Consider the following 222908-nt stretch of genomic DNA (forward strand, 5'->3'; position numbering starts at 1 on the left):
CAAATGGGAACACAAAGAGAAGCCTGAGAGTTCCTTATGCATTTATGCTGTCAGTTAATTCATCTGTCTCTGCTTTTATCTAAGTACTTCCGGCTCTCAAATTACCCCTACACTAGAAGCATGTCCATCTCCAACACTGGCAGCCGCACAACTTATGAACCTTCACCGCATTTGGACACAAAATGGTATTTTGAGGTCACAATTTAAGAGATGTGGAGAAACTAAAACAGTTTTGGCTCAGTGGATAGAGCGTCGGCCTATGGATTGAAAGGTCCCAGGTTCAATTCCAGTCAAGGGCATGTACCTTGGTTATGGGCACATCCCCATAGGGGGTGTGCAGGAGGCAGCTGGTCGATGTTTTTCTCTCATTGATGTTTCTAGCTCTCTATCCCTCTCCCTTTCTCTCTGTAAAAAAATCAATAAAATATACATTTTTAAGAGAGAGAGAGAGAGAGAGAGAGAGAGAGAGAGAGAGAGAGGGAGGGAGAGAGATGTGGAGAAGCTGGTCACTGGGAACATAGAAGTGAGTTTGCATGTATTCCCTGACCTCCAAGAACTCCAGTCTGGAGCAGAAAGCATTTCATGGCATTTCACAGCCTCCCTACAACTACGCCCAACATAACCCACATGTGGTTCGGACCCCAGGACTGTCCAGAGACTGGTCTGAGCATACTGTTCTACCCCAAACCACAAATATAACCTCCAAGGCCTTGATGCACAGCAGATCTTGCTGAAGTTTCCAAGTGGAGACCCAGGATGGTATTATATTACATGTTATAAGCGAAATATTCTCAAACTTCTTCCTATATTAAACTTCCCTCTCCTCAGTCTCTATAATTCAGGGATTCTCTCTCGCTCCTCCCATGCTAAATATCTTTATTATTCTGGAAGTCCTTTTTTGCTTTTATATCCCACTTGGCAAAACAAAAGCCTCATGAGAAACCAAACCACCGTGAATGTAGGTGGATGGGGGTTTGCCTCCTTGGTTCTGAGGCAGCTCCACCTGAGCCCTTATGACCTTGAATGAAGTACTTATTGTTCCAGTTTCCTGGCTTCCTTCTGGCAAAGACCCTAAAGGGAGAATGGCAGCTCCCTATGGACTCCAGCCAAGGAAGGAATCAGGATTCAGAAGGTCAAAAGCCATGTGGACCCTAGCCGGTTTAGATCAGTGGATAGAGTGTCAGTCCTCAGACTGAAGAGTCCTGATTTGGATTCCAGTCAAGGGAACATACCTCAGTTGCAGGTTTGGTCCCTGGCCCTGGTTGGGGCACATGCAGGAGGCAATCAATCGATGTGTCTTGCTCACATTGATGTTTCTCTCTTTCTATCTTTCCCCTCCCTTCCACTCTATCTAAAAATCAATGGGGAAAATATCCTTGAGTGAGGATTAACAAAAATAAATAAAGTAAAACCTACATTAAAATATATACATATATACATATATATATATATATATATATATATATATATATATATATATATATATATATTGCCCTGCCCTGGCTGGTTTGGCTCAGTGGATAGAGCGTCCACCTGTGGACTGAGGGGTCCTGGGTTCACTTTCAGTCAAGGGCATGTACCTTGGTTGCGGGCACATCCCCAGTGGGGGCGGTGCAGGAAGCAGCTGGTTGATATTTCTCTCTCATCGATGTTTTTAACTATCCCTCTCCCTTGCTCTCTATAAAAAATCTACTTAAAAAACAAAGAAATATATATATATATATATATATATATATATATATATATATATATATATTTTATTTTTTTTTTTTTTTTTTAAATAGCCCTGTGGACAGCGTCTAAGAGTCAGCTTCCAGAACTCTGAAGTAACCTCAGTCAGGGTCCATTGGGACAACTCTGGGTTTGAGGCTGAGCTGCTGGATATCTTGGTCACCATTCTGGAAGCCAGTCCTCCACCCCAGGTGACCTGCACCCTCACTCTCCTGTCTGTTGAGGATGGGTTGAGGATGGGTCTGTCTTCACTTGCTTCCCACATAATTCCCTGCAGTGGCTTTAAATACCATCCATACGATGACTCATCAGTCTCCTGCCTGACTTCTCCCCTGGGTCCCAGACTCATTATCTAGCTGCTAGCTGATATGTCCACTGGGATGCCTAATGGGCATAGCACTTCCTGTGTCCAAAATGAACTTCATTTCATCCTCCTCGCTCCCTAACTGCCCTCACCAAGACCTACTCCTCCCCCATCTTCTCCTTTTCCATCACCGTCCACCAAGATGCTTCAGTCAGAAACCAAGGAGTTATCCGTATTCTTCTCTTTCTCCCATCACCCAACTATATTCATTTCATCTGCAAATATTTTGGCTTTCCTTTCAAAATGTACCCCCGATCTGTTTTCTCCCCTTTGTCTCCATGGCTCCCACCTTCTGTCCAGGACGCCACTATCTCAGGCCAGGTGACTGCAGTAGTCTCCTCACTATACTCCCGGCTTCTTCTCTTGCCTACTCAGAAGTCTGAGAAAAGATCACCCCCCTACTTAAATCTTTCAAGTCCTTATACGATTGACAAGCCCCTGCATGATGTGGCCCCTGCCTGCCACTCATACCACTCTCCCTCCTTTTCTGTTCTAGACACACTGAAATCCTTTCTGTTTCCTAAACCCACCAAGCTTGATCCAACTTCAGGGCCTTTGCATGTGCTATTTCTCTGCCAGGAATCCTCTCTTCCCTACCCCCTACTGTGTCAGTGTAGCTGGCTCCTTCTTGCCATTCCAATCTCAGTCCAAAGGTCACCTTCTTGCAGACCCTATCCCTATCTAAAGTTGGCCCACCCACCCTCTCTCTCCCCACCACTGTCTAGGACCTCACCCTATATAATGAAAGGGTAATATGCAAATAGACCAAATGGCAGAACAACTGACAACCAATCAAAGCATAATACACTAATGTTATGCTAAGGCTGCTCAACCACACGCTATGATGTGCACTGACCACCAGGAGGCAGATGGTCTGACTGGTAGGTTAGCTTACTGCTGGAGTCTGACTGATTGGGACTGAGCAAGATGGGCAGGACACACCCTGGAGCCCTCCCACAGTCCCTCTCTGGCCCATCAGTGAGGTCCCTCAGCCTGGCCTGCACCCTCTTGCAATGTGGGACCCCTCAGGGGATGTTGGAGAGCTGGTTTCAGCCCAATCTCACAGGCCACTCCCTTTGGGAGGGCACGAGACGCAGGGCTCATGGCTGGTGAGCCTCTCCCAGTCGATTGCAGCAGGCACAGTGGGGCCGAGATGAGCAGAAGCGTTGGACTGCGGGTTTTGGCCAGATCCCTGAAGGCCACCCAGAGGGACCCCACCTGTGCACGAATTCGTGCACCAGGCCTCTAGTCTTATTATATTTCTTCTATAGTTCCTATCACTCTCTAATTACCTTATTTTTTTTTTTTTATTATTTTTTTTAGTAAGTTTTTATTTATCATATTATTACAAATGTTCCTTTTTTCCCCCCCACCATTGCTCTCCTCCACCAGGTTCCCACCCCACCCTCTGCCCTTTCCCCTCTCCCCATTGTCCTCATCCATAGGTGCACAGTTTATGTTCAGTCTCTTCCCACGCCCCCCTCTCCCCTTTTCCCCAAGAATCGTCAGTTCACTCCCCTTCCATACCTCTGATTCTATTATATTCAACAGTTAATATTGTTCATCAGATTTTTTTAATTTCCTTGGTTTTTAGATTCACTTGTTGATAATTACGTATTTGTTGTTCATAATTTTTATCTTTGTTTACTTTCTCTTCTGAAAGAACCCCCTTCAGCAATTCATATAATTCTGGTTTAGTGGTGATGAACTCCTTTAGCTTTTTTTTATTAGTGAAGCTCTTTATCTGGCCTTCGATTCTGAGTGATAGCTTTGCTGGGTAGATTATTTTTGGCTGTAGGTTCTTGCTATTCATCACCTTGAATATTTCTTGCCATTCCCTTCTGGCCTGCATGGTTTCTGTTGAGAAGTCAGCTGACAGTCGTATAGGTGCTCCTTTATAAGTTACTACCTTCTTTGCTCTTGCTTCTTTTAATATTCTCTCTTTGTTTTTTGCTCTTGGAATTTTAATAATGATGTGTCTCGGTGTGGTCCTCTTTGGATTCCTTTTGTTTGGAGTTCTGTGAGCTTCCTGGACTTGTAAGTCCAATTCTTTCACCAGGTGGGGGGAGTTTTCTGTCACTATTTCTTTCAGTATGTTTTCGATATCTTGCTCTCTCTCATCTTCTGGGACCCCCATAATTCTGATGTTGGTTCGCTTGAAGTTGTCCCAGAGGTTTCTTACATTATCTTCAATTTTCTGGATTCTCTTGCCTTCTAGCTTCTGTGGAGGAGTGTCTTCTGGCTCTTTATGTTCCAAATCTTTGACTTGATTCTTGCGATCTTCCCTTCTGTTTTTAGGACTCTGTAAAATATTTTTTATTTCAGACAATGTATTCTTTATTTCTTGTTGATCCCTTATCATTTCTTGTTGACTCCTTATTAATTCTAGTTGATCTCTTTTCATATCCTCATGGGCCTTATCCATCTTTTCTAGGAAATTCTTGAAAAACCTTATAAGCGTAGATTTGAACTCTATATCCAGACGCTTTTTGTCCTCCATTTCTTTCGTTTGTGATCTATTTTGTTGTCGCATTTCGCAGTTACAGATGGGACGGGGTTTCAGGGTGGAGCCTGCAGCTTTGGCTTTCGTCAGCCCCGCCCTAAGCGGGTCCTTCAGTGCTCGCTGCCGGCACCTCTGAGAGAAAGGTGCCCTCGATTTTCGCCTGCTGCCAAACAGTCTATGCTCTCCCCCAATGAGCCCGGTATTGGGGTTCAGTTCAGTTGGAAGTGGAGTTGGAGGTGGCGTTCACAGCAGTCTGGAGCCCCAGTCTCCTTCCCGTCAGGGCAATCCCGTGGCACAGCCGACCGTCCCTTCTCTGGGGGCAGTGTGCGTGCCTCCAGGACCTCCTTTCTCCGCTACCCCGGGTTCCACCTTACAGCCCAGCTCCCTCTGGATGAGCCTGGGTCCCGGGGTCTGGCCTAGAACGGGGGTTCAGAGCAGTCGGGGGCCCAGCACAGTCGGAGTTTTATCTCCTTTCCGCTAGGGAACGCCCGCCAGGCACTCGGCCCCCCTCCTCTCCGGCTCCGTCCTCTCCGTGCGCACTGCGTCTCTGTACCTTGGGCTTTTCCAGCTCCTCCTCGCCTCCTTCTGGTTTTCTCCTTGCTTCTCGCTGTAGAATTTCCAGTCAGTCAACCTTCCTGTAGTTCTGGGCAATGTCCGTTTTATATTTTAGTTGTATTTTCTGAAATTGTTGTGTGTGGCTGCGGCTAGGTGTTCACCTGGGAGCAGCCATCTTGGATCTCCTTTAATTACCTTATTTTTGTGTGTTTGTTTGCTTATTTGTTTAGCTTGTCTTCCCACTAGAATTTCAGCTCCAAGAAGGCTGCTTGGTTCACTGCTCAATTCCTAGCCCCTAGACCAGTCTCTGAGAGGATCTGCTCAGGAAATATCTCTCAAATTCACTCATTCATTCAGTCCACACATATTTATTGAGTGCTTACAGCTGAATGACTCGGGGAGTCCAGTGGTACAAGGGAAACTAAGCTGTCTTATGTAAGTGGGTTCAAATTCAGGAATCACCATTATCCAGCTCTGATTCTCCTATCCAAACCTGTTTCCTCATTCTTAAAATAGGCACAACATTACCTACTCTGCAATTGTCATACGAATTAACTTGTAAAAGGCTACCAGACAGCCTGGCACATAGTAGGTACTCATTAAATGAGTACTTTCATTCCACGACCAAGGTTGAGCCTGTCTGCCAGAAACTATGGGCATAGGCCTGGGAGCTCTGAGACAGCCTTGAAATGGCTGGATGCGCAGTTGGGAGAGCTCAAGAACAGATGTGGGCAAGAAGACCCCCAGGCCAATTGGTGACCTACTTGGCGACAGGAACAAGAAGGAAAGAACCATAAACAAGCCAGGGCAGCTTCTTGAAAGCAAAGAGTGGGAACAGCCTGGGGCCACGGGATGTCTCCCAGCTCCAGCCTCCAAGACTGGCAGTCAGGCCAGGGAGCATTTCAAGATCTCTGAGCTCTGCCTCCCACCCAGCCCGTCTGGATGTCCACCAGCCAGGGATGAGAGAAGTCCGGCAGGTAATAAGACACCAGCAAGGTCTGCAAACACAAGTTGTCCTTCCATTCAATAGAAAACTGCAGCCACTAAAAAGGGAGGCGGATGCTTTTTATGCAGCGATATGAGTGGTCTCTATGAGGTGTTGTTGAGTAAGAATATATGAATTTTTAAAGGATTAAATAAAAAAACATGTACATGGGTCTGCTCATATATACCACCACTATCTCTGCAAGGATGTGTAATGAGTTAGTGACAGCATGTGTCTCTCTGGAGTGGAAATGAGTGGTTGAGGAAACAAACACATAATTTGAAAAGGAAAAATGCAGCTGCCACCTACCTTTGGGAACTGCTTTATCCCTCCTCTCCCACCAAAGGAAGTGAGGGACAGCATATACTTGTTTCAGAGTGATCTATCTACAAAAGTAAAGCTTAGTTCTATCAGTTCTCTCTTTGTCACTCCTCTCTAAATCCCTCCAGTGAAGCACAGCTGAGCAGACTGTATAAGTTCAAAAACAGTATTTGTTGAATGAGTGAGTAAATGAATAAATGCATGACTGAACTAGATCACATATTATCTCTTGATCTTTATGTATTGAGATAGAAAAATATGTTAAGTGAAAAAAAGACTATCATAGAATATTAAGTCAAGAATGATCCTATTTTTGAAAAACAAAATAATTATATATACATAAAATTACCCTTCATATTAGTATATCCATATTATAATGACAAAACCTAGAAATAAGTCACATATTCATGCACAGAATTCATTTTTCCGGCTGTATAATATTCCACTGTGAGCACACCACAGTGGAATATTATACAGCCGGAAAAATGAATGAACTGCAGTCATTTGCCAACAAGCTTAAATCTCACATACCTAAAATTCAGTGGAAGAAGAGTGTCACACACAAAAATATGAATCCATTTATATAAAGTACAAAAACAGGTCAAACTAAAAAATACATTCTTTTGGTGTTTAAACTGTAAAGAAAATGGGTGGGGGATGATTAAAGCAAACTTTCGGATAGTGGTTACTTGAGGAAAAGTAACCACTACTGTATGCACCCATCCCCCACTACAGTGGGGGATGGGTGCATACAGGGGGCTTCTGGGTAAGGTGTCCATACATTTTATTGCCTCACAAGTGGTGCAAAGGAGGTTCTGGTAATAATTAAGGCAGAAACAACTACAAACCAAAACTGTCCCAGACAAACCAGAACATAGGATAACCCTACTTCTGAGACATATGTTTCTATTTCATGGACTGCTTGGTGTAAATGCATTTTTATGCAGTAATATGATATATTTCCTAAGATTTTTTAAAATATATTTTATTGATTTTTTTTTTTTTTTTTTTTTTTTTTTTTTTACAGAGAGGAAGGGAGAGGGATAGAGAATTAGAAACATCAATGAGAGAAAAACATTGATCAGCTGCCTCCTGCACATCCCCCAATGGGAATGTGCCCGCAACCAAGGTACCTGCCCTTGACCAGAATCAAACCTGGGACTCTTCAGTCCGCAGGCTGACGCCCTATCCACTGAGCCAAACCGGTTTCAGCCCTAAGATTTTTTTCCCCCCCCACCAATAAATAAATGAGTAAGGTGAGTTCCAGAATCTATTCCGTTTTCAGTAGCCACTCCAGGCACAGACGCAGATTCTGGCTGAATTCGGCAGAATAGGAATTTATTACAGGGAGAGCTTTGAGTCCACACAATGGCCAAGAAGACTGGAAAAAGAGGTTGGAAAACAGGTACAAACAGCGGAATGGCACACACAGGGCACCTCCGCCACAAACCTGCCTGGGCCAGGACCGGGCTGCTGAGGACACCGGCTCCTCCCGCAGACCCCTGCCCGGGTCAGTCCCCTGAACAGCCCGCTGACCTCAGGGAGGCTACCGCCCCTGGAACCCAGCCAGGGCCGCCCCTTCCACACTCTCCCCCGCCCCCAAATTTCTCCTTGACCCCCTGCTTCACCGACCACCGCAAGGTTAAAAGTCCTCGGTAGGTGCGTGTAATTGGTCGACGTGGCTGCAAGAAATTCTGAGAAAGCGAGTTTCTGGCAACTTCTGCTGCTTGGAGGTGGGCGCTGCCTGACCGCATGAAAGCCACAACCCGGGGAGTCGCAGATTCGGGATGGGGACACGAATGCTGAGCAGCTGGAAAAAACGGAGCGCCCACAAAGTGTGCCGGGACCGTCAGAGAGGAAGGACAAACACCAAAATGGACCTGAAAGGACCTAAAGGGTCTCCAATGTGGCCAAGTTCCAGAATTCTGGAATTCCCCTCGTCAGCGAGACTCAGGGAAATCTCACTTACAGTGCGATTTGTGCAATTACATTCGAGTTGGTGTGAGGGGTATGGGTAAGGGAAGCGGCCATATTTAATGGAAAAACAAAAACAAACAAAAAACGAACCAAAAAAACACCACAAAACAAAAAAAAGACCCCCACACCGTTGATATGCTCACCTGCTGGGCCACACTCCGTCCTTGCCGCTGCCCAGACCAGCGGGGTCCCTGATTGGGCCAGCCAAGGTCACCTGATTCAAAGCTAAGCGCCCATTGGCTGGCCAGGAACCAATTAGAGTCTCTCTCTCCCTCCCGCGCTCTCCTGCACAAGTTCCCAAACTTCCTCAGTTCGTGGGGAACCTGGTCGCTCAGTCTTCCCCATCCGCCACGCGGGCTCTAAGCAGAAAGAAATATCTAAGTTCCGTTAATTAAGTTGTTAGGTCCAAACGACCTAAAAGACTTAGGACTTAAATCTTTATAGCCTAACAACTTAGCAGACTTTGAAATAGTGAACTGAAAGGTAAATATTTTAATAACTACAATTGATATCTAATGGTATGGGTGTGCCTGTCGGGAAGGCCCAAGCTCTCAAACGTTGGAAGCAGGTTGGACAACACCTTATGTCCTGGGGCATGTTGATTTTCAAGTCGTTGCTTTCAAGTAATTGGTGTGTGTTTTTTATTACAGCAACCACGGAAAACCCAGCTTGCAAAGATATGACATTATGGAAAGGAGCATCGTGGGATCTAATGCTGAAACTGCCTTGAGCTCGCAGTTCTTGAGGCACCTGAGAGATGTTAGCTATCACGGTATGTGCCTTGAAGTTTTTCATAGTGCCCCTGTGAGTTTGCTGCAGAGCCCCAGCAAACTAACCCCCACAGGGCCTCATTGTCATGTTAAAAGAAAAAATATATATATATGTACACCACAAATATTATTAGATACCATCTCCTGAGATAGTTGGTATTATGGGAAGTACACTATTTGAAATTCTCTAAAGCATAAACTGAGAGGCAGAGGCGGTCAAACTGGTGGAATCTGGAAGGGTTGGGTGTTTTCTTGCTGAGGCATGTGGAAAAAATAATCAAAGTCAACCTATTTGCAGAGAGAAGAGGGAGAATCAAAATATAGCAAAGCTGAGAGGCCCCAGAGGAGCAGAAAAGAAAGGGCAACCCGATGCAGTATCGCCTGCAATTGGTTTCCATGATTTGGCCCAGATCCATGCTTGATCTTGAACTCCTGATCTGTTGCTCTAAACCAGACCCTCCTGTAAGTCTTTCCTGGACTCAGGGAATGGCAGCAAGCAGCTCCATCCTTCCAGTTGCTCAGGCCAAAACTTAGGATTATCCTTGACTCTCAAATCCCAAGCCAATTTGTTAGTAAAACAATTCTGTTTTCTCTTGCCTCCAACACCCAACATAAGTCCAGAATCTGACTCTGCTATTGGTCCAGCCACCAGCACCTACCTTTACCTGGACAAGGTAGTGGCTCTCTCTCTCTCTCTCTCTCTCTCTCTCTCTCTCTCTCTCTCTCTCTCTCCTGGACAAGGCAGTGGCTCTCTCTCTCTCCCTCTCTCTTTCTTTCTCTCTTTAAATATATATTTTATTTATTTATTTATTTATTTTATTTTACAGAGAGGAAAGGAGAACAATAGAGAGTTAGAAACATCAATTCAGCTGCCTCTTGCACACTCCCTACTGGAGGTGTGCCCTCAAACAAGTTACATGCCCTTGATCGGGATCAAACCTGGGGCCCCCGATGCTCCAACCACTGAGCCAAACCAGTTAGGGCGGCAGTGGCCTTCTCATTGGTGCCCTACTTCTGCCTGGTCTACTCTCAGCCCAGCAGTCTGAGGGATCCTCTTAAAATGTAAATTAGTTCGGGGCTCTGAACCCTCTGATGGCTCCCATCTCACTCAGTATCAAAGCCAAAGCCATTAACATGACCATGAGGCCCTATGGGGGTTAGTCTCAGGACATTAGTTAGTTTCTAATCACATTACCCACTGCTTTTCCTGGCTCTCACTCCATTCCAGCCACACCAGTCTCCTCGCTGTTCCTGAAACATGTCAGGCATAGTCCTGTCTCGGGCACCAGCTTTCCCCACTGCCTGGAACATTGTTCCCCAGATAGCCCCATGGGTCACTCCCTCACTTCCCTCATTGTGGGACCTGGTGCTGATTCAATGAACTCATGTACAAAGAAGTATAGTTAAAATAATTTATTTTTTAAAATAAATATTTACTGAGCACGGCTATGTGCCAGATATTGAGCTAGGTACTGAGGGTAAAGTGGCTGCTTCAATTTAAAGCTGGCCTCTTTAAATCACCCACCATCAGTGTCTTAGACTATGTTATATAACTATGCCCCTCCCTCTCCTCTAAGTGGGAAGTATAATTTGAGAGACGCTTAGAACTGACTGGAAATCCTGAGTTAGATTGCCTAAGTCCCCATCCTAGGTTCCTACAGATCCATCGCCATCTGGAAATTACCCTGTCCTGGCCTGAATATCCAGTTCCCACTCTGGATTGCAGGTGGCAAGCTGGCCGGCAGAGCACTCTGCTCCTTCAGCCATAGGCTGCCAGGGCCATGAGCAAGAGCCCAGGGCACGCCATAGGTGCTAATTGATTTCTAACTTTTATATTTTAGACATGTGGTATGTGGGCCTCCATTTGTGCTCTTTTTTTAAAAAAAATATGTACAATATATTTTTTTTAACCGAAAGGAAGGGAGAGATAGAGAGAATCATCGATGAGAGAGAAACATGGATCAGCTGCCTCCTGCACACCTCCTACTGGAGATGTGCCGGAAATCAAGGTACATGTCTTTGACCGGAATCGAACCTGGGACCCTTCAGTCTGTAGGCCGACACTCCATCCATTGAGTCAAACCAGCCAGGGCTCCATTTGTGCTCTTATCTCAGACTATGCCAATGTTTCAGGCAGGATCTAGATTCTGGTATAGGAATGGCAAACTGCCCCCATGACTGCCCTCCCCCAAACCACGGCAGACATCAGTAATGGATCACAGCATTGCTTCTCCCTGAGATGTGGCTTCACACAGAGCTCCGGGAAGCCACTGCTAACCGCCCATCAGCATGGCAGGTGCAAGGGGATTTCCTTTCCCTGTTCTAACACTTTCTACGTGGCAGTCTGCTCTGCACCCAACTGCTTTCATCAAGAGGCCTCATTCTTATATGGAAATTGTTTTTCTTCCGTTAAAGAGAAACCACTGATGCTAGATGTTTGTGGAATGTAGATAAACACTTGACTGCTGTCTTCGGTGCTCCTTAGACCTTCTAATATTATAAGGGGAAAAAGGGGGAAAATGAATAAAATAAATTACTTCTATCAAACAACATTTTTTAAAGCCCACTCTTTCCTCTACTGGGAATAATGCTTTGCACGAAGGCCTGACAGAACACACTCTGACTCCCAGGGTGTTTTGGCAGAACAGAAACTCCTGATGGCTCTTTTTGTTCAGGGTTTGTTTTCTTTCTCCCTGTGGATCTCTGTCTTTGGCTGATTCTTTCTGTTTCTCTCATTCTGTCTCTTTATATTCTCCGCGCCATATTTGTTTGTCTCTCTCAGTCTCAATCTCCCTGTCCTACTCATCCTTGGTGGAATGGCAGCCCATCTCTTTATGTGCATCTAGTTCTTGGGAGTGTGTGTGTGTGTGTGTGTGTGTGTGTGTGTGAAGTTGATTCCACCTCTGTATGTGGCCCTGTGGCTCTCAATCTTTGTCAACTTCTCTCTCTTACTCTGTATGTTTGTGTCTGACTTTCTCTACGTAAGTCTGTCTCATCTATCTTTCTCTTTTCTGTGTCTCTGTTTCTCTGCATTGCTCTGTCTCACTGTGTTTTTCTCTCTCTCTCTCTCCATCTTCCTGCTTGGGTCTCCGTTCCTCTCCCTTCCTCTCTCCCTTCCCTCCCCACCCCTCTCTGTCTTTGCCTTTTAGGCTCTCCCCACCCTAACTCTTACCCTTACCCCTCTAATCCAACACACACACACACACACACACACACACACACACACACCATTTCCCCTTTTTCCTCTCCCTTTTCTTCTTCTAGCATTCTGAGGTTGGGTCCAGGCAGCATAATACTCAATATAAAGTGAAAAGTCACTCAGAGGTTTCCAGGCCGCCAGATGTGCAACATATTTAGACAGAACAGCTGGGTAATTTAACAACTTCCTTGTTTTCCCCGGAACGTCAGCCGCCCGGGCATCTCAGACAGAGTGTCTGTGTGAGGACACACACGTGTGTGTTACTCATGTGTTCCCTCATGAGACCCTGTACGCAGTTACCGTTCTCCCAAAGCCTCCACGTGTATCCGTTAATGTAATCGTATTCAGACTTCTTTCCCTGCGGCTTCCCTTTTTCTCCTCTTCCTTTGTAGACTGGCTTTGAATTGGTACTGTTTATGGATCTCAAAAGATCTCCCACCTGCATCCTGTGAGCATCATCATCTCATGAGTGAGCTGTTTAGAAAAATAAAATAAAATGAGGAGGGGGGGTGGTCTAAAGGAAGTCCTAGAGAAAACTAGAAAGAAAACCCTCAAAGACAGAGCACTGTGTTCTTCTTCGATCCATTTTACAGATAAAAAACAAAACAAAACAAAACAAAAAACACTAATAGACAAACTGCGGTACCCAAAAGCTCAACAGAACTAGCACTCTAACCCAGAACTCCTAGCTCCCAGCCTGCAATTCAACTCCCAGCATCACAGAGACCATCACATGGACGTAGACTCCAAGCATCCTGCCATGATTGAGTGTGACTTTTTGAGGTGTCTTCCTGCAGGGGGAATATATATAGTTTTATATATAGTTTTTTAATTGATTTCAGAGAGCAAGGGAGAAAGATAGAAAAATCAATGATGAGAGAGAATCATTGATTGGTTGCCTCCTGCACACTCCTTACTGGGGATCGAGCCAGCAACCCAAGCATGTGCCTTTGGCCAGAATCGAACCTGGGACACTTCAAGGCTGCAGGCCAACGCTCCATTCCCTGAGCCAAACCAGCTAAAGCAGGAGGAGTATATTTTAAGTGTAAATGGGAGAGAAGTAAATATTTGTTACCAAGAGAACAGACATGGTAGACTATATTACTGTTTTCCCTTTTTCTTTTTCTTTTTTTTTCAGCCCAAGGCCTCTGAAGAAACCCTCCTGCATGAAAACACACACACACACACACACACACACACACACACACAGGAAAAAAAAAAAATACACAGCTTCCGGTGCTCTAAAAATTCACAACAAATTCAGAGACAAAGATTCTTTTGCAGATTATTTATTTGAGAGATGACTCCAGGAAATATCAAGAAGTGAGTAGGGAAGGGAGACAGGGAAGGGAAGGAAGTTAATGAAGCGGTCCATTTTATCGAGCAAAATACCACTGTCAGCAGCTCAAGCTCCATCTGCAGAGTAGCACTAGGGTCCATGTAGAACATGCCTCGGAGCTATCCTGTATAAGGGGCGAGGGAGCTGGAGTATTTACCTTCCAACTCCCATGTCATTGCTTGAGGGATGCTCCCAGGGTATGTTAATCCCCTGATACTTCTGATTTGCCCCACACTTGCCCAGCAAGCCTGGGTGGCCAGAGCCAAGTCCAATTGGTACAAATTAGCAGGTACAAGACTAGAGGGAGGTGAGTGAGGTGCTGAGTACAGGCTGGGAGGTTTGAACTATCAGAATGGCTTTTACAGAAAGGAGAGGGGGGAGGCACTGACAGTGTCTGCTGCGTTTGAACCCTAGCTCAGCCACTCAGAGGCTGCTAACCTAACCTCCCTATGACTCAGCTTCCACATCTGTAAACTGGGATAATTATAGTGCTTACTTCATAGGACCTTTGTGACAATTGCACAGGATGATTCACATAAAATGCGTAGAACAGAATTGGACAGAAATAAGCCTCCTGTGAACGTTAGCTCTGATAACACTGCAATGAATAACACAGTGCACATATCCTGACGTCAAGTTTCTAGAATCAAAGAAGCAAGATCACCTAACAGTTAAGAAAAGTCAGGCAGATGAGGGTTTAAGTCATGCGATCTACCACTTCCTGTGTGATCTTGGGCCAGGCACTTAACCTCTCAGGGCCTCAGATTCCTAATGTTTAAAAATATCTATATCTATAAAAGCCTAATATGCATAGTGTCCCTTGGGAGTTCAACCAACCGGGAGTTCGCTCACTCGCTATGATGTGCACTGACCGCCAGGGGGCAGTTCGGAGCAAAGGAAGGCCCCAGCTGGCAGCAAGCATCTGCTAGGGACTCTACCTATGCATGAATTTTGTGCACTGGGCCTCTAGTTATTAAATAACAAGATGTTTTATCACGACTGGTGAAAAGCATTTCTTTCAGAAACCATCCATGTGGCTGAGATCCTCGGCAAAGGAAGGGGAAAACTAAGCATTCCAGGCGACACAAATCCAGGATCCACAGGCCATGTAAGCTGAGCCACCAGCCCCTTATTACCATCAATATTCCCAGGCGAAAAAGCCAGGTCAGTGCAGAACCAAGATGGTCTCTGGGGAGAGGGAGGGCAAATGAGTAGAATGGAGAAGAGGTTCAAACAAAGTACTAAAAAGTTTCGTTCCTTCGGTGGTGGCCAGGAGTTGGGAGGAAGGCAGGATGGCTGCTAATAGGTGTGGAGTTTCATTTGGGGGTGATGAACATGTTTTTGGAACTAGATAGAAGTGATGTTTACACAACACTGTGAAGGTATTAAAAGCCACTGCATTACACACGTTAAAATGGTCAGTTTTATGTTAGGTGAACTTTATCTCCATAATTATGGAGGGTGAAATTCAACAAGAGCACAAATGCAAAGCTCTTAGCACTGTGTTTTGCTGGGAGGTACCATTCCCATCTCATCGTGTCGGGGGATGTGGGGCTTACTGAGCGTGCTTCATCCACTGTGTCAAGCCAGTGCCTTGCCTGAAGTGACCCTGAGTCACAGGTGGACTCTGCACTACAACCTGGCTTTTCCAGCGTGTGAGTCTAGACCTGGTTCTCTTCATGCTGCTTCTTCTACTTGATAACTGGATGGCACTTTCTTGTTTATAAAATATTCCCCCCCCTCCCCCCATGATTTTCTAACACCTCTGCCTCAGAGGCTCAGCCAGGCTGAGTAGTTAGAGGGCGTGGCCTCTGGAGTCAGGCAAATCTAGGTTCAAGTCCAGGCTCTGTAAGTTCTTAGCTGTGTATCTTCAGGCAAGTCGCCCAACCTGTCTCAATCTTGGTTTCTCCATCTAAACAATGAGAATAACAACTTGCCCTATGGATTAAATGGGAATAAAGTCGGAAGATATACCTACAGCCAGAGTTAGGTCAATGCCTGGCACATAATAAATTCTGAACAAATGATGGCTATTAGTGTTTGCAGTCAAAGAAGCTATTCTGGCAAAGCAGTTAACACATAGGGTTAAGAGTGACAGGAAAATGACATTTCAAAGCCACTTTGCCACAGGCCCCAAATGCTTCAAAGGAGCGGTTCTCAACAGGGGTGGGGAGGGTGATTGTGACGCACACACGCCCAGGGTGCATTTGGTGGTGCCTGGCGATATTTTGGGAATGTCATGGTTGGGAAGAGAGCAGGTGTGCTTCTGGCACCTAGTGGCGGGCAGGGATGCTGCTAAACACCCTCCAATGCACAGGACAGTCCCCGCAACGGGATAAACTGGCCCCAAATGCCGCCAGTGCCCAGGTTGAGAGACCCTGCTCTAAAGTGAGCCTCCCTTAGTCATTTGTCATTTTCCAAACGACAGTGCAATCCACCCTCCAGACGCCAGGACAGCTTGCTGCTTTCCCCACCACGAAGTGAGTCATTTTGTGAAGCTGAGGAACATTTAGCAAGGCGGTAATCATCCTAATTCCTCTTGGGTAAGTCCAGATGGAGGTATATTTGGAGCCTTTTCAGAAAGAAACACACCCAATATCAACATGGACTCCATGAGGGCCAAGGATGGTTCAAGAGATTTGGAAAGACTGTCTAAACCCCCCTCCACGTCCAGCTGGTGTGGGTCATTGGGTGAGTGTTGACCTATGACCAGGAGGTCATGTGTGTGTTTTTTGTTTGTTTGTTTGTTTTGTTTTTTTAAAATATATTTTATTAATTTTTTACAGATAGGAAGAGAGAGTGATAGAGAGTTAGAAACATCGATGAGAGAGAATCATCGACCAGCTGCCTCCTGCACACACCCCCACCGGGGACATGCCCCCAACCAAGGTACATGCCCTTGACCAAAATTGAACCTGGGACCCCTTAGTCCCCAGGCCGACGCTCTATTCACTGAGCCAAACCGGTTTTGGCAGAAGGTCATGTTTTGATTCCCAGTCAGGACATATGCCCGGGTTGTGGGCATATGTCCTGACTGGGAATATGTCCAGTGTGGGGTGTGCAGGAGGCAGCCAATCAATGATTCTCTCGCATCATTGATGTTTCTATCTCTCTCTCCTTTCCTCTCTGAAATAAAAATAAATAAATAAATAAACAAACAAACCCCCTCCACAAAGAAGGCTTCTGGGAACATCCCAAAGATTGTGCCCTGGCTGATTTGACTCAGTGGATAGGGCATTGGCCTGCAGACTCAAGGGTCCCGTGTTTGATTCTGGTCAAGGGCACATGCCCTGGTTGCAGGCTCCATCCCCAGTAGGGGGTGTGCAGGAGGCAGCTGATCAATGATTCTCTCTCATCATTGATGTTTCTATCTCTCTCTTCCTTTCCCTTCCTCTCTGAAATCAATAAAAATATATATTTTTTAAAAAGAATTTGCTCTTCCTGATCATGCATGAAAGGCCATGAGTATAGAGACTGGCATCTAGAAGCACCCAATAAATGCTAGCTATTATTATCATCACTTTCATTATTAGTATTTATCTCCCCAAGTGCATTGGAAAGAATATTCTCACAATAACCTTCTGAGATGGGTGAGATCGTCCCCATTTTGCAGATGAGGAAACTGAGGCTCAGCGCATAGATGTTATATTCATCATCTCACAGTTTCCACCCCTGCCCACCTACAGTCCAAAGGGATCTTTTAAAATTGAAATAATACAATATCTTATATACAAGAAGGAGGCTCTCTAGGTAATGATGTTATATATTTTATGATCTAACTTATTTATGATTTAGGTCTTTTGAGAATGTAAGAGCAATGCCATGGATGTGTAAGATGTTGACATTAAGGGAAAACTGAGTGAAAGGCATATGGAAACTTCTTCTTTGCAACTTCTCGGTAAATCTAAAATTATTTCAAAATAAAAAGCTTATTTAAAAATTAATCAAATCATGTTCCTCCTCTGCCTGAAACCCTCTAGTGGTTTCCCAATGGGCTTAGAATAAAATCCTGTGGCTGTACGCGATCTAGCCTTTGCCCACTTCAACTTCCTCTCCTAACACTCTTCCCTCCCAGTGCACTCCAGCAACTCTAGCCTTTCCCTCCCCCTCCCTCTAAAAATCAATAAAAACATAATTTAATAGCAACAACAAAAACCTCTGTGGATCCAAGGAAGACAGTTGGGAAGTATACTTTAATCCACTCTCGTCATTTTACAGATAGGCAAACTAGAGAGGGGAGGGGACACTCCATCGATTAGACAGCAGCCTTTCTGGTAAATGCTTGTTTGCTGGTCCTTAGGGAGGTCATTCACGTTGATAATGGCAGGAAAGGGCCAATAGGGAGTCACTTCTTTCCTCCCAGAGCTATTGGCTGTGCTCTGGGAGCGTTCGGGCCTCTGCTATAAGCTCCTGCCATGCTCAGGCTCAGCGCCAGCTTCTTTTCTCAGGCATGTGCCAGCAAAACTGGACTCTGGCCGAAACCAGTTTGGCTCAGTGGATAGAGCGTCGGCCTGCGGACTGAAAGGTCCCAGGTTCGATTCCTGTCAAGGGCATGGACCTTGGTTGCGGGCACATCCCCAGTAGGGGGTGTGCAAGAGGCAGCTGATCAATGATTCTCTCTCATCGATGTTTCTAACTCTCTATTTCTCTCTCTTCCTCTCTGTGAAAAAATCAATAAAATATATTTTAAAAAAACAAACTGGACTCTGGAGGGGAGTGGCCCCGCTGAGAATGGTATGTGGACAGAAGCCCTCTCCATGCCCCAGCCCAGTCTGAAGTCCTTCTCCAGCCCTGATGACATCAGCAGATGTGAACGCACTTGCTATTTGTATGTGTAAAGTTATAGCCCTCTTATTGTGGGTACAGACATGTTTAGATCATTTCACTGGGTCCCATGTTTGTTTTTTGTCTTATTTTGTGTTTAATATATTTTTTTACTCATCTCAGAGGAAGGGAGAGGAGAAAGATAGAAACATCAATGATGAGTGAGAACTATTGATGGGCTGCCTCCTGCATGCCCACAACCCGAGCATGTGCCCTGACCGGGAATCGAACCATGACCCCCTGGTTTATAGGTTGACGGTCAACCACTGAGCCACACCAGCCAGGCTCTGCATGTGTTAGGTGCCTAGTGTGTGGCAGAGTTGTGCTAGGTGCTGGGGATTCACAGCGATTTGCTGAATATAAAAGAGCTTTGGTTCCTGGTTGTCCTGAGTTCCAGCCCTGGCTTTGTAACTTACTACCTGTGTGACGTTCCCTTAACAACCTCGCCTCTCTGACTCACTTTCTTCACCTGTAAAATGGATGTGATGGAAATAGTACATAATTCCTAGCGTTGTTTTGGGGATTCAGTGAGATCATTGTTGGCATATAATAAGAAAATTGGGGCAGTGTTTGATTGTTTGTTTTTCTCCATAGCACTTATCAGACACTGATATCTTTATTTGCATCTTTGTTTATTATCTGTCTGGCTTACTAGATGATTCTCCCTGAGAGAAGGGCCTTGTCTGTCTTGCGCACCCCTGCTTCCTTGCCTAGAACAATGTCTGGCACAGAATAGGCGCTCCATAAACTTTTGTCTGCTGAGTGAATTGCTGTCTTCTGCTCTAATTGCCATTGCCATGAAGCACCCTGCCCTGAAGTAGGCCACAGTCTGGACTCCGAGAGCAGCCACCCTGACTCACCATCCAGCTGTTCACAACAGCGCTGGGCATCTGCTCAGAATGTCACCAACTGGGCTCTATTCCCTGGACTGACAAATAACATTTGTGTCTCTTCTGGGGAACAGAGCGACAGCTCTAGAGAGTGAGCTGGTGACTGGGGAAAGGAGAATGAGCAGCCCTGAGCAAGGAGGGGGAGCCCTGAGCCTCAATGCCCTGGCAACAGGCGCACAGAGGCCACAGGTCCACGTGCAAGGAGGAGTCCTTGCCCCGCGCCGCTTGGGCCCCCAGAGGACACCGTTTCTGAGGATAGATGCCCGGGTCGTTGCAATCACAATAGATGGCATGTGGGGAATCCGTGCACCCTGCGTGCCTTGAAAAAACAAAATGAATTTCTCAGGGGAGGGAAAGGGCTTTGCAAACTGTACAGTGCTGCAGAAAAAAAACCCAGAAAAATGAAAAGATCAGGATCCAAGAGAGCAGACGTGTTTGCTGTGTGGGTTGCACTTTCTTGCTTTTTTTTTTTTTTTTTTCTGGGTTGCACTTTCAAACTCAGCTAAAAGCAACGCGCAGCCCCCAGAGGTTGCAGATTTGAGGGGCCTCCGGGAGAGAGATGGACTTGGGGGGCCGAAGGCAATGGGACAAAGTGTTTGCAGAATTCACGATCCGCCCGTGATGCCGGTCCTGGCAAACTCGCCCTTCGCTTCCGGCCTCCAGTTCTACGCGCGAAATCTGCAAATTCTCCCTTGGCTCAGCTTCGTGCTTACTAGTGTCAGGGTAACCGTCCCCATGATTATATAACTCCCGTGTTCGAGAAAGATAATCTACACATAAGGGTGATGAAAAACAATTTTTGAAGGTGGATTAAAAAAAAATGTTTCCCCCAATGGAAAAGTTACAGAGCGCGCTCGCGCACGCACTCACACACAACATACGGGCACAAATAGCTAGATTCCCACCCATCAGGATGAATCACTGTTCACATTTTGCTTTATCTGAAAGAGGGCTTTCCCTTCTCCCCAGGTCCCAGCAAAATGTGAATCCAAAGTAAATCCATCTACTTTTCTTTTTCTCCCTCTTCACCTCTACCCTAGGTTTATCTGAAGGAGTAAAGTCCAGGAATCCCTAATTCCAGGTCTGCAAACATCTGGCCGCAGTGGACAGTATCCCGCGCCGAAGCCGCAAGGCTCCCATCCACAGCAGCATCTTTTGCCCTCTCCACTCCCCGGCCCCAGCTCCCGCTTGCAATTTTGCAACTCCCGCTCCCGCCAGGGGGCCTATTTGCTCAGCTCGTTTGGCGGAAGGATCCGAACGCTGCGTTCTACTTTCTCAACCGTCTCCGCCCCCCTCCCCCGCCGCGCGCTCTGGCCCCGCCCCCTCCCCGCTCAGGCCCCGCCCCCTTCCGCGCGCCCAATGGCTCACAAACAAGTCCCGGCAGGGCCGCCGCACTCCCCCGCGCGCATCCGTGCGCCGCCCGAGGCTAGCTAAGGAGTCGGCGGCCATTTTGTTCTTCTCGTGGTTCCCGTGGAGAGAGAGGAGGAATCAGGGAGCGGGGCGGTTGGGGGGGAGACCCGCCGCGGCTGTTGCCACCGCCGCCGCCGCCGCCGCCACCGCTGCCGCGTCTGTGCTCGTGGCGCGGGGAAGGAGGCGTGAGTCCCGGGCGCGAGCCGCCGGCGGCGCCGCTGCGGGAGGGTCGGCGGTGGGGAGGCGATGGCGGATATAGATAAACTCAACGTCGACAGCATCATCCAACGGCTGCTGGAAGGTGAAGGAGGCGGCGGGCGGGCTGAGGGGAGGCAGGCGGTTGGGGGTGGGAGGTGGAGTTGGGAGGCCAGTTGGACTTGAGCACCGAGAGGGGAGTGAGCCCGCGAACTGGCCCTCGGGCCGGGGGCTGCCGGGCCGGGCCGGGCCGGGGTGAGGGGAGGCCGGCCGGCCGGCGGGGTCCCGCACCCGGTCCCGCCGCTCGCCCTCCCAGCGCCGCTCATTCATTGCACGGACTCGGGCGCAGCCTTCCTCCTCGGCCGTGAAATTTGAAAACTCTGCTCCCTACCCCCACGTTTCCGGTCCGGTCTCTGGCTCTCCACACGCCGGACCGGCGCTGGGAGGAGAGAAGGGTTTGGGGGTCTCGGGGAGAGGGGGGTTCCAGGTCCAGCCTGGAGGCGGGGTCCGTACTTTCTGGGACCGGTCCTCTCGGAAGGCGACTTCGAGGATAGGCTGTGGGTCCCCCCGGCTTGGAGGGCGGGCTTCTTTCCTGTCGCTCGTTTGTGTGTGTGTGTTTTGTGGGGCTGGGATGGGCTTCTCCGAACACCTCTCCGGGGGACGCTGGGACCCACCTCCTCCTGCGCTCCCCGAGAACTCCTTTTAGGCTGCCCTGTGCTGGCGAGGTCTCCGCGCTCTTTTCTGAACTTGCAGCCAGCGATGGTGACAGTTAGGATCTTTGCAGAGTGACAGGCTCTGGGCGTACATCTAATACATGAACAACCACGGTGATCACCGGAGCTTCCTGCGTGTCCGGCTGTTTTGTTTTGTTTTGTTTTGTTTTGTTTTGTTTTGAGCACTTTGCATAGATTTTAGCTAGTTCTCCCAGCAGCCTTGCGAAGTTGTTGCTATTGTTTTCTCGTGGTTTTTTTTTTTCAGAGCAAACACAGAGAGGTGAAGTCACTCGAGCAAGGTCACAGAGTTATGACAGATTTCCAAGCCAGGCAGTGAGTGAGGAGCTAAAACTGCTTCAGCTCACCCTGTGCGTGAAAGAAGGAGGTGTCCGGTGGTTACCCCAAGGTTAAAATGAAGCTTTACTTTGGCCGGCCTCAGACCGCCTGGCACTGGATTCATATTGATTTGGGAGACGGAGGAAGTCGGGATTTTTTTAAAGAGGGACGGGAAAGTGAGCTGCTCCACGTTTTGGGTTCCTGAACGGGTCTAATGCTAACGTCTTATTCAAAGCTTTAGGGGAATTTGAATCCCTTTCTTGATTTGGGCCACTGGGTAATATAGAGTTGATTGGGCCTTAACTTTTTTTGCCTTTATATTGTCCTTAATATTGTTGGACTGGAAATGCTGTGAGAGGGAGTCAAGAGCGTGGTGAACAATGGACAGCTCTGGCTTTTGCAGATCTTTTGAATTGTCATTAAAATAAGCTCCTGAAATAGCCTACTCTGTGTGGGGGACTTTTCCTCTTATACTTTTTTTTGTCTTTCCTCCTATTCGTTCTTGAAAGAAAACGAAAACCCATTAAATGAGTTCCAGAAATTATAACAAGTAAATAATACTTCCCATACTATTTAGTACAGCTCCTTATATGAGGGAGCAGTGGTTCAGAAGTGGATTAAAACAGTGCAATAAGAAAAGGACTTTCTATTACATGTTTTTATGTCAAAAACTTTACATTCTGCATAGCTGCAGGAATGTGTGGCTAGATTAAGATGGGCTTTATTTTACTGGGAAAACAGGAAAAATGAAATCTGTGAATTAGAAACAGAATTTTAAGATTAAGTCTTGTTATTTTTAGTTCTCGATTAAAGTAGTGTTTTAATGGCTTATGAATAGGCTAGCTGCACCATATACTTTTTTCTCATTGAAGTTAAATTGGCAAAGAAACTGATGATCTATTGAGAATATATATATATATATATATATATATATATATACACACACACACACACACACTTTATATATAAAGTATTGGTATTAAATTTGTGGATTTTGTAATGCTTTAAAAACCTTAAGACTTAAGTATATTTGAAAATGGAGGCGGTGTTAATTTTGTGGCCCTGTTGGAATTTTTTACATGTTCACGGTTGTCTTTTAAGGTGGTGGACTGTACCAGCTAGTAGAGAAGTAGCTTGGTGATGGTACTAAAAGGGCAACTCAAAAGTGAAGTCTTATTTAAGAAAAAAACAGCATGTTGGTTTAGATCTTTAGTCAGTACAGCTTTGCAGTTCTTTCTTTACCCTGTTAGTAGTTTTTCTGTAAGCAAAGTATCACCTTTGCAAACCCATCTTGGAAGTTTTTGTCCAGGCTCTGCCTTGATGATAAAACCTAAAGGTTGTTACTCCTTTGTAATATTAGGTTATTTAAATAACTGCACAGTAAAACTTAAGCAATTTAGAGAGAAAATAAGCCAGCTGTTGATTTGGTCCGATATTTCTACTGTGTTGGAGAAATATACTTTTGGTTATACTTTGTAAACGACCTTGCTCAGGGAGCTAGCACTTTCTCTGATACCTGGAGATTGTGACTTATTTTCACGTCCAGATTTGCGAGAAGCTTTTTTGCTCTGAAGCTGGCTACTTCGCACTGCAAGATTGTGCCAGGCTCTGCATAATTGCTTGGCTTGCCTTAGTGATTTAAATATGACCTTTGCCCTGGCCCTTGGAAAACCTTTACTGATTTGATTCTCTGGTGTGTAAGAGTTAATCTGAAGATATTCTAAAACTCTAAAATTGTTTAACTTATGTGTTTAGTTTTTTGGTGTAATATGAAACATGTTTACATTCTAATGCTAAAAAGACAGCACCCCTGGTTCTGAAGATAATAAACAAACAATGGGGGGGGGGGGGAAAGTTCTTAAAATGCTGACCAAGGCAAACAAAAGTAATCTTTCCTAATTGACACTTCAGCAGTTATATTTTCCTTTCATGCCAGATAATTTTAATGATTAGAGGCTTTACTTGGGATCAGTTATCATAGGACATTTTTGTTGGTAAAGATTAAAGCTGTTATTACCTAACTTACAAGAAGTCTGTGGTGTGAGCCCCCTCCTCTTCCTTCTCCAGCAGATCAGTTGTACGCTGCATCCTTTCCTTGGAGTTAAGACAGAAAGCTCATTGGAGACATGAGCTAAACTTACTCCAGTCCTTAACCACAGCATAGAAGAGATTATTTGTGCCCCCTTATCTGACAGTAGCAGGAGGCCAGGCGTTCCTTCCACAGCTGGGGAAATAGAGGTGCTGCTGGGCCTTGCATTAGTAGCCCATCTGGCGGTAGAGGTTGGTGAGATTGTTTTATGTCTTTGAAACTGCGGAACTATAATGACCTGCTTGTTCTGCATAAGTGTGTGCCATTCGGTCCATTTGAATATGTGAGAATTACTGATCTTGAAGCAGAGAAATGATTGATACTATATGGATTTGATCATTTCACTTAATTTACATCTGAGGCTAATAGTAGACCTTAAAGATTGAAATGTTAAGGAGATAATATTCTGATGTGAATTGATTTATAGATGAGGAAACTGGAAAGTCTTAGTATTAGTCAGGAAGACTAAGGGATAATTCCATCTATGGAGTTCATAGAATCCTGGGACAGATTTTTAAGGATCAGACCCTGTATCTAAAGCGTGTAAGAACAGATGATTTTCTTAGGAGTCTTGATTTATCCGGTATCTCCAATTTTTCTAGGGTTTAGTGGCATCCTATCGTCTAGAGGGGAGTGGGTATCACTGATATTAACGTCTCTTTTCAAATGTTGAGTGTAATAATCCATGGTTGTTGTTTTTATCAAAATGGGTTTTTAGACTACGGAAAGTTAAACATTTTTTTAATAAATTGGCTTCACTGTAGGTCTAGAATAGGGGTGTCGAACTCAATCAGAGAAGGGGCCAAAATCTAAAATCCAGCCTAAATCGCGGGTCGAATGGTTTACTGAACAGTCATAAACTGACAATGTCATAAACTGACAGCGGAGTGCAGTGATAACAGCCAGGTGCGGGCCACATTGCAAAGCCTGGCGGGCTGGATTTGGCCCGCGGGCCGTGTGTTTGACACATGTGGTCTAGAATATTCAAAGTGCTTTATTGAGGGCAGTGACTGTTTTGCAGCTATATTCTTACAAACTGCCTTGAGAACATTGGTTTAACCTTTAATGGCCCAAAGTATAAATTAGCCACTAAGAAAGGGGGGAGGGGGGGTGAAAACAATTAAGATGGTCAGAAAGTGGAAGTCTTCCTGCTGGTGATAACATTCTTGTGGTGTGTGTGTGTTAGAAAAGAACAGTAGTTTGTGGGAAAGTTTCATTATTCACTATTTTTGTTTGTTTGGGTTTCAGGGCTAATTTTTCCAAATCTGTCCAATATTGCAAGGTTATTTTGTCATTGAGATGAATGTGTGTCATATTCTTTTCTTAATATATTTTTATTGATTTTTTTTTTACAGAGAGGAAGAGAGGGATAGAGTTAAAAACATTGATGAGAGAGAAACATTGATCAGCTGCCTCTTGCACACCCCCTACTGGGGATGTGCCCAAAACCAAGGTACATGCCCTTGACTGGAATCAAACCTGGGACCTTTTAGTCTGCAGGCCAACGCTCTAGCCACTGAGCCAAACCTGTTAGACTCTTGGTTTATTTTTATATTTGTTTGCCATTCTTATATTTTAAATTTTTATTATATTTCAGCTAGTGCCTTTTTTTAATGATATTCCTTTAATGACCTTTCAAAACAGTTAAAGAGCCTTTAATTGAGGGACCAAAGAATACTTTTTCATTCCCCATAAATAATCTCAGTTACCTTCATTTTTCTTCCATAGTTTTTTTTTTTTTTGTCTCTGCTTTGCTTGCTGCTGTCAGAAAAGTTACTGTTGCTTGAGAGAGAAAGCTGTCATTGCAGATAGTCACCAGTGACATTCTTTTATTATTGTAGGGTTTTATCAGTTTGCTTTCAATAAAATTGCTGGGAAGTTTATGATCTGCCAGATAAGTAAATACGTTTGTTCAGAACACCTTTGCTGATAACAATCATAATGCATTTTTTTGAATCACCATTTCTAGCAAGATAAAGAAAAACTTTTACTCAAAAGTCATGTGAAAGGTCTAAGGTGAATATTTTAATGTATTGATCACTAGCCTATATATGTTCAGATGTCTACTAATTTTATTTCCTTGCAATACCTGGCACACCTGGATTTATGAGAAACGCTCCGGAGAATGGAATTTTTATTGGTTGGAATATTTTGGATTCCATTGACAGTAATTGAAATAATTTGAAAAAGCTATTGGGTCGGCAGCTAAGTAATTGCGGATTTTTTAAAGAAAATCAAAGACAATTTTTTCATGGAACTAAATAATTTTATTCTGTAATGTATTGCCCATTTTGATCAATGACCTTTTGCCATCTTTCAGGCAGCATCATAATCCCACGTTCAAAAAACTTCTGGTTTTTATTAGCAAAAAACTGAATCAGGTACGATTTGACATCATCATCATTATTGAAATTTTTACCATTCAAGGAGTTTTGTAAAGATCGAAACAAAAAGTAATCAGATGGTGCAAGGTCAGGACTATATGGTGGATGTGGCAAAACATCCCAACCAAGCTCCGTTAATTTTTGCCGAGTGACCAAAGATGTGTGTGGCTTTGCATTGTCATGATGGAATACAACACCTTTTCGATTTGTCAATTCGGGCCGCTTTTCTTCAACTGCATTGTTTAATTTCGTTAGTTGTTCAATGTAGACATCAGAATTGATCGTTCGGTTGGGTGGTAAGAGTTCAAAGTAGACAATTCCTTTGTAATCCCACCAAACTGATAACAAAACCTTCTTTTGATGAATATCAGCTTTTGATGTTGTTTGAGTTGGTTCACCTGGCCTGCTCCACGATCTTTTCCGCTTGATATTGTTGTAAACAACCCATTTTTCATTGCCAGTTATCAGTCGTTTTAAAAATGGATCATTTTCATTACGTTTCTTTAGCAAATCGCAGCTGCTAATGCGTTGCGTTAACTGTGATTCTTTCAGTTCGTGAGGAACCCATGTATCGAGTTTTTGAACATAGCCAAGTTGTTTTAAGTGATTTTCAATGCATGTATGTGATACATGAAGCTTCTCTGCAATCTCACGTGTTGTACTGTGACAGTCCGAATTGATTATTGCTTTGATTAGGGCGTCATCAACTTCAACTGGACGACCAGAGCGTCTTTCATCTTTGAGTGAAAAATCACCAGGACGAAATTTGGCAAACCAATTTTGACACTGCCGTTCTTTTAAGGCTTCGTCACCATAAACAGCACATAACTTTTTATGAGCTTGCGATGCGTTTTTCCCTTTGCGGAAATAAAAAGGAAAATATGACGAAAATGTTCCTTTTGATTTTCCATTTTTCAACGAATGCCAAACAAAAACTACAAAACAGATCAAAAAACTTTTTTTACTGATTAACAGCTGAATAGCCAACTATCAAATACAAAATGTGTTTTACATTTGTACTACGTCTGCAAACCTAAAAATTCAACTGAAGCCATATATGTGTGAAACCCGCAATTACTTAGTTGCCGACCCAATACTTAGGAAGTTATCCTGAGGTGACAACCCTTGAATTTCCCACCTATGAATCTCTCATTTATATAGGTTTCTCCCATGCACAGAGCATAGTGAGGGCTTTAAACCTCCAAGTAAGGACTGATGTTTATTGAGCACTGCTGTACTCTTTTTCTTTCAGCTCACAGAGATAAAAAAAGTAGCCTTTGTCTTTAATGGTAATAAAATGTTCTTAAGGTGATCTTTTACTTTTCTAATCTTTATGGAGGGGATAGTTCTAGTTATAGCAGTTATAACAACAATCTCCAAGTACCCATTTTGTCTTATTTTCTGTGCCTTCCACTAATGTAAGGTACTAGAGAAAAAGGACAGGTTTCTTGTGTAGCCTATTGTTATGGTAAATAACTACTGATAGTCTTAACAGATTGCATGATTAAATTCTTATTTAATGCCTCTCATGTATAAGGGTGCATTATGATTTTATATCCCATATCAATTTTTTCTTAGGAAGCCATGGCTGTATTGGGGTTTGTCCTATAAAAACTTTGATTTGGGAGTTTAATGAAGACCAAGTTCTTACTTGGGAGGATAGTATGTTGGAAGCATCACTAAAACTAGAGTCGGTCTGGGCCTAGTGTCCTTACAAGCTCTAACTTTGGACCAACTCTCGTTGAACCTCTCCAGACCTGTAATGAGGAGGTGATTGTACTCTAACCTATAGGATTGTTGAGGATTATCCAGCAATGTAAAGCCCCTTAGCTCAGTATCCAGCACACGGAAAGTGCTTGGCAGATGTTAGCCACAGCTAATACATGATTCTATTTTATGGACATTGAAAATGGGGAAGTACGTATTTATGCTGTTGGCTGATTTGGCCATTTTTAAGAAATATGTACAGTGTTCACTTGGGCTACCAAGACTCATTTTGAGATCTTTATCTTCTATTATCTTCAACTTGAAATTTAAGAGTAATCTTGTCTTTTTACAACTAGGGAAATAACTCCAGTAAAGCCTTGTAGGAAATAGGTATGTAGTCTGGAGTGTATGTTTAATTCTAATGCCACAAGTCAATAGTACTTAGGATTTATCCACACTTCATTTATGCAACAAATATCAAGTGCCTGCCATGTACTCTGAGAACAAGTGGTGTGTTTTTGGGATTTGTATTCTATCCTAGGTCCAGATGAGTGGGAGAAGTGAATTTGCAATTGCAATACAAAGTACAAGTGTGTGCTGGGTGTGACTGGCTGTTTGAGAGCATTTCAGAGAAGGGAAAGCAGGCTTATGAGGAGAGGAGAGGCTTGAAGGATGAGCAGGTATTTGCCAGTTGGTAGAAGATTGGTTGGGTGGAATTTCTATCATTTTACTTCTTAAGCTAATTGTAGGGGATTTAAAAAGCTTTGAGACCATGTTGTTTTTAATGATCAGTGTTCTTCAAATATAAAATATACTAAGTTCTGGGGGAATTTCACATTAAGAATAATTTTTAATTGTTAGTAGTATTTCTCTTTACTAAACTCTGCATTTCCACTCAGGACAGAATAAGAGAAAACTACCATAAACTGCATCTAAAGGTGATAATGGGAAGCCTCCGAAACCAGTAAAATTCATGTTCGCAGTATGAATATGATGACATTGATTTACTACTAGAGCATTCATGTAAAAAGTATAGCCTGAATTCTATATAGGTGTGAGTCAATGTTTACAGACTCCTGAAAAATAGAGTAGGCTCTTCATTCACAAATGTGAACTCTGCTGAAAACCATTCAGGTTGCAATCAGAAGTTTCAAGGAGTCCCCTCCAAGCCAAAAATAAAATTTTCTGCTGGGCTGTCTGCCCAAGTTTCTGGCTGACTTGTGGTAAAATCACTAATGATTGGGGTTTTCTGGCCAGTGAATCAAGAACACATCATCTTTCCACTGGTAGTGTTTTTTTGAGTTCTCTACCATGTGTGTGTTTAGCAAGAGAGAGAAATTGCTGTGGAAAAATCACTTTTTATTGCTCAGTTGCTGTTGTGTTATATATGCATTTGTTTTGTGTCTTCCCTCAAAAGTTATTACTGTATTTTTCCTTTAATTGCTTTTTGTTTCATAGTTTGATCAGAGACTGGCTAATCATTTAGTTCAGTCACATATTTTGGGGTTTAAAGTAGTGGTTTGGCCAACGCTATAGAACCAATATAGAACTTGGGGCTCCTGGCTCCAAATCCGCGCTCTTGGTTTCTTTGTGTGTTTCAAGAATTTGGTCCTCTCTTGTTCATTATCTCTCATTGGAATAAATATATATATATATGTGTGTGTGTGTGTACACTCTATACAGTTTAATTCTGCTCAAAACTTGTTTCTTCAGAAAATTGAGGGATTTTGGTGATTTCAGGCCGTAGGATGGCTTCGCCTAGGTAGGACAATGTTTCTCAAATGAGGACACAGCCCTTTGTAATGGGGAAAAATTCTCAACAAATGTCAGTTTTTTTACTTGTAATTTTGATCACTCTGTAATGTTACTTAGGTGTTACAGAGCAAAGCTGGATACAAACCTGTTAAGCCTATTGCTCTTATTCAACTAATTAAGCCAAATGATTTTGTAATTTGAATAGGAATAAAGCCTCCAAAACTAATAAAATTTAAGTTAGCAATGTTGATTTAATCTGATGGGTTTTGTGGTTTTGCTAATACTAAGTCACTTTTTATTGGCTTTAATGGTAGAAAGATGCAGGCTTGCATTTTATATTTAGTCTGGTCCTGTGTTTTCTCACTTTATTTCTAATGCAAAGAATGCCTGCTTTATTTCCTACACTTCCTACCGACTGATAAAATGAACTGTTACAGGCCAGGGGAGAGAGCTTGTGCTTTGTTTTGACAGTGAGTAGACCTCAGAGCGCTCTGATGTGGGTACTTGTGAGTTTAGGATGTCTGGTGCTGTGCTATGACTTTTTCTCCCTTTGCTCGTGTTTACTGTTCAGATTACCGGGAAGCCTTTCTTACAGCACAAGCAGACATCCTTTGCCCTGTGGAGGCATAATTGTATTTAAAAATGCAGGCATAGAAATTGCACTGCCAAACATGTATAACAAGCCTACAATGTGTTTTATTGAAGTCAAAATACTTAATTTTTCATAGATAAATCAGGGGCCTGAAGAAATACCTGAAAAACACTGATTCGGAGGGAGATGGGGGTCTGAGCCATTCCAATCTCACATTTTAAAACGTGGTTCATAGAAATATCTCAGTAATGGGATAATCTCTGAAACCTGCTGAGCAAATATTAATTCATTTATAAGGCTGGAGAAGAGAAGACAGGAGGCAAAAAGAGCTGGCCTGGTGGGCGGGCTGTAGGTGAACAAACAAGGCTGATTGTGTGGCTTGGATGCAGAACTGAGGCCTCAAGCCACAGGGAGTCTGATTTCAGCATGTAGTAAAAGAGAGACCTTTCTAACCATCCTCACACACAGTATCTTTAACTCTGTATAGAAGATGGCAACTGAATAACCTCTGAAATCCTGGCTAAGATTTAAGATTCTAATTAGGCATTAAAATCATGTTCTTTATAAATGTCCCGAAAATAAAGCCAGCCAAAAAGCTAAACTATTATTTTACCTCTTCGTTACCTAAAGTTTGTATCTTTTTAACTTACATTCAGTTGCATTTTGACTTCATTTGAGTAATTGGATTTTTTCTCCCCTACAGTAAGAGGGTCCAAGCCTGGTAAGAATGTCCAGCTACAGGAGAATGAAATCAGAGGACTGTGCTTAAAATCTCGAGAGATCTTTCTCAGTCAGCCTATCCTACTAGAACTTGAAGCACCACTCAAAATATGTGGTAAGTCTTGGAACACTAACATGTGATTGAGATTGATTAACTGAGGCAAGGATATATAGAATACCTTATATTAGCCAGCATAATCATTTGCTATTTGTGAATAACCTGGAACTACTTTAAGTTAAATAATTACAGCTCTAGAATAAATACTTCTGATGGGCTTAGTTTACTTAGATGTACTTCAGATTTACTAAAAATTATTTTGCTGAAGGAATAGAGACATTGAAAAAGGAAATGAATGAAACAGAAGGGAGAGCTAAGAAAAGGTCTGAATTATATGAATATGTAGGAATTATATTTAAGCTTAAAGTAGAATTGGTTATGCCTAAAAATAGACCTCCTTGGTGCCACTTTATAGTTTTACTTTTTCTACAGGATAGAAGCAGATAATCCATATAAGAACTAAACTTTATCTGAGTAATGTTATATTCTTCCAGTATATTTAACTACATTGATAAAGCAAATAAATTCTCTAGCATTATCTGTGAGGGGGGAGTTGAAGGGTAGAGTGAGTATGTATCTTTGTTCACCTGGTGTCAGGGCTCAGTAGAAATGCAGTGGTTCTGCAGACACAGTACAGGAGACTCAGCTGTCAGAGATCTGATATTGATCAGGGACCTGAAAGGAAAACTGTGTTACTTGGCAAGAAGGCCTGCCTAGGCATTAGTAATCTTCCCACAAAATAAATTAATTAGTTGAGTTTTGCGTGGGATTGTGGATCTACACGTACACTTAAATTTTTTATTAAGCTTAATTGAACTAAAAAGGTAGAAGATTGGAAATTAGTGTTAGCTATCAAATTTAACTGTCCTTATTAGAGGCATTGCCGCTATGCAATGAATGTTTAAAGAATGTCTTTCAAAGCTTTGTTAATGCACTACAAGTATGAAGACACTGTTTAACAAAACCCTTGCTTCTAGGTGATATCCATGGGCAATACTATGATTTGCTTCGACTCTTTGAGTACGGTGGTTTCCCACCAGAAAGCAACTACCTGTTTCTTGGGGACTACGTGGACAGGGGGAAGCAGTCGCTGGAGACTATCTGCCTCTTACTGGCATACAAAATCAAATATCCCGAGAATTTTTTTCTTCTCAGAGGAAACCACGAATGTGCCAGCATCAATAGAATTTACGGATTTTATGATGAATGTAAGTACTTCTATATCTAAGGAAGGGTTACCTAAATTGAGATACTTGGTCATAAACTTAACATAGTTCTGTTGATACCATCTCTCTCTTGTTTCATCTACTTTTTCTTAGTATTTTCTTTTGGGCGGTGGGAGGAGTAGATGGATATTCACAGCTAACTTAAGAAAGGATTCGTGCCCTTACAGGTTTGGCTCAGTGGATAGAGCCTTGGCCTGTGGACTGAATGGGTCCCAGGTTCAATTCTGGTCAAGAGCACATCCCAAAGTTGTGGGCTCGGTCCCCTAAGGGAATGTGCAGGAGGCAGCTGTTCAATCATTGATGTTTCTATCTCTTCCTCTCTGAAATCAATTTTTAAAAATTTTTTTTTTTTAAATAAGGATTCCTTTTATACAACTGTTATCTCAACAAGTACTTTGAAGTTTTCATTGAAATTCAAATCCAGATGATCTTTGTTGTGATGTATATCCTAGTGTGGGAATATTAGCTACATCACTTTCAGTTTCTATTTGATGCAAAGGCCTTTAAAAATTAGAAGGGCAGCATTGGTTTGGTCATTAAGAAGACTCAATTATTGATCTTGTATTTACGCGGCCCCCATCCCATCAGGCAGGCATATTTTGCCACCCAGTCTTCTTGTGGGCATAAAAGTGTCCTTGACATAAATGGCTTTCATTTGATGGTTTATAGACTTTTAAAACAATTACTCATGTTTTATTAAATTTTTATTGTCAACTTTATTAAGGTGATGTTTTATTCAAATGTAGATTTTTTTGTGGGGCAATATAAAAACTGCTGGTTTAAGTGATAGCCTTATTTCCCAAGTATAACCAACACTCTGCACTATTTTCTTTCTAACCTTATGACTGCAATAATGGTAAGGCTGAGAGGTATTTGTTGTTGGATACAATGTGAATTGTGTGTTATCCTTTACTGATAATCTTTTATTTATTTTTTTATTGGTTTCAGAGAGAAAGGGAGAGATAGAAACATCAATGTGAGAGAGAATCATTGATTGGCTGCCTCCTGTACATCCCCCACTGGGGATCGAGCCCGCAAACCAGGCATATGTCCTCACTGAGAACCAAACCATAATCTCATAGGTCGATGTTCAACCACTGAGCCACACTGCTCGGGCTGAACTTTCTAATATATAATAATAGGAAACTACATTAGGGATTCTGGCTCAGAATCCCAGGATTTGAAAGCTTGCAGAGATGTTGGCAATTACCCAGGCTAAATCTTTCTGGAGTGATCTGAAGTGGCCTTGGGCAATGGAATGGGGGTTGGGGGAATGTAGAGAAATAGAAGAGAAAGCAGGGGCCCAGGACTTAGTTAAGATGCTCAGAGACAACAGGAGGGAAAATCCTAATATTTGTTAGAGAAGCCAACAACATAGCAAAGGAACTTACAGGAGATGCTGGAATATGTTGCATGACTAAGGAATCAAGGAGCAAAGCAGACTTCAAGAAGGATGGGGATTGTTGGCACTGGCAAATGCAGCACATGGGCAAAGGAGAGATCTCAGGGAGCGCTGGTGGTCATCCAAAGAGAGCTTTTTAATTTTGTCCAGGGTTGTGTGTGTTTTTTGTTTGTTTTGTTTTTTTAATATATTTTTATTGATTTTAGAGAGGACGGGAGAGAGAGAGAGAAACTTCAGTGATGAAAGAGAATCATTGATCAGCTGCCCACCTGCATGTGCTCTGACCATGATTTAAACCATGACCTCCTGGTTTATAGGTTGACGCTCAACTACAGTCATGCTGGCCATGTATCAGTCTCTTTTTAACCATCGTAAAATTTTCACAGGTAAAAGAAGATATAACATTAAACTGTGGAAAACTTTCACAGACTGCTTTAACTGTTTACCGATAGCAGCCATCGTGGATGAGAAAATATTTTGCTGTCATGGAGGTATGTGGGCTGATTTTAATTCCAAATGGAACCGTAGGGTTTTTTTTATCCCCTCTAAATGGTATATTTTGACATTTTTGAGTTATCATTGGGATGACTTCCTCTGTCAGATAACTCTTATTGACCATGGATTCACTTTGGCACAACCAGGATTATTTGAATAGAAGTCTGAAGTAAGCAATTGATTTGTTATAGGGAATTCTAGACTCTGTAACCGTTTGATTTGAAAACAGAACTGAAAATACTTTAAATACAAAATGCACAGCAGTTAACATTCTGGACCATAGATCTAGAATACCGAAAATGTCAGTAGACTTTCCCCGCGTCTGTGTTTTATCCTTTCAAAAGAGAATTTTAATTTCATGCATGTTGAAGTAACTGTTCCCATATACTGTTTAAATATACTGGGCCCACAGATGAGTGCTTAAAATAAATCCCAGTGCTAATTCAGTTTTTGGGTTTTTTTACCCAGAGCTTAGTAAGAAAACATATCCATAGGTTTAATTTTAAAACTTCGCCGTTGAGTCTCTCTGAAGTGGTTTTCTTTACATTCTTCTTATTTAATAGGTTTATCACCAGATCTTCAATCTATGGAGCAGATTCGGCGAATTATGCGACCAACTGATGTACCAGATCAAGGTCTTCTTTGTGATCTTTTGTGGTCTGACCCCGATAAAGATGTCTTAGGCTGGGGTGAAAATGACAGAGGAGTGTCCTTCACATTTGGTGCAGAAGTGGTTGCAAAATTCCTCCATAAGCATGATTTGGATCTTATATGTAGAGCCCATCAGGTATTGGTTTTGAATTTTACATGTACACTTAGAGCATGTGTGTGACAAGATTCTCCTTGTTGATTTTGGTGGGTAGGTATTGCTTGTTTATACAAAATGTCTCTGAAGTTGACCTGCAGGGTATCAGGCTCAACAGGAAACTAAGAGTGGTTTTACTCACCTAAAATTTGCACCTACTTATACTGAGAACATTTTCTCTCCAAGGTGGTTGAAGATGGATACGAATTTTTTGCAAAGAGGCAATTGGTCACTCTGTTTTCTGCACCCAATTACTGTGGAGAGTTTGACAATGCAGGTGCCATGATGAGTGTGGACGAAACACTAATGTGCTCTTTTCAGGTAGAGGATGTTCTCAACATTGTTTCTTTTTATGTCTCAGAGGAAAAAAATGCTTTCTGCTTGCTGTTCGTTTATGTTAGACTAAATTTTTATTTTCCCTTAACCAGTGTTTATCTTAGTTCAGTAATAAGTAAACCCTCTTTCAAGGAAAACAATATCATGGAACCTTTCCCCTAGTGTCCAATTTAATTGCCTTTGCATTATTTAAGTAGGTTTTAAAGAAATTTAAAAAAACAAACAAACAATACATTAGCTCTTTATGCTGATGTCCCCTTTACTATAAATCTAACGATAGTGTCAGTATGATGTTCAGTTTAAATTAAATCACTGATTGCATGTGAGAATAGTGCTAACTCCATGTGCCAGATGTGCTGTGATTAATTACTCAGTTCTCCCACCACTTTTCCCTAGTGTAAATTTCTCTGGTATAATTTCTACTAAACCTCTGTTGATGCACCATGACATCATTTGGCCTTCACTCGGCACAAAAGCCATTTACAAAAAGTAAAGTCTGCTGCTCCCTCTCTTTCTCCTTCACCTATGTCAAACTTGTACCACTTCAAGCCACCCCAGTCATAAATATAAATAGAGCCGCTGAAGTCATGTGCAGTTAAATGGAGTCAAACAAGGAACGTGCAGCTCCCAGAGATGTGGGAGGGTCCCCTCAGAGCCCTTGCTCTCCTTATGTCAGAGGGGGTAGCCTAACTATTCTACAAGGTGTAACTTGAGAAAATTTCCAGAGGCAAAATAATTTGTCCAGAGTATATCTTATCTATTCATCATAACATTTATTACCAAAATGTTTACTTGTCAACTTGGTTCATGTTAATAAGCTATTGGGACTTTCAACGTTGTTGGGCAGTTTTAAAGTCAAAACCTGTTGAATAAAAGATTTGAATGACATTTAAGAGATCTTAAGAAGATTTGGGGTTGAGTCTATTTCCTAAAATGCACTTGTCGTTTGCATCTTTGCAGATTTTAAAGCCTGCAGAGAAAAAGAAGCCGAGTGCCACGAGACCGGTAACACCTCCAAGGGGTATGATCACAAAGCAAGCAAAGAAATAGATATCATTTTGACACTGCCTAGTTGGGACTTGTAACATATAGTATATAGCCTTCATTTTTAAAACTGTAATGTGTATTGGTCAGCTTGCTCAAATAGTGTGTTTGTGGGGCCCTCCCTTCCATTTTTTCAGTTAATGAATGGCATTTGCTGGTTATAACAGCAAATGAAAGACTTCACGACTTCACTCCCAAGAAAAAATGTTTTGTTTTTTAGTTCTTCCTTTTGCAAACAAGTTTAATGATGGTGTTAAATCTGTGCACCCCAGACAGTTTATCCTGTCTAAGGGGTAAGTGTACAATTGACTTTCTTTTTTTAGTTCAGTAAAAACCATGGATAATGTAAATGCTTGTTTTCTTTAGGATATAAAGAGAGCCCTAAGGTGCTCAGTCTGTATATGTTATTGTCATAAAATGCATACTGTTGATACAAATCACTGTGAACATTATTTTTTTTTTTTTTTAGGAATTTGTTTCAAAGGGATTACTTATTTCTCTCATTGTCTTGTCATGTACAAACTGGTTTTTATAGCTGTCAACATTAGGAGTAACTTTCAACCTTGCCAGCATCACTGGTATAATGTATATTTAATTAAAGCACACTTTCCTCTACCTTATACTTAAAATGACAAAGCCATTATTTTCAATGTTTGTGACTCTTTCCTAAAGCCAAAGTTTCTGTTGAAATATGTATTGACACCCCCAAGGATAAGGAGGTATGGTTTGTGTATCCATGCCACCTTCTTGAGGATTCAAAATCAGGTTTTTGAGTTTGAATAGCAATTAGTAACATAGTGCTGTTTAAGCTATTAATGATTAAAATTAATAACATTTTGTACAATTTCCATATAGTCTATTCATTAAGTAATCTTTTTACAGTTGCATCAGGCCTGAACCCGTCCCTTCAGAAAGCTCCAAATTATAGAAACAATACTGTTCTATACGACTGAGCGATTATGCTTTCTTTGGCCTACAGTCTTTATTCTGCGGTGAAGTTGAGGCTTATAAGTCAAAACAAAAGAACTAACTTACCTATCCACCAGTTTATACAGAACTTACATTATCTATGACTTTTTTAAACCCAAGATCTGTTCAAAAGAAATCTGTTTCAACAGATGACCGTGTACAATACCATGTGATAAAAGTGAATTCAGACTTATTAAATGACGAACTTGTTAAATCCTCTCAGTGTCAATTTATCAGCACAATACACACAGGAGAACTATTGATGGCATATTGACTAGATGTTACTGAATAAATTGCTCTGAAAAACCACACAATTTCTATTTGAATTTGTCTTCCTTCAAATAGTCTGTTTTCCCAAGATGGATTCTAACATGCATGCTCATGTTCTTTGAGTTCTAACCTGGATGTAGCTAAGTTTCTAAAGTGGCATGATGAGATTAAACTATCCTCCCATAATATATTTGGGGAGGTGTGGGACTTGGTGAGCTGTGATTTCATCTGTATTCATAGTTTTCTTTTTGTCTGGGTTCAGTTGGACTTGGCGGTAATTCAGGAGCTACTTTATATTTGTCACACGTGTTGCCTGCACATATTAATCTCTCAAAGTACGTTAAAAGTGGGTAACACGTGTCATTTTATTAAAAGCAGCTCTATCCAAAGGGGAGTTTGAAGAGGTCCTGCTCATGAGGGGCAGTTTGAACCGACGGAGGGAAGAGGCAGGTGCGCTGGGGTGGCCTCCCCTCCGCACAGACAGGCTCGGTCCTGAGGCATCGCGAGTCCCTGGCCCCGGTGTTCCTCTGCCAGTCAGAGAAGTGGGACTCCATGACTTGGCACTAGCACCTTCCTGCTCCACATCCGGTGATAAGTCCACAGTTGCATTTCACTTTTCCTGTAATTCTCCCAGACCTCTTTGACTATAGGAAGAAAATGAACAGTGATTGATTGTGTCAAAGGCCACTTTCATATGTCTTGAATCTATGCTCTGGACATTGTCAATTATGTCACTTCTAAGATTTCAAAAATAAAGTTGTAATATTGGGCCACTCTGCTTAGGTTATAGAGTGTGGAGTAGAGTGTCTAGCTTAAAATTATCTTCAAAAAACCAACAGGCATGGCACTGATTAGGTAGAGAACAATGTCAATCTTTGGTTTTTGGATGTGAGGGTTTTTTTGTTTTTTTGTTTTTTTTTTAATATATTTTATTGATTTTTCACATAGAGGAAGAGAGAGGGATAGAGAGCTAGAAACATCGATGAGAGAGAATCATCGATCAGCTGCCTCTTGCACACCCCCTACTGGGGATGTGCCCGCAACCAAGGTACATGCCCTTGACCGGAATCGAACCCGGGACCTTTCAGTCCGCAGGCCGACGCTCTATCCACTGAGCCAAACCGGTCCCGGCTGGATGTGAGGTTTTAGAAGAGCTTTGAATAATTTGAAACTTCTATGTGACAACAGAACTTGAGGCTTTACCTTGTAATTCCCAGTCTACCCTAACATTTCTTATTTTATAAGCTAGTGGTTTTACCTGGTTCAAGCCCTGTCTCCTACTTGTGTAATTTAAGTGAGGAGTTTAAATGCTGAGCCACAACTGTCCCTAGCCCCTCAGTGTGAATCATTGAATGAAATAATGTAGTATGCTCAGAAGAGTGTTTAATTTAGAATAGTATTCAGTAAATAGTTATACTTGGGGCCTTATAATTACTCGGTTGTTTCATGTGTTTGAATATCTCAATTGGTTGACTGTAAGTAGTCATCTACCTTTTGTGGGCTGATTGTGACCTGATTCTGAGCTGTGGACAGCTAAGCCTTTCTGTGCACTGACTGCATACAGAACACTTATGGATAATTTTCAGCAGATGCAATGTAAAAGAAATAACTAGGAAACATGAAGTTGCAATTATTAGTGTAATATTTTAAATGGTAGTTTTGTTTTAAGTGATTGTTTTATAATGTATTCCAGCTCTTAAGATAACAGCACCATTACAAAACTATTCAGAAAGATAGGTGATAGCCATCCTTAAATGTAACTAAACAGCCTGTATAATATAATTTAAACCCATCCATTAAAGTCATGGACTAGGCCTACCCACACCTACTAGCTTGCAGTGAACAGCACCCTTCATTTAAGACCAGAGACTTCTCACGTAACACACAAGTGTGTTTTGAGACATGGGGACTAGGAACAAGTGAGTGCTGAGCCATGAAGGTACAGGAATTAAAAGGAAACTCAGTTTGCTGGTAAACTAAGGCATCATACTATCCAGGAAGGGCATGAATGTGGTAGTTTGGATAGAACTAGGATCTGCATGAGGGCAAAGAAATGTTTTATGCATGTTTGGGTATGTAGAAGACAGTAAAAGAACTACAAAAAGTTAAAAGGTTTTTGGGTTCTGTATACCCATTTCCCACCTCTTGGAAAAGAGACCCAAAGCTCATTCAGCTTTGTAGACTGGCTACCTTGAACCTGTGTGGATGACTTCACTTTTTCAGTTATGCAAATCTGATGCACACCTGAGCCTAGACCAGAAGACTAGACCCCTGCTCCCAGGCTTTTCCTGATGGGATTTGGACGATTAAACCACAAAAGGTACCTACAACTTGGCTTGCACTTTTGGTAAACAGCTCTATGATACAAAAGGTATTTCTAAGGTTTGCATCAATGGCAATGCAAAGCAATGTCAGGAAAACTTGGTGCAGGAAAAGTCAATTATCATTCATCCTTGCTGGATTATATATGTGAGCTGCAGAAAAAGAGTGAAAATGAAGATGCCTTCAACTTTAACCCAAGACTGAAACAGAATGAATACTTAAAATTCCTGGCTTCCCTGGAATTTGTGCTTGACTAAGTGAACAGAGACTGCTACCCATCTGATCAAATAGCTTCAGGAGCTGGAACAAGCATGGCTTGAATTTGTTGCAAATATCTGAATAAATCCCAATACAGGTAGGCATTTCTGTTGTGGGAATTATATCATTTGTCAGTTATTTGAAGTATAAATATGTTACAGAATTAAATAAAGCACTTTGGTTAATTATGAAAATCTGTAATCAAATAGAAAGTTAGCAACAATTCAATAGGAAAATTTGTTACCTAGATAAGTTCAGAAAGAACTTTATACTCTGAGCTAACAAAAGTTCATAAGGCCCTGAACAGTTTGGCTCAGTGGATAGAGCGTCGGCCTGCAGACTGAAAGGTCCCAGGTTCGATTCTGGTCAAGGGCATGTACCTTGGTTGTGGGCACATTACCAGTGGGGGGTGTGCAAGAGGCAGCTGATTGATGATTCTCATCAATGTTTCTAACTCCCTCTCCTTTCCTCTCTGTGAAAAATCAATATATAAGTTCCTAAGAATTTTAAAATATAAGGCACGCAAAATATTGGAAATTAATCAGGTGGCAACAGTCTTACATACTTCCAGAAATATTCAGAAAGCATGTCAAAGCACTGTACAAGCTTGATATGGAGGGATTGTATAAAATTGTCACTACCCAGATTTTTTTTTAAATATTTTTTAAAAGTATTACATATGTCCCGTCTCCCCAACCCCCATTGACCTCTTCCAGCCCCAGGCCCTCAACACCCCACCATCTGTGTCCATGAGATATACAAATATGCATATAAGGTCTTTGGTTAATTACCTCTCCCCTCCCTGCCTTCCCTCGGAGATTCCACACTCGATTCAGTGCTTCCAAGTCTCTGGATCCATTCCATTCATCAGTTTATTTTGATAGATTCCACATATGAGTAAGACCATGTGATACTTGTCTTTTTCTGACTTATTTTACTAAGCCCCAGGTCCCTCCATGCTGTCTCAAAGCCACCCCGATTTTGTTTTTAGGAAGGGAGAGAGATTCTACTGAGGATCAAGTGTTCACACCCTGACCGGGAATGGAGCTTGCAACCTCTTGGTGTATGGATCGATGTTCAAGCACTGAGCCACACTGGCTGAGCCCAACTAATTTTTTTTTTTAATATATTTTATTGATTTTTTTACAGAGAGGAAGAGAGAGGGATAGAGAATTAGAAACATCGATGAGAGAGAATCATCAATCAGCTGCCTCTTGTACACCCCCCACTGGGGACGTGCCCGCAACCAAGGTACATGTCCTTGACCAGAATCAAACCTGGGACCCTTCAGTCCGCAGACCGACACTGTCCACAGAGCCAAACCGGTTTCGGCCCAACTAGATTTTAAGTCTTAAAATTGGGAATGACATAGTCATTATCTTACTATTAGAGGCCCAGTGCACGAAATTTGTGCAAGGGGCTCAGTCATCAGAGACCCTGCTTCCTCTAAAAGGTCGTCCAGAAGGTCATACCGCTGTTCAGCCATCTGGACTAATTAGCATATTATGCTTTTATTACTATAGATTAGGACACACCATTTAATTTGGTGGAAGGGCCAGCCAAAAGACTTCTACTAGCGTAAGGTAAAAGCATCTACTTAGTATTACAAATGTGCAAATACCATAGGAACAGTACTAAGAAGGTATTGTTCCTGCCCAATGTCAAACATTGGAAAATCCAAAACAGTTGTAATAATTAAGTTGTAAGATTTTTTTTCCCCCACATAGATTTCAAGTTCATTCTTGTCTCAATTCTCTAATATTGGCTGAGACTAAATGTTGAATTGTAATCATCGTTCAGCCAACATGCATATTTGGTGTAATTAGGAAAAACCTGAAGAGCCATTTAAAAATGCATATTTCTGCCCTACCAGTGTGGCCCAGTGGTTGAGCATCAATCTATGAACCAGGTCATATGTCTGGGTTGTAGGCTCAATCCCCAGTAGGGGGCATGCAGGAGGCAGCCAATCAATGACTCATCAATACTTCTCCCTCTCTGAAACCAATAAAAATATATTTTAAAAAATACAAGGATGGGAAAATGCATATTCCTTCTTTCTTCTAGCCACCATAGTAGCGCAGTAGGAACTACCATGACTCCCAGAAAGGACCAGCCCACACACCAGTTGTTCAGGGCTGGCGAACAAGAGAACAGTAACTAGTCATGTTCTTAGACAGACTGGCTGCTTGACCTTTCCTGCAAAACCTCTGCAAGCTAGGTAGGTGTGGCAGGCAGGCAGGCAGGCAGGAGTGAGCTGGTGGGATAAAGGAAGTTCATATGCCATCTGCTGGAGATTTGCTCACTCACCAACTGCATGAGCCTTGAATCAGATTCCATACCTTATACCAAAATAAAAGCACCTCTTCCAAATATGATAATCCTCCTACAAACACCAATATCTTCTCATGTTTAATGTTAACCCTTCGATTAAGGGATAGCTGGAGTTGACTGACAGATCATACCCTCAAGTAATTTTCCCCAACCCCCATTAGAAGGCTGTGCAGTATAAATTATAAAATGTACAGATCCAGCCCTAGCCAGTTTGTCTCAGTGGATAGAGCATCTGCCTGCAGAAAGGGTCCCAGGTTGGATTCCGGTCAGGACACATGCCCAGATTGTGGGTTCGATCTCCCGTGAGGAGCATGCAGAAGTCAGCCAATCAATGATTCTCATCATTTATGTTTCTATCTACCCCTCTCCTTCCTCTCTGAAATAAATAAAATTTTAAATAAAATGCAGGGATCCAGTGTGGATCAGGGTTGGCCGGAGTTTGCTCACCAGCTTGGCTTATATTGGTTTCAGGGCTGCACCCGTGTTTCACTGTTTTTACTAATAGGGTCACTGAGTATTACACCCAGTAAGATTAAAGATTTGCTGCATGCAAATTATTGATTGGGTGCACATTTTGGTCACAATGAGTGGTGCATTTTTTGGAGATTATTTTTAAATCTATGATCTTATTCAGGTTAATATTTCATTTAAAACTTTGACCTCTGCTTTTGCATTTATATAATCCCAAGAGCTGAGAAAGGTGCTCTGCCTTCTCTCCCCATCTCTAGAAAGACGGGGTACCTCTAAGAATGCTGTCCAAACTTTTTCTGACAGAACCCTTGAAAGAAAATCATGTGAAAGGCATCCTACGTAAAATAAAATCAGAACAGCTCTGTTAGAAGCAGAGACTGGGGGCTGTTTGTCCCCCACCAGCTTCAGCCCCCACCATCCCGACCCCCTTACAGGATTGAAACCACTTCTCTAGGGGAAATCCTGGCTGCTGCTTTCAGGCCTGTTTGTAGACCAGCATCGGTAAGGTGTCGGTTCAACCTTCTACAATTGCAGCCTTCTCAGACTTGGTGAGGCCTTGTCTAAGATCTAACGAGCTAAGAAATTCAATCTGAGTACTCTGGGTAGAAAGTTAATCAAGTAGCCCCTTTCAGAGTGACTTGGCTGGCTTTCCTTTCTCGGTGTTGCACGAAGGGACACGGCAGATGAGGAAAGCCTGGGGGGGAGTAGCCGCGGTGAGGTCTCTGGTGAGGCGGCTGTCTCGCCTCCATGATCCCCGATTATTGCCACGTCAGTTTTCGTTCTGCCTCATCTCTGAGCACGTGGTTGACCACTCTGCCTCCTGCACGAAGAGCCTGCTCCTGGACAGCAGGGACTTCCTCCTCTCTCTCCCTCAGCTGTTGGCCTGGTTCCTTGGATGCAAATGATAGAAACCAGTTCAGGTGGCTGGAGCAAACAGGACGAGCACCAACAGCCCAGATCCCACCCTGGTGTGAGCGGATGGCAGCCATGGGCGCGCTCTGTCTCCCGGGGGCTCCATGTGTGTCATGTGCCCACCTCCCAGCTGAATGGGGAGGACACTTGGATGCACACAGTTCTACCAGACCCAACGGGGTTAGCGCCTCAAACAGGAGTTGTTGCTATCACCAAGAGAAAGTGACATGGGCCCAGAGCAGCAGCAACACCCAACTAATGTCCCAATATGGGTGAAGAGGGCAGGATGTTCCTGGCAGTGAGTACCCTGACCCAAACCATAGCGAAACGCGTCATCTCAAAAACAGGCATGCGTGCGGCTGCTGGGGTGAGTGAACAGTGACATCAGGGGCCCAGGTGCTTTCCACCCCTCGCTTTGCCCTTCGGCCAGGAGCAGGTGCCCATCCGGGCCCTATGTCCAGCCCTTGACAGGAGGAAGGAGAGAGGCTGCCTTCTGCCATGCTCCTGGGAAGAGCAAACTTCCCAGAGGCCCCTGCAGACTTCCCTCAGGCCTCACTGCCAGGCTTTGGGTCACGGGCCCTTTCCTGAAGCCCAACCACGACAGGGAGGGCTGAAATCACCCAGGTCGCTTTCCACTGGTCACCTCTGTGGAGAAGCTGGGGACTCAGACCTGGTCGGCCACATGCACCCCACCTGGTGGGACGCCCCGCCGGCCGGGAGGGCTGACCACATCGTCCAGAGTAGTTTCCATGAGTAACCAGCAGGTGGAACAAGATGCTGCTGCTGCTGAGTCCTTCAGTGTGAGGTCCTGCTCACCAACATGAGGAGGTATTTCCTGGGTCCTCCTCTTCCCAGTGTTCAGTCTCACGCACTTGGACAGGCAGGGAAGATGCTGGAGGCCTGGAGAACCTGACCTACACTCATTAGCGTCCACGGCTCCAGCCACGGGCAGGGGAGGAGTCCGTGGAGAATCCTGTCTGTGGAGCACAGTTCATGTTCCGGCTCTGCCTCGCACCAGCTGTGGGGCCTTGTAGTGAACCTGCCGAGCCTCAGTCTTCTCTGGGAACCCAGACCAGATGCTGAGCACAGCGCTCGGGAACCAGTGAGAGCTGAACATGTGGGAGTTCTCACGTTCCAGGAGGCCTGCTAGGCCAGGGGGGTTTTCGCATGAGCCCCACCAGCCCTCCCAGCATTGTCTCCTTTCTCTGCTCCCTTCACCAGCGGTCTTTCTCCCTCGAGTGGTTTCTGTGTCTTTTCTCCACTTCCCTCCCTGTCTGCCTCAGTCACTCCATCAGCATTTGCCCCATTCACTCCTCCGCCTTCCTTCGCACACTCCTCTCGGATCCCAGATCCCAGGCCCCCACACGCCCTTGTTCTTTCTCCCACCTCACAGTTACTCTTTGTGTCTCCTTCGCAGCCCCTGCTTCACCTGCTCCACCTCTAGCTCTGCCCTGGGGCCCTTTGTCTGCACCGAGGAGGGAGCTCTCAGCCTAGCCCATGGTCCTCAGCACCAGCTGTGCCCTGAGCAGCCCCTAAAAGAAAGTCGCCTTGTTTTTCTCTTCATTTATTACTTTTATGGTAACCATAAAATGTGTGGGTTTTCCACACCAAGTAACTCTGCCACTAACGGCCCGGAGCTAGCCCGGATGCCACAGGTGGAGGGCTCAGTCCCTCAGGCTGGCCCCCACTTCAGATGCCACATTCCCACCTGTGATCCTGACAGACAGGCTGTAAGGCAGAGGCTCCCGCAACCCTCTCCTTGGAGTCAACGACTTGCTAGAATGGCTCACAGAACTCAAGAAAAGGATTTACTTGCAATTAAGGTTTTCTTATGAAAGGACACAATTCAGGAACAGCCCGATGGAGAGATGCCTGGGGCAGGGAATTGGGAGATGGACACACACTTCTACGCCCTCTGCAGGCCCATCACACACCCTGCCCCCAGCACCCCCTCAGCTCCACGGGCCCAGAACTCTTTCAGTCCGGGTTTTTAATGGAGACCTCACTACAGAGCACAGCTGATTAAATCCCTGGCCATTGGCGATGAGCTCAGCCTCCAGCCCCTCTCCCTCCCCAGAGGAGGCCGGTGGGGACTTAAAGTCCCAGTCCCTCTACTCACTTGGTTGCCCCCCTTTAGGGGCTTTCCAAAAGTCGCCTCATTATTATAAACACAAGTGTGGTTAAAGGGCCTTGTTAGAAATAGCAAGAGATGCTCCGGGGCTGCAGAGACAAAATCATATACAGTGTTGGGCAAAAAGAGGTTTACAGTTATGAGAATGAGAAACACAGATTATTGGTGTATTATTGTTTTATTTATTAATGATTGTATTGTTTTCCATATGAACAATTATAAACCTACTTTTGCCCCACCCTGTATTTTCTTTTTAATGTATTTCCTTATTGATTTCAGAGAAGATGGGAGAAGGAGAGACGGAAACATCAATGATGAGAATCACTGATTGGCTGCCTCATGCATGCCCCCTACTGGGGATCGAGCCTGCAACCCTGGGCATGTGCCCTTGGCGGGAATCGAACCTAGGACCCTTCAGTCTTCATACTCATGTTCTATCCACTGAGCCAAACTGGTTAGGGCCCCACCCTGTGTTTTAAGAAAAGAAGTTCCTATTCTTATCACTTCAGAAAATATAAGGGTTTTAGGAGCTCTGGCCAGGAGCCAGGGATGAAGACCAAAATATGTGTATTTCTTCTATCACAAAATCACACCCCAAACTTCTCTGCCAAGTTAGAGACTCAAATCCTACTGCCCACATGACACCACCACTTCGACAATTCAAACCAAACATTATCAAGAACATCGAGTATGTCCCTCCACCTGTCCCCTCCCAGGCTCCTCTGCACCCAGGTGCTCCAGCCTCTTCCTCACCTTCCACGCCCAGTCCATCCCCACTTCCCATCTGCTTGTTCTCCCTCCCGAACAGATCCCAAACCCATGCCCTTTTCTCCTTCCCTACTCCCAGCATCCTTATCCACGCCATCATTATCTGTCCCCTGCACTTCCATTTTTTTAAAAATAACTTTTTAAAATATATATGTTTTATTTTATTTTATTTTTATTTTTTTTACAGAGAGGAAGGGAGAGGGATAGAAAGCCAGATACATCGATGAGAAAGAAACATCAATCAGCTGCCTCCTGCACACCCCCTACTGGGGATCTGCCCGAAACCAAGGTACGTGCCTTGACCGGAATTGAACCTGGGACCCTTCAGTCCTCAGGCTGACGCTCTATCCACTGAGCCAAACTGGTTAGGGTGATGAAAAGGTTCTTAAACTGAATAGTGGTAAAGGTTGCACAACACTATGAATATACTAAATGCTACCAGCAGTATACTTTATAGTGGACTAAACTGTGAAGTTATATTGTGTATTTTACCACTATTCAAAAAACTAAATTGTGACTCCTTGCTTAGAACATCCATGATTTCTCCTATTTTTACACGAATTCCACCCCCTAATAATGGCCTCTACCCTTTTCTCTGACCTTCTCACCCCTCTCTCCTCCTCCTCCTCCTCCTCCTCTTCCTCCTTCTCCTCCTCATTCTCCTCTTCCTCCTCCTCCTTCTCCTCCTCCCATGGGCCAGTAATTCTGGCCTCCTTTTGATTTCTCACCAGCCCAAATGTTTTCCCACCTCAGGCCCTTTGCATGTACTGTCATTCCCTCTGCTTAGAAGGTTTTCCCCTCTTTTCATGGTCGGCTCTACATCAGCTTTCAGTATTCATTTAAATGTCACAGAGAGGCCTTCCCCGACCATCCTACTTTGGTGGGGCCTCGTCTCTATCCCCGCCGCTGTTCTCTGACATAACGCCATGGTCATTTCTGTCATAACACCTCTAGAGGCCCTGTGCACGAACCTCACGCACGGGTGCGGTCCCTAGGCCTGGCCGGTGATCAAGGCTTGAGCATCTGGCGTGGAAGGGCAGGTCCCAGCTGACCCCTGGGCCCTGGGCAGCACCTGGGCCCCCGGGTCCCCACATGCCCCCCTCCACCTGAGTCACCACGCCCCAGTCCCCATGCAAAGGAGTGGTGAGCACAGCCGGACACCACGGGCCGGGGTGCAGCGTGGGCCTCCGGGCCTCCCGGCGGCACTGCTCCAAAGCCAGTCAGGCAGCACGCTCTCTCCCAGCCGGCCTTGCAGACGGGCTCCTGTGCGAACCCACGGGGAGCCCTACTGCCTGCTGCAGCCTGGCTCACCCGGAAGAGGCCACGGGGGTGCGGGGCACACAGCACCTGTGCATGGGGGCGGGGTGCTTCTGCATGAGCCCCGGCGTTCTGGGGAGGGTAGCCGGGGGAGTGAGAGTGAGCTCGGAGGACACCCCACATTCTCCCTCACCTCTGTCCCATCACCCCCGCCCCTAGGTAGCGGGCAAGAGGTAGTAGCACATTGTTGACGCCCGCATGTTCCACCACCCCCACCCCCATAGTCGGCACACATCGTAGGGAGCTGTCACACTCCCCATCTCCCAGTGGAACTCCCGGTTGAATGACCACGGGAGCGGACCATTTGCATATTAGACTTTTATTGTATAAGCTAGGATAATTTGGTCTTTGGGCGCCTCCCTGTAGTAGGGGTGTCAAACTCAATCAGAGAAGGGGCCAAAATCTAAAATCCAGCCTAAATCGTGGGCCGAATGGTTTACTGAACAGTCATAAACTGACAATGTCATAAACTGACAGCGGAGTGCAGTGATGACAGCGCGGTGCGGGCCACATTGCAAGGCCTGGCGGGCTGGATTTGGCCAACGGGCCTTGTGTTTGACACATGTGCTGTAGAGAATCATCTTGATGAGAAGAGGTGGGACCTGCCTGCCTTGTTCACCTCTATTTTCTCAGAGCCTAGCACATAGCTGGCACTCAGGCACTGTTTGCTAAATTACTGAGAGATCAGCCAGCTAGCCAGGGAAGGGGTGGAGGCAGGATTTGAACCCAGGTCTCTAGTGGTGTCTTTTGTACTAAGATAACGTTCTGTTGTATGCATTTAAAGCAGCTCCTATGTTTGTTTTTTCTTTTCTCTCATGTGATTCTGAACTACGGAGCAGTTTTGAGTTGAGTATCAGAAAAGGAAGTCAGCATGAACCATGACCTTTTTTTTTTTTTTAATCCTCACCTGAGGATATTTTTCCATTGGCTTTTAGAGAGTGGAAGGGAGAGAGAGAGAGAGAGAGAGAAACATTGATGTGAGAGAGACACGTAGATTGGTTGCCTTTGCACACACCCCAATCAGAGCTGGGGATCAAGCCTGCAACCTACGCATGTGTCCTTGACCGAAATTGAACCCGGGACCCTTCAGTGCCCAGGCCGGCATCCTTTCCGCTGAGCCAGGCCAGCGAGGGCGAGCTGTGACCTTTCGATGCAGCTGCGACCCTACAGGCCCGCAGGCCTGGGCAGATGCCCTCGTGAGCTGCCCCCGCTGCCGATGACTCATCGGCGCCGGGGAAGGAGCCTCGGGACCCAGACTGCAGATGCAACTCTGGGAAGTCCACACAGCCCCGGGCCTGGCTGACTCCTTCCACTTCTCTCTCCCCGTTCGCACAGGCCCCCAGAGCGCCCACCTGGCTTTCCCCCAGGAAGGGAAGTGGTCAACTGCAGCAGCCGGAAACGCTGCCCTAGAGAGGAACCCAAATCAGCAGAGGTAGCCTGCTCTCTTCCCCCTGGGCAAGTCTGAACCGGCCACGGCCTGGGCCTGGTGCCAGCTGACCTGGGGCACAAGCAGGCCCAGACCCAAGGGCCATGCTTACATCTTCCTCAGAATGGCCCCCACGGGCGGGACATTCAGAAAGCTCCTGGGACAATGACTGGCGCATACTTAAGCAAGCAGAGCTTATACCAGGGGTCTTCAAACTACGGCCCGCGGGCCACATGCGGCCCGCAGAGGAGTCTGATCCGGCCCGCCAGGTTTTTTGGGCAGTGAGTGCAGCCGAGGTGTTACAGTAGGAATTAGTAGTTCATATAGTCCGGCCCTCCAGCTCTCTGAGGGACCGTGATCTGGCCCCCACTTTAAAAAATTTGAGGACCCCTGGCTTATTCCATGGTGAGAAATGTGAAGGGTGGGCGCTGGGGGAGACACCCAGGTGCAAGAGAACTCGGTGGCATTGCCCAAAACCCAGAAAACAAAACCTTCCTGGTCTTTCTGGAACCACGGATCCTCTTGTATTGTAGTACAAGGCATATGCCCTTGACCAGAATCGAACCTGGGACCTTTCAGTCCGCAGGCCGACGCTCTATCCACTGAGCCAAACCGGTTCCGGTGGGAGCTCCTTCATCTTATAGTAAGTGTCTAGGAAGGGCCTACCACTCAGTAGGAATCCAGTCCTAGTCTGCTGATCTCTTGGATTTTCTGGGTAGACAGTCACGTTGATGCAAATGATAGAGTTTCTCTTTTCCGTCTTTGTGCCTCTTGTTTCTTGTCTTATTGCATTGGCTGGGATCTTCAGTTCAGTGTTGAATACAAGCAGTGATGGTGGGCACCCTCACCTTATTACACTGAATGTTCATTTATTAATTTATGCGATTGGCAAAATTACATCATGGAATGTAAAGTACCTGCTATATGCCACACTGTGCTGGGGATAAAGATGTAACACAACTGAGATCTTTTGAGAGAGGGAGGGAGAAAGGGAAACACACATCTGATTGGTTGCCTCCCTCTGGGGATCAAACCCATATCCTAGGTAAGTGCCCTGATGGGATTCGCACCCAAAACCTTTCAGTGTACAAGACGAAGCTCCAGCCCACTGAACCACACTGGCCCGGGGGAAAATGTGAGTTATTTTAAGCCATTAGGTTTGTGGTAACTTGTTACAGAAGCTGTTACGGCAGTGGTGGGGAGCTAATAATTCAACTCCAGGGAGCTGAGACGCCCGCCTCCTACCAAGCAGGGGGTGGTGTGTGCAGAAGGTTGCCAGCTCCTGCCCTTGGAAGCTTGGGATGAGTGGCTTTTGGGGAAGACCAAGGCTAACGGAGTCCTGGGGAAGCCTGGGCAAAGCGGGGCCCACAGGGAAGGGGCATTGGCCTGAGCAAGGCCCGCAGGCAGGAAGGCCCCTGCTCCTGCCACTACCAGCCCTGGAGCGAGGCACCCCCTTTTACCTCCAGCGTCAGCCCCTCCTCCCGCCCCCCCACCTCCCGTCCAGGGGCATCTGACAGCTCCCAGGCTGGCCACCTCTGCGGACATCCTGCGCCCTCCGCTCCCTCAGCATAGCGGATGCTCAGGGTCGCCCCTCAGGGCTGGGAGGGTGCCAGAGGCCAGGCCCGGTCACCCAGTGTGCGAGGTGGGGAAGGGGATGGACCCGCCCCCCGTCCCGCCGGAGGAAGTTAGCGGTTCCCTCCTCCCACCCCTTCCCGCAGGCTCGTGGGGCCGGGATTCTCGTGATTCGAGGTTGGCTGGTGGGCGAGGCCTGGTGCTTCTGCAGGAGCCCCCGCCGGTCGGGCCTGCGGAGCCGGAGGGGAGGGGGGGTGGAGGCTGGAGAACTGGAGGGGGGCGGCCAGAGCTAGAGGCGGAGATGGGACGGAGGGGGCGGGCCGAGGGGGAGGAGAGAGGGGAGGAGGGCGGGTGGCCGCGCTGGAGCCGCTCGCATTTGCAGCGGCGGCGGCCGGAGCGAGCGGACTGCAAGGTCAGTGCTCCGGGCGGGACGCGCCCCCTCTGGATGCGCAGCCCCTTCTCTCTGAGCCCCAGGCTGAGTCCTCAAGACAGCGGCCCCCCGCCTCCTGCTGGGCCCGGGACCCAGCCCGCGCTCAGGGGCCCGCAGCTGAGCAGCGGTTTCCGCCTGGAGCCCCTGCCTTGCCCAGAGCCCAGAGTCCAGTGGAGGGAGGACAGGAGAGGACACTCACGGGGCCTGGGAGAAGGCCCTCCTGCCCCAGTTACCCCCTCCCCACCCCCCTGGAAGTGAGGGTGCTGGCAGAGGGGCTGCCCTTTGGTGTGGAGTTTGGAGCAGGTGCCTTCGCTTGGTCGCGGGCCGGGCAGCAGCAGCCACAGGTGAGGAGGTGCCATCCATCGCCCTCTTACAGGTGGAGACACGGAGGTTCGGAGGCCACGCCACTTGCACACAAAGGAGACAGAGCCAGGACTTACCCCAGGTGGGTGTGAACCCCCCATCCCTGCCCTGACCCCCACCTGGACTGCAGGGAGAGGCAATGCCGGGACCTCGGGAGGAGGCTGTCCTGCAGGAAGGACCCCCAGAGCAGCACCCGCCTCCCCTGGGTGAGGGGTTCGAGAAGCAGGCACGGAGGTTGGTGCCGGGTTCAACTCCAGGAGTGGTCAGGCCTTTGCCCAGCACCTCCTCGGGGCTCTTGTGGACTTAGCCATGGGACCTCTCCTCTCTGTGCCTCAGTTTCCTTCTTGGTCCCATGGGGTTAGCATGGTCCCTGCCTCACGGGATGGCTGAGAAGATTCAATGAGATGGTTGGTAGGAAGGCTTAGCCTAGTACCTGCCTGGACCAGGCTGTCCCCCCTCCACCCCATGGCCACCCCCTGAGAGCACATACATCTCTCACCTGCAGCCCGAGCTGCCTCTGCAGGGTTTCCGGACCGCCCCGCCAGCGGCTGGAGCGTCTTGAGTAAGACTGAGGCCGGGGGAGTGGCAACTTCTCCCCGCTGTGGCCCTTCGGAGGGAGGGCTGGCAGGTGCAGGCGTTTGAAAGCCTTTAGGCCGCGGCTTACACAATTCCAGAGCGGCCTGCATTCCCCACGCCTCCCCCCGCCTGAGCGGGAGCGGGAAGCCCAGGTGACCTCGATCCCAGGCCTTCCGTGCTCAGCCCTGGGGGGCGGTACCTGGCTCCGTGTGTCCTCGGTTCCTCGTCTGTCCCCCCAGCGACAACGCCAGCCTTCCTGGGCCCTGGCCTTTTTCTGGCCTCTTCGCTTCGGATTCCCCAGAACCCAGCACTGCGCCCGGCACACGGTTCTGGCCATGCTGTGCGATTGCAGGCGGTGTGTGCAACCAGGCAGAGTTCTTCTCATTGCTTAACAGCCCCGCTCTGCATTTCTCCACCGACCTCATCGCTGCCGCCCCTCCTGCCGCTGCTGCCTCCCGGCTCTTCCCTCACGCGGGGCCTCGGCGCTGGGTCCAGGGTCTAGCCGTCATGCCAACTTCACTCTCAACATTTTTGTCCAGATGGCATGTTTCGTTTTGTTTTTGCTTCCAAGGGATTTCTCTGAGATAGAGTTCCCAAAGGATATGATCATTCTGAAGGCACATGCCACTTGCCACCTGATGGCTTTTAAAATAGTTATCCCAAAAAAGGGGATATGTACTACTATATGTATGTACTACTATATATGTACTACTATATGTAATACTTTAAGCAATAAAAAATTTTTCTTCTAAAAAATAATAAATAAAAATCAATTAAAAAAAAAAACATAATAAAAAAAATAGTTATCCCCAGCAATATGTGCAAGGTTTACTACAGTCCTATGAGCATTTGGGTATTCTCATTTTTGTTTGTTTTGTCTATTTTAACGGGGAGGTCATGGTAGGTTTAAATGTTCCGTTGCTTGAATTATTGAAGCTGGATCCTTCTCAACGTATGTGCTCGCTCTGTTTCCTGCCTCGTGGAGGGAGGAAATCTCCAGGGCACCCTCCTCCTTCCCTTCACCTTCACTTGTGGTGAAGGTTCCACTTGAGCCCGTCTCGTGAGAGTCGGGCGAGGGCCCCCAGGGGCGGGAACAGGAACCCATGGAGTCAGACTGTGCCGGCTGCAGAGACTGCTCTGCCAATCAAGCAGCAAAAACGCCTCCAAGTGCCTCTGAGCGTGGTGCTGTGGGGAGAGAAAAAAAGCTCTTATTTTTTTAAGTCTTGGTGAATTTTTTTTTTCAAGATGGTATTTTTTTAAACGATAAAAGTAGCACACGGTGTGCAGGGCTATTCACTGGAACACGGGGCAGCGAAAGACTGGGAAACAGCCTATGTGCTGAACAAAAGATCACAACCGGATGGCTGAAAAAAACATAAATATATTATCGTAGAGTTCTGGGGGTCGGGGGTCCAAAGTCAGTCCCCGTTGGCCAACAGGGCTGTGTTCCTTCTGGGGGCTCTGGGGGCGACCCTGTGCCTTGCCTTTGCCGGCTGCCAGCATTCCTTGGACCATGGCCCCATCCCTCCATCTTCAAAGGCAGCAGCATACAATCCTCAGATTTCTCTCTGACTCCAGCCCAACCTCCCATGGTCACACCTCCTTCTACGTCTGACTCTCGTTACATTGGGCCCAGCTGGGTTTCTCAGGACCCTTTATTTAATCCCATCTGCAAAGTCCCTTTTGCCAAGTAAAGTGATATCCTCAGGGGGCCAATATTCAGTCCACCACACCCTCAAGGGAAATAAGCAAGGTTCAGAGCAGAGTGTGGGGCTCACGTTTGTTTAAGGGAAAAAAGAAAGAGAGAAGGGATCAATACACCTGTGCTTGCAAAGGCTGCGAAGGAAAGTGGTAAGAGTGGCTGCTTCTGAGAAGAGTGGGTAGAAAGGAAACTTGCCATGGAATATCTGTCTGTATTATTTAAACTTTGCACTACATGCATAGGTCACTGTGTTAAAAACATTTTTTTAAGAAGTAACACACAGTCGTTGTAAAAGTTGAGGCTGTCCAAAAGCGGAGAGAAGGAAAATACCCGCAAATCATTCCCTTTCTCTCCAGCAGAGACCGCCATGCGGAATTTGGCTCTATCCTTGCAGACTTGCAAAAAATGCACATGTCATTTTTCCCCATACATAGGTGGGCTCAGGCTCTGCACGCGGTGACACAATGTGATGGGGGCACTATGCTTGTCACATCTTCCCTCATCCATGTAGGAAGCTTTAATGGCACTGGGTCTCCCCCTGCTCAGACTTACCTTAACTGACTTAACCAGACCCCTGGTAAGTGGACATTTAGATTCCTTGCTGCTGTCCAGAGTAATCTCACACTGTAATCTACGGGTCTGGGTTTTTTGGGTTTTTTTTTAATTGAAGTGAATTCACATAACATGAAATTAAGCACTATAAAGCGAACAATTCGGAGGCATCTAGTGCATCGACAGTGCTGTATATTCACCTCTTCTATCTAGTTCCAGAACATTTCATCATCCCAAAGGATGATGGGGATGGGGTTTCCAAAGGGAAACCCCATCCCCATTAAGCTGTCACTTACCATTTCCCTCCCCACCACCCCCTTCCTCCCCCTGCAACCACTAATCTGCTTTCTGTGTCCACAGATTTGCATATTTTGGATATTGCATATCAAGGAATCATATGTGATGTTTTGTGTCTGGCATAACGTTTGTAGACATCATAGCATGTGTCAGTACTTCACTTTTTTTAAAAATATATTTTTTTTATTGATTTCAGAGAGGGAGAGAGAGAAACATCAATGATGAGAATCATTGATGAGCTACCTCCTGCCTGCCCCCTACTGGGGATCGAGCCTGGAACCCAGGCCTGTGGCCTGACCAGGAATCAAACTGTGACCTGGTTCATAGGTCATGCTCAACCACTAAGCCACACTGGCCAGACTGTACTTCACTTTTTAAACTAATTTTTTTATTGCAGTCTAATTGACATACAAAATTCTATTAGTTTCAGATGTATAACAATGATTCGATGTTTATATATATTACAAAAGTATTTTGTTTCTTTTTATGGCTGGATGACATTCCATTGTATGGATGTAACATCTTTTATTATCTATCTATATGTTAATGGACACTTGGGTTGTTTCCATCTCTTTTTTTTAATATATATTTTATTGATTTTTCACAGAGAGGAAGGGAGAGGGATAGAGAGCTAGAAACATCGATGAGAGAGAAACATCGACCAGCTGCCTCCTGCACACCCCCTACTGGGGATGTGTCCGCAACCAATGTACATGCCCTTGACCGGAATCGAACCTGGGACCTTTCAGTCCGCAGGCCGGCGCTCTATCCACTGAGCCAAACCGGTTTCGGCCGTTTCCACCTTTTAACTATGAATATTTGTGTATTTGACTGGGTGCCTGAATCAGTTCTTTCTGGTACGTAGCCAGGATGTATGTCCTTCTAGACACTCTTTGAACATTTACAATTTTCAGATACTTAGTCAAGTTTTTAAAAAAAAATTTTGTAAGAAAGTGTTGCATACTAAGGCAAATGATGGCAGGAGGACAGATCTGGACAAACGTTTTCTTATTTTCCAGGCCCAGCGAGGACAAGAAAATGTCTACCCGGGACGAAAAGGTAAGTTGCTTCTGGAACTTCCCAGCCTGGAGATCATTGTTTGGTGTTTCCAACAGGAATGAGGAAAAACGCCTGTGAGTTCCAGTTATTGTTACTAACCAGAGAAAGGCAAAGGAAACCGTTCGTATTTCCTTCATTTGTAATTCCTTATTAAACTAGGCAAACAAAAAAGCAAGTGGAAATGCTCTATGCTGGTTGTGCCATCGTGAGATCGCCTCATTCCTTCGTCTACAGAGGGGCTGGGTCAACCCACACAGCTATTCTCTTTCTTTCTTTCTTTCTTTCTTTCTTTCTTTCTTTCTTAATATATTTTTATTGATTTCAGAGAGGATGAGAGAGGGAGAGAGAAATAGAAACATCAGTGATGAGAGAGAATCATTAATCAGCTGCCTTCTATATGTCCCACACTGGGGATCAAGCCCGCAATCCTGGCATGTGCCTTTGACCAGAATCGAACCTGGGTCCCTTCAGTCCGTAGGTTGATGCTCTATCCCCTGAGCCAAACCAGCTAGAGCCACACAGCTGTTATGGGAAAGAATGATGTTCTGTATCAGGAATCATGAAAATGTCTATGATCAGACCTGCTCATCTCACTTATGGGAAAGGAAATGACCCATAAAAAGGAAAAAGTACAATTTATGGCACCATGTTTCTTAGCACATAGGACACCGTTGGTTGTAGACCCTCCGTTATATCAGGTACTATGAAGAAGAAACCTTCACTGTGATGTAATGTGACACAGCACTGAAACTGGCCAATTGTAAAACACATTCAGATCTCAGACATGCTACAATAGAATGTGAGAAAATATGGTTTTAGTATTGGTGATAGAAATGCTAAAAATGAACCATCAGAAAATGCACTTGTGAGAGCTGTTTTTCCTTGGTAAGTTTCTGTGTCATTAAAAAGATATAAATAGCCCTAGCCAGTTTGGCTCAGTGGGGATAGAGTGCCGGCCTGTGGACTGAAGGGTCCCAGGTTCAATTCTGGCCAAGGGCACATGTCTAGATTGTGGGCTCAATTCCCAGTAGGAAGTGTGCAGGAGGCAGCCAATCAATGATTCTCTCCCATCACTGATGTTTCTATTTCTCTCTCCCTCTCCTTTCCTCTCTGAAATCAATAAAATATATACATATATATTTATTTGATATATAAATATATAACAAAAAAAGGTATAAATAAGTCTGGTGCATATAGTGTGTGTGGGGGGGGGGATACAACATTATCTGAAGTCTTTTATTATAATTGTAAAGACATAGATTAGGGGCAGAGATGGGTAGATAAGATTGATAGATGATGATAAATTTGGTGGTTGGGACTATTGTGAATTCATTTCCTTTTGCTCGTGTTTTCATGGTATTAACACTGAAAGAAATTGGTCTAGGGGAAAGGTCTGTAAAGCTGGGGGTAGGAGTCTAGGTGAGTTGGGGCCTGGATGAAGCTGGGAAGCTTCCAGGACCTGTCCCCGGGGTGAGGTGGGTGTTAGGCCGCAGACACGGCAGGGGAGGCGGAGGGTTGGAATGCTGCACCAAGCACACACCTGCCGGACCTCCTGGGGGCCAGAAGCCGTTTGAGAGCCTGGCCCTGCGGGGTGGGGGGGAGGGGGGAGCTGGGAAGACTGGGCCAGAGCCACTGGTAGCAAATAAGCCTCTTAACTGACTCAAAGAACAGTTCCTTTGAGTGCTCTTATGGAGTTAATTGTGTTTTTTAGAAACTTTTAATAGGATTGCTGTTGGGAGCTCTGTGATTTTTTTCAGTTCTCCTTGTTTTTGAGAGGAAAACTGCGCTGTGGGAGAAACCGGTGGGGTTTTCAGCCATGACTCAGACCTGGTTTGCTGCAGCCAGCTCTGCTGAGAGGGGCTCAGAGTCCCGCTCTGCCCCTTCCCAGCTCTCCGGGCCTCAGTTTTCCTGTTCTGTAAAGTGGGAACGGTAGCTCCCTGCTAGAGCGGTGGTGAGAACGAGGTAGGATTGTGCAGGGAAAGCATTTGGCAGGGTGCCTGGCTCCAGTGAACACTTAAACTCGCGGAAGGCGGGGTGGGCTCGGCCATGAGCATAGGCTGGGTTTGCAGCGCATCCGCGGACCCCTCCTCATCGCAGACGATTGCGTGTCACCAGCCACCTCTTGGGAACCCGGGAGCCGGGCTGCTCAGAAAGCCTTGCAGCCCTTCGGCTCCTTTCCCACGAGGCTCCCGGAGGCTCTGGTTCATCGTGGTGCTAGTTCTCTGCCTGGGCTGCGCAGGGGAGATCTCAACCCCGAGGCCTCCCCAGACCCACGGAATCACAGTCTTGGGGCGAGAGGCCCAGGCACCGGAGTTCTTTAGAGCTTCTCTGTTTCCCACGTGCAGCCCGGACTGAGGGCCACAGGCTAGGCCGTGAGGCGGGGAAGGCGGGCGCACGGGATTCCGTCCTGGCCAGCGCATTGCTAACCCCGGCGACTCACTCACACTCCCCACACATCTTCGTTTCTATCTGGATAACCACGCATTCTCTCTTCCTGCGCTTTCGTTTTCTTTCTACACGTTTGTAAACAAAAGGAGGGGAGCTCTGGGCCAGAAAACCAGGCCTGTGTCTCACCAGCTGTGTGACCCGGGGCACGCTGCTTGGCCTCTCTGTTCCCAGCCTCCGCGTCTGTGAATGGAGGTTCGGGCCCCCGCCTCATGGCGGGTTTGCGATGTGTTACAAAGGGCCTTGCCCAGAACTCAGAAATGGCAGGGACTCTAGTTGGAATCTCTACGATTCCCGCCACTGCAGGTATTATTTCCCACGTCGTCTCCACCCAGGCTGGTGACCGTCTTGCTGGGTGGACAGACGCTTATCGAGAAAGGAGCGACCCCTGACCCCAACGGAAAAGGAGAGAAATGCTGCAGCGGGGGCCGGGGCAGGGTGTGGCAGGGAGGCACCTGGGCTGCCAGGGGCCCCTCCCCCAAAGCTGGTCAGCCAGCCGTCACAGGTGGTGGTTTCCATGAACCTCAAACTTCCTCCCCACCCTAGAGAAGGAAAAGCTGTTACGCTTATTTAAAGACTTCCCTGATTTTAAAAATAGGCACCCCTCCGCGCACAGATGCCCGGAGGCGGGGGAGTGGGGGGGTCAGGGGGGCGGCGAGCTGGCGGCTGGGGCCCTCCAGGCCTCCGCAGAGGGAGCCTGCAGTCCTCTGGCCACAGAGAGTTACACCGAGCAGGAGCCCACCTGGCCTCTGCCCTGAAGGGGATGACAGACCCCAACGGTCCCAGAAGCTGCAGGACCTGAGTCCACAGGGGAGGAGAGAGGGGCCCTTTGTGAGCGATACGGGGGAGGTGGCTGGTCTGGAGCTGGGATGCTTATTCTTTTGTTGTAGTTGTTAATTCTGAGAATATTTTTCCATTGATTTTTAGAGAATGGAAAGGAGGGGGAGAAAGAGAAAGAGAGAGAGAGAGAGAGAGAGAGAGAGAGAGAGAGAGAGAGAGAGAGAGAGAGAGAGAGAGAGAGAACATCGAGTGGAAAGGAGGGGGAGAAAGAGAAAGAGAGAGAGAGAGAGAAACATCGATGTGAGACATCAATCGGTTGCCTCCCACATGGTCGGGGATGGAACCTGCAATTGAGGTCGATGCCCTTGACTGGAATCGAACCTGTCCCCTTCAGTCCATGGGCCGGTGCTCTATCCACTGAGCCTAACTGGCGAGGGCCTGAAGGGGGTTAAAGAAGACACTGACAAAGTAGAAGAGGGGCGGGAATTTCAGGCGAGGGAAAATTGCAAAGGCCCTGTGGTGGAAGGGACGTGCCGGGTACAGAGGCTGAGGGCCTTGTGGGCCAGCAGAGAGGGTGGTGAACGGTGAGGTCAGACAGGCAGGCGGAGGCCACAGCATGGACAGGCGTGGGCCTCCGGGAGGCACTGGGTCTTTATTTCTAAGAGCAGTGGGAAGCCCGGGAAGTGTTTTAAGTAAGGGAGTGTGTCAGAGGTCCCTGACATCACCCAGGGTCAGTGTTTTGCTAGGAGAGCTCAGAGAACTGGGCATGCAGCTTGCCTGACGGCTATGACGTATTACAGCCAAAGGACACACATTAAAATCAGCAAAGGGGGGGCCGAATCCAGTTTGGCTCAATGGATAGAGCATGGTCCTGTGGACTGAAAAATGTCCCAGGTTCGATTCCGGTCCAGGGCATGTACCTTAGTTGCGGGCACATCCCCAGTCAGGGGTGTGCAGGAGGCAGCTGATTGGTGTTTCTCTCTCATCGATGTTTCTAACTCTATCCTCTCCCTTCCTCTCTGTAAAAAAACCAATAAAACATATATTTTTAAAAAAATCAGCCAAGGGCAAAGGCGCACGGGGTGAGGTCCAGAGGAAACCAGGCCCCAGCCGGGTCCCACAGGACGTGCTGAACACCTCAGCCACCAGTTGTGACACCGCATGCGCAGGGTTGCCCACCGGGAAAGCTCGGCAGAGACCCGAGGTTTTCCCTGGGAGCTGCTCACAGAGGCATCCTGTCCAGCCCTCACAGAACGGCAGACTCTGGGGAGGCAAGCGGAGGTGCAACATAAACTACATGGTGCACACAAACTGGGCACAGGGAGCGGTTCCTGTCAGGGAATGCTATGGACCCTCCCGAATCTCCGCTTCCCAGATGCCAGCCACGCGCCACGCAGGCCTTGGAGGACAATAGCCTCAGGCCTCTTCTGCACCGGGAGTGACACGGTTATGTTTGCTGATGGGAATGCGAGCGTGAAGGGGGCAGCGGCGGGAGCTGGTACAGCCTCCCCGTAAGAGGAGGATGCAGGGCCAGGGCCCTGGCAGGGGGAGGGAGACAGAGTTATCAGATTCCAGGGCCCTAGCCGGTTTGGCTCAGTAGATAGAGCGTCAGCCTGAGGACTGAAGGCTCCCAACTTTGATTCCGGTCAAGGGCACAGGCCCGGGATGCAGGCTCCAGTAGGGGTGTGGAGGAGGCAGCCAATTAATGATTCTCATCATTGATGTTTCAGCTCTCTTCCTCTCTGAAAACAATAAAAATGTATTAAAAATATTTCAGGGTCATTTGGATGCTAAAATGCACGGGGTTTAGTGATGGATGGGATGTGGGGGTGGAGGGAAGGCTGGGATTGGAGACAATTTCTTTGACCCTGGCTGGATGTGTCCTAAGACCCCTGGACCAGAAGACAGGAGACCCGGGTGCCTGTGGATACGCTGACAGTTGCCATGTTATAGAGCCTCAGTCTCCCCATCTGCTCAGGGAGGGAAGATTGCATCTCAGATCCTTGGTTCTGCCTCTTACACGCTCATTCTTTTCTGCTCAAAAAATCCGGCTTCTCTGGCGTATCGTCCACATTGGCAGAGCATCTTGGGAAGAACAGACCTGAGTTCACTGATGCTTTTTCGGTTCATTTTTTAAAATTCTGCATGATCAAGTTCTCAATGTAAGAAACTGAAACAATAAACTAGTAGATATCACAGGTTGAATCGCATGAAATTGTCCATTTTTACCAGTTTTGGCCTACAAGACAGTAATTTTTTTCCCATTTTCAACGCTTGGTTCTGTTCCATTGTTTTGGTTTTCTTATTCAGAGATTCCAATTATGCGTGTGTTGGACGTAGAGGGGGATACAGAGTCGTTGGCTGCCTGGCTTTTTCTTTGGCCGTGTGTTCTAACACGGGGGCTCCGAGTCACCCGAACAGGGGCAGGTCCTGGCTCTGCCATTTTCCAAGTGTGTGACTGCAGACGTGCCTCCTCCCTCACCGAGACCCAAAATTACGGCCTCGACCTCAGAGGGCTGTTAGGACTTTAAATAAAATAGAGCCTTTTAGGAACTTAGTGTTACGCTAATATAGCAAATAACATCACTAATAATTAGTAATAATAGATGTCGCTGCTGTTGTGTCTCGGAGTTTTAGGGTCGGGGTTTTTTTTTTTTATGAAATAAGCACCTCAAGTCCCCAAAAGTGAGCTCTGGGGGGGCGGGGGGGGGACGGGAACCTGGGGACTTAGAGGACCTTGGGCCCTGGGAATCGGGAATCACCTGAATTTCTTAAAAAGTGCCATTTCTGTGATTGTTGGGTGACCGTGACATGGGGACTTCCCCTCCTACAGATGGCAGCCTCAGAGCCGGCAAAAATAGACATTCACAAGAATGAATGGGTCCGGCTTTCTCATTGCTCCCCTCTCTCCCAGGCAGTCACCGTTCTGGTGCAACGCCTGTCGCGTGTGAAAGAGGGTCTGCGATGCGATGATCGTTGAGGGGTAGCTCTTTTAGGTATTTATGCAGCCCCTCCCCGTGCGGAGGGAGGCGGAGCCTGGGCTGCCCGGAGTTGGCAGGAGACAGGCGATACCCAGTGGCACAGTGCTCACAGGTAAGGGCATGGTGGGGAAACAGAGGAAGGCCATTAAGCCGGCAGGCAGCGGTTAAAGAGGGCCTCCTAGACGTTTGTAAGGCCTGAGAGGGAACTAGGGTGAGACAGATTGGGGGGGAGGGGGGCGGGGAGAGACAGGCTGTGCAAAGTCCCAGAAACAAGAGGCAGCGCAGTTTGTTCAGAACTGAGAGAGGTTCGGTGTCGCTGGGGTGCAGCGGAGGCTGGAAGGACACCAGGGCTCTGACTTTACTGAGCGCAGTGGTGGGCAGGGGTGGGGTGGGGGGAGCAGGGGCACAGCCAGGTGGGCAGCAGGGAGAGGGGATCCTGGCTACCGCGGGGTGGAGAAAGAACGTGGGGTCAGGAGGCCGCATGGGGAGCTGGGGCAGGTGTCCTGTCGGTCGGCTAGGGTTAGATGGGAAAGAGAAGGTGGAGGGCGGGCCGTGTTGAAGAGGCTGCATTGATATGGATGAGCTTGAGGCAGAGAGAGGCGCCAGGGATGGCTGTTGGCTCTGGGCCTGGCAGCGGGGTGGCTGTGATGCCAAGCCCTGGGGGAGCATGGGGGAAGTGGACAGAGGAGGAAAGTGTGGGTCCCAGCAAACAGCCTGCGAGTCATCTGGCTGAGACTCTGAACAGGAGCAGCGTTGAGAACACAGGTGTGCTGAGATCCCAAAGGGGAAGGTCAGAGCCTCAAGGACTCCACCTGACGGGACAGGGGCATGGTGCAGGACACTGAGGAGGGTGGCCAGACATAGGAGAAAAGTCACGAGGCAAGACTGTCAAAAAGAACTGAGTCAGCCTGGCTGGTGTGGCTCAGTGGTTGAGCATTGACCTCAAGCACCAAGAGGTCACTGGTTTGATTCCCAGTGAGGGCACATGCCCATGTTGCAGGCTTGATCCCCAGTAGGGGACACGCAGAAGGCAGCCGATCAATGATTCTCTCTCATCATTGATGTTTCTCTCTCTCTCCCCCTCCTTCTCCCTTCCTCTCTCTTTCAAAAATCAATCAGTCAATAAAAAGAACTACTCAACAGTATGACAGGACACAGTACAGTCAAGCGGATGGGAACCACAGCTGTGGGCTTCGATCTAAAGGTGACCCCAGAGAGAGTGGGGTCAGGATACAGTGGGACAGCAAGGTTAACGCAGGAGGCACCGAGATGGGCGGTTTCCAGGGCCAGGGACTCTGCTGGTCCAGATTTTTGCGTTTGCAAGTGACAGAAACAACTCAGTGTAGCTTAAGCCACCAAGGAAATCCAACAGTTTGTGAGACTGAGGGTGAGACTGAAAAGCCTGGGGTTTTGCAGAGGCTGGCAGCCGGCCGATAAGCCAAGACGTGAACTATTCACGGGCGGTGCTGGGACGGAGCAGCCGAGAGAGGGTTTCCCACGCGGGAGGAGGAGAATCGCCGTCACTGTGGAGCGGCCGCTCCAGGCCGGGCACCGAGATCGCCGCTCTGCCTTCCTGCCTGAGTCAGTCCTCCCGCCGGGCCGGGCTCTGGCGGGAGGCACTCGAGCGGGCAGTCCGGGGCGGGCGGTGGGTTTCAGAGGCCCACGGCATTTTCGGGATGAGCTATACTGTGGCCCTTTTCTGGAACTTCTCTGCTTCTGAAATGACAGATTTTTTAAACTTAAAACCAGAGTTCTTTTCTGCTCTGCTGGGTGCCATAAATATTTTCATCCCACATTACTAAACGTTGCATCTTTTTACTGGTCGCAAGGTTTCAGGAGGAAAACTCTTCTCTTCTGTAAAATGTGTGGTTTTTGCAAAGCGCTCGGAGTCCACCCCCACCCCCACCCCCATGCTGCAGGCTAGCACAGGAGGCTTTGGGGGGGAGAGGTATGGCCAGTAGCCCCCCTTGGCCAGCCTGGGAGCCAAGTGGTGGAGGATCCAGCCTGAGATGAGTCGCAGCTCGACATGGGAGACAGGGTACCAGGGCCCTCGCTGACAGGCGCTTGGTGGGCTGCTGCTGCTGCTGCTGCTGCTGCTTCTTCTTCTTTAATATATTTTATTGATTTTTTTTACAGAGAGGAAGGGAGAGAGATAGTTAGAAACATCGATGAGAGAGAGTCATCGATCAGCTGCCTCCTGCACACTTCCCACTGGGGACGTGCCCACAACCAAGGTACATGCCCTTGACCGGAATCGAACCTGGGACTTTTCAGTTCACAGGCCGACGCTCTATCCACTGAGCCAAACCAGTTAGGGCTTGGTGGGCTTGTAAGTCAGGTGTCATGTGAGACTCTGGAGATACAAACACTGCCCTGATGGAGCTTAAATGCTAGTGTGGAGAGAGAGAAGTAATAAACAGCTGACCAAAAATATTTCTAGTTGGAAATTGTTTGAAGGGCTCTCAAAGGAAAGGTACAGAATATACAGAGGGGTTATCCAATTAAGGAGGGGTCTGATTTACATGTGAGGGTCAAGGAGGGCCTCTCTGAGGAAGGGACATTCCAGCTGAGGCTTCCAGCTGAGGAAGAGCGAGCCAAGCCAGCGTGGGGAGAGGAGTGTGCCAGGCTGAGGGAAGACCCCACAGGAGGCCCAGAGGGGGCGAGGGTAGCCCCGGGGTAGGTTGTGGGGCAGGAGATGACAGCAAACCTTGCAAGACCCAGTACATCCTTGGAAGGATCTTGGATGTTTATTCAAAGAGCAAACAGCAGGGGGCAGTGATATGGTCAGGCGTGATGGTCAGGGGTGAAGGTTTATAAAATCCATTCAGGCTGCTGGTGAGAGTGCGCTGAAGAACTGGGTCGGAGGAGAGAGATCGATAAGGAGGCTGTTGCAGTCTTCTGGGTGAGAGGCTGACGGCCTGGTCTAGGGAGACGGTGGAAGAGGAAATGAGCAGTGGGGGTCGGGAGAAGAGAGAGCCAGGATCCTGGATGGGCACAGATTCAGGAGGTTCAACTCCTGGGAGGTTATATGCTCTCCTTGGGCCTCTTCGCGTCGGAGGAAGTCTCAAGTCAGGGGCTCCCTGAAGCTTGAACACTGGGAGACTGGGCAGGGGAGGCAGCCTGGAACCGATGGGATTCCTGGATGTGGCATTTTGGAGCACCACCCCCCCTCCACACACGTCACCCACAACCTCGCCCCACAGTCTCAGCGCACTTACCGTAACAAGAAAACATTGGGATTCAGGAAAGGCTTATGGAAGAGGTGGTATCCTTTTAATGGGTTTGGAGCTTAGAAATGTACAAGGCACCACAGAACCGGAAGGAACAGTGGCCTGGGACCAAAGAGCTTCAGTCCTATTTTGAAGCACATGGCTGCTGGTTACCTGAGACCGTGAGCAAACCCTGGCCGCTCATGGCCCCGTCACTGAACGCATGGGCAGATCTGACCAGACCTGACATGCAGACGTCCTCAGTGATATATAGAGACATTTATTTTAATTGTTGTCTAGTATTTCATCACACAAATAGGAAGGATTCATTTGTCTTCTACCATTTAGGTGAACATTTCTGATGAACACTATTTTTTTTTAAATATATATTTTTTTTATTGATTTCAGAGAGGGAGAGGGAGAGAGAGAAACAACAATGATGAGAGAGAACCATCAATCAGCTGCCCTTTTCATGCCCCCCACTGGGGATCAAGCCCGAAATCCAGGCATGTGCCCTAGACTGGAATCGAACCCGGGACCCTTCAGGCTGACGCTCCATCCACTGAACCACACCAGCCAGGGCTGGTGAACATTCTTGGGCATGTCAATGATTAGAGCACGTGTGGGCAGTGTTTGCGGGGAGCCCATCTGGGGACGGAATCACTAGATCATTAAGAAAGATATGCACAGCTTCATCTTGACAAAGCAATCCACATTGCTGCCAGAAACGGTGGTGCCACGGCCTGTTCTTATCTTCAGTGTTCAACAGACCCCCTTATTTCACGCCTTCACCGTTTGCTGCTGCAGACTTTATAACCTGGCCATCGGAGGAGTGAAAGGTGTGCGGTTGTTACGTCACCTCGCATTTTCCTGAGTGCTGGTGGAGAGGAGCGTCTTGGCCATTTGGGTTTTCTCTTAAGTGACTTGCTTCATATCCATCACCTAGTTGTCCATGGTGTTGTCTTTTTGAAGTAACATTTCTTTCTATATTCTGGGCGCTAAATCTGTGTCTGTTAAGTACATTGTAATATTTACCCCCAATCGGTGTGTGTCTTAACTTTGTAGGGGTGTCTGTGAGATAGAAAAGCTTTTAGTTTTGATGAGGCAGTTCTATCCATTTCTTTGTGTTTAGTCTTCTTTTTTTTTTAAAAAAAATACATTTTTATGAAGAACTTAAACTGACGGACAAAAATAGATACAGAGACAGAGAAGTATCAAACCAGTGTGGTACGCATACCCCCAGGGGTACGGGAAGAGTTTGGTGGGGATATGCACTGCACCGTGCTTAGTTGCGCCTAATTCTACGTTCTCGTGAGTACGAGGGGCACTCAGCATTACGAAAATTATAGAAGAGGTACACATATGTCAAAAGTTTGGGAAACACTGATCAAACTTCAAAGGGAAGGCAGGGGTGAGTGTGTGTCGGGGTAAGAGATCAATGGACACAGACAGTAGGGGGTAAGGGTACATGCTTGGGGGTGGGGGCGGTTGAGGAGAGGTCAGTGGAGGAAAAAGGAGACACATGTAATGCTATATGTAATATTTTAAACAATAAAGATTTTTTAAATGTGTATATATACATATATATGTATATTTATATATATACATATATATGTGTGTGTGTATATATATAATTGATTTTAGAGAGGAAGGAACAGGGAGAAAGAGAGGCATCAATGATGAGAAAGAATCCTTGATTGGCTGCCTCCTGCTTGCCCCACACTGGGGATCGAGCCCACAACCCAGAATCGAACCGTGACCTCCTGGTTCATAGGTTGATGCTAAACCACTGAGCCATCCCAATCGAGCAGTTTTATCTTCTTTAAACAACCTTTCCCTGTTTTGAGGTCATGAAGATACTTGTTTGTATTTTGTTCTAAGACTTTTAAAGTTTGTTTTTTTTTTAAATAGATTTTATTGATTTTTTACAGAGAGGAAGGGAGAGAGAGAACTAGAAACGTCGATGAGAGAGTAACATCGACCAGCTGCCTCTTGCACACCCCCTACCGGGGATGTGCCCGCAACCAAGGTACATGCCCTTGACCGGAATGGAACCCGGGACCTTTCAGTCCGCAGACCAACGCTCTACCACTGAGCCAAACCGGTTTCGGCAGACTTTTAAAGTTTTTTTTTTTTAAATACATTTATATACACTGAGTGGCCAGATTATTATGATCTCTGAACACATAATAATCTGGCCACTCAGTGTATATCCTATATAATAAAAGGCTAATATACAAATTGTCCCCTTGACCAGGAGTTCAACCAACAGGCAGGCTGGCCAACCGCCCATGTCCCCTCCACCTGGACAGGCTGACCAGATGCCACCAATGCACAAATTTATGCACTGGGCCTCTAATCTAAGCTAATAAAAGGGAAAGATGCAAATTGACCATACTTCTGCGATACCAGCCATTCAGGATTGAGTATGCAAATTAACCCAAATTAACCCTGTAATTTGCATACACAGGCACTGAGTGGCCGGGGGCGGGGTTCCACACCACCCCAGCTACTCCGGGCCTCTGGGCAGCATGGGAAGGCGGAAAGGCGGCTCTGGGCTGGAGCAAAGGCAGTGCCAGCAGTCAGGGGAAGGCAGGCCCATTCTTGCACAGATCATTCAGAGATCATCATAATCTGGCCACTCAGTGTAAATATATATGTTAATGCTAATGCCTCCTCAATTTATTCTTTGTGTTGTGTGGGCGTCTTTTGTTTACTTACTTTTCTATTGGGAAAGCCAGTTGTCCTAAGTTCCCCAGCCCTTCCTGCTGATCTGAACTGCCACCACCATCACATCGAGGTTCCCGCAGGGCCCTGAGTCTGCTTAGGGCTCCCATCTGTTCCACTGACCACATTGCCTATTCTTGTATCCATACCTGAAAGTTTTCATTATTGAACTTTATTTAAAAAATGTATTATCTGGGCAAAAAGGGGGAGGATTATTTGCTTTTTGCTTTGAGGCCATCGGTCTTTAAATAACTGTACATTGTGTATTTAAATCAGTGGAACCTAGGGGAAAAAAAATCCATTTGCTTCTCACCTTCCCAGGACTGGTCCGCCACGGCAGGAAGCAGAGAGGGGGGTCGGGCCTTCACTTTTCTGTGAAACTCTGCAGCTTTTACTTTCGGCTTTCCCTTTCCCCTCCCAACTCTCGCCTCTGGTTTTCCGGGTTGTGATACCTCTGAACCAGGCGGCCTTCTTGCGATCTTTCTATGTGGGCCCGTGATGGGTTTTTTGTAACTGGGTTGTAGTACCAGTGCCGTTGGTTGCTGCCAGCCAGACCACAGTGCTAGGCCCGCTGGGGTCTGGCATTTCCTGTCGCCTCACTGACACGGACAGCCTGGATTCCAAAAATAAACGCACAAGAAACCGCCGTGACCTCACGGTCTCTGTGCTCGCACGGTGCTCTGAGCTCGGGGGCTGCCTTCACCCCTGGGGCCCAGCCCCTGGGGCCCTGCTCCTCGCCAGAGAGACGTGGGGTCCCCGTGGTCTGGTCGGGCTCACTCTCTGTCCCCCCCTCCCTTGCAGACCGTCACGCGAAGGGCCAAGGTTGCTCCCGCCGAGAGGATGAGCAAGTTCCTGAAGCACTTCACTGTCGTCGGGGATGACTACCACGCCTGGAACATCAACTACAAGAAGTGGGAGAACGAAGAAGAGGAGGAGGAGGAGGAGGAGCAGCAGCGGGGAGAGGAGGATCAGCCGCAGCCCACGCCAGCCTCGGAGGAGGAGGGCAGAGCTGCTGGCTCCACTTCGGGCCCCGTCTCCACGCCCCGGCGCCCCCGGGACCTGAGGACCCGGGTGAAGAAGCTCTTCGCCTCCCACAGGTTCCAGGTAGGCGGGCAGGGCGCCCCGCTGAGGGTCACGAGGCCAGGTGTGTGTGTGTGTGTGTGTGTGTGTGTGTGTGTGTGTGGCGCTGCCGCCGCCTCATTCACTGGGCAGGTGTCTCCTGAGCACCGGCCACGTGCCCGGCGCCCGCACAGAGCCGGGCACACAGGGCAGGGCCCGTGTTTCCGGGATGAAATCGGACTCCAGAGGTCCGTCGTCTGGTGAGTGGATAAACTGAATGTGGTCCGTCCACCCCATGGAACACTGTTCAGCCACGAAAAGGAAGGCTGGACCTGGAGGACATGCTGCTGAGTGAGGGAAGCCAGGCACTGACGGCCCTGTATTGTGTGATTCCATGTACGTGGCATGTCCAGAAGGAGCAAATCCATAGACACCGACAGCAGAGGGGTGGTTGTCCCAGGCTGGAGGGCGGGGAGGACGGGCAGTGGCTGCCCCATGGAGGCAGGGCTCCCTCGTGGATGCAGTCGGGGTGATGAAGATGTTCGGGTCTATTTCGTGGCGATGGCTCCGCAACCTCGGGAATAGACTTCGTGCTACTGGGTTTTAAAATGGTTAAAATGGTACATTTCATGTTGTACACATCTTGCCGCACACTCACAAAGTAAAATAAAGGGTAAACATTGGAGGCAGGAAAAAAAAAAAAGAAAGAATGTGCCAGCCCCACAGGGCCAAGAGGGTGCCAGGCCACACCCACCCTTCACCCTCGGGGCCTCAGTCTCAGCCAAAAACACCTGCCAGGCTTAACTCGCCGCTGACTTCCAGGTGGGGTGATGGGGAGGACTGAGAGGGAGGTGGGGGCTTCCAAGAATAGCAAAGGAATGGAGCTTTCTGTGGAGTTCAGGATGGTCCTGCCCTGGGATTTTGAAGGATAAAAGCAGGTGGAGTCTGGCTGGCCGTCAGGTGGGCAGGCAGGAGTCCAGGAGCACGGCGGAGGCCCAGGGACACTGGGGAAGCACGCCCGTCACCACATGGAGCCACGTGGGGGCCCTGGGCCACGACAGTCCAGTGCCGCCCAGAGCAGTGTCCCTTCCGGAAGCAGAGAGAAGCGGCCCTCGCCCCTCCCACCGCTGACTTTGTTCCAGGGTGAAATAAGGAAAACCTATTTTGGTATCTTTCCGCTTTTGTGTGGCTTAGAGAGAGAACGCGGGCCAAGCAGCCCGCACAGTGCTTTCCTCTGAGGCTGCGACAGGAAAGAGAGCGTGGTATTAAGTTGTTGGGGTTGAAATCCCAAACCCTCAATTTCAGGAGGAGGAGGAAGGAGCCAGCTTCCTCCCAGCTGCACGGGGAGCCCTGGATGACCCTCTGGGAGGCGCCCTGACTCAGCCCACAGCTGGCCCCCGAGCTGGGGCCCCGGAGATGCTGGCACTGGGGGAAATAATAGAGGGGTCTAGTCCTTCGCTCAACAGCCGTTTCTTAGCACGTGTGTGTGTGTGTGTGTGGGGGGTGTGTGTATGTGTGTGTGTGTGTGTGTGTGTGTGGTGTGTGGGGTGTGTGTAGGGGGGAATGGGGGGGTATGGTGTGTGTGGGAGGTGTGGGGGGTGTATTGTGTGTGTGGGGGGGTGTGGTGTGTGTGGGTGTGTGTGTGTGTGTGGTGTGTGTGTATGTGTGTGTATGTGTGTGGTGTGTGGGTTGTGTGGGGTGTGTGTGTGTAGGGGGTGGGGGGTGTGGTGTGGGGGGGTGTGTGTGGGGGGGTGTATTGTGGGGGAGTGTGGTGTGTGTGTGTGGGGGGGTGTGGTGTGTGTGTGTAGGGGGGAGGGTACAGTGGTGAGCTGGTGGACACGTTTCTGCCCCACTCACGGATGCAGTCACTCCAGAAACCACCCAGACAGATAACTGGTTACAGTGGAGAGAAGCCCTCTGAAGGGAACAGAAGGGGCTCTGAGGGATCCTGGGGAGGGGAGAGACGTGTCTAGGGGGTGACATACCCCCTTTTGCTCCCCAACAGCTGAAGGCTGGGCAGGGAGAAGGAGGAGCTTTCCAGGCAGATGGCCCCGTTGTTAAGGGTCCGAGGTAGGGATGGGTCTGCAGCATTGCAGGACTGGGAAGGGTCCACAAGGCATGTGTGTGGTGAGAAGAGGGACCACTTGGCAAGGGAGGAGGCCCGGAAGGTCGCCATGGCAGCGGGCAGCCATGGGAAGTTTACATGCGGGTGGGAGGGGATGGCATGACCAGATTTGGAGAAGGGGCGCAGAGTACAAGAAAGGTGGCCACCTCCCGGGGGGGGGGGGGGGGGGGTAATGGGCTCAGGCTCAGGGGTGAGATCTGTGCTGGTAGCATCAGCATACACAAGATTCTGGAATCCCTTTCTTGCAAACCACTTGCTCCACATGTTTTGAGGTGGCCAAGATGACATGATGTACAGCTAACTGCTGTCACACATGGGATGGTGGAACCAGGCATCGTAGCTTTGTGACCTTGGGCCTCTCTGTCCTTCATTCACTTTGAGATGATTATAAAATTAATCATCTCAAAGTGAATCGCTCAGTGGCATTTACTTGATACATTCCCAGTGTTGCACAGCCATCACCACTATCTAGTTCCAGAACATTTCATCGCCCCCAGAGGGGATCTGGCACCCATTACACAGTGACCTCCCAGCCCTGACAACCGCTAATCTTACTGCGTCTATAGATCTGCCTCTTCTGGACATTTCATACAAATGGAATCGCACAATACAGATGGTCTTTTCCGTCTGGCTTCTGGACGTCGCTGTAACCCAGCTGCCCATCGCGGGCAGAGCCTGGAGGTTCCTCCCACCACTCAGACCGCTGAGGCTCCATGTTTTCCACTGAGCGTCTCCTCTGGGCTGACCCTGGCGAGAGCAAAGCACAGTACTAGGGAGACAAAAACGTGGCAGAATGTTTTTTTTATGAATTAGCAGTTTGTTTTGAGAGATGCTGGAAACGGGGAACGAGTAAGAAAAAGACAAGCAGTGCCCGGCCGACATGGCTCAGTGGTTGAACGTTGACCTATGAACCAGGAGGTCACGGTTTGATTCCCGGTCAGGGCACATGCCTGGGTTGCGGGCTCCATCCCCAGTGTGGGTGTGCAGGAGGCAGCTGGCCAATGATTCTCATCATTGATGTTTCTATCTCTCTGTCTCCCTTGATCTCCGAAATCAACAAAAATATATATTTTTTAAAAAGACAAGTAGTGAAGAGGGTCAGTGAGCGAGCTGTCCTGAGATGCCCTGGTAACAGGCACTGAGGTGGCGAACAGCCACAGCCAGGAAGGCAGCAGGGGAAGAAGGGGCTTCTATGGCTTCTGTGGAGGAGCTGGCCCCCAGCGGGCTCCCCACAGGGTGCATGGGCCACAGCTGGCAGCCTCCCATCCTTGGCATTTTCCCTAGTGGTTTCATCCAGATGTTTCCAAGCCAACCTTGGGAAGAGGGAAGGCGGTCTCCCTTTCGGGCTCATGGCTTCTCCTCCTTCCCGGGGCCCACAGGTCATCATCATTTGCCTGGTTGTGCTGGATGCCCTCCTGGTGCTGGCCGAGCTCATCCTGGACCTGAAGATCATCCAGCCGGACAAGAACAACTACGCCGGCCGGGTATGTGCCCACAGCCCTTCACGCCCCTTCGCTCCGGTGCCCGCCCTGGAGGGGACCCGGGAGGGTGGACGGCGTCCGCCCTGGGGCGGCACGAGAGCAGATCGGGTGCTCTCGGCCCGAGCGCAGAGGGAATGTCTTCCTTTACGCGTCATGGATAAGCATGGACTACAACAGGAAACCTTCTCCTCTCTCTTCACGGCTTCCTGGGCCGCTGAGCTGGCGTGTGTCCCTGATTCCAGAGGGCGCTCTGACCGGGATGTAATATTACATACTTTCCCGTCCCCCAGAAGAGCCGTTTCTCCTTAGCTGTTCTGACGGGGTCCCTAGGCTGGAGCCATCGGGGATGTGCCACTGTTTGTTCCCTGATTCACACTTCCTGCCAGAGTCCCTCCCAGACACCCGCCCAAGGGGCACTGGACACCCCAAAAATGCACCCCCTGTGGCCCGTCGTCAGTAACATAGGAGACAGCCGGGAGCTGGAAAGCTTCTCCCAACACTTTTTAAAAAACAAAAGTCCAGCCGAAACCGGTTTGGCTCATGGATAGAGCGTCGGTCTGTGGACTGAAAGGTCCCAGGTTCGATTCCGGTCAGGGGCATGTACCTTGGTTGCGGGCACATCCCCAGTGGGGAGGTGCAGGAGGCAGCTGATTGATGATTCTCTCTCATCGAAGTTTCTAACTCTCTATCCCTCTCTCTTCCTCTCTGTACAAAATCAATAAAATATATATATTTTTTAAAAACACAAAAGTCCATTTATAATGCAAAAATGCCCTTTCAGGTGTAAACCACCGCCCTTCCTACTGGCAGCCCCTTTCCCAAGGCAGCCCTTAGGTGTCACTCTGCGGCAGCCCGTCCTTCCGTACTCGGATGAATGTCTCCTCTATTTTTTTTTTTTTAACAGAATCAATAACATACCTGCAAACTCAGTCTTGTGCCCTTCTTTTTCCTCAACTTTTTTATTATGAAAAAAAGGCAAATCTACATTTTGCTATATTTGCTTTAGATCTCTATCCACAAACACACCCATATATTATTGTCTGACCATTTGAAAATAAGTTAGACATCATGACACTTCATCCTAACTAGTTTGATGTACATAATAAGGTCTTCCTCCTACAGAACCATACTAGCATTTTCATACCTTAAAAATTATCAATAATTCCTTATCTAGTAGCCAATTAGCATCCACTCATGAGCATTGGCTGGCCAGTGAATACACTGGGGGATGCAAACTGGTGATTTTAATTTTTCTTTCCTTCTACATCACATAGTTGGTATTCTTTTATAAGAGCTTTCCTTTTCCCTGTGTACACGTGTGTGCATGTACCACTCACTATGGACGCATGGGTTTTTGTAGAAAAATTGAAATATCCATTAAAGGGCAGTCATCAAATGCATTATGGTTCCTCCATATGGAGCACTACGCAATTGTGTATTCAGTGTATTACAATGATAGCCATTCTTTTCAATATTCAAATGGTCCCAGTTCTGGCGACTGTGAGCCCTTTGAGAGGACTGCTGTGCTCCTTTGACACGACCCCATAGTCTTTGAGCATTTCCCCGCTCAAAGATGATGTCCCAGCTGACTTTGAACTTTCCCTGCCTCAGAATGGAAATGGTTCCTTTACTGAAGACCAGTATTTATCAGTCAGGATCTGAGAACTCTTCACTCACCATCTACTTGGTGATCACTGCTAGTCAACCCATATGGATCAGCCTTAAGTCTTTTTAACAATTGCATAGTGCTCCATATGGAGGAACCATAATGCATTTGACGACTGCCCTTTAATGGATATGTCAATTTTTCTACAAACTATGTAGAAAATATTGTTTGGCAAGTGATGCTGCAATAGCATCCTTACAAGTCTTTGTACACGTGAATTAAGCTGTAGGATCAATTCCAAGCAGGGGCATTGTTACCCAACTGAAGGGTCTGTTTGCCTGCATTTATCAAATGAGAGTCTGCAGCCACGAAAGTAGGGATTTATTAAGGAGATGGCACCATGCCTGGAGTCACAGGTAAGCTACTGCTCAAAAAACTCCTTCCCTATGGCTTACAGGGGAAGGACTTTATAGGGGGAGGGGAGGAATCATGAATCATGATGACTTGAGGAGTTAGGTCATGGTCTCTACTGATTGGTTGGGGCTAGGGTGGGGGGTAGTTGATCATTGTATCTGGTCCTGATGTCAGCCCTGGAGTCATTCTGTCTGATTTGGCAAGGGTGTGTTTGGTGGGATTGCTCGGCTTTCCTGGAAACTGAGGCCAACATGCCATCTTTAGTTTGATTGAAAATTCTGTCTCTATAATCAATAGACTTGTCCCTAAGGCTACTGGATGCTGATCAGAACCTCATTGCTCTGAGGGCTTAATGATTAAGCAAGGTGGGTGAGAGGCCAGTTTGAGTCAAAAGGAAAAAAATTAAAAGGCCCCGTGAAAGAAAATAGGGTTTCTGCACGGTTCCAGTACTGCTATGCCAATAGGCATGGCGATGTTTTCCAATCTGCCATCGCCAATTGCCCTTCCAAGAGCAGAGCCCTGTCCGCTGTTCCCGCTGTTTTACCGGCCGGAGAACAGGGCCTGGCGCTGCCAGGGGCTCGGGACTGGTCAGTGAATGAAGTCTCATGGGCACTCGAGGCCCTGACCTGCTCTCACTGTGCCTCCTTGTCTCCTCCAGGTGTTCCACTACATAAGCATCGCCATCTTGACCTTCTTTATGGTAGAGGTTTTCTTTAAAATATTTGTGTTCCGTTGGGAGTTCTTCCACCACAAGTTTGAAATCCTGGACTCTGTCGTCGTCGTGGTTTCGTTTGTCCTCGACATCGTCGTCCTGTTCCAGGAGCACGAGCTCGAGGCTCTGGGCCTGTTGATTCTGCTCCGGCTGTGGCGGGTGGCCCGGATCATCAACGGTGCGTGCCCTGCGCTCCGGGCTGCAGAGCGGGCAGGAATGGGCGGGCCTGGGAGGGGACACTGAGGCTGCAGGTGGTAGTTTCCAGGTCGGTCTCCTCTTTCTTTCCCTGCAGTCCAGAGGAAAGTGTTCTGATCTGGGGTCCCACCACCGCCTCTGTGGCTAAGAACTGACACCGAGACATGTGCCCTCAGAGGAACTGCCTTTCTCCTTTGGGCCCTGTTTCTATTAGACCAATCCCTGAAGAGAATTTCGTCACATCCTACCCTCCTGGGGAGGAGCCTCATCCAGAAGGGGTGCAAGGGAGCTGAGAAAAGATTTGCACTGGATCCTTCCCCTTTGAGAAAAGCACAGCATGTGTTAGTATGATGAAGGCTCTGAAAACTGTGATATTTTCCAAATTGACCAATCTGATACTCTCTGGGGACATAATACCTATTTACGTGCTGTAGATCCTGGCTGTGGAGCACACACCTGGGGAAATACTGTGTATTTTAGGTAAAAAGCCTATGCCTTGCACACCCTGGTTGTACAGGGAGCTTCTGTCTCAGAGAATTCATGTTTCTGCTGTGACTTTATTTTATTTTTATTGATTTCAGAGAGAGGAAAAGAGAGAGAAACATCTATGTGAGTTTGGTTGCCTCTAGCGCACACCCCAACTGAGGCAGGGATGGAACCTGCAACCCAGATACATCCCCTTAACTGGGAATCGAACCGGCAACCCCTCAGTGCTCAGGCCGACACTATTCACTGAGCCGCACCAGCCAGCCAGCACCTTTGTGGCTTTTGCACACAATGCTGCTAGGCAGTGTGGGGTGAAGCAACTCTGTGGTAAGAAGCTTAATGCTCATCTGCTCAGTGATTTTAAAATATATATATTTTATTGATTTTTTACAGAGAGGAAGAGAGAGGGATAGAGAGTTAGGGACATGGATGAGAGAGAGACATTGATCAGCTGCCTCCTGCACACCTCCCCCTGGTACATGCCCTTGATTGGAATTGAACCTGGGACCTTTCAGTCCGCAGGCCAATTAATGCTCTATCCACTGAGCCAAACCGGTTTCGGCATCAGTGATTATTTTTAAGGATTTTTCCGCCCATGGGAACCAAAGAGAAGTATTTCACAACGAGGTCCTCAGAAATGAAAAACCAGGCCCTCCTATTTCGATGCCTTTACTTATCTGTCAGCACTCTTCCTAACTGCACACGTTTATAAGAAACACAAATTTTTTTTTCCAGGTGGTTAAATTAGAAACCAGTATCACTGAGACCCTCAATTGTTTTTCAGGAATAATTATCTCGGTTAAGACACGTTCAGAGCGGCAACTGTTGAGGCTAAAACAGATAAACATGCAGCTGGCTGCCAAGATCCAGCACCTTGAGTTCAGCTGCTCTGAGAAGGTAAGAGAGCGTCCTGGGGAAACACCGCCCGTGTGCAGTGCCCACCTCCAGCCGGTGCTCCCCACGCCCAGCCTTCGCTCCTGTGCGCCGTGAGCCGGGAGCGCCCCTCCTCCTGGCTAAGTCCTCCCTGTCCTTGCCTCCTTCCCAGCCAGGCTGGGTGTCCCTCCTCTTGTCTCTGCCCTGTGAATGTGGCAGCCGCCTCCCTGCACTGATTCCTTGTTCCGGGGCTCACGGAACGAGGGTCACGCCCCTGGGGAGGCTCGGGGGTAAATTCCGTTATTTGTCTGCTTTCGTAATAACAGGAACAAGAAATTGAAAGACTTAACAAGCTCCTGAGACAGCACGGACTTCTGGGGGAGGTGAACTAGAGGCGTCCCTGCTCCACTCCGAAGACACGCCCTCGCGGGCTGTGGCTGTGAGTGAGGACACGGGCCCTCCTGGGGCCTCGGCGGGACAGGGCTGGTTTGGTGTCTTTGCCTCCGGCCCGGCTTGGACTCTGGAGGGACAGTCTTCCGGAAGGCGCTCTCTCTTCCTCGGTGTGACGGAGGGCTTCCCGTCCCATCCCCACCTGCACTGCATCACGGATGTATTATAAGCTGTTTCTCGAGTTGAGCACATGGCTCCTGCTGGAAAATGGACAACAAAGCTGGACAGCCACTAGTTGTAAATAACATTTAATCTCATCAAGTTTGTTTTCACGTTCTACGGGAATACTGAGGCATTCTTTCATATGAGTGCTCTGAAAGACAAAAGAAAAAAAGAAAAAAGAAAAAAAAAAAGAGGGTACCTTAGCTACCAGCCCATTCTGGAAAGGCCTTTTCTATTTCCCAGCGGCTCTAAACAGCCTGCTGGAGGCAGTTCCCCAAGGAGGCTGTCCTCGGTTCCTCCTCTGTATCACCCAGCTGCTCGCTGCTCCACCCCGTTCTGCCACCTGACGACGTTTTTCTCAATTACTGTACAATTAATGTAGAACATAAACTCTCTCCTTCCCCCGGACCCTCCCACTATATTCTTTCCAGCTTCAACTGCTTGGAACTGCTCTGTAGCATCCCACACCAGCCCGCCAGTTGGAGAGCCAGCTAGCCAGCTGGAGAGCTCGCTGGCAACAGTGCCTGGTACAGAAATGCCAATTGGACCCAAGACTCCACTCTAATTAACGTGACATTTGGGGGAAGATCCCCTCCTGAAGCCTTGCATTCTATCTGTGTGAGCTTATACAATAGTTCGCTATTTTTGTACTCATTTCAGTGGGACTTGAAAGAAAACCTGAACTAAAAACAATGATTATTTTAACAACAAATCACATCAAAGCAGGAGGTGAGTGAGCTGGGTAAACCCTCAATGCCTGTGCTACTTCAAAGTCTGTTCTCTCTACGTCTTCCCAAAGGTGCAATTTGGCTTCCGCAGACGATCTGTGTGCTGAGTTTTGGAAATTACCAAGATCAGAGAGTGCCCCCTTTTAAAGTCAAACCAAGTAGAATAAAATTTCCAAAAGGAGGGGAATGAGTGGGGGGAGGAGGTGTGGCCTCCTTTCTTTAATGACTCACGTCAAACAAATGGGAAGAAAAAATTGAAGGGCAGCTTGGCATTGATGGTTGGCCGAGCTCTGAAGCCTGCCTCCGCCGGTGCAGACACGTCCACAAAAGTAACCGCAGTGGAAATCAGAACCGTCCTTTCTTTTCCCGAGTCCGTCTGTAATAAAAAGCCAGGATGCCGTAAGCCTTGCGGCCGGTGCTACCAGGATAACAAAGACAGGACGTCTTTCACTCTCTTCCTCACTGACCACTGTTGGTCTTTCAAAAATCTGATAGGTATGTGGAGGACTAATCAGCCATTAACTTGGATGAGAGAAATAATTTTTACCCAGGTTGTCCCAACAAGTCAATGTCAATCACAACTCAATTTTCGTAAGAATTTTAAAGATAAATCTAAACAAGCGTGCTACTGTGAAGGAAACCCTTGTTAGCGGAGGTTTTTCCTCTAAGTGGAAGAAAATGACGGCTACAGTGTTTTAAGAATCCAGATTGTTGCCCTAGCTGGCTTGGCTCAGTGGACAGAGCGTCGGCCTGCAGACATTAGGGTCTCAGGTTGGATTCCGGTCAAGGGCACATGCCTGAATTGCGGGCTCAATCCCCAGTAGGGGACCTGCAGGAGGCAGCCGATCAATGATTCTCTCTCATCATTGATGTTTCTATCTTTCTCCCTTCCTCTCTGAAATCAATAAAAATATATTTTTTAAAAAAGAAACCAGATTGTTTCCATTTTAATTATAATCTTTTTCAAAAAATAATAAATTTTACTATCACACTTGAGTTTTGTCTGGACTTGTGTCTTAACCTATACCTTGAAACTGAAGTTAGGCCTACCTTAGGATAAGAGGATGAAATTAGATTTGCAGTTACGTTGACTATTTTAGCCTGTGGGTTCAGTAAGGATCCGTACTTTGTCCACTTCACTTCTATAACCAAAGCCAGCGGGAGCTGGCAGACATCCTACAACACAAAATGCTGTTAATCAGCATTTTAACCACAAGTCAAACTTAATCTGCAGTTCGGAGTTTTAATTATAAAATGTTTCACGTATTACAAAATGTTCTGAACAAGAGAATGAATAGACTCTCAAAGTTCAGATAAAAACCTCTTAAAGCACATATCTTAAAGTACTCAATGCTTCAAAAACATTTTAACACCTAAAGCACAATTTTTCCATTCCTTCCAATTCCTCTGGTTTCTAAAGAGGCCAGCAGCAGCGGGGAGTTGTAAGCCCAGTGGGTGTCAGTAGAGCCTTCAGGGCCTTGCCTGCTCTAACTTCCTCTACCTTAGTGGTCGGCAAACTCATTAGTCCACAAAGCCAACTATCAACTGTACAATGATTGAAATTTCTTTTGAGATCCAAATTTTTTAAACTTCTAACGCCACTTCTTCAAAATAGACTCGCCCAGGCTGTGGTATTTTGTGGAAGAGCCACACTCAAGAGGCCAAAGAGCTGCAAGTTTGCCAACCGCGGCTCTACCTGTTTACAGCTACCTCTGAGATACCTGAGGAGAGAAACTGGCTTTGGGTGGGGAGGAGAGAGAATGGTATTACTAACAGACAAATTAAGCCCGATTGCATATTATGTTAAAATACACTTAAAAGAAATGTGCCGCCTTTTCATTTACCTGATTTCATCAATTGGCAATTAGGGTGTTACACTGGGGTTTATAGGCAGAGTCTGAGTTGTCAAAGATACTGCCAGCTCTCCACAGGAACTGAGAGCCTCCATGGAGCTGCCCAGTTCAGACTGGGCGCTGTGGGAGCGGGGCCTGAGGCCTCTGCTCCAGGCCTCTGTTTGGGCAGCCGCCAGGGGACAGTGGTTGGTGGGCCCTCCCCATCTTTTTCCTGCCTCTGGAACTCTTTAGTTGGCAACTGTGATAACTGTTGAAGCTGCATGAAGGGGTTCTGTTGTATTATTCTATTTTTGTGTGGTGTGTTTGAAATTTTCCACAATAACAAGTTTTTAAAAACACCTCTCTTCAAGGCATGAAAAGCTAACAAGCCTGCTACATCTGTGCCTGCCAAAAAGGCACTGGTGGGATCCTTAGCTTGGAATGGCCTTCTAAGCAATTTGTAGGCTGAGAGATCCTTGGATATCCTGTTATTAGGAGAAGATGCAACAAGCAGCTGGTATGACTGAGCTTAGCAGATGCTCTCCTGTCTGCTTCTACCTGGGTTTGCTGAAAGGTTAGCACAAAACCCACCCCCGGCCCTGAGCTACCTGGACCAGCACAGACCCTGGCAGTGCCAATGTCCTCGCTGCTGCATCTCCTCCCAACCTGTTTTCCCTTCTGAGGGGGCAGCAATAGCTGGAGGTCTTAACCATCTCCAAGGAGCCAGAAGCAGTCTGCCTGGTTCACTGAGGCGGTGGAGCCGAGCCAAGACTTAGCAGCTGAAAAGCAGGGACTGAGCAATCACCAGGAGGAAGGGCAGGATCCGAGCTGGGGAGCAATCCTCACCCCCACTGTCCCCGGGCTATAAATACGCTAAGCAGATAATGAAAGGCCTGAAGAAACTGTGACGAGAAAAAGCCGGGCAATTAAAGGGTAAGGTGGAGAGCACACCTCCAGGGATGGGGCAGCCCACACTGACTGCTGAGACAAAAGGAAAAGGTGGGCAGGAGAATCACATGTGATCAGGAACCCATTTATAGGACGTCAAATCCATTAAACTCTCAGGAACTTTAGAATTGAAAGCTCTCACCTGGGCCGCCTTTAGACCAGGGAACAGTGCTGTGGATGAGGGGGTGTCTCAGTCTCTCTGAGACGAGGCCTCATGGACCCCCAACAATGACTATTGTTGACCAATGGTCAGATTCCCATTTATGGAGTAACCACTAGGCACCATGAATATTAATTACCTCATTAACTCAATCCCTATGAGACAGGTACTATAACCATCATTCCCACTTCACAGAGAGGAAAGGGCCCAATCCCAGACTCAATGGCCAATGACAACAGTGTTAACAAGGATAAATCAGTATTCAAGGTTCAGGCCCATCTGATAACAACTCCTGCCAGAGCCATCTACCTCCCACGGGGTGGAGGGCAGTGGAAGAAAGAGAGATCGCCATTATGCGGCCTTCAACGTCTCCCCCTGTACCTTCATGTGGGGTGCCTTGGTGATGAAGTGGATGGGCACCCAGTCCAGCACGTCCTGGGCCTGAGAATTTCCAAAAGAGGCCACATAATCCGGGAAGCCCTGGCCCTTCAGCAGGCTCTTCACCTTCTCCGCGACAAGTGGACATGTGATAGTGCTGGTCAGTCTTTGGAGAAGGAAAGAGAAGTCAATGGAATGAGGCTGTTGCTCACACCAGCATTTTTCACAGGCTCCACAACACACATGCTCTCTCTGGTTTATTTTCTCTCTCTCCAAAAGGGGATTGTTTGAAAGAAGCCAACGTGTTTCTAACTTTGAGAAATCGCTGTTGGCCAAGGAGATGAATCCAAAACAATGTTTCTCAAACTGTTTTCCATCCAGAGGTTCTGTACAAGAAAGGTTCCATGGCCAAAAGTTTGGGAGCCATTGCATACCCATGTCCCTCCTGAAGTCACTGGCATATTAAAGGCTCAAAGGCTCTGAGAAGTCCTACAGTAGGAACAGGTTTTTAACTTTAATTGGTATTTCCCAAACATATTACATCATAGTCCTACCCCTACTGACATCTTGTGGAAATGTATTCTGAACCTCCCTTTCACAAATGCTGGTCTAAAATGATCAGAACTAATAACATAAGCTCTGGCTAGTGATGCTTAGTGATTAGGGCATAATCATGAACGGTCACAGATTCCATTCCCGGTCAAAGGCACCTACCTGGGTTGCATGTTTGTTCCAGAGCCCTAGGGCACATGCAGGGGGCAGCCAATTGGTGTTTCCCTCTCTTTCTCTCCCCCACCCTTCCACTCTCTCTAAAAATGAATGGGGGAAAATATCCTCGGATGAGGATCAGCAACCACAGAACAGAACTAATAATGTAAAAATGTAAATGGCACCTACTGGTCTAACCAAAATGATGACATAATTACCCTGGCAAGTTACAGGGTCAGAAGTGAGTGGATGGTGGGATAGGGGGTGAAAGGGAAAAGAGTCAGATTTTCATCTTCCATAGTGGAAACTTAAGTAATCTGTAAAACTAAAATATCAAGAAATAGCGTTATATGCAGGCTATTTAAAGATTTGAAGGTAAATTTCCAAAACATCAGCTGTAAGAGTTACTACCTCTGGGGTGGGGCAGGTGAGGGCAAGAACTGCTGTTTTAAAATAAGCCATGCAGAGCCATTTGACATTTTACAGTAGGTGCATGTTTGATAGTAATAAAAAGCACCAGTAAATTAAAAGCAGATCATACCCAGGCTTCCTCTCACTGGGCCTGCTATGTTGTGTGCAGTATATGAAAATGCAGACCTACAGCAAGGACTCATAGGGGAAGTATTTCTGCAGTGAACTCAAGTGCTATGCATCCTTAAAAACAAAAACATACAAAGCCTTGAGGTTTTTACTCCACTCCATTTGATTTGAAAAATGGTTGTAATAGATTTCCTTTGAACCATGCATGGCTTATGGTTCTGAGAATTAAAATTAAAAATTAAAAAAAACTATATTATAATGTATTGTCACTATTGCTACTACCTATTCACAATCATAAGGTGCACTGTAGCTTTCACAGGCACTCGCATCAGCTGAGGCATGTGTCTGATGGACACGGGGTCAGGGGGGATGTTTTATTTTCTGATCAACACATGCAAGTTCCACCAGAAACAAGTCCCTCCCTTACCTTAGTTTACAGCCAGATTGCATGTTGTAACCAAACAACACTGGGGTCCGAACCCCCGCTACTGCCAAGCAGTCCTGCTCAGCTGTGCTCCGAAGAATAGTGAGTTGTCCATATCTGTTCATGGTCTGGATGATCCCAGACATTCACGGAGAGTTAAGGGATAATCACCCAGAACGACAGCAGTCTGGTTCCCAGGAAACAGTGGCACATGTGTGACTGAGACATGAGTGAGACCCAAATATCTCTTCTCTGGAGCCACCTGGGAACCCTGTGGCCGAGACCAGCCGCTCCAGCCCACAGGCCCCTCAGCGGCAAAGGGAAGCGTGGCTCCCGCGCGTGGACGGGGAGATCAACCTTCTCCACGGAACCAAAAGGATATCCTTTGTGAGGCTGAAATCCGGCAGCGAGCGGGAGGCCCACAGCATAACCGGGGTTTCCACTGAGAGGAACCGGCTTCGTGTTTTGCTGTAAGACAATGCAGAAAAGCCCCCAGTAATTCTCACTTTGACGAGGCAGTGGCCGGGGGGAAACGAAATGCTTTTCAGAATAAAATCCGGGATCGCCGACCAACAAAGCCGCTTCTCCCCTGCTCAGAACTATAAACGTATCTGCTGAGTGTGGGAGGACAGCATGCTGTCAGGAGCAAGCCTGCCTGCAAGAACTCCGTCCCCGTGGGAGAGGACGCAGCCTCGGCCTGATCCATTACAAACCCAATGCTCCGTGCAGGCCTTCGTGCGGCGCAAGGGGTCAGGCGTGGCAATGCTTCTAAGCCGAGATTATGTCTTTCACTGACAAGTGAGGGTTTCTTCTCACCTGGCAGTGAGCTACGTGTACAAAATTGATCAAACTCGCCTGAATAAAGTGAATTTCAAACTTCTGCTGGAGCGGGAGCTCTGCGTCGCTGACTGTCCCCAAGAGGAGAGAGAGATCGGCTTTTGCTACTTCACCCGCGTCCGTGTATGTGAGGCTGTACGTCACCTGAAAACGAAACGACACTCCAAATACACCTGCTCCCGTGCCATCTCTGTGGCTGGATTGATGACTCGGATAACATGGAGAGCGGGGGCCAGTGCTTTCCCATTCCTCCCCTTGAAGCTCTTCCCTCCCGTGCAGTCAGGTGAGGGGAGATGTCATTTCGGCGTCACCCCTGCTGACAAGCAGGGTCATGTGCGCCTCTCCGTGCCCGGTTACGTAAGTTCCAAATCAGCTGGCCTGGGCCGAATACAACCCGTCTCTCTCTGCAGTGGAAACATTAGAACAAAACAATGGCAACAAAAACAATCTTTTATGTGTTCTGGTAAGTCCTTAGGTTTGTGGAGAAAAAGGACACGTGATTGCTTCAGAGACAAAGAGGTGTCCTCGGAGAGGACAGCAGAAAGGCACGCAGGAGGCCACAGCGAGGGCCAGAGCCCCTCCGAAGGGCACCCAGTTGGACCCCTCCCCTCGGGACCACGCAGTCTACATCCGCCACAGACGAACCGAGCTCTCCAAGCCTCGGGGCCCTACCTCCAGCACGACCCTGGTGCAGACTTTAACAGCCCCCGCCTCGTCCACAAGAACCGGCTCCAGCACGTGCGTGTCTGCCAGCCGGGTGAGCGTCTTATTCAGAGACTGAATGACGACGGACTGGACAGTGATGGGGACCTGCAAACAAAGAAGTCCCGGATCACCGAAGACACCACAACGGAGGTGAACGGGTTAAAATAACAAAACACTTTAAAGGAACCTCCACTGACACACTGCCCCGGAGGGAAAAGTGTGCCATGGAATTCTCACTTTGATATTTATACGTAAGTACATACATGCGTTCACAGAGAAAGTACCTGAGAAGGATATAGCCAAAACTTTACTTGTGGTTACCTCTGAAAACATATGCTCTCACACACACACACGTGTACAAATATTCACAACAGCATTTATAATAGCCGCAAACTGAAAACAACCCACAGGTAAATCAACTGATGAGTGGATAAATAAAATGTGGTATATTCATACAAAAGAATATTATTTATCTATAAAAAGGAATAAGGGCCCAGTGGTAGAGCATCGGTCTGCGGACTGAAAGGTCCCGGGTTCGATTCCGGTCAAAGGCATGTACCTCGGTTGCGGGCACATCCCCAGTAGGGGGTGTGCAAGAGGCAGCTGATCGATGATTCTCTCTCATTGATGTTTCTAACTCTCTATCCCTCTCTCTTCCCCTCTGTAGAAAATCAATAAAATATATTAAAAAAAAAAAAAAAAGGAATAAAGGACTGACACTTGCTACAACATACATGAACCTTAAGCACACAATGCTAACCAACAGAAGCCAGACACAAAAGGTCACATACTGTGTGGTTCCTTGTATGTGAAATGTCCAGAACAGGCAAATCCGCAGAAACAGAGAATATATTAGTGGTGGCTGGGACAGAGAGAGGGGGCGGGGGAAGAATGAAGAGTGGCTGCTAATAAGCACAGGGCTTGTGTAATAAACTTTCCACTGAGAAATACTCTTACCTTTGTTTTTGAATTAGGCACCTAGACAGAAAGAAACAACAAATTTTGTTAAATACAACAAAAATAATCATGTTTATTGCTTTTTTTTTTCCAGACTGGGGGTCAAAGGGCATATTCATCTTATTTAAGACTCCACAGAGAGGAAAACAATATCCTTTATCAAGACCTGCCAGCTACTTCTCCTTGTATCTATATCATCATCAAAGAGGTAACCTTACATGTCCCTTTGATATGCACCTCCTCCAAACCGGAAGCTTCACAGACCAGCCCCGCAGAGCCAGCCTTCCGAAGCCTCTCCGCTTCCGGTCATCACTCGGTGTTTTCTGTGTGGTCACCAGTGACACAGCCCAGGAGGAAGACATGGCTGCCACCTGCCAGTCACTCTCACTGCCCTTCCAGCTGTGCTCGCTGGAAGCTCAGCATCCTTCACAGCCTCCTCAGTGGTCTTCCTGCCTCTAGCCCAAGGCCACGCCCCCACCTCCTCTACACAGCCAGAGCCCTCTTCCTGGAGGTCTCCACCTCCCTTCTGTAATCACAGGACACCCACCCTTTCGGGCCACTGGAGCTTTGGGGAGGGAGAGGAGGAGAGAATTTTGGGGAGGCCTGTGCTGGAAGAGACCTGTGCCTGCGTGCCAGAGGGAATACTTCCAGAAAACTGAGAAGGCAAACTCGCTGGAAGAATTCGCAGGCCTAGATGGCTGGCATGAGAAGGGAGGGAAGAAAAATGGTTGAACTTGACTCTGAAAACTGAAGCCCAGATGGATACTGATGCCAGGGACCACTCTTCCACCACCTCCCAAAAGAGAAAGTCAGGAGATCCGGGATCTCACAATAATCCCATGGTTTTTAAACATTAAAAACCACTTTCTCCCCTGCAGCCCTCCACGTCATCCACCAAATGGGCCGGGGGCGTCTCTCGTTTATTTAGATCAGGCTCGGGACCCTGTTTATCAGGAGGAAAGGGCCTCTCACTCTGTGGCCTCGTTCCCTTCCCCAGCAATCCTATTTCCTGCCCTTCCCTGGTTACTTACTTCATCTGCCAACCAGAAAGCGGATTTTCTACCCTTTTCTGGCCTGTTTCTCAGAGAGATCTCTACTTGGTGCCAATAAGATAATTTCTGTCACAGACATTAAGATGCTTTTGTCATTGGTAAAGTTTTTGGTTATCAATTTTTTTTTAATTCAGGAGACAGACATTATTGGTTACCATCAAAATGAAAGAAAAAAAGAAAAAATTATAATAATAAAAGCAAAAATATGAGCTAGCTAGATAAAAATAGAAATTATTTTAAGTGATTTTTCCCCAGTATGTTCGGTATGAGTATACCAAGGAACTGGAGACATTTTAAAATTTGAGTGTCAATCATGTACCTAAATTATTCTATACTTTGTAATATTTTAAAAGGGTACCAAGAACAGAAAACAAACCCAACGAATCAGCGTCACTTCACAATAACTCTTACCCTCAAAATTTTAGGACTGCTGTAACGAGCCATGCTCAGAGCTTCCATTTCTTCGCACTGTTCCAAGTTTATCCTTCTGGTACACTTCACAGCTTGATTCATCAGAAATGCTGGGGGGGAAAATAAGATGAAAATTTCAACTGTTCATGGTAGCTATAAAATTGTAATAGAAGTAAAATTACAAAATAAATTGATACAGATATATGGCTTTAAAATAGGGCTTAAATTTTTTAAAATATTTATTTTATTGATTTTTTTACAGAGAGGAAGGGAGAGGGAGAGAGAGTCAGAAACATTGATGAAAGAGAAACATCAATCAGCTGTCTACTGAGTATGTGCCCACAACCAACGTACATGCCCTTGACCAGAATCAAACCCAGGGAGCTTTCAGGCCAACGCTCTATCCACTGAGCCAAACCGGTTCTGGCAGGGTTTAAAATTTATTTTTCAAATAGGTAAAACATTCACATGATTCCAAATTAAAAATCACAAAAAAGGAATTGAGAGGTCTCCCTTGGGGCCCTGGCTCCCCAGTCCCCGAGAGACACTCAGCATGAAGTTTCTTGTGTATTTTTCTGGAAATATTCTATGCAAATAAGTGTGAAAATGTATTTTTAGTATTTCTTTCCCCTTTTAGAAACAAATGCACAAAATACATCCTGCCCTTTGTTTTTTTCACTGAACAATCTTAGAGTTCAACCTGTCTCCTCCTCCTCCCTTTTTTTTTTTTTTTTTTTTAGGAATAATTAGTATCCTACTTTAGATATGCCGTTATTCAGCCAGTTCCCCATGATGGATGCTTAAGTTGTCTCAAGCTTTGCTGTCACCAATTATGCTACCGTCTATTATTTTGCATGTGAGCCAGAGTTTCTGTAGGACCAACTCCTAGAAGTAGAACAGCAGGGTCAAAGGGCATATGCATTTGTAATTTTCATACATACTGCTAACCTGCTCTTCACAGAGGTTGTACCAATAAATAGTCCCACCAGCTTTGTAGATGCGTCCTATTTCCCACAAGCCCTACGTTCTTAAGCTTTGCAAATCCACTAGATGGAAATGCTCTCCGTTCGGTTTTAATTCACGCTGGTCCTGTAGTGAACAAGGTTAAGGATCTTTTCAACAGAATACATTTTCCTTCGTGTATCAAATGATGTCTCACTAAGCCACAAGCCATCACCCACTCTTGGCTGGCTCCTTCCTAGTGAGGCTGGCATAGGGATGGGAGAGCCAGGCTTGCTGCCTCCCCTGCCAAGAGGAGGACTCCCCAGCTCTGGGGAGCCCCTGAAAGGAGCAGCAGGACCCGGGGGAGGCAGCTGCGTGGGTTGCATCCCTGCCCCCCCCCCGCCCCCCCCCCCCACACACACACACACCCGCGCTCCACCACCTACGTGAGCCTGAGCAAGAAACTGAATGTTTCTCAGTTTCCTCATCTATTGACAATAACTCTACCTCAGAGGCACTAAACATCACACCCAGCACACAGTGAGTGCTTAATGAATATCAGCTACTGACAAAGGTTAGCTCTAGTGAAGAGAGAACTTCCCTACAATGGAGGTGTTACACAGCTCCGCAGGCTGATTCAGGTTGGGAGTCCCCATCCTACAAGTACTCAAGCAGTGACTGCGTGTGGTGGGGAAGATTCTGGCACCGAACGACATAATCTTTGAAGCCTCTTTCAACTCTAAGACTCTCTGCTTCTAGACATGAAGCCTCTTTAATTATGATTACTACAAATTTAAACTAAGCAAAGTCTGTTTTGAGGACAAAGAAAACTGCCTGCTCTCTTACCTGCAGGGTTATCATCAGTGCACAGAGATGATGTGAGGGGAGAAGGAAATCTCAAAAATGAGTCTGAAGTCTGCAGAAGAACCCCATACTGCAAAGAGAAACACCAACAGTGACTAAGTCATTCATTCAACACTTACTGGACACCTGCTATGTGCCAGGCAGCATTTCAGGCGTTAGGAACACGGCGATGAGCAAAAAACAGATATGGTTCTTGCCCAAATGAAGCTCACATATAGCTGCCCCATCCATTTCTTTTAAGGGTGCATGTTTCTTTGTATCCATGTAAGTATGCATTGCAGGCCTTTTTATTAAGGAATCTCTCCGGAAGGATATGTTAAGGAGTTCCACTGGAAGGGTATATAAGAAGCTGACATAGATGTATGCCTCTACAGGCAGGAACTTGGTGGCCAGGGACAGGGGAGAGAGAGATAATTATTTTTCAACTGGAGGCCCAGTGCACGAAATTTGTGCACTCAGGATGGGGTGGGCTGCCACCACCCCTGTACTCACTAGCCTGAGTCTGGCTTCTAGCTGAGTGGTGCTCCCACTGAGGGAGCGCACTGACCAACAGGGGGCAGCTCCTGCATTGAGCATCTGCCTCCTAATGGTCAGTGTGCCCAATAGCGACCTGCCGTTCTGCCATTCCATTTTCATATTAGCCTTTTATATATAGGACAGCAATACTTATTTAAATCACACTGAAAGTTTTACTAAAGAACATATATAAAATAGCACATATTATCCCCAAGTCTGTACAGCTAAATATAACTTTGAGAACACTAGGCATCCCACCAATCCCCTCTGTTCCAGCAGCATGCCTCCAGTACTGTGCTGCATTTCTTGAGGTGGGAAAAAAAAACAAATTCTGCAGAGATAAATACAAGTTTACCACACAATAAATGACTTTAAACCCTATATTAGAGCCCTGGCCAGTATGGCTCATTTGATTAGAGTTTTCCCCCATGTACCAAAAGGTCTTGGGCTCGATTCCTAGTCAGGGCACATGTCTAGGTTACAGGTCCAATCTCCAGTGCAACTGAATGGTGTTTCTCTATCACATTGGTGTTTCTCTGTCTCCGTCTCTCTCTCTCTCTCAAATCAATGGACATGTCCTCGGGTGAGGATTAAAACTAAATAAATAAAATGAAAAATAATTCCTATGTTAGAATTCAACTACTTAATTTTAATTTTCATGATCTTTGATTTATAGGCACAAACGTTAATTTTTTGAGTGTATTATATGAATTATATGTCTTAGGTAGCCGATTTTACTGGGAATATACTGGGGGGGGAAATAACTTACAAGAACAGGATATTTGCAACAGGATGAATAGATTTAGGTTCATGGCTCACCTCATATTTAGTAGTTTTTGGAACATCTGGTTCATCTGTTAGAGAAACATCTGATTCTGTATTCAATGAAAAACCATCTAATGTTTTCAACAATTTATCAAAATTGTTTTCATCGGGCACTTCTGGATCAATAAAGGATAATGCAGGTTTATCTGTTTTTAGAAAAAGTATTTTAAATCAGTACAAAATACATATATATTATATACAGCGCATATAAAATTTTGAAACAGACCGGTTTGGCTCAGTGGATAGAGCGTCGGCCTGGGGACTGAAAGGTCCCGGGTTCGATTCTGGTCAAGGGCATGTGCCTTGGTTGCGGGCGCATCCCCAGTAGGGGGTGTGCAAGAGGCAGCTGATCGATGATTCTCTCTCATCGATGTTTCTAGCTCTCTATCCCTCTCTCTTCCTCTCTGTGAAGAATCAATAAAATATATTTTAAAAAATAAATAAATAAAATTTTGAAACAGCTTTAGTAGCAATAAGACATGTGAAAAAAATAAAGTATCATTCTCTATATCTACTTCTCCCAGGATTTCTTGAATCTGATTAAATAAATAGGATCTTCAGACTTGGCCTATTTCGCTATCTGTAGAAGCAATGGTTTCTAAAGCCACAGATAAATAGCACAACAGAAGCCAGGAATAATCAATAACTTTCTCCATCCCGATGGCTATGGGAATGGAAGATCCTATTTTTACCCTCACACAGCCACTCTCTGAAGTCCGGGAGAATACCTGTTTATGGAAAAGGCAGAAGGGAATAGGCTGATAGGTTCACTGGGCCACTCTTAAGTCAAAGAATGTGACAGCGGCGGACCAGTCACTACCCCAGGTTACAAAGCACAGAGCATTCCCCTACGTTTTCAGTTATAAGGAAACAAAGCCAAAATATGAAGACATTCTCAAAAGATGACAGAGCTAAACTGGGCACAACCATCAATGTGTGTCTAACCTTTGAGAGCGCTAACATTTTACATTGTGCCTGTGCTTTGAATCTCGTCACCTCGTTGAGCCAAATGCTCAGATAAAAATAAAGATCCTGTTTTCATGCAAATATTCTAAGTAAAAATAAAAGAGAAAAACGGAAATTGAAACCATAAGCTAAACCTGATTCTCAATCATTAAACCAGGAGGAAATAAAGCAAAAAAAAAACAACAAAAAAAAAACCCTCATGTGCCTAAATAAATCTAGATTCCTATGCATGTCTACATATCATAAACACCTTTAAAATGAAGTATGAGATTTCAAAGGTCAACTATGCAAGCAGTTCCTTTACTGGTGAAGGAAATGTGCATGCCCACAGGTCTCTAAGGTTACTGGCAGTTGCCTAGGAAACAGCCTCAGAAGATACACCCCAGCCAAACCATAGAATGACAGCTTTAAATCTAACTACATTGGACCTTTTCCCATAAAAGGTCTTTTAAAAGAAAAAAGAAAATGTCAGAGTTTTACAAAGTATATCAAATACTCACAGTTTGTAATATGAATGCAGAAAATAGATGGGTTGATCTGGTCTACAACTTTAAATATTCTCTGGGGTGGATTTGCTGTTAAATTCAACGAATAGATGGCTGCTTTTTGGCTGCAAAACTGACTATCACCCCTGAAAATTAAAAAAATAATAACATTAAAAGAAGCTTTAAGGCATGTGCACACAATCTGAGCAAGATTCTTTAAAACTGTCAGATGCTTGTACTGTGCACTATGTTAACAGCTACATGGGAGATATTTATGAAAGTGCGATGCTAGAATTGAATCCATTTTTATTTAGTTTATTCAGTGTTAAAATGTTTGGCATTTGAAACATGTTCCTCTAACAGGAAAAATATTAAGACAAGTAGAAGAACCTTCAAGGAAATCTTGTCAAGTATGAAATGTAGATCAGGGTATAATTTTGATGTAAATGAACTCAGCAAACTCTGACAGAATCAATTATATAAAATTTTGCAGAACTTTTATAAGCGTTCAGAAGGGACCTAAAATTCCTTTTCTTCAGAATAAAGCCATCTTCAAAGTACTGTGAAAATTAGAAAATGTGAAGTCATCTGAAAGTTTTGGAGCTTGGAAGTTATATAGTCAGGTCTTCAACCAATCCCAGACTTGACACACTCTAATCAGTTTGACACAGATACAGATATGGCGATAGAGATATAACAGAAATTGGATCATATTCTACATAATGCTTTCAGGCCTTTTCAACTTAATATACAGTATATTACCCAATATTTATACCAGCAAAATATGTTTTTGCAATGTTATACTAAACTAGAGGCCCGGTGAGGGGGTGGGGGGTCTTCAGTGTGGCCTACACCCTCTCACAATCCAAGACCCCTTGAGGGATGTCCGACTCTCACAATCTGGTACCACTGGCTCCTAACCACTCACCTGCCTACCCGCCTGCCTGATCACCCCTAACCACCTCTGCCTCAGCCCCCGCCACCGTGGCTTAGTCTGGAAAGACGTTCAGGATGACCTCTGGAAGGTCATTCAGCTGTCCGGTCTAATTATCATATTACACTTTTATTGTTATAGATGATTTCATTGTACACCAACTAATTAAGATACCCTAATTTCTTTTTAAACAATCCTGTATTGTTGGTTTAGGTTGTTCCTAATTTCCCCCGGTTCTTTATGATGCTATAATGACATCCTTGTACATACATATTTATGAATGTCTCCAATTATTTCCTTAGGCTATATCCCCTGAAGAAGAATTGCTGGGTCAAAAGGTAGGTACATAATTTAAGGCTGCTGAGACATGCTGCCAGAATGTCATCCAGAAAGGCAAGATGCATGCTCACCAACACTGTCGTAAAGAGTGCAGTTTCCCTGGACTCTTGCCAAGATTGGATATTATCCAACTTATAAAGACCCTTTGCCAATTTCATGGGCAAAAACCATTATATGGTTATTTTAATCTGAATTTTATCATTTACCAGCAGGTTAAACGTATTTCCATATGGTTACTGCTCACTGGTATTTCCTCCAGTAAGTTGCTTGCTCATATCTATTGGCCATTTGTGTATCTTTTCATTGATTTGTGAGAGCCCATATTTTAAAGAAACTCCTTTAAGTGTAATGTGTTATACATACTTCATGTGTTATACATACTTTTCCCCAGTTAATTTACCTTTCAATTTTATGGTCTTTTCGTCATTATAGAAGTCTTAATTGGTTTTTACAATCATTCCTTTTTTTTTTTTTTTTTTTTTTTTAAATATATTTTATTGATTTTGTACAGAGAGGAAGGGAGAGAGATAGAGAGTTAGAAACATCGATGAGAGAGAGTCATCGATCAGCTGCCTCCTGCACACCCCCCACTGGGGATATGCCCGCAACCAAGGTACATGCCCTTGACCGGAATCGAACCCGGGACCTTTCAGTCCCCAAGCCGACGCTCCATCCACTGAGCCAAACCGGTCTCGGCTACAATCATTCCTTTTTAAAAATTGAGGTATAATTGACTAATTTTTTAAAATAATAAAATTGTCAATCTTTTATAGTTTGTGGGTTTATGCTTAAAAGACATTCCATAGCCTAAGATTAACAAATGCTCACCTAGCTCAGGTTGGTTTAGTGTGGACCTATAAACCAGGTTCCAGTTCAATTCCCCATCAGGGCACATGCTGGGGTTGCAGGCTTGATCCCATTAAGGTAGGGGTGTCGAACTCAATCAGAGAAGGGGCCAAAATCTAAAATCCAGCCTAAATCACGGGCCGAATGGTTTACTGAACAGTCATAAACTGACAATGTCATAAACTGACAGCGGAGTGCAGTGATGACAGCGCAGTGCGAGCCACATTGCAAGGCCTGGCGGGCTGGATTTGGCCCGTGGGCCTTGTGTTTGACACATGTGCATTAAGGGATGTGCAAGAGGTGGCCAATCAAGGATTCATTATCATTGTTGTTTTTATCTGATTCCCTCTCCCTTCCTCTCTGAAATAAAACACACACACACACCCCAAATATTCACCTATATTTTTTATTCATTTAATTTATTTTTTTGTTGTGGTTAATCGTCATCTGAGGATATTTCTTCATTGATTTTTTTTTTTTAGGTTTTTTTTTTTAGAGAGCGTAGAAAGGAGGGGGGAGATGTGAGTCACATCAATTGGTTGCCACTTGCACCCTGACCACCAAGACCAGGAATAGAGCCTGCAACCATGGTGTGTGCCCTTGTCCAGAATTGAACCTGGGACCGTTCAGTCCTCGGGCTGATGCTCTATTCACTGAACCAGCTAGGGCCATTCTTTAATTGTTTAGTGTATTTCATTCTTCAATCTATTGGTAAGAAGAGTTTGCTATTCTTTTTTTTTTTTTTTTTTTGCTATTCTCATTCAATAACCTCTTGGCTGTTCTCATCTGTTTATTCTTCCAGATGTGCTTTAGAATCATTTTAATACAATATCCCTTTCCCAGCTAACTAGAATTAAATTTACAAATTAAGTTAGTTACATAATTACTCCATCTCTGAATATGTTGGTCCCATCCTGAATAAATTAACTTCTTTAAGTGCTGCTGTTTTTCAAAAAGCTTTGAAATCTGAATTAGGAGAAACAGATCATTCAGAAGAGATTCTTTTTTACCTTGTAATAGGCTAGGAATGTCATTTTCCATTATTTTCCTATACAATGTGAACTGGGAGATTTGCATATCAGAAAGGTAAAAAACAAAGTTTTCCTGACCATCCATTTAATCTATTGTTACAATTGCTATGTCCAAAACAAAAGCTGTAAAATTAAACTGTACCTTTCACCCTAGACTATACATAACAGGAATGCACTAATGCAAAAGTGATTGCATTATCTGTTTACAAATCAAAGTGAAATGTAATTCAATCTCTGAACACAGGGTTCATTATACTCTTAAAAAAGCACTCTGTCTGCTATTTTGACTGCACTATCATCTGGCTGGATGCAATAATGGACAGATACTCTTCTATATATTTGTTGGCTTCTAAAGGACACAAACTTCAGGAAATCAGGCTTGAGTTTTTCACGCAAGGGGAGTTTTCATGGACTTCTCAAAATTTTATAATCTTGGTCTAATTTTATCAAAACTTCATGTGTCACAAACTTACATGACAACTGGAACTGAGCAATCAGAAAAGACACTAAAATCCACGGAGCTGCAATCAGGATCACAACAGCAGTTGACATCACACTGTGCTGGAGACAGGTCACAGACACACAAAGCAGCAACTGCAGAAAGGAGAGAATGGATGCAGAGCATCACAATCAGCAGGTAGTGACTGCCCCCTGCCTTGCAATGCACACACGCGTGAGCACGCGCGCACACGCGCACACACACACACACACACCTATTTCATACAAATATCCATTTGATTTTTGCTACTGCACTTTGGGAGAAATGAAGACTAGTCAGTTTGAGCACTCCTCAATCTGGGGTTCCCCCAAAGTGGCTAATCATCTGGCTCACTTGGAAAGCCATTTGGGCTCTATCTACCTACAAAGACCCCGGTTTGGTAAGCTGACTGTGAACCCCAGACATCTGTGTTGTTCAAAAAATTTCCAGGGATGCTGGTATTTAGACAGGTTTAAGAACCAGCATGCTAAATCACCTGCCTGACCATAAGAACCATCAGATTAATATTGCAGATCCCCAACCCAGTCCTGATTCAGGGGAAGGACCCACTTAAGGCCACCAGGAATCAGGGTTCTGTGCATCCTCTGCATTTAATTTTCACAACTGCCTAGAAACTGTCGATTTAACTTCTTTGGCTGCAAAGTTGCAAGGACTTCATTCATTATTACCTTTGGTATTAATGTAGTCCAAAACAACTACAAGTACTTTCAAAGTTTTGCTATTGTCCCACTTACGCTCTCTGAGCCTCGGTTTCCTCCTCTGTATGACAAGGACACAGTACCTTTAAAAGCTATTGAGAGGATCCCTATGAAACACTCGGGAATGCTTGCACAATAAAGTGTCCAATAAACGTTAACCATCATTATTATATCACATCCTCACCCGGGCTACCCTCTCCAGGATGGATCACTGTGGATCCCCTGGACCGGACACTTGGTACCCACCGTCCGTGACCGGGGTGGGCCTGGGACCGGAGGAGGCTCCGGGGTTCCTGGGGGTGCCCGGGGGCCTAGCAGACAAGGTAGGTCGGGGAGTCGTCGGGGCTGCTTCCGTAGAGTTGAGGTCCTCCGTTGTCACTACCGGGGTGGTCCCGGCTTGGGCGTTCACCGAGGCCCAGCAGTCCAGGAGCACGAGCAGGAGTCGGGGGAGGCCCCGCGGCCCCATTGTCGGGTCGAACCCCGCGCCGGCGGCGGCAGGGACCGTGTTGCCTGGCAACCACGGCGGCAAGGCGCGGGGCGTTGTGGGAAGTATCCCGCGAGGCTATACGAGACTGAGGACGATGAGGGCGGGGCCTAGGCGGGGGGCGGGGCCTAGGCTGGGTTGGGGCGGGGCTTCTGGTGGGGCGGGGCTTCAGGCGGGCGGGGCGGGGCGAGCCGGCGGGGACGAGCGTCAGCGTGAGACCCATGTCGATGAGGGGGGTTGTGTTTTGGATCTGAGGTTCCCAAGCCGATTACGCACTGGTTTAAACAATTCGGATCTGCAGGTTCCATCTCAGCAAATTCTGACCCAGTAAGCTTAGGGCAGAGGCCAGCAATCGATATTTTCAACACAGGTCCTGACGCCACGGGTGGAGGGACGCGTTTCGGAACCGCTCTCCGAACGCTACTAAATAAGGACTTTCGGAGGAGCACGGAGATGACCTCATCGGCCTTGCATTTTCTCTGCCCCACACTGTCAGCATCTGCTCTGCCTTTTTTGTTTTAGATGTGTCGCCTGCGGTCGCCAGAAAACTTCTGTTCACCGTGTTGTGAGAGGGGGAGAAAGGAACACCTAACTTTTTACAGACAAAAAAAAAAAAAAAAAAAAAAATTAAGTAGAGTGATTTATAAGTCTGAAAAAGTAAAAACAAAGTAAATATACTGTATACAAAATGGCATGGAGACCGCAAGAGTTAGGGAAGCCCCTCCATTCTAAACTGGCTTATGTAGCCGAAACCCGTTTGGGGACTGAAAGGTCCCGGGTTCTATTTCGGTCAAGGGCATGTACCTTGGTTGGGGCATATCCCCAGTAGGGGGTGTGCAAGAGGCAGCTGATCGATGACTCTCTCATCAATGTTTCTAGCTCTCTATCTCTCTCTCCCTTCCTCTCTGTATAAAGTCAATAAAAATAATAATAATAAGTAAATAAAATAAACTGGCTTATGTAGAGAGATTCTCCAGCTCAGAGAGGTTGGCTATGCCTTTCATACTTTGTTTGTTTGTTTGTTTGTTTGTTTGTTTTGGAGGGGGTACCCAGCTATGAACCCGGGACCTCTTGCATACTTAATCTTTCAATTCAGAAGTAAATGTCAAAATACTGAAACCTATGGTATTTATTCAAGAAACATGTTAAGACAAAAGAATGCCCATAGTATATACTGAGTTTATTAAATTAATATCACAAAGAGAAATAATCAAAACAACATATTTAGCAACTTCCTGTAACATTCCAAAGTGTATAAAAATATAATTGGGTCAAATGTGTAAACAGGTATTTCTTTTTATTTTTCTGCAAAGGATTGGGTTTCTGGGCCACTTTTATTTTTTATTTCATTTTTAATACATTTTTTATTGATTTCAGAGAGGAAGGGAGAGGGAGAGAAAGAATCATTGATAGGCTGCCTCCTGCAGGCCCCAGGCACATGCCCTTGACTGGAATCGAACCCAGAACCCTTCAGTCCTCAGGCCAATGCTCTATTCACTGAGCCAAACCAGTTAGGGCTGGACCACTTTTTTTTTTTTTTAATATATTTTATTGATTTTTTACAGAGGGGAAGGGAAAGAGATAGAGCTTGAAACGTCGATGAGAGAGAAACATCAACCAGCTGCCTGCTGCACACCCCCCACCGGGGATGTGCCCTCAACCAAGGTACATGTCCTTGACCAGAACTGAACCCGGGACCTTTCAGTCTGCAGGCCGACGCTCTATCCACTGAGCCACACTGTTTTCGGCACCTGTTGGCTTTTTAAGAATCATGGGTGTACAAACATCTGAGGTGTACAGTAATTCTATGTTTAATTTGACAAGAAACTGCCCAACTTTTTTCCAGAGTGACTGTACATTTTGCACTTCCACCAACAATTTATAAGATTTCCAGTTGATCCCCATGCTTATAAAAGCTTGGTATGGTCAGTTTTGTTTTCATTTATAGCTTTTCTAGTAAATGTGTGGCAGTATCTCATTGTGGTTTTATTGGTTGACTTTTCAGAAATTCAGTCATCTCATAATGGCACATTTACATTGCATTTTAATCTTGGGATGCCAAAAGCACTTGCTAAATATTAAATGAAGCAATGAATCCTTGCCCTAACTGGTTTGGCTCAGTGGATAGAGCGTCAGCCTGCGGACTGAAGGGTACCGGGTTTGATTCAGGTCAAGGGCATGTACCTTGGTTGCGGGCACATCCCCAGTGTGGGGGGGGGGGGGAGCTTTGCAGGAGGCAGCTGATTGATGTTTCTCTTTCATCAATGTTTCTAACTCTCTATCCCTCTCTCTTCCTCTCTGTAAAAAATCAATAAAATATATATTTTTTTAAAATATTTGAAATTTCTTAAAAAAGAAAAGAAATGAATCCTTCATTTTTGTGTAGACAAAAAGCCTCAAAATATGGAAGTGAGCTGGCCTCCTTATACCACTAAGGTGCACTGCTCCACGCGCGTGGGCCCCCAACCCCCTCTAGTTCTGTTTCTGTGCTGTAAACATGTTTTCATCATTGTCCTCAGGACCCGCAGGTAGTTCCGCTTTCACTCACCCCTTACTGGCCTCCTGTTAGTGAATTCTTCTTGTGGCCTGAACCTGCTTCGTTCTGCCGTGTCATGGGCGCAGGCATTTCTGCCAGAGCTTGCCTCAAAGCATGTACCTTTTGTGAAACCCAAACTGGTTGGAAAGAATGTGGAGACCAAAAGAAAAGCAATACAAAATGGAGTAAGAGAATGTCAAAAGCCTCAACCTCACATTGTTGAAGCATGTTTTTCATCCCCAAAAAAAGGAACCCATGATCTGACAAGAATGCATGTAGTGATGAAGACATTGCAAAAATTGAAATGTCCTGGAAACATTGTGTGTGCCTGACATGGTGCTGGACATTTACTAACCACACCAAATGCTTAAAAATATTACTCAGGAAAAGATGTAGAGTTCCTTAACTGGAAAGGACAAAATGGTTAATTTTGGTTAAATTGGTTAATTCTGCCTAAAGCTAAAGGAGAACAATTGATTCTCAGGTCATCTTGCCTTGAAGTTGACTGCATTTCCCTCAGGGCTTGAGTTCTGAATCTTGTAGTTTCACTTTTACTCCTGCAGGTGGCAGCCTTCATCACCAAAACTTCACACAGAGTTGACCCTGAGGAGAAAAATTCCTTATCTTTATTCTTTTCCATTGGCTCTATCATTCACTCTACAAATATTTACTCTACAAATATCTCCTACGTGCCAGGAACCAGGGAAACAGCAACGGTCAAGCACACACTGTCATTGCCTTCTAAGAATTCAGTGGTTTGCGACAGATCTGGAACTTAATTCAAAGATGAGAGGACTTCCCTACACACCCCCAAAGACCTTGCATATGTATGTTCTAGTATGAGGCCCAAGCCCTAACTGGAATCCTTATTCAAAAATAGAATGCCTTGCCGAAACCGGTTTGGCTCAATGGAAGAGCGTCGGCTTGGGGACTTAAGGGTCCCGGGTTCGATTCCGGTCAAGGGCACGTACCTTGGTTGCGGGCATATCCCCAGTAGGGGGTGTGCAAGAGGCAGCTGATCGATGACTCTCTCTCATCAGTGTTTCTAATTCTGTATCTCTCTCCCTTCCTCTCTGTACAAAATCAATAAAATATTTTTTTTTTAAAAAAATAGAATGCCTTGAGAAAAAAAAATGACTCTATATAAAGCTTATTACTGAATATCAATAATTTTTCAGGCTTACTTGCACTTTAAAGGAGGTTTCCAGCGCTGCCAACATAGCATGGCTCAGTGGTTGAACTTTGACCTATGACTCAGGAGGTCATGCTCAGGTTGTGGGCTTCATCCCCGGAGTGGGGCATGCAGAAGGCAGCCAATCAATGATTCTCTCTCACCATTGATGTTTCTACCTCTCCCTTCCTCCCTGAAATCAATAAAAATATTTTTTTAAATAAATAAGGAAGTGTTTTTTGTGTTTTTTTAAAGGAGGTTTTCATTAGTTCCACACTCAGAGAAAAGAATTGGGAAAGATAAGGCTATTGAAACCATCACCAATGTAGAAAGGGGTGTTGGAGTGGGTGGACAGGAGGATTGAGGAATTATAGGCCAGAGTTAACGCTCAAAATGTCCCCCAGCCCAAACCTGCGTCAACCTGCGGGCTGCAGAGCCCCAGGTTCAATTCCGGTCAAGGGCATGTACTTGGTTGCAGGCACATCCCCAGTGGGGGTTGTGCAAGAGGCAGCTGGTCAATGTTTCTCTCTCATCGATGTTTCTAACTCTCTATGCCTCTCCCTTCCTCTCTGTAAAAAAATCAATAAAACATCTCCTTTTGAAAAAAAAAAATACCCAAAATTTGAATATAAGACCAAGACAGTCCAATTCTTTCCATGCCATCTAGAACATTGTTGAACAAGCCCACCCAAGGATTAATTTCCTAGCAGGGGTTGGCAAACTTTTTCTGTAAAGGTCCAGATAGGAAATATTTTAGGTTTTAAGGCTGGCTTTCTGCTCTGTGTCAGTTATTCAATTCTGTTGTCTTAGTACTCTGTCACAGCAATGTTGACAACATGTAAACAAAGTTTTAATTAAAAAAAAAAAAACTTTTTTAAAAATGCCAACTGCAGCGCCAGATTTGTCCCGTAGACCAAAAACTACACCTTTGTTTGCCTACTTACTTATTGTTAACTATTGGCTCAGGTTTTTGACTGGTAGTTTCAAATTATTTCTCTCCAATACAAAAAAAAAACAAAACAAACAAACAAAAAAACCAGAAGCTTATAGTTTTTATTAACCTGTGGAGATTAACTATCAATAGTTTTATATATGTTTCCTACTTCTTCAAAATGCTCTCTGAATCAGCTTTCCCATCTTACTGTTTTTCTCTTCAACAAGTTGAACAAATTTTTGACATGTGTGTACCTGGGACCCTTCAATCCACAGGCCGATGCTCTGTCCACTGAGCCAAACTAGCTAGGGCTAGAAGCATGTTTTTAAAACAATCTCATTCCTCCCTGATTTCCTGAGTAAACCTGTTTCCCAGAGACAAAGTTTTCCAGGCATAGCTTCATGAAACTCCTTCTTCACTTTTGGGTTTTCATTAGCTTTCTCTACTTCAACACACACACACACACACACACACACACACACACACACAAATGTATCTCCTTTATAATAAAGGTGCTGTTCTTTTTATTTTCATTATTACATACACCCCCATTGTATGGGTAAAGCCAGAGTCTGGGCTTATGCAACGAATGGATCAGAGCCCCCGGGATCTCGGCAGTGAAGTGAGCTTTACCTGCATGTAGAAGCCAAAAGGAACAGAGATCGTCCCCTCCATGCTCCTGCTCGTGGCTCTGAAGGGAGCCCAGAACATCACACAAAAGAACGGATTAAGGGCTGCTGACTTTGCGGCATCCGCCTACACTGTGTTCACATATTAAGAAGGCTATAATCTCTCCAACAAGAGCGCCGTCACATAGGAATGATTTAGTTGCCTTTGCTGCATAAAGTCCAGCCTAAAGCTTTGCTGGAAGATGTTCTGCAAGAAGCAAAAACTGTCTGCCTAAATGCTTGTAAACTCAAGTTCTGCCCTCTTTCAAGTAGGCCTTCCCTGGAACAGAAACCTGCGCGCCCCTCCCCTCCCCTCCATGACCTCACCCCTGCTCCGGCCACCTGCTGAGGTCAGAGCTGTGCTCACAGGGGTGAGGTCAAGGCCTGCCCCCGGAGGCCCTTGTCCTGAGGCCTGTGCCAGCTAAAATCCTGCTGAATAACGGTAGCTGTTACACACCGCCCAGCAGAACAACCCACTTCACCCACAGTTACCTCCGCCGAGAGCCCTGACTGCACCAGAAACTGGATCTCCACGTGTCATGTTAATCTTCATGCCTGCCCCTCAAAGTTTTCGGAAGAGCAAATTAACATGTGGAGGGGTTATGGAGAGAATAATTAATTACACTCTTCTCAGCCTTTCCAAATTCGAAGTCCACTGAGAAGTAGATGTATGGGTCAGGCAGGTGGAGCTTTAAAGTCTCAGCTTTATTTATTTATTTTTAAAATATATTTTATTGGTTTTTTTGCTGAGAAGAAGAGAGAGGATTAGAGAGCTAGAAACATCGATGAGAGAGAAACATCGATCAGCTGCCTCCTGCACACCCCTACTGGGGATGTGCCCGCAACCAAGGTACATGCCCTTGACCAGAATCGAACCCGGGACCCTTCAGTTCGCAGGCAGACGCTCCATCCACTGAGCCAAACTGGTTTCGACTAAAGTCTCAGTTTTATCGATAAGGCTGATTAGAGAACAGGGCTTCATCACGCACAGTCACCCTCCGGGTCACACTGATTCACTCAGTCACAGGGTGGGGGACTGCAAGCCTCCTCCACAGGGACAGACTCTCCACAGCAGAGGAGGAAGCGAGTATCCAAATGTCAGGCCACAGCAAGAAATCAAAAAAGAGAAGGGGACTGGGCAACAGGCTCAGCATCTTTTCCCACATCCACCAATCAGACAAATTACTCTTCGTCTCATGAAAGGAAGAGGTCCGTTTTCCTTCAGCAGTATTTCTACCGAGGGGTCGAAGTTCCCTCTTCTCCGTGGGAAGAAGTGGAGGGTAACTTCCCTTCTAACAGCTGTCTTTGATGTGAGTACTTATTCTTGACTCAGAAGTTGTAGCCATGGCACCTGGGTCACATGATGCGCTTGTCAGGATTCACTGTATTGTAAGCCAAACTCAAAGCAACTCAAACAAAATAGGGAATTAACAGGAGTTTAGGAACTGATCCTCTTCAGATAAAGCTGGATGCAGGGTTTGGATCAATGTCACCAAGCCTCTGCTTCTCACCATCTCTGGGCTCTGCGTCTCTCTGTTTTGCCTTTATTCTCAGGCTGACTCTTTCCAAGGAGTGGCAAAGAGGCCCATCAGATGCTGTAAGCTTGCATCCTACCAGTTTACAAACCCTAATGAGAATTTCTCCTTAATATTTTCAGCAAAATCCCATAATGGAGTTACATGGGCCCAGCTTGGGTCATGTGCCTTCTCTCTGGCAAATCACTGTAAATAAGAGAATGCCATGCTCTGATTAGTGAGGCCTGGGTCATGTGACCACCTCTGGTCCAGTCCCACCCAACTGCATGAACCAAGGGGGCATTGGATTATTCATTCCTCCAAGGAAAATTAAAATGCTATTACCATAGGATGGAGAAAATGGATTTTAGCTTACGGCTACTTCAAAAGGGCTTTGCAGGACAGTCGTGGAGAGTATCTAACACCTCTCCAGTTCAGCCCAGCTCCACCCATTAACTTCCTATGAAGTGAGCATGCTATTCGCCCCCTTTCCTCAAATGTAAAATAAGATGCTAAGTTGTGGGGGTTTTTTAATATATATATTTTATTGATTTTTTACAGAGAGGAAGAGAGAGAGATAGAGAATCAGAAACATCGATCAGCTAGCTGCCTCTTACACACCCCCTGCTGGGGATGTGCCTGCAACCAAGGTACATGCCCTTGACCGGAATCGAACCTGGGACCTTGCAGTCCTCAGGCCGACGCTCTGTACACTGAGCCAAACCGGTTTCGGCCGCTAAGTTGTTTTTTATTCAACAGCATTCACTTATTAGAAATTTATTTAGCACCTATTATTTAACAGGCACAGTTCTGGACACTTGAGATAGAGCAGTGAATAAAATAGGCAAAATACTTTGCTCTTGTGGAACTTACATTTTAGTCAGGGAAGAGCCAAACAATAAATAAGTCCTATGAAGAAAAGCACAGATGAGACTGTTGGGTGGTCATGTGTTTAAATAGGTGGCCAGACTGGGCGTGGCTCTTTGGGGCTAGCTAGGCTCCGCCCTTCGGGATTGGGCTCAGCTGTTCGGGCTTGGTTAGGCTCTATGGGGTAGGCTCGGCTCTTCAGAACTAGGTTCCGGCCTTCGGGAATGGGCAGGGCCCTTGGGAAAAATAAAATAAATAAAAGTAAAATAAAATATATTTTGCAAAACAAAAATAAATAAATAGGTGGTCAGAGCAGATGATGAGGTGAAGCACATGGTAAGAGCTCAATCTATGGTTTCTATTGTTCTCTCATTATTATTCTCATCATCACTATTGTTATTTTATTTTTAATTATTTTATTATACTTTGTAATATTATTTAATGTTTTATTATTACTACTGGCATATTAAAAGCATTTGGTGACAAACTCCCCCTTCCACTTGGTGTGTCCAGTATTAAATATCCTCAGTTTAGTATGTAAGGCCCTCTACAACAGGTCCTAAACTGGTTTCCTGAGATGTAATTCACGTACCACAGCATTCACCCTTCATGTATATACAGATTGATTTCAGAGAGGAAGGGAGAGGGAGAGAGAGATAGAAACATCAATGATGAGAGAGAATCATTGACTGGTTGCCTCCTGCATGCTCCCTACTGAGGATGGAGCCTGCAATCTGGGCATGTGCCCTTGACGGGAATTGAACCTGGGACCCTTCAGTCCGCAGGCCGACACTCTATCCACTGAGCCAAACTGGCTAGGGCAACATTCACCTTTTTAAAATGTACAGGTCAATGTTTTTTGTTGTTGTTGTTGTTTTTAGTATATTTATAAGTTTGTGCAAACATCACCACTATTTAATTCCAGGACATTTTCATTACCCCAAGGAGAAACCCCATACCCATTAGCAGTCACATCCCATTCTCCTTCCTCCTGGCCCCTGGCAACCACTAATCTGCTTTCTGTCTCTATGGATTTGCCTATTCTGGGCATGTCATATAAATAGCATTATACAATATGTGGTCTTTGGGGACTATTTTCTTTAATTTAGCATAACGTTTTCAAGGTTCATTGCTTTCCAGGCATGTATCATTACTTCATCCCTATTTATGGGCTAGGAGTTCCTAAACTATTTGCCTAATAGTCCCTAAACTAATTTCCTTGCCTCGTTTCTAATTATTCTTTATTCAGGTTGAGCTGCACTCAACTACTTGCTTTCTTGCAAACACTCTGCATTCATTGAGTTTCCATTTCTTCCTCTTGGAATGGTTCTACCCCCTCTGCAGACCTCAGTCTGTTCACTCAGGCCTCTCACACAGGTCACCTCTTCATGGGATGCCTTGTGCTCTCTGGCCCCAATGGGTCCCATTCTCTTTCCCACACTCCTCTTTATCTCAACTCTTACTGCTTATATTCTCTATATATTTACTTAATTTTAACCCTCCTACTATACTGTGATGGCCATGAAGGCACCAACTGCTTCCCCCCCTCCCCCCCTCTAGCCCAGAGTGCTCTGCCAACTATTTGTTTATGTGCATGGCATTAATATAACCCAGTGGTTCTAGACGGGGGTAGTTTTATTCCCTAAGGGACTTTTGGCAATATCTGAGACGTTATTGGTTGTCCCAACTAGGAGGTGATGGCATGCCATTGGCATCTAATGGGTAGAGGCCAGGGATGCTGCTAAGCCCCTTTCAATGCACAGGGCACCCCCCACCATGACCGGTGTTGCCAAGGTGGAGAAACCTTGCCATAATCTCATTAGTGCTCCTTTTGAATAGGTTAGCAAATAGAAGCCAGAAGAGATCGGTGTACCCGTCTGGCAGAAAATCTCACTAGGGAATTCGTGCCTCTTGTTTTACTTTTCTTTTTTTAGGAGCTGGGGGTAACTTCAGTGCAAAACTCTTTCCTAACGCCACAGAGGTGCCTGGGAACACAGATGGTGTTTTCACTACTTCTTCGCCCCTGAGAGTGACAACTGACCTCCCAGGAATCCTTGAAGTGTTAAGAATGTAACTCTGTTAAGGGAGAAAACTCATTAGGGCTTTTGAAGTCGAGCAAAATGTCAAAAAGTGAATTGTGCTCCGGGGAGAGGGCAGGGAAAAGTGTTTTGTTTTTTTGTTTGTTTGTTTGTTTTGTGTGTGTGTGTGTGTGTGTGTGTGTGTGTGTTTTTCCCCAAAGTACCCTCTCCTGGCTTCTCCACCATGGTGAAACTTTTCTTTTTTAATATATATTTTATTGATTTTTTACAGAGAGGAAGAGAGAGAGACAGAGAGTTAGAAACATCGATGAGAGAGAAACATCGATCAGCTGCCTCTTGCACACCCCCTACTGGGGATGTGCCCGCAACCAAGGTACATGCCCTTGACCGGAATCGAACCTGGGACCTTTCAGTCCGCAGGCCGAGGCTCTATCCACTGAGCCAAACCGGTTTCGGCATGGTGAAACTTTTCAACGCTGGCTCTGGAATAAATGATTCAAAGGGAACCTGAGGCCCTGGCTCCTCTCCTTTCCAAAAAGTGCAACGGAGCTTTGAGAAAGGATTCTGTTCACATTGTACTTTGGTGAGCAACTCGTCTGCAGGAAGCTCATTTGCAAGAAACTCAAGGCACCCATATCACTTCCCTGTGAAAACAGCCGCCGCATCAGAGCGGAGGTTACCAGCTTCAGTCACAGCTTATGTTCCTGCTCATCTCATCCAACCGGTCCGTGCGAATGACACAGAAATTAGTAATAATGCCCTGAAAATGAAAGGCAGGAGCGATCTGAAGGAGTTGATGAGGCAAGGGAAGGGGTGGACGTGCTATTTTAAAAAGTTTGTTCTTGGGGTAGAATTACCTGACAGCCCGGCTGGGATTTGACGGTGGTGTGTGTGCTCGAAAGAACAACCTTTAACACAGCTGGCATAGACGTAAATGCCAAGCAGAGGATCCACAAGGCTCCACCCCCTCTTCTGGGTGCTCTCCAATTGTTGTGGGCCATAAAAAAATAGCAAGGTGTGATTGCATGCTCGGGATCACTCTATCTTCTATCCAGTAAATGAACGTTTTTTGGTCTTCATATTTGACAAAATGCCACTCACCATGTGAAACGATTTATTCCATCCAATTTTGATGAAAACCCTTAAGGTCAGAAACATATAGAGTACTTTGGCACATTGTAAACTGTAAAAGTGTTTAATGATGACAATAATTAGGATAACAGAATAAAACAGAATAATGTGCTTTAAGTAGGTGGTTGGCAGGAGTTTAGGTATATTAAATAAAAACACAATAATTTAAAGAATGAAATGGGAATCCCGGGAGTAAGTACACTTCTGTCAAAAGTGAACTGGAAAAGGACCAATGCATTTGGTATGTGTATATATATATATATATATGGTATAGCACCTCTAGGCATGATATATAATCTGAACGTACATTCATACATACATACGAACATGTTATTTGGTGAGCTAACCTCATTAGATTATAAACTCCTCATTAAATTTAGTTATTATTCTGCCCTTATCGGTTTGGCTCAGTGGATAGAGCGTTGGACAGCAGACTGAGGGGTCCCAGATTCAGTTCCAGTCAGGGGCATGTACCTTGGTTGTGGGTACATTCCAGTGAGGGGGGGGGAGGGGATGCTGGAGGCAGCTGATCAATGTTTCTAACTCTCTATCCCTCTCCCTTCCTCTCTGTAAAAAAATCAATAAAATATATTAAAAAATAAATTTAGTTATTACTCAACCTAAATAATTTCAGAAGAAGGTTGCTTAAATAATAGTAAAAATCTGGAAAAGGTACTGTGGTGGGCTGAGAACTAAAAAACGAAGTAGGGGAGCTGCCTTTGTAGCCAAGGGCTATCCTTTGGACAGGAAGAGGTGGCGCTGTGAAAGAGAGAGGAAAAGGGTCCATACCCTCTGCAAGTCTCTGGTACTGCGTGACCTCTCCTGGCGCCCAGCCAGAGGTTGGGAGACCTGCAGGTGGATCCACAAGAAAATTAAGATTTGGGGCAACGATATTTGGGGCCTGAAATTATTTATTCTCAATTTGGCAGGACCATCTACAAAGTCTGAAACACTTCTCTATAACATATCTGCAGTGTCCGTGTCTGTATCTCTGTCACTCCTTGCCACATTCACACCCCCTCTCCCATTCTAATAGGGACATACAACCTTTTCTCTAATCTTCCTAAATACTATGCAAAGTATAGTATTTTCCTTCCAGCTTGCCAGCCCTAGTGCTTCCACTATATAAATTCTGAAGGTGTCACTAGATATGTGTACTTCAATTTCTTTAATATATATATACACTACAGAATAATATTCATGACCTGATCCTAGCTACTTTCAGGTTTTTCTTTAAAATGAATAGTGGCGTTATTTAAAACAATAGCCTTTAAAAGATATGGTTAAAACAGGGTAGAAAAACTGTCCAACGGTCCACCTTAATTCTCAATAATTTAGGTCCCACGTCTAGGGGAATCCTCGAAGTCCTGGATGCCAGGCAGTGAAGTTAAAAAACGACTACAACTCCCAGGAGGCATTGCGTCCACACCCTTCTGCGCACTCTCGAGCCGGGAGCTCGCGAAGGGCACCGAGCCCAAGGGGCGGGGCTTTGGACTAAGCCGCGAATAATGGGCGGGGAAGTGGGCGGGGCCACAGAGGGGGGCGGTGCTCCCGGCGCGGCCCGGAACACGCTAGTGGAGCGGAAGATGGCGGCGGCAGCGGTGGCTGCAGCCGGGACCCCAGCCGGGCTGAGGCGGAGGTGCCGCCGGCTTTGACCTCGCTCTGGCTCCGGTGCGCGCGGCGGGGCGTGTGCGAGGCTCCGCGAGGCGGGCGCGGGCGGCGGCAGTGACCGCGCGCCGCCCTGAGGAGCGCCCGAGCGGCGGCGGCGGCGGCGCGGCTGCGGCTGAAGAGAGAACCGGCTCCGGGCCTCCGCGTCCTCCTGCTCCTCGGGCCCCCCGCCTCCTCGGGGGGGCGGCGGCGGCGATGTTCTCGGTCCTCTCGTACGGGCGGCTGGTAGCCCGCGCCGTGCTCGGCGGCCTCTCGCAGACCGACCCCAGGGCCGGCGGCGGCGGCGGCGGCGGTAGCGGCGGCGGCGACTACGGGCTGGTGACGGCCGGCTGCGGCTTTGGCAAGGACTTCCGTAAGGGCCTCCTCAAGAAGGGTGCGTGCTACGGGGACGACGCGTGCTTCGTGGCCCGGCACCGCTCCGCGGACGTCCTGGGTGAGTCCCCTGGCCCGGCCCTCGCACCCCAGCCCGGAATCCGCCTTTCGGGGACTCCCCCTGCGCGGGACTTCCCTCTTTGCTCTGGGCAGCGAGAGGAGCCCGAGAGCGAGCCGGTCGTAGTTCTCACGCCAGGGAGCGCTTACTAGGTGCCAGGCGCCGTGCCAAGCGCTCCGAGGTGCCTTTTCCGCTTGACCAACCCCCATTGCAGAGGTGGGGAGACTGAGGCGCGGAGCGGTCAGGCCACGCACTCAAGGTCACACGGCCGGAGAGTGGGGCCAGTTTGCTCGAGTTCAGAGCCGCACCGCTTAGTCACTTGGCTGTGGCCAGCCCTGGGCGACCTCGTCCCCCTCCCCCCTCCCGCCGCCCCTCCCTCCGTCCCAGACACCTGCAGGCTCGTAACCTCGCTCTCTCTCGTGCCCTCCCTCCGCCCGCCCTCTGCGTGTCTCCCGGGGATCTCTGCTCCTTCGAGTGATCCTGACGCCACCGCCCGGCCTGGGGCTGCTGGATCCCGAGCAGACAGACTGTCGTGAGCCCGACAGCCCCGCTACAGCTCCTCCGCGTTCTTTCGCCGCCTCGATTGTGACCAGATCTCCATCCTTTTCCCGAGTCTTCCCGAGTCTCGCAGTGGGGGCCCCTGGCCTAGTGGGAAGAAAAAAAAAAAAAAACCCACAAAAAACCACTCCGTGCATTATCCCAAACTGTTCTTGCCCACTTGAGGTCGCCGAGGGTGGAGGAAGAGTCTCCTTGACCCAAAATAGAATAGTCAGACCTTCTTCTAGGCTGCAGCCAAGTAAGCCTGGAGCACTGGTCAAAGCCTTCGAGGCCACAGGTGCTTCCCGAGGCCTATCCCTCTTACACCTCCGGAGGTGGGAGACCTGGGAGAGAGCTTGCAGAAAAGGGCTAACTGCCGATCACAAGCTTTGCCATAATGTACGTCTGTAGAGACCATGGACATGCCATGGAATGCTGTGCCATTACATGCCTTTTAATAAAGCACTTTGAAATTGAAGGGCAAGCTGTCATTGAACTCGGGTTCAAATGTCACTTTGGTTTCACTTCTCAGGTGAGATTGAGTTTTTGATTACTTTAAACGTCATACGCTGAGGCAGAGTTTGGCATTGGAACAAATGGTCCTGTAACTTTTTACGACAATAATTACTTTTTAATTTGATCTCAGAATAACTGCCTATTATCTTTGCTTCTACTACATGTAATGTTTGTGAACATGTAACTGGAAAGGTTGCTCTCAATTTAATTTATGAATTACCCCATTACCTGGGTTAAAAAAAAAAAAGTCAATTAATGTTTAAACAACACTCTAGATGTTAACTTTTAAAAGAGAAAGACAGACTCCTTGGAAGGTTGAGGAGCTTTTGCAGATTGAAATGCTACAAATCTGAAGTCAATTTGACCTTGATTCAGTATGTTTATTAAATGGCTGTCAATGGCTGTCTTTTTTTCTATTACATTTAGAAGTGCTTCACTCAATGAGCCTGTGACCTGTGCTGCTTTTTCAAATTGCAGTCAAAATGCAACAGGATAAGGGATAATGAGCCACTAAGATTCCCCCTTACAGATTTGCTATGTGCTGGCTTTTATGAAAAGATTTGTGAAATTTTGGTCAAACCCATTTTGAAAAAAGTATCAACATATCATCTTGGCAGAAACCTGGCCTAATTTGGTACTCAGCTTTGCAACTTACTAGCCCTGTGATTCTGTGGTTTTGGGCAAGAGTCTCTCAGCTCATTTTCCTCATCTAGACTGAAGGATGAAGGGAGTGGACTATCTGACCCTCAAGGAATTCTGACCATCAGATCATATTTTGTTTTGCTTTCAAACGACAGCACCTCTTGTTATTTTGCACCTCAAATAGCTTCCTGTCTTGTTCATATGGGCACATCCAGTAGATTTCTTCTGTGTTATATCTGGCTTTAATCGGTAGAATTTTTGAGTGCCCAAAGGCTCATTCAGGGAATTTACTGACTCCATGAAGTCCATCCACATACTATCTAGAGGTGCATGCATGGGTTCCAGATTTTCAACCACAGCTTTATTCCCCTCCTGAAAGGAATTTGGCCGGGCTTCTTCAACTATATTTGACAAAGAGCTATTTTAAAAGTGTGCGTGCGTTCTGTGCAGATCAGGGGAAGTCTTCTCTAGGGCTGTTCTGTTGTTTGGGAGCTCTTCTGGAAAGTCATCTTGGAAGCCACCTGAAACAACTTACGTTGGCCTCCTTTGTCTGGTCTTTGACTTACGCAAACCAGTTCTTATGGTGGTGCCTTCTGTCATCACAGGTCTGATTGTCTCTTGCTATGAAAGAGGTGATGAATCTCAGCGAGTCTTCAATGCCGCTTTTTGCTCTGGAAGTTGGAGTTTTAAACTGAATTGTGTCAAAAGGTTATGTTGAATGATCGTGTTATATTGAACCTCAGTGTTCTGAACTTTTTAGTTCTATAGATAATGCATTTTGTTTGGATTGACACTGTTTTTGCTAAGTATCTGTGGAACTCACTGGTCACCTAGGGCTACTTGACTGCCGAATGAAAGCTGTTTACTTTTTTTCTGTATTAGAAAGGGAAGGCTGTTTTATTTTAATTTAGAATTGATCTGTTTTATTAGTCACGCAGTGACTAAAGGTATTTGATGGTTTACGGCATTTTTTTTAGAGTCCCACTGGGTTTCTTTTAGGAAAAACCAACTATAGTGGGTGTGGTGAGACATAGGAACCACTCCTACTCACTGGAAAGTTGGCCAAGGTGCTTTCTCTTTATTAGGTCCAACAGGAGTAAACCAGAACCAGCAGGAGCTGTTTGCACTGTTCTTTTTCCTTCTTCCCTGTAGTTAGTAGTTCTCTTACCCTGTATAGTGTGGATGCCTAAGTCCACAAAAATATCAGAATGCCTGGTGTGTAATTGCGGGAGCTGCCTAGTGTGTAATTACTGGGCCTCCCATAGCCCTAAGCTACTTAACAATAGAATTAAAGCCTGATGAGAGTTTAAGACTTAGTAACCTTGGAGTCCAGTTCTTTATTTTACTGATGAAAAAACGGTGGCCTACCGAGGATCAAATGACTTTGCTAAGGTTACTCCGATACGCTAGTTAATGGCAGAACTAGGGCTAGCACCAAGACTTCCCGTTCCAGCCCTTTCCGTTATAACACTGCTTGTTTTCTTGACAAGATATATGAATTCAAAACCAGTCTAACTTCAGCTATTGTTTATCCTTTTATGCTTTTTCTGCTTCAGGGTATATGTGTGTTCACAACTTCTTTATTCACTCTATGACTCATAATTAAAATGCAACAATAAAAGCTCCTGCATACTAAACCACAGTTGACTGAAATCACTTCTTTAAAGAATGGCAGCATGGTCTGTACCATGTACATTCTGAACTTTGAGTTGTAAAGTAATTCTTTTTTTAAAAAAATATATTTTTATTGCCGAAACCGGTTTGGCTCAGTGGTAGAGCGTCGGTCTGCAGACTGAAAGGTCCCTGGTTCGATTCCGGTCGAGGGCATGTACCTTGGTTGCGGGCACATCCCCGATAGGGGGTGTGCAAGAGGCAACTGGTCGATGTTTCTCTCTCATCTACGTTTCTAGCGCTCTATATCTCTCCCTTCCTCTCTGTAAAAAATCAATAAAATATATTTAAAAAAAATATATATATATATATTTTTATTGATTTCAGAGAGAAGGAAGGGAGAGAGAGTCAAGGAGATAAAAACATCAATGATGAGAGAGAGTCATGGATTGGCTGCCTCCTGCATGCCCCCTACTGGGGATGTGCCCGCAACCAAGGTACATGCCCTTGACCAGAATCGAAACCTGGGACCTTTCAGTCCGCAGGCCAACGCTCTATCCACTGAGCCAAACTGATTTCAGCAATATTCACAATTTTTTGAAAGTAAAATTTTAGCCTGATATACCTGTTGCCTGTAGACATGATCCTGATTGAATTTTTTAAAATGGAGATAATAATTCACCTGCCATATCACTCAACTTTCAAAGTAAAAAATTCAGTGGCATTTCTTATATTCACAGGGTTTTACAACACCACCATTAATTTGTTTCAAAACATATTCATCACCCCAAAAGAAACTCCCTACCCATTAGGAGTCACTCCCTCAACTCCTGACAACAGAAATTAGATTCTGACTCCAGATTTGCCTATTTTGGACATTTCATATATATGGAATTATGTCGTATTTGATCTTTTGTGTCTGGCTTTTTTCACTTAGTGTACTATTTTCAAGGTTCATCCACATTGTATGTATAGTACTTCATTCCTTTTTATGGCCAAATAGTATTCCATTATATGGATATGCCACATTTTGTTCATCTATTAATGGATATTGGGTAGTTTTCACTTTTTGGCTGTTGTGAATAGTGCCGCTATGACACATTCATGTATAGGCTTTTGTGTGAACATATAGTTTCCATTCTCTTGGGTATATACCTACAAATGGATCATTCTGTCATATTGTAACTCTAACTTTATGAGGAATGTAATGTTTAATACATTTTTATATATTTCTGATATAATTATTTTCTACAAAGGAAATATTTTTAATGGCAACAATCAGATATGTAAGTTCCAAGATCAGCAGTATTTTAAATATACCTGATTTCATCATAATCTATGTGATTATTCACATTCAAGAGAAAATTGTAGAATGTTAAGGGAATGAGAGAGTTGAGTTTAGTAAAAGAACCTTTTAGGATTCATAGAGTTAGCGGCATTTAAGAAGCCACTGATAAAAAAAAAAAGTTACTGACTAGCTGTTGCCTGTCTTTTCTGATTTGTCATTCTGTAATAAATAAGGTTACAGGATTGATGGAAGAAGAACTTTACTGTTTTTTATTGTATTTTATTTTATTTTATTTTAGTTAATCCTCATCCTTAGATCTTTTTTCCATTGATTATTTTTAGAAAGAATGGAGGATGAGAGAGAGAAATATCAATGTAAGAGACACATACAGTGGTTACCTCCCACACACGCTCGTCCTGGGGGCCTGGGATCAAGCCTTCAACTGATGTAGGTGGGCCTGAATGGGAATCAGAACCTGAGATTCTTCAATCCAGGGGCTGACACTAACCAGTGAGCAAACCAGCCAAGGCTGCTGTTATATTTTTTTCTCTCATTTTAAATACACATACACATGCCAAAACCGGTTTGGCTCAATGGATAGAGCATCAGCCTGCAGACCGAAAGGTCCCAGGTTCGATTTCGGTCAAGGGCATGTACCTTGGTTGCAGGCACATCCCCAGTAGGGAGTGTGTAAGAGGCAGCTGATTAATGATTCTCTCCCATTGATGTTTCTAACTCTTTATCCCTCTCTCTTCCTCTGTAAAAAATCAATAAAATATATTAAATAAATAAATACACACACACACACACACACATTGATTTCAGAGAGGGAGAGAGAGAGAGAAACATCAATGATGAGAATCACTGGTTGCTGCCTCCTGCACACCCCACAGTGGGGATTGAGCTGGCAAATTGGGTATGTAACCAGACAGGGAATCAAATTGGTTCATAGGTTGATGCTCAACCACTGAGCCATGCTGGCTGGGTTGCTGTTATTTTTTTTAAACTCCTGCTCCCTAATATTTTTTTTCATTTTGCTGTGTAGATATATTGTACTTTTTTCATAGGTTCTTATAAGGCACATTATTTTTAAAGTCATTTCCTCATTTGTTATACTTTCAGAGCTACTTTTCCTTTGTTCACAATCTTTTTTCTTTTTTTTATTTTCATACAAGGATATGATTTAATTGGTTTTTAGAGAGAGAGAGATATCAAGCCGACCAGGGATCAAACTGCAACCTTTTTGGTGCATATGACGATTCTCCAACCAACTCAGCCACCTAACTAGGACCACAATAGTGTTTTTAAAGACAGCATGCTGCCGCCCTAACCTGTTTGGTTCAGTGGATAGAGCTTCAGCCTGCAGACTGAAGGGTCCCAGGTTCAACTTCAGTCAGGGCATGTATCCAGTAGGAGGTGTACAGGAGGCAGCTGATCCATGTTTCTTTCCCATCAGTGTTTCTAACTCTATTCCTCTCTCTTCCTCTCTATAAAAAAAAAAATCAGTAAAATGTTTTTTTAAAAAGATGGCAAATAGATTTGGGGTAGGAAATGAATATTGTAGGGAGTGTGCAGGAGGCAGCTGATTGATGATTCTCATCAATGTTCCCAACTCTCTATCCTTCCCCAACCGTTTTGGCTTAGTGGATAGAGCTTTGGCCTGAGGACTCAAGGGTCCCAGGTTCGATTCTGGTCAAGGCCATGTACCTGGTTGCGGGCACATCTCCAGTATGGAGTGTCCAGTAGGCAGCTGATTGATGTTTCTCTCTCATTGATGTTTCTAGCTCTCTGTCCCTCTCCCTTCCTCTCTGTAAAAAATTAATAAAATATATATATTTTTTAAAAACCTCTCTATCCTTCTCCCTCTCTGTAAAAAGTTAATAAAATATATTTAAAAAAATATATAAAGACAGCATGCTGTGAATGAGATTTATCCCCTTTGCAAGTTTTCTTTAAAATTTTTTTTTCAATTACAGTTTACATTCAATATTATTTTGTTTTTGTTTATAATCTTTAATCTAGAGATTCAAATTTAGTTTTAAATTTTCCTAAATTCCAGCTTCTCAATTTGTTAATATCCTTAAAGGATTCTAGATGAATCTTTCTTTGTAGAGCAAGTTAAATTTTTAGAATATTACTTTTTATACTTTTCAGAAAATACATCTTTGTGAAAGGGTTAAAAGTTGTAGCAGAAGGTAGGAAGCAGATGTTATCTGGTTGTGGTGGGACCACAGTTGGCTTTGGTGGCAGGGAGGGGACATGGATGGGAGGAGGCTGATCTCTGAACTTTAGCACTGCTTTTTTGAAACTGGGCAATACATAACCTGAATGGTTGCAACAGTATCCAAATGGAGTTTGTACTCCTGTGTGACTCAAGAGGCACTATATCAGGTTAGAGTATTTGACCTACAACTCTGTCCTTTGAATAAACACTTATGTCAAATTCAAGCTAAATGTCAAATTCATTTTACTTAGCTTAGGTCTCTGTGCTTTTTAGAGGGGACTCACCTAGTGCTTTAGATTCAGAATTTTCAGGAAAATGATTTGGGTAAGTAAGTTAAGAATGTTTTCTTTTCAAATAAATTTGACATTTCAAACCAGAAATTCTAACCAGTTGAAAAATGTGTGCCTTCTGATTTTCCCTTTCAAAGTCTCATTTTAAGAATTGGGGGTGCTCGCTTCAGCAGCACATATACTAAAATTGAAACGATACAGAGAAGATTGGCATGGACCTTGTGCAAGGATGACACACACACAAAAAAAAATAATTGGGGCCCTGGATTATTTTTCATGCGGTTTGTAATAAACCTTAGTACTTTATCTTGTTTGGGAATTGTTCTATATTTTAAAAATCTGATAGTTTTCTATCTCCCCGAGATCCAATTTTTTCCTATTACCAAACAATTCACACAATTCACAGAATTGCATAGTAAATTAAGACTTTTTGCAAAAGCTAACCCATCACTGCAGAGGATGTGGGGCTGTTAACACAAACTCATTTAAACGTGAGTTGGCAAGTGGCACAGCTCTTGCAATTTCATTTAAAATTAAAAAAGAAAAGATATCAAATGTTTTAGAATAAGATCCCAAGCAGGATTTTGGATGGAGTGAGGTGAGAGTTGGGGAGCAATAATAGCTTTTATTTATTTTAATATATTTTTATTGATTTCAAAGAGGGAGAGGAGAGAGAGAGAGAGGGAGGGAGAGAAACATCAGTGATGAGAATCATTGATTGGCTGCCTTCTGCACGCCCCCTACTGGGAATTGAGCCAGCAACCCGGGCATATGCCCTTGACTGGAATTGATCCTGGGACCTTTCAGTCCACAGGCTGATGCTCTATCCACTGAGCCAAACCAGCTAATGCTTATTTAAACTTTTAAGTATGAAATAACTGCTCTTCTTTCCACTCAGTCTGTTCCCTCATCTATAAAGTTGACTAATCAATAAGGGCAGTACAGCTAGTATCATATCTGGGACTTGAACTTAAATTTCCTGCCAACATGTCTAGTGTTTTTAAATAAGTGGTTTGCTTTGTGTGTATTAAAGTATAAGAAAGTAACACATGTTCAGAAAAGCACAGTAATTCATAATTCAAGCTATAGTCTGTGTGGTTTCCTCAGCCATTGTGTATATACAATTTTATGTATATACATTATTATTTTTTTAAAATATATTTTATTGATTTTATACAGAGAGGAAGGGAGAGAGATAGAAAGTTAGAAACATCGATGAGAGAGAGTCATCAATCAGCTGCCTCTTGCACACCCCCCACTGGGGATATGCCCGCAAACAAGGTACATGCCCTTGACCGGAATCGAACCCGGGACCCTTCAGTACCCAAGCCGACGCTCTATCCATTGAGCCAAACCGGTCCCGGCAATGTATACACATTATTAAATGAAGATTACACATTATGTGTTCTTCTATGATGTTATTTTATGTTGTGTAAATTTTGCATATTTCCATACTGATAAGTATAACTGCGTCATACTTCATTGCAGTATAACCCCATAATTTATCTAACCAGTCTTCTATTTTTAGTTATTTAGATTATTTCCAATTTTCTGTTGCAAGTAACAATAGAATAAATATGTCTGCTTCTGAATACTTACTTAGGCTAAGTTCCTCGAAGAGGCGTTCCTGAGTGTCAAAGGCTTTGAGCATTTGCAAGGCCTCTGTAAAAATATTAGCAAAGGTCCCTCCAGAAAGATTATGCTAATTTATACCTTTCTAATTACTATGAAATTGCTCTCATCAATAAGCTTATTGTTGATCTTGAATCTGTCATGTTTGACAATTTATAAATTTACTAGGTTCTTAAACAGTTGTTTTAGAGGTGAATAAGTTTGTTGCTGGTGAATAGTTCTAGAATTGATTGAATTGTTGGTGTGAATCCCAAGGACTACAAAATGACTGCAAAAACTCTGCCAGAGACTACAAGTGACTTACTACAAAGAATGCTTTCTGTTGCAGGATCCAGTACTATTTTGACTTAGACCAGTTCCAACACATTGTGCACTTATTCTTTTTTTTACTCATTAACAGTCTATTTTGAAAAGAACGGGAATTTTTTTTATACTACTATGATTGTACATTTTGATCTTTCAAGGGTGCCATAATCCAGGAAGTTTTTTACTTAATCAAGGATTAATTTGTGTTGTCATTTGAGATAGATGCAAATGGTTAGCTGTGCTGAATGAAGCACACAAGAAGTGCTGTTTTCACATCAGTGTTTGAATAAGAAAATAGATTTGAGCTATTTGTATAAGAGCTAGAAAACTGTTTGTGTCCTGTAGGTTGACCACTAATTGTTAATATGGTCATTAGTGTTTCTATGAGATAATAAAGACTAAAATTATGTGTGTGTTGTTTGAAAAAATCCACTTCTCCTGTTTCTTTAGTGGCAGCTTTAATCTTATTGATTTTCATGCTCATGTTCTCTGAGTTCACTGAACAATCAATTGGCAGTCTTTGGATAACAAGGTTAGTTTGTTTTGTGAATACATTTTATACATACAAATTTATTTACAGTTCATTTGAATTTACTGAAATCAATTAAAACTAATCTATAACTTTTATCAAAGTTTCAAATTGAAGGAAATGGTTGACCTGACTTTTTGTTACAGGCTTAAAGGAGAAAAGCTTTTCCATCTAAGTCAGGTGGTTAAAAAGGCTCCCTTTTCTTGGAGTGTGACTTAGAATCTCAGAATTTTAGATGTTAAAAAAAAAGGAACTCGAGAGAATTTGTCCTGCCCCTTATTCCACAGATGAGAAAACTAAAGCTCAGCGGAGCGTTTGGACCGGTCTTCTACAGCCAGTAAGTGTCAAAGAAAGCAGGTAGTGCTGGCATCTCCAGACTGTTTTTCAAGGTTCTTTCCATCAGGCCGTCTTCTAACTGTGAGAGGAGCATCCGTTAGCCAGCTTTAACCCAGAGCACAATACTTTGTGGAACCCTAGGATTAGATAAGGAGTTCATTCTCCTTTTGGAGTTCTTCATAACAGTTGGTATACCAGAGTGTTGGTATTCTAACTTTTCAGTACAGCCAACTGAATTCATTGTTTACTGGTTGTTTCCTGTTGGTCCCTAACAGATGTGGTGGGGAAGACCAAGAACAAAGCAGATTTCAGCCCTGAAGTTTCATAGGCTGGCGGGAAAGGCACATTTATACAGGAATAGTATAAAAGAATACACACACATTACATTTTTGTGAAAGCAAAGAGTCAGGCCTCAGGAGAGGGGTAAATTGAGGCAACTGAGGAGGAAAATGGTAAGGCTGTCTGGGTTGAGGGATCAGCAACAGCACAGAAGAAGATTCCCCAAACTACAGATGTTTATAGCAAGAGAATGGTTTGGAGTGGGTTGGGGATGGGAGGGCGGTTGAGAGTTGATGTTAGAAAATATAGGTTGGACCAAATTGTTGAAGGTCATAATTGTCATGTTAAGGAGTTGGGTGTTGTTTTGCTTTTTTGCTAGGAAGCTATAAATGTTTTTGTTTTTATTGATATGAGTTTGGTTTGGCTGTTTTGAAAAGGCAGCAGGCTCAGATGGTACAGAATTCAAAAGGTACCTATTCAAAATTAAAGAGGGTGCACAATAAAGTTTTCCTGTCACCGTGACCTCCTGGCTGCAAAGTTCTTATCCCAAAAGAACCAGTGTTATCAGTTTCTTATGTACCTTCTAAAGGATGTTTTTATATATAAAAGTATGTAAGTTTATATACATGGAAGGTATTTGACTAAAAGAGTAACATGGACATAATAATCTTGTTAAAAAATGGTAGAAGGTGTGATAGGAGAACAAGAGGCAAAAGACCAATCAGGAAGCTACTGAAATAGTCTTTGCTATAAAGGGCTTTACCTAGGGCAGTGAAAAGCAGTTGGGGCCTGCAGACATAGAATCAGAAGGACCAAAAAAGGGTGGAAGAGAAAGAGGAATTGAAGTTGATTTTGAGATTTTGAATCTAATAGCTTCCTTAAGGTTTCTAGCCTTGAGGTGTATGTGGGTTTGACTGCCATTAATTAGATTAGGAAATACAAGAGAAGGATTAAGTATTGGAACAGAAGCGGGGAATTGCTTGGTTCAAGAGGCTTTCAGAGACAATCACCTGGCTTGAAGAATGTTTGTGTCCGGTTGGCCTTTCCTAAGTCCTGGATGTTCTAGCAGTGAGTCATTAGAATCTCCTCTGCAGTTTGGTTTTCATACTTTGCTAAAAGGCCTGGGCCCACTCTGAGCATTCTGACTCAGAAGGTGGGGCTTGGGTTCCAAAGTAATCTCAGTGTGCAGTAAGAATCGAAAACTGTTGTGCCAGTTACCAGGTCAACACACAGGGATGAAAAGATGGTTCGCAGTGTGAAAGAAACTCAGTCCTGAAGGTGGTCACAGTATGGAGAGGAAGAAAGGCATGATAGAGGTGTTGTGATTAAAAGTGATCTAAGAAAATGGTTAGGCCTCTTTATGTATAACTAGTTATTAGATTTCCCATTTAAAATGAGAAGTTTCTAAGTCTGAACCATGGCACATAGTAGGCAGCAGGCATTTAAGACATATATAAAAGCCTGACTGACCATCCAGCTATCCACCTGGTAGCTATGATGCACACTGATGACCAGGGGGCAGATGTTCAGCACAGGAGCTGCTGAGCTGTGGTGACTTAGCAGCTGCAGTTCTTGGGTGACATACCCGGAACCAGAGAGGAGGGAGCCCAATTCCAGGTTCGTCACCGAGAATCGCCTTCTCGCAATCCAGGACCCCTCTGGGGATGTTGGAGAGTTGATTTTGCCTCAATCCCCACAGGCCAGGCTGAGGGACCCCACTGCACCGGTGCACAAATCCCCGGGAATCTTGTTTAAGTGAGATTATTTCAGCATCAATTCTGGAGAAAGAAAACTAATTCATTTCTTTGAAGTACAGGTGATTTTTTTTTCTTGTGCATTTTTTTGGATACAAATATATGTTTCTTAGTGCTTGAAAATGTTATTGTTAGCCCAACCAGAGTGGCTTAGTGATTGTCAACCCATGAACTAGGTCACAGGGGTCCTCAAACTTTTTAAAGTGGGGGCCAGATCACGGTCCCTCAGAGAGCTGGAGGGCCGGACTATATGAACTACTAATTCCTACTGTAACACCTCGGCTGCGCTCACTGCCCAAAAAACCTGGCGGGCCAGATCAGACTCCTCTGCGGGCCGCATGTGGCCCGCGGGCCGTAGTTTGAAGACCCCTGAACTAGGACATCAGGTTAGGCCATATACCTGGGCTTGATAAGAAACAGCCAATCAATGTTTCTCTCACATCATGAATGTTTCTATCTCTCTATCTCCCTAACTTTCTGAAATCAATAAAAATGTATTTAAAAAGCCCAGCTCAGTAGTTGAGCAACAAGCTATGAACCAGGTGATCACAGTTTGATTCCTAGTCAGGGCACATACGTGGATTGCAGGCTCGATCCCTATTGTGGGGCATGGAGGAGGCAGCCAATCAATGATTCCCTCTCATCCCATTGATGTTTCTATTTCCCCCTCTCCCTTTCTCTCTGAAATTAAAAAATATATATATTTATTTTAAAATATAAAAAAAGAAAAGGTTATTGTTAAATGTTTGTTTAATGGAATATTGAATGGTGGTGAATGTGTGACTGGGAAAGATGAATGGATGAAAGATGAATTATAAACTATCTGTGAGAGGGAATTATCTTTTGGTTGTGATCCCAGACCAGTGCTTGTAAAGCTTGTAGCCTACAAATACTGGTCAGACACTTTTTTTTCTGATTGCTACAGGCTACACACTGCTCCAAATCCTGTTATTTGGACTTTTCTTTAAAAAAATATTTTATTGATTTTTCACAGAGAGGAAGGGAGAGGGATAGTTAGAAACATTAATGAGAGAGAAACATCGACCAGCTGCCTTCTGCACACCCCCCTACTGGGGGATGTACCCACAGCCAAGGTACGGTACATGCCCTTGACCTGAATCGAACCTGGGACCTCTCAGTCCTCAGGCCGACGCTCTATCCACTGAGCCAAACCAGTCAGGGCTGGACTTTCTTAAAGACAGGCATAACTCATTCTATCTAATAAAAGACTAATATGCAAATTGACCACATGGCGCAATGACCAGTTGCTCTGACTCGCATGTACCACCAGACACTCAATGCTGGAGCTGCCCTCTGGTGGTCAGTGCGCTCTCACAGGTGGAGCACCTCTCAGCCAGAATCTGGGCTCACGGCTGGCAAGCACAGCGGTGGTGGTGGGAGCCTCTCCTGCCTCCGCGGCAGTGCTAAGGATGTCTAACTGATGGCTTAGGTCTGCTCCCTGTGGGTTCCCCCGAGGGCTCCCAAACTGCAAGAGGGCGCAGGCTGGGCTGAGGGACACCTCCCTCCCCTCCCCCCCATTAGCTGCCAGCTGAGCACTGTGTCAGGCTCTGTTAACACATCATTTAGTTCCTCACACCAACCTTGTGTTGCTCATGATATTATTCCCATTTATAGGTGAAAATACTGAGGGCTGCCCAAGGACACCTAGTCCTGGAGCTAGAATTTGAACCCAGATCTAACTCTTGCCAGCAAAATGACGAGACCTAGGTTTTTATCTTCTTGAAGGAAAGATTTCAATCAAGAGACAAAGTGCAACAAAGCAAGAGAGAATTTATTTGCTACAGCAAAAACACACTTAGAACAGTGAAATAAGGGCTGAGACCGGTTTGGCTCAATGGATAGAGCGTCGACTTGGGGACTGAAGGTTCCCGGGTTCGATTCCGGTCAAGGCATGTACCTTGGTTGCAGGCATATCCCCAGTAGGGGGTGTGCAAGAGGCAGCTGATCGATGACTCTCTCTCATCGATGTTTCTAACTCTCTATCTCTCTCCATTCCTCTCTGTACAAAATCAATAAAATATATTAAAAAAAAAAAAAAAAAGAACAGTGAAATAAGGAAGGGCATAGAAGAAGCAACAGGAAAGCTTTGGCTCACTGGGAAGTCAGGGAAAGGGGAGGCTTGGAGGTTCAGGGGGTTAGCCTGGGATGAACTGCTACTGCCCACTGTTCCCCTGGTTGCAAGTCTGGTGGGGTTCCTTAGAGTGTAGGGGATACGTGCCTGTGGGGGAAGGAGAGAAGGAAGGGAATGGTATGGGTGTGCTCCCCTGGGACAGAGCTCAAGCTGAGTCCCTTACATTGAGGCTATTTATTGCAGGTGGAAATCTTAGGGGAAGTCTCAGGGGAAGGTCTCAGTGGAATATTCACCAGCTTTCCAGGTGAGCTCTTTCAGGGCCAGGTCTCCACTGATTGGTCAGTGCTGGGGCAGGGGGTCCTGAGACAGTGCAGCTGGTCCTAAGGTAGCCATTTGTCTGTTTTTGCTGTTTTTGGGGGCCTGGAGCTAAAATACAACTGAGGCCTAGATGTTAGATTTAGGGAGGAAAATGTGTGTGTTGGGGGAGAGGGGTCTGAATCTCATGAGGTTACCTCTTGTTTTCCCAGTTTTGCCCCTTGCTAGGTACCCAGGGTTTTCTGCCCTCGTGACCTTCTGCGTCTGATTCATTGTCCTTGCCCTGCTCAGGTCTAACTGCCTATAACAACTCCAAAACTATCTGCTGTGCTTTTGCCCAGTCTCTGTACACACTACCTTTCAAGTCAAAAATTACCATTTTAAACTTTGTTTTACTGAGATGATTTTTGCTGAGTTTGAATACTACTTAGTTATTAGCTATTCTTAGGCTAATAATTGAGCAAAACCCCACACTTAAAGCAATGATGGCCTCATTGAGTCTTGTTGAACTAGTCTGTGTGCCACATGGACTTTGGTGGCCTTAGGCCAGTCTTTTCCTTCTGTGGACCTCCTAAAAGCCTTAACTCCTGCAGTGCATTGTTTGAGTTGATTGCTAGTGAGAAATTCCTGGCATATATATATATATATATATATATATATATATATATATATGCCTAAGCGACCATTACAACCAAACAACTGGAATGACAGGTAAACCAGTCGCTATGACACACACTGACCACCAGTAGGCAGGTGCTCAATGCAGGAGCTGCCCCCTAGAGGTCAGTGCACTTTTATAGCCAACCTCCTGTGCCCCTACCCCACTGGCTGGCCAACCTCCCAGGGTACCTCCCTCCAGCTGGTTCGCCTCCAGTAGGCCTTAAACGATCGCCATCCAGGCCGAGGGACCCTACCCATGCACAAATTTGTGCACCGGGCCTCTAGTCCATATATAAGTAGTATTGAAACTCAGCAAAAATCATCTCAGTAAAACAAAGTTTAAAATGGTAATTTTTGACTTGAAAGGTAGTGTGTACAGAGACTGGGCAAAAGCACAGCAGATAGTTTTGGAGTTGTTATAGGCAGTTAGACCTGAGCATTGGGCCCCTAGTGGTGTAAAATTGCTAGTGAGAAATTCCTGGCCATCTACCTGAATTTACCTGAAGGACAGGTTTCTTTGCTCTTAAAGCTCTAACCTCATCTTTATTACTTGATTTTTACTGTATCCATATTAGTCACAATCATAGGTAACTGCCGGAAATGCCTGTCTCTTCAACCTCCTCCCCCATAACTTAAGTTTTTATAACTTTAATATTTTTCTGATTCTTTCAGTTGTAATCTGATCTTCCTTGCTTTTGTTTTTATTGATGTATATGTACTTTGGTTTATTAGCCATTTATCTTGAACCTCTCCAAACCCTCTTTCCTTACCACAATCACCAGCACTTGCTTTTAAGTTCCTGTGGGCAGGAAATATTTTATTATATGTAAATTTCTTAACTGCCTTTTGCCACGTCTTGTACATAGAAAATGTTCAATAATATATGTTGGGTAACTTTTTTTAAAATATATTTTATTGATTTTTTACAGAGAGGAAGAGAGAGGGATAGAGAGAGTCATCATCGATCAGCTGCCTCTTGCACACCCCCTACTGGGGATATGCTCACAACCAAGGTACATGCCCTTGACTGGAATCGAACCCCGGACCTTTCAGTCTGCAGACCGACGCTCTACCACTGAGCCAAACTGGTTTCTGCATGTTGGATAACTTTTAATATGGAATTTAAATGTATAATGTAATTCCAACTGAATTTATAGTTTTTGTCATTCCTTCCATGAAGGTAATATGTGTTCATTACAAAAAAAATGGAAAGTATGGAAAATAAAAAAAAGGGAAGAAATCACTTGTCCTTCCCTGGATGGTGTGGCTCAGTAGTTGTGGCATCATCTGTACACTGAAAGGCCATGGGTTCAGTTCCTGGTCAGGGCACATGCCCAGGTTGTGGGTTTGATGGGGTACATACAGAAGGCAACCAGTTAATATTTCTCTCTCCCTTTCCCTTCCTCTCTCTCCAAAATCAATAAAAAATATCCATGGGTAAGGATTTTTAAAATTTACTTGTTCTATCACTCAAAGACCATTACTTAATTAAACAATATGTAGGAGAACATGAGTAGTGTTTAGAAAGTAAGTGTACACTTGGCTGGCTTATTCAAAGGAATTATGTTTTCATTTTTTTAAAAAGCCCAACCGGCATAACTCATTGATCTATGAATCAGGAGGTCACAGTTTGATTCCCAGTCAGGCACATCCCTGGGTTGCAGGCTCGAAAAAAATAAAGGGGGCCAGTGTAGCTCAGTTGGGTAGGTCTTGTCTTGTACACCAAAAGGTCATAGGTTTGATTCCCGGTCAGGGCATGTGCCCAGGTTGGCAGCTCCAACTTAACTGGGGATGTGCCCGCAACCAAGCTTGGTCGGAATTGAACCTGGCTGTACCCACTGAGCCAAACGGGTTTCGGCTGTGACTCTTTTTTTTTTTTTTTCTTTAATTAAATTAACCTTTAAGACCATTATTCTAGATCTAATCTTATACATCTATAATCTTATAAACAGGAAAATTTTTCTCTTAGCCTAAAGGGCCAATACAAAAAGGCACCCATCAGATAGCTGGACTTAATTGCTGTTACTTTCTTATTTATTTATTTATTTATTTATTAAATATATTTTATTGATTTTGTACAGAGAGGAAGGGAGAGATAGAGAGTTAGAAACATCGATGAAAGAGAGTCATTGATTAGCTGCCTCTTGCACACCCCCTACTGGGGATATGCCCGCAACCAAGGTACATGCCCTTGACCGGAATCGAACCTGGCACCCTTCAGTCCCCAAGCCGACGCTCTATCCATTGAGCCAAACCCGTCCCGGCTGTTGCTTTCTTATTTAAATGGTAAGTTATTGGTGTTATATAACATTTCCTAATATCTAGAAACTAACCAGCCTCAGCATTAATAGAAGCCCTTAATTCTGTATCACACTAAGGGCCCTTCCTCTACTGTTCATAACTTACCATAAGTGGGGCTCCCAGATGATTTGTCTGTTGCTTCCTCCTGACCTAAAAACATTGCTATCAGCATTTAGCATTTCAGGAAGATACTGTTGCAGCTCAAAGGAGTGAAGTGACCTATTCTGTGACTTCACCTTCAACTCTGCAGTTTGTGTGGTAGGAAAGCAGTGATTCTTACCCCAGTCTGTGAGCTACCCAAGGTCCCCAAGCCACAGTTGAGCCAAAACACATTATTTCACATTAAGTATTTGGTATTTAAACAGAAGAGCTAAAGTTGGAGGAAGAACATATTTATTTTTAAAAGATTGACTTTGAGTTTCTTTGCCTTCTCTGTATCATTTCTTAACCCTCTTTATAGCATTTTCATTGCTTTTTAAGACAAAGCAACAGCCCAGAATAGTCTGGAAATTACTCTCTCTAGTTAATGAAGTATTCTGGACAGTAGGTATGACTGTGTGTATTCATATTCATTTTAATTTGATTAATTAAGCAATTTCATGTTTACTAAGCTAGAAAGGACTATTTTGTTTGGAATCCTAAAACATAAAATGAACTGTTTATTTCTGCTTTGAGCCAATACTTGAATTTTGTTAACTCTCCTAGATAGATAGTTCCTTTTTTTTTTTTTTTTTTAGCAAAATTTCAGTTTTGCTTATAAGTTCCATTTATCACAGGTTGAACCTTCCTTTCCATCCTTTCAGCTTCATTGCTTCAGCTGTTGAGTTAACTGTTCTGCTTAGAGGTCTTGAGTTTGAGGTAGGGTTGGTTTCTGGAGAATGAGAAATGCAGATTTCGTTGTTATTAAAGCAGAGTATTATTAATGCTTTGGGGAAACTTCTTGCGAAGGGAATGTATCACTTGCTTATTACAGCAGGAAGAACATCATCTATAATTATAAAAGCGTAATATGCTAATTAGACCAGACGTCCTTCCAGACGCGCTGAGAGAAAAGCTCTGGTCCCTGGTGCCTGCCAGTGGCCAGCGGGAAGCTGGTGCCAGCAGCTGGGAGAAAGAAGGCCTGCTCTTGGATGAATTCTGTGCATCGGGCCACTAGTGATTTATATAATTTCACCTCTAGAGAACTGAAGGGACTGTTAGTTAAAGTAAGTTGTACTTTTGTAAATAACTCAACTGTTATATATATTTTTGTCAGTAATACTGCCTTTTTGTTCCCTTTGGGAATAATTATTTGCAGATACATTTCACAGTTCTGAATCACAGGGGAGTGTTCTTAATGCCCAAATAGTTGAGGCTTCAGAAATGTTGATCTGTTCCATTGGCTAGAAATTGAATTTGTATTCTGACCTCATTTTTCTCTAGAGGCTTCAAGTTTGTGATGCCTCTAGAAATAAGGTTGACTTGGAGAACTCTATAGATTGAGGAAGACCCTCATCATCTGAAAAGAAGCTGGCTGTAGCACTGCAATAAATTCTGTCTAACCAGCTTCCTCATTAGATTAACAGTTGCTGCAGAAAGTGTAAAACCAGATCCTTATTCCTCCTCTTATAATTTAATTCTTGTGATCCAACCAGATTCTTACTCAGTTTCTCCTCTGGAATTTCAATTCACTTATTAAGTACCCCATCCTAGTAGATAGAGGTTTCACTGATGGAAAAACAATCCTGTAGAACCATCTTACTTCATTAGGGGATGAGAATCCTATAAAATGCCTCAAGACAATCAAAGATGCAAGGAATAAAGCTGTTACCTTAGAATACCAATTAATATTTGAAATTATGCCGGAGCCAAATTCTTCTTCACTGATGCTTATATTAAAGGTGAAATTGAGTATTTATTTTTGGGGCATCACTTTTTCGGAAATTGTTGGCTTTGTAACGAATTTCATGCCATCTGAAGATCAGTGTAGTTGGGAAGTTTTAAGAAGAAGGGCAACCTCATGGATAAGTCCTGGGGAGACTCAGACTGATGTTGGCTTCATTCAGTCTTTTAAGGAGATCCTTTTGTAGTTACACAAGTCACCATATGCAATTGGAAAGATAAGATTTCAATTGGAAAGATAGGAAATATTTTATTTATTTTTATTAAATCTTTATTGTTGAAAGTATTACATATATCCTCTTTCTTCCCCCATTGATCCCCTCCAGCCCATCCCTGGTAACTATAATTTTTTAAAATATATTTTTTACTACAGGCCCGGTGCACAAATTCATGCATGGCCGGACCCACCCTGATTGGGGTGAGGGGACAACAGTGCCTGTTGGGGTAAAGGGGAGCCAATCGGGGGCGGGACTGGCTGGGGGGAGGGGTCATGGGCAGTTGGCCAGCCAGCCTGGTCCCCTTGTTGAACTTGCTGTCAAAGGGGAAATTTGCATATTAGCCTTTTATTATATAGGATTGATTTCAGAGAGTAAGGGAGGGGGAGGGAGAAACATCAATGATGAGAGAGAATCATTGATTGGCTGCTTTCTGCACACCACCCACTGGGGATTGAGCCCGCAACCCGGATGCGTGCTTGGACTGGGAATTGAACCGTGACCTCCTGATTCGTAGGTTGATACTCAACCACTGAGCCACAATGGTTGGGCTATAGCTATAATTTTTAAATAATTTTTAAAAATGCTCTTACAAAAAGATACATTGAAGTGATGTATCCATTTAAGTGAGATATAACAGAATTATTTGTTCTCCTCTCTTAATTCTTCACTTTAGAAAAACAGTCCATGGAAAACATAAAATATTATATAAAAATCATAAATATTTTCTAATTGATTATTTTCCACTTCATAAGACTGCCATTTCTACATAAATGGTACAACTAGAGGAATCTTCTGTGCCCTTTAGTCTTCTCTCAGCCTTTTGCTCAGCCATTTCAGATATGGAACCATTATCTTAATCTAATAATTGTTTTAATTGGATTTTGGGTCAAAGGAAACACTTAAGCTAGACTATGTGCTCACAGAATGTTATTAATGGAGACATAAGATGATTACGGGGAATTAAAAGAAATAGCTTCTATGTTCAAAGTCTTTCTAATTAACTCAGCCCACCTTTTCACCTCTCTTCACCTCTAAACAAATTATATCATTCTGACAAACTGGATTACTTGGCCTTCATCGGTTATCATATATGTGATTGTAATTTGATGTCTGGAGTAAGAATGCAGTTCACAAATGAGCTGTTGGGCCAGGAATTCTCATTCCTAAGATAAGATCTCCTTGAATTTATTACTCTCCCGGGACATCTCATCTGCCCCTTTAATGTCAGTTCCGGATCTTTGCCAAAGCACGGGCTCAGATTGCCTTCCCAACAGCAGGCACGTACCGTAGTTCCTGATTTCATATAGAACATTTTCTCAAAAAAATGCTCTGACACCTGAAACTAAGTACACTGGAAACAAAACCTGGCGTCATTCCCACCCCCTTTCCAACTGTCAAATCGTCTATTCAGTACTCACCCCTGAAATTCAGAAACCTACTGATAAAAAAAAACAAACCCTATTAATAATAGAACATAGGTATCTTTTGTATTTATTTCTTTATAATTCCAGTGATAAAATTTTGCAGCTGACTCCTGACTTCTGACCTCTCCCAGCCCATTTTCTCCACTGCTATCAGGATTATTTTCCTAAAGTATAGATTGGATTATATCACTTGTATCCTGAAACCTTGTGGACTTATTATTTATATCAGTGCTGTCCAGTAGAAATATACTGTAACTACATATATGATCTTAAATGTTCTAGTAGCCTCATTTTAAAAAAAGTAAAATTAGATATAGTTCATTTCAATTTAACCCAATATATGTAAAATATTTCATCATGTTCAGTAAAAAATTATTACTAAGACATTTTATATTTGCTTGTTTGTTTTGATATTATGTTTTTGGAATCCAGAGGGTGTTTTTCATTTAATAGCACATCTCAATCCAAACTAACCACATTTCAAACTCAATAGCCACGTGTGGCTAGTGGCTTCCATATTGGACAGCACAGGTCAATAGCATAAAGTTTAAGTTCTTCGTCTGCAATTTTGGACCATCCACAATTTCAGCTACTGCTCTCCATATTTCAACTTCTCCCCACTCACTCAGGCACCAGCTATACCTAATTGTCTGCCATTCTTTTTCTTTTATTATTACCGTCCCCTGTCTGTGGAAATCTCTCTTTTTTTAATCCTCACCCGAGGATATTCTTTCCATGGATTTTTTTTTTTTTTTTTTTTTTTTCCTGAGAGAGTGAAAAGAAGGGAGGAGAGAGAGAGAGGGAGAAGGGGAGGGAGAGAGAGAAGGGGAGAGAGAGAGAAAAAAAACATCAACAGGAGATACATTAATTGGTTGCCTTCTGCACTCACCCTGACAGGGTTGGGAATCGAAGCACAACCAAGGTTACTTGCCCTTGACTAGAGAATCAAACCTGAGACTCTTCTGTCCATGGGCTAACACTCTAACCACTGAGCAAACCGGCCAAGGCAGCAGTCTTCTCTTTTAATATTTGTTTTCTTTACCGCTAAATGAAATTTCCCTTTATATCTGGATTAATTCCACAGTTTAAATGGTGTCCTCTCTTTTTGTTCGTTGAAGTTTTTGCTAATGTAGAAGTAATTACCTAGTATGAATTAAACTAGGTTTCAGATGTACATGTGAAAGGTTATTCTAGTTTTAGCCTGATTCTAATCCCAACTATGGTTCTTCATATTATATAACTTATTCTTTGTAAGTAAATTATATGTACATGCTAAGGCTCCCTCCCGCTCCCCCAGCTGTATTGAAAAGTTTATATGATTTTCTAATCTCTTTTTGCCCTAAGGAGATTTAGCCAATGGAATTTTGCCTGAGTTCTTTTTCCCATATAAAAGCAAACAGGTGCCTGAAAAGGTTGCACTCTATTCTGGGAGAAATCTGATTAATGTTGAAGGACTGTGTCAGGTCAGACTTCATAACCTGCTCACAGATTATTTAGTGAGTGCCAGGATCAGCTCTCAACATTATCTCAGATTTTACTGGTTTTCTTGTGAAGGGCATTTGTAGATGAAGCCAGTTTGTATATATAGTAAATTGTGGCTCTTAGATCAGAAACTGGTTAAGAAGAAATTCTTTCCTGGGGCAGGCAGTAATTTGAAAGAATGAATGATTCATCAGATGGAGTTGCAAGGATTAAAATTGCATTCTGTAATTTAACACAAATTGTTGCATTTAAATCCATGGTGGAATCTTACCCCTAGTGATATAAGAATTCCTCAAAAGAAGTATCTTTTAAACAAACTCTCTTAAATTCTCTTGGGGAAGGACATGGGGAACATGTACAGTAGTGTCAACAATAAAAACTTGAAATAAGAAAGAAAAAAATTACCTTAAGAATTTTTAGGGTATCCTCCCAACTGCTTGAAAAACACAGAAAAGCCCTGGTCAGCGGATAGAGCATAGGCCTGCGGGGACTAACGGGTGCAGGTTCGATTCCAGTTAGGGTCATGTATCCTGGTTGTGGGCGTGTTCCCAGTGGGGGAGGGGGAGGGTGTTGGAGGCAACTGGTTGATGTTTCTCCCTCATGAATGTTTCTGGCTCTTTATTCCTCTCCCTTCCTCTCTATAAAAAAATCAAAATATGTATTTTTTAAGAACACAGAAAAAAAGTGGTACTTCTTTATGGCAGGGTAGACCTGTCATCCTCCATGCTTCTCTTCCCCCTACTGCCCCCACCTCCCACCCCATCCAGTTCACCTGTAAGTCCTTTGTTTCACCAGATCCCAATCCCTGCACTCTAACTGCACTGCCGCCATTTCGCAGTGGAGTTGCTGAGACTCCTGACTCATCCCTTCTTTCCACTGTTGTTCTCCACATCAGGCAGAAGGATTTTTTATTCTTCTTCTTCTTACTATTATTGAGACTTTATTAGTATACATTAATTAAAAATAAAAAGCAGATGCTATTGATTTTAATAATGTATTCTCTTTAACACATTATATCCCAAATATTATTTCAATATGTAATCAATATAAAAGTTAATGAGATAGCTGACTCTCTTTTTTCATATCAAGTTTTCAAAATCCAGTGTGCATTTTATACTTAGAGTACATCTCAGTTTGGATCAGCTCCATTTCAAGGCTCACTACTGGCAACATGTAGTGGCTGTTTTATTGGAAAGCTCAGCCCTGGACAGGATAGTGGTTTTCTCTTAGGGAGGAGGAAAGGAAATGGGATATATTCTTAAATTTGTTCTGTATTTTACAGTTGTTGACTAATATTTAATGTTAAAAGATTGAGGCTTTTGATATTCTTAATGATTGCCAGCTGTGGATCAGTTGCATTGTCACTAGCATCAGTACCTTTTTAAAAAAATCATTTTACATTCTTATAAAATACAACAAAATGAATAGCACAAATTTCTTCTGTCCTACATAATAAAAGGCTAATATGCAAATTGACCAAACAGCGGAATGACTGGTCACTATGACGTGCACTGACCACCAGGGGGCATATGCTCAACACAGGAGCTGCCCTCTGGTGGTCAGTGCACTCCCACTGGGGGAGCACCGCCCAGCCAGAAGTCAGGCTCATGGCTAGGAGGCACAGCCGCAGTGATGGGAGCCTCTCCTGCCTCCGCAGCAGCGCTAAGATGTCCGACTGCCAGCCTAGGCCCACTCCCAAGGAAGAGCATACCTGAGCTGTCAGTCGGACATTCCCCGAGGGCTCCCTGACTACAAGAGGGCACAGGTCAGGCTGAGGGACAAGCCCTTCCCCCACCCCCTGAGATCTAGCCTGTAGTACAATAATAATCCTGCTGAAATTGTACTCTTGGCTGGTAGGTAATGTCACTCTGTGGTGAAAGATCCAATTCTAAGTTAGAGAATATTGCTTAGGAGTATTGGCATATAATATATCAAACTTGAGCACTTTTTATTCTGAATTTCAGGGTAAATATGTTTACTGGTATGTAGTAAAATGAACTGTCAGGAGGAGATGGGTAGGAATTCCTGAAAAGTTGGTAAGAACATCCTTTAAACATAATTTATTTATTTATTTATTTATTTATTTATTTATTTATTTATTTATTTATTTATTTTTAGGAGTTGCAGATGGTGTAGGAGGATGGAGAGACTATGGAGTTGATCCGTCTCAGTTCTCAGGGACTTTAATGCGGACATGTGAACGGTTAGTAAAAGAAGGACGGTTTGTTCCGAGTAATCCCATTGGAATCCTCACCACAAGCTACTGTGAGTTGCTGCAAAATAAAGTACCTTTGCTTGGTAAGTAGATATCCTATGTGCTTTCCTCTTTTTTTTATTTTTTTATTTTTTTTATATAAATATATTTTATTGATTTTTTACAGAGAGGAAGGGAGAGAGATAAAGAGTTAGAAACGTCTATGAGAGAGAAACATCGACCAGCTGCCTCTTGCATACCCCCTACCGGGGATGTGCCCGCAACCAACGTACATGCCCCTGACCGGAATCGAACCTGAGACCTTTCAGTCAGCAGACCGACGCTCTACCACTGAGCCAAACCGGTTTCGGCTGTGCTTTCCTCTTTAAAGATGCCCAGGAAATGGTTAACAATAAAACCAAAAAATTAATCAGCCTACCTTTACGCAGCGTTTGATAAAGAAGCTATTAAATACTATTTACTTACAAAATACTGCTTGGAGAGAATGTAAATAGGTACAACCTCTTTGGAAAACAATTTGGAATTTTAGAATATAGTTAAACATGAACAGATAGTATGCTCCAGCAGTTCCATGTCTAGATCTATACCTTAGACTAGAGAAACTCTATAACATACCTGTGTATCAAAGAGTAGGCACAAGAATGTTTATAGCAGCGCTATTTATAATAGCAGAAAATTGGGAACAATCTAGATGTCCATTTATAGTAGAAAAACACTCTTATAATAGAAAAGGAATGATTTAAAGCTGCATGCAATACTCAGGAGCAGCCCTGGCTGGTGTAGCTCAGTTGGTTGAGTGTTTTCCAATGCACCAAAAGGTCAGGGGCATGCGGAACGCAGCCAATTAATGTCCATATTTCACTCAATGTTTCTCTCCCTTCCCCTTTTCTAAAATCAATACAAACATATTTTTTAAAAGTATTGTTTAGGGATTCTAAAATATGGTAAAAGGAGAAAGGAAAGCAAGTGATTATATAATTCAGGATAGTGGTTCTTTCCAAGGAAGGAAGGAATGAGTGAGGTCTGGCGTGAAAAACTCAGTTGTTTACCTGTGGGGAGTTCAGGTGGCAGATAGATACCCCAGACTAATCAGTTAGCTGAAATAGCATGGCACAAGATAGAGCCCTGTTAATCTTATTATTAGAAAATTTACAGATACCCAGTGCTTATTTGGTATACTAATAAAGCATCCTTTGGCCAAGCTTCTACAGTTATTTGTTAAATGATTTCCTGGAAACGTACCCAGCAGCCTTCTATGTAGAACTTCAGAAAGGGTGTTATTAATTTTCTGCTAATTGCTAGCATCTTTCTGGTTACTAGCAGGCCCCCCCTCCCAGTCACCATCCGCATTTAAAATCGGCCTCTGTTCAGTAGTATTGGAGGGCTCTACTTTGTAGAATTTTGCCTTCAATTTAAATCCTTCTTAAGAACGGTTTCTTTTCATTATGCTGCCATCTTCTGTTTTCTCTGTGCTGTGATTAACCAGCTTATTTCTAACTGAAGAGAAATCTTGCCTTGAGGTTTCAATATACTGCTTTGTCTTAATCTGCTATTTTGGGCATGCAATTTGGAACTTGCCCGGCATAGTGAAAGATCCTAGATTCTCTTTCTAGTACCTCCTTGTCAACTTGCCATATGATTTTAAGCAAACCACTTAACCCCCTGACCCCTTGCTTCATACATTGAATGGAGAAGTGTGTGTGTGTGTGTGTGTGTGTGTGTGTGTGTGAGAGAGAGAGACAGAGAGAGACAGAGAGACAGAGAGACAGAGAGAGAAGGCAAGCGAGTGCCAGGGGCGAAGGGATTGTAGGAGGGTGGGGGGGGGGGGTTTGCAATTAAAGCTTCCTGCAGCACTCAGAAACATGTTGTGGAAGGAAAAGAGGACATTGCAGAATACCATCTAATAGTCTAACATCTAAAGAGAACCTATAAACAAGTTCCAGAGGCCTGAATGTTTCCATGAATCCTCTGCCCCGTAACCTTATGCATTTATTGTGACTTGAAATAACCAATTACAGAGAGCAGCTATCCTATTTTTGCACTTTGAAAGCTTTCTTCTTGCTAAATTTTTTCCTTATCCTTACTTCCCTTTTTGTTTACCCTCATGTAATTGGGAGATCTTAATAAATTTAAGGACATATCAAATTTTTTTTTACATTGAATATTATGGTTTTTTCTCCTAACAGATACGTTGAAATAATCCTTTGTTACCATGTTTGACACACGTGTACTTCTTTCTTACCTAATCTACAATATCTAAGTTATTTGTAACTAAATTTAAGCATGCTAGTATTTTGGCAGAGACAGACTGCTGAGTTTTATTAAACCTCAGATATATAATAATTGCAAATAATGATAATTTACAAGATTGGGTAATTTTTTTTTTAATCAAACAATTGCTATACACTATTGATATGAAGGGCAAATTGATAGCGGTAACCACTTTTTTCTTTAGAATATCTAATTGCTTTTAGATCTGAGTTAACATCACAGGCTAATTGTTAGCATATATCTCCCCAGAAACCCTTAAGTAGATTTAGGTCTTATGAAGCCAACATATCTTAAGAATTTGAGGGGTCATTCCTAATAAGCTTATTCTTTTCTCTGTTTGCTACATTAAAGGCTTAGTCATTTATAAAATAAGGGGCCAAGTGATAAAAACATTTCCATTTTAACATGAGGGATTTACTGGGGTGCCTGTCTGGATTGGCTAGTCATCTGAGCACTCATTGCTGTTGTTCTCAGCATCTCTTCCTCCTTGCCTGCTTGTTCCTCTCCAACCACCTAAGAGTGATAAGGTCTTCTCCCAGAATTAGGTTGTTAGGGCTTGAGCCTTGTGCACACATCAGTAATTTAAAGAGGCAAAGGAGGAGTGTACACTCCATGCCCAGATGATTCTGGAAGGCCAGGCTTGCCTTTGTTGGTACTGCTTCGCATATTAAAGCTCCTTCACTCCTGAAGACCATTTTGATCCTAACTCAGCAGGTTACTGCTACAACTGTAGCAAAATGATAGTCTGAGTTTAATAAATCAGCCTGAGCCCTTACTGCAGCAAAAATTTCAAGGCTGTGCTACTCATCTGTCATTTTTTTTGTTTTGTTCTCAGATTCCATCAGCTTTCAGAAAATATTTATATTTATTTTTCCCTTTGCCTCTCTCATTATAGAGTTTAGTGACCAAGAAACTAGAAGAGGGGGATGGAGAACTGAGCAAGAATATGTGCCCCATGTTATTCATATTTTTGACAAATGGCTATTGGGCAGAACATATTTTGTATGATGATTCTATTAATGATAAATGATTGTATTTTTCAGTGCATTGAGTTAAGAAGGAAGGGTAATTGGCTATTTTGGCTCTAATGTAAGCTATGGAGTAGGTTATCTGACAGCACTTCCAATTGTTGCAGTACCTTTGTTTTTCTTTGACATTTAATGAATAGAGACTAAATAGCATTAGAGTGTCAGGTTAGTACCCATGTATATACTGTATAGAAAACAACAAATTGGAATTTCTGAACATTAAGATGAGCCCAATGCTTATATTTAAATGTTTTTAAATTATTAAGTTATACATTTTCATTTAGAAAAAAAATATTAGCAAAAATTAAATTAGTGATTATGCTTTCTGTTATTTTTCTGTGCATGTTTGTGCATAGTATAATGATAATAGGAATTGAGTCTACTGTGTGCTCACAACAGTGCCATGAATTAGGTTCATAGGTACTTTGTTGTTGTTAAATATTTTTATTGATATTTAGAGAGAAGTGGAGAGGGAGAAAGAGAAACATCAATATTTGGAGCAGAACAATGATAAGCTACCTCCTGCACACCCCCTATTGGGGATCTAACCCCAAGCCCGGGCTTGTACCCTGTCCTGGAATTGAACTAATAATTTTTGTGGTGCATGGGACAGCACCCAACCAAACGAACCATCCTGGCTAGGGCTCAGTGGTACATTTATTCACCATTTTGTTAGGAAGAAACTGAGGCCTAGAGAGAATAAGTGACTTGCCTGCCAGCATTTGCACAGCTAAAAAGTGATGGAGCACTGGGATTTAACACAGCTAGTTCCACCCCCTATTTGTTTCATTTTGCTTAACAGTTTGACCTTTGCCTACTATTGCTTTTTTTAAAAATAAATTTCAGTTTTTGATGTATAATTCTTTAAGTTTGGTATCCTTTTTTTTTTAAGGAAACTTCAATACTAGCTTGTAATTTACTTGTTTGACTTAAGTTATCCTTCCTTTTTAAATATATTTCTTTAACACAGTTTTAGTTGCTATTAAAAAGCTAACACTTGAGGGAACAAAGATGACAGCATAGATAAGCACCTGTACTTGCTGCCTCTCACAACCACATCAATACCACAACTAAACAGCAGAACAACTATCACCAGAACTGCCGGAAGGCTGGCTGAGAGGAAGTTCCATAGCTAGAGAGGTGAGGAAGGCGCATTGAGACTGGTAGGATGTCTGGAGGCCATGGAAAGGCCTGGCACCTGGATGTGCTGCTCTTTTAATCGAAGGGAGATACAAGCTCCCACTTGCTCTGAACTCCAGTTCCAGGCAAGACTCTGGGGGACCCAGGCACATACAGGGAGAAACATGTTTGATACACTGTTGATAACAGCATGCATTGTCTTCTTTTGATTCTTGTTAAACTAGTAGACAAAATAGTAGTGTGATCATCATTTTTTATGTATTTCTTGGTCAACTGCTTATGTTTTGTCTTTTTTTCTTTAGGTATAAGTTTAAATTTTAGTACTTGAAATAATCTTACTAGTTGTAATAACAACCTTTCATTCTGGGGAAGGTCATGTGAGCTATGTGCTGCAAAGGTACATGGAAGCTTTTGCTCTCTACTTAGAATGTGGTCTCTTCCATCTGAACATTATTATTCTCTGTAAAGTGAACAGGTTGATTCCATAAGCCACCTGGGAAATTAGTCTTGTTACTTCAGAGTAAATCAGTTCCAATAAAAGTTCTCTGTGACCTCAACAGATGGGAATCTGGTTAAAAATTGTAGTTGCGTGCCCTGTCTTAAATGCTAGTGAATTTTGTGGAGGCTTCCTACCAGTGACTAATGAGAAATGTCAGGGAAATGTAGCATTCTCATTCTGACATTTAAGTATTAAAGCTTAATATCTCAACAACATGCTTTTGAGCATTTGGCATAGATAATAGCACTATTGAAATGAAATAATACGGTTAAATACCAGCCATTTTTATTGTTTTCTTTCTCTGCAAATGGAATAATTCAGATCAATGGCTCACTTACTATATATCATACAAATTCCTTTTTCTTTCCCAGCATTTGGATCCTGATCGGGTTATTAATGACATTTGTTACGACATGGAACATAACTAAGAAAGATCCTTTTTAATCAAAGGTTCAAATTATGGCATGTTGTTCTTTGAGGTAATATGATAGAAATAAGTGTACAAAGGCAGCCTTGGAAGAGAAAATAAATGGAGACCATTTTTGTTTCTAGGTAGCAGTACTGCCTGCATCGTGGTGCTGGACAGAACTAGCCACCGCTTACACACAGCAAACCTGGGCGACTCAGGCTTTCTGGTTGTCAGGGGTGGCGAAGTTGTGCACCGATCAGATGAGCAGCAGCATTACTTCAACACTCCATTCCAGCTCTCAATTGCACCACCAGAAGCCGAAGGAGTTGTCTTGAGTGACAGGTAATTTCCCCTTTCGCTCATTAAAGTGTGAACAGGGCGTGGCTTACTCACAGGTTCTCTCCTATTCCCCGCAACCACAGTGGCAATAGGCAATTTCCATTCCCAAATGAGAAAAAAAAGGAAGAAAAGAAATTGAGAATGTTCTCATCAGGAGAACCTTTTAGTTTGACTTCGAAAGATATTTTGCATATACTTGATATTGCAGCCAAGTTGAATTCTGATAAACACCCAATAATTTACAAGACTGAAAATGCTATTTCAAGCTTACAAAATATCAATTTTTCATACCAAGATCACATGGTATGTACAGTTGTGTTAAATTTTGATGGAGAAATTTTGCTGGAGTTATTGTTCATGCATGCCATTGTCTGTGCAAGATTTTGCATATGTTACTAGGGAAAAGTACAAACAGGCATCTGCTTTATTTATTAGAATAACCTCCTGATTCTCAGGACCTCCTACTACATGTGTCAAATAGAGCTTGCAGTCCAGGCAGAACCTGTTGGGACCAAGTTAACCTACAGGAAGTGGAATCAAAAGAGGTCTTGGATATTTTCTGTGATGATGCTGTTGAGGTGTTCTCTTTTTCTTCTGACACCTTCCCTCCATTCTTTTTTGTAATCCTCACTGGAGGATATTATTTTCATTGATTTTAGAGAGAGTTGGAAGGGAAAGGAGAAGAGAGAAACATAGATGTATGAGAAAGATTCATCGATTAATTGCCTCCTGCAACACACGCGCCCTAGTCAGGGCAGGGATGGAACTTGCAAACCAGGTATGTGATCTTAATGGGGAATCGAACCTGGGACCCTTCCATGTGTAGTGCTGTTCTAACCATTGAGCACACTGGCAGGGCCCTTATTTTTAAATTGGGAAGAGTACTTATTGATACAATCAGTACTTTTTAAAATCAACTTTTACAGTTTATCTTTTCTAAGATCAGAATACAGACAAGGCTAAGACAATCTCAGATTTCATTGTCTGTAACAACCTTGTAAGACATAGGACAAATGTTGATAATTCATAAATGTTGTTAACTGGGTGATAAACATTTTATAAAAATTGAAGCATTCTAGCAAGTATCTGTTATCTCTACCTAATAGTTCTTATAAAACCATATCTTAAGCCCTAACTAAGATAAAGTGATTATTCCACCATCTTTTATTTTTGTTAATCCTCACCTGATGATATTTTTCCATTGGTTTTTAGAGAGAGTGGAAAGGGGGGGGGGGGGGCTCGCGGAGCCAAGGAGGGAGAAATATCAATGTGAAAGAGACACATGTGCCCTTGACCAGAATCGAACCTGCAGCCCTTCAGTTCAAGGGCTGATGCTCTGTACACTGAGCCAAACTGGCTAGGGCATCACTACCATCTTTTAAACTGTAATGAGTATATTACATAATGAGGTATTCAGTATCGCCCATCTAAAATCTGTTGTTAAGAAAAAAAAAATCTGTTGTTGACTCCTAGAGAGAGGTAAGCATTATTTACTTTCAGATTAAGACAGATTACCATAAGTGGGAGAATACTTTATTATGGGTCCTTCTTCAGTGGAATACACATTAATATTAACCATATTGGAGTGAGCAAACCTTAGAACCCCAAGGACTTGATAGATATTAACTTCAGCTAACAGTTTTTAGAGAACAGTGTTTTAATTTTTCTTTATTTGATGCTTCTTGATTTGGCTCCTGAGTGCTAGAGCAGCCCTGCCTTATCTCACTCACTATCTTTGGGAGAGTCTGATTAGGGCAGCACTTGGCCCGGCCTGCCAATGAGGTGGAGGTTTCTTCCCCTGGAGCCCAGAGACAGCTTATTAGCATGTGATTTCAGCTCGTGTTTCAGTGCAGTCAAAAGTTTCCAGCAGCACAGTATGTTCAATCAAAACGGGCAGAACTGCAGCTGGCAGAACACCAAGCTCATGGGTGGGAGTGTTGGGAGAAGAGGACAAATTGTCCAATGGTGGTGAGTCTCTCACAGGCAGAATAGCAAAGGACACTCCTGTGGAAAGAAAACCTCAGCATAAAATCGAGCTTCGGTGCCAACCTGGTCATTAATCTAAACTTCTAGAATCTGATTAGCTTCCAAAGACTGAGCAAATGTGAAGTGTCTTGCATTCTCTCTTTATTCCACAGAAGAAATCAACCTGATTTCCACCAGTTTTAGTTCCCCCGCCCCCTGCTGTATCTTAGCTATTAATCCATCTTGTCTATAAACTATTATTTTAACCTTGACTTACGGGTTTTCTTTTAGTAGCTGTTTTTACAGAATATGTATTGTATGAATGTTTAAATTAATTTGTTCCTTGACAAAGCCCATCATAGAACTTGTAGATGTGCTGCTTCTTTCCTCTGAGGAGACGATGAACCAGAAATTTTCTCAGTGCACTTTTGAGGCATTTCCCAGCAGGCATGGGTGGGTTTTTAGCTTCTTGTGTTTTCTCTTCACAACTGTTATAACATGTTGCTGATACAGGTTGGGGGGGGGGGGGTTCTGTCACGCTTAGGGAGCCTTAGTTCTGGTCCCACCCTTCTGGGTCAGTGTATGCATTTTTTCCTGGCTCTTGTCACTTACAGGTTAAAGCAGGTTATCAGGTATCTATCTCACCTTTTCCTCACCCTGGAGGCCTGGAAGCAGTGAATCTGGACATTGGAAGTGGCTGAGACTTGGCCTCTCAGGGGGCCATTAACCCTTTGAATATATGGTCTTTTCTGTTTTCACCCCACCTGGGTTTTCCCCCCCATTCTCTGCTTTCATTAGGTTTTGTGAGAGGGAAAAAGTCTCCCATCTATGTTTTTAAAAGTTTTATGCAAAACGATGTGGTGCAAAGTCTACCTCCTATTCCTGCCACCAGCCACACATTCTCTCCTCAGAGGCAGCCACTGTCATCTTTTTCACTCTCTGTACCTTCCTCTTTCATTAACAACATATCACAAAGGTTATTTTTGTGTGTTTTTTATTCCCCAATTTGGAGGGCCAGTCACTTTGTTTCTTCACTCATTTAGTCATTCCGCAGATATTTATTGAAGATCTGTGTGTCAGGCACACTAATAAATGCTTATGCATGTGGAGCACTTTGTAAGTTCTGGGAGACACACAGTCCCCACTCTGCCAGAATAAGTATCCCTTAGTAAGACTAACATAGAATTTTCAATAATACACTAGTAATTATTAGTATTATATTATTGCATGTGTTTCCCATGAATGAATTCTTAGGGGATATACATGCTCTCATAGTTATTCCACTATAACACAACCTCCTGAGAGCCAGGTTCAAGTCTGCAGGGAACTGATAAGTGGACAGTGAGTAAGAGAGGATGGAATGTGGCTCTAAAGGATTAGGAAATAAAGACTCATTTGTACTAGGATTTTAGAGACACGTTAGCATCTGACTCCGAAAAGAACCCTTCCTCCTTTGGAATCACATATGACTAATCACCACACTCTGTTTTACTTGGTAGTTTCAGCTAAGCTTTTGAAATCTATAGTAATAAAAGCATAATATGCTAACAGATCAGACTTCCTTCCGGGTGACCTTCCAGACAAAGCTGGGACTGTGAGGGAAGCCCCGGTGCCGGAGGGAAGCTGGTGCTCGCAGCCAGGGGAGGGAAGGCCTGCTCTTGCACGAGTTTCGTGCATCGGGCCTCTAGTGTTTACATAAGAGTTCAATTAATTGTTTTCAAGGTTAGTGATTTCAGAATGACTGGCTCTTATTATTGACTCCTAATATAAATTAGATTTTTTTATAGCATTATTACATTGTAACATAGTGCCTGTTGAAAACTTTGAGTGGTATCTCTAAAGAGCTTTCTTAACTTTGCCCTTTTCATGTCACAGCCCGGATGCTGCTGATAGCACATCTTTTGATGTCCAGTTAGGAGATATTATCCTGACAGCAACAGATGGACTCTTTGACAACATGCCTGATTATATGATCCTGCAGGAGCTAAAAAAGTTAAAGGTAATTAACTGAAAGGTTGGCCCTTGGAAACAGTGGCCCTCTCTGGGCAGTTAAATTTTCTCCATTCAATTGCCTTATCTCTTTTTATAGTTTTGAAAAGGACTATTTTGTGAATGTAGGAAACTAATAATAGTACCAGTTTTTCAATCAGTTGTAAATGGAAATAGTCACAAATGGAGAACTTAAAGGAAAAAGGCTTTTAGTAGGGTGGTAAAGGTAGGAAAAGTCCAGTTTGCATTTTTCATTGTATTTTAATGGTATTTAATAGTGTTACATCCTGGCCCTTTTCTCATTTTATTCTCATAAGAAACCCAGCAGGTGTTGAGGCTGGGAAAGATAGAAGTCATCATACCGTAGCCAGCCCAGGCAGCAGTCAAGGGCATCAGGCAGTTAGGGGCCTTGATGTGATCTGAGCTGTCACCAGTAATAAAGCAGTTCAGCTTTGATCCATACAGAGAATGGAAGAAAGTGAAAATCAGTGTTTACATATTCTTTGGCTTTGTAAAAATTGTAACTCTGGGAAAAGTTAGCCTTTTCTCATGCTTTTATCGCTAACTATTATAACTTTAAGTTTTTAAACCTTTTAAGCAACATTTTCCTCAGCTGTTAATTGGGGGTACAAAGGGCCCTGTTTTATAGGGTTATGGTGAAAATTAACTGAGACCAGGAGTACAGAATCCTTAGCACCAGGCCTCATCTGTGGGGATCAGTAACGAACAAGTGCTTACTGTAGTGATACGATACTCTGTGGTGACAGGGTGGTGAGCAGAAATGACATTCCCTGTCCTCTGGAGTTTCTATTCTAGTGGAGGAAAGTAGATAATACAGACAAAGAAAAAGATAACATACAGTGTGGGGCAAAAGTAGGTTTATAGTTATGAATACATGAAATAGTTTTTTGGTTTTTGTTTTAAATATATTTTATTGATTTTTTACAGAGAGGAAGAGAGAGGGATAGAGAGCTAGAAACATCGATGAGAGAGAAACATTGATCAGCTGCCTCTTGCACACTCCCTACAGGGGATGTGCCCGCAACCAAGGTACATGCCTTTGACTGGAATTGAACTCAGGACCTTTCAGTCCACAGGCTGACGCTCTACCCACTGAGCCAAACCGGTTTCGGCGAAATCGTTTATTCTTATACTAGAGGCCCCGTGCATGAAAATTCATGCACTGGATGGGGGATCCCTCAGCCTGGCCTGCCCCCTCTCATAGTCCAGGAACCCTCAGGGTGGGAGGCGACCTGGCTGCTGCCGCTGCCGGTAGCACAAGACTCGGCCGGCCCTGGTTACCTGAGCCTCAGGTGGCCCTGGGCAGCTGGGGGGGCTAAAGGGACTGGGGGACTCTGGACGCAGGAATACAGAGTGGTCTGGCCAACCTGCTGCCCCGACAGGACTGAAGGGACTAGGCACTGCCATCATGTGGCTGTGGGCACTGCCATCTTTAAGGGTGTGGCTGTCAGCATATTCCCTCATTATTGGCTGTGGGCACTGCCATCTTTAAGACGTGTAAGGGTCAATTAGCATATTCCCTATTTATTAGATAGGATTATTTAATTGTTGTTAATCCTCACCCAAGGATATTTTTCCCACTGGTTTTTAGGGAGAGTAGAAGAGAGAGAGACAGAGAGAAACATCAATGTGAGAGAAACACATCAATTGGTTGCTTCCTGCATGAGCCCTGACTAGGGCCCAACTGGGAAGGAGCCTGCAGCCAAGGACCCTTTAGTCTGAATTGAACCCAGGACCTTTTAGTCTGTAGGCCAATACTTTATTGACTGAGCCAAACCAGCTAGGGCTTGTTAAATTATTTTGCATACTAACAACTATAAATCTACTTTTGCCCCACCCTCTAGTGTTTATGGTAAATAAGAAAAAGCATGGTGAAGGGAATAGAGAGGGTTGCTGTTTTAGAAAGATTGGCCAGAGAAGGCCCCTCACTGAGATAACATTGAAACAGAGGCCTCTTATCAATTATACTGAAACCATTCTGAATCTTAGGATGTTAGAGTTAAAATGGACCTTGTTTTCCATTCCATTTTTACTGATGAAGTTGAAGTAGCAAGGGTAAGGGATTATACAGCTAGATAAGAATCTTCATCCTATATAATAAAATATATAATATGCAAATTGACCAAACAGCAGTATGATCAGTCCCTATGACACTCACCACCAGGGGGTGGATGCTCAACACAGGAGCTGCCCCTTGAAGGTCAGAACACTCCCACAGGGGGAGCACCGCTCAGCCGGAAGCCAGGCTCGCTGCTGGCAAGCACAGCAGCAGTGGCGGGAGCCGCTAAGGACCCTCGGAGCATGTCCGCCTGCCAGGTCCACTCCCCACAGGGAACGAGCCTAAACAGGCAGGCAGACATCCCCAAGGGATCCCAGACTGGGAAAGGGCGCAAGCCAGGCTGAGGAACCACCCTCCCTCAGTGCACCAGGCCTCTAGTCATGATATAAAATTTTAAAGGTATTTTCAGTAGGGAAACTGGCAGCTCTTGAGAGAAAACTGGTGTTGCCCAGGAGCGCATTTATAAGCAAGAGGAAAAAAATTACTATATTTTTAATCCTCACCTAAGGATATTTTTCCATTGAGTTTTAGAGGGAGGGAAAGACAGAGAAAAATATCAGTGTGAGAGAAACTCATTATTTGGTTGCCTCCTGCACATGCCCTGACCAGGGCCTGGGCTTGGGAGGAGCCTGCAACCAGGAAGTTTTTGAGGTCATCCCTAAAGTGCTATAAAAATTTGCCCTTTCAATCTCATCCTATTTTAGCAAAAATACCTTAAGAATTTCAAATGGGGAAAAAAGCAGAAATAAAAACCCAAACCTTAGGGCCCAAGGCCACCTATCAAAACTTTCTGATTCACATTGTATGCAGGCAGCACTGATGGACTCATTCCTTTTAGTGAAGGTGCATTGTTTATTGTCTTCTCTAACTGGAATAAAACGTCAATGGTGGAAACTGATTAGATAAATGTTACTACTCTCTTAAAAAGTGATATTTGTAAGTTACTTGAATACAAAAGTCATGTGAGACATTACGATAAAAATAACTCTCTCATCCTTCATCTCAGAATTCAAATTATGAAAGTATACAACAGACGGCAAGAAGCATTGCTGAGCAAGCTCATGAGCTGGCCTATGACCCAAATTATATGTCACCTTTTGCACAGTTTGCATGTGACAACGGACTGAATGTGAGAGGTAAGCAATCTTTAGGAAGGTCATAGGGACATAGGAAGGTAGGAACATTCTGGGCTGCGGGGGGAGGTAAACTAGAGCGCTGTGGTGAGGCTGTTGAGATGTCCCCTCTTAGCTGTGAGTGGTGGCTTTGAGCGAGGTCATTAGGCCTTACCACTGGGAGACAAGAGCAAGTGCATGTCATCATGTCTTCCCCACGGAGGACGCCCTTCAGAGCTGAACTTCATAGGCTCCCGAGGCAGGCGGATCTGAAGCCCTCTATTGCCACCACGGCACTGCTTGGACCTCAGCCCAAAAGGCCTCAAGCTCTGCCTGGAAGGACTGCACATTCCCAGCAGTTTAACATCTGCCCTTCACGGGCCTGACATTTCACGTCTCCCTTCCTCTGGCTTTGTGGGGCTCGTTGACGGTATTTGCCTGCCAGATTGCCGCGGCAGGTTTTGAAGAGGGAAGTAACGTTAGCCTGTCCTTGCTTGAAAAGCCCTTCTATCTGCTAAGTGATGTGCAACTCTGGGAGCAGGACAGCAGCTCTGTCTTGGAGCTGGGATGACGTGCTGGTGGTAACATATCAGAACTGGTACAGTTGGTCAATTTCTTGCTAGTATTATATTATGACGTGTAAAGCATTTCTTAGCCTTCCAGGAAGTATTAAAATAGGAAAAAGCACATGCCATAGCTGTTTGGCAGATTAGAATACAAGATTGTTCTAATTTCAAAATAGTGGGTATGTTTGTCCAAATTAGGATTATGCATAGAAACATGTAACTTTCTTGTCAGGCAGAATTTACCTTTATCAGATTTTCTTTACTGTCATTGCTATAAACAAAGGAGGTAGTGGCCATTTTATCAGTGCTACTGTTTTAAAGAGCAGGGAAGGGATTTTTTAAGTGTCAGTTAAGTTACATGTAATTTCTTGGTGTTTTTATTTCTCTATTTTTTTAAAAAAATATATTTTTATTTCAGAGAGGAAGGGAGAGGGAGAGAAAGATAGAAACATCAATAATGAGAGAATTATGAATCGACTGTCTCCTACAAGCCCTGCCCCTGGGGATCGAGCTCTCAATCTGGGCATGTGCCCTGACCGGGAATCGAACCATGACCTCCTGGTTCATAAATTGACAGTCAACCACTGAGCCATGCCAGCTGGGCTTTATTGCTCTTCATTTTTTTCTTTCTTTCCTATACTGACATATTGACATATATATTGACAAATCAAACCTTTGTGAATTGCAAGCATTTGTCTCCTAGAACTTACTTAGGCTTACAGTTTTGATTGACTTTACTTTTTATGATACATGACTACATTTTCATTTTTGTTTTAGGTGGAAAGCCAGATGACATCACCGTCCTTCTTTCCATAGTGGCTGAGTATACAGACTGACACACCTCGGTGTCAACTCCTGCCTTTCCTTCCATCATCCCAAATTTTCCCCAGCCATGTGTGCTGATCCTGCTGGCAGGACCACGATTCTTTGCCACTGATCTCAATGGCCAGTGATGTAAGCCTTTTTGCCTGTCTTTTTGAGACCCCATTGAGATCTTTGTTAAGAACCACTACTGTCATTCACTAGCTCATATCTGCCAGCAACTTCGAAGAGAATCAAGATTTGAAGATTGACCTTCACTTCTCATTGTCCTTTCCATGATGGGATCGGAGGTTTTCAAAGCTAAATGGCTATTACTTTTAAAAAATGCTTGAAGTATTGAAGAAAATGAGTAATGTTGATAAAGTGAATTAAAAATTACAGTGTGTAAAAGGGATTTTAAAAGTCTAACACAAATTCTATGTTATGGTACATCTCCTAGAAACATACATTATTCATCAAAAGAAATGTTACACGTGTACTATACAGTCTTTGTTATAATGATTGAGTGTGGCTTTGTGTTTTCATTCTAAACTCCTATTTTTCAGGGGCTTATAATTCTGCTCTAAAACATTGCTCTGAATTATGGAATCTTGATCCAGGAGCTTTTTTTCTTACAAATTGGAAGAAAATTTCCAGTTTAATTCTATGGATGCAAACGTTTCGTGGTTTTTAAAAGATGCTTAATTGTGATCCTATGATCAAAGTTTTGGCAGTTTATTGATTCATTAAACTCACAAGCTGGTGGGCTGAACTGCAGGAGTAGGGAGACTATCAAAATTTTAATGGGAATGTTACTCAAGATTGTATTGATAGAACTCCTCAAAGCCAAGGAATTTAATGTTATGGCTGAAATCCTCCCAGCTGTCTGACATGATGCCCCGTGTGGGAGCTCTAGGCCCATAGGCCTAATGGGTTGAGAATGGACAGCTGTTATTTTGAATTTGGGGGGTCATGCTACTCCTAGTCTCATTCAGACCCTTTATTAGTAGCCTTGCTTTCTGTATAGCATGCACCAAATTCAGGGGGTCCATGTGGAAGGAGCACTGTGGGCAGTAGCAGCAACACAAGAGTCCATGAGGAAAACTAGTGATGATATGACATTTGCATTTGCCCTAGACAGAAATTTAGGGGTTTCTGAATCAAGCTTAATGTTTACAGTTTCCAAATAGCCATCTTGCAGTGTATAGTTTCCTTTTAAAACTATCCTACATTCAGTTTTCCCATTATCTGCAAGTTCACTTATTTTTAAGGTTTGTGTGTAAGTCGACTGCTGTAAAGATATATATTTTTGGGTCAGTCTTTTTCTTCATTAACTTGGTGGTAGAAAAATATAGTTAGCAATCCTTAAATTAAAGCCATGTTTTATATATAAGTCAGGTAACATTGGTGTATAGATAAGAATGCAATTAAACCTGATGAGAATCTACTTGAGGAGAATATAGAAAGTCTCTTTCTCTAAAGGAGATACATACTCCCTGGTTTATTGCATTAAAACTTATGTTTGAGGTTACCTCAACTTGTTTTAAAAGATTTTGTTTTGTGAAATTGTACTGTATATTTGAGTAACTGTCAAGCTTTTGTTTTATTTAAAATTGTTTAACATGTACCATGTACATGTCATTACTATATTTCAATGCATCATGCTTGTAACAGGCATTTCATTTATAATAAGAATGAGTTATTCATTTGTAAACCGTTCAGTAATTTATCTACTATTCCTAAATTGGCATAATGTTAGATATCTATTTTGAATCACCTTTAATTACATGTCAGAATGCCTTAACTACCCTAACTTGACAAAACAGTTCTTTGGTAGAGGAGATGGGGGTGGAGGGAGGCTGTTTTAGTAATGAGGACCCATTGTGCTGTGATAAAACACAGAAGCCAGAGTGGCACGTGGCGGGGTATTTATTTTGCACAAAATATTTGCAGTCTCTGTGTATTTTAAAAAGTAAAGAAAGTTGCATCCAGAAAGGTTTTGTTGCAAGAAGTACATTAATACTTGGGCTGATGACATTAGTTCTTTTATTGGATTTCTAATTATTTCTGGTCAGAGGTGTGTAGCCTATGATCTGGATATATTTTGCATTAATTTTCCAATGCCTACATTTGATTCCTGGTAGAGCAGTGCTGATTAAGTCACTGGCTTTGCTCTCGTTTAACCCATCAAACGCAATCTTTGTAAAGCTAGATTGGTGGTGTTTTAATACAACTTATTTTATCAACTTGTCTTTTTGGAGAAATTATTGTTAGAAATTGACAACATGTTTGTTCCAGTGATGTGAATTTAGTGGGACAAGAATTGAGTTTCACCGTGGAACTATTATAACTTTTGGACCTGGCCTGTAAATTTAATAATACAAAATATTTTCTCTTTTCCCTGTCCTTTTTGTGTTAAGCACTTAATTTTTTGACTGCCAGTGGTCAGCTGGAGTGCTGCTTATCAAGTAACTCTCCTTCCACTCTCAGTGGTCAGAGGCTGTGTTGGACCCATGCTGGAATTTTCCAGTCACAGGACCCACGCCTCTGTGGGGTAGGACTGAGGTATGCCTCTTGGTGGGTCTGATTCTGAACTTGATGTGTGTGTTAATTGTATTTTAAATCAAGCAGTATAAAAAAGACACACACATTTGCCTCATGTAATGGACTTTTATAACAAAAGAGAATTTGGATTTCTAATTTACAAAAGGCAAATTATTTATCTCTCTCTGGATGCACCAAAGACCAGTAAAGTTTATAGCTTTTCCATCTATATTTATAAAGCAATACTGTATTATAAAAAATCAATATTTTTATCACATGCTTGAAATTTTTATTTTGTTCTGTTTTAAAATGTGCACTCTAAACATATCAGAACCTTATTTCTTCCTGTGAACTTAAGCTGCCTGCGCACAAAAAATATTTACCGAACAGATGTACAGTAGAGCCCTAGGCTCTTAAAAAGTGGAAGAAGAAATGAAGGGGAAAACAAGTTATTTGTCCTGAATTACTGTACTGGCTTGACATGGTCGATGGGTACTAAATCACAAAAGAATCCATTCCAGGTGTGTATGTCTGAGGGTTGGGCTGTGTCTAGATTAGCAACTAGATTTCAAGCTTTGCGTGATGGGAGTGTCTCTCCTATCAGCTACATTTGTTTTGGATAGAACAGTAGCCTTCAGTACCACCTTCAGTACCACCAACCTACCACATCAAGTAACAAGGCAGGAATTGTGGGAATTCACTGAGTTTGTTTTTGAGAGTTTTGGAGATTGTAAACAAGATTGACTAGAACTACAAGTGTCTGTACTTTGGATAAGTTCTTGGTTCCTTGTCACCTTATACCAGCTATCTTTGGTAGAAGCTACAGCATCAAATTTCCCTGGAAACAATCACATTTTTGCATTTAACAAATTTTACAATATCAAACAAACAAAAAACGAAATCTGCTTATAAAACTGAAAATATGAAACAAAACATTTGGATTTTATTCATAAAAAATTAAATTCTTTGTAAAATTGAACTTCTCAACTAAAAATTGGCAGTGTCAATGTCAAAATGTTAACGGTTATCAGGTAGTTTGTGGCAAAGATGGCTAAACAATGAAGCAAGTTTGAATTTATATATACTAATGAGCTGCTTTTTTTCTGTTGAGACTATCATTATTTGTCTTACCCAAGAGGCAATGACCTGAATTGGATGTCTGAAATATAACTTATGCAGGAATAGTTCTGTAAATACATTTAAAAAACTGTAAAGATATTTAATAAATATAGTATTTATACTAATCTGTGTACTCCTTTTAATTGAAATAGTAACTAAATAAGACGCCAGCCCTGTCATTGAGTTTGTTGGTCTCTATCAAGTCCTCATTTCGAACCCTCTTAGCCTAGCAGTGACTCTGTACTTCGTAGCTATTATTTTGTCTTTTACTAGTTCTCTGCCTTACCTCTTTCACCATCTGGTTTACTACATCAATTTTTACTCAAAAATTCATCAAAATGGACAGATAATTCAATGTAAAATACAAATGGTTTCCTAGCTGAGAAGGCTTTTGCATCTTCTACATGGTATGAAGTGAAAGCACAGAAAAATCTGGTGTCATTTAAATGTAGCATTCTGAATCTAAAATCCAAATTAAATACAGTTTAACAGTATAACTATCTTTTACAGATTAGTACAGCATCCAGGCAATTACTGATGGTGATGTCTTCAGGACCTAACCCCCCTGCCCATTTCCAAGAGCGAGCCAAAAACTTTCATCCTCTGCAAGGAGATCTATAGTTGCCCTCGTATCATGTGAAATTCAGTGTTAGTCACCAGTGTAAGCATAAGATACAGAAATCTTTAGCCTACACGTGAAAGAATTGCTTGCAATTATGTGGGTATTGTCAGTTTCCACAAAAAGCCCATTTTCATTCACTGAGGAACATTTTGGGATGAACTTGAGTTTTTATTAGGTTATTGTGGGTAGCTCTGACTCATTACTGAGCTACCAGAGCCAAATTCATTCTGGTTTTAGTTAGAAGTCTGTTCACAGTTCTAAAGTTGACTGATCCACTCAGCCACCTTTGTTTATGAATTCCTCACAAAATCTGAAGTACAGTTGCTTACCAGTTAACATTTCTTTGGGATTTGGTGGTTTCACAAAGACTTAAGATGTTACAGCAGTCTAGTTTGTCAGGTTATAATTGACTTTTAAACAGGTTTGGGGGAGGGAGAGACTTACATCATCAGATATTACATAAGAATTCTTCTGTGCCAGATATTTTAGTCTATTCAGGTAACAAGATTATTCTTAAAGGGGAAAAGAACAGAGACACTCATTTCACTCCAAATCCAGGCTTTTTTGACAGTGGAGGTAAGTGCTCTATGTCAGAAATACAGATATAATTTTTTGGCATCACTTCCATTAAACTTTTTTTTTTTTTTTTCACTGCAGAAAATCACATCTGAAAATCAGGATAATTTAAAGCTATCACAAATAAGATTTAAGATTTTACAATATATAAAAAGACTCCGAAGTGAGGGAGATAGCTATATACCTGGTGTACAGTTAATAATGTAGATTTTGTAATAAAAACAAGGTAATTTTAAGAGAAACATCAAAAGTGCTTTATTCTAAGTAATGTCCATCACTAGCTACACATTTCCCCCATCTTTCAGGTAATTTGTGGATACCTTCCCAATAGAACTTCTCTTGTTTTGAGGCAAACCATTCAGAGACCCCATTTTTCCACTTCTATGTACTGCTCATAGTGCTGCTCAGAGAGTGCGTGTGCCATGGATGGGAACAAGTGGTCACCTGAAGGAGCAAGGTCTGGTGAATACGGCAGGTGGGTTAATACTTCCCAGGCAAGATATTTTAACGTGTCTTTAACTGGTTTTGAAGTGTGTGATGGTGCGTCATCATGAAGCAAAATTACTTTGCTGTGTCTTCTGGCCCATTCTGATTGTTTTACGATCAAAGCACGGTTCAAATTGATTATTTGTTGTCGGTAGCGATCAGTATTAACGGTTTCACCTGGTTTTAGAAGCGCATGATACACCACACCTTTCTGATCCCACCAAACGCAGAGCATTGTCTTCTTTCCGAAGCGATTTGGCCTTGCAGTCGAGGTGGTAAGTTGACATGGATCAACCCATGATTTTCTGTGTTTGGGATTCTCAAAATAAATCCACTTTTCATCACCAGTCATAATTTGATGCAAAAAAGACTCTTGCCGTTGAAGCAACATTTGACTGATGACTTCGGTTTTCCATTTGTTTTTCATTCAGTTGATGGTGGCACCCATTTTCCTTCCTTTAAATCTTTCCCATTGCTTGTAAACAATTGGAAATTGCTGAGCAATGTTTAATCTTTCTGCAAGTTGTTTTTGAGTTTGACATGCATCTTCATCCAATAATGCTTGTAATTGTTGGCCTTCAAACCTTTTGGTTGACCTAGATATTCTTTGTCTTCCACATCAAAATCATCCCTTTTAAAGTATTTAAACCAATATTCACAGTACAGTATCTTGAGATGGAGCATGTTCACCATAAGCTTCCCGAAGTATACGGTAACTTTTAGTAACACTTTTCTTCAAAATACAGTAATGAATTAAAACTTCCCACAAATGCTCTTTTTTTGGCATGAAATTCGACATTTTTAAAATATATATTGATTTTTTTACAGAGAAGAAGGGAGAGGGATAGAGTGTTAGAAACATCAATGAGAGAGAATCATCCATCAGCTGCTTCCTGCACACCCCCTACTGGGGATGTGCCCACAACCAAGGTACATGCCCTTGACCAGAATCGAACCTGGGAGTGACCTTTCAGTCCGCAGGCTGACGCTCTATCCACTGAGCCAAACCAGTTTCGGCCAGACATCATATATTGTTATTGTTATACTAGAGTTCGATTCCGGTCAAGAGCATGTGCCTTGGTTGTGGGCACATCCCCTGTGGGAGGTGTGCAGGAGGCGGCTGATCTATGTTCCTCTCTCATTGATGTTTCTAGCTCTTTCCCTCTCCCTTCCTCTCTGTAAAAAATCAATAATATATATATATATATATATATATATATATATATATATATTTTAAAAAAGTATTGGTGCACTTCAAATGACTGCTGAAGAACATTTAAATACCTTTATAGCCTGTCCATCAGGGCTCAGTGGTTGAGCATTGGCCAATAAACGAGGAGGTCACAGTTCTATTCCTTGTCAGGCACATGCCTGGGCTGCAAGCTCGATCCCCAGTGTGGGGCATGCAGGAGGCAGCCAATCAATGATTCTCATCATTGATGTTTCTATCTCCCTCTCTGACATCAATAAAAATATATATTTTAAAAAAATAAATGCCTTTATAAAACTGGAAAAGAAAATGCTAAAAGCTCTAACGTGAACATGCATTGAAGAATTCTAATGAGCCTTTTTCCTGCACAGAAAATGTCTGCTTTCTAAGTTGTATAATGGATTTAAAGCAAATTACATGTCGTTAACCAGCATCCATTTTTACATATGGTTGTGGTACAAGATGAAGATGTTTAGAAAAACAGAAGTCCATCCTGCATTTCAAGGGACTCCAAAACAATATAGACTTAAGTGTGAAATGTGTTTGAGGTGGGTCAGTAAATGGGGTGGTTAAATGTTAGAATGTGTAAAAAACTGCCATTATTCATTTCCTCTTCACTGTCACTTGCTGTTGCCAGACTGTTGAAAGGGTTGTCGCAGAGTTCTCGCTGGCCAGAAGAAACTGCTCTAAAGAAATTGCAAGTAAACTGAAGGGGGTGGGGGAGGGGGGGAGAGTAACTGTACTGTTTATTCAAAGTAAAAGTTCTCATTAAGTACTCCAGGGAATAACCCTTTTCAGAAACTTGGCCAGTGTGGTCACCCTAACTTTGATGACGATGGTTCATGAAACACCCAGAACCTTCATGACCGGCCCAATGCATTCTCTGAAACAGAATCCTTCCCCCAAAGACACACAGTTTGGGATCAGTGATCTGCTTCTGACTCCCTTGCCTGATGATTTAAACTAACGCCGCGGTTGTAAGAGACAGAGGACAAAGGCAGATTTGCAGGTAATTCTGCTTCACTCCCATCTTCTCTCCTTTCCCTCCTCCTGTGACAGAAGTGAACCCCCTTCCCAGCTAATGCCCATCCTTTCCTCTTTGCCTCACAGCCTCCCCTCTACTGGATAGGAATATAAGCATTTTGAAATAATGTCTCTAATCCTTAAAATATATAAAAAGTCCCATCCTGTTCCTCCCTCCCTGCCTTATCTCTGCTGTAGTTATCTACACTTGCTGTCTCCATTTTCTTATTCTCCTATTCAGTCCTATCTAAAAGCTCCTGACATCACCATTTCACAGAAACTCTTATGGTTACCAAAAATCCTCACATCCAGTGGCCATTTTCAGTCTTCATCCCGCTTCCTACTTAGACACTTCGTTCTCGTACCTTCCTCGTGCCATACTCTCCTGGTCGCTCTTAGACTTTCAACAGCCTTTGCATCAGGGTTTCTCAACCTCAGCATTAGCTTCATCCTGTGCCATTGTTTCCCCCTGGCTATCTACCCTCTAACCTTTCTGGCCAGCCTTCAGTTCCTTAAAGCCACATGTTTCCTCCATCAGAGGGCTTTGCACACACCACACATTCACCCAACATCCCCATGCAATATTACTGCCCTGAAAGGTCTTTTGTACAGCTTAAGATAGTGACTTTTAAAAACAATATTTCTCCTTCTAGATTTCTAATTCTAAGAAACTCATATTCCCAAACCAATAATAACAGCAATAGCAAAACAGTCTTGAGTAAAATATTAATGTAAATGTAAAATTGAAACTCATTGAGATACTTCTGTTTCTAATAAATTGTGTTTATCCTCAGTAGATTTCATAAGGCTTACTGTTAGCATTCTGTGAAGCTTACCATCAATCTAGTAAAATGTTGGTGTTTTTTTATGTTATTAACTGTGACTTTGCTATGAAGGAATTTGTGATGTTTTGGGGGTAAAAGTTATATTGTATCACTGAATAAATGATTTTCTTTTTTTCTTTTTTTTTAAATATATTTTATTGATTTTTGTACAGAGAGGAACGGAGAGAGAGATAGAGAGTTAGAAGCATTGATGAGAGAGAGTCATTGATCAGTTGCCTCTTGCACACCCCCCACTGGGGATATGCCCGCAACCAAGGTACATGCCCTTGACTGGAATCGAACCTGGGTCCTTTCAGTCCCCAAGCCGACGCTCTATCCATTGAGCCAAACCGGTCCCGGCTGAATAAATGATTTTCCAAACGGATTTGAAAAATGAAATGAGAAGAACGTTTATTTTAGAAAACAAACTATATGACTAGCATATTATTTGTATTCAAAGATACACGATCATAATTTATTCTTTAAAACAAGTGATCCAAATCCCTACTTGAATATACTGTTAGAAATTACTCTGATGAAGGGATTAAGCAAAACAACAACCACATAAAAAATAATCATATTAACGGTCTATAAAATAAATCGGTCTTTTCTCCATCGCAGATTGGTTTCAACTCTCTACTGTCAAAAAGTAAGAAAATGTATCTCCAGGATATTGAGTGTGGGCTGGAGCAGGGAGACTACAAAAGGGTGACAGATGATGAGAATTCTTGATTGAGACACAGTTATGTCTCAATGTTTTTCTTTTACCTTCCTGAGAGATGAAGACCCTGGCTCTTCCTCTGTGTCACTGTTCACGCTTTTCATTATAGGACTGCCAGAATTTTCCAACGCAGAGATGTTTGAGAGAATCTCATCGGCATAAAGGTTTCTGGGTGCTACTTTTCTTGAGATAGACTCCATGGCCTTGTTATCTTTTTTACCAACCTTTGAATTTGAAACTGCCAGATCTGACCTGAGGTATTAATATAAATTAAATGAATAAACTATTTACTTTGAAATAAATATATAAAAGCCTAAGCAATTGTTACGACAAATGACTGGAAGGACTTGTCAGTCAGTCACTATGATGTGCACTGATCACCAGGAGGCAAACAGCTAGGTCAGTGATATTTTTGTTACAGTGAAGTCTTCCTGATTCCATCAAAATTTCTGATAGAATGTTTTACTACTCAATTGTTTCAGAGTAAATGTCAATGGCTTTTTCCCAGCCAATAAAAATGTTAAAACATAACCTTACCTTTTTCGTTTTTGTGACAGACACAATGATTGCGGAGAAGATGCTCTACTTGGCTCATCGGCTAATGTAGCCAAAATAAAGTTAGCTTCCAATAGCATATGGTCAATACTTAAAGCCAAAGGTCTAAAAAGGCAAAGTCAGAGCAAACATCACAATCATTTTCTGATGGACATTGGGAAAATATGAAAAAATTATATCTATCGATAATTCAGGAATAAAAATATAAAAGTAGACTTCCTTTTAGTCTTCTCACCGATTAACAGTCTTAAGAGCTGAAATCAGATCTAATTTTATAAAACGGCTATCCAAACTCAATCTCATTTGAAAGTTCAGTCCTGGAGTGTCATATAAAATACAGTTTCACAGAGATTTAAGCCAGTATTATTTTCTAATTAGGCAATTTATTCCTATCAAATTTATAAATGTTTTCACTCTGCAGAAGCATATATCTTTCTCAATCAAGTTTACCAATTAAAAAATATATTATGGCATCTTTCAAAATTTAGTTTGATACGTATTGCTAGTGAGGTTAAGGAATTTCTGAGGTATGAATTAATTTCAAAGTGATTAAAATGGTTTTATTATTAACATATAACAAAAGAAAAAGAAACAAACTCAGAAAAGTTCCCCAAGGACCTACTTCCCAGGAAAATCAAAATGCATGGTTATAGGAGCATGTGTAGCTTCCGAAAATATCAGCATTCCCTAAAAGAAAAAGAAGAAAGAAAAATGAAATATTTCTTTAAAAAACTACCAGTGAAAATTTAATTTCATACAAATTTTTCTTTACCTTCAATTCTTTGCAGCAAAATGTTATTTCAGTGTCAACTCCAATTTGAAAGAACTCAAACTCATGTGGACCCACAAACATCTCACTGTATACAGAACTGTTCAAATCTGTTCAATATAGTAGGAAAATGAAGAATAAAATTAGTTCTAGAGATATTCATTAAGTTTGAATATAAAAACATAACCTTAGTGGTAAGTTAACCATATCCATAAAGTCCATGACATTCCTTCATTGAGAGGCAGGGTCTATGTCTACTTCCCCTCTCCTAGAATCTGGGTGGGTGGGCTCTCTGACTGTTTTGACCAATAGGACATGATGAAGTGATTTGGTGCTGGTTTCTGGGCCCAGGCTTTTAGCAACTAATAGTCTCCCTGTCTATCCTCTATCCACTTCCTCTATCCTGCAACACTTGCTCATGCTGACTTCATGCTTTCATAAATGAAGAGACCACATAATGTGCAGGTACTCAGGACAATAATCCAGCCGAGTTCCCAGCATCAATTACAAGCCATGTCAATGTCTGTTCAAACCATTGCATCTTTTTCACTTGTGTTTTCCACAAAATTAGCTTCAATAAATATCTTTGATGTACACTCTCAGATAGAGTGTATATATACAAATACAAGATTACTTTTAATAGCTTCAAGGTATTTCATTACTTTCCCACAACCCATCTATTAGATCTGAAATATAGAAACAGGTATTAAAAGTGCTCATCTCTGGATAGTGGAATTTCAGGTGACTTTTGTATTAGTGCTTTTTAAAAATTATTTTATGATGCCCTAGCTGGTTTGGCTCAATGGATAGAACGTTGGCCTGATGACTGAAGGTTCAATTGCGGCCAAGGGCACATGCCTGGGTTGTGGGCTTGATACCCAGTAGGGGGCATGCAGGAGGCAGCTGATCAATGATTCCCTCTCATCATTGATGTTTTTCTCTCTCCTCCCTTCCTCTCTGAAATATATATATATATATATATATATATATATATATATATATATATATATATATATATATATATTTTTTAATAAATAAAAATTATTTTAAGAACATAAATTATGTAAGTACTAGAGGCCTGGTGCACAAAATTCATGCATTAGGGTTATCCCTCAAACCAGCCTGCACCCTCTCCAATCCAGGACTGCTGGCTCCCAACTGCTTGCCTGCCTGCCTGCCTGATTGCCCATAACCACTTCTGCCTGCCAGCCTGATCACCTCCTAACCACTCCCTTGCCAATCCAATTGTCCCCAACTGCCCTCCCCTGCAGGCTTGACTCTGTCAACTGTCCTTCCCTGCAGGGTTTGTTCTTCCCAACTTCCCTCCCCTGCAGGCCATATTGCTCCCAACTGCCCTCCCCTGCCAGCCTGGTTGGCCCTAACTGCCCTCCCCTACAGGCCTGATCGCCCCCAACTGCCCTCCCCTGCCAGCCATCTCGTGGCAGCTATTTGTGTGCTGGAGTGATAGTCAATTTGCATACTACCTCTTTATTATATAGGATAAGAACAAAGGATAAATGGTATACATTTTTTAAGGGCCAAACAATACCATACAAATATATTAATCTCAAACAAGAAGGCTCATGTCACTCCAGGGTGCTGGCATAGCATAAGTTCAATAATAGAATTAAACAATTGGGTCCCTAGTCAAACATAACTACAACTACTCATTAGAAAGTTGTTCATGAGGGACAGTGTCTGTTATTAAATGACCATCTTTATTCAGAGATGGCATTATGGAATATAAACCAGACCCCTCACTAATCAAGTATATATTTCCCAGATCATGCACTCCTGAGTGCCAAGAAACAATGTAGAGGAGATGTGAGAGAAACAATAATAGCACAAATGAGTTGTGCCCTGTGCTCAGGTCACCAGGCACCACTTACTAACTGTGTGACACCAGCAAGTCACTTAGTTTCTCTGTGCTTCATATTCTTCAGATGGAAAAGAGGGGTCATAATAGTACCTACATCACAGAGTTGTTACAAAGATCAAATGAATTCAGAAATGAAAACCATTTAGAACAGAAGCTGGCACAAACTAAACACTACGAAAGTCATCTGACACAACTTAATCCCCGGTTCTACTGGCTTTTCACTTTACTATTATTTTTTAAATATATTTTATTGATTTTTTACAGAGAGGAAGGGAGAGAGATAGAGAGCTAGAAACGTCGATTAGAGAGAAATATTGACCAGCTGCCTCTTGCACACCCCCTACTGGGGATGTGCCCGCAACCAATGTACATGCCCCTGACCGGAATCGAACCTGGGACCTTTCAGTCCGCAGACCGACGCTCTACCACTGAGCCAAACCGGTTTCGGCATGGTTTTTCACTTTAAAATAATAGTTCCTCCTTTTTTTTTTTTTTAAATATATTTTATTGATATTTTTTGACCCCCTCCCTCCCTCCCACACATCCCCTCCCATAGTTCCTCCTTTTGTATTCTTTCTTAACTGCTATCACCAAAATAAATTATCCAAGGTCAAAGAGTCTCAAACAACTTGTACCAAAATGACCCCATACATTTTATTGATACCAAACTGATTTGATAGTGCCTTAGTTTCTCCATTCCATCTAGATAACTCTTGAAAGAACTGACTTAAGAAGTATTCATATTTTCTACCCTATACATTTGCTGTCTGAAATACCTTACATTTCCAATTCAAATACACTTTTTCTTATGTAGTCAAAGGTCATCTCAATTGGATTGCTGGCCTCTTAATTTTTCTTTATGCTGAACACAAAGTATAACAAAGGATGAGAAAAACGTTAAAACCTTAACTTTAAAAATTTTCTTAGTAACCATTCTCCCAATTTTAAAACAACTGGAATTTCAAAGCAAAGCATTTTAATTACTGATTGTGTAAATTTCCTGGATCTCTTAAACATTTTAATGATCTTTCTACATCTTACTGCTTCTTAAACAAAAATAAATATTATGCCACTAATATTTACTGCTTGGTTAGTCATCAAGAAAACAAGGAAGTGATATTATTACATTAAAGCACTATGACAGATATAACTCATACCCATTGATTCCTCAGTAGAACTCTTAATGCAAACTTCCAGTGGAGTAACTGCAAGAGTAACTTCCTCTTGACTTGATGTGAAAAGAACAATTGCCTCAGCAAGCACTCTGGGAAATGTAATAAAAATATTACAGTCTTTGGAAAATAAACAGCTTTCAAATGGGACTCAAATATAAATATATATATATATATATATATATATATATATATATACACACACACACACACAATATATGTGTGTGTGTGTGTGTGTGTGTGTTTAATTGATTTCAGAGAGGGAGAGGGAGGTAGAAACATCAGCATTGAGAGAAAATCATTGATCTGCTGCCTCCTGCATGTCTCCCCCCCAGGGATGGAGCCCTCAACCCAGGCATGTGCCTTTGACTGGAATCGAACCCAGGACCCTTTAGTCCCCTGCCTGACACTCTATCCACTGGGCCAAACCAGCTAGGATGGGACTCAAATCTTTAATCTATAAATAGGTTGGCCTATATTTAGAAAAATTTACCCAAAATGTAAATTTTTCCTCTTCTATGTAAGCTGCTGTATTTTGAAACTGTAACTTCATTTAAAGGCCAAGAGTAAAATGAATTCTTAGTAAAGCATGTGAAAGCTGTAAGATAAACCAAATACTAGAATAAAATGCTTTTAGTTGTTTTTTTATGTAACAATTTTTTTTAATTGGCCTGGGATCATACTCCTAAGGGAAATAGTAGAAAACAGAGCCGTTCTAATACAATTGGGGTAAATGCTGCAGACCCAGCTGAAAGGTAGAAGTTTGCAAGCAATCTGCTGCCTATGTTCTCTTTCCCTTTGTTACTTGTCCTGGGTTACTAATTATTGCTTTCAAGGTTATCTTGACATCAAGTGCTTTTTCATTCTGTGCTCCCATTTTAGAAACAGATTTATTAAGATATAATTAACATACTATACGATTCAGATTTCAAGTTGTTTGACTTGGGTTTCCCCAATGATTAATAATGCTGAGCACCGCCTTAACCAGTTTGGTTCAGTGAATAAAGCGTCGGCCTGAGGACTGAAGGGTCCAGGTTCGATTCTGGTGAAGGTCTTGTACTTTGGTTGTGGGCACATCCCCAATTGGGGGTGTGTAGGAGGCAGCTGATGGATGTTTCTCAATGATCGATGTTTCTAATTCTCTATCCCTCTCCCTTCTTCTCTGTAAAAATCAATAAACTATATTAAAAATAATAACGCTGAGCACCTTTTCATGTGCTTATTGGCCATTTTATATCATCTTTGGAAAAATGTCTATTCAAATCCTCTACCTGTTTTGTTTTTTAAAAAATATATTTTATTGATATTTTACAGAGAGGAGGAAGGGAGAGAGATAGAGACCTAGAAACGTCGATGAGAGAGAAACATCGACCAGCTGCCTCTTGCACACCCCCCACCGGGGATGTGCCTGCAACCAATGTACATGCCCTTGACCGGAATTGAACCTGGGACCTTTCAGTCCGCAGGCCGACGCTCTACCACTGAGCCAAACCAGTTTCGGCCCTCTACCTGTTTTTTAGTTAGGTTATTTGCCTTTTTATTATTGCATTATAACTTCTGAGCGACTTTTGAAATTGTGGTGTTATTTGATTAAAAAAAAAACACAGATTCTTAGAATTTTTGTAATGTTGGTATTAGTGTTTCTTGATGCCAAAATGTGAGGAACGCCTACCAAATTCATCTGGAAACATTTCCAGTGTTAAGGGAGAAGTTTTGTACAAGATACCAAACAACCTGATATAAAAAAAAAAAATGACATGAATGTGCAATTAGGGAAGAAAAACACCAATTGCTAGTAAGTATATGAGAAGATGCTCAAACTGCCTAGTAATGAAATAAAAACAACAAAGAAGTCTATTAATACAATTTTCTACCTATTATGTTGGAAAAAATTTAAAAGATGGTTCATATCCTTTTCTTGGAAGGATTTTCCTACACTGTTGGTGGGAATGTAAATTGATACAAACTTTCCAGGTAGCAATTTGATAATCAGTGTGTAGGCACATTTAAAATTAGTAAGCCTTTGAGCCAGAAATTTAATCTCTAGGACTCTATTTGTGTTTGGCAGCCTAGAAGAGGCCCCTCTGATCCCACCTCCTTGTTTTCGGGTCCTATATAAATCCCCTCCCCTTGAGTGTGGGCTGGACAGATAAGATTCACTTCTAGCAAAGAGAAAATGGCAGAAGTCTAAAACAGCAGTTCTGAGATTAGGATATAAAAAGACCATGGCTTCCATCTTGGGAGCCTTCCCCTCCTCCTCTCCGTCTCTCTGTCTCTCATCACCATGTAGTGAGTGCGATCAGGCAGTCAGTCTAAGGAGAGGCTTGCCTGGTGAGGAACTGAGGCCTCCCAGCAACCACGTTGGTGAGCTTGGAAGTAACTCCCTCCACAGCTTTCAGATAAGACTATTGTCCTGGCTTATGGCTTAACTTCAACCTTGGTGATCTTGAGTCAGATGCAGGAAGTAACAAATGTTTGTTTTTTTAAGGCTCCAAGATTTGGGGAAATTTGCTCCATAGCAACAGATAACTAACACATTACCCTGTGTACTACTAGCAGCATTGTTTGTGATGGCAAAAAGTTGGAACCGATACAGCAGTTCCCCCTTATCCGAGGTTTCACTTTTCTGGATTTCAGTTATCTCCAGTCAACTGTGATCTGAAAATATTAAATGGAAAATTCCAGAAATAATTATGTTTTAAAATGCTTGCCATTCCCGTTAGCGTGATGAAATCTCATGCCATCCGGTGCCATCCTGCCCAGGATGTGACTCACCCCTTTGTCCAGTGTCTCCACGTTGTGTATGCTACCTACCCGTTAGTCACTTAGTGGCTATCAGTTATCATCAGCTAGGCTGTCGAGGTATTGCAGTGCTTATTATACTTATTAATATCCCCAAATCGCAAAAGTAGTGATGCTGACAATTCAGATATGCCGAAGAGAAGCAAAAAAAAAAAAAAATGCTTCCTTTAAGTGAAGAGGTGAAAGTTCTCCTTAATAAGGAAAGAAAAAAAGTCATATGCCGAAGTTGCTAAGGTCTATGGTAAGAACAAATCTCCTACCTATGAAGTTATAAAGAAGGAAAAGAAATTTCCTGTTGCACCTCGAACTGCAAAAGTTACAGCCCTCGTGGGTGTGGCAGTGCTTAGTGAAGAGGGAAAAGGCACTGAATTTGTGGGTGGACGACATGGGCAGAAAACATGTTCTGACTGATGGCAACATGATGCACCAGAAAGCATTGAGTCTATAGGGAGACCTGAGCAAGTCACCACCTTCACATACGGTTATTACAGTATATTGTTATAATTGTTCTATTGCATTAGTTATTATTGTTAGCCTCTTACTGTGACTAATTTGTAAGTTAAACTATCATAGGTCTGTATGCATAGGAAAAAAACAATACATATAGGGTTGGGTACTATCTGCAGTTTTAGGCATCAACTGCGGGGAGGGAGGATAATGAATAAGTAAATTACCAATCAGTCATACAATGAAAAATTATATCATCATTAAAAATGATAAGATAGATTTAGGTGAACTGACGTAGGGACTGAAAAAAAACAACAATCTTGCCAAACAAAAATAATAGTGGGACATTTTCTTTGAAAATACTATGTATACTATATTATTAAAAACTATGAATAATAAAGTATGTGATATTAATTTGAGAGGTGGTAAAAAGAGATCACAATAATTATAGGGAGAGTTACAGAGAAAATGGCTATAAATTTAACAAAATAGCTATAAAAAGAAGAACTAGAATGATATACACCAAATGATTAATAGAAATTATCATTGCCAGTGGAATAAAGGGGACAGGTAGAGGAGAAAGATTTTCATTTTTTAATCTTTGCAATCTTCTATAAATTTTAAATGTGTTTCAAGAACATGCATTTATTTGGTAATTTAAAAAAAAAACAAGGATAAAGTATCTTTTGGCTTACAAAGTAACTAATGTTTGGCTTAACTGAAAAATTGAGTACAGTGACTCATTCTCTAGAGGAAAAAATGGAAATACTTAAGGAAAAAATCAGTTCATATAAAAAATGTTGAAATTTCCTTATGCTGTGTGTTTTAAGACTCAGACAGAAGGCACCATGAAAATGCAAAATATTAGAAAATATTTTTTTTTCTTGATATCATTTGATGATGAAAGCTACTGATGGAATATTTTTAGAATTTTCGTGGCCACTAAATTATTATTGCTACCATTAGGCAATTACAGTAATTTTCAACCAGTGTGCCACAAGAATTTTTAATACATGATTAGTCAGGGGCACTGACCTCTTTTCCCTTAGATTGTCAAATTTTTAAAAATGACAACAGCTCTCTCCTCCCTCTCCCTTCCTCTCTGAAATTAATAAAAATGTATTTTTTAAAAAATGACAACAGCTTTTGCCAGTTTGACTCAGTGGATGGAGCTTCAGCCTGCGGGCTCAAGGGTCCTGGGTTTGATTCCCATCAGGGCACATGATTTTCTCTCATCATTGATGTTTCTATCTCCCTCTCTCTTTCTCTCAGAAATCAATAAAAATAAAACTTTAAAAAATGACAACAGCCAATACAACAATGGCTGTCTGGCATGAATGAGTCAAAATCATACCTTTTTTTTTTTTTTTTTTGGTCAAATCAACAAAACATATATTTTTTGGTGTGAGGCAAACCAAAAACGAATACTTTGGTAATTACTTTATGTGTGCTGTGGGATGAAAAAGGTTGAAAATCGCTGATGCACTATTATCTTTATCAAGATTTCCTCTTGATACTAGCTGGTGATTTCTCCCAAGTCCAGGATCAGCTTTAAAACAAAAACGTGACTTATTTAAAAGCTCTAGGACATTAATTCTTTGCTCTGTAACCATACTATTTTAAGAAAAAGAACAGAGAATTCATTACCTTGGTTGAATCATTAGTATATTACTACATGTATTCTTTTCAAAAAGAACTTGCAAAGGCTGACTTTCTTGAAAACACACATTGTGAGTCTTTTTAATACCTGCAAAAGAATAAACGACCTGTTAATTTTAGGTTCAAAATTAAAATATTAAGGAGCTTTTAAGTAAAGTTATATTTAATATCTGGCAGGTGCACACAGCATGGAGAAGCACTATTCCTGAATGAATGTGTTTATCGCTCCCTAGTGGACATCAGGCATTATGTCAGACCATCTCACCAAGCAGGCAATAAAGAGTTCCCACATTCTTTTGAAATACAGTTAATTTCTTAAATTGTGTGTAAAATAGTGATTGCCCACGATAGCTCAGCTATCTATGATTCGGTATCTGTCATCCAGGCCTGATATTCTGAATGGGGCCTTTGGAATATAAAGCTGAACATCTAGTCTGTGAATTATTTTTCTCTGAGAAAAATGTATAGCAATAATGGCTATGGCCCTATATGCCAGGAACTGAGGTACACATTTTACATACATCACCTCTGACCCACACAATATCCCCATGGGGCAGGTACTTAATCTCAGAAGAGGAAACAATAACTCAGTGAGGCTAAATTACTTTTCAAGGCTGTGCTTTTTAAAAATATATATTTTATTGATTTTTTACAGAGAGGAAGAGAGAGGGATACCTTGAGCCAGTTACCATGCTTCTTTCAGCCTAGAGGGAAATATTCTTTTGTTTGTTAATCCTCACCTAAAGATATTTTTCGATTGATTTTTTTTTTTTTTTAGGGATAGTGGAAGAGAGGGTCAGAGCGAAACACAGTGATTGGTTGCCTCCTGCACAAGCCCTGACCAGGACTGGGGCCGGGAGGAGCCTGTAACCAAGGTAAGTGCTCCTGACCAGAATCTAATTGGTCTGCAGGCTGACTCTCTATCCACTGAGCCAAACCAGCTAGAACAGGAATTATTCTTTTTTCCAAGGAACCAATGAACACTATTACCAAGGCATTCTTATATTGTAGAATATCAATCAGCCAGTTAATTTGAGAACAACCAATTGTTTAAATTAAAAATTAGTTTGTATGCAGGCAAAGTTTGTGTCACTGACAAAGAAACACTATCAATCATCTCACAATACTTCTACAAAGACAAATAAGATAATGTTTTTTCAAGTACTTCTAACTGCCCTACCATAAAACTATACAAATTCTGAGCAATAATGTAATGAGAACTCTTGACATGCAGTGTGAATATTCTAAACATAAAAATATTAACAAGAAACACCCAATACATTATTTTTAATAATACCTACCATGTCTGCAGAATAATTGAATGACTACTTTGCATTTATCAGATCTGGTGAATATTTTGCACATCTCTACATTTCTTTCGAGGGAATTCAGACATCTGAATATGGGCAGAATTGACTGTAATAAAAATAAGATTATGGAACAGCATATACTCAATGTTTAATTAGTTTAAAAACAAACAAAAGAAGAGTGTGCATATTCATAAATGAATAGATTTGTCCTACCTGCATTTAATCCAAGTATTAAGTACAGAATAGATGTTCTGTCTGATATACCGAGTATTTCCATAATATAAGAGAGACAACCAGGGCCACTTATATTTACCTTCATTCCCAACTTGCAATTTAAATTTGATTTTGTGCCATTCATTTCTACTGAGGTTGACCAATGATAATGTTGGAAAAACACAGGAGAGAAGAGAACACATCCGTATGCTGAGCGACAAGAATTCACAGACCTTAAAGCAAGCTGGGGGGGTAAAAATAGCTATTAAGGGAAAAAAATTCTTTAAATGACTAATTTAAAAAATTCTATTTTGTTTAATATAGCAAGTAAATATTCAAATAAGGTGATCAGATGTTCACTGCATTCTATGGCTACAAATTCTATGGACTGCATCTATACATTCTATATTAAATTTGCGTGTGCATACACACGTGTACATATCTATATTGAATATATGTAGGTATTAAATCTAAAATTTTGCATTTTGAAATTGTAAAATTGCACATGCCTACAGGGGCCTTACCGTTAACGTACAAAGTGGCAGAAGGCAATATAAAAGGGAGTGAAAAGGGTTCCTAGCAAAATGGCCACCTCTTGCCTTTCCTAAGGGGAGAAACTGTCAGTCAGTCTCAGCCAACGGCTTCCACTTGGGAACACAGGCCCCAAACTGTCAGATCTTCTTGAGTTTTCAAGAGAAACAGGAAATTCATATTTTTATGTGGGCTCTCCCAATTTTTAACTGATAGAAATAATTTCCATTTTCAAAAAACAGAGTGCAATCCCCATAAAACACTTGTACAAGCATATCTAGCATTGTGACTTTTAATTTAAATTAGTTGTATTTATCTGCATAATTTTAAAAATTTACTATGCTCTAAATCAGTGCTTTTCAATGGGTGTGCTGCAAGAATTTTTAAAACAAGGAATACATGACTATTTATTCAGGGGCACTGACCTCTTTTTCCTTAAATTGTCAAATTAAAAATATGATAACAGCCAACACAATAGCTGTCCAGTGTAAATGAATCAAAATTATTCCTTATTTTTTGTTAGATTAGCAAAAAGTATATTTTTTGGTGTGCCAAAATATGTTAGTAGTTTAGGTGTGCCATGAGATGAAAAAGGTTGAAAATCGCTGTTCTAAGTATATTTAGATATGTATAATAAATATGAACAGTGAAAAGGATAATTACAATTTCTGGATTTCCTAGTTAACATACAATCTGTGCTGGAATCTTAAACTTCTTTTGTCTTAATAAATGAATGGTCTATGAGTTACTTACACCTTTTTCAGATGGGTCTAGCCACAGCTCGTCACTAACTCTTGATAGAGCTTGGATTGCTTTCCCAAATACTACAGAGAAAAAGAAAGGTGTTGCTTATATTCTTTCTCTCAAACAAAAACAAATCATAGGTCTACTTCAGCATTCATTGGACTTAAATTCATAAAGAATAGTGTTTATAGACCAATACTACAAATTGCTTTAAGAAATACATTATGGGGGGTAGGAGCAGGTTGGAGAGGGTCAATGGGGAAAAAGGGAATCTCTGTAATACTTTCAACAATATATTTTTAAAAAATAAATACAGTATAATACTATTGCCAAAGTGCCAAGTTAATACCGTGTTTCCCAGAAAATAAGACATCCTCCGAAAATAAGACCTAGTGCATGGAAAGATATGACATCCCCTGAAAATAAGAGCTAGCGCAACTTTGAGAGAAAAAATTAATATAAGACACTGTCTTATTTTCGGGGAAACAGGGTAGTACGAAGCTCAATAAATTAAAAAAATGAGTATATGAAATAATATCCAACAAAATTCTTCCTGTTTGCAGTGTTGCATGGAACTACTGTGGCAAGCCAATTTCCTCCCATACTAATGTATTTTAAAACTTGTATCTTCCCCTACTCCACCCTGGGAAAAAGTGTACAAAGAAAGAATGGAGAGGGTGGTTTGAAGGTTTTTAATAACTTGACTGGTAGCAAGGTGAAAGCAAGTCATGAGATAAATTAGAGGCTCTCAAGATGCATCTCTGGTGTTTGAGGGTTGCATGAAAGATGCCAAATCTTCCCACCAAACACACTCAGATGTCCTTTCAGAAAGAGAGACTGGTCTGACCTGGCATGACATTTGCAATAAGTAAAAAAAAATGTGGCAAACAGATATGGAATGGAATGCTGCAAAATAAACACATATCAATTTATGGAAAAGTATACAAAAGGAAAAACAATTCCAGAACATAGGGTTAGATTATAAGGCTTAAGAATCATAAGTATGTGAGTTGGGAGTATGGACCTCAAACTGAGAAAGACTGGATGACTAGGGTGGGGAGGGGAGTGATAGATGCATTTGTCCCTTTTCCCACTTCACATTCACATTTTCCTGGAGCTGCCTAATGCAGACCTTTCATTCAGCCAATGAATATTTATGAGCACCTACAATGTTCCAAGTACAACCCCAGGGCAGTGGGGGTAAAGGGATGAACAAGACAGGAATAGTTGCTGCCCTCACAGGGTTTACATTCAACATAATTAAACAATCACGTAAATAATTGCTCATTAAGAATTGAGGTATACACTGCCAAAGAGAATTTCCTGTTCCATATCACTGCTCCATAGAAGTCCTCAACACAGGGAAGCCAGGCACATTGCAAGATGCCTTTCCATGATTATTTTCAGGTTACAGTTTGTAGGAAACCGTTGCTTTTCCAAATACAGATTTTTTTGGAGTAATTTACATGTTTATAAAGTACCATCCTATATAATAAAAGGCTAACATGCAAATTATCCCTACGGGAGTTCGACCCATTGGGAGTTTGACCACTTGGGAGTTCAACTGCTGCCTATGATGTGTGCTGACCACCAGGGGGCAGCACAGAAAGAAGGTCCTGGCTGGCAGTCAAGGCAAGGAATGCCCCAATCAGGGCCAGGCCTAGGGACCCTGGGATCCTACCTGTGCATGAGTCTCATGCACCAGGCCTCTAGTTTATAGTAATGGTCCCTGTACATTCCCATTTATTAAGTTCTTTACATGCATTTCCTTTCATGGCTACAACAAAGATGCTATTTGTCATCTTACTGATGACAAGAAACTGAGCCCTAAGGTGATTCTGTAGCTTGTCCCAGGTCATAAATTAAAAAATGATAGGATTGGGGCTGGGTGGAGGGGGATAAAGGATGGAGGGGGTAGGGAGAGAATGGGAAACATTTGTAGTACTATCAACATTAAAAAATAAAAATAAAAAATGGTAGGATCTACAGTAAAAAACTGGTTTGTTTTTCCCATGACACTAAAATACTCTGTCCAAGGGTTATTTTTTATCCTCCACTCTGCCCCACAGTTCATCCCGATTTTGAGGCCCGCACTCCCCCCAATCTCTGTCCCGATGGTTCAGCTTCATTCCGTAGACCCCTATGAACATAAATATTAAGCAGAAATCAAAGCACATGGGCCTTCATCTTCCCCTCAGAAACTAACAGGGCCATTTTCATGGCCAGACTTTGTGTGTCCTCGGCCCTTATGCATAAAAAAGCAAAGGGTTCAGCATAAGATGATGGCGGAACGCCCCTGTAACCCTCCGGCTTTCCCTTTTTCTCCGTAGGAAGGGAAGAAAGGCCGCTCCACCTTTAACCTGGCTGCCGCTCATCCCGCATTTCAGCATGGCTGCGGGCCCTAACAGGCTGAGTCGCAAGGACTGGGACGGTGCTGCCCACGCCTTCAGAAGCTTCGAGAACTCCTCCCTCCCTTTCCACTTCCACTCCCTCCCCGGAAGTAGCTTCGCCTTACGGCGGGAAAGAGCCTATATGGGCCACCGTACAGCGGCCTCCCGCGGACGCCTTTTCTCATTGGTTGTGAACGAAGTGGGCGGGTCATCGTACAGCGGTCTCCCGCGGACGCCTTTTCTCATTGGCTGTGAGAGAAGTGGGCGGGCCTCCGAGGCGTCTGAGGAAGAGGGCGGCGGCGGTTGCGGAGACTGAGCGGAGCCCAGTGACAGGATGGTGAGGATGGCAGCCGCGGCGGCCGAGGCCTGGCCCTCGGCCGGGGCGCTGCGTCGTAGGGAGCGGCCGGGAGCCTCCGGGCGAGGGCTGAGGCGACCCCGGAGGCCTGTGGGGATGAGGGGTGGCGCGGTTCAGGCCGGGCCTGGGAAGGCCCAGGGGGCGGGCACGGGAGGTGAGGGAGCGGCCACTTCTGGGGGAAGCCGGCCCTGGCCTCGTACCCCCGCCCCCGGGGCCCAGGACGTCCGAGGGGGAAAGAGGCCCCTCTCACCGGCTGGTCCTGCCGCGAGACCCATCCTCCCGGGCGGGGAGAGGCCCACGGGGCCCGCGCTTCGGCCGTTCCGGAGAGGAGGCACGGTCCCCCCCACCCCCCGTCTCCTGACGTCTCCCGAGTTCTTCCCCGCTGGTCTGGCGTGTACACGTTATCTCCCCACCCCCTCGCCCCCAGTGGGCGAAAGCTGGCTTCTCAGAAGAAAACCGGGAAGTAGCGAGCAACCCTTGCCCAGTCTAGTTTGCCATCTAGGGGAAGGGAATAAAAACGGTCCCTTTCGCCCTGAGACAAGGTGGCAGCTGCCATGGCACCGTGGTGGTGTGCTCTCCGGGGACTGCAGTTTTGGCCCTTCGAATTGCCCAAACTCCTTGTTTCTTAATTTTAAAAAAAAAAAATTATATATATATATATATATATATATATATATATATATATATATATATTATTGATTTTTTACAGAGAGGAAGGGAAAAAGATAGAGAGCTAGAAATATCGATGAGAAACACATCGACCAGCTGCCTCCTGCCCACCCCCTACAGGGGATGTGCTCGCAACCAAGGTACAAGCCCTTGACCGGAATTGAACCCGGGACCTTTCAGTCTGCAGGCTGATGCTCTATCCACTGAGCCACACCGGTTTTGGCTCCTTGTTTCTTTAGGATCCTGTGACCTTTTTTTTTTTTTTTTTTTTAATATATATTTTATTGATTTTTTACAGAGAGGAAGGGAGAGGGATAGAGTTAGGAACATCGATCAGCTGCCTCTTGCTCACCCCACGCTGGGGATGTGCGCGCAACCAAGATACATGCCCTTGACCGGAATCCAACCCGGGACCTTTCAGTCTGCAAGCTGACACTCTATCCACTGAGCCAAACCGGTTTCGGCGGATACTGTGACCTTTTAGAGTAGGATTCCTCAATGATCTGTGAACTCCTTGAAATTTTTGGGGAAATTTTGAGACTATGTACGTTTTTCTGGGTAAAGGGCCAGAGTTTGGTGCTTAAGGGGGTAGTTTGGGGAGCTTTACTTTGGTCTTTCATCGGATTGCCCCAGCCTGCCACAAGGCAGACCCCTCACCCCCTCACCCTCTCACCCCCAAAGGTTGCTTCCCTAAGGCCTTCCTGCAGGAAAACTCTCCGAGCTGCCACTGGTGAGGGCTCAGAGCTATGCTCCGGTTTCCTAAGGTGCTCTCCCTTGACGCCCTAAAACGTTAAGAACAGTTTCAAAAGGAACTCTGATTATCTTGGTGTTTGTGTTGATGAGATTTATATAAAGGAACTTTTCTTCCTGATTGGTAGCCGTTGTATTTTTAAGATCATCACGGTTCCATGGCAAACATCGCTTTTGAGATGACTTATAGACATGCCAGAGATTTATGGTATATACTTCCTTATAAATGTAAAAAGATTTCATCTTACTTTTGATTTTTTCTTCTAAACCAGACTCCAAATAACAGCACATTTTACAGTAATTTTGAGACAGTGATCCTTGGGAGAAGACGAAATTTCTTTTTTCCCCACGTTTTTTCCTTCACTTTATGAAGACAAAATTTTTTGACATGTAACAGTTTTTGTTGAGAGGTTAACACTTTTTTAGGGTAGTTGCACCAGCACATCATTTTTCATGTCAAATAGAAAGAACTGGGCAAAATTTAGCCTTAGCCCATCTTTTTATTTGGCATAGAAGACTAAAAACATTCAACACTCAGTAGTACCCAAGAGTCCACAGGCAGCATATTCAGGTGTGGGGAAGGTCCATTTTTTTGTGGAGGAATGTGTTTGTTGTTATCATCTTTAGTTGGTGACTTCATCACTTGATAATGTATTTGTAGTGCTACATACATTAGATCATCTATACAAAATAATGACCCAAACTGCAGCATAATTTTACAACTAGAATTTTAACATAATTAAAATCAGTATACTTGAGGAATAATTAGGCCATAAGTATCTAGAAAATGTTAGCTTTCGTTAAAGCTATGACTAATTTTCCAAATTGTCTTAGAAAATACTAAATAGGCAGGAAATGAAAGGGTATGAGAGTCATGTGGAGAACAAGATTAGGGGAAAAAATTGACGAGGCAAAAAAATTTACAAGTATGTATGCATGTGCGTATGTGTCACGTTTCAAATACAGCAAATGGTTCTTTTGGTATTTTGAGCAAAGCTGATTTTTAACATTTTCTTTCATAACACTCAGAAATCATTAACAATTGTTTGCATATTCATTTGATATGAGTTTTTTTGGGTTTGTTTCTTTTTGTTGCTTTCTTTTAACATTGGTCATGTTTCACCCTTTTTTTTATTCCCCCTGTCTGCAATCAACTTCTTCATTCCACTAAGGCTGGGCACAGAGTAAGTTTCTTCTCTTAGCTCCTCCTAATAATGGTGGTTGGGTGTCTGACTACTGGGATTTTCACCCTTGTATAGTCTATCAAATAGGAAATAGCCAAATTCCTTTGCTTTGATTGGGTTGGTTCTTTATTTGAATTTAACAAGACTGCCATTTCCAGGATCTTTTGCTGTCTTAAAAAACTATAATCTATGTCTAACCTGAACTGTCAAAGTGTGGGATTTGGGCAAGGACATTCCTCAGAGTCTGATATTTGTCATGTGACACTATTTCCCTTAGAACTTTGTCACTTGCAGGAAACCACAGCCCTAGTTAGAAATTTTAAACAATTTCTGTGTGGTCTTTCATACAGTTATATCTTTAGAATGCTGATATCTGGGCACACGGGCACAATCCACAGTAAATTATAGAATTTAGGTTATCAATCATTATAAAGTATCAATTCTTACTAATGTTCTTTTTAGTTCATTCAGATGGAACAACTCATTCACTATTAGACCCAAATATTTTTTAAAAAATAGATGTGTATATATATATATTTTTTTAATATTTTTTTTATTGACTTTTTACAGAGAGGAAGGAAGAGGGATAGAGAGTTAGAAACATCGATCAGCTGCCTCCTGCACACCTCCTTCTGGGGATGTGCACTCAATCAAGGTACATGCCCTTGACCGGAATTGAACCTGGGACCTTTCAGTCCGCAGGCCTGTGCTCTATCCACTGAGCCAGACCAGTTAGGGCTATGTATATATTTTTATTAGTTTTCCAATAAAAAGGAAGGGAGAGGGAGAAAGAGATAGAAACATCAATGATGGGAGGGGATAATTGATCGGCTGCCTCCCACACGCCCCCAATGGGATCGAGTCCGCAAACCGAGCAGGTGCCCTTAACCAGAATCAAACCTGGGACCCTTCAGTCACCAGGCCATTGCTCTATCAACTGAGCCAAACCATCTAGGGCAGTCCCAAACATTTTCAATCTGTTATAGACATATACCCTTTATGAGTTTGAGATTCTTAATTTTTTTTTAATAAGGATATCTTTTTACCTTTTTCTTAAATGCCAGCTTTCCATGTTAACTATGCACTTCAAGACATATCTGAAGGGATCTCCCTCTAAAGATGAAGATTGTTAAATCTCTAGGTACTTTTATACTCATTACCAATGAAGGTCAAAACTTCATGGTGCTTTTAGTTTTACATATATTTTAGCCATCTGAATTGAAACAATGTAAGTCCTTGAGCAAATACCAGCTGAATCTAGTCTTTATAAAGAAATTTATTTAACAACTTCTTTTAAAGTGCTCTAATTTTACTGCAGTTACTCTACATTAGGCGTGTCGAACTCAATCAGAGAAGGGGCCAAAATCTAAAACCCAGCCTAAATCGCGGGCCGAATGGTTTACTGAACAGTCATAAACTGACAATGTCATAAACTGACAGCGGAGTGCAGTGATGACAGCGCGGTGCGGGCCACATTGCAAGGCCTGGCGGGCTGGATTTGGCCCGCGGGCCTTGTGTTTGACACATGTGCTCTACATCCTGAATAGTTCCTTTCCTTTGTAATCATTTTGATATTTGCTGCAAGATGAATCAAGCTTAATAATTTTCATTTTGCACATTTTGTTTTTGATTCATTTCAATTTACAACTATTTTGTTTTATTTTAGATATTTAATGTTTTCTTTGATAGTAAGAAATAGTCATACCTTTTTAAAAAGCAGTTAAAGGGCATGTACATTTATGGATGGGATGTCTGTGTGGGAAAACGTGCTGTCATAGAATGAAGGTGCTTATACTAATCAACATGAAATAATTGTCCTTTGGAGGGCAGATATTTTTAAACTAGAGGCACCATAGGGGGCCTGCTGGGATCGGGCGGAAATCAGTTTTCTGACATCCCCCCGAGGAGTCATGAGTTGTAAGAGGGCGCAGGCCAGACCAAGGGACTCCACCAGTGCAAGATCCGGGCCTGGGGAGGGACCACAGGAGGGCTCCAGGATGTGTCTGCCCGGCCTGCCCAGTCCTGATGGGCTGGACCCCAGCAGCACGTGAACCTACGGGTTGGAGCGTCTGCCCCCTGGTGGTCAGTGCACGTCATAGCGACTGGTTGAATGGTAGAATGAAAGTTGGACACAGCATATTATTAGGCTTTGATTATATAGGATAGGATGACCTCTTTGAATATTAAGTGACTTAGTTAAATAATATTTACATGTAAAATCATTAACATTTTATAGGATTGAAATTTTTATTCTTTAAAGTGTAAATTTTTTTTTGTCATCTGAGACAGTTGCAACTCTAAACCACTTCCTACTAAAGTCATCACTTATTTAGCTGACTTTTTTTAATGCTCTAATGCACATGAAAGATTGTGAAATGTTATTTTAAGTTTGGAAATTAAACAGAGGGCACATAGGCAATTTAATCTAGACAATGAATATATGACATGAGGATTTCTAATGAATGAGAAGATAAAGATTATAATTGAAAAGTACACAATTTTCCCATTGAAACTTTGTGAAACATAGGTTGTTTTTATTCCTCTGTAATGTGTAGCTAATAGTTTTAAGTAGCAAGTATTGTAAATTTTGGCTATTATTCCTCCAAATAGTTGTCAGGCTAGTAAACATAAATTATAGAATTAATTTTTTTCACCATCATTACTTTTTTTTTTTTTTTTTAATCTTCACCCTGGGATATGTTTAGAGAAAGTAAAGAAGTAGGGAAGGAGGGAAAAACATCAATGTGAGAGAGAAACATCCATGTGAGAGAGAGAGACATTGATCGGTTGCCTCCAACCTGAGATCAAACTGGCAGCCTAGGTATGTGTCCTGGCTGGGAATCAAACCTACAACTTTCTGGTGTACTGGAATCAGTACACGAGATTTTAAGAACAGGGTACTATGTGTGTTTGTTTAAATGGTTATGATAAGGAACTGTATGAATAACCTCTGTTCCTTTGTGTCCCGGGATCTCTGATTAGTCTAATTCAAAAGGGGGTTATTGGAAGAGAGCATCTTGCTTTGACACCATGTTTAACATTACACCTTGTCTCACCTTGACACTTTGAAGTTGGTGTTGGTATTAGGAGACCTGCACATCCCACACCGGTGCAACAGTTTGCCAGCTAAGTTCAAAAAGCTGCTGGTGCCAGGGAAGATTCAGCACATTCTCTGCACTGGAAACCTTTGCACCAAAGAGAGCTATGACTATCTCAAGACTCTGGCCGGCGATGTTCATATTGTGAGAGGCGATTTCGATGAGGTGATGTATTTCCCTTTCTTTTGCCATATTTTCTTTTCTTGATTTTCATGTATAAAGCTTTATCCTTTAGACTAGTTTCTCACCTATTACGATCTCTTCTCCCCCCACCCAAATATAAAATTACTATATATACACCCTTCCTTCCTGTTTGAAAATCACTGAATTTTAGATTGCTCAATAAATATATTAAATACTTGTTCTAACTAAATTGATACGGAGTAAAAGCAGTTTTGTCACTATTTTTTGTAGAACTATCATTTAGTTTATAAAGTTTTTGTTATGAACTTCTTACCACCATCCTCACCTCATTACCGTGTTCCAAGGACCACATCACTTTCCTGTTTTCCCACTTCCTGATTCTACCCTCCCTCCCTCCCATTTGTTCTCCAAGTAGCAGAGTGATCTTTTTAAGGGAAGATCACATCTCTGATCTGTTGAAGATCCTGCCATGGCTCTTGGTCACCAGGGTTAACTCTAAAGTACTGGCAGGAGGAAGTTTTGAGGAGGTCATAGAATTGTTCTATATCTTGATTGTGGTGGTGCTTATATGACTGTATGCATTTGTCAAAACACCTTGAATTATATACTAAAAAGGGTAATTTTACTCTTATGTAAATTATTCCTCAGTACATTTGACTTTCAAAACGAAAAAAATGTTAGAAATCCTGGGGTTCCAACTTTGCCCGTTAATTATCAATGAGATTTTAGGCACATTACATCCTCTCTCTGGCGTTTGTTTCCTTCTGTGTCATAGATTGGAGTAGATGATTTTTAAAACCCCTGCCAGTACTAACAGTGTATGATTTTAAATTAAAAATCTGAGTCTGAAAAATTTATTTTGTATTTACTATAAATTGTTTCCTAAATTATTTAACTTCATTGTTGCTTTTTAATGGGGCTCTTTATATCAAACTGAATGACCATAGTGGTGTTGTTTTTAGTAGATTTTTAAAAGTTTGGGTAAACTAAAGGTTGCACAGAGGTGAGAGACAGGAATGAGAAGGGAAGGGGCAAACTTCTTGTCAATAATTAGAATATAGGTCTGGTTTGTTAAAAACATTAGGTGTTCTGTTTGTGTTTTACTAAAAATAGTTTTAACCCTAGCCAGTTTGGCTCAGTAGAGCATTGGCCTGCAGACCAAAGGGTCTCGGGTTTGATTCAGGTCAAGGTCATGTACCTTGGTTGCAGGCTCTTCCCTAGCCCCAGTCCTGGTCAGGGGGTGTGCATGAGGCAACCAATTGATGTATTTCTCTCACATCGACATTTCTGTCTTTCTCTAAAAGATCAATGGAAAATTATCCTCGGATGCCGAAACCGGTTTGGCTCAGTGGATAGAGCGTCTGTCTGCGGACTGAAAAGTCCCAGGTTCGATTCCGGTCAAGGGCATGTACATTGGTTGCGAGCACATACCCGGTAGGGGGTGTGTAGGAGGCAGCTGGTCGATGTTTCTCTCTCATCGATGTTTCTGGCTTTCTATCCCTCTCCCTTCCTCTCTGTAGAAAATCAATAAAATATATATATTTTTAAAAAATTATTCTCGGGTGAGGATTAACAAAAAATAATAATAAAAACAGTTTCAGTAGCAAGAATTCAAGTTTTTGCTACAAATTTGCTCAAGTCACAGACCCTAGAGCCATGCTACCAAACCCTGGTAGTTCAACCACTTACTAATGTGTGACTTTGGGCAGGTTATTTTAACCTCTCCATGCCTCCATTTTTTTCATCCATAAAATGGGGTTAGAATAGAATCTACCTCTTAGGGTTTTTTTCCCCCCCTTAGATATATTTTTATTGATTTCAGAGAGGAAGGGAAAAGGAGAGAGAGAGAGAGATAGCTTCTTGCATGCCCCACACTAGGAATCAAGCCCTCAGCCTGAGCTGATGCCCCCACCAGGAATGGAACTGTGATCTCCTGGTTCATATGTCACTCAAACACTGAGCCACACCCACCAGGATTGTTTGTAAGCATTAAGATTATTTGTAAGCATTAGGTAGGTTGTTATTTATAAAGCCCTTAGAGTAGTGCCTGGTTCATATAAGTACTATATATTTTTTAATTTATTATTATTTTTAAATATATTTATTGATTTTTTACAGAGAGGAAGGGAGGGGGAGAGAAAGTTAGAAACATCGACGAGAAAGAAACATTAATCAGCTGCCTCCTGCACACCTCTACTGGGGATGTGCCCAAAATCAAGGTACATGCCTTTGAACAGAATCCTCAGGCCAACGTTCTATCCAATGAGCCAAACCAGTTAGGGCAGCACTATGTATTTTAAATTATTTTAAGCCATCTATATAACTTAAAGCCTGTGTACAGGCCATATGCCTAGGATTCTTACGTAGAAAAAACCCAGAAATTTGGTGGGATAATCATTTTCTACAGCACGCCCAAAAGAATTCATATTCTATGAAAATAAACATAAGAAGGTATTGCATGAGAAATTTCAGTTACGTGCATAGTTGCAGCCTTAGAGACTAAGGAGAAATCGTATTTAATAAATGTGCTGGTTGTGGAGGAAAACACCCCATATGAGACTGAATATTTAAAAGCAGGTTGTTTTTTTAAACAAGAATATGTCTATTTCTTATTTTAGAATCTGAATTATCCAGAACAGAAAGTTGTGACTGTTGGGCAGTTCAAAATTGGTTTGATCCATGGACATCAAGTTATTCCATGGGGAGATATGGCCAGCTTAGCCCTGTTGCAGAGGCAGTTTGATGTGGACATTCTTATCTCAGGACACACACACAAATTTGAAGCATTTGAGCATGAAAATAAATTCTACATTAACCCAGGTTCCGCCACTGGAGCATATAATGCCTTGGAAACGTAAGTAGTATGGAATTTGTGAATTTGGGGGGGGGTTATAAATTTAATAATTGCTTGTATGACATTTCATAAAAGAGAAATGTAATCATTTAAATAATTATAGCCTTTCTGGCCATCTTCTTTTGGTGATTATTCTTTTTAATATTTAACAATCAGATTTCTCCTTGAATCCAAATTGTCATATTAAATAGAAATTTATAGTGCTGTGGCTTTTTAGTACAAAACACTGACATTCTTTATATCTCCTTCCAGAAACATTATTCCTTCATTTGTGTTGATGGATATCCAGGCTTCTACAGTTGTCACTTATGTGTATCAGCTAATTGGAGATGATGTGAAAGTAGAACGAATCGAATACAAAAAATCATGAAGCCAGGCCTGTCTTGATTTTTTCTGTTGTTGTTTCTTATTAATTCCCCTGTTCAAATCAAGTAATTAAACATTTAAGAGCCACAAAATCGTATCACTTTTATAATATTTTTCAGTAAAATATATCATCTTCTGTTAATACAGTGTCTAAGCTTCTTGTAAACTATAAGAATTTATTTAGTTTAAGTATATGATTTCTATGAAAAATGTCCCCCCACAATAAATGGTTACATGTTAAGAAAAACTTATCATTGTAAATATCTTCAAAGATGATATTTAGAACTTTATTATAAAAGTAGTGCATGAGAGAAAAGAATCTGGACTTTCTTGTATACATTTTTCTCTTCTCCAGTAATAAAGTTACCTTTCATTTATACTTTCTTGATAATCTGTTTTAATTTTTAAAAGCCATAAAAATGAGAGACCAAATGAAACTGTGGACAAGCATTAAAGTTGACTTTTTAGAGTTCTCTCATTTCTTAGAATATTCTGGGTCATAATGTTGGACTCTGATTTCATTTTCTAAATAATATGCCATATGGACATATTAAATCAGGAGAGATCCTTCAAACAGTTGCTTTAAATTGCCCCATTTTTCAAGTTTTAACAAAAAAAAAATTTTTTAACACTAATGTTTAGAAGGGAAGCAACCTAGAATGAATATATACTTAAAGAATCCTCTTATTAGTACAATCACCCCCAACTTAATCTAGTTTGAGAGGCCAAGTGTTTGTGTAGCAATTTTCATAAAATAGGGCAAACTGACATTTCCATTTTTCAGTTGTATTCAAGCAGCAAATATTTATTAAGCATCATTTTGCAATCCAGGGTGTTATCTCTATTAAATGCTATGCCATATTCGGATATTTCAAGACTTTCCCTCAGTCCAATCAAGAAAATATTTGTCAGATATTCTAATGCTGCTGTTTTAGGACTTATTGTAAACACAGAGAAAATTATACAATGTAGTTGTCAGATTTAAAGAAAAAATAATTCAATTTTAAGTGACAAAAATTTTAATTGTATCTAGCTAGAAATAAAAGGATATATTTACACAGACACTTTATTACACAAATAACATTGGAACATGGAACTACATCAAACCAATTACATGGTTTAAACATTTCTGAACAAACCAAAATTACTTAATGACTTAATGGTAAATAACAGTATCATCCTAAATGTAGAGAGGACACAATTCACAAACCCTACCCCTACCTTTGGCACATTATCAATATATAAGACAAGATTGTCAAGTTAACATCAGATGTTCTCCCTGTTCTTCAATTGACATTGATTGCATACACTTACTTAGTAAATCTTCCTTTATTTCTTCATTGGTGTATGATTCAAAATCATTTGTAGAAACTAAAGACAAAAGAAAAAGAGTTTAGAATGTCTGTTTTGGAAACAAAATCGTATTTCATCCTAAAAATTGAGATTTGTATATACGAACAACCTTCAAAATGACCTACCTTATTAATAAACCTTTAGCAAAAACAGATTGCTTACATTTTCAAAACTTAACTCCCCTTTCCCCCAAATCTTTTACTTTTAAAAATAATACACTCAATACTGCTCGGCCAGAAGGTCACAGTTGGATTCTGGTCAGGGTATATTCTCATCATTGATAGTTTTATCTTTCTCTCCCCCTCCCTTCCTCTCAATTCAGTAAAAATTTATTTTTTAATGTTAAAAAAGATAGCCAGTGCTGTATTCTACCCAAGTTATTGTACAGTAAATTCTGTTACTAAGTTCTATTTTTCATTTGCTTTGAAACTTTATTTTTATTGTTAACACTATTACAGACGTTCCTATTTTTTCCCTGCCTTAGTCTACCTCCAGCCAGCGCCTTTTATTTTTTAAAATCTATTGATTAGAGAGAAATTACAGTTTCAGCATTCTCCATCTTAAGTTCCTTCTTATCTCTCTTCTCTTAGGGACCACAGGGACCTTTCCTCTGCCTTGGAACCAGACTTGCCTTTATCCCTACAGTTTCCCTCAATTCTTAGATAGGCATAGTATGGTATTTACAGCAGAGCTAAATGGCACTGTCACACTGTGGTAGTAACTAGGAAATGATGTAACTTCCACTTAATCCTTTCCATTTAGGAATACTTCTGAGCATTTGGTCTTTCTTCTCCCTTTGTTTTCTTCATTTGTGCTATTCTGTAATTGTAGAAGGATCCTTTATGCCGATCCTTCCCAAGTCTAGATTTGTCTGAGTTGCTCTGTCACCTGCTTGGCTTGCTTCCACTGGTTTGTTGAGTAGTATTAAAATGGTATTGGTGATAATAGCCCTTTGTAAACTATTTGATGCTATACAAACTATGTTATCCTTCAAAAAAAATGGCACTACCTCATAAAACAAGAGCTAGGCTTGGAAAAAGGCATGTTTTTGTGAATCTGAGTTCTGATATGATAAATTCTGTTAAGTCTCTAACCTTGATATTATACCTTTTAAAAAATATATGTATTTTTTATGATTTCAGAGAAGGAAGAGGGAGAGAGAGAGAGAAACATCAAAGATAAGAGAATCATCGATTAGCTGCCTCCTGTACATCCCTCACTGGGGTTTGAGCCTGAAACCCGGGCATGTGCCCTGACTGGGAATCGAACTGTGACCTTCTAGTTCATAGGTGGACATTCAACCACTGAGCCATGCCAGCTGGGTAACATTATATCAATTTATAATTAGAAATATTTTGAATCTTACTCTTCTGAGCAGTGTGTTCTTTTAAATGCAAGCAGAAATATATTCATGTTTAGTTTTATTTGGAGCAGTACAAGCAAATCACATTCTAAATTTTCAATGGCTTCTGTAATATAAATTAATCTATATTTGGTTTAATTATTTTTTAAGCATAAAGTATTTAAAAATGCCTATTTTTCAAATTCTATATTTACCTGATTGCATGAACAGTCTGCCTGGTTTTCTAAAAATCTTCAGTGACTTACATCTTGTTTTAGACACATATCCAGTTTTTAAGCTATAAGAAAGAAAAGCATCTTAATCACAACCAGCAAAGTGAACGGCTGCCTAATGACTGTGGAAGGCTATACAGAGTCTCTGTTAAACTGCCAGCATCACCAAAGAGCCCTTTCACCTCCTGAAGTCTCCTGTGATTTATTAACCCTGAAATGCAAAGCTAACTATTATGCAGGTTGAATAATTAGGCTTCTTATCTCATTTTCCCTCCTTTTTTGTTCATACTATTTCCCTGTGCAGAAGCCACCATAGGCTTCTCCTTTTGGAAGTGTTTGCATTATTTTGAATTTGAATGGGAATCACTGAAAAGGGCAGTCTTCCATATCTCTAGCTGACCAAGAAATGTTGACAATTCCACGAAATAAGTTCTAAAAGATGTGGCATATCCCAGTCAGCTCAATAAAGGGACTGTAAGAACATCCTTTTGTGTTTTTTGTCCAGCCGCTTTTGAACTTAGCAAAGGTCAACATAATAGGGAACATAAGTTTTAATATCATTTAGCTACCCTTCAAATGAAATTGGGGTACATTTTCCTCCTTTTAAACAATAAGAAGCAGACCTTCCTTTGTTTCTCACGGGTCGCCAAAGGGAATGCTGTATGATCATTTCAGGTGCAGATGCCGCTGCGATGTTGGAAGGCACTGAGTCCCCTCTCTCCAGTTGGTGTCGCCACGTAGTGCAGGGGTAATGCTGCTTCTGGGGGTGATGAGAACTGAGGTGGCTCCTGTGATGAGTGAGGACGCCTGTCACAGAAATCACTTCAGTTAGAGGACCCTCTCTTTTCTTGTGACAACTAGTAAGAAACTAATTGCAGGTGCACCTGCCTGGCTTGTGAGAGTTGTGCTGGATCATATGCATGTACTGCCTCTTCATTAACACCCTCAGATAGTTCACATTACAGATCTTATCAGTGCTGCACAGATAATGCTTCTGGCCTATGGTGAGGTCTGGATGCTAAAAGACAGAACAAGATTTATAGGCGTTTATCTGAAAGGATGAATGTTTAGCAGAGTGTATCACCTGTACGTTTTACTTAAGCAAATTCAACTGTATTAATTTGGCCAAGAAGAGAGAGAAAGAAATGGCCATTTAAATAGTACATGTGACTCTGCTTGCCATTTCCACTCAAGTGATTCAGATGCCCAATGAGGTTTGAGGGCCAATGCCCTAGAAGAGTGAGGAAAATATAAGTCCACTGTTATGTCAGTGAGGCTGTTTTGGGGTGTATGTGTGTGCGTGTATGTGTGTGGTGCTTTTTTTTAATTGGCTTTATTGGGGTGACATTGGTTAATAAAATGATATAGGTTTCAGGTGTACAATTATATAACACATCATCTGTGTATTGTTTTGTATGTTCACCACCCCAATCAGTGAGTCTTAATTCCCATGAGCCTCTCAGTGAATATGAGCATCTCACCTTTATATAAAGTAGTATCTAAAAGCAACCCAATTACTCTACTTAGTTTAACTAAAAAACAAACAAACAAAAAAACTAACAGTCTTTTCTAGAACCATAAGGATAACTGAGTTGGACAGATGGAGGGATAGTCTGATGGGTTCTGATATAAGTAATTTCGACTAATATTTTCACTGTATTTGCTGATTTTAGAAGTTAACACTTACCTACAATAAAATGCAAGACTCCACTACTTATGTGCCCTGCACGTGCGCACTTGTATACACACACACACACACACACACACAGGATTTACTGAACTGGATAGGTAATAATACAGAGGAAATTCAAAAGGTTGGCCTGAAAATTACCAGTTGGCACAGATCTTTAGTAAGCCTAATTTGTGTTGCTCTGGAGAGGCTACCCTGCCAGCTATAATTTTTAATGGGTAATATTGAACAATAGTTGTATTAAAGGCTTATTGCAATTTTCTTTACTTCCTTCTAATTTTGTAGTCTTTGAGAGAAATCTTTATGAGGTTGGATTTCTATCTCTAGAATAGAACTTTCCTCAAGTGTCTTCATGTTTGAGGCATTGAGTTTCCTACATAAAGGTACATAAAATCTGAAGGCCATAAAGCCCTGAAAGAACTCTTATGATAAGAAATCTATAATAAGCCGAAATCGGTGTGGCTCAGCGGTAGAGCGTCGGTCTGCGGACTGAAAGGTTCCAGGTTTGATTCCGGTCAAGGGCATGTACAAAGGCAGCTGGTCGATGTTTCTCTCTCATCGATGTTTCTAGCTCTCTCTCTTCCTTCCTCTCTGTAAAAAATCAATAAAACATTGTTAAAAATCTATAATAAAATTCTTGTATCCATGGTTGACCCAAAGATTATGTGCGTCACAATATGCTGGATGCCTTGTCTTCTGCAGTACCTTACCCTCTAAGTCAGTGATTTCCACAATATGCTGGATGCCTTGTCTTCTGCAGTACCTTACCCTCTAAGTCAGTGATTTCCAACACAATATGCTGGATGCCTTGTCTTCTGCAGTACCTTACCCTCTAAGTCAGTGATTTCCAACCAGTGTGCCACAAGAATTTGATATCTGATTATTTAGTTGAAGGCACTGGCCCCCTTTTTTTTTTTTAAATTTTTATTTATTTATTAGAGAGAGAGAGAGAGATTTGTTATTCCACTTATTTATGTATTCATTGGTTGATTCTTGCATGTGCCGTGACAGGGTCAAACCTGTAACCTTGGCGTATCGGGACAGTGCTCTCACCAACTGTGTTACCCTGCCAGAGCCTGACCTCTTCCCTTAGATTGTCAAATTGTAAAAGTGACAACAGCCAACACAAAAATACCAGCCCGGTGTGAATGAATCAAAACTATACCTTTTTTTTTTTTTTTTTTTTTTTTTTGTCAGATCAGCAAAAAATATATTTTTTGGTCTGCTACAGTGCTACAGAATTTTAAGTAATTAGTTTGTGTGTGCCATGAGATATAAAAGGTTGAAAATCATTTCTCAGTGAAACTGGTTTAGCTCAGTGGATAGAGTGTCGGCCTGTGGACTGAAAGGTCCCAAGTTGGATTCTGGTCAAAGGCATGTACCTTGGTTGTGGGCACCTCCCCAATAAGGGGCATGCAGGAGCCAGCTGGTTGATGTTTCTCTCTCATAGATGTTTCTAGCTCTCCCTCCTCTCTTCCTCTCTGTAAAAAAAATATATATATATATATATATATATATATATATATATAGAGAGAGAGAGAGAGAGAGAGAGAGAGAGAGAGAGATAGATACAGATATAGATATATAGATATATTTTTTAAATCATTTATCTTAAGTAGCTTGTCTATATATATAAAAGCCTAAGCAACTGTTCAACTCCCGATCCAGTAGCTATGATTTGCACTGACTGCCTGGGGCAGATGCTCACTGCAGGAGCTGCCAAGCTGCAGTGACTTGGCAGCTGCAGTTCTCAGGTGATGCACCCAGAACCAGAGAGGAGAGAGCCTGATTCTGGGATGCATCACTCGAGAACCGCCCTCTTGCAATCCGGGAGCCCAAAGGGGATGTGGAGAGCCAGTTTCAGCGCGACCCCCGAAGGCCAGGCCGAGGGACCCACCGGTGCACACCGGGCCTCCAGTCTTCAATAAAAAGTTCAGCTCTGAGTACAAAGAGTATTGGTATTTAAGTAAAGAATTGGTAGGTAGTTAGCATACCTTTACAAAGGACACATCTGTCATTGATTTAGGGATGTGAATTGTTTGAATTTGAGGAGTTTTCCATAACTCTTGGAGCTTGGCTATGTGTGAGTTCATTTTGTGTCCATCTTTGATTCCATCTGTAGGCAAGGACATTATTATGTGAATTTCATGAGAAAGATCAGTTCAACAAATTATTAAGGTCTATGTATTTACATGTGTCAGTGATTATTCTGGAGTAATAGCATGGGCTGTTAAAATTTTTTTAATTGCTTTTAGAGCGAGAGAGAAAGAGAAACATGGATGTGAGAGAGAAACCTGTTGATGGACATTTGGATTTTTCCAGTTTTGGACTATTACAAATGAAACTGGCAGGACAGAATTTATGTTAAAAGTTTTTACTTAATAAAGTGAATTAAATAAGCACAGTTTTTGTTTTAATGTTATTGATAACAAAGGCCACTATAATTTTTATATTAAACTTTAAATTTAGTTATTTAAGATTTGGCATAATGAAAGACTAGTTTGTCAACAAATAGAAAAATCACCTGGAAACTGTTATTATGATCTTTAAATCATCATTTGGAAATTGTAACAATAAAATGAATACTAATTCAACATTCAGGTTTATTATTATTTTTAAAAATATATTTTATTGATTTCATAGAGGAAGAGAAAGGGAAAGAGAGAAACATCAGTGATGAAAATCATTGATTGGCTGCCTCCTGCACGCCTCCTACTGGGGATCGAGCCCTTGTCCCCAGGCATGTGCCCTTGACTGGAATGGAATCTAGGACCCTTTGGTCTGCAGGCCAACACTATCCACTGAGCCAAACCAGCTAGGGCTCAAGTTTATAATTTTAAATCCTTACTGACGTCATAAATGTGGGCTAATTCTCTAAGAGTATATCTTTTGTGTCCCTGCTAATAAATATTTCTAAGATGCATATCCTAGCCTGGTCTAAAATTTTAATTGCTCAAAAGCTTGTTAGCATTTCGTTACAGAAAATCAAACATTTAAAAATAATACACTCAAAACAACAAACAACCTAACTGAACTATGGGAAAAGGACTTGGATAGACTTTGGATGTCTCCAAAGAAGACACATGAATTGTCAATTAGCAGATGAAAAGATGCTCACTATCACTAATCATTAGGGAAGTCAAAGTCAAAACCATAGGGAGATACCCAATAAGGGTGCCTATCAAAAAGGAAAAAAATCCAAACAGAAAATAAGTGTTAGCAGGGATGTGGATAAATTAGAACCCTGTGCATTGCTGGTGGGAATGTGAAATGTGCAGCTGCTATAGAAACAGTGTGGCAGTTCTCCGAAATATTAAACATAGAATGACCATATGAATGAGCAATTCCATTTGAAAACCACACTATTTATATATATGTGTGTATATATATATATATATATATATATATATATACACACACACACATATATATATATATGCATATATATATATTTGTATGTATGTCTGCATTTTTATAGCTATATATTTACAGGTATGTATGTTTTTCTTAGGTAACTGTTAGGACTATACAATTTCCAAGGAAAAGCAAAGTGAATCCAGGTTTATATATCATTGAACTGAAATTGCTCCCTCCCCAAAATTGGTGAGACACCTTTGGGAGGGCATCTTATCCTCTCAACTCCAGCCACTCTATCCTTTACTTCAAGGGAGAGGAAAACAGCAGCATTAAGAATTATTTTGTTCCTTGAGTTTGTTCCGTTTAAAAATTTCCCTTCAATCTGTGCTCTCTTCTTTTCAACCAACATCAGTTATAAACACAGTTTTCAGATTCGTTGCTATTTTGAAAGACTATTTTTTAAATACCTGATGTAAGATATCTTCATGGGAGACAAAGTACCTGCTGATTGTTCTCTGAGAAATCTTCAAGACTAAGGTCACCAAGGAGGCTAATAAAATCTATTTTTAAACCTCCTTTGTGTAAGAGTTGTAGCAGAATTGGCTTCTCTGAATCATGTTATTATAGGTATTATCTGATTTATGTGCTCTACTCACCAATACCTTTGGAATTCTGGTAATAAGAATGTCCAGCTGATCTGTTTAAAAAAAAGAAAGAAAAAGGATGTAAATAGTAGGTGGTAACGACAAGTAACTGACAGCTTTATAAGCATTAAAGAAGGTATTTTAAATGAAAAAAAAAAGGACAATATTGCATTTGCTTTATACTTTTCATGCTTCTATCAGACAGAATGTCTTACAAATTTTCTTCTGTCATTCTGGTTATATATCCGTTATATATCCTAACTAGAGACCCAGTGCATAAAATTTGTGCATGTGGGTGGGAGAGTGTCCCTCAACCCCACCTGCACCCCAATCTGGAACGCCTCAAAGGATGTCCTACTGCTAGTTTACAGGGATCAAGCCCGAACAGTCGGATATCCCTCTCTCAATCCAGGGCTGCTGGCTCCTAATCACTAACCTGCCTGCCTGCCTGCCTGATTGCCCCTAACCATTCTACCTGCCGGCCTGCTCGCTCACCAGCTGCCCCCCTGCCAGCCTGATCACCCCCAACTTCCCCCCGTGCCAGTGTGCTCACCCCCAACTGCCCCTCCTTGCTGGTCTGCTCTCCCCAATTCTTCCTCCCCGCTGGCCTGCTTTCTCCCAACTGCCCCCCTGCTGGCCTGGTCACTCCAATCTGCCCCCTCTCACTGTCCTGATCACCTTCAACTGACCCCCACTGACAGGGTGAGGGGCTGATGGCTGTTTGCAGGCTGGCCAAGCCCCCCAGCAGGGACCCTCACCCCATGGGAGTGTGGCCAGCCTAGGTAAGGAGCTGACGGCTGTTTCCATCCCCTCCTTTTTTTCTTTTATTTTCAGCACTTCCTGAGCAAAGGCCAGGACTGGGTGGAAGGAGGTATCTGGGATTTATTTATCTTCTACAGTTGAAACTTTGTAGCCTTGAGCAGAGGCCAGGCTGGCCAGGGCAGGTGGGAAGCTTGGCTTCCTCCATTGTGGGGGGTAACCCAAGCCTCTTGCTTGATCCAGTTCCATGGCTACCGCTATCTTGGTGGGCTAATTTGCATACTGGCACCTGACTGGCTGTGGGTGGAGTGGAGTGGTGGTTAATTAGCATGTTTCTTTTATTAGTGTAGATGGCTTCAGACTTATTTAAAGTGAGTTATCTGATATTTGATATTTTCTTTGCCATATTATTAGACAGGATTTCTTTTAAGTCACATTTAGCTTTAGTTTTATAGCCTCCTAATCTAATTCCTACATTGAGTTTAATAAAGTAGTTTGGGCTTCTAGTCCTAACCATAATATTTTCTTGTTCTCTTTATTTTTAATAAAGTAATTTGACTATGGAAAAGACCGTTATCTTGTTTTTTATTGTATGTAATTAAGGTGTTTTAGAACCCTGGATTTGGAATGTTTCTAATTTTGTACAGGTTATTTTATTTTTTCTCAAATTGAGACAAAACCCCCTTCCTCCCTCCCTCCCTTCCTTCCTTCCTTCCTTCCTTCCTTCCTTCCTTCCTTCCTTCCACAAGTTCATTCTCCTGATATTCTAGGATCCAGCACTTCACGAAGCACTGAGAGGAACAGAAAAGAAACACAACACCCCATCTCATCTTTAAGAAGTCTTCAATCCACCATATATATATTTTTTAAATTAAAAAAAGGCCTGGGTGCAGCAGGCGCCGTGGCCGGGAGCTGCACTGGCAAACAGCCAGCAGCTCACTGTTTTAGGGAATAACTGATGAAAGGGATGAGGAGGTACTGCCTCCAGCAGTGACTTTAACTGTCTTCAGCATCAGGAAATAATAGGAAAACCCTGCTCCAAATAAAACAGATTTATGAAGAAATGAACTTCTGTGTGAAAATGTCAAGTACTCCTAATATTCATAGTCATCTGTTTCACTGACGATTATGAATCCCCACTTGACATAAAGGCAGCTCATGTCACACACAGGGAACTGATTTGTTGACTTGGGAGCCCTCCACGGAGCCAAGGACGCTTGTCCCCGCAGCCTCCCCATCTCACCCGGGTTTGCGTAGCAGTCCGGCGGCCAGGCCGCTTTCCCAGCAGGTCTCCCAGCGCCCCCTCTGGGGCAGAAAGATGCACGCAGGTGACTGTCGCAGTCACCGCGTTGTCCTTGCCCCAAACCCTCCTCAGAAACCCTTCCTTTGAAACAGTGAGTCGGCGTCCCTTTTTCCCACCCCGGCCACAGTAAAGGTTCTCCCCGCCTCTCTCTCTCTCCGGTGCATTGGAGCAGCCAGCTCCCAACCCCTCCTCCACATGGGGGGTCACGGCCCGGCCGGTCCCCGTCCTCCCTCACCCCGCAGGGCCCCGCAGCCTCACCCGCCTCCGCCACCCTCGGTCCTGGCCACCGCCGGAGGCTCTGCGGAAGAGCTGCAGTCCGTCCAGGCGGCCACCGGGCCCTGGCCGAGCATCTCCTCCCGGGTGCGGGGACCGCGAGCTGTGTGCGGGGGGGAAAGCTTTCCCTCTTCCCCTCCTGGGTCAGCACGCTTGCGTCAGGTCGGGAGATACTGGGGGTGCAGAGGCGGATGCTGGGTTCTAGCCTCCTATGGGGCGTTCCGGACACTGCCCCCGAATAGCTCCGGGACAGCGGGGAGGGCAGGTCCACGATCCTAGAGTCACATTGGGGAGGAGCGGGAATTCTTCAGAGGACTACGCATTGTTATTGCACGTTTGCATCTTTTTGGGGAACGGTTGCGTCACGGAAAGGAAATATTACATGCCCCCTCCACAACAGGAAGTGTCTTCCACCTCAGTATTCCAGACCCTCAGCCAATTTGCAAATCTCGAATGTCACCGTAGGTGTCAACTATCAGTACGCAGACCAGGGACCCAGGCTCCCCGCGCAGGAACGCGGAGCGCTGGCCGTTATCCGTAAACAGTTATTACCAAGGCAACCAGGCTTCCCGGGTCTCACCGCCGCGGGTTTGGACCAGCCACCTCTGCGCGTGCGCATACGTCCCTCCCTTCCCAGGACGCGTTTCTTAGGACGCGTTTCACAAGGGATTTTAGCCCGTGGGGCGCTCCGTACTCGGAGGCGTGGCATGTAAGCGCAACTTGGATTGTGATTGGTTCGCAGCTCACGTTCCCGGAACTCCGGGCGTCGCGCGAAGGCTGAAGGGAGTGTGGCAGCCGGGCTTGGTGGCAGCCAGGCTTGGTGGCAGCTGCGGGCCGGGCAGCTCCGGGGGCTCCTGGAGTCGTCATGCCTCGGTATGCGCAGCTCGTCATGGGCCCCGCAGGCAGCGGGAAGGTGAGGATCTGGCGGAAGAAGGAGGGAAAAGTAGGAGTTGGGGGAGCGGGGGGAAGGGGGGAGCTGGGAGGTTCGGGTCCAGAGGAGGGGACCGGCGGGTTTTTGTACGGGGGGGCCCCTGAGACCCTGGCAGCTCCCTTCTGCAGTCTGGGCTTCAGGACCCTGCTTGTTGTTTTGGAAGGAGAAGAGTGGCAGTTGCTTACATTTATTGTATACTCGTGCCTCAGGTACTGCGCTGAACACCTCATTTGTTTCCACAACAACCCTCTAAAATAAGCCCTATTAATCCGGCTGTACAGATAAGGGAAATGAGGTACAGAAAGGCTCTTTGATCAGGATCACAGCTATTAAGTGGCGGCTGGAATCCAATTAAAAAAATGTTTTATTGTTTGTTTTTTTTACAGAGAGGGAGAGAGATAGAGAGTTAGAGACATCGATGAGAGAGAATCATCGATCAGCTGCCCCCTGCACATCCCCACTGGGGATGTGCTTGAAACCAAGGTACATGCCCTTGACCGGAATCGAACCTGGGACCTCTCCATCCGCAGGCCGATGCTCAATCCACTGAGCCAAACCGGTTTGGGCTGGAATCCAGTTTTTTTTAATTTATTTTCTTATTGACTTCAGAGAGGGAGAGACAGAAACATCAATGATGAGAGAGAATCATTGATAGGCTGCCTTTTGCACGCCCCCAAACGGGATGAGCCTGCAACCTGGTCAGGTACCCCAACCAGGAATCAAACCATGACCTCCTGGTTCATAGGTCAATGTTTAACCACTGAGCCACACCATCCGAGCTGGAATCCAGTTTTGTCTAATCCGTCCCCGGTCTAGATCCCAGGGGTTGATGGAGGCCCAGTTCTGTCCCTACAAGACACTGCCCAGGTGTAGAGCCCTTCTCGGGGTGCAGGGGATAACATTACATTGCTGCTGCTCTGACCCCCTGACCCACGTGGCATTGCAGAGCACTTACTGTGCCACCATGGTCCAGCACTGCGAAGCCCTCAATCGGTCTGTCCAGGTCGTGAACCTTGATCCTGCAGCAGAACACTTCAACTACTCCGTCATGGCTGGTGAGTCCTGAGCAGAGCTGTCCCGCTCCTTCAGGAAAATTAGGGGGTGAGGAGGCCGGGAATGCTGGCTGCTGGGCCCCGTAGCTGAGATATTACTACAGTCTGGTCCCCTGGTTTCTTTTTTTAAATCTTTATTTCTTTATTGATTAAGGTATCACATATTTGTCCTCAACCCCCCATTCTAACCCCCCACCCCTCCCCACTCATGCCCCCACCCTCCTATTGTCCTTGACCACTGGTTAGGCTCCTATGTGTGACATAAGTCCTTTGGTTGATCTCTCCCTTCTATCCCCACCCTCCCTCTGAGGTCCAACAGTCTGACCCGAGGCTCCTTATCTCTGGGTCTGTTCTTGTCCATCCGTCGATGGTCCCCTGGTTTCAGGGTGAACAGCATGAGACTGAATGTCGATTGATGACATCCACTTATGTTCAGCAGTATCCTTTCTCGTGGTCTCTTATGTACTCAATTCAATTAAGGACCTTCCTCCCTACCCTTCCCTTCTGTACTACATGCTTAATGCTGTTACAGTGACTCTGCTTTACTGCTGATCATACTCTGAGTGAGCCCCCTAAATGTTTGTTTTTTTTTAAAACTCTTTTAATGTTTTTTTTTTAAACACAAATGATAGATTCTTACATGGACTTCTATACCTTACACTTTTCACTTCACAGTATAACTAGGAGATTGGGTGATAGTCATAAATACTTAAAGAGCTTTTCCTTTTTATGGCTGCATAGAATTCTATTGTCTGGCTCTACAATAATTACTTCCCACAGACCCTGCTCTCGGGAATAACCACGTACAGAAATAATCTCCTATGTGTGAGTTTTTATATAGTGGTTAATTATCCCTTGTGAGGATAGCGGTTTTCAAACGGACGTGCTTCTATGCCGCGGCCTGCCCGTGCTTTCCAGACATCCGGGAGCTGATCGAGGTGGATGACGTGATGGAGGACGAGGCTCTGCGGTTTGGCCCCAACGGGGGGCTGGTGTTCTGCATGGAGTACTTCGCCAATAACTTCGACTGGCTGGAGAGCTGCCTCGGCCACGTAGAGGATGACTACATCCTTTTTGACTGCCCAGGTAGGTGTGTCTTTTTAATGTAAATGTGTCTTTTTTTTTTTTTTAAAGGAGTTACCTTTTTTTTTTTTTTTAATATATATTTTATTGATTTTGTACAGAGAGGAAGAGAGAGAGATAGAGAGCTAGAAACATCGATGAGAGAGAGTCATCGATCAGCCGCCTCCTGCACACCCCCCACTGGGGATATGCCCGCAACCAAGGTACATGCCCTTGACCGGAATCGAACCCGGGTCCCTTCAGTCCCCAAGCCGACGCTCTATCCTAGGGGTGTCGAACTCAATCAGAGAAGGGGCCAAAATCTAAAATCCAGCCTAAATCGCGGGCCGAATGGTTTACTGAACAGTCATAAACTGACAATGTCATAAACTGACAGCGGAGTGCAGTGATGACAACGCGGTGCGGGCCACATTGCAAGGCCTGGCGGGCTGGATTTGGCCCGCGGGCCTTGTGTTTGACACATGTGCTCTATCCATTGAGCCAAACCGGTCTCGGCTGTAAATGTGTCTTTTTCTTCACAGTCATGCGGGTTCTGTCCTCAGCAGGAGGAAGTGCAGTGAGCATTTGTCGCCCGGAGTTAGACAGATTGCAACGAAAGCTCTTATTCATTGGCCCTACTCATTCACTGAGTTGACTGAGTGCGTACCTTTGTACACGGAGAATACCATAGAGGACCAGGCAGCCATGGTCTCTGCCCTGGCGGAGCTCACAGTCCAGTGGCAGTGCTAGACGGTGTAAACAAAAACCACCCAAGTGTTACTTAATACTCCTCTGTGGCAGGAATAGCACAGAGCAGCGGTCGCCGGCTGGTGGTCCGCGGATCACGAGTGGTCCCTGAGGTCCGAAAGCTTGGCGGCTGCTGGCATAGACCATCACACAGCAGGGAGGTGAGAGAGGCTATGATCAGTGGCCTGGAGGCTGGGCCATCGCCCGAAGGCGAGGGAGACTGTGCTCCACGCAAAAGTCGTAGCGTGTTGTAGGCCTGCGGGCAGGAAGGAAGGAGGGTTTGAGGCAGCAGAAAGGCTGTTGTGGCGGAAGCACACAGTGCACAAAGGGAAACGTTGGAAGTGAGGCTGGTAGGGGAGAGAGAAGCGCATATGACTTGGTAAGCCAAATTGTGAATTGTAGACTTGAGCTGAACTTAGCTTTGATCATAGGTGGCTCTCGCGTTTTCCCTTTGCTTTTAATTGAACATGCACACACCCACAGAAAGGTGCAGATGTCATAAGTGTCCATCTTGATGGATATTCCCAAACTGCATTACTTTTGTAGCACTCACTTTCTTGTTTTCCTTTTTATTGGGTTTATTGGGGCGACACTGGTTAACAAAATTGTAGCGCTTGCTTTTGATGGGCAAAAACTAAAAAGTGTGATGAACCTCATGATTTTGTGATTGCTTCAAGAGGATGTCAGACCCCTTAAAATGGAATATATTATTACCTTTTTTTGTTGGTGGTGGTGTGGTTTTTAAAATATATATGTTTTTATTGATTTCAGAGAGGAAGGGAGAGGGAAAGAGAGATAGAAACATCAAGATGAGAGAGAATCATTGATCGGCTGCCTCCTGCATGTCCCTTACTGGGAATCGAGGCCACAACCTAGGCATGTGCCCTTGACTGGAATCGAACCCAGGACCCTTCAGTCTGCAGGCTGATGCTCTGTCGTCTGAGTCAAACCAGCTGGGGCTGTTGGTTTGTTTTTAATTTTAATTTTTAAAAAATATATTTTTATTGATTTCAGAGGTAAAGGGAGACGGAGAGGAAGAAAAAACATCAGTGATGAGAGAGAATTATTGATCAGCTGCCTCCTACATGCCTCCTACTAGGGATTTAGCCCTCAACCAGGGCATGTGCCCTGACTGGGAATTGAACTGTTACCTCCTGGTTCATAGGTCGATGCTCAACCACAGTGCCACTTCAGCAGGGTAGTTTGTTTGTTTGTTTGTTTAAATATATTTTATTGATTTTTCACAGAGAGGAAGGGAGAGGGATAGAGAGCTAGAAATGTCAATGAGAGAGAAACATCGATCAGCTGCCTCCTGCACACCCACTAATGGGGATGTGCTCGCAACCAATGTACATGCCCTTGACCGGAATCGGACCCGGGACCCTTCAATCTGCAGACTGACGCTCTATCCACTGAGCCAAACCGGTTCGGCTATTTGTTTTTAACCATCTTATGGGGAAAATTTTTTTTTTTGTATTTATTAAAATTTCCTGATTGTAATAGTCTTGCAATTTTCTTCATGTAGGTCAGATCGAGTTGTATACGCATCTGCCTGTGATGAAACAACTGGTCCAGCAGCTGGAACAGTGGGAGTTTCGAGTCTGTGGAGTTTTTCTGGTCGATTCACAGTTTATGGTGGAGTCTTTTAAGGTTTGAGGATAAATCTGTTGTTATTTCAGTCGTGGGTACAAGCAGATAATAGTCTCCCTTAATCATTGTGTGATTCTGAACATTTCGCAAACTATACTCTAGAGTTATTTAGTATCCCTTATAAAATTATTATAATAATGTATTTTCACTTCAGATGGTAAATTATGATTTTACATGGAGAACTTACCAAGAAAAATGAGGCAGATGCATATTATCTATGTGCATTTTTAATTCTCTGAGGGCTATTTGTCTAGTTTATGAACTGTCTAAAACTTAATTTCTCATTAATAGCTCTTAAGGAATTTTTTAAGGGAAAGATATGGTCTGAATTGAGACTTGTGACCACCATAGATTAAGTCTACATCTTCAGAAACCAAGGGTCAGCCTCTGATTCGTGGACTGTCCTTTCTTTAGGATTAGTGTTTCTTTGATTTAGGCCAGTTCTGCTCTCTCTTTCATGCAGAGACTAGGGAATTTTGGTGGCACCTGCTGATTTATCTTCCCTTTCCTGTTTCCTTCTTCAGTTTATTTCTGGCATCTTGGCGGCCCTCAGCGCTATGATCTCTCTAGAAATTCCACAAGTTAACATCATGACGAAGATGGACCTGCTGAGTAAGAAAGCTAAGAAGGAAATTGAGAAGTGAGTTCATGACCCCCATTACAGTCAGATCTCAGTTGCAGAGATGAATCTTCTAAGCTTTATTTACATGTGAGATTCTGTCTGTGTGTAAATCGGGTTTCTTCTTCCTTTTATTCATCGGTCTCTTTCTCACTTTTAAAGGTTTCTAGATCCAGACATGTATTCTTTATTAGATGATTCCACAAGTGACTTTAGAAGCAAAAAATTCAAAAAATTGACTAAAGCTATATGTGGACTGGTAAGCTGGTTGTATTGTTTTTTATTGTTGTTCTTGTCATTTTTTTGTTACTCATCGATGTCCAGTCAGTGGCCAACATTACGGAAAGCACAATCCAATCCTATTTCCTTGCAATGGGGAGGTGGTGGCGACAGGCTGTGGCCTGGCCAGTCAGCAGTTTGATTTTTTTTTCATTCCTCCCCCGCACAGTTTAATTTAGAAGCAGGTATTGGTGATGGCCAGTAAATGAACTGACATGTCCAATATTCCAAGCCATTTTGGGAGTTCAGAACTGTCTGTGCCCTGTTGAAGTCTCCAGTGGTTGTTGAATTCAGATAAATGCCTATGAAACAGTATCTAGTTATGTAGTAAGTTTAGTGTTCTAGTAAGTCAGACCAAAAAAATGAATATGGATTTTCCATTTTGTCTCTGTCTATCCTTCCCCTCCCCCACAAATGATAAACAGTTATAAACCTCAAATATATAAGTTGAAAATTAAGCATGTTGCACAGTTTCAGAATGACCCTTTCTGAAATCTCCAACTTATAGATTGACGACTACAGCATGGTTCGATTTTTGCCCTATGATCAGTCAGATGAAGAAAGCATGAACATTGTATTACAGCATATTGATTTTGCCATTCAGTATGGAGAAGACTTGGAATTTAAAGAACCAAAGGTAATTTCTGGTTTAGGGGTATTTATTGGCTTTTAGTAAAAATGTTTGCCTGCACTCCTTGATCTCCTGTGTAATCCCAGGAACTCAAATTAATTTTTGTTTTAGTGGTGGCAGTAACCGGGCTTCTCTGGGTGATTACTGAAATTGACTCCTGAGCTCAAAGAGCAATATCAGTTTTGCTCTATTCTGTGGCTCAGTGTGTTGGAATATGGTCCTGTGCATGGAAGGGTCATGGATTCAATTCCCCGTCGGGCACACACCTGAGGTGCAGGTTTTAATCCCCTGCCAGTGTGCATATGGGAAGCAGCTGACCAATGTTTCTCTCTTGCATAGATGTTCCTCTCTCTCTCTCCCCCTCCCCCCCCTAAAATCTCCCTCCCTACCTCTCTTCTCCTTTCCCCTCTCTAAAAATCAGTGAAAATGACTTTAGGTAAGAATTTAAAAAAAGAAGAAGAAATGCTTCTAATGAGATATAAACACCTTAAATATTATATTGTTACTATTACCTATGTGCAGCACCGAGAGCCAGCACTGAGTGTTCGCTCTTTAGAGAGCATTCCTTACCTGAGAAATATGTAAACACATGCCATGTCTAACTGGGAGAAATTCATGTATTTTCTATTTTGTGTTTCCTTTGTGTCAGGAACATGAAGATGAGTCTTCTTCTATGTTTGATGAATATTTTCAAGAACGTCAGAATGAATGAAGAGTTTACTAATATGTAAATGTACATATGTGAAGAGCTTGTGGCTGAACTGGCAAAACATTTTTCTCAAAGGATGCAATACTAAAAAAGCTGCTTATTTTAATGAAAAGAATAATACTTGGCTCTTTATCAACAGCACACCTGAATCAAGTTCTTGGTTATTCTGAAACCACTGCTGTTTAAAGTGTTATATGTTTATTAAGCATCAACTTAGATTTTAAAAGTTGAAATTGAAATTAATTCACATAGATTTGTGTATAATGTAAATTAGCACCGATGGTACAGTTAGCAACAGTCTGTCTTTATTTTTTCTGTTTGGTTTTGTTATTTTTGAAGATTTTTTGTAGGAGCAGGAATTATTTGAACAAAATATGTATATCCAAAGGTGAAAATATGTAAGGATAAAACCATTGTTTATATGTATTCCTAATTTTTACATTGAAAATATATTATTTGTATAATTAAAAAATGAAAAGTGACGCCAAAACTGGTTTGGCTCAGTGGTAGAGCGTCGGCCTGCGGACTGAAAGGTCCCAGGTTCGATTCCGGTCAAGGGCATGTACCTTGGTTGCAGGCACATCCCCGGTAGGAGGTGTGCAGGTGGCAGCTGGTCGATGTTTCTCTCTCATCGACGTTTCTAGCTCTCTGTCCCTCTCTCCTCCTCTCTGTAAAAAATCAATAAAATATATTAAAAAAAAAGAAAAAAAAAAAAAGAAAAGTGACTAATTTTTAAGATATGTATCCTATCTAATAAAGGGGGAATATGCTAATTGACTACCACACCCTCACAAATGACAGTGCCCATAGCCAATAAAGAGGGGATATGCTAATTTGATTGCCATGTCCTCACAAAGATGGTGGCTCCTAGTCCCCTTAGCCCCACCTCATCCAGCTGGAGTCCCCCAGTCCCCTCAGCCCTGCAGGTGAAGGCAGTTGGGGGCGATTGGCCCAGCAGGGGAGCAGTTAGGGGCTATTAGGCTGGCACGCAAAGTGGTTAGGCAGGTAGGAGAATGCTTAGGAGCCAGCAGTCCCAGATTGTGAGAGGGGTGTCTTCCGAGGGGTCCCAGATTGGAGAGGGTGTAGGCTGGTCTGAGGGACCCCCTCCCCATGCACAAATTTCGTGCACCAGGCCATTAATATATAAATAAAAGAGCATTAACTTTTCATTACACTCTTGTTCTCCATAATTTGAAATAACTCAGGGAAATAACTCAGTAAAATTTCCCAAGTAGGAGATGCCAGACACTAGGAACTTAACAAACATTTTTTTTTTTTAACCTTATTCTTATGGAGCTGACAAGCGGGGTCCTTGAGATTAACCATAAACAGGGAAAGTCTCTGATAAGGAATGGGAAGAAGAAGCGGTAATGAAAGGGCAAGTGCTAACTGGCTACTCTGGGCTCATTGTCAAAGAAGGCTCCTCCTGAAAGGTGCTATCTGATAGGAGACCAGAATTAGACCTCAGTGTGGGAACCCGGAGCAAAGGATTCAGTCTGAGGAACTGGCCGAAGAAACGGGCCAAAGCAGGAATGAATTTGTCTTTTAACATGAGGTGCTTCTTAGTAATAGTTTAAAAATTCCTGAGCCTTTAATATGTCCTAGGCATGTAAGTGCTAAGCACATTACATGCAATTCATTCATCCTCACAAAACTGAATTAAATACTGTTATCTCCATTTACAGGTGAGGAAACTGATTAATTAGATTAATCCAAAATTACACAGCCTATAAGAGTAGGAGCTGGAATTCAAATCCAGAGTCCATTTTCTCAATCATTACACAAAAAATTGCAGTACCGCCGAAACGGGTTTGGCTCAGTGGATAGAGAGTTGGCCTAACTATCCCTCTTCCTTCCTCTCTGTAAAAAATCAATAAAATATATTTTTTTTAAATAAATAAAATAAAATAGTGTGACCCAGGTAATGCTTCACAGGGATTTGTGACCTCAAGACCCACCGCCAGCTCCAGGCTTCACGCATGCGCAACATTCAGCCTCTACGTAGGGCTGGCGCGCCCCCTGGCGCCCCTTCGGGTCCCCGCAGCCCCAGCAGCCAAGGGCGGGACTTCAAGGCCGGAAGCGCCAATCTTCCGCTCGCCCTCCTCTTCCGGTTCACTTCCGCCTACCCCTCCCAAGCTCGGGGACCGGAAGCTCCTCTCTCTAACCCGATTCTCCTAATTGAGTTGAAACCCGGGAGGCGTCAAGATGCCGGTAAGGAGCCCGAGTGAGTCAGGGGCGTGAGGTGATGGCGAGGATGGGGGAGAGCGGGGAGGAACGTGCGTGCGCTGAGGGGAACGGACCCACCCGGTGGGAGAGGGAGCCGGAGCCGAAGCCGGGAAGGGCGGAGGCAGCCGGTTCTTGTGGGATTGAGAACCGGGGAGTGTCGGCCACGGGTACGAGAGAGGCTGCCTCAGCCCTTTGGCCCCTTCTCTCCAGTGCCAACCCCATCTTTGCCCCTTCTGCACCCCCACCCCCACCCCCACCCCAACCCGGCACCGGCTGGGTCCCCAAAGCCTCAAGGAATACACTTTTTATTTTTCATTTTTCTAGTCCAGGGTCCGGCTTCTCCTTTTTTTTCTAAAATCCCACTTCCTTCTCCTACCCAGGGGACGGGTCCCTTCCGCTTCTCTTCCTGTGTCAGACCCACTTCCTCCCCTGTCACCGCCGCCCGGGGCGCCACCGCCGGTTCAGGGCCCTCAGGGCAAACTCAGGGGCCGGGCCTGGCTTCCACACGTTTCGGTTTTATTGTGCGTTAGAATGGGAGTGAAATTAATGGTGGTCTGGTTTCCCTTCGTTTCTGATAGCCCCTCTGTGGGGTAGATTTATGGCCGTCGTGGCAGGTCTGCGTTTTCGCAGATTAGGGAAAAGGAGGTTTTCAACAACATGGGATTGATTATTCAAACAACAAACATTACTGAGCTCGGTGACAGCAGTGACTCAGGCAGCGAATCCCTGTTCTTAACAGGAAACGAGTGTACATAGAATAAAGGAGGTAAGTTCTGATAGTGACGGATGCTGTGAAGAAAATAGACGGGGAACCAGACAGTAGCTGTAGGGGCTGGTGAAGGGGATGGTGGAGGCTGCTGTAGATGAAGCATACCTGTGATAAAAAAATAAAAAAGAAAGAAAAGAAAAAGAAAAAAAGGCACAAGCCATAGTTCTAGATGCAAATACTGTGAATCCCATAGCTACCATTTGACACCTGATGTGTTCCAAGCAGGCCCTGAGCTACACACTCTATAGAAATTACCCCATTTAACCCTCACAGTGATCCTATGAAGTAGATATGTTATTGTTTTCTCATTTTCCAGAGGAGGAACCTGAGGCTGAGAGAAGTTAAGTAATTTACCCAAAGGCTGCACACCTAACTAGTGCAAAAAGCCTTGGTCAGCCAGGTTTTAAGCCAGTACTCTACAGACCTATGAGCATTCCAGTTGGACACCGAGCACTTATTTAATATCTTGATGTTACACAATTAATATCTAACTTCTCCATTAGCCCGAAAAAAAAAGTTCTGCATATTGCTGCCACCTTCTCTGTCTCATGCCCTGGTTGATCTTGGGTAGGTTACTTTTTTTTTTTTTTTTCCCCCTTTCGAGAAATGTACTTGTTTTTCCCGCTGACATTTGTTCTGCTTCTGTTTCTGTGTTCTTATCTGGCTTCCACTGTAGGCTTACCACTCTTCTCTCATGGACCCCGACACCAAGCTCATTGGCAACATGGCGCTGCTGCCCATCAGAAGTCAGTTCAAAGGACCTGCCCCGAGAGAGAGTAAGTGGAAACCCCTTTCCATTATTTTCGGATTTTGGCGTGAAGCATCCAGCAACCCTCGGCCATTAAGTCAGGGAAACTCTTGGCTCAGTCCTCTGTCTCTGGTTGCTGTTGTATTTTCTTTGTTTGGTGGGTATTGCTTTTTAGGCCTGCCAAGATTGTGGGTATATGTTGCATCTAATAGGACGTTATCTTTGCTGCTAATTTCTCCAGGATTTTTTTGTTGAGAGAAAATGTGCTTAAATCTTGACACTGTTTCTGTTATCACTGTCAGTTCTTACAAACTAATCTAATGCTGCTACTTCTATAGGATGCCATGTTCCCACCCCTTACCAAGCTGGGGAAAAAAATTTTTAATTTTTATTTATTTTATTTTTAATCCTCATCCTAGGATATTTTTTCATTGATTTTTAGAGAGACAGGAAGGGAAAGGGAGAGAGAGAAAAAAACATCAATGTGAGAGTGAAACACAAGCCAGGAATGTGCCTCAACCAGAATCTATAACTGGCCACCTTTCTGTACATGGGACAACGTCCAACCAAATGAGCCACATCAGCCAGGGATTAATCTTTTAAAAAAATATATTTTATTGATTTTTTACAGAGAGGAAGGGAGAGGGATAGAGTTAGAAACATCGATGAGAGAGAAACATTGATCAGCTGCCTCCTACACACCCTCTACTGGAGATGTGCCTGCAACCAAGGTACATGCCTTTGACCGGAATTGAACCTGGGACCTTTCAGTTCGCAGGCCGATGCTTTATCCATTGAGCCAAACTGGTCAGGGCCAGGGTTCAATATTATATATTAAAAGATATGTCCTAAGAAACATTGCTAATTCTGAATTTTATATCTGCTTTCTTTCTTGGTACTCACATTTCCCTCTTTACCCCCAGCTCCAAACCATTTTTTACTGTTCAGAAGCTCCATTCTTTTTTCTTTTTTCTTTTTCTTTTAATATATTTTATTGATTTTTCACAGAGAGGAAGAGAGAGGGACAGATAGTTAGAAACATTGATGAGAGAGAAACACAGATCAGCTGCCTCCTGCACACCTCCTACTGGGGATGTGCCCGCAACCCATGTACATGCCCTTGACCGGAATCGAACCTGGGACCTTTCATTCCGCAAGCCAACGCTCTATCCACTGAGCCAAACCGGTTTCAGCAGAAGCTCCATTCTTTTTAGACACTATCTGAGACTCTTCTGACACATTCTGAGATAATCTGCCACCAGTATGATTTGTATTATATTAGACATGGTTTCCCTGCACCCAGAAAGGGTCTGCACTGAGTTCCATTCATGGTTTCCAAGGCCATGGGTTTATTTATTTATTTATTTATTAAATATATTTTATTGATTTTTACAGAGCGGAAGGGAGAGGGCTAGAGAGTTAGAAACATTGATCAGCTGCCTCCTGCACAACCCCCACTGGGAGGTGTCCACAACCAAAGTACATGCCCTTGACCGGAATCGAACCCGGGACCCCTTAGTCTGCAGGCCAATGCTCTATCCACTGAGCCAAACCAGTCAGGGCAAGGCCATGGCTTTAAGTAATAATTTTTTACTGAGGCCCTCTCTGTCCTTCTGCCAGACTGTTAGACTTGACCTTTATAAATTTAATAAATCTGGTGAGTTACTATAGTCTTTATTTGATTTTGAAATGAAGAGAAAGAAACAGATGGGGAAAAGAAAGCAGACCAAAGAGAAGAAAAATGACATAAAAGAATTACTGTGCAGAGAAAAAAATAATAAGAGTCCATGTTGGCTTAGATTCCTTGAGAAGAACCCTTTCAGATCGGTGCAAAATACCATATGGTATTTCAAAAGATGCAGTTGACCAAGGGGTTAATCTAATTACCACCCTTGTAGTTCTTTGGGGATTTCTACAGCTAAGGAATGACCTGTTCCTCTTCCTTAGAGAACTGGATTCCAACCAAATTGGAATTATGGATGAATATAATCTTATGCTGGGAGTTACCGGTAAATAGCTCTTAGCATTAATGTAATTATTTACAAATACCTTTTGAACACCTTTTATGTGCCAAATATCCTCCTGGGTTCCGAATCTTGTAGCCTCCCCACCACCTATGGTGACATTTAAAAGAACTGGCTGGTTTTTGTAAAAACCGTTAAAATCTTTGAGGAAGTTTCTTTTTTCAGATAAGAAAATAGATTTCAAGAAATGCACATCTAGCCCTAACCAGTTTGGCTCAGTGGATAGAGCGTAGGCCTGCAGACTGAAAGGTCCCAGGTTCGATTCCAGTCAAGGTCATGTACCTTGGTTGCAGGCACATCCCCAGTAGGAGGAGTGCAGGAGGCAGCTGATCGATGTTTCTAACTCTCTATCCCTTTCCCTTTCTCTCTGTAAAAAATCAATAAAATATATATTTTTAAAAAGAAATACACAGTCGAAACCAGTTTGGCTCAGTATATAGAGTGTCGGCCTGCGGACTGAAGGGTCCCAGGTTCGATTCCAGTCAAGGGCATATACCCAGTGGGGGGTATGCAGGAGGCAGCTGATCCATGTTTCTTTCTCATCGATGTTTCTAACTCTATCCCTCTCCCTTTCTCTCTATAAAAAAACAATAAAATATATTTTTTTAAAAAGAAATACACATCTAGAGTTCAAATTCTTTTGAAATTCTTTAGCAGAGGAATGAGCAGAAATAATGACTGCTGAATGTTGGCAGAGTATTAAAACTGCAGGATTATTTTGCATTTCTGCTGTGTGAGAGGGATAGCAGGCATGGACAAGAGATAAAAATAACTGTTTCTGCTGAAACCAGCTGCCGGATACCAAGCCCCTGGGACTGTGACCTTCTTAAAATAAAAAAAAGGAAAACCAAAAATTGCCAAAAAATTTGTAATGAGATTTGTCTTTGTCACAACAGTATTTCTGGCTTTTTTCAGTCTCTAGCCACCTAGAACAGCTTGTACAAATATATTTGAAGTCATAGTTTTTGTAAACAGAAAGATGTGTATGAAAACCCCAATGGGTTCCTAAATGACAGTTAAGAGGTGTGGTTTTTTTCTGAAACTGTCATAGGTACATTGAAATAAAATTCTGTTGAATGCTTTTTAAGTCATTTTATTAAAGTTAGTTTATGTCTCAGTCTGTTTTTATAAATGCATTGAGAGATGTCTGGAATGATGTTCACCAAGTGTTAATAGTTATTTCTGGGACATGAGATCAGGGTGACAATTAAAAATTGTGCCCTAGCCGGTTTGGCCCAGTGGATAGAGCATTGGCCTGAGGACTGAAGGGTTCCAGGTTCGATTCCGGCCAAAGGCACATGCCTGAGATTGCAGCCTCGATCCCCAGTGGGGGGCGTGCAGGAGGCAGCTAATCAATGATTCTCTTTCTTTTTTTCTTTTTCTTTTTCTTTTAATATATTTTATTGATTTTTTACAGAGAGGAAGGGAGAGAGATAGAGAGCTAGAAACATCAATGAGAGAGAAACATCGACCAGCTGCCTCTTGCACACCCCCTACTGGGGATGTGCCAGCAACCAACGTACATGCCCTTGACCGGAATCGAACCTGGGACCTTTCAGTCCGCAGACCGACGCTCTACCATCGAGCCAAACCGGTTTCGGCTGATCAATGATTCTCTTTCATCGTTGATGTTTCTATCTCTCTTTCCCTCTCCCTTCCTCTCTAAAATAAATAAAAATATATTTTAAAAATTGTTTTGGGCCCTAGCCCATTTTGGCTCAGTGGATAGAACATAGGCCTGAGGACTGAAAGGTCCCAGGTTGGATTCAGGTCAAAGGGCACATGCCCGGGTTGCCGGCTCGATCCCCAGTAGGGGGCGTGCAGAAAGCAGCCCATCATTGATGTTTCTATATCTCCCTCTCCCTTTCTCTCTGAAACCAAAAAAAAAAAATGTATTTTTTTAATTGTTTGGTATTGATTAATCTTTCTAATGAGTATGTATAATTTTTATAAAAACAATAAAGCTATAAGAATAAATTATGTATATATTTCTCTAGAAATTCTCTAAAGACTTTATATTTCAGTAGCCTCATTTTATTTTATTCAACTCCAAAACTCTTGTTCATTAATCTTGGATAATTTTTTTTCTTTGTAGCTTTTCTAGATGTTGTTTTGCATTAAGCTAATGTTCTCTGCCCCCTCTCCTTATATCTTGCTTAGCAAAAGACACAGATATTGTGGATGAAGCCCTCTATTACTTCAAGGCCAATGTCTTCTTCAAAAACTATGAAATTAAGGTAAAGTACAGAGCTTTTAATATTCAAGTAATTTTCTGATGGGAAAAAAGATCGAGCTGGCAGTCAGGTTGCTTCAAATAAAATGAGATTATATGATTTTAAAAATCCAGAATAGTACTTAATGTTAGACTCTTTGTCAATATGAATTTCTTATTTTTTCTTTCAAAGTCTACACCACAGGTTGGCAAATGACAGCCAAAAGGCCAAATCTGGCCCACCACTTCTTTTTGTAAAAAAAAGTTTTCCTGAAACACAGTCATACACATTTGTTTATATTTTGTCTATGGCTGCTTTCACGCCACAATAGTTGAGTTGAGTGGCTGTAATAAAAACTGCAAAGCCTGAGATTTATTATCTGGTCTTTGTTTCCTCATTCTTCATTAATTAAGTACCTACAATGTACCAGTCTATAATTGAAAATCTTATATGCTATGTTATTTTTTATGCATTTCTGTATCCTGGGCCTGAGATGGAGAAATAAACTCCAATGACCCTGACCCTTCCTTTAAGCACCCTTTCTCCCCTTCTCTTAGTTCTTGGTAGGAATCGGGTCGAGAGGAAGGTGATAGAGAGGAGAGGGGGAAATGGGAAAATATTTTTGAGCTTCCGCTATGAGTAAGTTAACAAGAAATGTCAACACATTTTATGGATAATATTCTAGAATATGAAACTTGAACTCCCTGCCAAACTTTGACTTTTTAATCAAACAGGGTCTGAAATCTTTATTTGTAGACACTTGGCCTACAAATTGTAGTCTAAATATTCTTTGTTATTAGCAGAGCGTTTTCTGTATCTAATGCATGGTCTTACGTGTTTTATTTGTAATAGGTGTAAATAAATATTATAATCCTGCCACATTTCATTCTCGCTTGAATATCACATGATCTGAAATATAGGGAAATGTATAGTTTGTTTTTTAAACTATAAATCTGTGTAAACTTTTTTTTTTTTAAGTATATTTTTTATTTATTTCAGAGAGGAAGGGAGTGGGAGAGAAACATCAATGATGAGAGAGAATCATTGGTCAGCTATCTCCTGCACACCCCACACTCTAGGGATCGAGCCCACAACCCGGGCATGTGCCCGGAATGGGAATTGAACCGCCACCTCCTGATTCATAGGTTGATGCTCAACCACTGAGGCCCGCTGGCGGGGCAGATCTGTGTAAACTCTGACCTGAAGTGCGTGCCACATGGGACCCACACCCAATCACCCTTTCCACGTGTTCCTTCAGGATAAGAGTTGGGCTTATGGAGCTCTTCAAGAGCAAGTCACACATGAAATACTGTTTCCTCATGAACAGAGCCATGAGTGTTTCTGTTCTCGGCAGAGATCCTAAAGCGAAAGGGCTTTTTAAAATTAGCCCACCATATGGCGCACCTCAGCTTTCCTGGCAACTCTGTGACTCCGCTTCCTACACAGAGTGAGGAGCTGTTGGCACAGTTCTTCGGGAACCCAGGGGCAAGAGGGACGGAGGACAGCAGGAGCAGCACAAGGCAGACAAAGCGGGCCTCAGAAGACTGCATTGGAGAATGGGACTTTTTCTTAACGTATTTTTTTTTTTTTAATATATTTTATTGATTTTGTACAGAGAGGAAGGGAGAGAGACAGAAAGTCAGAAACATCGATGAGAGAGAGTCATCGATCAGCTGCCTCCTGCACACCCCCCACTGGGGCTATGCCCGCTACCAAGGTACATGCCCTTGACCGGAATCGAACCCGGGTCCCTTCAGTCCCCAAGCCGACGCTCTATCCATTGAGCCAAACTGGTCTCGGCTTCTTAACGTATTTTTAAAAAATATATATTTTATTGATTTTTTACAGAGAGGAAGAGAGAGTGATAGAGAGTTAGAAACATCGATGAGAGAGAAACATCGATCAGCTGCCTCTTGCACACTCCCTACTAGGGATGTGCCCGCAATCAAGGTACATGCCTTTGACCGGAATCGAACCTGGGACCTTTCAGTCCGCAGACCAACGCTCAATCCACTGAGCCAAACTGGTTTCGGCTCTTAATGTATTTTTATTGATTTCAGAGAGGAGGGAGAGGGAGAGAAAGATAGAAACATCAACGATAAGAGAGAATCATTGTTTGGCCGCCTCTTGCAAGTCTCCCATTGGGGATCAAGCCTGCAATCCTTGACTGGAATGGAACCCAGGACCTTTCAGTCCACAGGCTGATGCTCTACCCACTGAGCCAAACCAGCGAGGGCTGGAGAAGGAATTTTTGATGTTATAGTAACTTATACTTTTGCAGTTTTCTGTTGGTAATCAAAAGACAAAGATTTGAATTCATTTGTTCCACATACATGATATGCTTTGTCCAGGACTGTTTTTAAGTTTTGTTTTTTCCTCTGTAGAATGAAGCTGATAGAACCTTGATATACATCACTCTCTACATTTCTGAGTGTCTAAAGAAACTCCAAAAGGTAATGAAACTTGCATGATCATCTGTTAGGAAAATAAATTACTGATAGGTATTTGGACTTAGTGAGACTTTAGGAGCAAATAGAACATATTTCCTCTGACTTAGAACATGGACTTGAAAGAAAAATCTGAATGTGGATCTCAAAACTTACCGTGCGGTTGACTAATCAGAGGATAAGGCATTGTATGTCTTCTCCTAAGACAGAAATCTTGAGTAAAAATATCCCTGTTAAGCCTTTGGCTCAGAGGTTCTTTTTTAAAAATATATATATATATATTTTATTGATTTCAGAGAGGAAAGGAGAGGGAGAGAGAGGTAGAAACATCATTGATGAGAGAGAATCATTGCACGGCCCCTACAGCCCGCAACCTGGGCATGTGCCCTTGACCGGAATTGAACCTGGGATCCTTCAGTCCGAAGGCTGATGCTCTGTCTACAGAGCCAAAACAGCTAGGGCTGCCTCAGAGGTTTTTAACTTGGGAGTCCAAGGATAGAATTCAGGGGTCCATGAACCTGAGTGGGAAAAGAGTCCATCTTTCTTTTCACTAACCTGTAACTGAAATTTAGCATTTACTTTCATTATTAAGGTGGACAACAACCCACAGTTGTTTTAGCAATACCTGTGACTTTTTCTCCAATAGAAAACACAGTTTTTTGCATTTAGAGGGGAAGATTTTTTTTTTTTTTTGCAATATTGTTTGCACGTCACTCCTTCAGAATTTAGTTATTAGGGCCATGGCAAGATTTTGTATTTAGTGCATGAATAAAGAAGCACATATAAAACTATTAATATAAAAAAAAATTTTAATATAGTTCTTGCATTTCAGTATAATTGGTTTCTTTGGTAATTCTGTGTATTGTATTTTAATTATTTAAAACATTATTATTTCCCCCCCTGTAAAATATATTGTGTATATATAATTTTTTTTTTTTTTTTTTTTTTTTTTAGTGCAATTCCAAAAGCCAAGGTGAGAAAGAGATGTATACACTGGGAATCACTAATTTTCCCATTCCCGGAGAGCCTGGTTTTCCCCTGAACGCAATTTATGCCAAACCTGCAAACAAACAGGAAGACGGTAAGGACAGTATCTTCTCTTCTCTCTACGTGGCACAGGGTTTCCCCATTTGACTTTTTACCCTCCTCCTCCTCTTCTTGCCTTGATGGCTATACAATTGGGAGTGGAATCATTAGCACATATATTCTCTTATTAGCCACTCTCAAGAGATGTTTTAAAAATAATTATATTGATTTTTTATAGAGAGGAAAGGAGAGGGATAGAGAGCTAGAAACATCAATGAGAGAGAAACATCGACCAGCTGCCTCCTGCACAGCCCCCACCGTACAACCAACGTACATGCCCTTGATTGGAATCGAACCTGGGACCTTTCAGTTCGCAGGCCGATGCTCTATCCACTGAGCCAAACCAGTTTCGGCTTCTTTTTTTAATATATATTTTATTGAATTTTTTTTTTTTTTTTTTTTTACAGAGAGGAAGGGAGAGTGATAGAGAGTTAGAAACATCAATCAGCTGCCTCCTGCACACTCCCTACTGGGGATGTGCCCGCAACCAAGGTACATGCCCTTGACTGGAATCGAACCTGGGACCCCTGAGTCCACAGGCCAATGCTCTATCCACTGACCCAAAGCAGTCAGGGCTAGATTGTCATTTCTATTTCTTAACCTGTTTGAGTGTACAGAAATAAATTGCAAAAGCCAGTGTCCGGATCAGTCACGAGCACATTTGTGATACAGTTTTCGTGTTGTCCCACCTGCTCCTTCTTGTAGAAGTGATGAGGGCCTATTTGCAGCAGCTAAGGCAAGAGACTGGACTGAGACTTTGCGAGAAAGTTTTTGATCCTCAGAATGATAAGCCCAGCAAGGTAAGACCCTCCTCTTTGCCTATTCGGTTGCTAACTCACCTTTTATTCTATAGTCTTCATTAAATGAATCACACTAAGATCTTTCATTGCAAGAAAACCTTTAGTTTCTGAATTGCAGTGTTGCTAAACTTTGAATATGTGCCTTGTACATGGTAGGAGGTCTCAGTGAATTACTGTGCATAATGATTCCATGTAGGACAGATTTAAAAAAAAATTTTTTTGCATGAGATAATTTGAATGTATTACCTCCATTCTGTCTTCGTAATTTTGAATAACCTTAAGTCACTAAATAAAAAAATTAATTCTACATTTTTACACGTGCTTTCAAGGAGTGTGTATAACGTAAGGGCCGCCAGACTAACACAAATTTTAACATTAAGTAAATTCATATTCTGGCCTTCCCTTGAACTTGCGTTGTAATTTGACTGCCCCTGTGCATTCTGTTTTGTCCCCTCTCGTTAGTGGTGGACTTGCTTTGTGAAGAGACAGTTCATGAACAAGAGTCTTTCAGGACCTGGACAGTAAAGAGAGCTGGGCAGACCCTGTTTCCACAACCGTGGGCGGCATTTTACAGCAAAACGTACACAGTTCTTTGCCTTTATTTCATAAAGTTTTATACAGAAGAGAGAAGAGAACATGTCTTTACATGAAAGGTTCATTATCAAGAATTTGGGGGGTGGGAGTGGGGAGAAGGAACTGTCAAAGGGTGATTTGAAATTTTCTGCAGTATTAAGCTGGTGCTTAATAAGTAATAATAAAGGAATTTCTAACATGTTGTCAGAAAAACGTTATTCCTTTGCCAGTCACTTAACATTTTTTGTAGATAATATTCATCCTCTTAAAGTGTACAATTCAGTAGTTTTTAGTATATACACAAAGTTTTGTAACTATCACTACTAATTCCAGAAAATTTTCACCACCCCAAAAAGGTGTACTCTTTAGCACTCACACACACCACACCCCTCGCCCAGTCCTCTCCAACCCCTTCCTCCTAGTCCCTGGCAACCACTGACCTATTTTCTGTCTGTGGATTTGCCTATTCTGGACATTCACATGCATGGGGTCGTATAACATGTGGCCTTTGTGTCTGGTTTCTTTCACTTAGGACAGTGCTTTCAGGATTTGTCCAAGTTAACTTTGGTCCCCCCCCCTTTTTTTTTTTTAATTGTGGTAAAATACACATAACTTTTACCATTTCAACCATTTTTTTTAATATATATATTTTTTATTGATTTTGTACAGAGAGGAAAGGAGAGAGAGAGTTAGAAACATCGATGAGAGAGAGTCATCGATCAGCTGCCTCTTGCACACCCCCTACTGGGGATGTGCCCGCAACCAAGGTACATGCCCTTGACCGGAATCGAACCCGGGACCCTTCAGTCCCCAAGCTGACGCTCTATCCATTGAGCCAAACCGGTCCCGGCCCATTTCAACCATTTTTAAGTGTACAGTTTACCGGCATTAATTACATTCCATTCACAATGTTGTGCAACTGTCATCTCTTTATTTATTTTTAAACTAGAGGCCCGATGCACGAAGATTCATGCAAGAATGGGCCTTCCTTCCCCTGGCTGCCAGCACTGCCTTTGCTCCGGCCTGGAGCCACCTTTCCATCTTCCCATGCTGCCCAGAGGCCCCGAGTGGCTGGGGCAGTGTGGAACACCTTCATCGTCGCCATGGCAACGATGCATCCCACTCCCAGATGCTTGGCACCTGCATATGCAAATTAGCCCAACAGCTTTGTTGGGTTAATTTGCATACTCTGGCTGGTGGGCACCCGAAGGTACAGTCAATTTGCATCTTCCTCTTTTATTAGTGTAGATATGTTCTTATTGATTTCAGAGAAGGAGAGGGAAATAGGAACAACAATGATGAGAGAGAATCATCCATCAGCTGCATGTTTCTTACTGGGGATCGAGCCAGCAGCCCAGGCATGTGCCCTGACCAGGAATCTAACCATGACCTCCTGGTTCATAGGTCGAGGCTCAACCATTGAGCCACACTGGCCAGGCCTTCACTTCTATTTATTTACAAAACTTTTTCATTATCCCAAATGGAAACTGACCATTACCTGGTAAACTCTAATCTACTTTCAATTTCTGAATTTGCCAGTACCTAGATTGGAATCAAATAAGCTTTGTCCTTTTGTGTCTGGCTTCTTAGCATAATATCTTCAGGCTTCATCTGTGTTGTAGCAGATAACAGTCCATTGTCTGAATAGACTATATTACGGTATATTCAGTTTATGGAACCCGTCGGTCAGCTGGACAGCACTCCTGCTATGGGAGTGCACTGACCACCAGGGGGCAGCCCCTGCATTGAGTGTCTGACCTCTGCTGGACAGTGTGTCATAGTGAACAGTTGACCAGTCCCTTAGGCTTTTATATATATAGATTATTATCTAAAATCAGATTCTGAAAAAAATAAAATAAAAATAAAATCAGATTCTGGCAGTTTAGGTTGGAACTTCTGTTACAGACTCTCAGATATGTCAAAAAGGAAGAAAGAAAGCCATCGGGATCCATAAAGAATACAGTAGGTCCTCGGGTTACATTGGAGATCCATTCCTATAGCGTGACGGCAATTTTTGCCGTAAGTTGGAACCCACCTACATAAGCACCTACGTCACTCACATGGAGCACATACAAAGCCGTAATGAAGTGAAACAGTGAAAAAATTTAAAAGAAAAATAACAATTCCTGACCGTTACTTGTGGTAAATAAATAGTAAAAAACATAAAGCACAGCCCTAGCAGTTTGGCTCAGTGGATAAAGAGTTGGTCTGGGAACTGAAGGGTTCCGGGTTCAATTCTGGTCAAGTGTACATGCCTGGGTTGCAGGCACAATCCCCAGTTGGGGCGGGGTGTGTGTGCCAATTAATGATTCTCTCTCATTACTGATGTTTCTTTCTCTCTATCCCTCTCCCTCTTTGAAATCAATAAAAGTGTAATTTAAAAAACCAAAAAACATGAAGCACATATGTACAACCGTTAAAATGATTGAACATTTTTTTTTTTTTTATAAGTAAATGGGAGATGGTGACATAACCACAAAACGATGTCGAGTCCGGTGTAACTCGAAGGCTGCCTGTAAAAGTTTGTTCCTGCAAAACCTGGTTTGTTTTTAGTGGTGGAATCTTTGTGATAGAAACCAACTCCCTGTGGTGCATGTCGCACTAGTGCCAGCAGGGGGAGCATGGACACTAAGAGCCAAAAGCCTGGCTCCCCGAATATTTCTCCTTGGTGCTGCATAATGTAGGTGTTTTGTTTTTGAATGCGTCTGAGAGGACAGTTTCCAAAGGACTTAGAATAAATTACGCAAGAAGTACCACAATGGACTTAAACGAGCAGTTTTAAGCGACATGTAATGCTGACATTAAAAGAAGATTGTTACAGCCCTAGCTGGTTTGGCTCAGTGGATAGAGCATTGGCCTGTGGACTGAAGGGTTCTGGGTTTGATTTGAGTCAAGGGCACATGCCCCGGTTGTGAGCTCGATCCCCAGTAGGGGGTGTGCAGGAGATCAGTGATTCTCTGTCATTATTGATGTTTCAGTCTCTCTCCCTCTCCCTCTTTGAAATAAATAAAAACATTTAAGCTGAAACCGGTTTGGCTCAGTGGATAGAGCGTCAGCTTGCAGACTCAAGGGTCCCAGTTTGATTCTGGTCAAGGGCATGTACCTTGGTTGCAGGCACATCCCCAGTGGGGAGTGTGCAAGAGGCAGCTGAACAGTGATTTTCTCTCATCGATGTTTCTAACTCTCTATTCCTCTCTCTTCCTCTCTGTAAAAAATCAAAATATATTTTTTAAAAAGTATATTTAAAAAAATCTAGTATTTGGCATAAAACACCACACTCATACTCATGTTTATTAATTCTTTTTAAGATTTTTAAAATTGATTGTTAGACTGGTTTTTAAGAGCTTGTTTATCACTAAAGATGTTAACCATTTCTCATGCATTTGCAAATGAAATACCATGTTTTTGTTACTATTTTACTCCGGTGTTTTACTTTTTGGTTGTATCCAAACTTGTTATTAAATATAATCATATACTGTTTAAAAATAAATAAAAAAAATAAAAAATAATAAAAATTGATTGTTAGACAGGAAGAAAGAGGGACAGAGAGATAAACATCTAGTTGCTGCCTGCTCTATGCCCTCTACCAGGGAATGAGCTGCAGCCAGGGCATGTGCCCTGACTGGGAACCAAACCACAACCCCTTCTGCACAGGATGACATCCAACCACTGAGCCACACCAGCCAGGGCACAAGGGGTGATCTTTCAGGGAAGGCAGTTTAATAATAATCATAAGACTTTGATTTGTTTTAGGTTTTTCTTTGTGTTTTTTTTTTTTTAAATTTTGTAACATTTTAAAATGCTCATTCTCTTTGATCCAGCAACTTCAGTTCAAGCATTGTGGAATGCTGAAAGACACACACACCTGGAAATAATTTAGTCATTTTTTAATAGCGAATTGGATACCTAAGTCAGAGTACATCCATAAAAACCATTATAAAAAAAAATGAGCTCTCTCTCTCTCTGTCCTATCATGGAAAGTTGCCTTATAAATAAAGTTCAGGACTTTTAATATGATTCCATCCTTGTTTACATAATTAATTGTATGTACTCCAGGGAAAACGGGGAGCTTATGCATCAAACTGTGAACAGTGATTTTCTTAGGGCAGGAACAAAGATTGTCCTGAGTCATATGTACTATTGATATAATTCAGTAAGATATATGTGATCTCCATAACCAGGAGGAAAACCTTTTTTACAAAAGATAGATACAAAAATCAAATTTTAGAACAAAATTATCCAAAAACAGGCTGAGGACCACCGTCACCTTGTTCTTTTTTTCTTAAGCATCCTGTTTATATTTATCATTTTAATATGCCACTCATTACTGTCATGTGTTGAAAGCTTACAGTGCAGGGAAATACTCAAAACGAGATTTATGAGAACTGTTTTATTCCGCATTTTCCTTTTGTCTACAATTACCAGTACCGAAGACGTTCACAAAAGGTTTGGAGCCGTGTCCAGAAAAGGAAGGACTACCGTTACACGAGAAGCCATTTGGTTTGTTTCCCCTTGGTTCTGTTTACAGAAGTCTGGGAGACTATTCCATTAGGAGGGTGTAGTGTTAGGGCCGCATCTGTTCTGTGTTGATTTTGAGATAAAACATCGATCATGATTTTCCACTTTGCTTGAACACTGCAGCTCTGATTTATAGGTTGTCCCAAACACTTTGCTGTTTTAATTCTATTTAACCCTTGCTAGCACCGTTGTGGCAGATCTAAGTGCTTTTCCCCTTTTCTAGGCGAAGGAAGCTCGTGTGTGATATAACTTGCTATAATGTAATTAATGTAAGATCGCACACCTGGAAGCTGGCAGGAATGGCAATTAAAAGCCATGTCTTTATGAATCCGGGGACTGGCCTTCCCACCCATTATAAGATGGTCACTTTGCTACGTTGATATTTTTAGTAACACATTCAGGCAACAAGATCAGATTTGCTGAAACCGGTTTGGCTCAGTGAATAGAGCATCGGCCTGCAGGCTGAAGGGTCCCAGGTTCGATTCCAGTCTGGGGCATGTTTTCGGGCGCATTCCCAGTGGGGGGTGTGCAGGAGGCAGCTGATCGATATTTCTCTCTCATCGATGTTTCTAACTCTATCCCTCTCTCTTCCTCCTCTCTGTAAAAAAATCAGTAAAATAGCTGAAACCGGTTTGGCTCAATGGATAGAGCGTCGGCCTGGGGACTGAAAGGTCCCGGGTTTGATTCCGGTCAAGGGCATGTACCTTGGTTGCAGGCATATCCCCAGTAGGGGGTGTGCAAGAGGCAGCTGATTGAAGACTCTCTCTCATTGATGTTTCTAACTCTGTATCTCTCTCCCTTCCTCTCTGTACAAAATCAATAAAATATATTTTTAAAAAATCAGTAAAATATATTTAAAAAAATAAAAATAAATATTTTTATTGATTTCACAATGGAAGAGAGGAAGATAGAAACATCAATGAGAAGATAATTGATCAGCTGCCTCCTGCACACTCCACACTGGGGATGGAGCCTGCACTCCTAGTATGTGCTCTGACTGGGAATTGAACCATGACCTCCTGGTTCATAAGTCGATGCTCAATCACTGAGCCATGCTGGCTGGGCTACATTTAAATTTTCTTTTAAAAAAAAATATATTTTTTATTGATTTTTTACAGAGAGGAAGGGAGAGGGATAGAGAGTTAGAAACATCGATGAGAGAGAAACATCAATCAGCTGCCTCCTGCACACCCCCTACTGGGGATGTGCCCTCAACCAAGGTACATGCCCTTGACCGGAATCAAATCTGGGACCCTTCAGTTCACAGACCAAAGCTCTATCCACTGAGCCAAACCGGTCAGGGTTACATTTAAATTTTCAAGCAGAGTGGCAAGAAGATAAAATGAGGATTTTTATAAGGTAGCATTAGTTACAATTCATCAAATGTTTTGGAGGTTAGAGTAATGGGAGGGAGATATTCCTGGGAGTAAGAATCAGCAAAGAATCAATCTAAGAGGTTAATCAGAATAAAACGAGGATCAGTAAAAGCTGGGACTCAGAAAAAGGAATTTCTTGGTGTTGTTCCTAGTATTAAAGTCTCCAAAAAACGCCAAAGCCGGTTTGGCTCAGTGGCTGAAGCCGGTTTGGCTCAGTGGTAGAGCGTCGGCCTGCGGACTGAAAGGTCCTGGGTTCGATTCAGGTCAAGGGCATGTACATTGGTTGCAGGCACATCCCAGGTAGGGGGTGTGCAGGAGGCAGCTGGTTGATGTTTATCTCTCAACAACGTTTCTAGCTCTCTATCCCTCTCCCTTCCTCTCTGTAAAAAATCAATAAAATATTTTAAAAAATAAAGAAAAAAGAAATAAAACTAACCTGTTTAAAGTCTCCAGAAAACTTTATTTTATGGCAGCTGAACTCTGACTGGAGCAAGCCCTCTTGGTTTTGCCTTTGTGCTTGCATGAGTTAGTTGCCATAGCCTTAGTTGATTGACCATCTCATAAAAAAATGTCAGGCTGGACATCTTAGAACGCCAGAATACATTTTACTGCAGGGAGGGAAAACCATTTGGAAAGATGGCCGTATGTATTTTCTCCAGTTGTTCTGGCAAATCCTTTGTCCTAAGTTCCTTTCCAATGAAAGGAAGGCTCTATCACTGCCAGGAGACACTTAAGAGATGTTAAGTAATGTTTCCCTTAGAGTAATTTACAAGTGTTGTGTTTTTCCCCCTGGTACAAAAGACAGATCTAAGAAAAATGTCTAATGTAGCTGGGGAAGATTTTCATTCGTGGGAGGCTGCTGGGCGTTCCGAAATGAACTTAAGTGGAGCAGAGCATTTACGTTAATAAACTGTTCCTTTTCTTAAAATATATACTTTACTGATTTTTTACAGAGAGGAAGGGATAGAGAGTTAGAAGCATCGATCAGCTGCCTCCTGCACACCCCCTACTGGGGATGTGTCCACAACTAAGGTACATGCCCTTGACCGGAATCGAATCTGGAACCCTTCAGTCCACAGGCCGACGCTCTATCCACTGGGCCAAACCAGTTAGGGCAATAAATTGTTCCTTTAATGTATCTGATTCAACACCTCATAGTATCCGGTATCTACATCATTCTGCATCTGGTAAAGTGGCTTACCTCAAGGTTCACAGTCAGCTATCTCCTTGTCAATTATGGGCCTCATTTCTTCGCCCATGAAAGGAAGAATGAACATGAGATAATGTCTAACATCTGCTCCAGTTCCAAAGTCATCCTTTTATAAGATGATTTCATGAGAAAAAGGGAGCTTTGTCTGCTGGCTATACCTGTGTGTCCTGAGTTTGCTATACATGTATCGCTATATGTCTTTTTTTTTTTTTTTTTAATAAATTTGTATTGTTCAGATTATTACAGGTGTTCCTCCCCCACCCACTTAGCTCCCCTGCTATATGTCCTTTGAATAACATTCAAATCAGTATGATCTGACTTATATTAAATTAATGGAATTTAACCTTGGAATCCATTCTACTTGGGGGCAATTGATTTTAAAGAGGATTGTAAAAAAAAAAAAAAAATTCCAGAAAGGTAGATTCTCCTTTGTCTCTTTATTTTTTTTCTCTATAAACCTGCCAAAGTCCACAATTTATGTTGTACATTCTATGAGGGTTTTTTTTCTTATTTTTTAATATTTTGATTTTTTACAGAGAGGAAGGGAAAAGGATAGAGCTAGAAACATCGATGGAGAGAAACATTGATCAGCTGCCTCCCACACACCTCCCACTGGGGACATGCCCACAACCAAGGCACATGCCCTCGACCGGAGTTGAACCTGGGACCCTTCAGTTCCCAGGCCAACGCTTCATCCACTTAGCCAAACCAGTTAAGGCCATTCTATGAGTTTTGACAAACATATGACGTGTTTATAGTATCATATAATTTCACTGCCATAAAAATCACCTATGTTCCATAAATTCCTCCCTCCTCCCTAAACCCTGTCAACCATTGACCAGCTGATCTTTTACTGTTTCATCTTTTCCAGGTTGTCATCTATACTAATAAAAGGGTAATATGCTAATTAGACTGGGAGACCTGGACATCCTTCCGGCCGAAGCCATGGTGGTAGGCCTGAGGCAGATGTGGTTAGGGGCGATTAAGCCAGCAGGGGAGGGCAGTTGGGGGTGATCAGGCTGGCTGGGAAGAGCAGTTGGGGGCAAGCAGGCTGATAGGGGGTCAGTTGAGGGGGGAGGAGGAGGCAGTTGAGGGCAAGCAGGCCGGTGGGGGGGGGGGCCTTTGGGGACAACCAGGCTGGCAGGTAGAGCGGAAAAGAACCAGTGGTCCCAGATTGCAAGAGGGATGTCCGACTGCCAGAGATCAGGGGCATCCCCCGAGGGGTCCCAGATTGGAGAGGGTTCAGGCTGGGCTGAGGGACAGGCCTCCCCCTGCCCCGTGCATGAATTTCGTGCTCCAGGCCACTAGTATAGTTAGAATCATACAGTATATAGCTTTTTACTTTGGCTTCTTTCAGTGCATGTAAGTTCCACCTTTTCATGGAACACCAAGACTGTGCTCCAAAGACAAATCTGTCTGTAGTGCTAATTGAACATTAATATGCAGACAATCAGTTTTGATAGTAACTGGCAAACTTGCAGAATTTAAGGACCAAAGCCGGAAACTATATTATTTATTTTCTTGCTAATCCAATATGTAGGATAAAAGTCTTTCTTAAATACAGTAATATAATGAAAAATATTAATCCATTATCTTTTTGTACTGTAATATATTTTTCATTAAAATTGTACTGGCATCATTATTTAGATGAAGTTTAATAAAATAATATTTTCATTGTCTAGTTTTCCCCAGGCCATTATTAGTCATTTCAGGATTATTACTGAAAGTAGGTTGTTTTTTTTTTATTGTTGTTGTGTTTTTTTGTTTTTTTTTTTGTAAAAGAGAGGGGTGGCCAAGAGAATGACAAGTCACAGACTGGTAGAAAATATCTGCAAAACACGGAGCTGATAAAACAAACACTGTTACCCAAAACATACAAACAACCCTTAAAACACAATAGGTAAGACCATAACCCCATGGGAAGATCAGAAAAAGCTCTCAGCAGAAACCTCACCAAAGAAGGAAGATCTGTCCTTTGAGTGACAGGTGGACTAGGGAATTGCCAATTATAAGGTGGCTAAAGCTCAACCCAGCCTTCATCCTGAGCTAGTGATGCATTTCACAGGGTAAAGAGAAGCCCTTTTACACCCAGGGAAGCCCGCCCCCCGCCTCCCCCGGCCACACACGCCTCAGCAGAGGGGGTGTGGTGCCCTCAGCCAGTTAGGACTGTCCCTGGCGCCTGACTAAAAATATATATTCTGACAAAATATTATATATAATATTACATTATATTATATTAATTTTTTACAGAGAGGAAGAAAGATAGCCAGAAACATCAATGAGAGAATCATTGACCAGCTGCCTCCTGCACACC

The 222908-nt window shown here is 43.2% G+C and overlaps 9 protein-coding genes and 1 long non-coding RNA gene across 17 annotated transcripts; 6 read left to right on the top strand and 4 right to left on the bottom strand.

Annotated features, from left to right (window-relative positions):
* Positions 1–20873: 20873 nt before the first annotated feature.
* PPP1CC (protein phosphatase 1 catalytic subunit gamma) lies at positions 20874–38008 on the top strand. Its single transcript, XM_084868072.1, has 8 exons — positions 20874–21169; positions 31343–31474; positions 32395–32625; positions 34432–34536; positions 35104–35327; positions 35532–35666; positions 36642–36702; positions 37608–38008. The coding sequence occupies exons 1-8, from the start codon at positions 21115–21117 to the stop codon at positions 37676–37678; spliced, it is 1014 nt and encodes a 337-aa protein (XP_084724198.1). The 5' UTR covers positions 20874–21114; the 3' UTR covers positions 37679–38008.
* On the bottom strand, positions 37175–40995 carry LOC311613772. Its single transcript, XR_014793515.1, has 2 exons — positions 39087–40995; positions 37175–38837 (listed from the first exon to the last, which is right to left on the bottom strand). It is a non-coding gene; the product is annotated as an uncharacterized lncRNA (long non-coding RNA).
* A 10652-nt stretch (positions 40996–51647) lies between these two features.
* On the top strand, positions 51648–78008 carry HVCN1 (hydrogen voltage gated channel 1; the record flags this gene model as incomplete). 3 transcript variants are annotated; one of them, XM_084868083.1, is made up of 8 exons in its annotated part: positions 51648–51695; positions 52279–52347; positions 56412–56451; positions 69395–69697; positions 73157–73261; positions 75937–76168; positions 77456–77568; positions 77871–78008. In XM_084868083.1, exons 3-8 carry the CDS (start codon positions 56431–56433, stop codon positions 77934–77936), a joined length of 840 nt encoding a protein of 279 aa, XP_084724209.1. In that variant the 5' UTR covers positions 51648–51695; positions 52279–52347; positions 56412–56430. The 3 variants fall into 3 exon arrangements, with proteins under 3 accessions (XP_084724209.1, XP_084724208.1, XP_084724207.1); XM_084868082.1 differs by lacking the exon at positions 51648–51695 and adding an exon at positions 51851–51884; XM_084868081.1 differs by lacking the exons at positions 51648–51695; positions 77871–78008 and adding an exon at positions 51851–51884 and having other exon boundaries at positions 77456–77661.
* TCTN1 (tectonic family member 1) lies at positions 77027–97326 on the bottom strand. 3 transcript variants are annotated; one of them, XR_014793512.1, is made up of 16 exons: positions 97028–97326; positions 96058–96178; positions 92450–92580; positions 90978–91129; positions 89625–89712; positions 87837–87946; positions 86374–86394; positions 85384–85521; positions 84730–84855; positions 84257–84342; positions 83878–84018; positions 82206–82368; positions 79935–80060; positions 79116–79260; positions 78873–78987; positions 77027–78307 (listed from the first exon to the last, which is right to left on the bottom strand). XR_014793512.1 is itself a non-coding variant. In XM_084868039.1 (15 exons), the coding sequence occupies exons 1-14, from the start codon at positions 97245–97247 to the stop codon at positions 79117–79119; spliced, it is 1767 nt and encodes a 588-aa protein (XP_084724165.1). In that variant the 5' UTR covers positions 97248–97326; the 3' UTR covers positions 77027–78307; position 79116. The 3 variants fall into 3 exon arrangements, 2 of the variants coding, with proteins under 2 accessions (XP_084724165.1, XP_084724164.1); XM_084868039.1 differs by lacking the exon at positions 78873–78987; XM_084868038.1 differs by having other exon boundaries at positions 77027–79260.
* A 12333-nt stretch (positions 97327–109659) lies between these two features.
* On the top strand, positions 109660–152380 carry PPTC7 (protein phosphatase targeting COQ7). The gene is made up of 6 exons (XM_084867552.1): positions 109660–110226; positions 134659–134838; positions 140246–140444; positions 144282–144405; positions 147482–147611; positions 148931–152380. The coding sequence occupies exons 1-6, from the start codon at positions 109989–109991 to the stop codon at positions 148987–148989; spliced, it is 930 nt and encodes a 309-aa protein (XP_084723678.1). The 5' UTR covers positions 109660–109988; the 3' UTR covers positions 148990–152380.
* Positions 152381–156514: 4134 nt separating this feature from the next.
* Positions 156515–172747, bottom strand: RAD9B (RAD9 checkpoint clamp component B). 2 transcript variants are annotated; one of them, XM_084868070.1, is made up of 10 exons: positions 172514–172747; positions 170170–170240; positions 168986–169129; positions 168664–168778; positions 167351–167450; positions 162440–162546; positions 159407–159513; positions 159257–159321; positions 158617–158739; positions 156515–158331 (listed from the first exon to the last, which is right to left on the bottom strand). In XM_084868070.1, the coding sequence occupies exons 1-10, from the start codon at positions 172548–172550 to the stop codon at positions 158109–158111; spliced, it is 1092 nt and encodes a 363-aa protein (XP_084724196.1). In that variant the 5' UTR covers positions 172551–172747; the 3' UTR covers positions 156515–158108. The 2 variants fall into 2 exon arrangements, with proteins under 2 accessions (XP_084724196.1, XP_084724197.1); XM_084868071.1 differs by lacking the exon at positions 168986–169129.
* A 15-nt stretch (positions 172748–172762) lies between these two features.
* Positions 172763–182349, top strand: VPS29 (VPS29 retromer complex component). Of its 2 annotated transcripts, XM_084868090.1 has the most exons (5): positions 174306–174338; positions 175497–175508; positions 178580–178771; positions 181369–181604; positions 181857–182349. In XM_084868090.1, the coding sequence occupies exons 1-5, from the start codon at positions 174321–174323 to the stop codon at positions 181972–181974; spliced, it is 576 nt and encodes a 191-aa protein (XP_084724216.1). In that variant the 5' UTR covers positions 174306–174320; the 3' UTR covers positions 181975–182349. The 2 variants fall into 2 exon arrangements, with proteins under 2 accessions (XP_084724217.1, XP_084724216.1); XM_084868091.1 differs by lacking the exons at positions 174306–174338; positions 175497–175508 and adding an exon at positions 172763–172887.
* A 222-nt stretch (positions 182350–182571) lies between these two features.
* On the bottom strand, positions 182572–193535 carry FAM216A (family with sequence similarity 216 member A). 2 transcript variants are annotated; one of them, XM_084868085.1, is made up of 7 exons: positions 192910–193535; positions 190608–190642; positions 188583–188704; positions 185787–185916; positions 185522–185705; positions 184881–184963; positions 182572–183341 (listed from the first exon to the last, which is right to left on the bottom strand). In XM_084868085.1, exons 1-7 carry the CDS (start codon positions 192999–193001, stop codon positions 183226–183228), a joined length of 762 nt encoding a protein of 253 aa, XP_084724211.1. In that variant the 5' UTR covers positions 193002–193535; the 3' UTR covers positions 182572–183225. The 2 variants fall into 2 exon arrangements, with proteins under 2 accessions (XP_084724211.1, XP_084724210.1); XM_084868084.1 differs by having other exon boundaries at positions 190602–190642.
* A 142-nt stretch (positions 193536–193677) lies between these two features.
* Positions 193678–201775, top strand: GPN3 (GPN-loop GTPase 3). The gene is made up of 9 exons (XM_084867709.1): positions 193678–193837; positions 194802–194910; positions 195826–195993; positions 198242–198366; positions 198891–199006; positions 199148–199244; positions 199773–199901; positions 200545–201082; positions 201327–201775. The coding sequence occupies exons 1-8, from the start codon at positions 193790–193792 to the stop codon at positions 200605–200607; spliced, it is 855 nt and encodes a 284-aa protein (XP_084723835.1). The 5' UTR covers positions 193678–193789; the 3' UTR covers positions 200608–201082; positions 201327–201775.
* Positions 201776–202687: 912 nt separating this feature from the next.
* ARPC3 (actin related protein 2/3 complex subunit 3) lies at positions 202688–213703 on the top strand. Its single transcript, XM_084868093.1, has 7 exons — positions 202688–202815; positions 204276–204375; positions 208532–208608; positions 210969–211037; positions 211986–212112; positions 212823–212917; positions 213380–213703. Exons 1-7 carry the CDS (start codon positions 202810–202812, stop codon positions 213440–213442), a joined length of 537 nt encoding a protein of 178 aa, XP_084724219.1. The 5' UTR covers positions 202688–202809; the 3' UTR covers positions 213443–213703.
* Positions 213704–222908: the final 9205 nt, after the last annotated feature.

This window comes from Pipistrellus hanaki, assembly GCF_964339955.1.
Source record: "Pipistrellus hanaki genome assembly, chromosome: 19".
Classification (NCBI taxonomy): domain Eukaryota; kingdom Metazoa; phylum Chordata; class Mammalia; order Chiroptera; family Vespertilionidae; genus Pipistrellus; species Pipistrellus hanaki.

Coding starts and splice junctions, on each gene's coding strand:
- PPP1CC (XM_084868072.1), top strand. CDS start 21,115: ATGGCGGATATAGATAAACTCAACGTCGACAGCATCATCCAACGGCTG. Junction 32,626..34,431: donor TTACGGATTTTATGATGAAT/GTAAGTACTTCT, acceptor AAATTTTCACAG/GTAAAAGAAGATATAACATT. Junction 35,328..35,531: donor TTATATGTAGAGCCCATCAG/GTATTGGTTTTG, acceptor TTTCTCTCCAAG/GTGGTTGAAGATGGATACGA.
- TCTN1 (XM_084868039.1), bottom strand. CDS start 97,247: ATGGGGCCGCGGGGCCTCCCCCGACTCCTGCTCGTGCTCCTGGACTGC. Junction 92,581..96,057: donor TGCTCAGTTCCAGTTGTCAT/GTAAGTTTGTGA, acceptor TTTAATTTTCAG/GGGTGATAGTCAGTTTTGCA. Junction 82,369..83,877: donor CAATCTGGCTGTAAACTAAG/GTAAGGGAGGGA, acceptor CCTTCTCCAAAG/ACTGACCAGCACTATCACAT.
- PPTC7 (XM_084867552.1), top strand. CDS start 109,989: ATGTTCTCGGTCCTCTCGTACGGGCGGCTGGTAGCCCGCGCCGTGCTC. Junction 110,227..134,658: donor CCGCTCCGCGGACGTCCTGG/GTGAGTCCCCTG, acceptor ATTTATTTTTAG/GAGTTGCAGATGGTGTAGGA. Junction 144,406..147,481: donor AGGAGCTAAAAAAGTTAAAG/GTAATTAACTGA, acceptor CCTTCATCTCAG/AATTCAAATTATGAAAGTAT.
- RAD9B (XM_084868070.1), bottom strand. CDS start 172,550: ATGCTGAAATGCGGGATGAGCGGCAGCCAGGTTAAAG. Junction 159,322..159,406: donor TTTGCTGCAAAGAATTGAAG/GTAAAGAAAAAT, acceptor TTTTTCTTTTAG/GGAATGCTGATATTTTCGGA. Junction 158,740..159,256: donor CATTTTGATTTTCCTGGGAA/GTAGGTCCTTGG, acceptor TTGCCTTTTTAG/ACCTTTGGCTTTAAGTATTG.
- VPS29 (XM_084868090.1), top strand. Junction 178,772..181,368: donor TGAGAGGCGATTTCGATGAG/GTGATGTATTTC, acceptor TTCTTATTTTAG/AATCTGAATTATCCAGAACA. Junction 181,605..181,856: donor GCATATAATGCCTTGGAAAC/GTAAGTAGTATG, acceptor ATCTCCTTCCAG/AAACATTATTCCTTCATTTG.
- FAM216A (XM_084868084.1), bottom strand. CDS start 193,001: ATGCTCGGCCAGGGCCCGGTGGCCGCCTGGACGGACTGCAGCTCTTCC. Junction 185,706..185,786: donor GCACAACTCTCACAAGCCAG/GCAGGTGCACCT, acceptor TTTCTGTGACAG/GCGTCCTCACTCATCACAGG. Junction 183,342..184,880: donor CAGACTGTTCATGCAATCAG/GTAAATATAGAA, acceptor TTTTGTCTTTAG/TTTCTACAAATGATTTTGAA.
- GPN3 (XM_084867709.1), top strand. CDS start 193,790: ATGCCTCGGTATGCGCAGCTCGTCATGGGCCCCGCAGGCAGCGGGAAG. Junction 199,245..199,772: donor CTAAAGCTATATGTGGACTG/GTAAGCTGGTTG, acceptor TCCAACTTATAG/ATTGACGACTACAGCATGGT. Junction 199,902..200,544: donor TGGAATTTAAAGAACCAAAG/GTAATTTCTGGT, acceptor CCTTTGTGTCAG/GAACATGAAGATGAGTCTTC.
- ARPC3 (XM_084868093.1), top strand. Junction 204,376..208,531: donor AGGACCTGCCCCGAGAGAGA/GTAAGTGGAAAC, acceptor TATCTTGCTTAG/CAAAAGACACAGATATTGTG. Junction 212,113..212,822: donor TGCAAACAAACAGGAAGACG/GTAAGGACAGTA, acceptor TCCTTCTTGTAG/AAGTGATGAGGGCCTATTTG.